We start from the raw sequence: 288,358 nt of genomic DNA on the forward strand, positions 1-288,358 counted from the left end.
CCCAGGTAAAAAATTGTATTAATGTGCATAAAGAAGCCAAGGAAAGATGGAAAAAATCTCCAAAAGGCATCAAATTACAGATTAGACATTCTTATAATATGTCAACAAAAGTTAGATTTTATTTCCGTCATTTACACTTTCAAAATAACAGAAAACAAAAAATGGTGTCTGCAAAAGTTTGGGCACCCTGCAGAATTTATAGCATGCACTGCCCCCTTTGCAAAGCTGAGACCTGCCAGTGTCATGGATTGCTCTCAATCATCATCTGGGAAGACCAGGTGATATCAATCTCAAAGGTTTTAAATGCCCATACTCATCTGACCTTACTCATCTGAACAATCAGCACCATGGGTTCTTCTAAGCAGTTGTCTAGAAATCTGAAACTGAAAATAGTTGAAGCTCACAAAGCTGGAGAAGGCTATAAGAAGATAGCAAAACATTTTCAGATGTCAATATCCTCTGTTCGGAATGTAATTAAGAAATGGCAGTCATCAGGAACAGTGGAAGTTAAAGCAAGATCTGGAAGACCAAGAAAAATATCAGACAAACCAGCTCGCAGGATTGTGAGAAAAACAATTCAAAACCCATGTTTGACTGCACAATCCCTCCAGAAAGATCTGGCAGACACTGGAGTTGTGGTACACTATTCCACTATAAAGAGATACTTGTACAAATATGGTCTTCATGGAAGAGTCATCAGAAGAAAACTTCTTCTACGCAAAAATCAGCATTTGTACTTTGCAAATGAACATATAGACAAGCCTGATGCATTTTGGAAACAAGTTCTGTGGACCGATGAGGTTAAAATTGAACTTTTTGGCCGGAATGAGCAAAGATACGTTTGGAGAAGAAGGGGAACAGAATTTAATGAAAAGAACCTCTGTCCAACTGTTAAGCATGGGGGTGGATCAATCATGCTTGGGGGTTGTATTGCAGCCAGTGGCACAGGTAACATCTCATGAGTAGAAGGAAAAATGGATTCAATAAAATGTCAGCAAATTTTGGATGCTAACTTGATGCCATCTGTGAGAAAGCTGAAGTTAAAGAGAGGATGGCTTCTGCAAATGGATTATGATCCTAAACACACCTCGAAATCCATGGGGGATTACATCAAGAGGCGTAAACTGAAGGTTTTGCCATGGCCTTCACAATCTTCTGACCTCAACATAATTGAAAATCTATGTATAGACCTTAAAAGAGCAGTGCGTGACAGACATACCAAAGATCTCAAAGAACTGGAAGACTTTTGTAAGGAAGAATGGGCAAAGATACCTCAAGCAAGAATTGAAAGACTCTTGGCTGGCTGCAAAAAGCATTTACAAGCTGTGATACTTGCCAAAGGGGGCAGTACAAGATATTAACTCTGCAGGGTGCCCAAACTTTTGCAGACACCATTTTTTTTGTTTTCTGTTATTTTGAAAGTGTAAATAATGGAAATAAAATCTAACTTTTGTTGACATATTATAAGAATGTCTAATCTGTAATTTGATGCCTTTTTGGAGATTTTTCCATCTTTCCTTGGCTTCTTTATCCACATTAATACACATTTTTACCTGGGGTGCCTAAACTTTTGATCCCCGCTGTACCTGCCTACTGTGGGGGATATACCTACTTTTTTTGGGACCTACTAATCTACCCACTTTTACTGTGCTGTACACCAAGGGAGCTATTATTTTAGTTTGGGGACCTATAGATAAGCATATTGTGTAGAGGTGGAGAGGACAGTAGAGGAATACAAAGTGTAAGATGCAGATGCTGAAGAGAAGAATTTTGGTTGAAAGAAGTTATCATGACAGTCTAAGCCAGATGAAGAGGAAAAGGAAAGAGGATGATGCCGATCAGAGAAGATGTTGCAAGTGAGTTACTAGATGTAACCATAATCACTTATGTTGTCTACAGATCCTGTGTTAAGCTGGTACCTCTATATGGGCACTATATAGGGGGACTAGGAATCTGTGTACAGTGGTCTTATTCAGTAACATTATGTGCATAAGTCAGTCACTGTGAGATGTATACCGAGGCGCCGGTATTATTTGGCCCTGGTATTATTTGTATTCTGGTATTATTGGTATTGCTAGTTGGTGTATAGTGTTTTTACTCCATATGGTGGTATTATCCAGTTTTTCTGTAGTGGTTTAATTTGTTTCATGTATATTGGTATAATTGGTCTCATTATACAGATTTGGTCAGTAACAGTATGATGTTAATATGTATGGCGATAACATTCCTCCTTGTATACTGATGATATTATTGGTCTCAGTATACAGAATTTGTCCAGTAACAGTATGATGGTAATATGTATGGTGATAATATTTCCTACTTGTATACTAGTATTATTGGTAAAATTAGTCCACTCAGACCAATGGTCCGGTAGCCTGGCCGGGTAAAGGGCTCACCGTCCGTGTTGATATTGGGGTTCCAGGACACTTGTGCCGGATACCCAGGTAAGCGAGTGCTACTTTCAGCTATATACGCGGCTCGCGTGCATACAGCTGAAAGCTTCCTCTCAGTGTAAGCCAACTCTACAGCTTACACTAAGAGGGGACTCATAACCTCCAGCCCCATGCAGTGCAAGCACTGATGACATCACTCATCAGCGTCTGCACTATGGAGGAAGAAGGACGTGGCCCAGCGGTAATGCAGAGGAGGTCGCTGTGTGGGACAGGTGAGTATATTTTTTGTTCAATCTGGCACAGGGGTGATGGGGAGGCATAGGAGGGGAGGGAAGTCTGCCTACTTACATAATTGGCTACCTAACTATATATCTAGCTGCCTAACTACCTACCTACATAACTTGGTACCAAACTACTTGCATACCTGGCTGCCTAACTACCTGCCTACATACCTAGCTACCTAACTGCCTACCTACATAGCTGGCTGCCTAACTACCTACCTACATTCCTGGCTACCTACCTACATACCTGGCTACCTAAATATCTACCTACATACTTGGCTACCAAGCTACCTACCTGTCCTTTTACTGTGCAGCACATCAAGGAGGGTATTATATCAGTTCAAGACCTATAGATGGGGAGATTGTGCAGAGGAGGGAAGGGCACTGGGAAAAAACGCGGAGTCTAACATGTTTGTCCTGCAGATGTTTAGAGATGAGTTTTGGCTGGAAGAAGTTGACACCGATCAGAAAAGATGTCTTCTGTGAGTCCATAGCTGTAACTGTAATCACTTATATAGTATACAGACCCTGTGTACAGCTGGTATCTACCTCCATATGGTCCTGTATTTAATCACATATATGGTATACAGATCCTGTGTACAGCTCATATATGCCGTCTTATGATCCTGTATATAGTCACTTGTATGGTATACAGTTCCTATTTACAGCTGGTATCTACCTCTATTTGGTCTTGTATATAATCATTTATATGATGTATTATCCTGTGTACAGCTGGTATCTACTTCTATATGTTACTGTATATAATCACTTATGGCATACAGATCCTATATACAGGTAATATCTACTTCTATATGAGTCTGTATATCATCACTAATTTGGTATACAAATCTTGTGTAGTGCTGGTATCTACCGCTATATGGTCCTGTATATAATCACTTATATGGTATACAGATCCCGTGTACAGCTGGTATCTACCACTATATGGGCACTGTGTACAGGAATACTGTTTTGTGTATAACTATTTTATTCAGTACAGTATGGTGGTATTATCCAGTTATTGCTTGGTGGGGTGTGTGTATATATATATATATATATATATATAATATATATATATATATAGTTCCTCCTTGTATACTGGTATTGTTGGTCATGGAAAAAATATCTTACCTACATTAACGTGTTATATATATATATATATATATATTGAGGAGATATTTGTGTGGAAAGGGAGTGGGGCAGAGGTGTGGTCTAGCAGGGCTTGCTTTACTTGGTTAGGGGACCCTGGTTGGTTGGCAAACACTGCTTTTAGGAAATCATGGGGATGGATGTGTACATGCTATAGGCACTTGGGTAGGCAGTTAGTGTGATACATACAGCATACATATGAGATGTCACCTTAAAGGGGTACTCCACTGGAAAAAAAAAATTCTAAATCAACTGGTGCCAGAAAGTTAAACAGATTTGTAAATTACTTCTATTAAAAAAAATCTTAATCCTTCCAGTACTTATCAGCTGTTGTATGCTCCACAGGAAGTTCTTTTCTTTTTGAATTTCCTTTCTGTCTGACCACAGTGCTCTCTGCTGACACCTTTGTCCATTTTAGTAACTGTCCAGAGTAGAAGCAAATCTCCAGAGAAAACCTCTCCGGCTCTGGACAGTTCCCAATATGGACAGAGGTGTCAGCAGAGAGCACAGTGGTCAGACAGAAAGGAAATTCAAAAAGAAAAGAACTTCCTGTGGATCATAACAGCAGCTGCTAAGTACTGGAAGGATTGATTTTTTTAATAGAAGTAATTTACAAATCTGTTTATCTTTCTGGCACCAGTTGATTTAAAAAAAAAAAAATGTTTTCCAGTGGAGTACCCCTTTAAGATCATCCCTTCATGTTGTATCTTCAACTTTCCTAATCTCTCATCATTTCAATGCGACATGAAAAAGCACCATCTTCACCCATGACATAAGTTATGTGGAGGTAAGAAATCTTGGCAAGAATCCCGGCACTTATTATGTAAATTGTATTTTCTGTAAACAAGTGAACGTACGCTGTGTAATTACGGGGAGATAATTACATTTCGTGGATTGCCCTGATTAAGAATTAAAAACATCAGCCCCGTGATTCATTACATTCATAAGGCCCGGACAATCAGTAGAGATTGCCTCTCTAACATTAGCATATTTACTATAAGAGGGGACTGTCTCCTCTAATCAGGAACATCTTAACATCATCCTGATATACAGCTTATAATTAAAGATGCGCCAAACCCATAGTTTATAGAAATGCATGGAAAGGTTTACAACCTCTGAATGTCAAGTTAACTTTTGTTAAATAAGATCTCTGGCAAAAATTAACTTATTCCCTATCCATAGGATAGGGGATAAGCATCTGATAGCGGGGGGGGGGGGGGGGGGGGGGTGTCAAACTGCTGGGACTGGACCTGGCACTGAGTGAGGAGGGCATGCATCAGCTGACATGCGCTCTATTCATTTCTATGGGAGTGTCAAAAAGAACGGAGTACAGCACTCGGGCATTATCGGCACTCCCATAAAAATGAATTAACGAATTGCGCGCTGTCTACCGATAGATGACACGCACTCCTCACTGAGAGAGCCAGGGTCCCGTTCCGGAGATTGCGAGGGATCCCAGTAGTCGGACCCCTAGCAATCAGCTACTTATCAGGAATAAGTTATTTTTTGCCGTAGTTCTCCTTTAAAAGGTCATGTCCACCTTGTGACACCATTTTACAGTTTACAAGCTATATAGTGTGATAGACAGTGACCGGGATAGGGAAAGATCCAAGAAGCACATGTTGGATAGAATAGCCTGGCATTGGCCAAGAAAGTGACAACACCTGTCCTGCAGTGATCTCCCGTTCAGAGTCTGCCTAAATCTTTAACACGTCAGCACCTATCCAGCACGTTTCATCCTGCTTAGTGTATCCCGTTACAGAGGTACTACAAGAGGTAGCATTCAGGAGAAATGCATATTTGTAAGGGCCTGATTGCAAAGTAAGACTAGGTGAGCTACTCCTCTGGACCTGGCCTAGTCAGCAACAGACTTACCTCTGGGGATATCCTTTCTTCAGTGTCACTGATAACCTATGAAAACTTAAGTGGGGGAATGGATCCTTGCACAGTTAACCACGGACCAGCCCCATGAAGTGCCCTGATAACTTGCCCATATAAATAGGATGTAAAGCTAGGCAGAGTTCCAGTCACAGGTTAAAGGAGTAGTCCAGTGGTGAACAACTTATCCCCTATCCTAAGGATAGGGGATAAGTTTGAGATCGCGGGGGGGTCCGACCGCTGGGGCCCCCTGCAATCTCCTGTACGGAGTCCCGACAGCCCGCGGGAAGGGGGCGTGTCGACCTCCGCACGAAGCGGCGGCCGATACGCCCCCTCAATACAACTCTATGGCAGAGCCGAAGCGCTGCCTTCTGCAATCTCCGACTCTGCCATAGAGATGTATTGAGGGGGCGTGTCGGCCGCCGCTTCGTGCGGGGGTCGACACCCGCTATCTGGCCGGAGAGCCTGGCCCCCGTACAGTGAGATCGCAGGGGGCCCCAGCGGTCGGACCACCCGCGATCTCAAACTTATCCCCTATCCTTAGGATAGGGGATACGTTTTTCACCACTGGACTACCCCTTTAAGTCTAAATCTTTCAACTAAGTCTATCCCAAGTGTAGTGAAGAAAAAGTGGGATTACACCAAAAAGGGAACATAAATCACCCAAGCTAGACCTAGCATCTGAGTCTAACACATACAATAAGGGAAAAACATGTCTAACTCTAAGTAGAACTATAAGTCTCAGAACAACCAAATGTTATAACTGCATATTACCTCTGGACTGTGACCAGTGACAGTTTAACTATTGCTCCTGAACTACAAAGTGTATGTCAAGAACTGTATGTTAAATCTGAAGCATTCCAAGGTGTTATTCTTCCTTGTTAAAATTGCATCTAAAGTAAAATTCAAGTTGTTTTCTATAAACCCCTGCTTTAGTGGCGTTATTTTCCAAGGCCTTGTGTACGAAAGACAGCTTATTTGAAGTAGTGGTTTTGTGGGATTCTATATGAAAACACATGGCTGAACAACTCCTGCCATGTAATACTACAACCCTCATCATTCACAATCATCTACATACACAACCCTACTCCTGGGTCACATACTTTGACATCTGTGCAACCTAAACCAATGGGTCATGGAAATCAAGGGAAAATAAACACCGGACCTTTGTTTCCTGGGGGGGCAAAATCGGACACCATAATAGAAGGGTGATTTTATTTGCTATGGGGCTATGTACGCCATTACCTCTGACACTTCTAGTACCTTTTCTCTGCTGGGTCCCCAACAGGGTAAGAATACACAGTGGTCCTACAAATTACAATATTAATTGGTTCCAGGACGACCATTGTACAGCCTGTTCCAAATTATTATGCAAATTCTATTTGTGTCACAAATATTAAATACTAGCTGAGTACCCAGCGTTGCCCGGTTTTTCCTTCCTCATCCTTGTTGGGGAGGAAAATCAACAGAGGAGGAAGCTTTTTACTTCATATCCCATCCCCATATATTGTTGTCATATCCCAACCCCATATCCCGTCCTCCTATCCAGTCCTCCTATCCCGTCCTCCTGTCTCCACCTCCTATCCCGTCCTCCTATCTCCACCTCCTGTCTCCACCTCCTGTCTCCACCTCCTGTCTCCACCTCCTTTCTCCACCTCCTGTCTCCACCTCCTGTCTCCACCTCCTGTCTCCACCTCCTATCCCGTCCTCTTAACCCGTCCTCTTATCTCAACCTCCTATCCTGTCCTCCAATCCCGACCTCCTATCCCGACCTCCTATCCCGACCTCCTATCCCGTCCTCCTGTCCTCCTATCCCGTCCTCCTATCCCCACCTCCTGTCTCCACCTCCTATCCCGTCCTCCTGTCTCCACCTCCTGTCTCCACCTCCTGTCTCCACCTCCTATCCCGTCCTCTTAACCCGTCCTCTTATCTCAACCTCCTATTTTGACCTCCTATCCTGTCCTCCAATCCCGACCTCCTATCCCGTCCTCCTATCCCCCTATTTTGACCTCCTATCCCGACCTCCTATCCCGACCTCCTATCCCGTCCTCCTATCCCGTCCTCCTATCCCCACCTCCTGTCTCCACCTCCTATCCCGTCCTCCTGTCTCCACCTCCTGTCTCCACCTCCTGTCTCCACCTCCTATCCCGTCCTCCTATCCCGTCCTCCTATCTCCACCTCCGTTCTCCTAACTCGACCTCCTAACTCGACCTCCTAACTCGACCTCCTAACTCGACCTCCTAACTCGACCTCCTAACTCGACCGCCTATCCCGACCGCCTATCCCGACCGCCTATCCCGACCGCCTATCCCGACCGCCTATCCCGACCGCCTATCCCGACCTCATATCCCGTCCTATCTCCACCTTCTTTCTCCACCTCCTATCCCGTTCTCGTATCTCGACCTCCTATCCCGACCTCCTATCGTCCTCATATCCCGACCTCCTATCCCGACCTCCTATCCCGACCTCCTATCCCAACCTCCTATCCTGACCCGTAACATGTGCACCAGGTATTGAAATATCTCCAGCCGTACAGAAGTTATGTGAGAACATACATTTCCCATTGATTATCATGGGACTTTAAACAAAAACCCCGACCCTCACAAATGGGGGAGGTTAAGGGTTAAATTAACTATCCTATATTTTAAGTGGACATATAAGTAACATGTGACCAAGTATTATCGAAATATCTCTAGCCGTTTGGCAGTTATGCAGTAACATATATTTCCCATAGAGTTGTATGGGACTTTAAACATAAACCCTGCCCCTGGCAAATGGGGGTGAGTAAGGGTTAAATTACCTATCCTATGTTTGTTGTTGACATATAAGTAACATGTGTGCCAAGTTTCATGTTAATATCTTTAGCCGTTTGGACGTTTTTGTGGAACATACATACATACATATATATATATATATATACATACAAACACACACACACACATTGAGTTTTATATATATAGATTTAGTTTTTCAGTGTAACTCATGGCTGGCATTGTGTCTCAGGGCTCTTTTGACCACCGAAAACAATCTCGGACACCTGTGATAATTAGATTGCCTGGTGAGCCCAATTTAAGGAAAAACTACTGAAGGTGGGTGTTCCACGTTATCAGAGCACCGTTTTCAAGCAATATGGAAAAGAAAATGATCTATCTGCTGCCCAATAGAGGGAAATAGGTCAAATTTGGACGAGGTATGAAAACATTAGATATTTTAGGAAAACTTTAGCGTGATCATCACACTATTAAGAGATTTGTGGCTGATTCAGAGCACAGACGGGTTCGTGCAGATAAAGGCAAATTGAGGAAAATTTCTGCCAGATCCATGCATCGGATCAAGAGAGCAGCTGCTAAAATACCATTACATAGCAACAAACAGATAGTTGAAGCTGCTGGTGCCTCTGGAGTCCCACAGACACAGAGTCTTGCAACCGTGCATAAATCTTCTATTCGGCCACCACTAACCAATGCTTACAAGCAGAAACTGCTGCATTGAGCAGAAAAATACATGAAGACTAATTTTCAAGCAGTCCTGTTCCCTGATGAGTGCCGTGCAACCCTGGATGGTCCAGATGGATGGAGTAGTGGATGGTTGGTGGACGGCCACCCTGTTACAACAAGGCTGCAACGTCAGCAAGACAGTGGTGGAGTCATGTTTTGGGCCAGAATCATGGGAAGAGAGATGGTCGGCCCCGAAGGTGTAAAGATGACCTCTGCAAATTATTTGGAGTTTCTGACTGACCACTTTCTTCTCTGGTACAGAAGGAAGAACTATGCTTTCCGTAATAAAATCCTCTTATAACATGACAATGCACCATCTCATGCTGCAAAGAATACCTCTGCGTCAATGGCTGCTATGGGGTTAAAAGGAGAGAAAGTCATGGTGTGGCCCCCATCCTCCCCTGACCTCAATCCTACTGAGAACCTTTGGTGCATCCTCAAGCAAAAGATCTATGAGAGTGGAAGGTAGTTTACATCCAAACAGCAGCTCTGGGAGGCTATTCTGACATCTTGCAAACAAATTCAAGCAGAAACTGTCCAAAAACTCACAAGTTCAATGGATGCAAGACTTGTGAAGCTGCTATCAAATAAGGGGTCCTATGTTAAAATGTAACGTGACCTGTTAAAATGTTTAAAAAGTTTAAATGTTTTTAAACGTTTGATTGAATTAGCTTGCGATTTCAGTAAATATGTTGCAAACACAACAAATGACAATTTTCAGTTCTTTACAACCTATAAAGTGTTTTGAAACTTACTGTGTGTAATAATTTGGAACAGTACATTGTAAGTTCTTTGTTTAAAAAAATAGTTATCATTAGGAGATTTGTTCAATAAAATTTGAATTGTACTCTTAACAGTCAGCATGATTCTCATGTTCTCAACTATTATTTACATCAATTATTTGGGTAAATGAGAAAAATATCATTTGCATAATAATTTGGAACAGGGTGTATGTTGAGACCATAACTTTTATGGAAAGCTAGTAATTCTAAAGTCTCCAAAATGTAATCCAAAAAATAGGAAAAGGGAGGATTACAGAAAGAGAAGTAGACACAGTCATGGCCGTAAATGTTGGCACCCCTGACATTTTTCAAGTAAATGAAGTATTTCTCACAGAAAAGGATTGCAGTAACATGTTTTGCTAAATACCGTATTTTTCGCCGTATAAGACGCACTTTTTCTTCCCCAAAACTGGGGGGAAAAAGTCGGTGCATCTTATACGGCGAATACACCCCTATCGCATCGTTCCCTGCGGCCATCAACGGCCGGGACCCGCGGCTAATACAGGACATCACCGATCTCGGTGATGCCCTGTATTATCCCTTCAGACGCGGCGATCAAAGCTGACCGCCGCGTCTGAAGGGAAAGTGACACTGACCCGGCTGTTCAGTCGGGCTGTTCGGGACCGCCGCGATTTCACCGCGGCGGTCCCGAACAGCCCGACTGAATAGCCGGGTTAGTGCTTACAGGACATCGGGAGGGACCTTACCTGCCTCCTCGGTGTGTTCTCCGTTCAGGAATCCCCTGTATGGCCGGCGCTCTCCTTCCTCGTCATCACGTCGTCGCGTACGTGCGTCGGCGTGCATAACGATGTGATGATGGTGACGGAGAGCGAGGATACCCGGCCGGCAGCAGAGACGTTCCGGAGCGACGGGGGCACGGCGACAGCGATGGAGCGACATCCAGGGCAGCGGTGACGGGTCCGGAGCGGCGGGGACACGTGAGTATTACCTCCTATGCAGTGGTCTTCAATCTGCGGACCTCCAGATGTTGCAAAACTACAACTCCCAGCATGCCCAGACAGCCAACGGCTGTCCGGGCATGCTGGGAGTTGTAGTTTTGCAACATCTGGAGGTCCGCAGGTTGAAGACCACTATTGGGTTCAAAATCTTAAATTTTTTAGATTTTGCACCTATAAATTGGGTGCGTCTTATACGCCGGTGCGTCCTATAGGGCGAAAAATATGGTACATGTTTATTCCCTTTGTGTGTATTGGAACTAAACCAAAAAAGGGAGGAAAAAAAGCAAATTGGACATAATGTCACACCAATGACTGTAACTAATACCGATGAAGCAAAGTCCTTACATATAAAAGTAAGAAAGATCTGCTGGGAGCTGTAATCACCGTCTGTGTAGAGGACAGGAGCTTCTTCAGGGTCCTGTACAGTTCACACAAGGGGAGATTTATCAAAACCTGTCCGGAGGAAAAGTTGCTGAGTTGCCCGTAGCAACCAATCAGATCACTTCTTTCATTTCTGAGAAGGCCTCTGAAAAATGAAAGAAGCGATCTGATTGATTGCTACGGGCAACTCAGCAACTTTTCCTCTGGATGGCTTTTGATAATTCTCCCCCAGAGAGTCCCAAAAAAAAATAACATGGAGCCGCCCTCACCTGATGTCCAAAGGAGTAGCTAATCCTGGCACAGGTAAAGAGTACAGAACATGTAATACCTCCCTGTACTGTAGGAGGCGCTACCAGACAGGAATTCAGAGCATACACGTTTGGTTTCAAGTTACAATGGTCCAGAAAAATGTATGTTGAAACTATTGTAACCCGGGACCATTGTAAATTGAGGGATCACTGTACACAAAAAAAAACTATTTTTAATACCTCTGTTAAATGAATAACATAAAATAGTAAATAACAGATATATTTTTTATTCCTGTGGCCGTTACTACTCGTGCAATACAATGAACACATTATTTATGGGGATCAATAAATGACGGCATTGCAGAACAATGGCAGAATGGATTTTATGCTGCTTCTTAGTGAATATAGATAAAATGTGAATTTATAATGTACACACAATGGCTGCCTAAGAAACCTACAGCTTATTCTATCCACAGAAGAGTTTATATGGCAATGTTTTATGTATAAATAAAAAAAAAATGTTGGCTCTTATAAATATGGATATGAGAAACATTTCTTGCCACCTGAACATGTCAGCAGGTAAACACAGGTGTTAAGTAAGCTCTTGGCTCTATGGGGCTAGTCATCAGAATTACAGGCGTATCTTATGTATCTCCTTAGTCCTTTCCAGCACTGACATATAAGACTTCTTGTTATTAGGCAAGTGAGGCTCAAGTGCCCAAAGGGCGTTCCCTGGAATTCCAAAAGCCCAGGGAAGTCCAACCCAGGCCCTCTTTATCTAGTGTAATTCAAATGGAGTAGAGTAAAAATTATAAGGATTGGACTTACCTGGGCTCTTGTCGTGCTGGGGGCCGCCCTCTGGGCACTTGAGCTTCATTTTTCTAATACAGAAGGGGCTTAAAGAGTAGCTATCATTAACTAAACTTTCCCTAATCCCCCTCCCCATCTGTCCCTGACACTAACTACATCTATCCCTGTATTCATTTTTATTCAAATCCCCATTAAAATACCTTTTATAATAACATCTTCGGCAGCTCAGAGTTGAAGTGGGCAGGAAGTGGGCATGGCCAGCTGGCGCAACGTCATCTGAAGCCTGGCCGGCCGCCTTCCGGGGGCGAGATGCAGGGGGCGGGGAAATTTAAGTTACAGGCGCAGCGTGTGCACAAGCTCAATGGAGAAGAGTGAGATGCAGGGGGCAGGGATATTTAACCCCTTAAGGACCGGGGTTTTTTCCATTTTTGCATTTTCGTTTTTTGCTCTTTGCCTTTAAAAAATCATAACTCTTTCAATTTTGCACCTAAAAATCCATATGATGGCTTATTTTTTGCGCCACCAATTCTACTTTGTAATGACGTCAGTCATTTTGCCCAAAAATCTACGGTGAAATGGAAAAAAAATCATTGTGCGACAAAATTGAAAAAAAAAACGCAGTTTTGTAACTTTTGGGGGCTTCCGTTTCTACGTAGTACATTTTTCGGTAAAAATGACACCTTATCTTTATTCTGTAGGTCCATACGGTTAAAATGATACCCTACTTATATAGGTTTGATTTTGTCGCACTTCTGGAAAAAATCATAACTACATGCAGGAAAATGAATACGTTTAAAATTGGCATCTTCTGACCCCTATAACTTTTTTATTTTTCCGTGTATGGGGCGGTATGAGGGCTCATTTTTTGTGCCGTGATCTGAAGTTTTTAACGGTACCATTTTTGCATTGATAGGACTTATTGATCGCTTTTTATTCATTTTTAAATGATATAAAAAGTGACCAAAAATGCACTATTTTGGACTTTGGAATTTTTTTGCGCGCACGCCATTGACCGAGCGGGTTAATTAATGATATATTTTTATAATTCGGACATTTCCGCACGCGGTGATACCACATATGTTTATTTTTATTTACACTGTGTTTTTTTTTTTATTGGAAAAGGGGGGTGATTCAAACTTTTAATAGGGGAGGAGTTAAATGATCTTTATTCACTTTTTTTTTCACTTTTTTTTGCAGTGTTATAGGTCCCATAGGGACCTATAACACTGCACACACTGATCATTGTTATCCCATAGGGACCTATAACACTGCACACACTGATCTTCATCATTGATCACTGGTTTCTCATAAGAAACCAGTGATCAACGATTCTGCCGCATGACTGCTCAGGCCTGCATCTCAGGCACTGAGCAGTCATTCGGCGATCGGACAGCGAGAAGGCAGGAAGGGGCCCTCCCGCTGTCCTGTCAGCTGTTCGGGATGCCGCGATTAGCCGCGGCTATCCCGAACAGCCCGACTGAGCTAGCCGGCCACTTTCGCTTTCACTTTTAGCCGCGCGGCTCAGCTCTGAGCGCGCGGCTAAAGGGTTAATAGCGCGCGGCGCCGCGCGCTATTAGAGGCGGGTCCCGGCTTCACTATGACGCTGGGCCCGCCGCGATATGACGCGGGGTTACTGTGTAACCCCGCATTATATCAGGAGAGCAGGACCAAGGGCGTACCTGTACGCCCTTGGTCCTTAAGAGGTTAAATAACATGCGCCGCACGAGCACTGTGCTCGCTCTCTTCCTGTTTCATATACAGGCAGAGAGCAAGCTGAGGACGAGCATTTTGGACCACGCTGCCCGGCCAGCAGTGGTCCAAACGTGCTCAACGTGAGGGGGGGGGGGGGGGGGGGGTAATGATTCCTGGACCACATAGGGTGACACCTAGTGGCCAGGTTTTCAAAAGCAAGATAAAAGATAAACGGTGAAAACAAGTTTTTTTTTTTTATTAACATATATTACAAAGATATTTATTTAGGCATAAACTATTTAATTAAAAAAATTAATTTTAATGAGAGTACCCATTTGAAGAGTAGCTCCCACCATCGTTTTTTTTTTTTTCTGTCCCTGCCTATTGTCCATCTATCCCTAACCCCCTCTTTGCCTTTACATTTTTTGTGTGCCTGGTAGTGTGCTCACTACCAGGCAGACTTCCCCAGCAGGCACAATGTCACTGATGCCTGCTGGGGCCGACACTTCCGCCCTTAGTTCACCTATACAGGGTGCCTCCAGCTGTTTCACCACTACAACTCCCAGCTTGCCCTGACATCTATTGGCTGTCAAGGCATGCTGGGAGTTGTAGTGGAGAAATAACTGGAGGCACCCTGTGGAGAAAACAGTATGTGTGTTACGGCTGCCGCACATCCCGCTCTCCCGAACCCCGCCATGCCCCCCCCCCCCCCCCCCCCGCCGCTATCCCCCCCCCCCCCCTCAAAAAAAAAAAAAGACTAAAGTGCAGGGTTTTCACTCACTTTGGGAGCCGGGGGCAGCGTGCGATCCCAGGGAGCCTGCGCGCATCCTCATAGTTCAGAGCGCTCGCTCCCGCCTGTCTGATTGACAGACAGGGAGCAAGCGCACCCTGACTGAATTCAGACCGATGCCCGGCCGCGATCGGTCCGAATTCATCTGTGACTTCTCAACAGGCTGCAGCTGGCCACTAGGAGGGAGACCTCTAGTGGCCGGATTTCAAAATTCTTAAACTAAACTATTTAAATGACAAAAGTATATTAGAAATATGTTGTAGTACATCAGTACTACAACATATAAAAAAAAAAAAAAAGTTCATGACAGTGCCCATTTAAAGCTTTGCCCTGGAAAGGGCAATGAAGGTATAGATAAAAAAATATAGATAAATAAAAGATTTTACAACATACCGAATCCTCTCTCTTTTTCAGTATTTTTTAACAGGTGCTGGATTTTTGGCATTCTTTCATGGTAACAACTTGTAAAAATACAACAAAAACAATGACCAAAAATCATGTGCGAAAGATCCTGTTTGAGTTGAAAGGTTGTATTTTTTGTTATGTGGAATAACATTTTTCACTTGATCTAATGCACCTACCTTTTGGATGCTGTTACAAAAGACTTTATTATTTTATTTGCATGTGTTACAGGATGATTGAAAGACATTGAGGCATGAGAGAGCCCACACAAAGGTATAGGAGGCCCCAGTCATTGCCATGTTCTGGGACATTCCTGGTTGATACCGGGTTAGGCTTAAAGGGGTACTCCGCCCCTACACATCTTATCCCCTATCCAAAGGATAGGGGATAAGATGTCTGATCACGGGGTCCCGCCGCTGGGGATGCCTGCGATCTCTGCTGCAGCACCCCAGACATCTGGTGCACGGAGCAAACTTCTCTCCGTGCTGGAGGACTGGCCACAGCCACGCCCCCTCAATGCAAGTCTATGGGAGAGGGCGTAACAACCGTCACACCACCTCACATAGACTTGCATTGAAGGGGCGTGGCCATGATGTCACGAGCCTCAGGCGCTGCATCCAATGCTCTAAACAAATGCCTGGTGCAGCAGGGAGATCGCGGGGGCCTATTCCCCACACTTTTGCCTAACAGTAATGCTGCTCTATTGAGAAGATGAGTTGCCACCTAGATACAAGAGGCAGAACCAACCAGGGCTGAGACCTCCCTGTCCACAGGCTCCACAGTAGTTCTACCTCTATGTATTCGCTTTGACAGTATTTTTCAGAAGCACAGAGAATATTTTTCTCCATACTCTGCAGTGATGAAGCTTTCAGAACCTTTCAATACCGAAAAACCTCAAATCTTTCCTCAACTTGCTGTGTTATTGTATCAGCGCAGCCAATGCAGCTATGTTCTTCAATGTCAGCTATTTCACCAAGCCGCTAACATTAATCATGTAGTTGACTCAGAGGTTAAGGATTCCCTCTGCAAAACAATGACACTGAGATTTATTCTCAGCCAATCTTAAGATTACTTTATCTAAAATGTGCGCAGTACATGGCACATGGACCCGTGAGGGCTTTATTGATACATATCCTAACCGCAATAGTGAGACCTCTCAGGAGTAAGTAGTTCTCATCTTATGTATATACATACATGATCTCCACTAAGCTGAGACTTATGGAACCAATAAGGTTAACCTAAAAACGATAGGAAATATTCTACAGAGACTAAATATGACCTTTTATTGCAGAGTTCTTATTAAAGAGGCTGTCTCGTAAAGACTTCTGGGTAAAGAACTCAACACTTGTGGCTAGAAGAAGAAGTGTTGAATCTGAACGACTCTGATCAGAGAAGACGTCACGCCCCCTGTGGTCACTGGGTGTAACTGTACACTAAGCACTGTCGGCAGATCCAGTGTAGAACAGATTAGGATGTACTTTGAAAGTTGTAACGTGTTATCCTGGTTCGGGGCCCACAGATGTGTTTGGCCCCTCCTGTGCTGAGAGCAGTCTCTGCTGTGTAGATATATTGAAATGTTGTGTCCTTGCATCAGTTATCATTTATCAAAAGTGTCTTAGAGAAAAAGAATATTTGTTACCCACAAAAGGGCACAATAATTTCCTATGGGAACTTTTAGTATTTTAAGGGATAAAGTTGTCTCCATTAGATACATATTGCCCAGCTCAGGTCAGATCAGATTTTTTTGTTGAGTATATTTTTTTCATGATCATTACTGCAGGCTTAGCACTTGTATATAGCACTGGATAATGTGGTGAACTTCAAACTTATGCTGTCAAAGGTCCTTACTGTTATTTTCAATATTCCATTAAATATCAGTAGTCTCAAACTGTGGCCCTCCAAATGTTGCAAAACTTCAACTCCCAGCATGCTCAGACAGCCAACGGCTGTCCGGGCATGCTGGGAGTTGAAGTTTTTCAGCATCTGAAGGGCCACGGTTTGAGACTACTGCATTACATTGTAAGTGGTTTGGGGGTTTTCAGTCTTTTATCGCTGTTCGCTTAAAGGAAATATCCAGACAAAAGTGTTAAAAAAAAAAACACACCTTAAATAAGTTTATATATATATATATATATATATATATATATATATATATATATATATGTAGTATACAAAAAAAGAGGATTGCAGCAGCACACATTGGTCAAAAAATTGAGGCTCTTAGCGCACTTTTTGATCAAAACGTGTCCCCCATCCACCACAGGGAGGTGGCCTCATTTAGGACGGGACCCTAGCACGAATTCTGAGCCGAACGCTCAACTATCCACTCACCTCTGCTGAGCATATAGCCTCTGACTGGGTGACATGCTGGATCCATTTAAAACTCCACCTGTGAAAACAGGAGAGGGGTGCACAGTGTGCTGCTGCAATCCTCTTTTTTTGTACACTCTGTATCTGCCATGGCAGTGTGCACCCGTGTATTAGGCTGTTGTGCTGGCTATCTTTCTTTTTTCTTGTATGTACAATTCAGGGGGAAATGGCACCCTCTTTAGCTGTGCACCCCTCCCCCGTTTTCACAGGTGGAGTTTTAAATGGATCCAGCATGTCACCCAGTCAGAGGCTATATGCCCAGCAGAGGTGAGTGGATAATTGAGCGTTAGGCTCAGAATTTGTGCTAGGGTCCCATCCTAAATGAGGCCACCTCCCCCTGGTGGATGGGGGACACGTTTTGATCAAAAAGTGCGCTAAGAGCCTCAATTTTTTGACCAATGTGTGCTGCTGCAATCCTCTTCTTTTTTTTTGTATACTCTGTATCTGCCATGGCAGTGTGCACCCGTGTATTAGGCTGTTGTGCTGGCTATGTTTCTTTTTTCTTGTGTGTGTGTGTGTGTGTGTGTGTGTGTATGTATGTATATATATATATATATATATATGTATACATACATATACACACAAGAAATGCGGAGACAGCATATATGTATATGCTCACCATGCCTCCACTAGGCATCCCAGCTGATTTGTTTCAAAAGCAGACCCCCCATATCAACCATAAGCAGACCCCCCATATCAACCGTAAACAAAAAAACTACACACACTGGGCTTGTTTTCTGTGTGAACTGCAGGGAGGGTTGTGTGTTGCCCTCCAGGCAATCAGGGACACTCAAACACATTAACACTGAAGCTGTCAGCTCTCTGAGCTGAGAAGAAGGGAGTGTGAAGTGTCATCTGCGGTAGAGGCTAGTCATTAGTGTGATAAGATCTTCTGTACTTCCTGCCTTGAGAGAAACGGTATATGCTCAGCAAAGATTATACTTCACATTGCAAAGTTATATAACTTCATCATGTGCAGCTATATAAAGGTAATTTCATCTGGCTGGAATTCTCCTTTAAATACTTTCATTTAGTTTATAGACCAGAAAGATCAGAATGAATAAAGCTAGGGGCCTATTCACACATGGCAGGGTGGTTGGAGAAATTTATCTGTATATCTGAATGAAGTTGTATCTGCAACATATACACTGATTTCTGCTAGCTCCATTTAGTTCGATGGGGATGGTAGAAGTACGAGAAATGTGAAACAAATCTGCTGTCAAATAACAATTATATACACAAGTAGTTAAATAAATATGTCTGACTAACAAAAAACTGTAACATTTAAATGGGCATTGTCATTTTTCAACAAATTCCCTCTATTTCACAGCCTAACATATTTGCAAATCACTTCATTTACCAAAAATAACTAAAAAAAATCTACTTCCTGTCTACTTCCTTTTGTTAGGAGAATTCCATCTCTAGTAGCAGAGAAACCAGGATGGGACACAGGAAGTGTGGGCCTTAGACAGTCTAAACTCTTTCCTGTGGCGAACATTGTCTGCAGGCAACCTGAGCCTACCGTTGTAATGGATCTATACGGGTATACTTATATATACCTAAAATGCCCATTTGCAATGGGGACTCCATTGCTCACCCCTCCCCATCTGCTCTCTCCCATCTCGCCCCCACCATCGAACAGAGGAAGTTGCTGGCCAAGAAGACTTGAAGCCCTGAAGTTTAACAAAGAACAATGCCCATCCCCCATTCTACTCTCTGCTATTTACTCACCCCCTCCTGGAAGAAGGCTTCAGGAAAAGTATACATTATATGATATGCCAGGACATCCCCCTAGTGAGGGTGGGAACTTATGCTAAGTACAGAGGTTATAAAACCAAGTGAACAGGCTAATAAAAGGCAGAAGCATTTGAAACCGACATGGCTCTGTTTGATTTACTTTGGTATACTTCGGTATATAAATTCTGTTTACGGATTTGGCCGGGAGTAAGATAGTTACAAGAGCACTGATGTAATATATATCACCGGCATCATCCAGAGGGTCCACACTGTGCATGAAAGGCTCCCCTCTAATCTAATAAAACAAATTTCAGGCAATGGTCTCCTGTGAAAATGCAAGTTGTGCTACTACACTGCTCAAAAAATAAAGGGAATAAAGTGGTCCCTCAACATAAGATGGTAATTCGTTCCAAACGACCCATCGTTTGTCGAATCCATCGTTTGTTGAGGGATTTGTGCAATGTAAAGTATAGGAAGTTATACTCAGCTGTCCCCGCCGCTCCGGACCGCGTCCTCCCCGCTCCCGATGCTTTCCCAGGGGCTCCCGATGCTGTCCCGCTGCTCCGGTGTCTTCTTTGGGATCCTCCGGCTTCTTCCGCATCTTCCCCAGGGTCCGGCGTGCGTAGCGACGTAATAACGACGCCGGAAAGCGAGGCCCAGAGGAGGAGATGCAAAAGACGCCGGAGGATCCTGAAGTGAACCCGGAGCAGCGGGGATAGGTAAGTGAACCTGTCCGGGATGCTTATACTGCTATCCGACAGCAGCTTAAGCATTTTGCGCTGTCAGATAGCAGTTAATGCAATGACCCCGACATATAAAAGCATCGTATGTCGATGCTGACATCGACATGCGGTGGCCTCTGAGAGGCCATCGTATGTCGATTTGATCATATGTCGGGGCCATCGCATGTCGGGGGGTTACTGTATTAAGATAACACATCCTAGATCTGAATGAATTAACTAATCGTAAGAAATACTTTCGTCTTAACCTTGGAGGTCCTTGCCTTAAGCTTGCGGCCTAAGTCCCTGAAATAATTTTTAAAGGGGTTGTGCGCTGCCCTGACTTTTGTAGCTCCACTCACAGCGTCCGGAAGTTCATTACTCCGAAAGCTGTGTGCGGGCTTCAGTGTTCGCGGCCGCCGGTCGTGACGTCACGCCCGGCCCCTAGCGACGTCTTGCCCGCCCCCTCAATGAAAGTCTATGGGAAGGGAGCGTGACCGGTGTCACGCCCCCTTCCCACAGACTTTGGTAGAGGGGGCGGGCGTGACGTCACGCCCGGCGGCCGCGAACACGGAAGCCCGCTCACAGCGTTCGGAGTAATGAACTGCCGGACGCTGTGAGCGGAGCTACGAAAATTAGGGCAGCGCACAACCCCTTTAAGGACACTCCACCTGACTCTTACGTTGTCATTGGTGCCAATATGTACCATGACTGCTGGGTCCTCTCCAGCCCCACCCAGCAACCTGTCAACCCAATCCGCGATGTGCCGAACTCGAGCGCCAGGAAGACAACACACTGTTCGGCGATCCTGGTCTTTGTGACAGATCGCCCTGTCTGTCTGCCATTCTCCATCATTAACAGGTTATGGCTTAGACCAGGGTTGCTAAATATCTTGCAATGCTCTCTCCATTGTTTTTTTTTATCTTCTATTGTTATTTTTCCTTTCAGCTCAAATAGCATTTTGCAGCCACTAAACATTAATAACGCCCCCACATACATCTATAGTACTGTATGCTAATCAATCCTAAATACAGTGGCAGCCTGTGCAGTCTGAGCATTCATTTTTCCTTAGTGTTTTGTATGAACAGTCTCCCATTCTATCCAATCAAGCATGTCAGAGAGGATGACTGGGTTTTCTCCTGTGATTGGCCAGAGAAGTATGGTAAAGTTGTAAGTACTGCTAGCAAAGAGCCAAACTCTGAAACAAAAAGGATGGGAAATAGCAATAGGAATCAATAACAGCAGTAAGAGCCCCAAAATCACCTTGTCCCCACTTTGAGCTAATGTAACAAAATCATGCAGCTTTTTAAAATTCTTTTGAAAGTAAAGGTATGCTATTAAATTGGAAAATCTTTTTGTTTTTCTGTGATATACTTGTGTGAATATACTCTATTGGAGAGTGGCTGGAACTGCATTGCAATAACGCAGTTCTTGGTAGATAACTCTTGGGCTAAATACCAGTTCGGCCAACAATTATCATGCCAGTATATGCTTGCTCATGCGCAAGCATACACAGGCGTCATAATTGTTGGCCGAACTGGTATTTTGCCCAAGAGTAGTTTAAGCTGCAAGGGGCTTATCTTTCAGAGAACAATTGGATTAGGCAATTGAAATCCACCATATCTGCCCCTTGTCTATACTGTGAGTGCAGAGCTAGAAGGCCGCCATACACATTCATTGATAGCCTAGTCCCACTGAAAACAAGTTTAGCCGCCATCTATGTGAAGTGTATGGCCAGCAGTAGAATTGCTAATAGACCTATTAAACATAAACAAATAAAACATAACTATCACCAGTAAGCAATGGGGAAGCCTCAGAGAATGATATCTTAAAGGGGTTCTCCACCATAAGGTGATTTTAATACGTACCTGGCAGACAGTAATGGACATACTTAGGAAGGATCTGTGCTTATCTTGGGACTAAATGGCTATGTTGTGAGATTACCATAACACTGTGGCTAGCTGTTTATGAACTGGTATTTCCTGTTTGACTTTTCTTTTTTTTTTTTTTTTTACTATAAATCCCAAAATTCTCATTTTCCTCCCTCCCACACATCACCCATTGAAACATAAATGAGCTACATCCATTCAAAAGACCTGTGGTTTTCAATCAGGGTGCCTACAGCTGTTGTATTAGTTGCAGATTGATCTCTCCCGCCAAGCGATTGCTCCACCCATTGAAGCAGACTTGGGTTGCTGTCATCAGCTGGCTAGTGATATCAGGTCTCGGCCGCATTGCAACCTGGGAAAAATCTGAGACAACAGTCATTTTTTATGCTGTAAAAAACAAATAATGGATTTTTAATTATTATTATTATTTAGTTTTTCTCTAATTGGGTGCCCACCGATGACTTTTAATTATTAACCGTCTTTAAATGGTTATCGCACTGACGTGCTTTGCCTACTTCAACACGCATATTTTGTTGAACAGCTCTACTTACATCTTATTGTACAAGACACTGCCTGTCACCCATGATTTGCTCTTTTGTATATAATGTTGGTTTAGTCTTCTGTTTCCTTTAATTAGTCTGACTCTTCCTACCCTGTGTGTCAGACGCGAGTTCAGTACATCTTATCCTTGCACTGCCATCCTATGGACGTTAGATCTACACCGTAAAAGTGAAGAACTTTCTACTTTGATCTGTAGGCATTCTTTTGCCGAGTTCTCTGTCTCCCTACAATGGGATTTTGTATTTCTGGGAGCTTGATGTGTACGCTCCTGATGTTCACATTGTATAGATGTATGTTTTTTTTTCTTGTTTATAAAAAAAACAATAAAACATTTAAATAAAAAAATATATAAAAATCATAGGGTTAAAATCACAGAAGAATTGTGAGAAAACCGTCACACACAGGTACAGACACTATATTATGAACTACACTAACTTTACAGCCCCTGTAGCATAGTCAAATATAAAAAATTCCTGGAATACCCCTTTAAGATTTGCAAGTCAGTGTCTTACAGGTGGAAAGTAATTTAGAATGGAACTATTTTACACAAAGACTGTTTTACTAATTAAATATAACGTGAAGATTATTAGTTTACTGGACTCTCCAGGGCTCTGCAAAACATGGCCCCGTTTCCTCTATTGCCGGGCAGATTTTGACAATTTAACACATTTTAGAGAGCGTAGCAAGCTTTGAAACCAGGACAAGCCCCAATCTACACTTATTTTTACACATTATGGTTTAAGAAAGTTGTGGCATCCATCTGTCTAATGTATCAATCTATCATTACTTATCATGCACTGATCCTGAGCTCTGAGCTTCATTGACTGGAGCTTGCCATGGGAAAATGTCATCACTTTCATGCTGTCCGAACCCCTAGTCATCATGGGACCGCCCTGATGAGTGATTACAAGGCAAGTCCACAAAAACTTCTAACCAGCAAGAAATGTTATAAGATTTCAGGACTGAAACCAGGAGAATTGTTAACGCAGGTTTGGGTTATACTATAAATTATAACCCAGGATTGGTACAAGATAAATAGTGCAATGCCAGAACTTCCAATGAATATTCATAATGTGCAATCGTAATTATAAAACTAGATGAAACCCTGGGGAGGGGGTGTTAATAACTTTCTCATAGTGTAGAATATATTATATCATTCTAAAAGCTTATAAGTTACCTCACACACATTGAAATCTATGGGGCCCTACTGTGACTGTGAAAGAAAAAACGATGTTCCTAATATCAGATAACATCCAACTATTTATACCGTACGGCGGCACATAAATGGCCAATGGCTTTTTGTATGTCACACAGCACTGACTCCATGAAGGCCCAGAGCCAAAAAAAAATACGAAAACCGCCCTGGGATGTCAGATAGGGTTAAAACTATTGGAGAGGAGGGAACCTTAAATGGGCACTCACATTAAAAAGAATTTTTGCTATTGCACTCCTAATGGTAAATAAAAAAATATTTCTAATGTACTCTGTTTAAAAAAAATTAAGTTTTATTTGTGTTTAAAAAAGCTCCCACTAGGTGTCTCCCTACTTGCCCAGAGCACATTTCCCCCATCTCTTGCACAGACTTTGGACTCCTGCTGGTCTGGCAGAAGTCCAAAATCAGGAAATGCTGAGGGGGGGGGGGGGGGGGGAAGCGTTAGCCAATCATAGCTCATCTCACACTGAACTGCTCTGGGCTGTGTGTAGCAGAGTGAGGGAGGAAGTTCTCCCCTGTAAGGCTTAAGATGATGTCACACCTGCTGGGTAACGCCCCTTCCCAGTTTGTGATTCAGAGACTGAGCAGAAAATACAGAGCAATATAAAGGTGGAAAACTAAAAGAGAATAAAAATAAAGGCAGGGGGTGGTTTACCATGATGGGGGCAGGGAACTAGGAGAATTATAAAATGTATCAAGATCATGAGAGGTACTCTGTAAAGCAAAGTTTTAAGAAGCCCTGTCTCTCTGTAATCCCTCACAGTCTCTAGTCTATATACAGCAGACTATGTAGTATATATGATTGTGCCCCTGTACTATACTGTCCTGTACCATCACATTGGACTCTAAAAGCATGATCTCCAGTTTATTCAGCCATAATATAAGATATACCAAGATAACAATAACATAATAGCTTTTTACAAAAAGTAATAATAATAATAATAATATATATATATATATATATATATATATATATATATATATATATATACTACTATAATTCTATTTTTCCTCTGCAAATCGTTGATTATTCACAATATTGGACCTATAGATTGACTTAAGTACAGACCTAAGGATAAACCAATGGCTGGGTCTATGGATTAAAGGGGTATTCCAGGCCAAAACTTTATTTTATATATCAACTGGCTCCGGAAAGTTAAACAGATTTGTAAATGATTTTGATTAAAAAATCTTAATCCTTGCAATAGTTATTAGCTTCTGAAGTTCAGTTGTTGTTTTCTGTCAAACTGCTCTCTGATGACTCATGTCCCGGGAGCTGTGCAGTTCCTATGGGGATATTCTCCCATCATGCACAGCTCCCGGGACGTGACATCATCATTGAGCAGTTAGACAGAAAACTTCAGAAGCTAATAACTAGTGGAAGGATTAAGATTTTTTAATAGAAGTAATTTACAAATCTGTTTAACTTTCCGGAGCCAGTTTATATATAAAAAAAAAGTTTTTGCCTGGAATACCCCTTTAACATAAGGATGCACTGTTAGATTTACACCCATAGATAGACATATGGATAGATATTTTTTCTACAAAGCACAAGGGGTTTTCACACAAAGTGAAAAGATGGCTGCCGGTCCATCTCCATCCTGTTTGGAACTGGTGACTGTGGAGGTTATGTAAGCAGCGTAGCTCTCAGTAATAGGAGTTATGCATATTGTGCAGCACCACCAATTTGCTTGTTTTTAGTGCCCCGCCATCCCTGCTGGCCATACACAGGCTGAAAATGACCAGACAACAACCTTTTCTCTTTAGGGGAAACTCCTTTAAAGGGGTTCTCCGCTGCCCTGCCTTTTGGAGCTCCGCTCGCAGTGTCCGGAAGTTTATTACTCCGAACGCTGTGTGCGGGCTTCCGTGTTCAAGGCCGCCCCCTCGTGACTTCACGCCCGCTCCCTCGTGACGTCACGCCCGCCCTCTCAATGAAAGTCTATGGTAAGGGGGCGGAGCTCTGGAAGGCAGAGCAGCGGAGAACCCCTTTGAGGCTAAGTTACCACTTGTTTTTTTTCTGGCAAACTGCCACTGCAGTTTTTGAGCCAAAGTGAGAAGTGGATCCATGAGGGAGGAGAAGTGTAAGTCCTTCCTTTATATGTCCTATTCATTTTGAATACATTTCTGGCTTTGGCTCAAAAACTGCAGTGGCAGATATCCAAAAACTGCCGGAAAAAAAACAAGTGGAAACTTAGCCTAACAAGAAATAAGAAAATCAAAAAGGACAGGAGACATGCCGTATTTATCGGGGTATACCACGCACTGGCCTATAACACGCACCCTCATTTTTCCAAGAATATTTGGGTAAAAAATTTTTTTTTACCCAAATAACCTAAGTAAAATGAGGGTGCATGTGTGAGCATGTGTATACTCTGATAGACTGTTTCTGACCCCGCAGAAGCCCGGCTTTTGCGGTCTGAGAGACCGCTGTCGCTGCCCGCTTCTTTCCCCCTGTCTTTCCTGGGGTCTAGAGTCCTGCTCCCGCCGCTTCTCTCCCCCTGGCTATCCAGAGACCGCCGCTGCCGCCGCTGCCCCATTACCTCCCCTATCCCCGGTTTTACTCGTCATTGCGCAGCGCATAGCAACTACGCAGGAAACCGCCGGAGACCGAAGCAGCGCGGACCCCAGGAACAGGTAATTAGAAAACCGGGGATGGGGGAGGCAATGGGGCAGCGGCGCCGGCAGTCTCTGGACCCCAGGATAGGCAGGGGCAGAGAATCGGGCAGCGCTGGCAGTCTCTGGACCTGCAAAAGCCGGTGCAGTTCATTGATTTAAAGTGCCCGCTTTAAATCATTGAACTGCAGCAGCTTATCGGCGTATAACACGCAGATAGACTTTAGGCTAAAAATTATAGCCTAAAATTTTTTTATACGCCGATAAATACGGAAGTTTGTGCATTTCATTTATAATTGTAGAAAACAGAGAATGTAAAATATCATTAGAATCATTGTTAAAACCTGAAGATAAGTACAGATTACCGTGTTTTTCGCCGTATAAGACGCACTTTTTCTTCCCCAAAACTGGGGGGAAAAAGTCGGTGCATCTTATACGGCGAATACACCCCTATTGCGGCGGTCCCTGCGGCCATCAACGGCCGGGACCCGCGGCTAATACAGGACATCACCGATCGCGGTGATGCCCTGTATTAACCCTTCAGACGCGGCGATCAAAGCTGATGAAAGTGACACTGACCCGGCTGTTCAGTCGGGCTGTTCGGGACCGCCGCGATTTCACCGCGGTGGTCCCGAACAGCCCGACTGAATAGACGGGTTAGTGCTTACAGGACACCGGGAGGGACCTTACCTGCCTCCTCGGTGTCTTCTCCGTTCAGGGATCCCCTGTATGGCCGGCGCTCTCCTTCCTCTTCATCACGTCGTTGCGTACATGCGTCGGCGTGCGTAACTACGTGATGGCGGCGACGGAGAGCAAGGATACCTGGCTGGCAGCAGAGATGTTCCGGAGCGACGGGGACACGGCGACAGCGATGGAGCGACATCCAGGGCAGCGGTGACGGGTCCGGAGCGGCGGGGACACGTGAGTATTACCTCCTATGCAGTGGTCTTCAATCTGCGGACCTCCAGATATTGCAAAACTACAACTCCCCTAGTTTCGGGCAAATCTTGGGCTCAGAAGTTGCCAGGAATTCTAAATGCACACTTAAAGTGTACCTTCAGGTTTATCTTAAACATAAACCTCTACGAAGTCTGCTATTTTGCTGTGACTTTTTTTTTTTTTTAAATCAACTGGTGCCAAAAAGTTAAACAAATTTGTAAATTACTTCTATTTAAAAATCCTTATCCTTCCAGTACTTATCAGCTGCTGTATACTACACAGGAAGTTATTTTCTTTTTGAATTTCTTTTCTGTCTGGCCACAGTGCTTTCTGCTGACACCTCTGTCCATTTCAGGAACTGTCCAGAGTAGGAGAAAATCCACATAGCAAACCTATGCTGCTCTGGACAGTTCCTGGCACAGACAGAGGTGTCAGCAGAGAGCACTGTGGTCAGACAGAAAAAAAAAATCAAAAAGAAAAGCACTTCCTGTGGAGCATACAGCGGCAGATAAGTACTGGAAGGATTAATATTTTAAAATAGAAGTAATTTCCAAATCTGTTTAACTTTCTGGCTCCAGTTGATTAGAATTATTTTTTTTTTCCCCACCGGGGTATCCCTTTAACAAGTGTGGTCAAATGTGTTGAGTTTTCTTCTTTGGACAACGTTTTTTCTTACAAGGATTCCCTTCTCCAACAATAACCCGATAACTGCTTGTCAAAATTCAACCGATCACTGCTTGTTGATCACTGAAATCATGGTCAAACCCGATTTCAGACCCGAACAAAAATCGTGTGAAATCGGATGCGGATCAAATCGGATGTGTGTAATGGATCCAATTTTTTTAATGGAAGTCAATGGATCCGACTTTATATACGATTTCATACGATTTTAAGCTATAAAATCGCGTCTGCAGCTGCTCCACGTCCAAATCAATGTAACAAAAGAATAAGACCTCCAACGTGTCGACGGGATTCAAAGCGCAGGACACACAAGTAAAAGGATCTGAGGTTTATTCACCCATGATGCAACGCGTTTCACAGATAGACTGCTTCATCAGGCATTCCATGCCTGATGAAGCAGTCTATCTGTAAAACGCGTTGCATCATGGGTGAATAAACCTCAGATCCTTTTACTTGTGTGTCCTGCGCTTTGAATCCCGCCGACACGTTGGAGGTCCTATTCTTTTGTTACATCCTATCTTATGGACTCTCCCTACATTGTGCAGCTATACTGGCACTGCCTGCGCTCTCAGCGAGGTCTGTTATATTCTGAATAAAGCGCAAGATGACAGAGAGAGCAGAAATTCTGCATTACTAAATAAGACAGAGGTACAAGTTCCATCCCAGGGCACTGAACGAGGCCAATGGTTGCCAGTGTTTATGATACTGAGGAAGAAGAACCCAAGCTCTTATACACTGTATTCTTAATTTACAAATATCTTATTACAATCAAATAGTAATACAACATAGGGGGACATGTATCATCTACAGCATTTTGGTGCCGATTTACAGTTAGTTGAATTTACTAAGAAGTGTTCTACTATAAGTAAATCCAGTGGCTCTGTGGCTGCTGTTGTACCTGTCACACAAATATCTGTGGTGGCCCAGTAGGGGAGGTGTTACCCTGTACCCTGGCTGCCCAGTCCGCCAGCTTCCCTTCAGTGTCCCCTGAGCCCTTTGTACTTGTGTCCTCCTTTATATATATGTTTTGCTATGTATTATAATATATAATGTGTTGTTGTTTTAAGAAATGTACCATGTGATTGTTACCCAGGAGGTACCAGTGACCAGGTGATCCCAGGGGTGACCTATGGGCTCCCTGCTAGTCTCCCCCATATAAGCCCTGGGTGGAGCTAGCTCGCTCTCTTGTTACTGAGGTCCAGTGCAGTCACGTTGAGGCTAGGTGTGTGTGTCCAGAGTCATTGGAGGCCTCAAGTCAAGTCTGCAGCCACAGTCAATTGCAAGTAAGCTACAGTCATAGCTTTGTCAGTTGTCAATCAAGTCAGTCCCCGTCAGCAACTGTCAAGTCAGCGTAGCCTGCATTAACCCCTTAAGGACCGGAGGTTTTTCCGTTTTTGCATTTTCGTTTTTTGCTCCTTGCCTTTAAAAAATTCATAACTCTTTCAAATTTACACCTAAAAATCCATATGATGGCTTATTTTTTGCGCCACCAATTCTACTTTGTAATGACGTCAGTCATTTTGCCCAAAAATCTATGGTGAAGCGGGAAAAAAAATCATTGTGCGACAAAATTGAAAAAAAACCGCTGTTTTGTAACTTTTGGAGGCTTCCGTTTCTACGTAGTACATTTTTCGGTAAAAATGACACCTGATATGTATTCTGTAGGTCCATACGATTAAAATGATACCCTACTTATATAGGTTTGATTTTGTCGGACTTCTGGAAAAAATCATAACTACATGCAGGAAAATTAATACGTTTAAAATCTTCTGACCCCTATAACTTTTTTCTTTTTCCGTGTATGGGGCGGTATGAGGGCTCATTTTTTGCGCCGTGATCTGAAGTTTTTAACGGTACCATTTTTGCATTGATAGGACTTATTGATCATATTTTGGACTTTGGAATTTTTTTGCGCGCACGCCATTGACTGAGCGGTTTAATTAATGATATATTTTTATAATTCGGACATTTCCGCACGCGGTGATACCACATATGTTTATTTTTATTTTTATTTACACTGTGTTTTTTTTTTATTGGAAAAGGGGGGTGATTCAAACTTTTAATAGGGGAGGAGTTAAATGATCTTTATTCACTTTTTTTTTCCACTTTTTTTTTGCAGTGTTATAGGTCCCATAGGGACCTATAACACTGCACACGCTGATCTTCTATGTTGATCACTGGTTTCTCATAAGAAACCAGTGATCAACGATTCTGCCGGATGACTGCTCATGCCTGGATCTCAGGCACTGAGCAGTCATTCGGCGATCGGACAGCGAGGAGGCAGGTAGGGGCCCTCCCGCTGTCCTGTCAGCTGTTCGGGATGCCGCGATTAGCCGCGGCTATCCCGAACAGCCCGACTGAGCTAGCCGGGAACTTTCACTTTCACTTTTAGCCGCGCGGCTCAGCTTTGAGCGCGCGGCTAAAGGGTTAATATCGCGCGGCGCCGCGATCGGCGCTGCGCGCTATTAGAGGCGGGTCCCGGCTTCACTATGACGCCGGGCCCGCCATGATATCACGCGGGGTTACTGTGTAACCCCGCGTTATATCGGAAGAGCAGGACCAAGGACGTACCGGTACGTCCTTGGTCCTTAAGGGGTTAAATTGTCCAGTCCTACTGCAAGTCCCAGCAAGCCCTTAAGGTCTCTGAGTCACTGGTCACCTTAGAGGGTCCTGGCTGAACTGTATAGACTGTTCCATCTGTCTCACAGTAAAGCTACCATTGTCCGTAACTTGGCGTCGGAGTCATTAATGCCCCCTGTGCCTAACCCAGGATCTAGCGGTATACCTTCGGGTGGTATTGAGGATAAACCACGCCCTGGCGTCATAAATACAAGGGATTAATTCCATCTGCCCCTAGGGTAACAACATCTGCCCTCATCACAGCCCATTACCACATAACCACCACCTATTGAAGGGGTGTATATTTCTGCAACTTTACATGTCACAGCTTGGCCCTAAAGTAACATGTGAGGAGGGCACACCCCCAGCACACCTTCCCCATGTGAGGCTGAGCCCTCTTCCAGCCCACACTATGCGAGACAGAGCACTCTTCCAGCCTCCACTATGTGAGACAGAGCACTCTTCCAGCCCCCACTATGCGAGACAGAGCACTCTTCCAGCCTCCACTATGTGAGACAGAGTACTCTTTCAGCCCCCACTGTGCGAGACAGAGCACTCTTCCAGCCTCCACTATGCGAGACAGAGCACTCTTCCAGCCTCCACTATGTGAGACAGAGCACTCTTCCAGCCTCCTTCGTACCTCCATTGCAGGGGCGGCGTTATTCCTCTAAAGTTGTATGTTTTTGCTCAGAAATGGCGTTATTTTAGCAAACTACGCCATTTCCTCCTCCCTCAGTCTGTTTTCATTATCTGCCTGCAGGTTGGAGACTGCTTGCTTAGGATACAACAATCCCCAACCTATGACTCCCCGGCTCTTGAAAAACTACAACCCCCAGAATGTCCTCACTGTTAGGGCATGCTGGGAGTTGTAGTTATGCTGATGTTAGGGGAGATGCGGGCGGAGGAAGGTGTGAGCCGGGCGGTGGAAGATTTCAGGAGCCGGACTCCTCTCACCTCCGCTCACATCTATGGCCATACACTACATTATTTCGGCGACCGAGGGGCTGGGGGCTTATTCTCATCTTACCTGCCTCCTATCCTGTGCGGCCGGTGGGGGAGAGTGGGATTTTATGAAGGGAGGGGGTTGGTCTCATACAGCCTTGTCCATGAGTCATCTCTATGCTGCAGACAAATGTTGCTGGGGGGCTCGTTGGTGTCCCACTAGGTATGGGGAGCCCTAGTGGTTGGATTTTAAGGGGCCATTTTCATTATTAAATATTAAAAAGAATTTTAATGAAGCATATTACAAAAAGTCTTACATTTTAATCATTAAAAAGATATCAAAATATTTTGATCTGACAGTGCCCGTTTAAGTATGTTTTACTGCATGAAGATTAAAGGGGTATTCTGGCCACAGGCAAATAAGAGTTATATAAGTTAACCTATATACTTCCTTTTCTGAAAGGAAATGCTTTTACTGATTAATTAAAGCTCCCTCTCCCCCCAAATGAAAGTTCCGCAATGCAACACTATGAACTCCCTCTTCTGATCGCGCCCTCTCCTGCCTGAGACGAGAGCTTCATGTACATAGTCAGGCGCTCGTCTTACAGTACTTGCTGCATTCAAGTTCCCCCTATAGATCGATGTCACTGCGCTTATTGTATTCCATTGGCATGGACACCAATCTGGGGGCAGGCTTGTCTGCAGACCACAATGAGCAGGGATGAACCAAACTCATATGTGACCCATGAGTCCTGGCTAGTGGATTTCCACCCAATGTAGCCCAATTAATACCAATTACGTTAAAGGGTACTCCAGTGGAAAACAACATGTTTTCAAATCAACTGGTGCCAGAAAGTTTATTTAAAAAAAAAAAAAAAAAACTTAATCCTTCCAGTACTTATCAGCTGCTGTATGCTCCAGAGGAAGTTGTGTTGATCTTTCCAGTCTGACCACAGTGCTCTCTGCTGACTCCATGGCAGGAACTGTGCGGAGCAGGAGAGGTTTGCCATGAGGACAGTTCCTGACATGGACAGAGGTGTCAGCAGAGAGCACTATGGTCAGACTGGAAAGAATTACACAGCTTCCTCTGGAGCGGCTGATAAGTACTGGAAGGATTGAGATTTTTATATAGAAGTTATTTCCAAATCTGTATAACTTTCTGGCACCAGTTGATTTGAAAAACATTTTCGCCACTGGAGTACCCCTTTAAGAAACATCTGATCCCATCCAAAACCACGACGTTACCTATTTCCAGCCCCAATAAGAACAGACGACATGTTTTCCAATAAATGGTTTATTTATGCAATTTGTCAATTGACTTCAAAAGAAAAGACCAAGGCAGCTTGCAGCTTGAAACTGTACAGTTTTTTTTTATATATTGTTCTGTTCATCACCAGCCACAAGTGTACATTTTATTAGAAGATACATTGTTCATATTGTATTCAGTTCTCAGAGAGGCTCACAGTATTTAGTTTACTGAATTCTTAGGGTACAATCCCACGTTGCATGTGGATGAAACCCCACCCAGAAGGGCATGGTTTCTTCTGCATGTGCACAGGAACTATACCCTAAAACGGTGTCTCCCAACCAGCTTGCCTCCAGCTGTTGCAAACCTACAACTCACAGCATGCCCGGACAGCCGTGGCTGTCCGGGCATGCTGGGAGTTGTAGTTTTGCAACAGCTGGAGGCACACTGGTTAGGAACCACTGCCCAAAAGTTATGCTACTTTGTATTTCAACTGCACTGAAAAGTCACAGGAGGTTCCGAGCTTTATCTAAAGAAAGCATAAAAACTAAATAAATGAAAAATTCCTTAATTCATTCAAGTCTCTAAGATATCAGTTCCTTACGAGTGATGAAGGACACTGCTGTCTGCATGCAAAGGCCGAAACCCTGTAGGTACCTAGTCCTGCCTTCAGCTGTATCCAGTCAAGGCAACGCTCTGTGAGCTAAACACATCTATAGAAGCTGTACACAGCACTCAGGTCAGACTGTTTAGCTCGTAGAGCATTGTCCAGACTGGACAGCACAGCATGGCATGTACCTCTCAGCTGATAGCAGGACTAACCATGTAGAGGGCTTCTAGACTCTCAATGTGAACAAGAGTGTTCTACCTCACTGACAGCAAACTAGTATCTAAAAATGACATGGAGCTGAAACAAAGTATACCGGAAAACTGGATATTTTTTTTATTTACATAGTGATTAAAGGGGTTTTCTGGTGAAAGAAACATATTTATATAATGTTATTAGCCATACTGCACAGATCTCTCCATATAAGCTGTGCTGTCTCCCTTGTAACTGTGATATCACCTCACATGCTGTGAATGCAGAACTCCTGTCTTTGCTCCGCCCTCCACCCCTGTCTGTTTGGGATGAAACCAGTGATGTTAAGGGAGCTTATATTACTGCTTTTTCGATTTATAATTTAGATAAGGCAGCAGTGAGCTTGTTCTGATAGAAACCTACTGTGACTGGGAAAGGCTTGCTGCTGCTTTATCTAATGAGTGATAAATCTAATGAGCAGTTTTTATATATTGTTCTGTTCATCACCAGCCACAAGTGTACATTTTATTAGAAGATACATTGTTAATATTGTATTCAGTTCTCAAAGAGGCTCACAGCATTTAGCTCCCATTTAGCTCCCTACTTTACATCACTGGTCTCATACTGAACAAACTGGAGAGGAGGGTGAAGCAGGGACAGAAGCTCTGCATTCAGATATAGTGATGGAACATCACAGCTACAAGCCAGACAGCTCAGCTTATATGGAAGGTCTTTGCACTATGGATAATAACATTGTATAATAAGTTGCTTTATTATACTTTTTGACACCAGACACAGATTGTTTCTTTGGTTGGACAACCCCTTTTAGCTTAATTAGCATAAGAGCAAAATAAACTTTAAAATTGTTATTGTTTTACCTTGTTATTTCCATGCGGACACTTATGGCATATCCACACGGTATGTCACATATGTCTGATAGATGCTCATGGTGCTACACTGTTTATGTAACTGCCATTAACCTCTATGAGAGTTACATAAACTGCATTTAATATGCACATTGTCCTTGTTTTCGAAATCCTATGGCTGAAGCAAGCAGGTGTTAAAAAGCTGGGGGCCCCCAATCTAGAAATAATAGGACCTGCATCTATCAGACTTTATATCCCATGGGTATCCAATAAATGTCCCATTACATGGAAATGCAATTCCCTGTATTAAAAAAGTGAATATGCAAAATGTATACACATTTTTAGATTCCACATTTTGTGCTGATCTTATTTCTTATTATTAAAAGAGGGAGCTCCTATTTTAGACTCAGAACACAAAATAAAACAAAATAGGATATAATTCTGCCTCCAGCACCACTAGAGGGATCTTAGGAACTTCCTGCAGGTTGCTGCTTTCATTGTTTATAAGTATACTTATATGCTCCCTCTAGTGGCGGCAGACAGAATTCTATTTTTTAAAGGGTTACTCCGGTGGAGAACATTTTTTTTTAAATCAACTGGTGCCAGAAAGTTAAACAGATAGCAGATTACTTTTATTTAAAAAAATCTTAATCCTTCCAGTACTTATCAGCTGCTGTATACTACAGAGGACGTTTTTACTTTTCTGTCTGACCATAGTGCTCTCTGCTGACACCTCTGTCCATGTCAGGAACTGTCCAGAGCAGGAGAAAATCCCCATAGCAAAACTATCCTGCTCTGGACAGTTCCTGACATGGACAGAGGTGTCAGCAGAGAGCACTGTGGTCAGAAAGAAAATAAATTCCAAAAGAAATGAACTTCCTGTGGCGCATACAGCAACTGATAAGTACTGGAAGGATTCCGATTTTTAAATAGAAGTAATTTCTGGAGCCAGTTGATTGAAAAAATATATATATCTATTTTCCACCAGAGTACCCCTTTAAACGTGCAACTAAAAAGAGAGTTTTTATCTTTGTTTCAGAACAAAAAAAAAAAAAAAAGCAGACCTATGGAGATACATTTGACAGCATTTGAAGAGAAATTTGACAGCACAGAATCCTGGACCTATTAACATAATAAATGATTAATAATATGATAATTGAATGGTGGACACTTTATTGTATATACTGTATCAGTGCCATAGTGATGTGCCTCTTAGGCTGCATTCACATCTCGTCTTTGCAATACAGTTCCCGTATACAGTTTCAGTGAAAAAAAAACGTATGGAGCCGTATTGCAAACCGTATGCCAAATGTAGCTTCCGGTTGTGTACGTTTTGCATCATTTACGGTTTAATCCGTTTTTTTCCTGTACTCAAAACCGTAGTCTAATATGGTTTTATGTCCAGGTGAAAAACCGTATACAACCCGTATACGTTTTTTTTAAAATGGTGATCAATGGGAACCGTACAGAACCGTATGCGCGTACGGTTCCATCCGGTTTGCACAATACAGTTTTGCAGTTTGCACATGCGCAGTACACGCAGAAAGTTCTTCCCACAAATAGAACAAAACTAACTTTATTTAATTAAGGACAAGCATAAAACCGTAACCGTACATGGTTGTACATGGTTCAGTCCGGTTTTGAGACATACGTTTTTTTTTTTTTTTAAACCTGATACGGGAACCGTATTGGAAAAACAAGATGTGAATGCAGCCTCAGGTAGGTTGTTGCTTTATTGCAGTGTTTCCCAACCAGTGAGCCTCCAGCTGTTGCAAAACTACAACTCCCAGCATGCCCGGACAGCCTTCGGCTGTCCGGGCATGCTGGGGGTTGTAGTTTGGCAACAGCTGGAGGCACACTGGTTGGGAAACACTACCCTCTTGACTCAAAGTACTGAACTTCTAGAAATGATATATATTTGTTCTATCTCCAGATGCCCTAATGTCTTGAAATGGGGTTTTTCAGGATTAGAAAAAAACAGATGATTTCTTCAAAAAAAAAAAAAAAAAACTGCACCACACTAGTAACCAGGTTGTGTGTGGTATTGCAGCTCCATTCAATTAAAGTGAATGGGGCCAAGTTGTAATATCACGCACAACCTGAGGGCAGGTGTGGTGCTGTTTATTTTAATGAAATTCTCTTCCTGAACAACCCCTTTTAAGAAAACCCCATCAGATTGGTTAGAGGACTATACACCAAAACCATACAAGAAAACAAAGATCTACCGTTACATACATTCATGTGCCTAGATCATGCGCTACTTAGGGACCCTGCCATAAAAATTGTGCGTCACCTCCTCAGTTTAGCTTTTCAATCATTTGTGCGGCAGCTTTCCTGAGGCCTCTGAAGGGCAGGGCTTGCTGGGATGTGTAGTTCCATGGGAGTGAGAGACAGCTATGGGTTGCTTTGTTTTTTTTTTTCTCTGTTTAGGCTACGTTCACACTACGAAATCTGGACACTGCCAACCTCAATCGTCACTAGGACTGCGTAGACATGTGGGGGAGATTTATCAAAACCCGTCCAGAGGAAAAGCTGCCCAGTTGCCCATAGCAACCAATCAGATCGCTTCTTTCATTTTTCAGAGGCCTTATTAAAAATGAAAGAAGTGATCTGATTGGTTGCTATGGGCAACTGGGCAGCTTTTCCTCTGGACAGGTTTTGATAAATCTCCACCACGTTGCCCATAGCAACCAATCAGATGGTTTCTTTCATTTTTCAAAGGCCTTGTTAAAAATGAAAGAAGCGATCTGATTGGTTGCTATGGGCAACTCAGCAACTTTTCCTCCGGACAGGTTTTGATAAATCCCCCCCCCCCGTGTTGTCAACATTGACAGCAATGCAATCTCAATTCTTTTGGCGGGTCCAGAATTTCTGCAGTGGAATTCCGCAGTGTGAACGGTGCAGCAGAATCCCATTGGAAACAATGGGAGACTGCTGCACCAGAATTTCTGAACAAATTCTGCCTCTGTAGTGTGAACGTACCCTAAGGCCATGTTCACACAACTGAAATTTGTAAGTGGGATCCGGAGGAAAAAAATCCACTTGAAAACATGTTGTGAGGCCGGAATCAGAATTTCCACACCAGAAACATCTGGTGTGGAAATTCTGATTCCGGCCTCATAACAGGTCATTTATTTTTTTTTTTTTCGGAAATGCATTTCCATATATGGAGATGGTGCATTTCAGAGTGACACTAGCGCCGGAATGTTCCGGGCGGAGATTCTGCCAAACTCCTGCCATGTGAACATAGCCTTACAGGAATTTCTGGGGCGCTCTGCATATGAATAATAGAAGAAACCCCCTATTCAGTACATAGCCCCCCCCACTAGTTCTCTTCACATACATTCTGTCTCTTACAAAGACATTCTTATGTTTCTCCCCTGTAGTTACAAAAACTGTACATTACAAACAGTATAGAAACAAATTAAAAAGGAAAACAAATAAAAAGAATAATTTGCAGCACATTCTGGCTAATTCTCTATACGCAGTTAGATTTACAGATATAAAAGAAGTTGGACGTTAGAGCCTATTTCTCCTAGTGCCGGTGGGACACGGTTATAGCTGAAGACAGGTTACTAGTTTTCATCGGCACAAAGGACTAGAGCCAGCTCCGTTCTGTACAGCTTCCCTCCGTCTGATAAGGCCATGATGCTTTTCTTGTAGGTTGAAATGCTGTTAATGTCTAGTTCCTATTTAAAGAAGAGATAATACCTTGTAATCCAATTTGGAAAGTCAGGTGACCCCCCCCCCCCCCTCTCATTTAGACAGCGATGAATGTAAAAGATTCATAAAATCTCACTTGGCACTTTATACTACTGATTTGCTTTTATAGTTCTTGTTACATCAGCCCCAATTGCTGGACTTGAATCTTTACGACTTTATGGCTCAAGAATCGCAGTTCTTCTCTTTATCCGTCTTTATGAATTAACCAGATTTTTTAAATCTAATTTAAAACCAAATTATCCCTTCCAAAAATAAAAGCCGGAGCTTTACCTTTTTATCCTTCTCGCAGAGATCTTTCAGTAAGGCATCCAATTCATTTTCATCTATATAGCCACTGCCATCCTGAATGATAAATGGATAGACGTCAGGAGAGAGACACGCTTAATGTGCTCGGCCGCCGCCTTACGGAATTGACTTCATGCAAATGAGACGAGGAATCATTTCTTACTGACTTTTTTTTCTAATGAATTTTAAAGTTTCATTGTTTTATGTAGTCTGCGACCATCAGTGAGTTGTAACTAGCACGAGGCAACAATAGAAACAAGGAAACAATGGTGACTATAACAATACATTTAGGCTATTAAACAGGTTATCCAGGAATAGAAAAACTGTGCTAATTTCTTTCAAAAACTGCTCCCCGTCTGTCTCCAGGTTGAGTGTCGTTCTGCAGCTCAGTTCCATTGAAATGAATGGAGAGAAGTTGTTATACCACATCCAACCTGAGGACAGATTTGGAGCTGTTTTTGAAAGAAATTAGCTCAGTTTTTCTATTCCTGGATAACCCTTTAAATAGGCACTGTTGTTTCAGCAACTTTTTTACTAAATCAATAGTACTGCATCGTGCACACAGCGGAATACATTACAAAGTTTCTCATATTTATTTGTTTTATTTAGGAAAAGTTTGTTAAAACTGTTATTTAAATAAACTTTTCCTAAGTCAATAGTACAAGTGAATATGAGAAACTTTGTAACGTATGTTATCAAAGAAAAATGTCCCATTCTCCTCTTATCAGTCTCCTTTCCTACCCCAACTCCATTCACTTCGAAAAACTTCTCAAATCTGTGCTAAGGGGCCAGATGAACTGAAGGATCACTGAAGGATCAAGTTGCATGCTGTCCATAGAAGCCTATGGATAGGGGAGGAGGATAGAAGAAGTTGAATGGAGAGTGGCTAGAAAAAAGCAGAACCAGGTGGAGAGACTACAGACAAACTACAGTTATGTTCTGGAACAAGTCTGAGGTGTGGGAATACTTCTAAGGCCATGTTCACATGAAGGAATTTCCGAGCAGAATCTGGTAGAAAAACTCCACTCAGAAATGTTATTGCAGCAGAGTCCCATTGCCTTTAATGGGATCCTGCTGCACCGCGAACATGGTGAAATTTCTGCGTCAGAAACATCTGCACGTCATGTCAATTATTTTGGGGGAATCCTCTCGGAAATGGATTTCCGTCTATGTAGACTTTGCATTTTGGATGTTGTCAAAGCGATGGCATGTTGTGAAGGAGCTTGCTATTTGCAGAATATCCGCCCGTGTTTTCTGGGTGGACATTCCGTAAGTATTCCGCCAAGTGAACATAGATCCAAATAGGTGATAGAGTTATAAACCTTGTAGACATCTAAAATGGCTAGAGATTAGTGTAGCCAGTGTTGCTTGCTTGGGGCTGCTGAAGGTAGTCAGAAAGCTCCCATTGACTTTAAAGGGGTACTTCAGTGGAAAACAATAAAAAAAAAATAAAAAAATCAACAGGTGCCACAAAGTTAAACAGATTTGCAAATAACTTCTATTTAAAAGTCTCAATCCTTCCAGTACTTATCAGCTGCTGTATACTGCAAAGAAAGTACTTTCCTTTTTTAATTTATTTTCTGTCTGACCACAGTGCTCTCTGCTGACACCCCTGTCCATGTCAGGAACTGTCCAGAGCAGGAGAGGTTTGCTATGGGGATTTGCTCCTGCTCTGGACAGTCCCTGACATGGACAGAGGTGTCAGCAGAGAGCACTGTGGTCAGACAGAAAATAAATTCAAGAAGAAAAAAACTTCCTGTGGCGCATACAGCAGCTGATAAGTACTGGAAGGATTGGGATTTTTTTTATAGAAGTAATTTACAAATCTGTTTAACTTTCTAGAGCCAGTTGATTTAAAATAAATAGTTTTCCATGGAAGTACCCCTTTAATGGGAACTGCGTACACAGCCTAGCACCCCATATATTTTCGTAAGCTTTTCAGACTATAAATTCATGCCCTTCTGTCGCTAAATCTATACGCTTTGTGGATACCCAGTGATTCATATGGGAATGAAGCCTTCCAAGATTTCTGTTGTAGTATTGTGTTGAACTGGTTTCATGAGAAATTGGAATCCTTAAAGGGGTTATCCAGGAAAAAATTATTTTTTTTTATATATGAACTGGCTCCAGAAAGGTAAACAGATTTGTAAATTACTTCTATTAAAAAATCTTAATCCTTTCAGTACTTATGAGCTGCTGAAGTTAAGTTGTTCTTTTCTGTCTAAGTGCTCTCTGATGACACGTGTCTCGTGAACCGCCCAGTTTAGAAGCAAATCCCCATATCAAACCTCTTCTACTCTGTGCAGTTCCCGAGACAAGCAGAGATATAAGCAGAGAGCACTGTTGCCAGACAGAAAACAACAACTCAACTTCAGCAGCTGATAATTATTGAAAGGATTAAGATTTTTTAATTGAAGTAATTTACAAATCTGTTTAACTTTCTAGAGCCAGTTGATATATATAAAAAAAAAGTTTTTTCCTGGAATACCCCTTTAACTAAACTAAAGGTAAGGGTGGACGCAACTATACACGGTGTGATAATACAGCATTTATAGAAATCTATGTGGCCAAATTGTATCTTCTTCTCCTCTATTAGATGATATCATATGGTTAAGACCAGTGATCTCTAAACCATGTACCTTCAGCTGTTTCAAAACTACAACTTCCAGCATGCCCAGACAGCCAACGGCTGTCCGGGCATGCTGGGAATTGTAGTTTTGCAACAGCTGGAGGTCCACAGTTTGGAGACCACTAATTTAATCAATAAGAATATCTCACAATGTCCTTAATATAGTCAGCCTGGTGCATTAGAAATAAGTAATTTTCGGTAACTTAGGCCCATAATGTGAATATCAAAGAAAAGATTTATTTTGAAAAATCAGAAACTTACCTTGTCATATAATTCAAAGGCTTTGTTAAATTCTTTGCCACACATCTTAACACCCTATAAGATAATAATAATTAATAATAATAATAATAATAATAATATTCTAATATAAATACGTATATATAGTTAACAGCCACAACACCAAGTACAAACTTTAAAAAGAGAGATACCAGCTCCAGTTTTAATTCATTTGGATAGAACTGACAGTGCTGGGGTAACTTGGTCAGGGTAATTGAGTTGGGGCCCAATATACTAGGGAGGCCCTACTGTCTATTGAGCTCTCTATATTTCTTTTATCCTGCTGAGGCTCTGATAGGCCGAGAGTTATGTGGTTGGGATTTCATGAAGGTCCATCTACTCCCAAGGGATTCTAAAGGGCAGTGCTGAGAAAACGTCTGATACTAGTCAGATGCCATGAGAGTCATTGTGACCAGCATGGTGGCACAGAAGTCTGGCACTAGAAGGAGACATTTATGGTAGGCATCTGGGGCACAAGGAAATCTCAGTGGCTTTTTTTTCAAGACAGTAGGGGCTAAAAAAAAAGGGCCTAAAAAATCTTCTCAATATGTTTCTTAGTGAGGAAAGAGGTTTTGTATCTTGGAGGGGTCCCCAACCTGGACCTGGCACAGTAGCCCCCCCCCCCCTGCACCTTTTTACCCTGGAGCTCTCTCTCTCCTCTCTATCTTTTCTCTCTTCCCTATCTTCCCTCTCTCCCTCTCTTCCTCTCTTTCTTCCTCTCTCTTCCTCTCTCTCTCCCTCTCTTCCTCTCTTTCTTCCTCTCTCTTCCTCTCTCCCTCTCTTCCTCTCTCTCTCTTCCTCTCTCTCTCTTCCTCTCTCTCTCTTCCGCTCTTCCTCTCTCTCTTCCTCTCTCTCTCTTCCTCTATCTCTCTTCCGCTCTTCCTCTCTCTCTTCCTTTCTCTCTCTCTTCCACTCTTCCTCTCTCTCTTCCTCTCTCTCTCTCTTCCGCTCTTCCTCTCTCTCTTCCTCTCTCTCTCTTCCTCTCTCTCTTCCTCTCTCTCTTCCTCTCTCTCTCTCTTCCTCTCTCTCTCTCTCTCTCTCACTTCCTCTCTCCCTCTCTTCCCCTCTCCCTCTCTCTTCCTCTCTCTCTTTTCCTCTCTCTCTTCCTCTCTCTCTTCCTCTCTCTCTCTCTCTTCCTCTCTCTCTCTCTCTTCCTCTCTCTCTCTTCCTCTCTTCCTCTCTCACTTCCTCTCTCTCTTCCTCTCTTCCTCTCTCACTTCCTCTCTTCCACTCTCTCTCTTCCTCTCTCTCTCTTCCTCTCTCTCTTCCTCTCTCTCTCTCTCTTCCTCTCTCTCTCTTCCTCTCTCTCTCTCTTCCTATCTTCCGCTCTCTCTTCCTCTCTCTCTTCCTCTCTTCCTCTCTCTCTTCCTCTCTCTCACTTCCTCTCTTCCACTCTCTCTCTTCCTCTCTCTCTCTTCCTCTCTCTCTTCCTCTCTCTCTCTCTCTTCCTCTCTCTCTCTTCCTCTCTCTCTCTCTTCCTATCTTCCGCTCTCTCTTCCTCTCTCTCTTCCTCTCTTCCTCTCTCTCTTCCTCTCTCTCTCTTCCTCTCTTCCTCTCTCTCTTCCTCTCTCTCTCTCTTCCTCTCTCTCTCTTCCTCTCTCTCTCTCTTCCTATCTTCCGCTCTCTCTTCCTCTCTCTCTTCCTCTCTCTCTCTTCCTCTCTCTCTCTTCCTCTCTCTCTCTTCCTCTCTCGCTCTTCCTCTCTCTCTCTCTTCCTCTCTCGCTCTTCCTCTATCTCTCTCTTCCCCTCTCTCTTCCTCTCTCTCTCTTCCTCTCTCTCTCTCTCTCTTCCTCTCTTCCCCTCTCTCTTCCTCTCTCACTTCCTCTCTTCCTCTCTCTTCTCTCTCTTTTTTGAGAATGTAAAGGAATTTAACTCATACCTGAAATTTTAGAAGAAAGTTTTCTTGGACTGGCAGCAATCTTAGGAGAGAACAAAAAAATAAGGTTGTAATATAAAACACTAAAGCAATGCATGGGCTGATACAGAACCTTTATAAACAACAAATACAAAAAAGAAAGAAAACCATCTCTCACCATCTTCCTGGTATACAGCTACATGAATGATCAGAAGCAATGACCTGAGGCAAATGTGTACACTGGCAACATGTAGTTCAGCATCCAGGTAAAATCATCTTCTTTAAAGGGGTACTCCACTGGAAAACATTTTCTTTTAAATCAACTGGTGCCAGAAAGTTAAACAGAAAGTTACTTTTATAAAACAAATCCCAATCCTTCCAGTAGTTATCAGTGGATGTATACTACAAAGGAAGTTCTTTTCTTTTTGAATTTCCTTTCTGTCTGAGCACAGTGCTCTCTGCTGACACCTCTGTCCATATCAGTAACTGTCCAGAGCAGGAGAAGTTTGCTATGGGGATTTTCTCCTGCTCTGGACAGTTCCTAAAATGGACAGAGGTGTCAGCAGAGAGCACTGTGGTCAGACAGAAAGGATATTCAAAAAGAAAAGAACTTTCTCTGTAGTATACATCAGCTGAAAAGTACTGGAAGGATTGGGATTTTTTTTATAGAAGTCATTTACAAATCTGTTTAACTTTCTGGCACCAGTTAATAAAAAAATAAAAAATTATTTTCCAGTGGATTATACCCCTTTAAGAGCAAACTTGAAAAATTGTTCACACTACATGTACAACAGTGCGACAGGCCTAATGCATTTCGGTCCAAAGACCTTAATCATAGACTCATTTTAAGGGTATATGATTAAGGTCTGTGAACCGAAACATGCCAGGCCTGTCACACTGTTTTATATGTCGTGTGAACAATGTTTTCAAGCTTGCTATTAAAGAAGATAGTTTTACCTGGATACTGTCCGCTGAACTCCGTGTTGCCATTAACATAAAAACGTCAAGTTTTATATATACTGATAGAATTGGGTAGAGGAGACTCCATTTTTGTGTTCAAAGACTCCATTTTGTATGAAGACTTGATTATTCTCGGTCTAAGTGACTGCATTCTATCTTTCTTGTTTTTTTCTACATAACAAACTTTAAACTTTTGAACTAAGAGACGATGGGTACCTTATCTTCAAGAATGCAGACACTTATCTTTTTTTCTACCCCAGATGCGTCCTTGAAACAATGGTTCATTATATTTGAGCTTAAGCAATGTATATTTTGTATTTAACTTTCTTCTTACTATGTGAAAGATTTATGGTTTTCCTGTGTTTGTACAATGTAAAGCTTACTGAGCACGCCTTATTGAAAATGGGCTATATAAGAAAATACACTGCAAGAGGGCAGGCCAGTTCTGCCTTCAGCTTACAGAGACAACACTTGTGTTTGTGTCGTGATTTTGAATGGCAGGTAGTGTTGGAAGGAACGTTGGGTGACTGCAGCCCCATACAGGCTTTCCACACACAAATTGGGCATCCGCTGACAGAAGACGTCTCGGCTTTTGGGGTCGAACTTAACATATACGTTCTTGAAAAAAAATATCTGAAGATTGGGAAAGCAATAGCGAAACGTTGGGTTTGGCATGTGGCTAAGTTTGCTATCCCCCCCACTAGTGTTTATGTGTACCGTACACTGTTGCTATATGTTTTTACTATTCCTGATAGCATTCACCTTGGGTGATTTATTATTGTATTTGATGTTATGGGTGTTACTAGATGACACAAGTAGGGATCATAATTGGATTTCCTGTATTTATATAGAATGTTATTTCTTAGCCACTGCCTCTAGTTCTTGTTCACCCGGACATTTCCTTTGCATTTATGTATCTATTTTAATTGCTTTTATGATGTTATGTTGATTCTGTAATTTTTTGTACCAATAAAATATTCTTGACCTACAAACACTTGTGTTTTTCTGCCAATTCCGGGGAAAATAAGTAAAACTGCCTTCAAGAAGAATCTGGTGCAACTTGGATCAACAAGCTGGCAGAGAAGACAAGCCCCACATTTTCAGTGCACCTTGCTTGATAAGGAGGTGTGGCTTATCAGAAAGTGGGTGTGGCTTTAAAGGAAGTAATGTGACTTAAATGCGCCAGAAATGCAACAAAAACATGGTGTAAACTTAGACTAAAGAGTCTAAAAATGTGCAAGGTTTTCATACAGCCCTATAAATCTGGTGCATTCTTAGACTGTCTAGTCTAAGTTTACACTGTCTAAGATTTTTATTTATCTGCCCCATTGTGTTATGTCTATTGCAGTGAATCAATGGTGATTTATGAATCCACCATGTGTCATGCCCCACCCCTGAGGTCCTGAATTAGGCAACACACAAACACACAACGTTCCTCTGACTATTATGATATAATGTTTCATGAAGAACAAAATAAAGCAAAATAATTAATAAATAAGTAATATAAGTATAAAAAAACATGCATCCAGTATCCGCTCTGCACTGTTACTAATGGATCAAATCGCTTATAACTGGAACAATTCCGGCAATAACAGTATATTAGGGAGTTGCTCATAATGTTCTTCCCTAATGTAATATTTCTAGTGGTTCATATCTAGACTCCATAAGCTCTGTTGTACTGTAAGTGCTGTAACTTCTTTTCTTCTATGGAAAATAGAAATTACAGCTCTATGGAACAGTATATGACAATAATAAATGTATTATTCCATCAATTAGGCCTAAAAATGTAATAAGAGCCATTAAAGTGCATCTCCATCCAAGTAAGCTGATGAATGTTCCTCTGTGCTCCACAGCTGCTCTCCCTACTGTAACAGAGATGAAAACATGTAGATGTTATGAGGCTTCTGGTCACCCGGTCACCCACCTGCCGACACAGCCCCCTCCTCTGTAATTGTAATAGGAATTCTCTTGACATCGGGAAAAACATAGAAACATAGAATGTGTTGGCAGATAAGAGCCATTTGACCCATCTAGTCTTCCTAATATTCTGGATACTTATGAATAGTCCTTGTCCCTACCTTACATGAAGGATAGTCTTCTACCTATTTATATCTTATATGAAGGATAGCCTAATGTCTATTTCTATCTTATATGAAGGATAGACTTATGCCTATCCCTATCTTATATGAAGGATAGCCTTATGCCTATCCCTATCTTATATGAAGGATAGCCTTATACCTATCCCTATCTTATATGAAGGCTAGCCTTATACCTATCTCTATCTTATATGAAGGATAGCCTTATACCTATCTCTATCTTATATGAAGGATAGCCTTATACCTATCCCTATCTTATATGAATGATGGCCTTATACCTATCTCTATCTTATATGAAGGATATCCTTATACCTATCTCTATCTTATATGAAGGATAGCCTTATACCTATCCCTATCTTATATGAAGGATAGCCTTATGCCTATCTCTATCTTATATGAATGATGGCCTTATACCTATCTCTATCTTATATGAAGGATATCCTTATACCTATCTCTATCTTATATGAAGGATATCCTTATACCTATTTCTATCTATATATATATAAAACTCAATGTGTGTATGTATGTATGTATGTATGTATGTGTGTATGTTTCAGCATCACGTCCAAACGGCTAAAGATATTAACATGAAACTTGGACACATGTTACTTATATGTCAACAACAAACATAGGATAGGTGATTTAACCCTTACTCACCTCCATTTGCCAGGGGCAGGGTTTATGTTTAAAGTCCCATACAAGTCAATGGAAATATATGTTACTGCATAACTTCCAAAAGGCTGGAGATATTTCCATAATACTTGGTCACATGTTACTTATATGTCCACTTAAAATGTAGGACAGTTAATTTAACCCTTAACTATCCCCATTTGTGAGGGTCAGGGTTTTTGTTTAAAGTCCCATGCAAATCAATGGGAAATATATGTTCCCACATAACTTCCGTACCGCTGGAGATATTTCAATACCTGGTACACATATTACAGGTCGGGATAGGAGGTCGAGATATGAGGACGGGATAGGAGGTCGGGATAGGAGGACGGGATAGGAGGTCGGGATAGGAGGTCGGGATAGGAGGTCGAGATAGGAGAAAGGGATATGAGGAAGGGATAGGAGGTTCGAGATAGGAGGACGAGATAGGAGGACAGGATAAGAGGTTGGGATAGGAGGTCGAGATAGGAGCTCAGGATAGGAGGACGAGATAGGAGGACAGGATAAGAGGTTGGGATAGGAGGTTGAGATAGGAGTTTAGGATAGGAGGTCGAGATAGGAGGACAGGATAGGAGGTCAAAATAGGAGGTCGGGATAGGAGGTCGGGATAAGAGCTCAGGATAGGAGGTTGAGATAGGAGGTCGGGATAGGAGATCAGGATAGGAGGTCAAAATAGGAGGACAGGATAGGAGGTCGGGATTGGAGGTCGAGATACGAGGTCGAGATAAGAGGATGGGATATGAGGACAGGATAGGAGGATGGGCTAGGAGGACGGGATAGGAGGTCGGGATAGGAGGACGGGATAGGAGGATGGGACAGGAGGACGGGATAGGAGGACGGGATAGGAGGACGGGATAGGAGGTCGGGATAGGAGGACGGGATAGGAGGATGGGATAGGAGGACGGGATAGGAGGTCGGGATAGGAGGTCGGGATAGGAGGATAGGATAGGAGGAAGGGATAGGAGGTCGGGATAGGAGGACGGGATAGGAGGTCGGGATTGGAGGTCGGGATAGGAGGTCGGGATAGGAGGACGAGATAGGAGGACGAGATAGGAGGACGAGATACGAGGACGGGATAAGAGGTCAGGATAGGAGGTCAGGATAGGAGGTCGAGATAGGAGAACAGGATAGGAAGACAGGATAGGAGGTCAAAATAGGAGGTCGGGATAGGAGGTCGAGATAAAAGGTTGGGATAGGAGCTCAGGATAGGAGGTCGGGATAGGAGATCAGGATAGGAGGTCAAAATAGGAGGACGGGATAGGAGGTCGGGATTGGAGGTCGAGATAAGAGGATGGGATATGAGGACAGGATAGGAGGTCGAGATAGGAGGACGGGATAGGAGGTTGGGATAGGAGGTCTGGATAGGAGGTCGGTATATAGGGTTGGGATATGACAACAATATATGAGGACTGGATATGAAGTCAAAAGCTTCCTCTGTTGATTCCCCTCCACAACAAGGATTAGGAAGGAAAAACCGGACAACACCGGGTACTCAGCTAGTATTATATGAAGGATAGCCTTATACTTATCTCTATCTTATATGAAGGATAGCCTTATACCTATCCCTATCTTATATGAAGGATAGCTTTATACCTATCTCTATCTTATATGAAGGATAGCCTTATACCTATTTCTATATTATATGAAGGATAGCCTTATGCCTATCTCTATCTTATATGAAGGATAGCCTTATGCCTATCTCTATCTTATATGAAGGATAGCCTTATACCTATTTCTATATTATATGAAGGATAGCCTAATGTATATCTCTGTCTTATATGAAGGATAGCCTTATGCCTATTTCTATATTATATGAAGGATAGCCTTATACCTATCTCTATCTAATATGAAGATGGAGATGCACTTTGCAGTACTTAGCAGATGCATTAGTTAGTGCACTTAACCATTCGTGCTCCACATAATAAATGTTGCACGGCAACTGGAACCACACACTTGTGCAGCAGGTTTCTCATTGCACAAAAATCTGTGCTAAGGATGAATTTTTCCCTATGCCCTTCAATGGGCTTACTGTATATCCAGAGGCTCCATGTATATGCTGTATATCCAGAAAATTTAAGTGTGGACATTCCTCTGACAGCGGAGTGCAGGCAGAACATGCTGGCACTAGGACAGCTCGGAAATGCCGAGCTCATAGACAGCAATGCATTTCCGTGCAGAGTCCACAGAAAGAATAGACATGTCTATACTTTCTGCAGACGCCAGAATTTGAATTTCTGTGCCAGATGGAAACAGTGCAGCAGAATCCCATTGAAATCAATGGGACTCTGCTGCTGAGGAATCTTTGTGCGGAATTCCATCTTGTGAACATAACCTTAGGGTAATTACTGCATATGGCAGAGACACGTTGTGGGCTTGAAAGCTATTAATGGGGTACTCCACCCCTAGACATCTTATCCCCTATCCAGCGGTGGGACCCCTGCGTTCTTGGCTGCAGCACCCCAGACATCCAGTGCACGGAGCAAACTTTGTTCCGTACCGGGTGACTGGCGATGCAGGGTGGAGGCTTGTGATGTCCTGTTCACGCCCTGATTGTGACGTCCCCTCCCATAGGCTTGCATTGAGGGGGCGCGCCCGTGAAGTCACAAGCCTCCGGCGCTGAACCCATCAAACGCCGGGTGCAGCACGGGGATCATGGGGGTCCCCAGCCACCCCATGATGATCAGACATGTTATCTCTTATCCTTTGGCATAAATCTGTAGGTGCCTCAAGCAGTACAATCTGACAATGTGGCCCCTGGGACAGAGGAAATGAGAACCCCTAAATGATAATTTTAGACATTTCGAGGAGAAAAAATAGAGGGACAGCACCATATACATCTATAAGAAGAGATGCGATTTATTATTTATGGGGAATACAGGTATTTATTAAAACAGACAATCAGGGGAGTGGACCTGTCCTCTGTATAGGCCAAGATGTGGTATTTTCCCCTGTTACATCTCTCCAGATGAGATGTGTATGAATTGTAGTTACTGCACCAGGTTTCCTTTAAAGAATTTGAAAACATGGCTGGGGATTATATGCCAAAGCCAGAATCTCTGCAAGAAGGAAGAGTTACCTATTTTACCCTTCGTGGAGTAAATTTGATTCTGGCTTGGCATTTGAAAGGAAAGTTGCCTCCAGGGGGCGCCACTATATTTACATCATCTTGTCCTTATAGCCTCAGTGGTCCGGACAAATCATATGTGTCTGTATATTCGACTCTCAGACTTGTACATCATTGGTAAATTAGTTTGTGGATTATAACATGAAATGTTTGCTCCTGTTAATAGGTTTAGTTTACGCTTCAATGTAAGCTGCTCATTCAGTGCAACAGGGAAAAACATTATAAATTGAAGTTTATGACAGAATGCCTAAGAAGAAATGCTGGTTTTGTTAAAGTGTACCTGTGGTCAAGAAAAACTTTTTATATTATGTAGATAATAGGTGATCCCTCAACATACGATGGTAATTCGTTCCAAATGAATCATTGTTTGTTGAAACCATCGTATGTTGAGGCATCTGTGCAATGTTAAATATAGGAAGGTATGCTCACCTGTCCCCGCCGCTCTGGACCGTCACCGATGCCCTGGATTTCGCCGTCCATCACTGCCACCGTGTCCCCGGGGTGTCCCCGCCGCTCCAGACCGTCTCTGCTGCCTGGGATTGTCGCTCTTCATCGCCCTCATCACGTCGCTATGCACGCCGCTCCTATTGGATGAAGGGACGGCGTGCGCAGCGACGCGATGACGACGATGGAGAGCGACGGCGATTGAGGGGATCCCAAAGAGGACGGTCCAGAGCGCCGGGGACATGTAAGTGATCGTCACCAGACCACATGCGGCACCTTAAACAGCTATCTGGTGGCAGCTGAAGCAGTCTGCGCTGTCGGATAGCCGTTTATGCGATGGCCCCGACATACAAAAGCATCGTATGTTGATGCTACCTTCAACATGCGATGGCCTCTGAAAGGCCATCGTATGTTGAAATTATCGTATGTCGGGGCCATCGTAGGTCGGGGGGGGGGGGGGGGGGGGGCACTGTATATCTGTAATATACATAGGTTAAAAGTTGTGTATATTTTTGGGTGAAAAATGCTGTCCTTGCAGCTATTGCCTGTGTGTCTCTATGATGAGTCCAAAAACAGGAAGTGATGGCGGGACAAGCAGGGATATGTGCAGACTCCTGGCTTTTCAATCATCCTGATGTATAAGCCTGTTATAGAGCCTCAGTGCACACTGTCCTGCTTTTTCTTAGTGCACAGATCCCTGCTTGTCCTGAGTGCACAGATCCCTGCTTGTCCACCCTCACTTCCTGTATTTGGACTCATCATACAGAGACACAGGCAATAGCTGTAGGGACAAAAACATACAAATTATTTAACCAATGTACATTACAAATATACATATAATGGTATTATCTACATCATATAAAAAGTTTTTGTTGATGACAGTTACACTTTAATAATATTGGACATGTAATCGCAAAATAAGCCTCAGATTTTTAGATCATAACCTCAGCTAATGTGCAGTTCTTAGCGGAGCTTTACCCTGCGGCCAGTTCTTAACCCCCTTACTATAACCTGTCACCCAAAGGGCCACCGAAATTTGTTATGTCATCTGTGTTGTCTGTTACTGACCACAAGTCTGTAATGTCTGTAGGTATTCACAATGTATCCTGCTTATTCTATAAATGTTGATATTTAGGAAATATTTCTATCTCTTACTTGCAGGCATAGGCCTCGTTCACATTCGCATTTAGGTGGTTCATCAGGTTTTCTGGTATTTTTTGATGGCATTAAATAGCACAGTCTGCAGCACTATTCTAACCACACAAAAGCAGATAGGGTCCACTTTCTGTTATCTGAGACCTATTTATATAAACACACTGTATCGTCTGCTGATATCGATGGCACAGGAGGCAACATTGTTGCACTTCAAGGTAGGTTTGTTGCAGAAAGGTAGGTTTGTTGCAGAAAGGTAGGTTTGTTGCAGAAAGGTAGGTTTGTTGCTGGTGCTGTCTTCTGAGTGGGGGTAGAGAACTGGGATCCTGTGGACCCGATAAAATACTTGTGGGTGTGGGCAGTATTTAGACTGTTGCGAGTGAGAGCTGGCAGTCATCCAATATACTGCAGGCCCAACTAATGAAAAAACGACAGCTCGTACTTGGGGTCCAGCCGACCAATTAGTCTTTCCCAAAACAACAATCCACACTTATAAAAGGGGGGGGGGGGGGGGGGGGGAGTGTCTTAAAACATACCTTTTATTTAAATTATTAAAAAGCTAACCACTTCAAAATGTGAACACAATCACCAATAAATAGTTTGCCAGCCACCGCTGGTCTTACCGGAAATTATAATTATAATTGCTGATATGATCTTATATTAGAATTAACACAAAACAGATTTTCAGCCCCGACGCTTTTCTACCACCGTTCATGGCGTCCTCAGGGGGATATTTGGTTGTAACCACATTAGGTCACGATAAACTATCAGTAATACTGTTTTAGTAATAGCATTTAGGTCACAATAAACGACCAGCCATACTGTTTCATTATGAGTAGCAATAGGTATACAGATGGGATATTTCTTATATATTGTTTTTATTCCCCAAACAGTTCATATACCACATATCAGACACCGATTGATACAATGTAAAAAAAAAGTGCCTCAGAATGGGCCTTTCCTGAAATACAAGAAGAGGAAAAACATCCCCATTCAGAGGGTTCCATATATATATATATATATATATATATATATATATATATTTATATAAATATGGTAGACCATGAGGGACAATATGACATTAGGGCCCCACTAATCCCACACCCTCCTGCAAACCGCCTGCAGTATCTTAAAGGGGTATTCTGGTGGAAAACAGTTCTTTTCAAATCAACTGGTGCTAGAAAGTTATACAGATTTGTAAATTATTTCTCTTTTCAGTCTGACCACAGTGCTCTTTACTGTCACCTCTGTCCATGTCAGGAACTGTCCGGAGTAGGAGCAAGTACCTATAGTAAACCTCTCCTGCTCTGGACACTTCCTGACATGGATAAAGGTGGCAGCAGAGAGCACTGTGGTCAGACTGAAAAAAACGTTACAACTTCCTCTGTAGTATACAGCAGCTGATAAGCACTGGAAGGATTAAGATTTTTTAATAGAAGTCATTTACAAATCTGTTCAACTTTCTAGCAACAGTTGGTTTAAAAACATTTTCCCCCCATCGTAGTACCCCTTTAAGTCCTGGTGGCCTTCCCTTCTGTGGACTCAGAAGTGACCCCTGTGTGCAGCAGCAGCCTGGGCTACAGTGGTGCTCCCTCCCAGTGGTCTGGCGGATGACAGAGCGCTGGAAAGAACTGATGATCACGACTGGACACACAGGTTACGGGAATGAACAGTAAGGCTAGGTTCACACTACGGAACCTGTGAATAATGCTGGCAATGGGATCCTGCTGCAGAGTGCACAACACAGTGAAATTCTGACGCCAAAAGAAAGATCTTGCCCTTTTTTTCGGCAGAATCTGCATGGTCCGTGCGTCTACTGATTCAGGCCACACTCCTGAGGTGTATTGATCCGGGCAGAAATTCCATAGTGTGAAACTAGCCTAGTAGTCAGAAATTCAGCAGAAGCAGAACTAAATGGGGTATTAAACTAAAAAAAACGTTGTTTTTTTAAAGAATATATATATATATATATATATATATATATATATATATATATATCTCAACTGGTTCTAGAAAGTTAAACAGATTTGTAAATTACTCTTATAAAAAAGAATTTCCAATAATTATCAGCTGCTGAAGTTGAGTTGTTGCTTCTGTCTGGCAACAGTGCTCTGCTGCTGCCATCTCTGCTTGTCTCGGGAACTGCACAGAGTAGAAAAGGTTTGCTATGGGGATTTGCTTCTACTCTGGACAGTTCCCGAGACAGGTGTCATCAGAGAGCACTTAGACAGAAAAGAACAACTCAACTTCAGCAGCTCATAAGTACTGAAAGGATTAAGATTTTTTTAATAGAAGTAATTTACAAATCTGTTTAACTTTCTGGAGCCAGTTGAGATATATATATATATATATATATATATATATGTATATAGTTATTTTTCCTGGATAACCCCTTTAAGAAAACTGTTCCAAGCAAGGGTCTAGTTGAGGGAAGTGTTTCCCAACCAGGGCGCCTCCAGCTGTTGCAAAACTACAACTCCCAGCATGCCCGGACAGCCTTTGGCTGTCCGGGCATACTGGGAGTTGTAGTTTTGCAACAGCTGGAGGCACCCTGCTTTATTCATTGCATGCATTGTAAGCTAACATGTTGCATGCTGCACATTTCATCCTCTACCATCCAGTAATGTAAGGACAGTGATATATATGTAAGCTTACCTCGCCATCTCTGTGAGCCCCAGCTTCCCGTCATTGTTTGAATCAAACATTCTAAGCTGCACATAAAAAAGAAAAAAAAACTCGAATGAATCATTTTGTTTTAAAGCAGATGACCGATAATATTAACAATTTCTGAATTCAAAAAGTTAAAGACATTGAATCGGTCCAATAATATTTAGGAAAACCAAACCATAATACATATACAGAATACATATCATAGGCTGCAATCTTATTGATATCAGCTAAACCAAATGTGTTACACATTAATATGTGGAATTAGTATATGTTCCCATGTACTATATATGCTGCAGATTTTCTGCTGGTAATACAGTTATAAAATATGTAGCATATATATTACATGAGAATGCACTTTTATTTTCAAATCCAAATTCTCATTAAAATCTGCATGCAAAACATGCACAATACGTTGTTTATTATGGCGTTTTTGCTCCCGTAGACGTCTATAAGAGAAAAAAAAACAACAAGATTTTGTTATAAAAAACGCCATAGTCTTAAAGGGGTACTCCGATGGAAAACAATATTATTATTCTTTAAATCAACTGGTGCCAGAAAGTTATACAGATTGGTAAATAACTTCTATTAAAAAATCTTAATCCTTCCAGTACTTATCAGCTGCTGTATGTTCCAGAGGAAGTTGTATAGTTATTTTCTGTCTGACCACAGTGCTCTCTGCTGCCATCTCTGTCCGTTTCAGGAACTGTCCAGAGCAAAAGAGGTTTTCTATGGGGATTTGCTCCTAATCTGGACAGTTCCTGACACGGACAGAGATGGCAGCAGAGAGCACTGTGGTCAGAATGGAAAGAACTACACAACTTCCTCTGGAGCATACAGCAGCTGATAAGTACTGGAATGGTTAAAATTTTTTTTATAGAAGTAATTAACAAATCTGTTTCAGATTTAGCAAAACTGCCACTAAGCCCAAAACTGCAGAAAAACACCAAAGATGTGTAAAAAAAAAAAAAAATAATTATAAAAAAAAAAAAGTGAAGTAGGTTTGACGTTTCATTAAAAAACCCTATTGACTTTTAGCTAACAACTGGCGGTTTGTATGCATTTTTTGGGGCATTTTTGCTAACAAACCTTATAGAGCCCTATTTGCCTTAGTTGCCCTGTCCCTTATAATAATTGCTGTACTTTCCGGATTCTGTCACTCCAGGTAATGGATCTATGACTCTGCTTATCATTAGCTGATTTTATTTACACCAGGGCCAGCCAAATAACACTTCCTAAGTGGCCTATACAGGGATGCCACTGCCAGCATATGTATATTGTACAGTGCCATACAATATCTGCTACCACTATACAGTGCTGAAATAATGTCAGCGCACGCTAAACAGATAACAGTTCCATGAATAATCTAAAATCGGGGCCATACAATTAAAGGGGTATTCCAGGAAATAACTTTTTTTTTTATATATATATATATCAACTGGCTCCAGAAAGTTAAACAGATTTGTAAATTACTTCTATTAAAAAATCTTAATCCTTCCAATAATTATAAGCTACTGAAGTTGAGTTGTTCCTTTCTGTCTGGCAACAGTGCTCTTTGCTGACATCTCTGCTTGTCTCGGGAACTGCACAGAGTAGAAGAGGTTTGCTATGGGGATTTGCTTCTACTTCGGACAGTTTCCGAGACACGTGTCATCAGAGAGCACTTAGACAGAAAAGAACAACTCAACTTCAACAGCTCATAAGTACTGAACAGATTAAGATTCTGTTTAACTTTCTGGAGGCAGTTGATATATATATATATATATATATATATATATATATATATATATATATATATGTTTTTTTTCCTGGATAACCCCTTTAATATTACATTTCTATATTCATTGGTGTTTTCACTAACTTTCAAAAAATAGTGCAAGTGAATATAACCAACTTAGTGATGTATCTTATCAGAGAAAAATGTTCCTTTCTGCATGTATCAAGCTACTTCCCCCCTCCCCCAAACAAAAAAAAACAACAACTTATCATTCAAATTCTGCCTAAGGAATCTGACTCCCTGAGCAATCAGGTTACATGCTGTCCATAAAAGTATATAGAGGGGAGTGGGGAAGAGGGGGAGTGACTGGAAAAGGCCAGCTACAGGCAGAGACACTGCAAAGAGACTACAGAAGTTTATAGTATTAGACCTCACCCCAGGGCTGGATTAAAGGGGTACTCCACCCACAGACATCTTATTCCCTATCCATAGGATAGGGGATAAGATATCTGATCACGGGAGTCTTGCCGCTGGGACCCCCCGCAATCTCCGTGCAGCACACAGCATTCTAAACAATATGTTTAGAACGCTGGGTTTGGGGACCTGAGACGTGACGCCATGCCTCCTCATGACGTGATGACACACCCTCTCCATTTATGTCTATGGGAGGGGGCTTGACAGCCGTCTTGTCCCCCATAGACATGAATAGAGGGGGCTTGGTGTCACATCACGTCTCTGGCCGCAGGAACCCAAGGTTCTAAACTTTTCTAAACTAAGGTTTTTACCTTTTTTAGAATGCCGAGTGCTGCATTGAGATCCCAGCGATTGAACCCTCACAATCAGACTTCTTATCCCCTATCCTTTGAATAGGGGATAAGATGTCTGTGGGCAAAGTACCCCTTTAACAGCCTAGACTGCTTAGCACTGCTCTATAATGTCCTCCATGCTGCTGCTGCTGCTTTGAGGGTGTACTATAGAGATATAAGGGAGCAAGATCCCCTCCTCTCTGTATGTGCTGTGTATGTGAAACATCATAGAGTCTATCCTCCTTCCACTCTCCCATGGACAATTGAATGTTAGAGATAAAGCCATTAGAGATGAAAACTGGTGACAAATGCCATATACAGGTTATATGATGGCCAGAAATAGTGCTGCACACACAAGGCAGCTTATCCTAAAATGTCACCTAAAATGACAGGTACACTTTAACAATTCTGGTGGACTTAAGGTATCTCCATATCAGCTGCCGCATAGACTGTACACCATTAGGACTGGCAAAGATTGTGGAAAATATCTCTTCATTGTAGAAAGGAAACTTCCAGAAGAAGAACAAAGTCGTAATATTCTGCTGAACGTGTTCTCTGTATGTTCCTCCTGTTAATATTCTCTGACACCTGAGCACATTCAGCTCATCATCAGATCACCATTTCAATGTGAATAGAGGCATTGTGGAGAAGGCGACGCTGCGCTTGGCTAGATTCCCGACAAGCGTTGTATTTGAAGACCGTCGCTTTTGAACGCACATCACTTGCCACCAGAGGGGATGAACCACTTCTGAATGGTAGTTAAAATAAAAACTTCATAATATCAATAAATGAAAGAGACGGGAGCCACCTCGCAGAACAGCCCCATTGTGTTCTGCAGCCACAGGCTGCTCATGTTTATGCAAGGAGCCCGTCTGGCTGCTAAGTAGCTGATAAAGCGTCTTATTATTACAACAGCTGGAGAGGGATTGGGGGGGGTCGCACAGGAGGATGATGGTCTTACCGCACCAGACTCAACACCTTTGTATTGGAATTGGATTTCCCTTCACATGTAAATAAGTCAGAACATTGCAAATGAAATCTATTGCAATAAGAAAGTATCAAGAGTCTAGGCTTCCTACAGATCCGAAAAGAGAATGGTTCTACCATGTAAATGGCTTCTGTACTGGATGCACACAGGCCAATTCTGGGGTGAACCTCTCTCCATGCACGTTTCAGAGTAGAATATTTAAAGGGGTATTCCAGGCCAAAACTTTTTATATATATCAACTGGCTCTGGAAAGTTAAACAGATTTGTAAATTACTTCTATTAAAAAATCTTAATCCTTCCAATAGTTATTAGCTTCTGAAGTTGAGTTGCTGTTTTCTGTCTAACTGCTTTCTGATGACTCACGTCCCGGGAGCTGTCCAGCTCCTATGGGGATATTCTCCCATCATGCACAGCTCCCGGGACAGAAAACTTCAGAAGCTAATAACTGTTACGCCGAGTGCTTCGGGTCCCCGCTCCTCCCCGGAGCGCTCACAGCGTTCTCCTGTTCGCAGCGCCCCGGTCAGACCTGCGTGATGCGCATCCCGACCCGCTTACCAGACTCGTTCCCCGTCTGTGCTGTCCCGGCGCGCGCGGCCCCGCTCCCTAGGGCGCGCGCGCGCCGGGTCTTTGCGATTTAAAGGGCCGATGCGCCACTAATTGGCGCATGGGTTTTAATTAGTACCTTCACCTGTGCACTTCCCTATTAATACCTCACTTCCCCTGCACTTCCTTGCCGGATCTTGTTGCCATTGTGCCAGTGAAAGCGTTTCCTTGTGTGTTCCTAGCCTGTGTTCCAGACCTCCTGCCGTTGCCCCTGACTACGATCCTTGCTGCCTGCCCTGACCTTCTGCTACGTCCGACCTTGCTCTTGTCTACTCCCTTGTACCGCGCTTATCTCAGCAGTCAGAGAGGTTGAGACGTTGACGGTGGATACGACCTGGTTGCTACCGCCGCTGCAAGACCATCCCGCTTTGCGGCAGGCTCTGGTGAAAACCAGTAGCAACTTAGAACCGGTCCACCGACACGGTCCATGCCAATCCTCTCTGGCACAGAGGATCCACCTCCAGCCTGTCGAATCGTGACAATAACTATTGGAAGGAATAAGATTTTTAAATAGAAGTAATTTACAAATCTGTTTAACTTTCCGGAGACAGTTGATATATAAAAAAAAGTTTTTGCCTGGAATACCCCTTTAAGCTTACATAAGAGGACATCTCTCCCTCTACACCTAATAACAACGTAGCTAATGGCACAATCATAATCTATAAGGGATGTTAGGATTTAGCCTGGTATAATATATCAGAATGATAAAGGTGAACAGGTGAAATGAATGTGTCAGCTTGAATTTTTTATTCTATTATACTGTGTGTGTCCAGCATCTGCTCCATCATATCATTTACATGTGCACTGTCGTTTACACACATTTTTAATGTACATATTTTTGGGTAAGAAAAATGCTCCCTGCAGCTATTGTTCATGTGTCTGTGCAGAGACAAAATACAGGAAGTGTGGGCAGAACATGTAGGACTCTGTGCAGGCTCCTGGCTTGTCAATCATCCTGCTGTGTAAGCCGGGGTGTATCACAGAGCCTCAGTGCACAGAGCCCTGCTTGTCCTCAGTGTACAGAGCCCTGCTTGTCCTCAGTGTACAGATCCCTGCTTGTCCTCAGTGTACAGATCCCTGCTTGTCCTCAGTGTACAGATCCCTGCTTGTCCTCAGTGTACAGAGCCCTGCTTGTCCTCAGTGTACAGATCCCTGCTTGTCCTCAGTGTACAGATCCCTGCTTGTCCTCAGTGTACAGATCCCTGCTTGTCCTCAGTGTACAGAGCCCTGCTTGTCCTCAGTGTACAGAGCCCTGCTTGTCCTCAGTGTACAGAGCCCTGCTTGTCCTCAGTGTACAGATCCCTGCTTGTCCTCAGTGTACAGAGCCCTGCTTGTCCTCAGGGTACAGAGCCCTGCTTGTCCTCAGTGTACAGAGCCCTGCTTGTTCTCAGTGTACAGAGCCCTGCTTGTCCTCAGTGTACAGAGCCCTGCTTGTCCTCAGTGTACAGAGCCATGCTTGTCCTCAGTGTACAGATCCCTGCTTGTCCTCAGTGTACAGAGCCCTGCTTGTCCTCAGGGTACAGAGCCCTGCTTGTCCTCAGTGTACAGAGCCCTGCTTGTCCTCAGGGTACAGAGCTCTGCTTGTCCTCAGGGTACAGAGCCCTGCTTGTCCTCAGTGTACAGAGCCCTGCTTGTCCTCAGTGTACAGAGCCTTGCTTGTCCTTAGTGTACAGAGCCCTGCTTGTCCTCAGTGTACAGAGCCCTGCTTGTCCTCAGTGTACAGAGCCTTGCTTGTCCTCAGTGTACAGAGCCCTGCTTGTCCTCAGTGTACAGAGCCCTGCTTGTCCTCAGTGTATAGAGCCCTGCTTGTTCTCACTACACAGAGTCTTAAAGAGGTACTCCGCCCCTAGACATCTTATCCCCTATCCAAAGGATAGGGGATAAGATGTCAGTTCGCCGGGGTCCCGCTGCTGGGGACCCCGGGGATCGCCACGGCGGCACCCCGCTATCATTACTGCGCAGAGCGAGATCGCTCTGCACGTAATGACGGGCAATATAGGGGCCGGAGCATCGTTACGTCACGGCTCCGCCCCTCGTGATGTCACGGCCCACCCCCGTCAATACAAGTCTATGCCATAGACTTGCATTAAGGGGACGGGCCGTGATGTCATGAGGGGCGGAGCCATGACGTCACACTGCTCCGGCCCCTGTATCGCCCGTCATTACGCACAGAGCGAACTCGCTCTGTGCAGTAATGATGGCGGGGTACCGCAGTGGCGATGCCCGGGGTTCCCAGCAGCAGGACCCTGGCAATCTGACATCTTCTTACCTATCCTTTGGATAGGGGATAAGATGCCAGGGGCGGAGTACCCCTTTAAAGGGTAACTCTCATTAAAACTAATTTTTGCTATTGCCTTATGGTAAATAAAAAATATTTCTAATATACTTTGTTAAAAAAAATTAAGTTTTCTATGTTTTATTTGTGCTGAAAAAAGCTCAATAGCACATTTTCCCCCATCTCATACACCGAAGCCCAAACACAGGAAGTGCAGTCTGGAGTGCTGAGGGGTGTGTGTCCAGCCTCATCCAATCATAGCTCCTCTCACACTTAACTGCCATATACTGTTGGTTGGACACACCCCCTCAGCACTCCAGGCTGCACTTCCTGTGTTTGGGCTGTGGTCCAAGTCTGTGTATGAGATGGGGGAAAATGTGCTCTTGAGCTTTTTAAAGCAAAAATAAAACATAGAAAACTGAATTAAAAAAAAAAAGTATATTAGAAATATTTTTTATTTACCATAAGGAGTGTAATAGCAAGAATGTGTTTTAATGAGAGTCACCATTTAAGGTAGGGTCACACATCCTGTATTTTGTTGTGTATTTTCGAAAGCTGATCTTGCTTCCTATTGACTTCAATGGGTAGGAAAATACACAGCAGGAAATATGCAGCAAAATACGGCAGGTATGACCCTATCCTTACATAGATTTGTTTCTGAGACTGTCCGACTCCCAATCATCTTATTGGAGATTGCAAAAATCTATGTCCTTGCCAGAAAAACTAACCTATCTAGGTGTAAGGAACACATTTTTAGTTGCATAAGTTTCTACAACAAATCTACTGCACATATACCTTTAGGGTATGTTCACATACATTTTTTGTGGAATATCACCCAATATGCTGAAATAAGTGACATGTCTGAGATGCCGGACATCAGTGAACCCCACTGAATGGGAACAGTACACTGTGTGAACATGCCCTTAGTTGGATTATGTAACAGAGACAAATGTGTCAAGTGCAGAAGCTGAGTTTGTTATTTCATAAAAAATCACAATGTTTTATTATTGGATTTGCATTGGGGAAAATGGTGCACCCAACAACACTATATTATATGATACTTTATGCTCTGCTACATCTATATTTAGCTGTAGACAAATGCATATTGCACAAAACCTAGTGACCTATATACAGTCAGATTTACTTACTATTTACTCCAACACAATTGGAATAATGAAGAATAAATGTCACTGTTTATGTCCCTATATTTTATGGCGGATCTGTTCTGCATCTGGTGTGTAGTGTGAAGATAGCGCAGAGGGCCGGAAACAATCACAAGGACTTGGGAATCCTCTCAATTACACGATAATGGAGTAAAAAGCAGCCGGCGCTTTCGACAATGCCCCTGGGAAATGTATAAAGTGATGGCCTCGATTAGCCTGATTTTTTTCTTGTTATATACTGTACATAGGGGACTTGTAGTATAAATCAGCTTATGTTTAGCTTTTAGTCATTATTAGCCTTAAACCTCATGTCCCATTATTCCTGCCGTGCGATTGTTTAAGTGCCCCAATAATTTTTAATATGCTCCTGGTGTATGGATGAACCCAGGAATCAATAATACAAGGGATGTGTGTAGCCTTGTGATGGCAAATAATAGACTGCAGTGTGGTCCTGATTTGGGCGGTGGCTGGCCCAGTGGACCAAAAAGTACTGGTGGGTGGCACTAGCATCAGGGGGTCAGGTAGGTTAGTGTAGTCAGCAGCACAAGAGAATTAGGGCTTATTCCGAACCCCAGACTGTAAAAATAAACATGTTTTTGCTGACAGAAATAGATTTCCGAGTGGTCCTACTGCTGGCTTGTTTTGCCAGCAGCCGCTTAAGGGTGCTTTCACACTCCAGAATCTCTGCTCGCTGAATTCCGCCTGGCAGCCGCCGCCAGTGTTGTTTCGGCGCTAGGGCCGCAGGGCACTGAGCCGTCACCATTGATGGCTATGCAGTGCTTGCGGAATCCGCGTAAAGAATGAACATGTTCTTTCTTTGCGCGGGACAATTTCAGCGGTGGAATTGTCCGCCGCGAAAATTCCGCAGTGTGAACGGGTCTCACGGAGACCCAATCACACTAATGTTAAGTTCACACCGCGGAATTCTGCTCGCAGAGTTCTGCTCGTGTAATTCCGCGGGAATTCTGTAGTGTGAGCGCACCCTTAGGCGGAATCTCCGCCAGGAATATCTCTGGTGGACATTCTGTAGTGTGAAGAAGCCCTTAAAACAGTAACCAGGAATGAGGCAGAGATGCAGTCCAATACAGGCAGATGGTTGAGGCAGGTGACACATGTTCGGGTCAGCAATTAGGGATGGCAATAGGAGAATCAGTATGGTACAGAATAGGTCAGGCAGAAGTGGAAACCAGGAAACGGGCAAGGTCCAGAACACACAGAATAGCAGGAACAGGACATTACAACATTGCTAAGATCATAAAGAAGCTACATGCAAAGGCACATGATTATGGGTGAACCCTTCTTGTATAGAAGATGGGAAAAAACCTGGAACAGCACACGCTGGCCCTTTTAATAGTTTCAAAGGTACATGGCTGCCCCTATAGGCCATGGCAGGAAGTGCAGGAGCATGGCATTGGATGCTGAGGTCACAGTGGCCACCGAAGCAGGATAGAAGGCGGTGCTGGGAAGATTACAGGAGTGGTAAGCAGAGCGACACAGGTAGGAGGCGCCTGCTGCTGTTGTAACATGTGTACTTTGAATTATTTGGAGACTTCAAGAATTAAAAGTGGCATTTTGACTTGGATTTGGATACCAACTTGTTATATTAGTTGTGCCGAGTTATTTACATTGTTCTTGTTTGATTGTTCGTTTGTTTGATTTTTTTTTTTGTGCAAAAACTTTGTGCAAAAACTAAAAGTTTGTAAATTTTGCAGATAAATCTAATTTGACCCTGGGGTTTAATAGTTTCAATTGCTTTTTAGTAAAACATGAACCTTTCTAATATACAGTAAATCATAAAAAAATATCCTTTTTATAGAAATCATGGCTAATAAAAAAGGGGTCCCCATACCTTCCAAAACATAATTCTGTCTGGCTGCAGCATTGTTACGCCGAGCGCTCCGGGTCCCCGCTCCTCCCCGGAGCGCTCGCTACACTCTCGCTACTGCAGCGCTCCGGTCAGATCCACTGACCCGGTGCGCTGCGATACCGCCTCCAGCCGGGATGCGATTCGCGATGCGGGTGGCGCCCGCTCGCGATGCGCACCCCGGCTCCCGTACCTGACTCGCTCTCCGTCGGTCCTGTCCCGGCGCGCGCGGCCCCGCTCCCTAGGGCGCGCGCGCGCCGGGTCTCTGCGATTTAAAGGGCCACTGCGCCGCTGATTGGCGCAAGTGGTTCTAATTAGTGTGTTCACCTGTGCACTCCCTATGTATACCTCACTTCCCCTGCACTCCCTCGCCGGATCTTGTTGCCATTGTGCCAGTGAAAGCGTTTCCTTGTGTGTTCCTAGCCTGTGTTCCAGACCTCCTGCCGTTGCCCCTGACTACGATCCTTGCTGCCTGCCCCGACCTTCTGCTACGTCCGACCTTGCTTCTGTCTACTCCCTTGTACCGCGCCTATCTTCAGCAGTCAGAGAGGTTGAGCCGTTGCTAGTGGATACGACCTGGTCACTACCGCCGCAGCAAGACCATCCCGCTTTGCGGCGGGCTCTGGTGAAAACCAGTAGTGACTTAGAACCGGTCCACTAGCACGGTCCACGCCAATCCCTCTCTGGCACAGAGGATCCACCTCCTGCCAGCCGGCATCGTGACAGTAGATCCGGCCATGGATCCCGCTGAAGTCCCTCTGCCAGTTGTCGCCGACCTCACCACGGTGGTCGCCCAGCAGTCACAACAGATAGCGCAACAAGGCCACCAGCTGTCTCAACTGACCGTGATGCTACAGCAGCTACTACCACAGCTTCAGCAATCATCTCCTCCGCCAGCTCCTGCACCTCCTCCGCAGCGAGTGGCCGCTTCAGGCCTACGACTATCCTTGCCGGATAAATTTGATGGGGACTCTAAATTTTGCCGTGGCTTTCTTTCTCAATGTTCCCTGCACTTGGAGATGATGTCGGACCAGTTTCCTACTGAAAGGTCTAAGGTGGCTTTCGTAGTCAGCCTTCTGTCTGGAAAAGCTCTGTCATGGGCCACACCGCTCTGGGACCGCAATGACCCCGTCACTGCCTCTGTACACTCCTTCTTCTCGGAAATTCGAAGTGTCTTTGAGGAACCTGCCCGAGCCTCTTCTGCTGAGACTGCCCTGTTGAACCTGGTCCAGGGTAATTCTTCCGTTGGCGAGTACGCCGTACAATTCCGTACTCTTGCTTCTGAACTATCCTGGAATAATGAGGCCCTCTGCGCGACCTTTAAAAAAGGCCTATCCAGCAACATTAAAGATGTTCTGGCCGCACGAGAAATTCCTGCTAACCTACATGAACTCATTCTTCTAGCCACTCGCATTGACATGCGTTTTTCCGAAAGGCGTCAGGAGCTCCGCCAGGATATGGACTTTGTTCGCACGAGGCGTTTTTTCTCCCCGGCTCCTCTCTCCTCTGGTCCCCTGCAATCCGTTCCTGTGCCTCCCGCCGTGGAGGCTATGCAGGTCGACCGGTCTCGCCTGACACCTCAAGAGAGGACACGACGCCGCATGGAGAATCTCTGCCTGTACTGTGCCGGTACCGAACACTTCCTGAAGGATTGTCCTATCCGTCCTCCCCGCCTGGAAAGACGTACGCTGACTCCGCACAAGGGTGAGACAGTCCTTGATGTCAACTCTGCTTCTCCACGTCTTACTATGCCTGTGCGGATATCTGCCTCTACCTTCTCCTTCTCTACTATGGCCTTCTTGGATTCCGGATCTGCAGGAAATTTTATTTTGGCCTCTCTCATCAACAGGTTCAACATCCCGGTGACCAGTCTCGCCAGACCCCTCTACATCAATTGTGTTAACAATGAAAGATTGGACTGTACCATACGTTTCCGCACGGAGCCCCTCCTAATGTGCATCGGACCTCATCACGAGAAAATTGAGTTTTTGGTCCTCCCCAATTGCACTTCCGAAATTCTCCTCGGACTACCCTGGCTTCAACACCATTCCCCAACCCTGGATTGGTCCACTGGGGAGATCAAGAGTTGGGGTTCCTCTTGTTTCAAGGACTGCCTTAAACCGGTTCCCAGTTCTCCTTGCCGTGACCCTGTGGTTCCCCCTGTAACCGGTCTCCCTAAGGCCTATATGGACTTTGCGGATGTTTTTTGCAAAAAACAAGCTGAGACTCTACCTCCTCACAGGCCTTATGACTGTCCTATTGACCTCCTCCCGGGCACTACTCCACCCTGGGGCAGAATTTATCCTCTCTCTGCCCCAGAGACTCTTGCTATGTCTGAGTACATCCAGGAAAATTTAAAAAAGGGCTTTATCCGCAAATCCTCCTCTCCTGCCGGAGCCGGATTTTTCTTTGTGTCCAAAAAAGATGGCTCCCTACGTCCTTGCATTGACTACCGCGGTCTTAATAAAATCACGGTAAAGAACCGCTACCCCCTACCTCTCATCTCTGAACTCTTTGATCGCCTCCAAGGTGCCCACATCTTTACCAAACTGGACTTAAGAGGTGCTTATAATCTCATCCGCATCAGAGAGGGGGATGAATGGAAAACGGCATTTAACACTAGAGATGGACACTTTGAGTATCTGGTCATGCCCTTTGGCCTGTGCAACGCCCCTGCCGTCTTCCAAGACTTTGTTAATGAAATTTTTCGTGATCTCTTATATTCCTGTGTTGTTGTGTATCTGGACGATATCCTGATTTTTTCTGCCAACCTAGAAGAACACCGCCAGCATGTCCGCATGGTTCTTCAGAGACTTCGTGACAATCAACTTTATGCCAAAATTGAGAAATGTCTGTTTGAATGTCAATCTCTTCCTTTCCTAGGATACTTGGTCTCTGGCCAGGGACTACAAATGGATCCAGACAAACTCTCTGCCGTCTTAGATTGGCCACGCCCCTCCGGACTCCGTGCTATCCAACGTTTTTTGGGGTTCGCCAATTATTACAGACAATTTATTCCACATTTTTCTACCATTGTGGCTCCTATCGTGGCTTTAACCAAAAAGAATGCCAATCCTAAGTCATGGCCTCCTCAAGCGGAAGACGCCTTTAAACAGCTCAAGTCTGCCTTTTCTTCGGCTCCCGTGCTCTCCAGACCTGACCCATTTAAACCCTTCCTATTGGAGGTTGATGCCTCCTCAGTAGGAGCTGGAGCGGTCCTTCTACAAAAAAATTCTTCCGGGCATGCTGTTACTTGTGTTTTTTTTTCTAGGACCTTCTCTCCGGCGGAGAGGAACTACTCCATCGGGGATCGAGAGCTACTAGCCATTAAATTAGCACTTGAGGAATGGAGGCATCTGCTGGAGGGATCAAGATTTCCAGTTATTATTTACACCGATCACAAGAACCTCTCCTATCTCCAGTCTGCCCAACGGCTGAATCCTCGCCAGGCCAGGTGGTCTCTGTTCTTTGCCCGATTTAATTTTGAAATTCACTTTCGGCCTGCCGATAAGAACATTAGGGCCGATGCTCTCTCTCGTTCCTCGGATGCCTCGGAAGTAGAGCTCTCTCCGCAACACATCATTCCTCCTGACTGCCTGATCTCCACTTCTCCAGCCTCCATCAGGCAAACTCCTCCAGGGAAGACCTTCGTCTCTCCACGCCAACGCCTCGGAATCCTCAAATGGGGTCACTCCTCCCATCTCGCAGGTCATGCGGGCATCAAGAAATCCGTGCAACTCATCTCTCGTTTCTATTGGTGGCCGACTCTGGAGACGGATGTTGTGGATTTTGTGCGAGCCTGCACTGTCTGTGCCCGGGATAAGACTCCTCGCCAGAAGCCCGCTGGTCTTCTTCATCCTCTGCCTGTCCCCGAACAGCCTTGGTCTCTGATTGGTATGGACTTTATTACAGACTTACCCCCATCCCGTGGCAACACTGTTGTTTGGGTGGTCGTTGATCGATTCTCCAAGATGGCACATTTCATCCCTCTTCCTGGTCTCCCTTCAGCGCCTCAGTTGGCAAAACAATTTTTTGTACACATTTTTCGTCTTCACGGGTTGCCCACGCAGATCGTCTCGAACAGAGGCGTCCAATTCGTGTCAAAATTCTGGAGGGCTCTCTGTAAACAACTCAAGATTAAATTAAACTTTTCTTCTGCCTATCATCCTCAATCCAATGGGCAAGTAGAAAGAATTAACCAGGTCCTGGGTGATTATTTACGGCATTTTGTTTCCTCCCGCCAGGATGACTGGGCAGATCTTCTACCATGGGCCGAATTCTCGTATAACTTCAGAGTCTCTGAATCTTCCTCCAAATCCCCATTTTTCGTGGTGTACGGCCGTCACCCTCTTCCCCCCCTCCCTACTCCCTTGCCCTCTGGTTTGCCCGCTGTGGATGAAATATCTCGTGATCTTTCCACCATATGGAAAGAGACCCAAAATTCTCTCTTACAGGCTTCATCACGCATGAAGAAGTTTGCTGATAAGAAAAGAAGAGCTCCCCCCATTTTTTCTCCTGGAGACAAGGTATGGCTCTCCGCTAAATATGTCCGCTTCCGTGTCCCTAGCTACAAATTGGGACCACGCTATCTTGGTCCTTTCAAAATTTTGTGCCAGATTAATCCTGTCTCTTACAAACTTCTTCTTCCTCCTTCTCTTCGTATTCCTAATGCCTTTCACGTTTCTCTTCTTAAACCACTCATCATCAACCGTTTCTCTCCCAAACTTGTTTCTCCCACTCCTGTTTCCGGCTCCTCGGACATCTTCTCCGTAAAGGAGATACTGGCCTCCAAGAAGGTCAGAGGGAAAACTTTTTTTTTGGTCGATTGGGAGGGTTGTGGTCCTGAAGAGAGATCCTGGGAACCTGAGGACAATATCCTAGACAAAAGTCTGCTCCTCAGGTTCTCAGGCTCTAAGAAGAGGGGGAGACCCAAGGGGGGGGGTACTGTTACGCTGAGCGCTCCGGGTCCCCGCTCCTCCCCGGAGCGCTCGCTACACTCTCGCTACTGCAGCGCTCCGGTCAGATCCACTGACCCGGTGCGCTGCGATACCGCCTCCAGCCGGGATGCGATTCGCGATGCGGGTGGCGCCCGCTCGCGATGCGCACCCCGGCTCCCGTACCTGACTCGCTCTCCGTCGGTCCTGTCCCGGCGCGCGCGGCCCCGCTCCCTAGGGCGCGCGCGCGCCGGGTCTCTGCGATTTAAAGGGCCACTGCGCCGCTGATTGGCGCAAGTGGTTCTAATTAGTGTGTTCACCTGTGCACTCCCTATGTATACCTCACTTCCCCTGCACTCCCTCGCCGGATCTTGTTGCCATTGTGCCAGTGAAAGCGTTTCCTTGTGTGTTCCTAGCCTGTGTTCCAGACCTCCTGCCGTTGCCCCTGACTACGATCCTTGCTGCCTGCCCCGACCTTCTGCTACGTCCGACCTTGCTTCTGTCTACTCCCTTGTACCGCGCCTATCTTCAGCAGTCAGAGAGGTTGAGCCATTGCTAGTGGATACGACCTGGTCACTACCGCCGCAGCAAGACCATCCCGCTTTGCGGCGGGCTCTGGTGAAAACCAGTAGTGACTTAGAACCGGTCCACTAGCACGGTCCACGCCAATCCCTCTCTGGCACAGAGGATCCACCTCCTGCCAGCCGGCATCGTGACAAGCATCATCTTTGTCCTGGCTAAAGTCCAGGAAGTGAGGTCGGGGCTAGCACTCTTTTGTGCTCACTCCTGTCCTATCAGACTGCAGTATGAAAACAGAGAGGAGGGGGTTACAGAGCAGCCTGCAGTAATTGGATGAAGAGACCCAACACAGCACAGCAGACTTAGGGAGGAAGTGAATGCATGGTGACTGAGGGCGGGTTCAGAGCTTGCCTTGGACACACCCCTTCCTGAGCAGTGGATATCAGAATGAGTGAGCATTAGAACAGAGGGATTTGTGAGCCAAATACAGAAGCTCGACACATAAAAAAGACATGTAGATAATCTGCATGACCTACTGAGTAAATATAGAAGCAATATTTTTTTCAGTAATATGACAGGTACGCTTTAATCAAAAAAAGGGGCTGCCTAGGTCTTTCTACAGTCTTTCTACAAACTACCAGTTGATCTCAAAGGGCACATATTACTGTTTTATTTGTCTTGGGGGGGGGGGGGGGCGGGGTTACCCTTTGAACACTTAGAGGAGTTATCCAGGAAAAAAATAAAATATATATATATATATATATATATATATATATCAACTGGCTCCAGAAAGTTAAACAGATTTGTAAATGACTTCTATTAAAGAATATTAATCCTTTTAGTATTTATGAGCTGCTGAAGTTGAGTTGTTCTTTTCTGTGCTCTTTGATGACACCTGATGTCTCGGGAACTGTCCAGAGTAGAAGCAAATCCCTATAGCAAACTACTTCTACTCTGAACAGTTCTCGAGACAAGCAGAGATGTCAGCAGAGAGCACTGTTGCCAGACAGAAAAGAACAACTCAACTTCAGCAGCTGATAATTTTTGGAAGGATTAAGATTTTTTCTTATAGAAGTAATTTACAAATCTGTTTAACTTTCTGGAGCCAGTTGAGTTTCTTTGGCTGATTACTTGGGGTCCTAGCAGCTAAAAACACTGTTTTATTTTGAGGGGATGTGTTTCACAAACGTGGACGTGCAAAAGTAGATCTCATCTGACCTCGGGTTTGCAGCAAGATTGTTTCTAATACACCAGTGTTTCGTGACCAGTGTGCCTCCAGCTGTTGCAAAACTACAATTCCCTGCATGCTCGGACAGCCTTTGACTGTCCGGGCATGCTGGGAGTTGTAGTTTTGCAACAGCTGGAGGTACCCTGGTTGGGAAACACTGTTCTACACATTCCATTTACCGTTACCTAAAACTATTAAATGCTTTTAATATTTTCCGTATGGATCTGTTTGTATAGCAAATAACAGAAAAACGGATAAACGCCAATCACATAAATTGCTGGATCATTGACTGTATGGGCCAGATATTTCATTTATGTCATGTACTGTATATCAGATCAGGTAAGACAGATCACCAGGGTATGAAATTCTTTTATGGCAGATTTGTTTTCCAATCCATAAAGCAGTACAGCCAGACACAGAGGATATCTGCATATCTAGATGCTGCCAAGTCCTCACTGATCAAATTCCTGTATGACCTTGCAAGTGACCAAGCTTTGCCCTGTGGCAGAGAAGACAGGGCGAGTGTACTCTTCTGCATTACTGACTCTAAAATCTGCAATGAATGAAGTAACGTAAGGGGGTAAAATAGTAGTTATCAGAGTAATGCATATACTACAGTACAGACTCCAACTCTTGCTCCTGTCTTTAGAACATTTACCTTTTTTTTTTTTTAAGTCTTGCAGATGGGGGGGACACTTCAGGAACCACTTGACAACCAGATTTAACACGTGTGCCATGCAGGGCGCATGTCTCAGGCTTCCTTGTCGCAGAGCAGACAAGATGTTCTTCCCGTTGTCGGTCACCATTGTTCCCATTTCCAGTTTTCGTGGAGTTAGCCATGATTCGATTTCTTGATGTGTGACTCTGTTCGCCAAGGCATGTGAAGAACAGCGTGACACCGCCGTGCCTTGCACACATGGTATGCTGGAGGGCCACTGAGACTTGTCCGTGCAGTGGAGACTGGGGACACAGTGGAGGATGAAGAGCGGAGTCACACACTGTATTGTCCCTGACCGTAGTTATAGCTTCAGACGTCAGCGCTGCCGTGCACTTTGGTACACACTGACAGGCTCAAGAACTGGCCCACCTTCTGTTCCAAAAAATTATTTAGGGCTGGTACTGCCTTCTTCGCAAAGAAATGACGGCTTGGGACTCTCCACCTCAGTTTGGAACAAGCCATCAGTTCTCTGAAAGGTGCAGAGTCCACCACTTGAAAAGGGACAGGAGCACTTGGACAGGAGCACATTCAGCTTCTGCGCCGTTGGATGAGTGGGTACATACAGTTGTCTCTTGGACATGGCTTCGCCAATGGATTGCTGGTGGAATGACTGACTTGAAGTAGGAGGAGCAGGAGCATCTGAAGCGACAGAAGATGCATATGACACACAGCTCCCTACGGCTGAAGTGGTGGAGCTTTGGCTGGCTGAAAGAGGAAGCGGTGTGCCACTGGGTGATGCAGCAGGCTGGACCACCACATTGGAGCCACGGTTCTCCCAGGCCGCTTTATGGTGACGCTGCATATGTTGACGCAGGGCCGTGGTGCCAACATTGGGACCCTGGCCACGCTTCACCTTCTGCCGAGACATCTTGCATGTGGCCAGGTTAATGCTTGATGAAAACCTGCCACACCGCCGAGTAGCTGATTTTCCCACCAACAGTCTGCACTAATTGACTGCTACTGCCGCCGTCTCCAGGAACTCCTAATCCACTACCTCCTGGGAAGGTAGGCTGCCGTGAAGCAGGTGGTCTCCCCTGTGCTACCACCTTGCTGGCTCAGCTGCTGCCTCACGGGCTACCTGCAACCCTCTTCTCCTGATGATGATGAAGCCCCTTCTGCACCCGGCTCCCAAGTGTGATCAGCTTCATCATAGAAACATAGAATGTGTTGGCAGATAAGAACCATTTGGCCCATCTAGTCTGCCCAATAATCTGAATACTATGAATAGTCCCTGTCCCTATCTTATATGAAGGATAGCCTTATGCATGTTTAAACTCCTTCACTGTATTTGCAGCGACCACTTCTGCAGGAAGGCTATTCCATGCATCCACTACTCTCTCAGTAAAGTAATACTTTCTGATATTACTTTTAAACCTTTGCCCCTCTAATTTAAAACTATGTCCTCTTTTGGTAGTTTTTCTTGTTTTAAATATGCTCTCCTCCTTTACCGTGTTGATTCCCTTTATGTATTTAAAAGTCTCTATCATATCCCCTCTGTCTCTTCTTTCTTCCAAGCTATACATGCTGTTACGCCTAGCGCTCCGGGTCCCCGCTCCTCCCCGGAGCGCTCACGGCGTCTTTCTCCCTGCAGCGCCCCGGTCAGTCCCGCTGACCGGGAGCGCTGCACTGTCTTGGCCGTTGGGGATGCGATTCGCACAGCGGGACGCGCCCGCTCGCAAATCGCATCCCAGGTCACTTACCCGTCCCGGTCCCCTGCTGTCATGTGCTGGCGCGCGCGGCTCCGCTCTCTAGGGCGCGCGCGCGCCAGCTCTCTGAGACTTAAAGGGCCAGTGCACCAATGATTGGTGCCTGGCCCAATTAGTCTAATTGGCTTCCACCTGCTCCCTGCCTTTATCTGACCTCCTCCCATGCACTCCCTTGCCGGATCTTGTTGCCTTGTGCCAGTGAAAGCGTTTAGTGTGTCCAAAGCCTGTGTACCTGAACTTCTGCTACCCATCCTGACTACGAACCTTGCCGCCTGCCCCCGACCTTCTGCTACGTCTGACCTTGCCTCTGCCTAGTCCTTCTGTCCCACGCCTTCTCAGCAGTCAGCGAGGTAGAGCCGTTGCTAGTGGATACGACCTGGTTGCTACTGCCGCAGCAAGACCATCCCGCTTTGCGGCGGGCTCTGGTGAATACCAGTAGCCTCTTAGAACCGGTCCACTAGCACGGTCCACGCCAATCCCTCGCTGACACAGAGGATCCACTACCTGGAAGCCGAATCGTGACAGTAGATCCGGCCATGGATCCCGCTGAGGTGCCGCTGCCAAGTCTCGCTGATCTTCCCACGGTGGTCGCTCAGCAATCGCAGCAGATTGCCCAACAAGGACAGCAGCTGTCGCAGTTGACCGCCATGTTACAGCAACTTCTGCCTCTGCTACAGCAGCAACCATCTCCTCCGCCAGCTCCTGCACCTCCTCCGCAGCGAGTGGCCGCTCCTAACCTCCGCTTGTCCCTGCCGGACAAATTTGATGGGGACTCTAAACTCTGCCGTGGATTTTTGTCTCAGTGTTCCCTGCATATGGAGATGTTGTCGGACTTGTTTCCTTCAGAACGGTCTAAGGTGGCGTTCGTAGTAAGCCTTCTTTCAGGAAAGGCCTTGTCTTGGGCCACACCGCTCTGGGACCGCAATGATCCTGCCACAGCCACAGTCCAGGCCTTCTTCGCTGAACTCCGGAGTGTCTTCGAGGAGCCAGCCCGAGCTTCTTCTGCCGAGACTGCCCTGTTGAACCTGGTCCAGGGTAATTCTTCCGTTGGCGAGTACGCCATACAATTCCGTACTTTTGCTTCTGAACTATCCTGGAATAATGAGGCTCTCTGCGCGACCTTTAAAAAAGGCCTATCCAGTCGCATCAAGGATGTGCTGGCCGCACGAGAGATTCCTGCCAACCTCCAGGAACTCATCCATTTGGCTACCCGCATTGACATGCGTTTTTCTGAACGACACCAAGAGCTCCGCCAGGAAAAAGACTTAGATCTCTGGGCACCTCTCCCACAGCATCCTTTGCAGTCTTCGCCTGGGCCTCCCGCCGAGGAGGCCATGCAAGTGGATCGGTCTCGCCTGACCCAGGAAGAGAGGAATCGCCGTAGAGAAGAAAATCTCTGTCTGTACTGTGCCAGTACTGAACATTTCTTGGTGGATTGCCCTATCCGTCCTCCACGCCTGGGAAACGCACGCACGCACCCAGCTCACGTGGGTGTTGCATCTTTTGGTTCTAAGTCTTCTTCTCCACGTCTCACGGTGCCCGTGCGGATTTCTCCTACAGCCAACTCCTCCCTCTCAGCCGTGGCCTGCTTGGACTCTGGTGCCTCCGGGAATTTTATGTTGGAGTCCTTTGTTAATAAATTCAGCATCCCGGTGACCCGTCTCGTCAAACCGCTCTACATTTCCGCGGTCAACGGAGCCAGATTGGACTGCACCGTGCGTTACCGCACAGAACCCCTCCTGATGTCTATCGGACCCCACCACGAAAGGATTGAGTTCTTCATTCTACCCAACTGTACCTCTGAGGTCCTCCTCGGTCTGCCTTGGCTCCGGCTTCATTCCCCCACCATTGATTGGACCACCAGGGAGATCAGGAACTGGGACTCTGCCTGCCACAGGAAGTGCCTCTCCCCCCCTCCCAGTCCCGTCAGGCAAGCCTCTGTGCCTCCCCATGGCCCCCGTCCTGGTGTCACACTGCCCCGTGCCAGGCCTCGCCCTCTGCCCTCCCTCCCCATTCCCACTCCTGCTGTACTGCCTGCCGTTGAGGAAACCCTCCATTCTTTCCCGGTGTCCTCATCCCAGGGGAGGCAGTTACCGGACAAAGAGAAGGGGAGACCTAAGGGGGGGGTACTGTTACGCCTAGCGCTCCGGGTCCCCGCTCCTCCCCGGAGCGCTCATGGCGTCTTTCTCCCTGCAGCGCCCCGGTCAGTCCCGCTGACCGGGAGCGCTGCACTGTCTTGGCCGTTGGGGATGCGATTCGCACAGCGGGACGCGCCCGCTCGCGAATCGCATCCCAGGTCACTTACCCGTCCCGGTCCCCTGCTGTCATGTGCTGGCGCGCGCGGCTCCGCTCTCTAGGGCGCGCGCGCGCCAGCTCTCTGAGACTTAAAGGGCCAGTGCACCAATGATTGGTGCCTGGCCCAATTAGTCTAATTGGCTTCCACCTGCTCCCTGCCTTTATCTGACCTCCTCCCATGCACTCCCTTGCCGGATCTTGTTGCCTTGTGCCAGTGAAAGCGTTTAGTGTGTCCAAAGCCTGTGTACCTGAACTTCTGCTACCCATCCTGACTACGAACCTTGCCGCCTGCCCCCGACCTTCTGCTACGTCTGACCTTGCCTCTGCCTAGTCCTTCTGTCCCACGCCTTCTCAGCAGTCAGCGAGGTAGAGCCGTTGCTAGTGGATACGACCTGGTTGCTACTGCCGCAGCAAGACCATCCCGCTTTGCGGCGGGCTCTGGTGAATACCAGTAGCCTCTTAGAACCGGTCCACTAGCACGGTCCACGCCAATCCCTCGCTGACACAGAGGATCCACTACCTGGAAGCCGAATCGTGACACATGCTAAGGTCCTTTAAACTTTCCTGGTAAGTTTTATCCTGCAATCCATGTACTAGTTTAGTATCTTCTCTGAACTCTCTCTAGAGTATCTATATCCTTCTGGAGATACGGCCTCCAGTATACGGCACAATACTCCAAGTGAGGTCTCACCAGTGTTCTGTACAGCGGCATGAGCACTTCTCTCTTTCTACTGCTTATACCTCTCCCTATACATCCAAGAATTCTGCTAGCGTTTCCTGCTGCTCTATTACATTGCCTTCCTACCTTTAAGTCTTCTGAAATAATTACTCCTAAATCCCTCTCCTCAGATACTGAGGTCAGGACTGTGTCAAATAATCTATATTCTGTCCGAGGGTTTTTACGCCCCAGGTGCATTATCTTGCACTTATCCACATTAAATTTCAGTTGCCAGAGTTCTGACCATTCTTCTAGTTTGCCTAAATCCTTTTCCATTTGGTGTATCCCTCCAGGAACATCAACCCTGTTACATATCTTTGTGTCATCAGCAAAAAGACACGCCTTACCATCGAGATCTTCTGTAATATCACTAATGAAGATATTAAACAATATTGGTCCCAGTACAGATCCTTGAGGTCCCCTTTGGTGAAAAGACCTTGCTCTGAATATTCTCCATTGACTACAACCCTCTGTCTGTCACTCAGCCACTGCCTAATCCACTGAACTATATTGGAGTCCAAGCTCAATGACTGTAGTTTATTGATAAGTCTTCTTTGTGGGACAGTGTCAAAAGCCTTACTAAAATCTAGATATGCATCATCGAGTTATGTTTGCATGTCACTGATGTCCTCCTCAGGTTCCTCAACAGTGTCTGCTTCAGGAGCCTGAACACTGGCAACACCACCTCCCACGCCACTCTCCTCATCACTACTTGCCTGTCTAGCGGAGGATGTGGCGGATGTCTCCTCTATTTCTTGGCTGGGTAGTAACTTCTGACTGTCCTCTAGTAGATCGTCCTCACTAAATAGTGGAGCTGAACCCACAGCATAAGATACGTCTGTGGCGGAGGGAACAGCATAGGACAGAGGCAATGGGAGGACAGGGACTGCTTCCGGGCCATGCCAACTGAGGGTTGTGACTGAGGAACCCACTGACTGTTGACTGGGGGTGTTAGATGTCACTTGTGATGAAGTGGATGACCGTGTTAACCTATCGATGACGGCAGATGGGTTGCTGGTCGAGACACGACTGCTATCTAATACCGGGAGCTCAGGCCCCTCACTGTGACTCCTGCTGCCACTCGCCCATAGTCTGCTGGGACCTCTGCCTGAAGTATTTAGGCCTCTGACACTTCTCTGCCTGACATACTTAGTGCATATATGAGGGGAGTACAATACGCTCCACTACGCTTAAAACAGTATTTGTCTACAAAACCAACAGGTGTGTACTATTGGATGGCCTTTCACAGTATCTAGGCCCTTGAGGCTTTAACAGGAACAAAATGGTACACCACCTAGATGTACGCACAGGTTACACTTAATAGAGGACAATATGCTTTTAGTGCTCTGCTCTCCCAAACTGGCTGGCTACTATTAGCTTTTCAGTTGTTGTACACACCAGTGCTGCAGCACACAGACGCTGTGTACTACACCCAAAATTGTACTTTCTCTCTCAATCTCACTCCCTTCATATCAGTGTTTCTATGCTGGATTTGGGCTTGAGGTGAATCGCTGCTGTAAAAAAGCTTTTCTGTGCAACACACATTGCTCTCTATCCCTCTCTCTCTCTGCAATAGAACGCTGATGTGACTGGGAGGTGAATCACTGCTGTAAAAATGCTTTCCTGTGCAACACACACTGCTGTCTATCCCTCTCTCTCTCTCTCTCTGCAATAAAAGGCTGAAGTGACTGGCTGCAAGATACTGCCGATTATATAGGGCTGTGACATCACAGGGGTGACTGGCTGCTGATAGGCTGCATGCTGCATGTAATTCAGGGTCATCCCGCCGACCCTTCTTCCCGCCTTCCCAGGATTCCTTGCCCCATGTCCTCACATGTGGATTGGCCATTTTAGATGCCCTGGAGCCTGGACCACACTAAATGGAGTTTAATGAAGTAATTTGCATGATCGAAACGCAGCGATATTCACGTTCATTGCTAATCAAATTTTTCCTGAAATTCGTAACGAATTTGGATTCCTCATATTCGATTTGCTCATCCCTAAACTCAATAACTGAAAAATGACAGCTGAAAAAACAATGTGTGAACATAGCCTTAAAGGTCCGATTTACTAAGGCTGGGTTCACACTACGTTTTCTCCCATACGGGAGCGCATACGGCAGGGGGGAGCTAAAACCTCGCGTTCCCGTATGCCTTCGTATGCGCTCCCGTGTGTCATTCATTTCAATGAGCCGGCCGGAGTGAAACGTTCGGTCCGGTCGGCTCATTTTTGCGCCGTATGCGCTTTCCCCCCGGACCTAAAACTGTGGTCAACCACGGTTTGAGGTCCGGTCGTAAAAGCGCATACGGCGCAAAAATGAGCCGACCGGACCGAACGTTTCACTCCGGCCGGCTCATTGAAATGAATGATACACGGGAGCGCATACGAAGGCATACGGGAACGCGAGGTTTTAGCTCCCCCCTGCCGTATGCGCTCCCGTATGGGAGAAAACGTAGTGTGAACCCACCCTAAGTCAGTCCTTGTCATAAGAACCTTTGTGAGGCTATGTTCCCACACAGTATTTGAACCTATCTTTGTTGTCTAATAAATAAAACAACATGCGTATTAGCAGCTGTTTTTCTGTTAAGTTGAAGTCAATAACTGGGAAATCACGGACATTTTTTGTTACAGAAGATGAGGGGGGGGGGGGAGGGGGGAGAAAACTAAGTGTGAACATAGCCTAAAAACAACTTAAAAACGCTAGTCATCTAGAATTGATAAATCCTATAGGGTAATTATATTTGGAACAATTTCCTAATGTTGCACCCATGCCTAAAATGCACCTGACTGCACCCAAAGAGGTTTACATGAGACCCCAATCATTTGCCAGCCCCATTCTCACTAGCTCTCTGCTATTACTGTACATACTAATGGCTTAAAGGTGTACTCTGGTGGAAAATTTTATTTTTATTTTTTTAAATGAACTGGTGCCAGAAAGTTAAACAGATTTGTAAATTACTTCTATTAGAAAATCTCAATCCTTCCAGTACTTATTGTAACATCTCTGCTCCAGCCAGACACGCTGGCCGTGAGCACTCTTTTGTCATGTCCCCGCTGCCAGCAGGGCTGGCATTCGCATCGTGGGACACGCACGCATGCGAATCCCAGCCCGTCACTCACCTCCCTGGTCTTCCTGTTCTCGCACCACCATCAGGAGTGCCCCCGCCTCCTAGGGTGCGCACACCGTTGCTCTTACATTTAAAGGGCCAGTCCTCATTTAGTTAAGTTTCTACACCAGCACCCTGTCTTTAAGTATCAGTTCCTCTCATTGTTCCCGGACAGATCTTTGTTGCCTTTGTGCCCTAGAGAAAGCATACTGTATTCCTGTGTTCCTGATAGCTGTGTACCTGATCCTCGTTCTGTTACCTGACCCTGTACCTGTGCCGCCTGCCCTGACCTATTGCTACCTTGACCACGTCTTGCCAGTTTCCTTTTGTGCCACGCCACATCCCAGCAACCTGTGTGGGCGAGTCGTGCCAGGGGTAGTGACCTGGGTGCCGCCTGCCGCAGCAAGACCATCCCACTTTGCGGCGGGCTCTGGTGAAAACCTTAGACTCCACTCCCTGGCACGGCTCACGTCATCATCCACACAGGCCCAGAAGATCCACCCCCTGCCGTGACCCTTACACTTATTAGCAGCTGTATATTACAGAGGAAATTCTTTTCTTTTTGAATTTCCTTCCTGTCTGACCACAGTGTTCTCTGCTGACACCTCTGTCCGTGTCAGGAACTGTCCAGAGCAGCATGGGTATGCTATGGGGATTTTCTCCTGCTCTGGACAGTTCCTGACATGGACAAAGGTGTCAGCAGAGAGCACTGTGGACAGACAGAAAAGAAATCCAAAAAGAAAAGAACTTCCTCTGTAGTATGCAGCAACTAATAAGTACTGAAGGGATAAAAAATTTTTTAGAGAAGTAATTTACAAATCTGTTTAACTTTCTGGAGCCAGTTGACTTAAGAAGACCTAAAAAATTTTTTTTCCATCGGAGTACCCCTTTAAGACTGCATTTTTTCCCCCTTGCAACAGTACAGGGTAGGGTTAGGTTTTTCTACTATTTATACTATTTATATATGACATGGTCTTTTTTACTTGTAAAAAATATATTTGTAAAAGTAAAATAAAAAACAGAAACAAAAAAAAAAAAAAAAACTGTATGTTGCAGCTAAAGTGATGTTAACAAGATACGAAACGTTAGCTTCCTGAGCGTAAAACAGATAAATGTGCAATATCTCACCATAGTCTGTGTATACTCCTCCAGCTTTGATTCTTCATAAGGTTTGTTTGCCTTCTTTAACAAGTCTTTAAGAAAATTCTGTCAGGAAAGAAAACAAGAGGTCAAGATGCATTTTTTGTGAAGGAGAAGAACATACACCACCGATCAATTCCCCACAGGTGAATAAGGTGACATTTTGCATTGGAGTCCGGCCAGCACGAAAGCACAAGAAATATTACAATATTTTGTCGAGAGCCCCCGCTGGTCAAAGAAGCTTTCTGCGCTTTATGTTTGAATTATCGTATCAGACTCATTATGTTATACATGAATATCCAGCCCCACAAATTCAGCACAAGATATATGAGACCTGCTGGAAAAATCTGCATATGATAAGAGACAATTTACCTACAAGGAGTGAATGCAAATAATATAATTTATTCGTGTAGTATATCAAAAGTGATCGCAGCTTTTTTTTTTTTTTCGTTTCTGCAGTTGCGCTAACTTTTTCAGGATGTTGCAAGTCATTAAAGGGGAACTCCAACACTTAAAGGGGTACTCTTTTTTTTTTTAATCAACTGGTGCCAGAACGTTAAAAATATTTGTAAATTACTTCTATTTAAACATCTTTACCCTTCCAGTATTTATCAACTGTTTTATGCTCTACAGGAAGTTCTTTTCTTTTTGAATTTCTTTTCTGTCTGACCACAGTGCTCTCTGCTGACACCTCTGTCCATTTTAGGAACTGTCCAGAGCAGGAGCAAATCCCCATAGCAAACATATCTTGCTCTTGACAGTTACTGAGACAGACAGTGGTGTCAGTAGAGAGCACTGCGGTCAGACAGAAAATACATTTAAAAAGAAAAGAACTTTCTGTGGATCATACAGCAGCTGATAAGTACTGGAAGGATTAAGATGTTTAAATAGAAGCAATTTACAAATCTGTTTAACCTTCTGACATCAGTTGATTAAAAAATATATATATATAGTTTTTCACCGGTAGTACCTTTTTAAATACAGGATAGGGGATAAGTGCCTAATAACAGGAGGTCCGATCACTGCATGAAGTGTTGGGTCGGCACGCGCTTGGGGATCTTCAGTGCTCCCATAGACAGTACATAGAGCGCATACCGTCTATCACTCCATACAGCAGGGAAAGCCAGGGCCCCATTCTGGAGATCATGGATGATCCCAGCGGTCCAAACCCCCTATATGCCCCCCCCCCCCCGGTCACCCCTGGCCCCATCCCAAACAGCACCAACTTGTATGTCCCATCCCCATATTATATATTTACCTTCAGTTCCTCTGTTTCTATATAGCCACTGTGATCAGTGTCATACCTCCGCCATGTCTGGAAGAATAAATAAGTTCATAGGAAATTAATTCTATGACTATATAGTGCTTTACAATAGTAATATAAACAACAATAATAATAACAACAATTTTCATCTGTATTATAGATTTGCTTGTCACATGTGTAATAGGTAAAAATTCAATAGTATTGTTCAACTAAAACCTAAAGGCTGTCCACTAAAGCAGCGTTTTCCAATAGTAGTATCACCTGCACCTTTTTTTTATAAGTTCTAGCTCCTCCTTAACAGCCCTGCCGGATCTTTGTTTGCCCTGCGCCTTAGAGAAAGCACTTCTAGTTATTTCTTGCCGTGTACCAGACCTCTGTATTCCGTGCCAGAAAGTTAAACAGATTTGTAAATTACTTCTATTAACATTTTTTAAACCTTCCAGTACTTATCTGTTTTCTACTACAGAGGGAGATAAGTTGTTATTTTCAATTTGACCACAGTGCTCTCTGCTGACACTTCTGTCCATGTCAGGAACTGTCCAGAGCAGGAGAGGTTTGCTATGAGGATTTGCTCCTGCTCTGGACAGTTCCTGACATGGACAGAGGTGTCAGCAGAGAGCACTGTGGTCAGACAGAAAATAAATTCCAAAAGAAAAGAACTTCCTGTGGAGCATACAGCAGCTGATAAATACTGGAAGGATTAACATTTTTGAATAAAAGTAATTTACAAATCTGTCTAACTTTCTGGCATCAGTTGATTAAAAAAAATAATTGTTTTCCAGCGGAGTACCCCTTTAAAAAAAAAAAAAATCTTTCATATGACTGTTGTAATAAGATTCCACTTACAGAAAAACCTTGGGTAATGTAGTAAATGAGACAGAGAACATAAATTTATGGATATAGCCTGGATGTGACCTGTCTCAAGAGGCTTCTGACACATTTTTTATTTAAGAATTTAAATCCACATGCTCTATTGAACCGAATAACTTTGGGTAATGATACAGCCCTGACATGTTCTATAGCCTTTAATAGACAAGATATTACGAAAAGCACTTGGGATGTATAGTGAGCAACACAGTCTGAGGGGTGGATGTCTGGAAATAAGTAGCTGTACAGATGGTCTGCTTTTAATATAAAGTTATTTCAAGCACTGATATAAAAACCCCAAGTTTAGTTCTTTCTTCTTGAACAGATAGTAACGTCAAGTTAGTATAGCTGACTACATAAAGAACATATAACACACGTTTTCTCAGTAATGTTCATTATCTAATTATCCCTCTATGAATAATATCTCCTCCTTCTGCCCCAGGCTGTACAGTAAAGCTGACAGGTGAGCTACAGAAAACAAGATTCATCAGTCATTGTGACTGCTTTAGTGGCAAGTGTGTAAACTGATATATGTTGTTATGTGGTTAGTTACAAAAATTTATTAAAAATAAAAATAAAAAAAAGATTTAAAGCAACACTGTCAGCCTGTTATAGTGTGGGTGAACAGGATTCAGACGATGGGTCACTAACCAAAATCTGTTCTGTAGGACTGGAGATATGTCCCCTATAAGATACTCTTCTCTATTCCCTGAATCGTGTACAGGAGGCGGGGCCCCGCTGGCTCAATTTACATATACATGTTCTGTGTCTCCATGTCCTACTGATTCCCATTGCTGGTCACGTGAGCGCTCTGCTTTTTGCATAGAGAGCATTCGCTGACTGAGCACTTATGTGACCAGCAACGGGAGTCACTAGGACATGGAGACACAGAAAATGCATATGTAAATCGAGGCGGCAGGGCCCCGCCTCCTATATGTGATTTAGGGAATAAAGAAGAGGATCTTATAGGGGACATATCTCCGGACCTACAGTACGGATTTTGGTTAGTGACCCATCGTCTGATTCCTGTTTACCAACACTATAACCTGGTGTATTGGGTTCAGTGTGGGTGAACAGGCTGACAGTTTTCCTTTAACATAAAAAACATATGTTGATAATATAAACGTATGTAAAATGTTCTAATGTAAAAGAAAAACAAAAAACATTGTACTAACAGATCACTTAAGGAAGGAATAAAGGCCGGATATATTGGTCTCATTTATAAAAAATAAATACTAAAATTGATATCTAACAGAAAAAGTTACTTTGTTTCTCATAGCAACCACAGTACAGCTTTAAAGGGGTTATCCAGGAATAAAAAAAACAGAACTATTTTCTTTCAAAAACAGCACCCTGTCTGTCTCCAGTTTGGATGTGGTATTACAACTTGACTCCATTCCCTTCAATGGAACAGAGCTGCAGAACCACACCCAACCTGGAGACAGACAGGGTGCGGTTTTTGAAAGAAATTATCTCTTATTTCTTATTTCTGGATAACCCCTTTAATTTTTCCTAACAAGGTCATAAACTGAGCTTTGGTTGTTATGGACACAAATACCAATTTCTTTGTTATGAAAAGATCAAAGTTTTCAACAAAAAAAAATTAATAAGTAATATTTAAAGTAATTTTTCAAAATATATTAATATTTAGTTGAATATCACCAAGAGAGGAAAACAAAAAACATTACGTTGATATAGGTAACCATCACTCATTGCTATATTAAAGACTGGACCCCATGCACCCCATAAGGATTGACAGAAGCTTATTTCCGTCTCCCCATTAATTTAAACAGGCATGTTAGGGTGCGGTCTGAGCATGTGCGTTTTTAAGGAGGAGTTGCAAGAGATAGTTATGGTAGTCTGACTGACTCTTCTAATATGTACAGCCAGCTGAGGTATCACCTTTCTTAGAATATTTAGCTGTTTCATTTTCTATTAACCCCTTAAAAACAGAGCCCATATTATTTCTGCTTTTTTTCCCTCTAAACATCATAACTTTTTGCGCGTGATCTGTAGTTTTTTTATACCACTTTTGCGTATACAGTATGTGACTATTTCATTGCATTTTGTTATTTTTCTTTAGAATTTATTTAATTTTTTTATTTAATTTTTTTATATTTACGATGTTCACTGTACGGGATCATTTACATTATATTTTATTAGTTCGGACATTTACACACGCGGCGATACCAAATATGCTTATTAATCATTTTTATGCTTTTGGGGGTAAAATGGGAAAAAATTATGATTTACACTTTTTCACATTTTTTAACTTTTTTTTTTTTTTTTTTACACTTTTTATGTCCCCATAGGGCATACCACTGATTAGTATTATTGTCAATCTTCTTCTCTGGTCTGCTCGATGTCAGATCAGAAAAGAAGACCCCAGGATGATGGCCGGAGCAGGTAAGAGGACCTCAAGCTGCCATCTTGGATGATCAGATCCCCGCAGCAGTGCCGCATGCGATACAATCATCCATTCAAAGTGACATATGGCTGCAGATGCCGTGACACAACATCTGAGGTGTTAATGGCAGACATAAGCGCAATTGCTGATGTCCACCATTGCCGGCGGGTCCCTGGCTGATGATAGCAGCTGAGACCTGCCGTAAATATGTGGTAGAGGGTGGGATGCAGGGCAGATGGAATTACCCTAGGGGCAGATGGCATTAGTTCCTGATGCCAGGGCGTGGTTTATCCTCAATACCACCTGAAGGTATTCCGCTGGATCCTGAGCTAGGCAGGGGCGTAATAATGACTCTGACGCCAAGTTACGGAACAACGGTAGCTTTACTGAGTTAGACAGGTGGAATAGTCTATACAGCTTAGCCAGGCCCCGGAGGTGACTGGGACAATTTTGATGCAGGCCATGCTGACTTTGACTGACTTGACTGAGACTGACTATACCCCATTTGTAGCTTTCCAGGCTCTGACTGGGACCTGGGGGAAGGGAACTTGTAAACTTGTGGCTGGATTGTTGACTTGAGGCCTTCTCTGGACTCCAGACACACTCTTAGGACTTGACTGCACTGGACCTCAGCAAAGACTTAGACTGGAACTCAAGAGAGCAAACTAGCTCCTCCCAGGGCTTATATGGGGGAGACTAGGAGGGGTCCCAAAGGTCACCTTTAGGTCACATGGTCACTGATACCTCACTGGGTTACAATCACATGACACTGGTTAATCACATTTCAACTATTCTTAACGCTATAAGACATTTTAGGCATAATACATTAGATAACATACATATAAATTAATACACAATGGAACAGATGCAGGGGAGGGGGGCAGGGGACACTGTAGGGAGGCTGCCTAACGGGGCAGCAAGGGTACAGGGGTGCAAGTCCTGTACTGGGCCACCACAAATGTATATCCTGGTGCACTAAGTCGCAGTGGATCAGGACGTACATTTAGGTTAAAGGGGTATTCCAGGAATTTTTTTTATCTGACTATGCTATAGGGGCTGTAAAGTTATTGTAGTTCTTAATATAGTGTCTGTACCTGTGTGTGATGGTTTTCTCACAATTCTTCTGTGATTTTCACCCCAATATTTATTTTTAACAGCATACAAAATGACTGTTGTCTCAGATTTTTCCCAGGTTGCAATGCAGTCGAGACCTGACTCACTAGTCAGCTGATGACAGGGAGCCTTTCTGCTTCAATGGGTGGAGGTATCTCTTGGTGGGAGAGACATCAATATGCAACTAATGCAACAGCTGTAGGCACCCTGATTAAAATCCACAGGTCTTTTGAATGGATGCAGCTCATTTATGTTTCAATGGGTGGGGTGGCTGATGTGTGGGAGGGACGAAATTGAATTATGGGATTTTTAGGCAAAGAAGAGAACTCAAACAGGAAATACCAGTTCACAAAAAGATAGCCACTGTTACGCCGAGCGCTCCGGGTCCCCGCTCCTCCCCGGAGCGCTCGCAACATCCTCGCAATCGCAGCGCCCCGGTCAGACCTGCTGACCGGGTGCGCTGCGATACCTCTCCCAGCCGGGATGCGATTCGCGATGCGGGTGGCGCCCGCTCGCGATGCGCACCCCGGCTCCCGTACCTGACTCGCTCTCCGTCGGTCCTGTCCCGGCGCGCGCGGCCCCGCTCCTTAGGGCGCGCGCGCGCCGGGTCTCTACGATTTAAAGGGCCACTGCGCCGCTGATTGGCGCAGTTGGCTTAATTAGTTCATTCACCTGTGCACTTCCCTATTTAACCTCACTTCCCCTTCCCTTCCTTGCCGGATCTTGTTGCCATCGTGCCAGTGAAAGCGTTTCCCAGTGTGTTCCTAGCCTGTGTTCCAGACCTCCTGCCGTTGCCCCTGACTACGATCCTTGCTGCCTGCCCCGACCTTCTGCTACGTCCGACCTTGCTCTTGTCTACTCCCATGTACCGCGCCTATCTTCAGCAGTCAGAGAGGTTGAGCCGTTGCTAGTGGATACGACCTGGTTACTACCGCCGCAGCAAGACCATCCCGCTTTGCGGCGGGCTCTGATGAACACCAGTAGTAACTTAGAACCGGTCCACTAGCACGGTCCACGCCAATCCCTCTCTGGCACAGAGGATCCACCTCCTGCCAGCCGGCATCGTGACAGTAGATCCGGCCATGGATCCCGCTGAAGTTCCTTTGCCAGTTGTCGCCGACCTCACCACGGTGGTCGCCCAGCAGTCACAACAGATAGCGCAACAAGGCCATCAGCTGTCTCAACTGACCGTGATGCTACAGCAGCTACTACCACAGCTTCAGCAATCATTTCCTCCGCCAGCTCCTGCACCTCCTCCGCAGCGAGTGGCCGCTTCCAGCCTACGACTATCCTTGCCGGATAAATTTGATGGGGACTCTAAGTTTTGCCGTGGCTTTCTTTCACAATGTTCCCTGCACTTGGAGATGATGTCGGACCAGTTTCCTACTGAAAGGTCTAAGGTGGCTTTCGTAGTCAGCCTTCTGTCTGGAAAAGCTCTGTCATGGGCCACACCGCTCTGGGACCGCAATGACCCCGTCACTGCCTCTGTACACTCCTTCTTCTCGGAAATTCGAAGTGTCTTTGAGGAACCTGCCCGAGCCTCTTCTGCTGAGACTGCCCTGCTGAACCTGGTCCAGGGTAATTCTTCCGTTGGCGAGTACGCCATACAATTCCGTACTCTTGCTTCCGAATTATCCTGGAATAATGAGGCCCTCTGCGCGACCTTTAAAAAAGGCCTATCCAGCAACATTAAAGATGTTCTGGCCGCACGAGAAATTCCTGCTAACCTGCATGAACTCATTCATCTAGCCACTCGCATTGACATGCGTTTTTCCGAAAGGCGTCAGGAGCTCCGCCAGGATATGGACTTTGTTCGCACGAGGCGTTTTTTCTCCCCGGCTCCTCTCTCCTCTGGTCCTCTGCAATCCGTTCCTGTGCCTCCCGCCGTGGAGGCTATGCAAGTTGACCGGTCTCGCTTGACACCAAAAGAGAGGACACGACGCCGCATGGAGAATCTTTGCCTGTACTGTGCCGGTACCGAACACTTCCTGAAGGATTGTCCTATCCGTCCTCCCCGCCTGGAAAGACGTACGCTGACTCCGCACGAAGGTGAGACAGTTCTTGATGTCAACTCTGCTTCTCCACGCCTTACTGTGCCTGTGCGGATATCTGCCTCTACCTTCTCCTTCTCCACTAAGGCCTTCTTGGATTCCGGATCTGCAGGAAACTTTATTTTGGCCTCTCTCATCAACAGGTTCAACATCCCAGTGACCAGTCTCGCCAGACCCCTCTACATCAATTGCGTTAACAATGAAAGATTGGACTGTGCCGTGCGTTACCGCACGGAACCCCTCCTAATGTGCATCGGACCTCATCACGAAAAAATTGAGTTTTTGGTCCTCTCCAATTGCACTTCCGAAATTCTCCTTGGACTACCATGGCTTCAACGCCATTCCCCAACCCTTGATTGGTCCACAGGAGAGATCAAGAGCTGGGGTACCTCTTGTTTCAAAGACTGCCTTAAACCGGTTCCCAGTACTCCCTGCCGTGACCCTGTGGTTCCCCCTGTAACCGGTCTCCCTAAGGTCTATATGGACTATGCTGACGTATTTTGCAAAAAACAAGCTGAGACTTTACCTCCTCACAGGCCTTATGACTGTCCTATTGACCTCCTCCCGGGCACTACTCCACCCCGGGGCAGAATTTATCCTCTGTCCGCCCCAGAGACTCTTGCTATGTCTGAATACATCCAGGACAATTTAAAAAAGGGGTTTATCCGCAAATCCTCCTCTCCTGCCGGAGCTGGATTTTTCTTTGTGTCCAAGAAAGATGGCTCCCTACGTCCTTGCATTGACTACCGCGGACTTTATTACTGACCTACCCCCATCCCGTGGCAACACTGTTGTTTGGGTGGTCGTTGATCGATTTTCCAAGATGGCACATTTTATTCCTCTTCCTGGTCTTCCTTCAGCGCCTCAGTTGGCAAAACAATTTTATGTACACATTTTTCGTCTTCACGGTTTGCCCACGCAGATTGTCTCGGATAGAGGTGTCCAATTCGTGTCAAAATTCTGGAGGGCTCTCTGTAAACAACTCAAGATTAAATTAAACTTCTCTTCTGCTTATCATCCTCAATCCAATGGGCAAGTAGAAAGAATTAACCAGGTCCTGGGTGACTATTTACGGCATTTTGTTTCCTCCCGCCAGGATGACTGGGCAGATCTTCTACCTTGGGCCGAATTCTCGTACAACTTTAGAGTCTCTGAATCTTCTGCTAAATCCCCATTTTTCGTGGTGTACGTCCGTCACCCTCTTCCCCCCCTCCCTATTCCCTTGTCCTCTGGTTTGCCCGCTGTAGATGAAGTGACTCGTGATCTTTCCACCATATGGAAAGAGACCCAAAATTCTCTTTTACAGGCTTCATCTCGCATGAAAAAGTTTGCCGATAAGAAAAGAAGAGCTCCCCCCATCTTTGCTCCCGGAGACAAGGTATGGCTCTCCGCTAAATATGTCCGCTTTCGTGTCCCCAGTTACAAACTGGGACCACGCTATCTTGGTCCTTTCAAAGTCTTGTGCCAGATTAATCCTGTCTCTTACAAACTCCTTCTTCCTCCTTCTCTTCGTATTCCCAATGCCTTCCATGTCTCTCTCCTTAAACCACTCATCATCAACCGTTTCTCTCCCAAACTTGTTTCTCCCACTCCTGTTTCCGGTTCCTCTGACATCTTCTCCGTAAAGGAGATACTGGCCTCCAAGACGGTCAGAGGAAAAAAATTTTTTTTGGTAGATTGGGAGGGCTGTGGTCCTGAAGAAAGATCCTGGGAACCTGAGGACAACATCCTAGACAAAAGTCTGGTCCTCAGGTTCTCAGGCTCCAAGAAGAGGGGGAGACCCAAGGGGGGGGGTACTGTTACGCCGAGCGCTCCGGGTCCCCGCTCCTCCCCGGAGCGCTCGCAACATCCTCGCAATCGCAGCGCCCCGGTCAGACCTGCTGACCGGGTGCGCTGCGATACCTCTCCCAGCCGGGATGCGATTCGCGATGCGGGTGGCGCCCGCTCGCGATGCGCACCCCGGCTCCCGTACCTGACTCGCTCTTCGTCGGTCCTGTCCCGGCGCGCGCGGCCCCGCTCCTTAGGGCGCGCGCGCGCCGGGTCTCTACGATTTAAAGGGCCACTGCGCCGCTGATTGGCGCAGTTGGCTTAATTAGTTCATTCACCTGTGCACTTCCCTATTTAACCTCACTTCCCCTTCCCTTCCTTGCCGGATCTTGTTGCCATCGTGCCAGAGAAAGCGTTTCCCAGTGTGTTCCTAGCCTGTGTTCCAGACCTCCTGCCGTTGCCCCTGACTACGATCCTTGCTGCCTGCCCCGACCTTCTGCTACGTCCGACCTTGCTCTTGTCTACTCCCTTGTACCGCGCCTATCTTCAGCAGTCAGAGAGGTTGAGCCGTTGCTAGTGGATACGACCTGGTTACTACCGCCGCAGCAAGACCATCCCGCTTTGCGGCGGGCTCTGGTGAACACCAGTAGTAACTTAGAACCGGTCCACTAGCACGGTCCACGCCAATCCCTCTCTGGCACAGAGGATCCACCTCCTGCCATCGTGACAGCCACAGTGTTATGGTAATCTCACAACATAGCCATTTAGCCCCAAGACGAGCGCAGATCCTTCCTAAGCATGTCCATTACTGTCTGCCAGGTACATACTAAAATCACCTTATGGTGGATAACCCCTTTAATGGGTTAATACAGTTGTATTAGTAGCCTGAATAATGGAAAGAAACTGCATGTAGATGTTCGAGACAAGGAAGCAGGAGAACCCAGTAGTTGTGGTTATAAAACTCCAAACTTTATTCCAAATGCTTTAAAATGACATATTGCAGGATAACTGGAAAAACTGATAAGTTTCTGGCACCTAGGCAGCCTTAGTCATGACTGAAGCTATGTTCACACAGTTGAATTTCTGAAAGGAACTCCTCAAGGGACTGCAATAAATTGGGAGTCCAATCAATTTCAATGGGATTCTTCTGCACTGTGCACACGGCACAATTTCCCGATTCAGGTGTCTGCAAAAACATTGAACCTGTTGAATGTTTCTGTGGATTCAGTGTGAAAATGCATTTCTGTCTAAGGAGACGGAATTTCCATGTGGTCCTAGTGCCTCCCGCATCAAGTAAATGTGCAAAATGTCTCCCCATATTTTTGGAGGACATTACGCACATTTTTGGCCATGTGAACTAGGGGTGCCTAGGAAGCAGAAATGCATAATTTTTGCCAACTACTCTGCGATATGTAATTTTTAAGGCTTTGTAATAAAGTTTAAAGTTTTATAACAGCACCTGCTATATTCCCCTGCTTCCTTGTCTAAAGAGTGTGATTGTGTCTTGGAGACACGGAATCCGTGCAGAAGCGGTGATAACATCACCAAAAGAGGGGAGCTGGATAACACGCTTTCTACCTAAATGTTAAATCTATAGATATAGCTCCCACCAAATTGAGAGCAGCAGCACAACACTATGGTACCTGATGGTACATCGGCCCTCACACACGCCTAGTGTGATGTAAAAAATGTGAGCAGCAATGCATACAGTACAGTGCGCATCACCGTTTACCCACTACATTCACTGGAGCATCCAGTCCAGCAAATTAGTATGGTGTCCTGGAGGTAAGAAGTGATGCTGTATGCAGAGCCATTAACTCACTATATTCACTGGAAAAGGTGCTCTGCACCCAACCCTATGGATGTGCACTGCAGCCTAGCACAAACAGTAGCACACGGCCAACCATGTTGGTGGCATCTCCATCTGCCATGACAGAGAAGATGAAGTATAGAGAATTGTACAAGAATATACAGATATGAGTTCCTTACATACACAGATCAGTATAACTCTAGAATTCACTTTAAATGTATGTAAGAGGTTGAAGCATGGTCATTCTGTGTACAAAGACTAAAAAAGAGATAGCCACTTTTCATTACTATACCCTTTACTGTGTATCTTAAAAGTCATTAAAAAAATGAAATTCTTTTTTTAACAGAAACCTTTGTGAAGTGACTACAATACCTGTTCATAGCTAACGGTGTTAAAAAAAGAACATTTCTGCAGGTGGTTGAAGAGGCAGCATTTAAAAGAAGATTTCTTGGAAGAAATGTTAAGACTTAGCTATAACACTGTAACAAGGATTGTGTGGAGGTTTATATGGGGATATTACATAATGTACATAAAGGTAATGCCCAGTTGTCAATTCATGCATATCTTTTTAGGAGAAATGGCTCAAAATAAAGAAAAGATGCTCAAGAACAGTTTTTACATACACAGTGCCTTGCATAACTACTCTCCCCCTTGGACTTTTGTCATGGTATCACCATATATTCATATTTATCACTTTGCAATTTTATATAATGGACAAACACAAAATTGTCTATAATTTGCAAGTGGGGGGAATATTACATGGATTTCAAAATTATTTACAAATAAAAACAATATGTTGCGTGAATATGTATTCACCTCCTTAATGGTTAAAATCTGCAGTGGATCTGGTTTGTGTGATGGTGTGACCAATTTTGTTCAAGTCACATTTGCGGATCACATAGTTAGTACATAGGATCCACAATTTAATCTTATTACAAATAAACCTGTACTTTGAAGGCCTCAGAGTTTGTTAAAGAGTATTATTGAACAAACAGTGGCATGAAGACTAAGGAGCTCACCAAGTAGGTTAGGGATGAAGTTGTGGAGAAGAAAAAAAGCAGGGCTAGGTTATAAAAAAAAATCCCAAGCTTTGGGCATGATACAGAGTTCTGTAAAATCCATCATCAGAAAATGGAAAGAAAAAGGCACAACCACAAACATACCAAGACAAGGATGTCTACCCAAACTGACAAGCAGAGCAAGGAGAAAAATAATCAAAGAAGCAACCAAGAGGCCCATGGTAACTCTACAGGAGCTGAAAAAGATCAACAGTGGGAGACTCTGGCATTTACTGAAGAGTGGCAAGTAGTGAGCCTTATTGAAAGTGAGCCACAAGAAATCCTGTCTGGAGTTTGCCACAAGCCATGTGGGAAACACAGCAACTATGTGGAAGAAGGTTCTCTGCCCAGATGAGATCAAAATGGTATGTGCAGTGGAAACTCAACACTACCCATCACCTTGAGCACACCAACCCCACAGTGAAACATGGTGGTGGTAGCATCATGCTGTGAGGATGCTTCTTTTTAGCAGGTTCAAGGAAACTGGTCATAATTGATGGAAATATGGATGAAGCCAAATACTGGGCAATCATTGAAAAAAATCTGATACAGTCTGCTAAAAAAAAACTTGGGACTGTAAGGGCGTTTCATCTTTCAGCAGGACAATGACCCTAAACATACAGCCAAAGCTACAATGGAATGGTTTAGACCAAAGCATCTGTGGCCAACCGGAAAAATTAAGATATTGGGCCTCATTTACTAAGAGTTTCGGGTTTTTACTAGTGGGAAAAGTTGTTTCAGACTTGCAGGATTCCTTTCTATTTACTATCGGGAAAAGTCGGGAACATTTTCTGACCAGCTTTTTCTAGGTCGATATTTCCAGCCATTTACCCACAGGATTTTCTGTGAATTCAATAGTAAATTGGTCGGGTTGTGAAACCACATCCCTTTTCAGGCTGACCACGCCCCCTTTGTGAGAGACCACACCCCTTCGGCTTTTCACAGTATAATGTCGGGTTTGTTGGATTTTACAGGCATGCACTGTCGCAAACTGGCGCAGACATGTCTCAGACACTCTGCACCAAAATAACCAGACAAAAACCGGTCAGTTTCAGCTTAGTAAATGAGGCCCATTATTGTCATTAAATAGCTTAGAGTGTCCTGATCACACACCTTTTTACAGTTTCTTGATATGCCTATTAATTTCCAAGACATGAGGGTTTATAATTTGACAATTTAGGGAATCAGTCAGATGGGCGTGGACTTAATAATAGGAGTGAATATCAGGTGACATGTATGTCGAATACACACCCCCTTACTGTATAACCCCACCCATCACCTGATAGCTTTTCACGAGACTTCTCCTTTAAAATTAAGTTCACGCCCATCTGACTAATTCCCTGAATTGTCAGACAAATTATAGAATCTCAGGAATGGAAGGGTGTATCAAGGAACTGTAAAAAGTTGAGTGATCAGGGCACTCTAAGATATTTAATGATAATGCAAATGTATTTTTTTGGGGTTGGCCACAGGTCCTCTTTCAGGGTACGTTCACACGCGCGGATTTTCGCAGCGTATTTAGCTGCGGATCCACTGGTGAAGGCCCCACTCTATGCTGGCTTTACATGTGCCTGCTAGTAGCGGCAATACGCCGCTACCAGCAGACACAGTGCAGCGATGTACGTGGCGTAATCGCACATCACGGTCACTCTCCCCCTGCTCTGAGCTAGGCAGAGAGCTCCAGCGATGTGCGAGTATGCTGCGACTCGCACATCGCAGTGTGTCTGCTGGTAGCGGCGTATTGCCGCTACCAGCAGACACATGTTAAGCCAGCATAGAGCGGGGCCTTCACCAGCGGATTTGCAGTGTAAAATACACTGTAAATCTGCACATGTGAATGTACCCTAATGTCCTAAAATGGTTCAATCAAAGCCCAGACCTGAATCCAATTGAGAATCTATTGCAAGGAAATGTCTGTCCACATTAACTTCAATGAGTAGAAAATTAGCTGCAGAAAATGTGTAGCAAAAATATGCAGCATATTCGCTACGTGTTGACTGTGGGGGGTGGGGTGAATTCTTATGCATCGAACACACGTCAACTTTTACGTTCACATTTTTGTTTGTTTCACAATAAAATATATCAATGTGTCAATGTGCTATGCATGTTAAGTTAATGAAATAGTAAAGTATATTTAAGTCTATTTAAATTTCAGTTTGTAAACGTAGCAAAAGGGGATAGGTGCATGCTGTTTGACTTTGCATATGGCATACAATTTCATTCAGTGTTTTTCATGGTTTAGTTTTGATTTTTATTTACATACTGTCTGTATTGTTCTATTATGTCCAGGTTTGCATTATACTTTTTTTCTGACATATGTATGTTTGTATTTTTTCTTTGCATTTACCATGAAGTGCCATTGTATAGTGCACTATCCATTTATGTGCCAGGTTCTCTTACTATTTTTTAAGTTTGGACACCTCTGCTATATACTGGCACTGGATATATATTTAGTAGCATTGAGTTAGATTTCAAAGCATCTTATATGTTATATTGTCAGAGAATCTGACACCCTGTTCACCCGCTTTAAACCCAATATACTGGGTTATGGTGAACAGCTTTACAAAGAAGAGTCACTTACTTAAATCCGTTCAATATATGCCAAGTTCTGGCAATCTTCAGCAGCATTTTGCTCCAGTGAGCAATTGAGGCAGGGAGCCGGCTCACCCAGCTCCCCTGCCTCTTCCATATTCTCCATCTACCCCGTCCCCCTTCATTATTATGCTAATGAAGGCTGTGGGTGAGCGCACAGAGAGCGAGGTGCTCACCTGTGGCCTTCATTAGCACATTAATGACGGGGGCAGACAGAGAATATGGAGGAAGCAGGGGAGCTGGGTGAGCCGACTCCCTACCTTCATTGCACGCTGGAGCAAAATGCAACAGGAAAAGTACAGTGCCAGAACTCTCCATATGCTGAACGGATTTAAGTAAGTGACCCCTCTTTGTAAAGCTGTACACCCGCACTATGACCCAGTATATTGGGTTTAAGGCGGGTCAACAGGGTATCTCTTTAAAGATAAACATTGGGGTCAGATTTTTGAGTGGGTATCTAATTTATGAGAGGACCATTCCAATATATGAAATGCGAACATGTAGGTATAATAACATTAATAAAAGGCAGCATATTCCTTTAATTACTTGTAGACGGCATGCTTTATCAAGGTCTATACCAACATTTTTCAAACAACGTGTCTCAAGCTGTTGCCAAACTACAACTCCCAGCATGCCCGGACAGCCTTTGGCTGTCCGGCCATGCTGGGAGTTGTAGTTTGGCAACAGCTGAAGGTGCGCTATTTGGAAAACGCTGCTCTACATGTTATCTTTAACTACATCAGTTCACAGTTACCTGCATGAACTCCTCGCTCGACTTCAGCTGCTGCCTGAAGAACAACAAGAAATTCTCCTCGGTCGGCAAGATCTGGGCGAGCTGTAAAAAGAGGGGAAATAATGGAAATGAGATGCATTTATTACCAGAGAGCTATCACTCTGCAGTTATACATTGTACAAGATATTTCCAGCAAGCAGAGAGCTGGGCGAGGGAGCTTAAATCTTCTGTGCTATGGATGAATGTGTCGTCGCAGTCACTGCCGCTATTATTAACCCTAGAAGCTCAAAACGAGAAAACGCAGAATGCATCATAATAGTGCATAATGCTTGTAAAAGGGGAAAACTGGCCTTTCTACTAAGCCTAAACTGATGTTCAGAGACCTCATACTGGGTACTAGACTCTGTTAACATATATATTAGTTTTATTTTTCATTTGATTTCCATATTTTTTTTTTTATGGTAAAATAATATAGCATACTGTGCAATTCAATCTACAAGAAATGTATGTTGCATGAATTATAATCGATGGGGAAAGGGGAGTAATAATGTATTATAACGATAGATCATAACGAATCTTGATAAAATGGAAGTCATAACACCTGTGTGAACAGGGCTTTAAAGGGGTACTCTGGTGGAAAAAATATATTTTTAATCTTAAGCCTTCCAGGACTTATCAGCTGCTGTATGCTCAGGAGGAAGTTGTGTAGTTCTTTCCAGTCTGACCTCAGTGCTCTCTGCTGACACCTCTATCGTGTCTGGAACTGTCCAGAGGAGGAGAAGTTTGCTATAGGAATTTACTCCTGCTCTGGACAGTTCCTGAAATGGACAGAGGTGGCAGCAGAGAGCATTGTGGTCAGACTTGAAAGGACTACACAACTTCCCGTGAAGCATACAGCAGCAAATATGTACTGGAAAGAGTAAGATTTTGAATTAATTTACAAATCTTTATAACTTTCTGGCACCAGTTGATTTGAAAACATTTGTTTTCCACCAGAGTGCCCCTTCAATAGGCTGTAGACCCCAGGGGCAGATTCATTTAAATATGTTGATTTTTTTTTTGTTGTGTTATATATCAACCACAAATGTAGACTGAAGAATTATATTTATCTAAAGAAAACATTATTAAAATCCTCCAAAGAGGCACAGAACCCCAGTCAGGCTCCGGTGGCAGGATATCTATGTACATTTTTGCAGCTTCTTCGTAGCCGGAGACTACTGTAAACAGGATACAGATTTGGCAGAAGTCCCATATCCTTGCATGGACTTCCACCAATTCTGTATCTGGATAGCTGTAGTCTCCGGCTACAAAGGCACCACAAAATTTTAACAGAAATTCTGCCACCGGAGCATGACTGGAGTTACGCTTTAACTTTTACATTATATTGCATTATTGCATATCAATATGGTTAGAAGCGGTAAAGGTTGTACCAACTGCAGAAATGTAATATTGCACAGTATATATAGTAGTATGAAAGGCAGACCTCAAATATAGTACCACAACTGGTAGAGCTAGGTGGAAAAGTTGATGTATTGACAGGTCAATGTACTTTGGAGTTGCAATCATAAAGGGTCATTCCCAACATCAATAGTTCTTCCCCATTAGCACGATAAGTAAGTAGTGGGGTTTGATTAGTGGGGGTCATTCTCTATGGGACTGCTGAACATTGCTGAGCACTCAATAGTCTACCTAACAGAGTATGCAAATTCTAGAGAAAAAGACTGCACTCACCATAGGCAACAGAGCTTTATTGCAGCATACCAGGTAACTAACACAGGTGGATGGAGGGAGGCGGGGGACGTGCACCAGGACAGACTGTTTCACGCTTGAAGAAGAGCCGCTTCCTGGTGCACGTCCCCTGCCTCTCTCCATCCACCTGTGTTTGCTATCTGGTATGCTGCAATAAAGCTCCATTGCCTATGGTGAGTGCAATCTTTTTCTCTTGAATTTGCATACTTCGTTCTATATATCGAATTTGCCCCTCCTATCATTGGCACTTTTACGGGGTTACACATGTACTCCACCGAAGCTTCCTACCACTGACACCGTTACCTTATTCCTACTAGTGCCGGGACAATCTATATTCTGCTGAATATTGTCTACCTAACAGAACAATGTTCAAAAGCCCCATTGCTTTATTCATTTAATCTGTTTTTGGGATTGGTGGAAGTCCTAGCACTCAGACCCCACTGATCAGCTAGTTATCTTTTATCCTATGGATAGGGTGTAACTTTTGATGCTGGGAATACTCCTTTAAGTTGGTTGTCCCTAGACAACCACCCTTGTCTATATGAACTATTAGAGCATATAGATCTTGCTGAGAAGGTCTCTTACTTAGGACCCCCTTCTATAATTAGCCAGACCAGAGAGTTCTGGGGACCCAACCCATCAAAGCAACACATGTGGTCAAACATTCAGTGTAATGCTACATTTAATGCTTATATTTGTATGACAACGCTGTGGCCATCCACATTGGCTTTTAATAGCCCCAAGAAAGCTGTGGAACATGCACTTGGCAAGTGTTGTGGTTTAGCAGCTATAGAGAGTTTGCAGGATTTCAGCACGGTGGCTCAATGGTCTGCACAGTTACCTTGCAGTACTGGGGTTCCTGGGTTGCCTAAGTACCTAAGGGGAAAATGATTGATTTGAATGATGACACCTCTGTGGAATATGTCAGGGCTATATACATAAAGGAATTATTATTCTTACTACTCCCTAAGTCTGTGCTATTTGGAGTGGTATTCAACCATAACCCCAGTATAAGTCTTTAGAAATCAAAATTTTCAAGGCACCAAAAATTTTTCACTTAAGCAGTTATGTCCTTTTATGACTGCATCTCTCTCCCCTTTCACAAGCAATCCCTCATTTCTTAATAAAGAGCTGAAGACTTTTCACAAAAATAAGTTCTATTCTTCCTTCTCCTACTCAGGTATAGGTCACAATTTAGTCAAGAGTCATTGGGAGGCTTCATAAACAATTGGATGAAATCCTCCAGGTAAATGAAAACTCATATCCTTTTTCTTTCTCGTGACAAAGTAAATATTTGTCCCTGCCTGGTAATAGTTTACCCTTGACTTCTCTACAAGTAGAAACATTATTATTCGGTCAAAGAAAGATCAACAGCCTTGACATAGGAAACCTTAAAGGGATACTCCACTGCTCAGCGTTTGGAACAAACTGTTCCGAATGCTGGAGCCGGTGTCGGGAGCTCGTGATGTCATGGCCCTGCCCCCTCATGATGTCATGTCCCGCCCCCTCAATGCAAATCTATGGGAGGGGGCGTGACAGCTGTCACGCCTCCTTCCATAGACTTGCATTGAGGGGGTGGGGCGATGACGTCACGAGCTCCCGGCGCCGGCTCCAGTGTTCAGAACAGTTTGTTTCAAAACGCTAAGCAGCGGATTACCCCATTAAATGGTACCTGTCATTAGTAATAATTATTATGTTATAGATTAGCCTATTTGAATTACCTTTCTAATATATTTTTTTATAAAATTTTGTATCTTTATGTGTATCTTTATAATTAAATTAACCCCTAAAAGTTGGGCCACCGGGGTTCTCCTTCAGGACCTCGGCTCAGCACAGTGAATAAAGGGTACAGAAAAATTCGGAGAGCTAAGGGGTGTGTGTGCGGTCTCAGGCCTCATGAAGGTCGCCCCTTCCCAGCCTGTGGAGCTCACTGAGACTGAACAGAAAACACAGAACAATATCAATGTAGAAAACTAAAAAATAATAAAAAAATAAAGGCAGGCGTGGTTTATCATGATGGGGCGAGTAAACTGGGAGGATTAGAAAATTTATCAAGCTCATGACAGGTACTTTTTCATATGATTTAAGAAAATCTGGGACCACAGAACACTGTAAGCTTTTCCTGCACTGGCAGACCAGCCTCACTAGTGTTACGCCGAGCGCTCCGGGTCCCCACTCCTCCCCGGAGCGCTCGCTTCACTCTCGCTACCGCAGCACTCCGGGCAGCTCCACTGACCCGGTGCGCTGCGATACCGTCTCCAGCCGGGATGCGATTCGCGTTGCGGGTGGCGCCCGCTCGCGATGCGCATCCCGGCTCCCGTACCTGACTCGCTCTCCGTCTGTCCTGTCCCGGCGCGCGCGGCCCCGCTCCCTAGGGCGCGCGCGCGCCGGGTCTCTGCGATTTAAAGGGCCACTGCGCCGCTGATTGGCGCAGTGGTTCCAATTAGTGTGTTCACCTGTGCACTCCCTATTTATACCTCACTTCCCCTTCACTCCCTCGCCGGATCTTGTTGCCATTGTGCCAGTGAAAGCGTTTCCTTGTGTGTTCCTAGCCTGTGTTCCAGACCTCCTGCCGTTGCCCCTGACTACGATCCTTGCTGCCTGCCCCGACCTTCTGCTACGTCCGACCTTGCTTCTGTCTACTCCCTTGTACCGCGCCTATCTTCAGCAGCCAGAGAGGTTGAGCCGTTGCTAGTGGATACGACCTGGTCACTACCGCCGCAGCAAGACCATCCCGCTTTGCGGCGGGCTCTGGTGAAAACCAGTAGTGACTTAGAACCGGTCCACTAGCACGGTCCACGCCAATCCCTCTCTGGCACAGAGGATCCACCTCCTGCCAGCCGGCATCGTGACAGTAGATCCGGCCATGGATCCCGCTGAAGTTCCTCTGCCAGTTGTCGCCGACCTCACCACGGTGGTCGCCCAGCAGTCACAACAGATAGCGCAACAAGGCCACCAGCTGTCTCAACTGACCGTGATGCTACAGCAGCTACTACCACAGCTTCAGCAATCATCTCCTCCGCCAGCTCCTGCACCTCCTCCGCAGCGAGTGGCCGCTTCAGGCCTACGACTATCCTTGCCGGATAAATTTGATGGGGACTCTAAATTTTGCCGTGGCTTCCTTTCTCAATGTTCCCTGCACTTGGAGATGATGTCGGACCAGTTTCCCATTGAAAGGTCTAAGGTGGCTTTCGTAGTCAGCCTTCTGTCTGGAAAAGCTCTGTCATGGGCTACACCGCTCTGGGACCGCAATGACCCCGTCACTGCCTCTGTACACTCCTTCTTCTCGGAAATTCGAAGTGTCTTTGAGGAACCTGCCCGAGCCTCTTCTGCTGAGACTGCCCTGTTGAACCTGGTCCAGGGTAATTCTTCCGTTGGCGAGTACGCCGTACAATTCCGTACTCTTGCTTCAGAACTATCCTGGAATAATGAGGCCCTCTGCGCGACCTTTAAAAAAGGCCTATCCAGCAACATTAAAGATGTTCTGGCCGCACAAGAAATCCCTGCTAACCTACATGAACTCATTCATCTAGCCACTCACATTGACATGCGTTTTTCCGAAAGGCGTCAGGAGCTCCGCCAGGATATGGACTTTGTTCGCACGAGGCGTTTTTTCTCCCCGGCTCCTCTCTCCTCTGGTCCCCTGCAATCCGTTCCTGTGCCTCCCGCCGTGGAGGCTATGCAGGTTGACCGGTCTCGCCTGACACCTCAAGAGAGGACACGACGCCGCATGGAGAATCTCTGCCTGTACTGTGCCGGTACCGAACACTTCCTGAAGGATTGTCCTATCCGTCCTCCCCGCCTGGAAAGACGTACGCTGACCCCGCACAAGGGTGAGACAGCCCTTGATGTCAACTCTGCTTCTCCACGTCTTACTGTGCCTGTGCGGGTATCCGCCTCTACCTTCTCCTTCTCTACTATGGCCTTCTTGGATTCCGGATCTGCAGGAAATTTTATTTTGGCCTCTCTCACCAACAGGTTCAACATCCCGCTGACCAGTCTCGCCAGACCTCTCTACATCAATTGTGTTAACAATGAAAGATTGGACTGTACCATACGTTTCCGCACGGAGCCCCTCCTAATGTGCATCGGATCTCACCATGAAAAAATTGAGTTTTTGGTCCTCCCCAATTGCACTTCCGAAATTCTCCTTGGACTACCCTGGCTTCAACACCACTCCCCTACCCTGGATTGGTCCACTGGGGAGATCAAGAGTTGGGGTCCCTCTTGTTCCAAGGACTGTCTTAAACCGGTTCCCAGTACTCCCTGCCGTGACCCTGTGGTGCCTCCTGTAACCGGTCTCCCTAAGGCCTATATGGACTTTGCGGATGTTTTTTGCAAAAAACAAGCTGAGACTTTACCTCCTCACAGGCCTTATGACTGTCCCATTGACCTCCTCCCGGGTACTACTCCACCCCGGGGCAGAATTTATCCTCTCTCTGTCCCAGAGACTCTTGCTATGTCTGAGTATATCCAGGAAAATTTAAAGAAGGGCTTTATCCGCAAATCTTCCTCTCCTGCCGGAGCCGGATTTTTCTTTGTGTCCAAAAAAGATGGCTCTCTACGTCCTTGCATTGACTACCGCGGTCTTAATAAAATCACTGTAAAAAACCGCTACCCCCTACCTCTCATCTCTGAACTCTTTGATCGCCTCCAAGGTGCCCACATCTTTACCAAACTGGACTTAAGAGGTGCCTATAATCTCATTCGCATCAGAGAGGGGGATGAATGGAAAACGGCATTTAACACCAGAGATGGACACTTTGAGTATCTGGTCATGCCCTTTGGCCTGTGCAACGCCCCTGCCGTCTTCCAAGACTTTGTTAATGAAATTTTTCGTGATCTCTTATATTCCTGTGTTGTTGTTTATCTGGACGATATCCTGATTTTTTCTGCCAACCTAGAAGAACACCGCCAGCATGTCCGCATGGTTCTTCAGAGACTTCGTGACAATCAACTGTATGCCAAAATGGAGAAATGTCTGTTTGAATGTCAATCTCTTCCTTTCCTAGGATACTTGGTCTCTGGCCAGGGACTACAAATGGATCCAGACAAACTCTCTGCCGTCTTAGATTGGCCACGCCCCTCCGGACTTCGTGCTATCCAACGTTTTTTGGGGTTCGCCAATTATTACAGACAATTCATTCCACATTTTTCCACCATTGTGGCTCCTATCGTGGCTTTAACCAAAAAGAATGCCAATCCTAAGTCATGGCCTCCTCAAGCGGAAGACGCCTTTAAACAGCTCAAGTCTGCCTTTTCTTCGGCTCCCGTGCTCTCCAGACCTGACCCATCTAAACCCTTCCTATTGGAGGTTGATGCCTCCTCTGTAGGAGCTGGAGCGGTCCTTCTACAGAAAAATTCTTCCGGGCATGCTGTTACTTGTGGTTTTTTTTCTAGGACCTTCTCTCCAGCTGAGAGGAACTACTCCATCGGGGACCGAGAGCTTCTAGCCATTAAATTAGCACTTGAGGAATGGAGGCATCTGTTGGAGGGATCAAGATTTCCAGTTATTATTTACACCGATCACAAGAACCTCTCCTATCTCCAGTCTGCCCAACGGCTGAATCCTCGCCAGGCCAGGTGGTCTCTGTTCTTTGCCCGATTTAATTTTGAAATTCACTTTCGGCCTGCCGATAAGAACATTAGGGCCGATGCTCTCTCTCGTTCCTCGGATGCCTCGGAAGTAGAGCTCTCTCCGCAACACATCATCCCCCCTGACTGCCTGATCTCCACTTCTCCAGCCTCCATCAGGCAAACTCCTCCAGGGAAGACCTTCGTTTCTCCACGCCAACGCCTCGGAATCCTCAAATGGGGTCACTCCTCCCATCTCGCAGGTCATGCGGGTATCAAGAAATCCGTGCAACTCATCTCTCGTTTCTATTGGTGGCCGACTCTGGAGACGGATGTTGTGGATTTTGTACGAGCCTGCACTGTTTGTGCCCGGGATAAGACTCCTCGCCAGAAGCCCGCTGGTCTTCTTCATCCTCTGCCTGTCCCCGAACAGCCTTGGTCTCTGATTGGTATGGACTTTATTACGGACTTACCCCCATCCCGTGGCAACACTGTTGTTTGGGTGGTCGTTGATCGATTCTCCAAGATGGCACATTTCATCCCTCTTCCTGGTCTTCCTTCAGCGCCTCAGTTGGCAAAACAATTTTTTGTACACATTTTTCGTCTTCACGGGTTGCCCACGCAGATCGTCTCGGATAGAGGCGTCCAATTCGTGTCAAAATTCTGGAGGGCTCTCTGTAAACAACTCAAGATTAAATTAAACTTTTCCTCTGCATATCATCCTCAATCCAATGGGCAAGTAGAAAGAATTAACCAGGTCCTGGGTGATTATTTACGCCATTTTGTTTCCTCCCGCCAGGATGACTGGGCAGATCTTCTACCATGGGCCGAATTTTCGTATAACTTCAGAATCTCTGAATCCTCCTCCAAATCCCCATTTTTTGTGGTGTACGGCCGTCACCCTCTTCCCCCCCTCCCTACTCCCTTGCCTTCTGGTTTGCCCGCTGTGGATGAAATATCTCGTGATCTTTCCACCATATGGAAAGAGACCCAAAATTCTCTTTTACAGGCCTCATCACGCATGAAGAAGTTTGCTGATAGAAAAAGAAGAGCTCCCCCCATTTTTTCTCCTGGAGACAAGGTATGGCTCTCCGCTAAATATGTCCGCTTCCGTGTCCCTAGCTACAAATTGGGACCACGCTATCTTGGTCCTTTCAAAATCTTGTGCCAGATTAATCCTGTCTCTTACAAACTTCTTCTTCCTCCTTCTCTTCGAATTCCTAATGCCTTTCACGTTTCTCTTCTTAAACCACTTATCATCAACCGTTTCTCTCCTAAGTTTGTTTCTCCCACTCCTGTTTCCGGCTCCTCGGACATCTTCTCCGTTAAAGAAATACTGGCCTCCAAGAAGGTCAGAGGGAAAACCTTTTTCCTGGTCGATTGGGAGGGTTGTGGTCCTGAAGAGAGATCCTGGGAACCTGAGGACAATATCCTAGACAAAAGTCTGCTCCTCAGGTTCTCAGGCTCTAAGAAGAGGGGGAGACCCAAGGGGGGGGGTACTGTTACGCCGAGCGCTCCGGGTCCCCGCTCCTCCCCGGAGCGCTCGCTTCACTCTCGCTACCGCAGCGCTCCGGGCAGCTCCACTGACCCGGTGCGCTGCGATACCGTCTCCAGCCGGGATGCGATTCGCGTTGCGGGTGGCGCCCGCTCGCGATGCGCACCCCGGCTCCCGTACCTGACTCGCTCTCCGTCTGTCCTGTCCCGGCGCGCGCGGCCCCGCTCCCTAGGGCGCGCGCGCGCCGGGTCTCTGCGATTTAAAGGGCCACTGCGCCGCTGATTGGCGCAGTGGTTCCAATTAGTGTGTTCACCTGTGCACTCCCTATTTATACCTCACTTCCCCTTCACTCCCTCGCCGGATCTTGTTGCCATTGTGCCAGTGAAAGCGTTTCCTTGTGTGTTCCTAGCCTGTGTTCCAGACCTCCTGCCGTTGCCCCTGACTACGATCCTTGCTGCCTGCCCCGACCTTCTGCTACGTCCGACCTTGCTTCTGTCTACTCCCTTGTACCGCGCCTATCTTCAGCAGCCAGAGAGGTTGAGCCGTTGCTAGTGGATACGACCTGGTCACTACCGCCGCAGCAAGACCATCCCGCTTTGCGGCGGGCTCTGGTGAAAACCAGTAGTGACTTTGAACCGGTCCACTAGCACGGTCCACGCCAATCCCTCTCTGGCACAGAGGATCCACCTCCTGCCAGCCGGCATCGTGACAACTAGTCAATTAACCTAAATTATGTTACCATTGGCCAGCCATCCTTATATCTCAACCAAATGTATCACAACAACCAGCAAACCCCTAAACCCCTTCTTAAAGGAGATATATCATGCCCAAACACTTATCATTTTTAGATTATGAAGCGGCAGGAGCAGAGGCTATGGTAAACCTCTCCTGCTCTGGACAGTTTCTGACATGGACAGAGGTGTCAGCAGAGAGCACTGTGGTCAGACTGGAAAGAACTACACAACTTCTTCTTGAGCATACAGCAGCTGATAAGTGCTGGAAGGATTAAGATATTTAAATATAAGTAATTTACAAAACTGTAGAACTTTCTGGCAACAGTTGATTTGATTTTTTTTCTTTTGAAGTACCCCTTTAAAGGCACCCATACCATATGTCATGATGTTTGAGATGAGAATATTTCTTTAAGTGACCAAATCACTGAGGAGTCTACCTATTCATTTACAAGGAATTAAAGACAACACCAAAACACGATGTCCTAAACTACAGTTGCAAGAAAAAGTATGTGAACCCTTTGGAATTACATGGATTTCTGCACAAATTCGTCATAAAATGTGATCTGATCTTCATCTAAGTCACAACAATAAACAATCACAGTCTGCATAAACTAATCGGAGGCTGAGATCGCGCTGTTGCAGATAGGTTTAAGGATACTGGTAGATGTCTTAAATTCTTTTATTCTATTCACACAACGCGTTTCTGGATATTAATAATCCTTTCTTCAGGCGTGAAGAAAGGATTATTAATATCCAGAAACGCGTTGTGCGAATAGAATAAAAGAATTTAAGACATCTACCAGTATCCTTAAACCTATCTGCAACAGCACGATCTCAGCCTACGATTTTCTCCTCCTTCACTGTCTCTTACACGCCGGTGGATCCAGCGTGGGAAGCTGCAGCAGTTGCTATACCAAGCCTACATCAGCGTTGTGCCTGGAATATGCACAACCCCACCAGGTGAGTGCGTTCCTCACTCACCCACATAATCCGACCTGGCCTGGAAGATCGCACACAGAAGCGATCTGTTGTCTTTTGTCTTATAGTGCATAAACTAATAACACACAAAGAATTAAATCTTACCATGTTTTTATTGAACACACCAAGTAAACATTCACAGTGTAGGTGGAAAAAGTATGTGAGCCCTTGGATTTAATAACTCATTGAACCTTCTTTGGCAGCAATAACTTCAACCAAATGTTTCCTGTAGTGGCAGATCAGACGTGCACAACGGTCAGGAGTAATTTTTGACCATTCCTCTTTACAGAACAGTTTATGTCTGGTGTGAATCACTTTCTTGAGGTCATGCTACAGCATCTCAATCGGGTTGAGGTCAGGACTCTGACTGGGCCAATCCAGAAGGCATATTTTCTTCTGTTTAAGCCATTCTGTTGTTGATTTACCTCTATGCTTTGGGTCCTTGTCCTGTTGCAACACCCATCTTCTGTTGAGCTTCAGCTGGTGGACAGATGGCCTTAAGTTCTCCTGCAAAATGTCTTGATAAACTTGGGAATTCATTTTTCTTTTGATGATAGCAATCCGTCCAGGCCCTGACGCAGCAAAGCAGCCCCAAACCATGATGCCCCCACCACCATACTTCAGAGTTGGGATGAGGTATTGATCTTGGTGTGCTGTGTCTCTTTTTCACATAGTGTCGTGTGTTTCTTCCAAACAACTCAATTTTGGTTTCATCTGTCCACATATTTTGCCAGTACTGCTGTGGAACATCCAGGTGCTATTGTGCACACTGTAAACATGCAGCAATGTTTTTTTTTTTTGGACAGCAGTGTCTTCCTCTTTTGTATCCTCCTATGAAATCCATTCTTTTTTAGTGTCTTACGTATTGTAGATTCGCTAACAGTGATGTTATCATATGCCAGAGACTTTTGTAAGTCTTTAGCAGACACTCTAGGATTCTTCTTCACCTTGAGCAGTCTGCGCTGTGCTCTTGTGGTCATCTTTACAGGACAGCCACTCCTAGGGAGAGTAGCAACAGTGCTGAACTTTCTTCATTTATAGACAATTTGTCTTGCCATGGACTGATGAAAAGCAAGGCTTTTGGAGATACTTTTACGACCCTTTCCAGCTTTATGCAAGTCAACAATTCTCGTATTCTCGTAGGTCTTCTGAGAGCTCTTTTGTGCGAGGAATCATTCACATCAGGCAATGCTTCTTGTGAAAAGCAAACCCAGAACTGGTGGGTGTTTTTTATAGGGCAGGGCAGCTGTAACCAACACCTCCAATCTCATCTCATTGATTGGATATGATTGATATGTAATTAGTCTAGGGGTTCACATACTTTTTCGACCTGCACTGTGAATGTTTACATGGTGTGTTCAATAAAAACATGGTAAGATTGAATTATTTGTGTGTTTTTAGTTTAAGCAGACTGTGAATGTCTATTGTTTTGACGTAGATGAAGATAAGATCACATTTTATGACCAATTTGTGCAGAAATCCATATAATTCCAAAGGGTTCACATACTTTTTCTTGCAACTGTATAAACAGATATTTGGCTTTTGGCTTTGAGTTAAAGGGCCCTTTCCCGTAAAATAAGACCATAATAATGCTCAGTCCTTGAGTTTTATACATATACAAAGTTATTAACAATTCTTTTCAGCTACTTTATTTCTATATTTCAGTGGAAAAAATTAGTGACAACTAAAATAGATGTCCCTGAAGGTTCCACGGGGGTTGTCTCTAAGCTTTCACAGTGATTGCATCACTATTCAAACCAGTGATACAGGCCCGCCCCTGCGGTATTGTCAACATAGCCGTACTGGTGATTGTTACACGGACTTTACTGAAGAGATTGAAGCAAATTTTATAGACAAAGACAAATCAAGGACAAGTGGTCACCAGGGCAAATGCACTGAATCAGTGTTTCCCAACCAGTGTGCCTCCAGCTGTTGTTAAACTACAACTCCCAGCATGCCCGGACAGTTTTGCAACAACTGATACACTGGTTGGGAGACACTGCTATAAACAATGGGGATCTGCTTTGTCACATGAGTGAAAAATATTGCCCTTGTGAACCAGTGCATGATACTCTATGGGACTTATAAAGAAAATTACAACATATGGTTTGTGCAATAAAAAGAAACATTACTACGTGAATGTATAAAGGCTCAGGGATGATGCCATCAATGAGAGTGAAATGACATCTGTTCTCCTCAGCAATTGGAAGATTTCTACCTCTACCTTTGAAAGGCTGTAAAATACGAAAAGCCATCCACAGTTCACATTACCCTGAATGAATGTAAATGACTGATATACAAACATCTGGGAAGCCTTTTTTGCTCTACGGTTATGCTTTATACTGCTCAAGATCCTCAAATAAAACATAAACTGCATGCAAGTCTCTAAACATCTGAGCACCACTATTAACATTGCTGCTTAAAGTGTGCCTGTCATTTGCAAAAACGTTTTATATAATGTAGAAAATACCATTATATGTATATTTGAAAAATACATCGGTTAAATTTTGTTTATATTTTTGTGCCTGCAGCTATTTCCTGTGTGTCTTTGTGCAGAAACAAAATACAGAAAGTGTGCGTGGGACAAGCAGGGCTCTGTACACTGAGGACAAGCAGGGCTCTGTACACTGAGGACAAGCAGGGCTCTGTACACTGAGGACAAGCAGGGCTCTGTACACTGAGGACAAGCAGGGCTCTGTACACTGAGGACCAGCAGGGCTTGAGGACAAGCAGGGCTCTGTACACTGAGGACAAGCAGGGCTCTGTACACTGAGGACAAGCAAGGCTCTGTACACTGAGGACCAGCAGGGCTCGAGGGCAAGCAGGGCTCTATACACTGAGGACAAGCAGGGCTCTGTACACTGAGGACAAGCAGGGCTCTGTACACTGAGGACCAGCAGGGCTCGAGGACAAGCAGGGCTGTCTACACTGAGGACAAGCAGGGCTTTGTGCACTGAGGACAAGCAGGGCTCTGTATACTGAGGACAAACAGTGCTCTAGGCAATGAGGACAAGCAGAAACAAAATACAGAAAGTGTGGGCTGGACAAGCAGGGCTCTGTACACTGAGGACAAGCAGGACTCTATACACTGAGGACAAGCAGGGCTCTGTGCACTGAGGACAAGCAGGGCTCTGTACACTGAGGACAAGCAGGACTCTGTACACTGAGGACAAGCAGGGCTCTGTACACTGAGGACAAGCAGGGCTCTGTACACTGAGGACAAGCAGGGCTCTGTACACTGAGGACAAGCAGGGCTCTGTACTCTGAGGACAAGCAGGGCTCTGTACACTGAGGACAAGCAGGGCTTTGTAAACCGAGGACAAGCAGGGCTCTGTATACTGAGGACCAGCTGGGCTCTGTATACTGAGGACAAGCAGGGCTCTGTATACTGAGGACAAGCAGGGCTCTGTACACTGAGGACAAGCAGGGCTCTGTACACTGAGGAGAAGCAGGCTCTGTACACTGAGGACAAGCAGGGCCCTTACACTGAGGACAAGCAGGACTCTGTACACTGAGAACAAGCAGGACTCTGTGCATTGAGGACAAGCAGGACTCTGTACACTGAGGACAAGCAGGACTCTGTACACTGAGGACAAGCAGGGCTCTGTGCACTGAGGCTTTGTGACATGCCCCTGGCTCACACAGCAGACGAATTGACAAGCCAGGAGCCTGTACAGAGCCCTGCTTGTCCCGCCCTCACTTCCTGTATTTTGTCTCCACACAGAGACACACAGACAAAAGCTGCAAGGACAACATTTTCCACCCAAAAAATACACATTTTTTTAACCAATGTATATTACAAATATATAATCGTATTATCTACATTATATAAAAAGTTTTTGCAAATGACAGGTACCACTTTAACCCCTTAAGGACATGTGCCGTAAATGTATGGCGCTGCATAGCGCGACTTTGCGCACAGCTACGCAGCGGATGTGATGTAAGTGCAGGACCTGCGCTCGCTTCATTCATGGCGGGTCCCGCTGGCTGTCAGCAGCCTTGGACCCGCCGGTAATTGCGGGCATCAGTGATCACACTGATGTCTGTGACTAACCCCTCAGATGCCGTGATCAATACTGATCACAGCATCTGCAGCATTGCAAATCCCCCCTTTTTCCCATATTAATACAAAAAAGTGTGAAAAAACGATAAATAATAAACATGTTTGGTATCGTCACATGCGTAAATGTCCGAACTATAAAAATATAGTGTTAATGATCCCCTGCGGCAAACAGCCTAAACGTTAAAAAAAAACAAATAAACTTCCAAAATTTCAGCTTTTTTGTCACATCAAACAGCAAAAAATGTAATGAAAAGCAATCAAAAAGTCAGAAACATGCAAGCGTGGTACTAAAACAAACTACAGATCATGGCGCAAAAATGAGCCCTCACACATCCCTGAATATGGAAAAATAGGAAAGTTAGAGGTGGTCAAAATAGGGCAATTTTAAACGTACTGATTTTGTAAAAAAAAGTTTAAGATTTTTTTTAAGTAGTACAATAATAGAAATGTATGTAACCATGGGTATTTTTTTGTGTAAATTATGATTTTCGTTTACATTTCCTTACACAAAAACATTTTTTTTGGGGTTTACAATACATTTTAGGGTAAAATGAGTGATGTCATTACAAAGTACAACTGGTCATGCAAAAAACAAGCGTCTGGGAATAAAAATATAAAAGAGTTATTGATTTTAGAAGGTGAGGAGGGAAAAACGAAAACCCAAAAATAAAATTGGCTGTGTCCTTAAGGTCGAAATGGGCTGTGTCCTTAATGGGTTAAGGTACGACTGAGAGGTTATGACTATTTATGCCGACTCTCAAAGCTTCTTATTGTCAGCAGAGACTGTTCAGTAGAATATCAGGCACTGGAATAGAAGTAAAGTGGGACCTCTGTTGCCAGAGAAGACCATGTGTCCATAAGTTTAGGAATGCTGGGACCAACAACAGTCAGAATATTTTTAGGTTGCTCCTAGGGTTCTATCCTTGCAGGTTCCCCTTTGGAAATGGGCATTGCCTGGCTGGCCACCCCAAGAGTCCAAATCTACCTCCCTACCATGATTGATAGGAAGGCTTCAGGTTCCTTCCAAAGGCTGTCCGGGCATGCTGGGAGTTATAGTTTTGCAACAGCTGGATTCACACTGTTTGGAAAACACTGCCCTAACATATGGCACAATAAATCCTACAAGGAAATCCCTAGGATTTCATCATCATCAGGTCCTGGCCGAATGACACTACAATGACACTGCAGCTTTGCAAATAGTAAATTTGAATGAAATACTACAAGGGTGAAGGAAGACAATCCAGTGGGTCAAAGCTCATTTCCAAAAGATTTGTATAAACTGAATGAACGTATGAAATTTGCATGCCTGTCTGGAAGAAAAACAACAAAAAAACCTGTCGTAGGGTTACGTTGTGTAAAGCTAGATAACAAAGGACAGCAAAACACTAGCATATCTGGGAACTGCATTCCAACACCCATGTCTTCCTGCAGTAGTGCTTAGTATAGTACAGTTCTGGCTTAATGGGGGACCCCACTGGCCAGCGTTCGGAACTAAATGTTCTGAACACTGTTTTCGCGCCCTTCTTAACATCGCCACCATGCCCCCATGCCCACTCAATGCAAGTCTATGGGAGGGGGCGTGACAGCCGTCACGCCCCTTCCAATAGACTTGCATTGAGGGGACAAGGTCGTAATGTTGCGAAGGGAGTGGCCGACTCCCACTGCGCAAAAACAGTGTTCGGAACATTTAGTTCCGAACGCTGGCAAGTAGAGTACCCCATTAACATGCTTGATGGGGCTGAACGCAAGTGGGCTGCACAGGGCCCTGGCCTAATAACAGAGAGAACATCTTGTCCAACATCAGTGCCTACCCTTACAGGTTCTTTTTTTTTTTTTTGCCTGAATGAGAAGAAATTATTATAGATACACTTGAAAAACAGTGGTGGAGTCTGTTAAAGCCACAAAAGGGGATCCAACTCCATATCAATGGCCATGGTTTTCAGATGGAATGTCCATGCTTATACAGTGGTCCCTTAAGTTACAATATTAATTTGTTCCAGGATGACCATTGTTTGTTTAGGGACCATTGTATGTTGAGACCATAACTCTATTGAAACCTAGTAATTGGTTCTGAAGCCCCAAAATGTCATCCAAAAAAAGGAAAAAGTAGATAACTAAAACAGATAAAGCAAGTCCTTACATATAAATGTAAGAAAGATCTGCTGGGAACTGTAAATCACTGTCTATGTACACGCAATGTCCTAAAAAAGTAAAATGGAGCCGTCCTTATCCTCACCTGGTGTCCAAAGGAGCAGCTAACCCTGGCACAGGTAAAGAGTAGTACAGATCATGTAATACCTCCATGTACTGTAGGGAGGCGCTACCAGACACCAGTCAGTGCATGCACTTCAGTAATACAGGAGTTTTACCAGTGAATGCCCATTCTGATTGTTCGGTTCTTCCAGACATTGAAACGTTTCACAGATCTGGACTGTCTGTAGCATTGTATGTTGTATATGGTTTCAAGTTACTTGCAATGGTCCAGAAAAGATTATTCTATGTTGAAAATATTGTAACCTGAGGCCATTGTAAGTTGAGTGACCAGTGTATAGATGTGAGGAACAGATGTCAGCATATTTTTGTCCTACGGTGTGGAGTACAAGGTAAAAGCAATGGAGAAAGAGATAATATTGGATGAAATAGAAGCAAGATGTTAACATGTTCCTCATTGACTACAGAGATATCACACGTGATACGGTCAGGATATTGGGTATACAGCACCTGCCCTATCTTATTCTTATAAGGCACCATACAGATTAACAATACACGGGCATGAATGGATGAGTTCGGAGGGTGGACAACACTATATACTGTTCAATCATAATACTGTCTACATTATAGAGGATACAGCAAGAGAGAAACATGAGGAATGAAAGATGAGCGGGGAGCAAACCATGCATACATTCACACCATGTCTTTCTTGCCGTGGCATGTATATGTCCGTAATCTGTCAAAAAGATGGCAACATATATATGCAGGGACAGGCATGGGCCCCATTGACACAGTCAGTTAGTGACTACATTTGGGTCATTTTCCAAGCATATAGATGTTTGTACTTGGACTCAAAAGCATGGCCTGCTGTACTTTGAGTCTAAGTTCCAACACTTTTACATTCGGGAAAAGACCAGAATATAGTCAAGCAGACTATGGTTAAAGGGGTAGTCTGCCCCTAGACATCTTATCCCCTATCGAAAGGATAGGGGATAAGATGTCAGATCGCGGGGGTCCCGCCGCTGGGGACCCCCGGGATCTCGGTTGCAGCACCCACCTCTCATCCTAATGCCTCATGACCACGGTTACGGGAGTTTGTGACGTCACACCCCGCCCCCTCAATGCAAGTCTATGGGAGGGGGCGTGACGGCTGTCACGCCCCCTCCCATAGACTAGCATTGAGGGGCGGAGCGTGACGTCACATGGGGGCGGAGTCGTGACGTCACGATCTCACGTCACCGTGGTCGGGAGCCCAAGCCTCCAGCGTTTCCAGAAGCCGCAACAGGTGGGTGCTGCAGCCGAGATCCCGGGGGTCCCCAGCGGCGGGACCCCTGCGATCTGACATCTTATCCCCTATCCTTTGGATAGGGGATAAGATGTCTAGGGGCAGAGTACCCCTTTAAGCCATTTAAGTCAGTGAGCCCTGTTTCAGTCCATGCTCGTATACATTGTTATCCCATTTTGACAGACTGCCGAAATATTAATACCACACAAGGCACAATTGGGGTGTTAACTAAACGTACAGCTGTAAAGATGCAACTTAAAGTTCCTTATGAGAAAAGGATACAGAATAGTAAGTTTTACAATAAAAGGGGTTTACTAATCTTGAAGCATGGTGACATATCGCTAGGATATATAATCATTTCATGATCGCTCGGAGTATGAACTCTTGCATCCCCATCCAATGTAAGAGCGATAGGGTAGATGCATCTCTGGTGTAGAGCTATGTCTACTGCTGAATGTGTCCATGCTTATCATGTATACGGGCTCTACCCCGCTGATGGCCTGTGCAGGGATCTGATGTATGTGCAGAGATAAACTCAGAAGGACACGTAGCTCTACACCAGGGTTGGGATTTGTGTTATTTTTAACAGTAGGAATAACACAGTCTGTCATAGTATTACTGCCATAAAAAATACCATAACTAGAAAAAATCCCTAAAACTTAACGTTTAATCCTAAAATATCTAAAGGCCCACAGGGTGAAATTGAGAAAAAGGAAAAACGCATGTGAAACTATAGACTGATGTAGCATAAATATACTCAAAAATAGGAGACAGAGAGGTCAGTGTAATACAGATACCTAAACTCGCTTAAAGGGGTACTCTTGTGAGAAACAAATGTTTTTAAATCAACTGGTACCAGAAAGTTATACAGATTTGTAAATTGCTTTTATTTAAAAATCTTAATTCTTCCAATACTTATCAGCTGCTGTATGCTCCACAGGAAGTTGTGTTGTTTTTTCCAGTCTGACCACAGTGCTCTCTGCTGACACCTCTGTCCGTGTCAGGAACTGTCCAGAGCAGGAGCAAATCCCCATAGCACATGTCTCCTACTCTGGACAGTTCCTGACAGAGACAGAAGTGGCAGCAGAGAGCACTGTGGTCAGACTAGAAAGAACTACACTACTTTCTCTGTAGTATACAGCAGCTGATAAGTACAGGAAAGATAAAGATTTTTTAAATAGAAGTAATTTACAATTGTGTTTAACTTTCTGGCACCAGTTGATTTGGAATAATTTGTTTTCTACTGGAGTACCCCTTTAAGCCTCAAATCATGTCTTCATTACATCTAGTTCTAGATGGGTGCCTCCATAAATATAAACCAATGACTATTGGATCCTATCACATCCAACTTGTTACTTTTGAGGAAAAGAACAGCAATTGAAACGTGTCATTAAGGATAATAAATGCTGAGATGTTGGAAATAGTAGCATAAGCAATCCAAGTACAACAGATACATTGGGGTTTCATCAGACAACAAGTAGCATCTCCAATGCTGATAAACAATCTGTAAGAGTCTAATATGCGGTGGCCCAGTAAGGGAGGTGTTACCCTGTGCTCCTGCTGTCCTGTCAGGCAGCCTCCTTCAGTGTCCCCAAGGCCCCTGCACTTATTTCCCCATTGTAAATATGTTTTACCATGTAAAGTGTTATAAAATGTAATGTTGCTTTAAGCGTTATACCATGTGATATATCATGTGATTGTTACCAAGGAGGTACCAGTGACCAGGTGATCCCAAGAGTGACCTATGGGCTCCCTGCTAGTCTCCCCCATATAAGCCCTGGGTGGAGCTTCTCTCTCTTTGTGCTCTGCTCTTCTGCTAAGCTGAGGTCCAGTGCAGTCGCCTAGTGTGTGTGTCCAGAGTGTTGGAGGCCTCAAAGCCCAGTCCTCCAGCCACCATCAAGTCAAGTAAGATAAAGTCACAACTCTATGAGTCAAGTCAAGTCAGTCCCTGTCATCTGTCAAGTCAGCGGGGTCTGCATTCAATTGTCCAGTCCTACTACAAGTCCCAGCAAGCCCTTAAGGTCTCTGCGTCACTGATCACCTCCTTGGGCCCTGGCCGAACTGTATAGACTTTACCATCTGTCTACCCTCAGTAAAGCTGCCGTTGTTCGTAACTTGGGGTCGGAGTCTTTATTGCCCCTGTGCCCAGCCCAGGATCCAGCGGTATACCTTCAGGTGGTTATAGGATAAACCAAGCCCTGAAATCACGAATACAAGGGGTTAATACCATCTACCCCTAGGGTAACATCATCTGCCCTGCACCACACACCCTGCCACCTAAAATACTTTCCAAGATAATCAAGGAATGGTCCAATACTATGATAAAGTGAAAAAATACAAAATTCCTGAATGAATGGCCGGGGGGATCCTATAAGGTAGTCTAGAAGTTTAGTGAACAGTAGACCTCACTCTGTTCCCATACGTAATGTATGAAGTGAGGAGCTCAATTATTCTCACAGCAGGCCATTCGTTGTTGGTTAGCCATTCTGGGGCCTAGGTATTTATCTGCCCAAGCTACCAGTCAGCCCCAGACCCTTTGCTGCACCTCCTGTCGCCCTCCCTCCTGTTATACCTCCCGTCACTGCTGTCACCCCCCCACCCATCCTTCTGCACCTGCTGTCAACCTCCCAACCTACAGGAGAAGTAGTCATCAGGAGCGAGGGAGACATTCAGGTAGTGGCCAGAGGAGAGCACCCTGCACTGCCACCACCAACCAGGTTGGTGCTAAGGGCACTGACATATATGGGAGGGGGACTGTGCACCTAGCCCCTGCCCTGCAGCCTGCTCCTGCCCAGGTGGTGCACATAATAACTCTGCTGCCACCTGCAGTGCTGCCAGTCAGGCCCCTTGCTACACCTCCTGTCACCTCCCATCTGTTGCACCTTTTGTCACCCTCCCTCCTGTTGCACCTCATGTCACTGTTGTTATCCTCCCTTCTTCTGTACCTCCTGTCACGCTTCTTCCGAATCCTCGCTATCTACAATAATGGGTCCATTTGAGACAACAGCACATAAGCTTTTATCTAGAACATAAGAAATCATCCATTTCTGCTTGACCGATTTCAGCCAAATTTTTATAGGATTGTGTATCCACCCCTAATATGCTTTTATGTTAAATTAGAGACAGATCTATCAAGGTGTTTTTATGTTATTACATAACATACACAGAGTAAATCCATCTAAGCTGAATAGTTGACTTGGTCAATAAAGAGCAAACTCCTCCAGGAGATACAAAGTAGGGATACTGTATATACAGTACATAGGGGATCTACAGATGTCAGCCGCGATGTCCACATATAGCGAGGCAGGAGCCTGTCAGCCTGCTGTCACATACTAGAAATAACACAAAGACCCAGAAGAAAACTAGTACACTGATGTCTGTGGAGTCCATCAGGACTTGGAATTTGTTTAAAATCAGACCAGACACAGCTGCCATATTAGAAGCCATGTGACTAGTGTGAACACAGTCCAATTCAAGAGACTGTAACTTTTTTAAAGGGGTACTCTGGCCCTAGACATCTTATCCCCTATCCAAAGGATAGGGGATAAGTTGTCTGATTGCAGGGGTCCTGCTACTGGGGACCCCCACTATCTCGGCTGCGGCACCCCAGACATCCAGTGCACGGAGCGAACTTCACTCCGTGCCGGTATGACTGGCGATGCGGGGCGGAGGCTCTTGACATCACGGCAGCGCCCACTTGTGACGTCACGGATATGCCCCCTCAATGCAAGTCTATGGAAGGGGGGCGTGACGGATGTCACGCCTCCTCCCATTGACTTGCATTGAGGGGGCCTGGCCATGATGTTATGAGCGGACGCGGCCGTGACGTCACGAGCCTCCGGCACGGCACCCGATGCTCTAAACGAATGCTGAGTGCAGCAGGGAGATCGCGGGCATCCCCATAGGTGGGACCCCCACGATCAGACATCTTATCCCCTATCCTTTGGATAGGGGATAAGATGTCTAGGGGCAAAGTACCTCTTTAAGGTAGTGGCAAATATTGATACAAATAATGCAAATAAAATGAATGACGCTTGTCCATAATAATCAGATATGAAGACAACCCTTGATTGCTCACAGCACCGTCACTGCTATTTCAACCATGATTAAGAACTAGATTAGCTCCAAAATGCGTCTGTTCTCTCCCGCCATGCTGTCATTCAACAGTAACCCCCATACACTTATGGGCTCTCTCTCTTTGGATTTCAAGATGTCATGAATAAAGTAAGTAGAATTCTATCTTCCGGTGAGTTCCGGCCTCCATTTGCTGTAACTGCTATTGCTTTGCATGACTACACTTTTTATAATTGTCCTCAATGTACTAATTTCACCTTTGTGTAATGCATTTGCAGAAAGAACATCATGAAAATGAGTTTTGGGGAGGATCGCAATCTCTACATCCAACTAGTGTCAGGAGCATTTGCATTTTTGTATTTATCTGTGAATATAGCTTCTAGTTTATTGACATAAAGCAATTTGCATGTTAAGCTCGGCAGTCTCTCCTCGGCTGAAGATGTGTGGGGGTCTTACACAGCAGCTTAATTATTTCTTCTCCTAACTGGTATAGGAGCTAATAAAAGTCAGAATCACCTCTTATACTCCGGGGTGAATGGCATATTTATTGACCTCATTTCATGATACTGTACTTTTGTTGTCCCTAGCTATTAGTCATTAATGGCCATATCTGTGCTCGTCTAATGGAAGGTTAGATTCCTCCTGCCTTGGAGTAGAACACAAATCACCCGGGGCTATTTCCAGGGTCCTTACAAGTCGCTTTCCCTGCACAATGAGATTTTTTTTTTTTGACTCCCACAGCTAATGAATGAAAGATTTTAATGAGGAAGCAACAGGTTGATATATGGCCTAATATACATTTAGCCTTCCAACCATGAATCTGATATGACTGTTAAATAAACAACGTTAAAGATAGTACTTTTATGGCAAAAAATTGCATGAATATGTAGCGTCCACTGTAACTGTATAGTTTAAGATAGCTGCATGGAAAGTGTGCCGGAGAAAGGTGCCGAAAATAGGACACAGGAATATATAGAGAAGAATAATTATATTAAGCTTCTAGGGGAAGAAAGGCTGACATCTAATGGAACCACAGGACATATGGAAGGGAAACCTATCAAGACTGGTTAGAAGATGTTTCCTATCTGTCGGACACTGATGCCGAGTAGTAGACCCTAGGCGGTTGGTCGCTACAATGGCTGACATCTTAACCTCTTAAGGACGTAGGGCATACTTGTACGTCCTACGCCCGGTCCCGGTGTTTAAAACGGGGTCACACCGTGATCCCACATCACACCAGGTCGGTCTCGGCTGCTATTCATAGCCGGGGCCCTGGGCTAACAGAGCGCGGCATCGATCTTTGTGCCGCATGCTATTAACCCTTCAGAGGCGGCGATCAAAGTTGACCGCCGAGTCTGAAAGTGAAAGTAAACTCTTCCCGGCAGCTCAGTCGGGCTGATCGGGACATCGCGATAAAATCGCGATGTCCCGATCAGCTAGGACGCAAGTGGAGGTCCCCTTACCTGTCTCCGCGGTTTCCGGTCGGGGTTTGATTGCTCCAATCCCAAGCTACAGGCTTGAGCAATCGAGCCCCTATCTCGCTGATCCATGCAAAGCTATGGCTTTGCAGGGATCAGCATAGGAGATCAGTGTGTGCAGTGCTATAGCCCCCTATGGCAGCTATAGCACTGCAAAAAAAAAGTGAAAAAAAAAGTTAACAAAGGTCATTTAACCCCTTCCCTAATAAAAGTTTGAATCACAATCGTAAGACCTACAGAATAATGATAAGGTGTTATTTTTACCGAAAAATGCACTGCGTAGAAACGGAAGCCCCCAAAAGTTACAAAATTTAATTTTATATTCAATTTTGTCGCACAATGAATTTTTTTTCCCGTTTCTCCATGGATTTTTGGGCAAAATTACTAATGTCACTGCAAAGTAGAATTGGTGGCGCAAAAAATAAGCCATAATATGGAATTTTATGTGCAAAATTGAAAGCGTTGAAAATGCAAAAACGGAAAAACCCTGCGTCCTTTAGGGGTTAAAGGGGATAAAGCAACCACTATAAGGCAAGCAAGCAAGATGAAAGTATTGTTTATTGTGTTTTCTTATTGTTATTCTTAAAAAAATTTTTTTTTTTTGAAACAAAGTCTTGTAATAGTACAAGCGAATGCAAGAAACATTGCAATGTATCTTATCAATGAAAAATGTCTCTTTCTCCCCTTTTCAAGCTTCTTCAAGCCGGGTTAGTGCTTACAGGACACCGGGAGGGACCTTACCTGCCTCCTCGGTGTCTTCTCCGTTCAGGGATCCCCTGTATGGCCGGCGCTCTCCTTCCTCGTTATCACGTTGTCGCGTACGTGCGTCGGCGTGCGTAACGACGTGATGACGGCGACGGAGAGCGAGGATACCCGGCCGGCAGCAGAGACGTTTTAGAGCGACGGGGAAACGGCGACAGCGATGGAGCGACATCCAGGGCAGCGGTGACAGGTCCAGAGCGGCGGGGACACGTGAGTATTACTTCCTATGCAGTGGTCTTCAATCTGCGGACCTCCAGATGTTGCAAAACTACAACTCCCAGCATGTCCGGACAGCCGTTGGCTGTCCGGGCATGCTGGGAGTTGTAGTTTTGCAACATCTGGAGGTCCGCAGATTGAAGACCACTATTGGGTTCAAAATCTTTATTTTTTTAGATTTTGCACAAATAAATTGGGTGCGTCCTATAGGACGAAAAATACGGTACACAGCAAAAAGAATATTTCAGTGGGCTTTGTATAATAAAATGAATGATATACAGCACATGGAGCATTCTCGTGACCCATATGTAATAAACACAGAATTGAAGTGACCTATATACAATCCAGAGGCTTCTAATGTAATGGTAGACAGATAATAGTGCCATTTACTGAACTCTTAACTTCCCTCAGGATATTTTAAAGGGTTAAGGCAGAAATGACTCCAGAGGGTGAAACATTAGCCATTCTAGCTTTAGGTTCCTAGCCCACATTTGACCCTTATACATTCATTGAGTATAGTCATTTCCAGCCTCACATTTTTATACAGAACTACATTTTTGCAATTGTTAAACAAAAAAAAGTATTGTAGTTTTTAAATAAAAATATACCTTAACCAAAAAAATATTTTACAAGATAGGTATTTTTCACCATAGCAATGAGATATAGAAGAAGCATTGGTGGGGGTCCTTTGATCCCAGATTGGGGAAGTTCATTTGAGGGGAGTCCAAATTGTAGATAACACCAATAATAGCTTATTGGGGGGGGGGGGGGGGGGAGAAGCTCCTTCACCCTCCGTTGAGCCAGCAGTGGACATGGCCACACAGGTTCAGGAAAGGTAAGCACTAAAGCAGTGGTCTCCAACCTGCGGAGCTACAGATGTTGCAAAACTACAACTCCCAGCATGCCCGGACAGCCAACGGCTGTCCGGGCATGCTGGGAATTGTAGTTTTGCAACATCTGGAGGTCCGCAGGTTGAAGACCACTGCACTAAAGTAACCAAAAAATTAAAAAAACTACCCAAGTTGAAAATAAAATCCATTTCACATAGCATCCACCAATCAGATTCAAACTTTTTAAAATAAAAGATGGAACCTGATTGGTTGCAATGGATAGCTAAGCCACTGTTACTTTATACAAAGTTTGATCACTTTATGACTTAGGGTAGGGTCAAACATAGCGTATATGCAGCGTATTTAAAGGGGTACTCTTACTTCTATGAAAAAAAAAAATCTTAATCCTTCCAGTATTTATTAGCTGCTGAATGCTACAGAGGAAATTATTTTCTTTTTGGAACACAGAGCTCTCTGCTGACATCATGAGCACAGTGCTCTCTGCTGACATCTCTGTCCATTTTAGGAATTGTCCAGAGCAGCATATGTTTTCTATGGGGATTTTCTCCTACTCTGGACAGTTCTTAAAATGGACAGAGATGTCAGCAGAGAGCGCTGTGGTAATGATGTCAGCAGAGAGCTCTGAGCTCCAAAAAGAAAATAATTTCTTCTGTAGTATTCAGCAGCTAATAAATACTGGAAGGATTAAGATTTTTTTTATACAAGTAATTTACAAATCTGTTTAACTTTCTGGCACCAGTTGATTTAAAAAAAATATATAAAGGTTTTCCACCGGAGTAAAAATTTAACGCTGTGAAAAATCCACCAGACAGTGGGAAATACGCCACATTTTGTTTTGACCATATACCCAGACACACAGGGCTTTCCAGCCGCAGCCCAGTATGTGCAGCATGGTTTGGAGGCGGGCCAGCGAGTGACAATTACGTCTGTGTGCCTCCAAACTTTACTACACGCAGAGCTGCGGAGGGGAAGCCCTGTGTGGCTGGTTAAAGCAAAATTTGCAGCTTTTTGCAGCATGAAATAAGTTGTGTATACACTATGTGTGAACCTACCCTAAATTAACATTTTTAAGACACATTTTTTTGTGCCAGGAACTGCTGCCTATTTTTTAATGATCACTTATTTCTTAATGGTGAATAGAAACTAGAGTTCAAAGAGTTCTAAAAAAAGCACTTCAAATTTTGTAACATATCTTATCACGGGAAAAAAAAGCTTACTTTTACTTTTATCAGGCTCTTTTCTAGCTCTACCCCCCCCCCCCTACATCCTAAACTCATCATTCACTTTGAAACAACTCAAGTCTGTTTTAAAACGGATCAACTCACCGAAGTATCAGGTTACAGCTGCTCATAGATGTCTAGTAAAAGGAAAGGAAAGGTGGAGTGACTGGGGGATACAGAAGCAGACAAAGACAGTCTGACTGCAGGAGTTGTAGTAAGTATGATATTTTACCCAAGTGCTGTCACAGCTTAGACTGTTTAGTACTGCTCTATAATGTCCTGCACGCTGCTGCTTCTTAGGGTGTGTATAGATACATAGCGGATCAGTAAGCCCTGGACAGAAAAGAATTGCATGAGAGGGGCGCATGACAAGGGGTGTTTGAGCAGCATGAAGGGGTTATTAGGAGGGGGGTTATCCCTAGGTGAATGAGGAGTGGGGGGAGGAGCAGTTAAGAGGTTAAAAAGCTGGGGCAGGAAGGGGAGGGGACAGTCTGCAGGATGGAACCACAGGTGAATGTTCCCACCTGCCTGCCCTGTAGCTTTGTTTTAGTTGTCATGGCAGAGGGAGTAGGGGGAAGGCTTGGAGGCACATTTGGAGACTTATGCTGGACGCAATGGTTGGTTGGCTGGTGATTACCATGCGGGCATGGGGCCCCAAGGAGGGGTAGGGACTCCGAAAATGGTACCCCGGTGTCCGGTGACCTACGGCCAGGGGTAAAGTAGGAGGCCCCTTTCAGGTGGATTGAGGATGGGGTGAGTGTGCGAGGTGCCTCCAGGTTTTTCCCCTAGTTCTGGTTTCAGGATAGATTATCCGTTATGTTATGTATGATGTTCATACGGTTATTTATTGTTAAAACTTGTTAATGTTTATGGTCTGCTGTGGCCATTTTTACACCAACAATGTTTCAGAGTTTTATTGGGAGAGGAAGGGAAAAAGGGGTGGTGTAAGGTCTGCTCAGCAGCAACTAGACGATCATGTGTGTGTGTGTGCGGGGTATGGGAGACATCATAGCAGCTCAACTACACCCACTATCTCAAGGACAATTGAAGAGTACCTGTCACCAAACTAATCTTTTAATATATTTCTCCTTATGTAATTATAAGACACTTTGCTATTTACTTGCTGATAAAATTCTAAACCTTTATATGTTTTTAATGTGATTGAAAAAACAGCCACTAGGTGGCTCTGTTCTGTTCCCTGCGCAAGTCAAACAGTAAGTTTGGTCTCCTCCTGTGTGGGGCACAGTGAGGCACAGCTCTCGCAGGCTTCAGTGATCTTGCGCCTGCTGGAGAACACCCATTTTCTTCTGCCAGGATCTCACATAATGTAAGCAAGGGGAAAGGTATGATACACAGCTTGTTACAGCTCGGAAAAAAAAATCAGGGCAGGACAGGTGTTAGGAGAAGTTAGGGAATATAATCTGAGTTAGTTTAGAAAAAATGTTTTGATGACAGGTACTCTTTGCAGGCTTTACCTATAATGCTTAGAGCATAAATATGATGAAAATGCCATATACAAGTTATGCAATCACAAGAATTGTGTAAAAGTGCTATGTTCACTGATAACAGCTTATCCAGAAAAGCTCCTTTCACTTTTTATTTTACTTTTCTCTTTCCAGGTGGGGGGTTAAAGGGGTACTCCGGTGAAAACCTTTTTACTTTTAAATCAACTGGTGGCAGAAAGGTAAACATATTTGTAAATTACTTCTATTAAAAAATCTTAATCCTTCCTGTACTTATTAGCTGCTGAATACTACATAGGAAATTCTTTTCTTTTTGGAATGCTCTCTGATGACATCACAAGCACAGTTCTCTCTGCTGACGTTATTATAATAACGCTTTATTTATTGTTGTCCTTAGTGGGATTTGAACCCAAATCCCCAGCACTGTAAGGCAGCAGTGCTAACCACTGAGCCACCATGCTGCCCTTAGCATACATCTGCTATACATGGTTGCTAAAATGGACAGAGATGTCAGCAGGGAGCACTGTGCTCGTGATGTCATCAGTGTTCCAAAAAGAAAGGAATTTCCTCTGTAGCATTCAGCAGCTAATAAGTACTGGATTTTTTTTAATAGAAGTAATTTACAAATATGTTTAACTTTCTGCCACCAGTTGATTTAAAAGAAAAAATATTTTCACCGGGGTACCCCTTTAATGAAGAACCAGGGGCAATTTCAAATGGCCTCAAATGGAAAGTGGGAGAGGGCAAACCTTGTTAAAATCAGTTTCCTACTGTTTGTTATATCACTGGGCTAATTCATATTATGGCTCACAATTACTAGTGGACAGGATTTATGTGTTTTTTTTCACGTAACTTTGGCGCAATACTTTGGCGCAGTGTCTTTTTGTGCTAAAATTTGGCGCATCTTCTCCACTGTCATTTTTACAACTTTCTCTAAATCCCACGGTCCTGTGTGTGATTTTAACTTTAGTCAGTAATTCATCATTTGCGCCAATCGATCTTTGGCACAATTTTGCGCCTTTAGGGTTTTTTTTGGGGCGCCAAGAAATTTTGCACATGAAAAACACACTTAGCAATGTCAGAAAATGTAAAGGCGTCAAAATACATTAAAACATTTGTTTGTGAAAGCAGCGACGCCTCCAGGGCTGCTCAATACTATCCTGCGACATAGTTGTCTGTGAGGGACCTTCACCCTCCGTTGAGCCAGCATTGGACATGGCCACACAGGTTCAGGAAAGGTAAGCACTAAAGCAGTGGTCTTCAACCTGCGGACCTCCAGATGTTGCAAAACTACAATTCCCAGCATGCCCGGACAGCCAACGGCTGTCCGCGCATGCTGGGAATTGTAGTTTTGCAACATCTGGAGGTCTGCAGGTTGAAGACCATTGCACTAAAGTAACCAAAAAAAAAAAAAAAACTACCCAAGTTGAAAATAAAATCCATTTCACATGGGGGCTATAAACCCCACAAAAGAAAATAACTCATGTCGCTTGCTGATATACTGCAGGAGGGACTCCGAAATGGCTGCTCTACAGGGTAAAATACGCGTCCTCTGTGGGGGTAAGTTCTGTGTAAAAGGCGCTGGGAACAGCTGATTTCAACATTTGAGCCAAAATTACTAACAACTTGCACCAAATGATAAATTTGGTTCATGTCCACGAAAACCAAAGTGAAAAAAAAAGGGTAAAAAGAAACTTTCAACGGGCAAAATTTATAAATACTCCCCATGGGGTCTATATCCTGTTCTTGCACAGGCACTTTGTTGTGTCCATCCAAGGCACTACCTTCCAAGATAAAATACACCCCAAATCTCCACCTCCTCTAAATTTTAAGGCATCGGCCCTTTTCCATTCTACCACAGTCCTTCTACCTTCTTCTTGCTTGAAGGATAGTGGAAGATCAGCACACAACAGAAAATTTAGCACACAATACGAGAATTTTAGGGAGATTTATTATCAGAGAACTAAATCCTAATTCTTAAAGGGGTATTCCAGGATTTGTTTTATTTGACTATGCTACAGGGGCTGTAAAGTTAGTGTAGTTTATAATAAAGTGTCTGTACCTGTGTTTGATGGCTGGTCTCGCAATTCTTATGGGATCTTTGCCCTGATGCTCATTTTTAGCAGCATACCAAATGAATGTTGTCTCAGCTTTTCCCAGGTTGCAGTGCAACCCAAGATATTACATCACTAGTTTGGTGTTGAAAGGGAGCCTGTTCTTGCTTCAATGGGTGGAGCAACCGCTGGGTGGGAGGGAGATCATTCTCCACAGCGATGCAGAGAACTGTAGTTTGCAGCACAGCACAACATGGAAAAAGGCTCACTAGGTGGGGTGGGGAGGCCGATGTGTGGAAGTGAGAAAAGTGACCTCACACTTACAAATAAGGGATCCTGGGACTTGCAGTTGGAGGGAGGGAACTCCAAAAGGAAATAGCCATTTCACAAAAAAAGTAGCAACGTTATGGTGGACTCACAACATAGTCATTTAGCCCCAAGACAAGCACAGATCCTTCCTAAGCATGTCCATTACCGGCTGACAAGTAAGTACAAAAGTCACTTTATGGTCGATAACCTCTTTAAAGATTAAGTGCAATATTTGCAAATTAACTCCTTAAGGACACAGGGTGTACCTGTACGTCCTGCCGCCGCTCACGCAAAATAACGCGGGGTCACGGGGTGGTCCTAGAGGCTAATGGTAGCCTGCTTATAGCGGACGTCACTGATCGTGTGCTTTTAACCCTTTAGAGGCATCGATCAAAGTTGATTGCCGAGTCTACAGTAAAAAAAAAAAACATTCCCGCCTGCTCAGTCGGGCTGATCGGGACCACCGCGGGGAAACAGCGGTGTCCAGATCAGCTAGGGCGCACCAAGAGGGTCCCTTACCTGCCTCTGGCACGTCCGATCGGCGATTGATTGCTCCAAGCCTGAGATCCAGGCTTGAGCAATCGACCGCCGATAACACTAATCAATTCAATGCTATGGCATAGCATTGATCAGTGCTGGCAATCAATGTACTGCATGTTATAGCCTATAACATTGCAAAAAAAAAAAAAGAGTTCATAAATGTGATTTAAAGGGGTGCTCCCCTGGAATTATTATTTTTTAATCAACAGATACCAGAAAGTTAAACCGATTTGTAAAATCTTCTATTAAAAAAACTTAACCCTTCCAGTACTTATCAGCTGTTGTATGTTCCAGAGGAAGTTCTTTTCTTTTTGAATTTCCTTTCTGTCTGAACACAGTGCTCACTGCCGACACCTCTTTCCATTTTAGGAACGGTCCAGAGTACAAAAAATCCCCACAGAAAACCTCTTCTGCTCTGGACAGTTCCTAAAATGGACAGAGGTGTCAGCAGAGAGAACGTGGGTCAGACAGAAAGGAAATTCAAAATGAAAAGAACTTCCTCTGGAGCTGATCAGTACATGAAGGATTAATATTTTTTAATAGAAGTCATTTACAAATCTGTTTAACTTTGTCACCAGTTGATTTGAAAAAATGTGTTTTCCAGGAGAGTACGCCTTTAACCTCTTCCCTAAAAAAAAGTTTGAATCACCCCCCTTTTACCATAAAAAAACAAGAAAAAACATGTAAATAAAAATAAATATAAACATATGTGGTATCGCCGCTTGCGTAAATGTCTGGACTATAAAAATATATCGTTAATTAAACCACACGGTCAATGGTGTACATTTAGAAAAGAAAAATTTTAAGCGTATTAATTTTCGTGCATATAGTTATGATTTTTTCCAGAAGTACGACAAAATCAAACCTATATAAGTAGGGTATCATTTTAATTGAAGGGACCTACAGAATAAAGAGAAGGTGTCATTTTTACCAAAAAATGTACTGTGTAGAAACGGAAGCCCCCAAAATGGCATTACAAAAGGGCATTTTTTCTTCAATTTTGTCACACAATGATTTTTTTTTGTTTCGCCATAGATTTTTGGGTAAAATGACTGATGTCATTACAAAGTAGAATTGGTGGCGCAAAAATAAGCTCTCATATGGATTTTTAGGTGGAAAATTGAAAGGGTTCTGATTTTTAAAAGGTGAGGAAAAAACGAAAATGCATAAACTGGAAAAACGTCCTTAAGGGGTTAACTAATAACATTGCCTGAATTACTCCCAGTATTAGATTATGATGAGTTTACAATAAAGTGTTTTTAACCCACCAGGGTGCCTCCACCTGTTGCAAATGCTGTCTGGGCATGCTGGGAGTTGTAGTTTTGCAACAGCTGGAAGCACACTGGTTGGGAAACACTGATATCCTTTAACAGTCCGAAAAATCCTCACAGTCCAGAGGAAGCTAAGGATGATTTCTAATGGAAGGCCTAGAGGCTGCTTCCCAAAAAGCTTATTCCAGACTACATAATCTAAGTCTTCGAAAATTCATTCAATTTAAAGCTTCAATAACTAAGGTCTGGGGGGTAAAAGTGGAATTCTGCCTACACTTAACCATTCACCACTTGGTCCTTTAATCTTTTTAATTTGTCAGCACTGAGTCTATGCAGAGAGCATGTCTTATACCTTCCAGGCATGGCCTATTATTCTGACCTTTAACAAATCATTTCTAGCACACTGGCTCCATGGCCTTTTATGTCTGAAGAACACATAGTGGGAGATTTATCAAAACCTGTGCAGAGGAAGAGTGGTGCAGTTGCCCATAGCAACCAATCAGATTGCATCTTTCATTTTCCACAGGCCTCTTTAGAGGCCTGTGGAAAATGAAAGAAGCAATCTGATTGGTTGCTATGGGCAACTGCACCACTCTTCCTCTGCACAGGTTTTGATAAATCACCCCCATAGACCCCATCCTGATAAAATGTAGGAAACACAAGAGAAAAAAAAAAGAAGGAGCTGTGCCAACGCTTTTGATGTTGATTTCTAAAAGTTTGTTGCCATTTAAAGGGGTACTCTGGTGGAAAACATTTTTTTTCTTTTTTAACCCCTTAAGGACTCAGGGTTTTTCCGTTTTTGCACTTTAGTTTTTTCCTCCTTACCCTTTAAAAATCATAACCCTTTCAATTTTCCCCATAAAAATCCATATTATGGCTTATTTTTTGCGTCACCAATTCTACTTTCCAGTGACATCAGTCATTTTACCCAAAAATTTACGGCGAAACGGGAAAAAAAATCATTGTGCAACAAAATCGAAGAAAAAACGCCATTTTGTAACTTTTGGGGGCTTCCGTTTCTACGCAGTGCCTATTTCGGTAAAAATGACACCTTATCATTTTTCTGTAGGTCCATACGGTTAAAATGATACCCTACTTATATAGGTTGGATTTTGCCGTACTTCTGGAAAAAATCATAACTACATGCAGGAAAATGTATACGTTTAAAAATGTCATCTTCTGACCCCTATAACTTTTTTATTTTTCCACGTACGGGGCAGTATGAGGGCTCATTTGAGGGCCGTGATATGACGTTTTTAACGGTACAATTTTTGTTTGGATCGGAAGTTTTTGATCACTTTTTATTCATTTTTAATGGTATAAAAAGTGATCAAAATACGCTTTTTTGGACTTTTGAATTTTTTTGCGCGTACGCCATTGACCGTGCTGTTTAATTAATGATATCTTTTTATAGTTCGGACATTTACACACGCGGCGATACCCCATATGTTTATTTTTTATTTTATTTACACTGTTATATTTTTTTTTATGGGAATAGGGGGGTGATTCAAACTTTTATTAGGGAAGGGGTTAAATGACCTTTATTAACACTTTTTTTTTAAACTTTTTTTTTTGCAGTGTTATAGGTCCCATAGGGACCTATAACACTGCACACACTGATCTATGCTGATCACTGGCGTGTATTAACACGCCTGTGATCAGTGTTATTGGCGCTTTACTGCTCCTGCCTGGATCTCAAGCACGGAGCAGTCATTCGTCGATCGGACACAGAGGAGGCAGGTAAGGGCCCTCCCGGTGTCCTGTAAGCTTTTCTGGATGCCGCGATTTCACCGCGGCGGTCCCGAACAGCCCGACTGACTAGCTGGGATACTTTCACTTTCGCTTTAGCCGCGATCGGCGATGTGTGGTATTAGCCGCGGGTCCCGGCCGTTGATGAGCGCCGGGACCGACGCGATGTGATGCAGGATCGCAGCGCGACCCCGCTTCATATCGCGGGAGCCGGCGCAGGACGTAAATATACGTCCTGCGTCGTTAAAGGGGTACTCTGGTGGAAAACTTTTTTTTTTCTTTTTTTAAATCAACTGGTGCCAGAATGTTAAACAGATTTGTAAATTACTTCTATTTAAAAATACAGCTGCTGTATACTACAGAGGAAGTTCTTTTCTGTTAGAATTTTTTTGTCTGACCACAGTGCTCTCTGCTGACACTCTTTTTATTAGAAAAATACAAAACTTATCAAATACAAAACACAAAGCAAGCTTAACCAGCTATAACATAAATAAGAAATACTCTAGAACCAAAAACAAAACCTCAAACAAAACCCTGCCTAACCGGCCAGCCCAGCTTTACTAAGATACTAAAATACTAAGATATTAAAATATGCCCAAAATATCTAAATCAAACACTCACACGCTTACCGAAAATGAACATAAGAAAAATAAATAAATAAATAAAATAGCACAACTTGGCTTGTCAAAATATAAACATAAAAGTTATCATTACCCGACTATAACTCAAAACCATCCATACTTGGGAACACGCAACAAGAAAACTAAACAGAAACCTCAAAAAAAAAAAAAAAAAAAAAAAAAAAATTATGTTTTTTTACTTTTTTTTTTTTTATATATTTTTTTTTACTTATTTTTTTACATTATTTATATTTTTTTAAATCTTTTTATATATATATATATATATATATATATATATATATATACACACACATACACATATATATATATATATACACACATATATATATATATATATATATATACACACACACACATATTTTTTTTATAAACAAAAAAAACCCAAAAAAAACAAAAATAGCAATAATAATAAGAATAATAATAATCAAAATAATCATATCACACATACATTCACTTACAAAATGTCCAAATTAACTGGATCCTCTATCCGGGACTAATGAAAATACCAAAGAAAACATAAAACAGACCAAATAACTGAAATAAACAAAATAAATCACATATCAACACAACAACTGGTCCGGCTACCATAACGCTATAACATGAAACAATATGAAACAATATAGGTTTAACAATATAGATATAACACAATATACGTACAAAATTACTAAATATACTATATAAATAAAATATAATATAAACAAAATATATGCACTACAGAAAACACCTACAAGATCAATAGAAAACCCTAGGAAAAACCCTACACTAAAACTGTACCCTCACCCATACCACCCCTCCTGTACATGGGTCAGAGTCCATACCGTTCTTACAGTTCACAAAGTCCAGTCCTTAACTGACCCATGTCAGGTCCCCCAAAGATGAACACCACCACCCACAAGCACACCCTCCCCACCTAGCACTCCTCCCAACCAACTTATACACAAACTTATACACACTGAACCACAAACCACTTTAGGCCCAAGTTTGGTCGCCTGTAAGCCCTTCATACCATATCAGCTTAAAAACAAAACAAAAAGCTAGCGTGCACATGCATCAGCCCACCACCAGGGAGAAGGATGGCAGACTTGATACATTCAAAATAATTTTACACTCTTTCCCTAACTCCCCCTACAATTCTCCCTAATCCTATCCCTCCATTCAAACTAACCCTGTTCTCATCCTATCTCTATCCCTATAACACTGTCCCTAACCAAAATAAAGGTACTCTACCTAAAAGGTCTAGTACCTAGGGCACATCAAAAGAAAACCCTCTCCATAGGAGAGAAGCCCTACTGGTACCAAGACTGCCATACTCCAAAGACCTGATCTTCCCGAGGTCACCAGTGATGTTCCTACAGACCTCCACCTCGGAGAGGATTTTCTGTTGGGTCGACACTAAACACCGTGCATTCCACGTGTAGTACCTAACCACTAAACTAACTAAGAATAAAGTGCCCCGATCTCGGCCACCCAGGTTCCTGAATGCCCCATAAGCCCACTCCTGATAGGTAAGGCCGGCAAGTTGACTCCAGCCGATGGAAGCGCCCACCCTGTTGTAAACCCCTATATTAAAGGGACAATGAAGCAGGAAATGGTCCATGCTTTCCAGCGTGTCCCCGCACTCTTCTCGGGGACATCCCCGGTCATCAGAGTTCCTACACTTCAAATTGTCCCTCACATATAGCTTCCCCTGAAAGCAGCGCCAGGCCAAGTCCCAAAACTTCTGGGGGATCCTTTTCATGTTTAAAAGGTACAACCCCACCCTCAGATCCCGACCTGGGCAGTCCCTGAGCGCCAGAGGCTTCTGGAAGTGGGTCAACAGAACCCGTTTGTCAAGGAACTGCCTTGACTGGGTCCTGATCTCCCACACTCCCAGACCCCACCGACGTATCACCTTCAGAGTCGGGGTAGCGTAAGCCGGAAGATGCCCATGGGGCGTACGGAGGTCCTTCACTTGCCCTCCTGTCTCCCATTCCTGGAAGAAAGGCCGAAACCATTCCCTGCAGGAGAGTACCCACGGAGAAGCCCTCTCTGACCAGAGGTTTGAGATGTTAGCTTTCAAGAAGGTGTTGGTTAAGAACACCACAGGGTTTACCATAGATAAACCCCCTAGTCTCCTCGTGCGGTACGTAACCTCCCTCTTGACTAGGTTCATCCTGTTTCCCCATAACAGTTGGAAAAACAGGCTGTAGATCCTAGTGTGGTAAGCCTCTGGCAAGATACATACACTGCCCAGATAGATAAACAAGGGGAGCAGGTACGATTTGGTCAGGTGTACCCTTTCCCTGAGGGTCATAGACCAACTCTTCCATTGGTCCACCTTCTGAGCGGCATCCTGGAGCTTACCATCCCAGTTTTTGGTGGGATAATCATCCTTGCCGAATATGATGCCCAAAACTTTTGCTGACTCTTGGGGCCCTGGAAGGGTGTCCGGGAGATCAAACGTGGGATCTCCCCCTCCCAGCCAGAGACTCTCACACTTATCCCGGTTGATCTTAGACCCGGATGCCTCCGAGTAGCGGTCCACTTCCGACATCACCACATCGACCTCCTCTCGCGAGGACACGAAAATGGTGACATCGTCAGCGTACGCCACCACTCTCTGGGCGACATCCAGCTCCGCCAGACTCATCCCGACTCCCGCCAACGGCCCACAATCTACCCTCCGGACGAAGGGATCGATTGCGAACACGTATAACAGCGGGCTCAAAGGACAACCCTGACGGACTCCGGACCCCACCTCAAAAGAGCGGCCAGACCAACCGTTCACCAGTGGGAAACTCTCTGCCCCTGCATACAAGATCTTAAGCCAATTAACAAAAGGACTCGGTAAGCCATATCTCAGGAGGACGGACCAGAGGTACTCGTGGTTCACCCGATCAAACGCTTTGGCCTGATCCAGGGACAGCAAGTACCCCTTCCAGAAACCCGCACTACTCCGCTCCACTGCCTCCCTGACACTAAGGACCGCACTTAAGGTGCTTCGGCCTGGAACAGAGCAGTGCTGGGCCCGCGAAAGGAGCCGGGGTGCAAACTTCACCAGCCGATTAAACAGTATCTTAGCCAGAAGCTTCCTGTCCGTATTGAGAAGAGCTATGGGCCTCCAATTCTCAATACGGCTGGGATCTTTACCCTTTGACAAAAGAATCAGGGCTGACCTCCTCAATGACTTCGGCAGAGTGCCCGAGGAGAGACACTCATTGAATACCTCAGTCAAGAGGGGAGCTAAAGACTCCTTAAAGGTCCTGTACCACTCGGATGTTAAGCCATCCGGACCTGGTGACTTCTTAGGGGCAAGCCCCTCGATCGCCAGTCTCACTTCCTCTTCCCTGATTTCTTCTGCCAAAACATCAAGAGAGGGGTCTACCCCTGGCTCAGGAATGGTTTCAGTCAGGAAAACCGACATCTTGTCTCGATCTAGATCCTTCCTCCCCAAGAGGTGCGAGTAGAAGGATCTGACGACCTCCAAGATCCCTGATCTGGACCGATTCAGAGATCCTGTACTATCAATCAGTCCTGAAATGACTTTACTACTCACTGACATCTTACAGTTTCTGTAAGGGTCGGGCGAGCGGTACCTCCCGTAATCCCTCTCAAAAACCAAAGATGCGTGCCTATCATACTGACACCCCATCAGCAAGGATTTCACTCTGGAGATATCCTCTCGGCTACCTCCAGTCGAGACGAGAAGCTCGAGTTTCCTCCTCAGTCCCTGATACAGGCGATACCTGTTCAGGGACCTGAGGCTCGAGAGCTGGTGGAAGAACCCCGCAACCCGCTTCTTGAATATCTCCCACCACTCTGACTTACTACTACATAGGCCCAGTAAAGGTACCTGACTCTGAAGAAAATCCTCAAAGGACTGTCTTACCTCCACTTCCTCCAGGAGGGACGAATTCAGCTTCCAGTAACCTTTACCCATCCGGGGGGTCTCTGAAACATTCAGGGAAAACAAAATCATACAGTGATCGGAGAACTCCACCTCAACCACGGACACTGCGGAAGAGACGGCTTCCTCCTTTAAATAAAACCTATCTATTCTAGACCTGCGACTACCTTGATGATAGGTGAAACCCGCGTGGCCCGAGGGGTTCCGGATGTGGGCATCCTCTAGGCGAGCTTCTCTAGCTATGCTAATCAGTGCCACACTATCACAAGTCAGCGGACCATTGGAGCCTCTCCTATCTTGGGACCTCGTGACATTATTGAAGTCCCCTCCAAAGATCACCTGCCGACTCGTAAAAAGAAAGGGCTTAATCCTCATAAAGAGATCTTTACGGCCCCGCTTAGTTTGCGGGGCATAGATGTTAATGAGCCGGAGCTCCTGCCCCTTCATGAGGACATCTAGGATCAGGCACCTCCCCATTTCTAATTCAATAACCCGTCGGCATTCAACAGGAGCGGTAAAAAGGACCGCCACCCCACTATACGGCTCAGCCGCAAGAGACCAGTGGGAGGGACCGCGCCTCCACTCTCTCCTGGCTTTTACCAGGGAGGCTAGATCTGACAACCTGGTCTCCTGTAAAAAGAAAATGTCGGCTTCAACGCGGCCGAGAAAATCAAAGGCTGCAAATCTAGCCGTATCAGATTTTATGCTGGCACAATTAATAGATGCCAGCGTCAATGGGGTGAGTGCCGCCATACAGGGTGATTGAGTTAGACGGCCTTCTATCCCTTACACCTTCTTCCTCTCCTTTCCCCCACCCCCATCTGAGTCAGAGGAAGACCCCTTACCCCTTTTAAGGCTGTGGGATAAATCCATCCCAGGATCTTTACCTTTGGAATCCAGAGTTGCCTTTCCCCTTGAGGAACCCACCTCAGGGGTGGAAGGCTCGGCGCCCCCTTGAGGCTGCACCACTTCCCGCCCCTCTTCCTCCCCCTCAAGAGGAGGAGGCGAGATAGTATCCCCGAGGGCCTCATACCGATTCGAGAGGACGATCAGAGGGTCGGAGACTGGGATGTTTCTTTTCAGGTCTGGGGCTGTAACAGAAGAGAGGAACAGAACCTCCTTACTTTTTCCCCTTTTCCTCCTCCTCTTCTTTTTACGGTCACCATTTAGTTTCTGCCCTCCCTCCTCCTCCTCATCCACTGTTTCGTATTGGGAAGAACTGGAGGAGAGGGCAATCTCACCCTCCTCTCTGCGAATTCTCCCGACCTCCTCATCCAACTCAGTCTCACCCAAAACCTCAGATTGCTGACCAACTGAGCCCGTGCCTGGAGAGGGACCCAGAGCTACCCCTGGCACCTGGGAAATCTCCTGGACCCTCTCCAACCTGCGCTTCTCCTCTCGCCTCAGCTTAGAGGGGGTCTTGTGCTTCTCCCTCACTGGTTTTGGTGCCCCTTCTCCATGGCTGGTCCCCTCCCCCACTGAGGCAACCGACAGGCTCTCCCCAGCAGGAGTGGTCGCAGCATAGGAAAAGGAGCGCGGACACCGGCTGAAAGGGTGACCTAAGTCACCACACAAGTTACACCTAATCTGCCCACAGGTGGCTGCCAGGTGACCCACCCCACAGCAGAGGGCGCATATCTGCTGAGTGCAGTTTGCACTAAAATGGTTGGGGTCACCACACCTGTGACACAGCTTCGGCTGCCCTTGGTAGAAGACCTGAATCCTGTCGCGTCCAAGGAAGGTGGCCGAAGGGATGTGTGACTGTGTTCCCTGAACGCCTGAGACGGACGGAAAACGTCCAGGCCCCAGACCAGATCCCGTGTTCATCAAAATTCTTTCGGGGGACGTCCGTCACCTCCCCGTACCTGCCCAGCCAGGTCATGATATCGTAGCATGAAAGTGACTCATTACGGGTTAATACGGTCACCTTCTTCAGCATGCTTTGGCGGGATACCGCTTTTACAGCAAAATCACGCCATCCGGGCTCGTTCTTCATCAGCTCATAATTAGACCAGAAAAGATCAAGTCCCTCTGGCCTAACAAAGCTGACGTCAAACTCGGAGGAGCCGAAGGGGTGAATCAGGGCAAAGATGTCCCTAGCCCTGAAACCCATCTGGAGCAGAAGCTCCACCACCTTGCCCCTTTGTGGGCACGCATCATTGCCAGTCCACACCAAACGGGCCACATTCCTGCGGCCAGCCTCCTGCCCGGGTGTATGGAGGGACCATACGATCTCCCCATCTTTTTCTCGGAACGCTCCAAGACCATGTCTCTCCACCCAAAAAGACAGGTCCACCTCCTTTCCCTCTACCTGGAGCGTCCTCTCTCCTCTCCTAAGCGCCTCCAGGAGGCGCCGCTGCAAGTGACCATTTCCAGATTCCAAAGGTAAAGAACTCCCTGAACCTCCCAAACCCCCAGCCGCCACACTTGCATAACTCCTGGCGACTGGGGGGGCAGCCGGACCAGACCCCGTCACACCAGAGCCACCAGCACTTACACCACAATCATTCCTCCCATCCATGACACTCCTCCTATTCATACCACTACCATTCCTCTCATCCACAGCACTACCACTCCTCCCATCTGCACCACTACCACTCCTCCCATTCACACCACTACTCCTCTCATCCACAGTACTTCCACTCCTCCCATTCACACCACTACCACTCCTCCCATTCACACCACTATTCCTCTCATCCAGAGAACTTCCACTCCTCCCATTCACAGCACTACCACTCCTCCCATTCACACCACTACTCCTCTCATCCACAGCACTTCCACTCCTCCCATTCACAGCACTACCACTCCTCTCATCCACACCACTACTCCTCTCATCCACAGAACTTCCACTCCTCCCATTCACAGTACTACCACTCCTCTCATCCACACAGGTATTACTAAACCCTTTCAGTGCAGTAACTTTTTCACTCTTACTTTTGGCTGAGCTGGCCGGGATAGACTGTAATGTTGCTGGTGCCGATGTCACTAACTCTGCCTCTGGCATCACATCTCTGCCGCTGATGTCACTAGTTCCATCTCCTGACGTCACTTCCATGAGCAGGGCCGCCCCTCCTCCACCATGTGACGTGTAGGAAATCCCCTCCCTCACAGGGGAAGTTTCCATTATGTCAGCACTTGCACTGAACGACCGCATGGACTGTCCAGCTGATGCCCGGACACTCCCCCCCCCTCACAGGGGAGTTCCCTGCAGCACCAGCAATGCCCAGGGGACCGCCCCCCACTTCAAGCCTGTCCTGCCCTTCCCTACCGACAGGACAGGAGGGCTTCTCAGCATCTCCCTCCGCCATCTTGGATTTCACACTGTACCCCCCGTGCTGGCCCCGCTCCACCTCAGAAGTGGGGTCTTGCAGAGTGGGGGGCCCAGCAGCCTGTACCGACTTCTCAGCCGGCCCAGACTGCTGGAAAGGACTAAATACAAAACGGGTGACTTCTCCCACTTTCCTCTTCTTTTTGCTCCTCTGCCCTTTCTTCTTCCCTCCTTCAGGGCCCAGATCATCACCAAAAGAAAAGTTCTGGAAATGAGTGGGGGATTCCTGCAGGATGATGGCCCGGAGCACCCCGCCATCACTGTCCTCCTCGCTCTCATCAGCAGATGACACAGGTAAGGCCACCATTTGAGCAGCAGCAAGGTGGTCTTCACTGAGGGGGGGGGCTAGGGGTGACACAGACAGCAGGGGCCCCACCATCCAGCACCACACTCTCCACCCTCCCCTCAGCCTCTCCGACAATCTCTGACTGTTCCACCTCCTCCTCCTCCTCACCGCCACTACTCTCCCCATCATCCACCACCTCCTTACCTGGGGATTTCATGGCGGTGAATCTGTCCTTGTTTAGCAATTTTTCACGGAAAAGTCCACTGCCTTCCAAAAGGACCTTTCTCCTTTCTTCCAACGCCTTAATCTCTGTTTTCCGGGCTTGTATTCTCACCCTCAGCTCGGGTCGTTTTTTCTTGGGACCCCTGTCAGCCAGGTTTTGGGCCAGGCGCAAATCCTCCCTGGCTGCCTTTAGTTCTTTCCCACAGCGGTCGTACTCTGTAAACCGAGCCGTCATCCTGGAGCAATATATTTCCGCGGACTCTTTCGGGTCTCGGTTGCCCCACATCTCAACATTCTGCAGGCTTTTCTTGGCCTTCCTGCCACTAGTGGCCTTTCCACTACTCGCCGTTGCCTGGGGAGCAGGGACCACATTACTGCGGTCCCTGCTAGATTTTCTCACACAGGCCGGAAGACTGGCTGTAGTTGGCTTCTCTCCACCCCCCGCCAGCCTGGAACGGGAAGTGGAGCCCCGAGATTCCCGGGGCTCCATGCAGGGAGGCTCTCCCCAGGAGTCTGCCACCCTCCTGGGAAAAGCTGTTAGAACACCTGCCTCTGTAGTCTGCTTGGAAGTCCTGGAGAGCTCAAACAGGGACACACCCGCACGCTTCTCACACTGAACTGGTGTGTTTCACAGGAAGTGCTCTCTGCTGACACCTCTGTCCATGTCAGGAACTGTCCAGAGCAGGAGAGGTTTGCTATGGGGATTTGTTCCTGCTCTGGACTGTTCCACCAGCCGGTGATACGCTGAGCGTCACGTGACTCTTTGGCTTACAGGAAGCGGAAGAAGTCGGGGACTGGAAAACGGGACATCGATATCAGCACAACAGAGGAACGTAGGAAGGTGAGTTAAAGTTTGTTTTGTTTCTCTTGGCAGAACGGGCACAGAGGCTTTAAAAAAAAAAATTGCACCGGAGTACTTTTTTTAACTATCATATATTTTTAGTTGACATATAAGTATCACGTGAACCTAGTTTGATCAAAATTTCTCCATGTCTCCAGCCGTTTGGAAGTGATGTTGAAACAGACTCACACCAATCAGATCGCTTCTTTCATTTTTCAGAGGCCTTTTCAAAACTCAAAGAAGCGATCTGATTGGTTGCTATGGGCAACTCAGCCACTTTTCCTCTGGACAGGTTTTGATAAATTCCCCCCATTGAGATTATTGCTGCTTCATAGGCACACACACGGCAGCTTAATGTGGTGTACCGGTACCGCATGGTATACCGTGCCTAAAGGTGGTCCCCAAAGCCAGAGTTACTTTGTTCCAGTAGCATCTTCCTAGTGGGATAGCCCCTAGTCACCTCTTCCTTCTTCAATTTTGTGATGTTTACATGTATATGTAATAATATATTTAATCTTGTATATAGTGTCGCAGGACCTTAGGTCATGTGATTAGTCTTAGTTCTATTAGAGTATGTTGAAGGACCTTCCTAGGTCACGTGTGTGGTCACATGTCTAGACCATAATTCCTTGTAAAGTGAATGACAGATGGTATGGACCAATGAGCTCAAGGCCAGCCCCTGCCCATATAAGGGAGCTGTCAGCCAATCCTCGCTCTCTTGCTCCTGAGCTGCAAAGCAAGCAGCGTTATCTCTTGGGTTCCGGACTAGCAGAGAGAAAAGATCCGTGCAACTTACAAAGACAAGACTAGGCCGAAGCCTGATAATACTAAACCGTGAGTTATAATACAACTCCCCGCTAAAGTCTGTGTGACTGCTGGACCTAAACTCAATCCCTTAAATCCAGCGGAACAGCGCATATAAATCTCCTGAGTTTAAAACTCACAAGGTCCCAACCAACTGTCAGGATCCTCATAGACTCTGATTGTACAAAGACTGTTCCTGTTTGATGTTGCATAAAACCTGCAGTAAAAGTTCCGACAGTTTTCTGAAAACCCTCCGGTTGTGGACAATCATTTATTTTGACTATGACTAAGCGCGAAAGCGTGAAAAGATTTCATGTATGTAGCTGTCTTCATTGAATAAAGAAACCCGTTTTTATCCACATCCTGGTGCTGGACAATAATTTCGCTTTGTCTGCTACTTGAAACCGGAGACGGGACTGGTGGATCCGCGCACAGAAGGTGTGTGATTCCTGGGTGAGCGGTCAATGCTTTCTCCTCTCAATCATTTATTATACCTCCCTATCGCTCTTGGGACGGGTGGCGATAGGACAAGCATATACAGAGGAGCCCTCACCCTGGCGTCACGAGTGATAAGGATTAAACAAGCACCCTTTAGTTACCGCACAGCTACACCCCATATACCCTACACCCCCACAAGCATTATCCTGAAAAGTCACCTGAAATGACAGTGACGCTTTAAAGCAGAAATGTGCTCTGTGACTACAACTTAGCTCAGTGTTTCCCAACCAGGGTGCCTCCAGCTGTTGCAAAACTACAACTCTCAGCATGCTGGGGGTTGTAGTTTTGCAACAGCTGGAGGCACCCTGGTTGGGAAACACAGACTTAGCCACATAATATATAGGGATTCAGACGTAGTCTGAGATATGCCTCCTGCTTTACCATTGGTCCAGGCTGAATTTCTACCTTCTCTGATTGGCTGCTGTAAATAAACACAAGTCTATTACAGGCTCACCAGGATGTCAGTGCAGGGAAAGCTGGGTGGCATAACAGCAATGGCAGAATGATTATGAGCTTCAGATGACAAATCGACCAGTGAGGAGAAGAAGATCACCAGGATACTGAAAAAAATGTTGCCTTCATACGAGGAAACCTGGAAAGGTGCAGCAGTAATGATCTTTTCCCCTAACTGCAGGATAGGGCATAAGTGTCTGATCGCGGGGGCTCTGACCGCTGGGACCCCCGTGATCTCCTTCTCGGTCCCGGCTCTCCTCTGTTAGAGCATGTTTCCTACCCAGCACGTCAGCTGGTCAAAACATGCCCCTCCATTCATTTCCTCTTTGGATAGGGGGTACATTTATATGCATTATACTTCTCCTTTAAAGGGGTACTCCACTGGAAAACATCTTATTTTAAATCAACTGGTGCCAGAAAGTTAAACGGATTTGTAAATTCTATTTAAAAACATTAATACTTCCAGGACTAATCAGCTGCTATATGGTCCACAGGAAGTTCTTTTCTTTTTGAATTTTGTTTCTGTCTGACCAAAGTGCTCTCTGCTGACACCTCTGTCCATTTTAGAAACTGTCCAGAGCAGGAGAGGTTTGCTATGGGGATTTGCTCCTCCTCTGGACAATTCCTAAAATGGACAGAGGTGTCAGCAGAGAGCACTGTGGTCAGACAGAAAGGAAATTCAAAAAGAAAAGAACTTCCTGTGGACCATATAGCAGCTAATAAATACTGGAAGGATTAAAGGGGTACTCCAGTGAAAAACTTTTTTTTTTTTTTTTTAAATCAACTGGTGCCAGAAAGTTAAACAGATTTGTAAATCACTTCTATTAAAAAATCTTAATTCTTCCTGTACTTATTAGCTGCTGAATACTACAGTGGAAATTATTTTCCGTTTGAAACACAGAGCTGTCTGCTGACATCATGAGCACAGTGCTCTCTGCTGACATCTCTGTCCATTTTAGGAACTCTCCGGAGTAGGAGAAAATCCCCATAGCAAACTAGCAAACATATGCTGTTCTGGACAGTTCCTAAAATGGACAGAGATGTCAGCAGAGAGCACTGTGCTCATGATGTCAGCAGACAGCTCTGTGTTTCAAAAAGAAAAGAATTTCCGCTGTAGTATTCAGCAGCTAATAAATACTGGAAGGATTAAGATTTTTAAAGAGAAGTAATTTACAAATCTGTTTAACTTCCTGGCACCAGTTGATTTTAAAAAATAAAAATTTAAAATGTTTTCCAGTGGAGTACCCCTTTAAAATTCGACTTGAGATTTAAGTTTTGGGGATTGAGAGTGCATCGGAGCTCAATAAAAGAGCTTTATGTAGACGTTTTATCTCCAGAGCTATTTATAAGGCAGTCGATCTTTGTTTTACAAAAGTGGACAAAAAAAGACATCATATTTCAGGCAAGCAATATGGTGACCTTGTAGAAATGTAGTAAGTGTGCGGAGCAGTCTAGAAAGAACATAAAAAGAGAGAGAGTAACCTAACAAAACTTTATGTCAACAATTACTAATATACTTGCTGTACCCGGAACAACCTATAAAATAAGGAGTGTCTATTACCTGTATAATGTTCTCTATGGGGGGGGGGGGGGGGGGGGGGGGATTTATTAAAACCTGTGCAGAGGAAAATTTGTCTAGCTGCCCATGATAACCAATCAGATCGCTTCTTTCCTTTTTCACAGGCCTTCTTAAAAATGAAAGAAGTGATCTGATTGGTTGCTATGGGCAACTGGGCAACTTTTCCTTTGCACAGGTTTTGATAAATCTCCCCCTGTCTTTAGTCAATTCATTTTAAATTCAGACAATACATTTATTCCGCACTGGGGGCATACACAGGATTTTCTTAACCCCTTAAGGACCCAGCCATTTTACACCTTAGGACCAGGCCATTTTTTGAACATCTGACCACTGTCACTTTAAACATTAATAACTCTGGAATGCTTTTAGTTATCATTCTGATTCCGAGATTGTTTTTTCATGACATATTCTACTTTAACATAGTGGTAAAATTTTGTGGTATCTTGCATCCTTTCTTGGTGAATAATCCCAAAATTTGATGAAAAATTTGAAAATTTAGCATTTTTCTAACTTTGAAGCTCTCTGTTTGTAAGGAAAATGGATATTCCAAATATTTATTTTATTTTATTCACATATACAATATGTCTACTTTATGTTTGCATCATAAAATTGACAAGTTTTCTACTTTTGGAAGACACCAGAGGGCTTCAAAGTTCAGCAGCAATTTTCCAATTTTTCACAAAATTTTCAAACTCACTATTTTCCAGGAACCAGTTCAGGTTTGAAGTGGATTTGAAGGGTCTTGAAGCGAAGGAGCGACAAGGGGATTTTGGAGAGTACGTTTTTCAGAAATGGTTTTTGGGGGGCATGTTGCATTTAGGAAGCCCCTATGGTGCTAGAACAGCAAAAAAAAAACACATGGCATACCATTTTGGAAACTAGACCCCTTGAGGAACGTAACAAGGAATAAAGTGAGCCTTAATACCCCACAGGTGTTTCACGACTTTTGCTTATGTAAAAAAAAAAAATTTCACTAAAATGTGTGTTTCCCCCCCAAATTTCACATATTTGCAAGGGTTAATAGCAGAAAATACCCCCCAAAATTTGTAACCCCATCTTTTCTGAGTATGGAGGTACCCCATAAGTTGACCTGAAGTGCACTACGGGCGAACTACAATGCTCAGAAGAGAAGGAGTCATATTTGGCTTTTTGAGAGCAAATTTTGCCCGTGGGGCATGCCGCATTTAGGAAGCCCCTATGGTGCCAGGACAGCAAAATAACCCCCACATGGCATACCATTTTGGAAACTAGACCCCTTGAGGAACGTAACAAGGGGTACAGTGAGCATTTACCCCCACTGGTGTCTGTCAGATCTTTGGAACAGTGGGCTGTACAAAATTTTTTATTTGCACAGCCCACTGTTCCAAAGATCTGTCAGACACCAGTGGGGTGTAAATTCTCACTGCAACCCTCATTACATTCCGTGAGGGGTGTAGTTTCCAAAATGGGGTCACATGTGTTTTTTTTTTGCGTTTGTCAAAACCGCTGTAACAATCAGCCACCCCTGTGCAAATCACCTCAAATGTACATGGTGCACTCTCCCTTCTGGGCCTTGTTGTGCGCCCCCAGAGCACTTTACGCCCACATATGGGGTATCTCCGTAGTCGGGAGAAACTGCAATACCAATTTTGGGGGGCTTTTTTCCCCTTTACCTCTTGTCAAAATGAAAAGTATAGGGCAACACCAGCATGTTAGTGTAAAATTTTTTTTTTTTTTTACACTAACATGCTGGTGTAGACCCCAACTTCCCCTTTTCATAAGGGGTGAAAGGAGAAAAAGCCCCCCAAAATTTGTTAGGCAATTTCTCCCGAGTACGGCGATATCCCATATGTGAACCTAAACTGTTGCCTTGAAATACGACAGGGCTCCAAAGTGAGAGCGCCATGCGCATTTGAAGCCTGAATTCGGGATTTGCATAGGGGTGGACATAGGGGTATTCTACGCCAGCGATTCCCAAACAGGGTGCCTCCAGCTGTTGCAAAACTCCCAGCATGCTTGGACAGTCAACGGCTGTCCGGCAATACTGGGAGTTGTTGTTTTGCAACAGCTGAAGGCTCCATTTTGGAAACAGTGGCGTACCAGACGTTTTTCATTTTTATTGGGGAGGGGAGGGGGGCTGTGTAGGGGTATGTGTATATGTAGTGTTTTTTACTTATTTTATTTTGTGTTAGTGTAGTGCAGTGTAGTGTTTTTAGGGTACAGTCACACGGGCGGGGGATTACAGCGAGTTTCCCGCTGCGAGTTTGAGCTGGCGCGCAAAATTTGCTGCTTCGCAAACTTGCAGCCTGATACTCACTGTAAGCCCCTGCCCATGTGAATGTACCCTGTACATTCACAGGGGGGGGGGGGGGGGGACCTCCAGCTGTTGCAAAACTACAACTCCCAGCATGCACGGTCTATCAGTGCATGCTGATAGTTATAGTTTTGCAACAGCTGGAGGCACACGGGTTGGGAAACACTGAGTTAGGAAACAGACAATGTTTCCCAACCAGTGTGCCTCCAGTTGTTGCAAAACCACAACTCCCAGCATGCCCAGGCAGCCGAAGGGCATATTGGGAGTAGTGGTTACGCAACAGCTGGAGGAGAACAGTTTGGGGACCACTGTGTAGTGGTGTCCAAGCTGTAGCCCTGCAGATGTTGCAAAACTACAACTCCCAGTATGCCAAAACTGTCCAGGCATGCTGGGAGTTGTAGTTCTGCAACATCTGAAGGGCCAGATGTTACAGAACTACAACTCCCAGCATGGCTGGACAGTAAGGGCATGCTGAGGATGTGTAGTTTTGCAACATCTGGAAGGGCACAGTGGTCTCCAGTGTCTGGGCATGCTGGGAGTTGTAGTTTACAGGGTCCCATTACAGCAATGCATGACGCTTTACGGCGACGTGCATTGCTGTAAAGGGCCCGACCGCGGCTGAAGATCTACTCACCTGTCGCCGCCGCCGCCATCTTCATCGCCGGGATCCGGATCTTCAGGGACGAGGTAAGTACCGGGGCCGGTCCCCAGCACTAACCCGTCCCCCGCCGCGTCCTCCGGTCTTCCTCCCGTCCTCTCTGGACATCCAGGGGCCGGGCAGGGCAGGAGGAAGTAACCGCCCCCCCCCCCCCCTGCGATTGGTCGGTTAACTAACCGACGGATCGCAGGGTATAGGAGGAGGTGGCAGGCTTGCCACCTCGCTCCTATACTTCAGCATGGTCGTGGCTGTCTGTGACAGCCGGGATCATGCAAAATTACCAGGTGGTCGGGTCCCAGAGACACGATCAGCCCGGTATCGCCGCAGATCGGCGTTTGCCTCGGCGTTTGCCCTGGATGCCTGCTGAAGCATTTCAGCAGGCATCCGCTTCCGAGCTCTGCCCGGGGCGCCGGCTAGTACGTCCTGGTTCCTTAAAGCCCAGGGTGCCAGGACGTTCTAGTAAGTCCTGGGTCCTTAAGAGGTTAAAGGGGTACTCCGGTGGAAAATGTATATATATTTTTTTAAATCAACTGGTACAAGTAAGTTAAACAGATTTGTAAATGACTTCAATTTAAAAATCTTAATTCTTCCAGTACTCATCAGCTGCTGTATACTACAGAGAAAGTTCTTTTTATTTTTTTATTTTTTGTCTGTCCACAGTGCTCTCTGCTGACACCTCTGTCCATGTCAGGAACTGTCCAAAGCAGGAACAAATCCCCATAGCAAACTTATCCTGCTCTGGACAGTTCCTGACATAGACAGAGGTGTCAGCAGAGAGCACTGTGGACAGACAAAAAAGAAATTCAAAAAGAAAATAACTTTTTCTGTAGTATACAGTAACTGATAAGTACTGGAAGGATTAAGATTTTTAAATAGAAGTAATTTACAAATCTGTTTAACTTTCTGGCACCAGCAGATTTAAAGGGGTATATTCCAGGAAAAAAATAAAAATAAAAAATAAAATATGTATATATATATATATATATATATATATATATATATATATATAATCAACTGGATCCAGAAAGTTAAACAGATTTGTAAATTACTTCTATTAAAAAATCTTAGTCCTTTCAATAATTATCAGCTGCTGAAGTTGAGTTGTTGTTTTCTGTCTGGCAACAGTGCTCTCTGCTGACATCTCTGCTTGTCTCGGGAACTGCACAGAGTAGAAGAGGTTTGCTATGGGGATTTGCTTCTAAACTGGGCGGTTCCCAAGACACGTGTCATCAGAGAGCACTTAGACAGAAAAGAACAACTCAACTTCATCAGCTCATAAGTACTAAAAGGATTAAGATTTTTTTAATAGAAGTAAATTACAAATCTGTTTAACTTTCTGGAGCCAGTTGATGTATAAAAAAAAGTTTTTTCCTGGATAACCCCTGTGTCCACCAGTGCACACTACAGCGCCCCTATTCTAATGGCTCCTGTTACAGTAGGATGAGCAGATGATGGGGCTACTGGTTGAGGGTGGGGAAGGGTTCTTTGTCTCCTTTTTCTTTACTGGCAGTCTGTACTGTACTGTGCCTCACCCTCCTGCACCCTGGCAGCTAGGAAGCTTTGTTTCTCGGTGTCCAGAGTTCTTGACAGGGTCTGTTGCTGACGCTGCATATAGCAGTGGTCTTCAACCTGCGGTCCTCCAGATGTTGCAAAACTACAACTTCCAGCATACTGAGAGTTGTAGTTTTGCAACATCTGGAGGTCCGCAGGTTGAAGACCACTGCAATATAGTGACCCACCAGCCCTTTACAACAAGTGGGGCACAATATAACAAGTCAACAATATATTTACCGTATTTTTCGCCGTATAAAACGCACTTTTTCTTCCCCAAAACTGGGGGGGAAAAGTCGGTGTGTCTTATACGGCGAATACACCCCTATCGCGGCGGTCCCTGCGGCCATCAACGGCCGGGACCCGCGGCTAATACAGAACATCACCGATCGCGGTGATGCCCTGTATTAACCCTTCAGACGCGGCGATCAAAGCTGACCGCCGCATCTGAAGGGAAAGGGACACTAACCCAGCTGTTCAGTCGGGCTGTTCGGGACCGCCGCGATTTCACCGTGGCGGTCCCGAACAGCCCGACTGAATAGCCGGGTTAGTGCTTACAGGACACCGGGAGGGACCTTACCTGCCTCCTCGGTGTCTTCTCCGTTCAGGGATCCCCTGTATGGCCGGCACTCCCCTTCCTCGTCATCACGTCGTCGCGTACGTGCGTCGGCGTGCGTAACGACGTGATGGCGGCGACGGAGAGCGAGGATACCCGGCCGGCAGCAGAGACGGTCCAGAGCGACGGCGACAGCAATGGAGCGACATTCAGGGCAGCGGTGACGGGTCCGGAGCAGCGGGGACATGTGAGTATTACCTCCTATGCAGTGGTCTTCAATCTGCGGACCTCCAGATGTTGCAAAACTACAACTCCCAGCATGTCCAGACAGCCAACGGCTGTCCGAGCATGCTGGGAGTTGTAGTTTTGCAACATCTGGAGGTCCGCAGGTTGAAGACCACTATTGGGTTCAAAATCTTTATTTTTTTAGATTTTGCACCTATAAATTGGGTGCGTCTTATACGCCGGTGCGTCCTATAGGACGAAAAATACGGTAAATGGTAACACATTTAATGTTATGTAAGGGAGGAAAATACGAGGGTTACCCCACTTACACCGTAACCATCCCTACAGATTAGAGATGAGCGAACTTACAGTAAATTCGATTCGTCACAAACTTCTCGGCTCGGCAGTTGATGACTTTTCCTGCATAAATTAGTTCAGCTTTCCGGTGCTCCGGTGGGCTGGAATTGGTGGATACAGTCCTAGGAGACTCTTTCCTAGGAATGTATCCACCTTTTCCAGCCCACCGGAGCACCGGAAAGCTGAACTAATTTATGCAGGATAAGTCATCAACTGCCGAGCCGAGAAGTTTGTGACGAATCGAATTTACTGTAAATTCGCTCATCTTTAGTGTCAACCATTACTCCCCAAAAACTTATAGGAGAAAAGATTTGTGTTTTAATCTGGTCAGGGAGGGGGAAAAAAACGAAAAAAGAACCATCTCTCACCTTCCTTGTTCCAGCGTATAACAGAGCTCCGTTCCCCGCTGTCTGGCCCAGAAGCGCCGGACAGAAGGGAACAGTGCTGGAACAAGGAAGGTAAGAGATGGTTCTTTTTTTTTTTACTCGCCCCCTTCTTAAACCTTTTCTCCTGACAACCCCTTTAAAGTGCCCCACAAACACGTGAGTAGACCTGATGACTTGAAAACTAGCTGGATCCTGCTGCAATCCTCAACACCGAAACTGCAAAAGTCGTGAAAATATGGAAATCACAGGATCCATAGACATGTTACCCATGCGACTGTTAAAGGGGTACTCCAATGTTTTCACGCTGCAGGGGTCAGTCACGCCCCTCATGACATCACGACCACACCCCTTTAATGCAAGTCTATGGGAGGGGGCGAGAGCACTGTTGTCAGAAAGAAAAGAACAACTCAACTTCAGCAGCTGATAAGTACTGGAAGGATTAAGATTTTTTTTAATAGAAGTAATTTACAAATCTGTCTAACTTTCTGGAGCCAGTTGATATATAAAAAAAATGTTTTTCCTGGAATATCCCTTTTAATAACCTCATTGATCGCATGCCAATTCCACAACTTTTCCTTCATGGTGTTGCAATTTCAGTGTTGAGGAGTGTATACAGTATATGTTCTTCTTAAAGGGGTTATCCAGGAAAAAAAAATATTTTTTATATATTAACTGGCTCCAGAAAGTTAGTAAATTAAGTTTGTAAATTACTTCTATTAAAAAATCGTAATCCTTTCAATAATTATCAGCTGCTGAAGTTGAGTTGTTGCTTCTGTCTGGCTTCTGTGCTCTCTGCTGACATCTCTGCTTGTCTCGGGAACGGCACAGAGTAGAAGAGGTTTGCTATGGGGATTTGCTTCTAAACTGGGCGGTTCCCGAGACACGTGTCATCAGAGAGCACTTAGACAGAAAAGAGCAACTCAACTTCAGCAGCTCATAAGTACTGAAAGGATTAAGATTTTTTAATAGAAGTAATTTACAAATCTGTTTAACTTTCTGGAGCCAGTTGATATATAAAAAAAAGTTTGTTCCTGGATAACCCCTTTAAACGTAATAAAACATTCAGCAGACACATATTCATGTAGTGTATCTGTCAGATCTATTGTAGTATATGAAATCTTCCAGTGCTATTTGTTTATGTAACATTTGCTATTTAACAGGTCTGTCAGAGTGTAATGCATCTTCCTTAGAGCAAGGTTCATAGACAATGTGTAGGACATAACATAGTCTGCTGAGGCACCATCACGCTCCCCGCAGCAGTCCAATTACTGGATCCTCAGCGACAATCAATAATAAAGTGTGCTTCTTAACATGATTAATTGGCGATAAGTCTGCACAATAAAACGCTGCAAAGATCAAACTAATGCATAAATACCGTATTTTTCGCCATATAAGACGCTCCGGCATATAAGACGCACCCAATTTTAAAGAAGGAAAATCTAGAAAAAAAAGATTCTGAACCAAATACAATGTAAAGTATAGGACAGTGATCTTCAACCTGCGGACCTCCAGATGTTGCAAAACTACAACTCCCAGCATGCCCGGACAGCCAACGGCTGTCCGGGCATGCCAGGAGTTGTAGTTTTGCAACATCTGGAGGTCCGCAGGTTGAAGACCACTGGTATAGGAGGTTATACTCACCTGTCCCCGCCACTCCGGACCCGTCACCGCTCGTCGCCGCTGTCCTGGATGTCGCCCTCCATCGCTGTCGCTGCGTCCCCGGGGTGTCCCCGTCGCTCCGGAACGTCTCTACTGCCCGGTATCCTCGCTCTCCGTCGCCGCCATCACGTCGTTATGCACGCCGCTCCTATTGGATGACGGGACGGCGTGCGCGATGTGATGACGACGAAGGAGAGCGTCGGCCATGCAGGGGATCCCGGCACGGAGCAGTCATTGGCCGATCGGACACCGAGGAGGCAGGTAAGGGCCCTCCCGGTGTCCTGTAAGCTGTTTGGGATGCCGCGATTTCACCGCAGCGGTCCCGAACAGCCCGACTGAGCAGCCGGGTTAGTGTCACTTTCGCTTCAGATGCAGAGGTCAACTTTGATGGCCGCGTCTGAAGGGTTAATACAGGGCATCACCGCGATCGGTGATGTCCTGTATTAGCCGTGGGTCCCGGCCGTTGGTGGGCGCAGGGACCGCCGCGATAGGACAGGGTTTTAATGTGTATTTGCGTGTATTTGTGTATTTATACGGCAAAAAATGCGGTATATGAGTAGACATTGTAGTATTATATAATGCGCTTTTTATTATAAAAAGTTATAGAACAAAAACAGCTATTGGCCTTGAGGGCCAAGAAATCCCCCTGGTTAAAACTAAGCTTTAAATTCATCCTAGGTACAATACTAAGTGTAAGTGTCACGATGCCGGCTGGCAGGTAGTGGATCCTCTGTGCCAGAGAGGGATTGGCGTGGACCGTGCTAGTGGACCGGTTCTAAGCCACTACTGGTTTTCACCAGAGCCCGCCGCAAAGCGGGATGGTCTTGCTGCGGCGGTAGTGACCAGGTCGTATCCACTAGCAACGGCTCACCTCTCTGGCTGCTGAAGATAGGCGCGGTACAAGGGAGTAGGCAAAAGCAAGGTCGGACGTAGCAGAAGGTCGGGGCAGGCAGCAAGGATCGTAGTCAGGGGCAACGGCAGAAGGTCTGGAAACACAGGCAAGGAACACACAAGGAACGCTTTCACTGGCACTAAGGCAACAAGATCCGGCAAGGGAGTGCAGGGGAAGTGAGGTGATATAGGGAAGTGCACAGGTGAACACACTAATTGGAACCACTGCGCCAATCAGCGGCGCAGTGGCCCTTTAAATCGCAGAGACCCGGCGCGCGCGCGCCCTAGGGAGCGGGGCCGCGCGCGCCGGGACAGAACAGACGGAGAGCGAGTCAGGTAGGGGAGCCGGGGTGCGCATCGCGAGCGGGCGCTACCCGCATCGCGAATCGCATCCCGGCTGGCAGCGGAATCGCAGCGCCCCGGGTCAGAGGACGTGACCGGAGCGCTGCCGCGGGGAGAGTGAAGCGAGCGCTCCGGGGAGGAGCGGGGACCCGGAGCGCTCGGCGTAACAGTACCCCCCCCCTTGGGTCTCCCCCTCTTCTTAGAGCCTGAGAACCTGAGGAGCAGACTTTTGTCTAGGATGTTGTCCTCAGGTTCCCAGGATCTCTCTTCAGGACCACAACCCTCCCAGTCCACTAAAAAAAAATTTTTCCCTCTGACCTTTTTGGCAGCTAAAATTTCTTTGACCGAGAAGATGTCCGAGGAGCCGGAAACAGGAGTGGGAGGAACAGATTTGGGAGAAAAACGGTTGAGGATGAGTGGTTTGAGAAGAGAGACGTGAAAGGCATTAGGGATACGAAGAGAGGGAGGAAGAAGAAGTTTATAAGAGACAGGATTAATTTGACACAAAATTTTGAAAGGACCAAGATAGCGTGGTCCCAACTTGTAGCTAGGGACACGGAAGCGGACATATTTAGCGGAGAGCCATACCTTGTCTCCAGGGGAAAAAACGGGGGGAGCTCTTCTTTTCTTATCCGCGAACTTCTTCATGCGTGATGAAGCCTGTAAGAGAGAATTTTGGGTCTCTCTCCATATGATGGAAAGGTCACGAGAAATTTCATCCACAGCGGGCAGACCAGAGGGCAAGGGAGTAGGGAGGGGGGGGAAGAGGGTGACGGCCGTACACCACGAAAAATGGGGATTTGGAGGAAGACTCAGAGACCCTGAAGTTATACGAGAATTCGGCCCATGGGAGGAGATCTGCCCAGTCATCCTGGCGGGAGGAAACAAAATGTCGCAAATAATCACCCAAGATCTGGTTAATCCTTTTTACTTGTCCATTGGACTGGGGATGATATGCAGAAGAAAAATTTAATTTAATCTTGAGTTGTTTACAGAGAGCCCTCCAGAATTTAGACACGAATTGGACGCCTCTATCCGAGACAATCTGCGTAGGCAACCCGTGAAGACGAAAAATGTGTACAAAAAATTGTTTAGCCAACTGAGGCGCAGAAGGAAGACCAGGAAGAGGGATGAAATGTGCCATTTTGGAGAATCGATCAACGACCACCCAAATAACAGTGTTGCCACGGGAAGGGGGTAAATCAGTAATAAAATCCATACCAATCAGCGACCAAGGCTGTTCGGGGACAGGCAGAGGATGAAGAAAACCAGCGGGCTTCTGGCGAGGAGTCTTATCCCGGGCACAGATAGTGCAGGCTCGCACAAAGTCCACAACATCCGTCTCCAGAGTCGGCCACCAATAGAAGCGGGAGATGAGTTGCACAGATTTCTTGATACCCGCATGACCTGCGAGATGGGAGGAGTGACCCCATTTGAGGATTCCGAGGCGTTGGCGAGGAGAAACAAAGGTCTTTCCTGGAGGAGTCTGCCTGATGGAGGCAGGAGAAGTGGAGATCAGGCAGTCAGGTGGAATGATGTGTTGCGGAGAGAGTTCAACTTCTGAGGCATCCGAGGAACGAGAGAGAGCATCGGCCCTAATGTTCTTATCGGCAGGACGAAAGTGAATCTCAAAATTAAATCGGGCAAAGAACAGAGACCACCGGGCCTGGCGAGGATTCAGCCGTTGGGCAGACTGGAGGTAGGAGAGGTTCTTGTGGTCGGTGTAGATAATAACAGGAGAACTTGATCCCTCCAGCAGATGCCTCCATTCCTCAAGTGCTAATTTAATGGCTAGAAGCTCTCGATCCCCGATGGAGTAGTTCCTCTCCGCTGGAGAGAAGGTCCTAGAGAAAAAACCACAAGTGACAGCATGCCCGGAAGAATTTTTTTGTAGAAGAACAGCTCCAGCTCCCACTGAGGAGGCATCAACCTCCAATAGGAAGGGTTTGGAAGGGTCAGGTCTAGAGAGGACGGGAGCCGAAGAAAAGGCAGACTTGAGTCGTTTAAAGGCGTCTTCTGCTTGAGGAGGCCAGGACTTGGGATCAGCATTTTTTTTGGTTAAAGCCACGATAGGAGCCACAATGGTAGAAAAATGTGGAATAAATTGCCTGTAATAATTGGCGAACCCCAAAAAGCGTTGGATAGCACGGAGTCCGGAGGGGCGTGGCCAATCTAAGACGGCAGAGAGTTTGTCTGGATCCATCTGTAGTCCCTGGCCAGAGACCAAATATCCTAGAAAAGGAAGAGATTGGCATTCAAACAGACATTTCTCAATTTTGGCATAGAGTTGGTTGTCACGAAGTCTCTGAAGAACCATACGGACATGCTGGCGGTGTTCTTCTAGATTGGCAGAAAAAATTAGGATATCGTCCAGATATACAACAACACAGGAGTATAACAGATCACGAAAAATTTCATTGACAAAGTCTTGGAAGACGGCAGGGGCGTTGCACAGTCCAAAGGGCATGACCAGATACTCAAAGTGTCCATCTCTGGTGTTAAATGCCGTTTTCCACTCGTCCCCCTCTCTGATGCGGATGAGGTTATAGGCGCCTCTTAAGTCCAATTTAGTGAAGATGTGGGCACCTTGGAGGCGATCAAAGAGTTCAGAGATGAGGGGTATGGGGTAGCGGTTCTTAACCGTGATTTTATTAAGACCGCGGTAGTCAATGCAAGGACGTAGGGAGCCATCTTTTTTGGACACAAAGAAAAATCCGGCTCCGGCAGGAGAGGAGGATTTACGGATAAAGCCCTTTTTTAGATTCTCCTGGACGTATTCGGACATGGCAAGAGTCTCTGGGGCAGAGAGAGGATAAATTCTGCCCCGGGGTGGAGTAGTGCCCGGGAGGAGGTCGATAGGGCAATCATAAGGCCTGTGAGGAGGTAGAGTCTCAGCTTGTTTTTTGCAGAAAACATCCGCGAAGTCCATATAGGCCTTAGGGAGACCGGTTACTGGAGGAACCACAGAGTTACGGCAAGGGTTACTGGGAACCGGTTTTAGACAGTTCTTGGAACAAGAGGACCCCCAACTCTTGATCTCCCCAGTGGACCAATCCAGGGTAGGGGAATGAAGTTGAAGCCAGGGAAGTCCAAGGAGAATTTCCGAGGTGCAATTGGGGAGGACCAAAAGTTCAATCCTCTCATGATGAGATCCGATGCTCATAAGAAGGGGCTCCGTGCGGAAACGTATGGTACAGTCCAATCTTTCATTATTTACACAATTGATGTAGAGGGGTCTGGCGAGACTGGTCACCGGGATGTTGAACCTTTTGACGAGAGAGGCCAAAATAAAATTTCCTGCAGATCCAGAGTCCAAGAAGGCCACTGTAGAGAAGGAGAAGGCAGAGGCAGACATCCGCACAGGCACAGTAAGACGTGGAGAAGCAGAGTAGACATCAAGGACTGTCTCACCTTTGTGCGGAGTCAGCGTACGTCTTTCCAGGCGGGGAGGACGGATAGGACAATCTCTCAGGAAGTGTTCGGTACTAGCGCAGTACAGGCAGAGGTTCTCCATACGGCGTCGTGTCCTCTCTTGAGGTGTCAGGCGAGACCGGTCGACCTGCATAGCCTCCACGGCGGGAGGCACAGGAACAGATTGCAGGGGACCAGAGGAGAGAGGAGCCGAGGAGAAGAAACGCCTCGTGCGAACAGAGTCCATATCTTGGCGGAGTTCCTGACGCCTTTCGGAAAAACGCATGTCAATGCGAGTGGCTAGGTGAATAAGTTCATGTAGATTAGCAGGAATTTCTCGTGCGGCCAGAACATCTTTAATGTTGCTGGATAGGCCTTTTTTGAAGGTCGCGCAGAGGGCCTCATTATTCCAGGACAATTCTGAAGCAAGAGTACGGAATTGTACGGCATACTCGCCAACGGAAGAATTACCCTGGACCAGGTTCAACAGGGCAGTCTCAGCAGAAGAGGCTCGGGCAGGTTCCTCAAAGACACTTCAGATTTCCGAGAAGAAGGAGTGTACAGAGGCAGTGACGGGGTCATTGCGGTCCCAGAGCGGTGTGGCCCATGACAGGGCTTTTCCGGACAGAAGGCTGACTACGAAAGCCACCTTAGACCTTTCAGTGGGAAACAGGTCCGACATTATCTCCAGATGCAGGGAACATTGGGAAAGAAAGCCACGGCAAAACTTAGAGTCCCCATCAAATTTATCCGGCAAGGATAAGCGTATCCCAGGAGCGGCCACTCGCTGCGGAAGAGGTGCAGGAGCTGGCGGAGGAGATGACTGCTGAAGCTGTGGTAGTAACTGTTGTAGCATAACGGTCAGTTGAGACAGCTGTTGGCCTTGTTGCGCTATCTGTTGTGACTGCTGGGCGACCACCGTGGTGAGGTCAGCGACAACTGGCAGAGGAACTTCAGCGGGATCCATGGCCGGATCTACTGTCACGATGCCGGCTGGCAGGTAGTGGATCCTCTGTGCCAGAGAGGGATTGGCGTGGACCGTGCTAGTGGACCGGTTCTAAGCCACTACTGGTTTTCACCAGAGCCCGCCGCAAAGCGGGATGGTCTTGCTGCGGCGGTAGTGACCAGGTCGTATCCACTAGCAACGGCTCACCTCTCTGGCTGCTGAAGATAGGCGCGGTACAAGGGAGTAGGCAAAAGCAAGGTCGGACGTAGCAGAAGGTCGGGGCAGGCAGCAAGGATCGTAGTCAGGGGCAACGGCAGAAGGTCTGGAAACACAGGCAAGGAACACACAAGGAACGCTTTCACTGGCACTAAGGCAACAAGATCCGGCAAGGGAGTGCAGGGGAAGTGAGGTGATATAGGGAAGTGCACAGGTGAACACACTAATTGGAACCACTGCGCCAATCAGCGGCGCAGTGGCCCTTTAAATCGCAGAGACCCGGCGCGCGCGCGCCCTAGGGAGCGGGGCCGCGCGCGCCGGGACAGAACAGACGGAGAGCGAGTCAGGTAGGGGAGCCGGGGTGCGCATCGCGAGCGGGCGCTACCCGCATCGCGAATCGCATCCCGGCTGGCAGCGGAATCGCAGCGCCCCGGGTCAGAGGACGTGACCGGAGCGCTGCCGCGGGGAGAGTGAAGCGAGCGCTCCGGGGAGGAGCGGGGACCCGGAGCGCTCGGCGTAACAGTAAGTATGCTAATTCTATGTTAAAAACACTTCAACAGTATCTATATTAGTAGGAAAAGTGCTAACATGTGGAATATATAGATATGATTATACACTACTATATCACTATATATATATATATATATATATATATATATATATATATATATATAGTAATGGTTGAAAATATTGGAACCCCTGAAATTTTTCTAGAAAATGAAGTATTTCTCACAGAAAAGGATTGCAGTAACGCATGTATTGGAACTAAGCAAAAAAAAAGGGAGGGAAAAAAAGCAAATTGTACATAATGTCACACCAAACTCCAAAAATGGGCTGAACAAAATTATTGCCACCCTTTCAAAATTGTGGAAAATAAGATTGTTTCAAGCATATGATGCTCCTTTAAACTCACCTGGGACAAGTAACGGGTGTGAGCAATATAAAAATCACACCTGAAAGCAGATAAAAAGGAGAGAAATCTTTGCATTGTCTGTCTGTTTGTGCCACACTAAGCATGGGCAACAGAAAGAGGAGAAGAGGACTTGGGAACCAAAATTGTGGGAAAATATCAACAATCTCTAGGTTACAAGTCCATCTCCAGAGATCTAGATTTGCCTTTGTCCACAGAGCGCAACATTATCAAGAAGTTTGCAACCCATGGCACTGTAGCTAATCTCCCTGGTCTTGGACGGAAGAGAAAAATTGATGAAAGTTGTCAACGCAGGATAGTCCAGATGGTGGATAAGCAGCCCCAAACAAGTTCCAAAGATATTCAAGCTGTCCTGCAGGCTCAGGGGGCATCAGTGTCAGCGCGAACGATCCGTCCACATTTAAATGAAATGAAACACTATGGCAGGAGACCCAGGAGGACCCCACTGCTGACACAGAGACATAAAAAGGCAAGACTACATTTTGCCAAAATGAACTTCCTTCTGGGAAAACATCTTGTGGACAGAGGAGACCAAGATAGCTCTTTTTGGTAAAGCACATCATTCTACTGTTTACCGAAAACGGAATGAAGCCTGTAAAGAAAAGAATACAGTACCTACAGTGAAATATGGTGGAGGTTCAATGATGTTTTGGGGTTGTTTTGCTGCCTCTGGCACTGGGTGCCTTGAATGTGTGCAAGGCATCATGAAATCTGAGGATTACCAATGGTTTTTGGGTCACACTGTACAGCCCAGTGTCAGAAAGCTGGGTTTGTGTCCGAGATCTTGGGTCTTCCAGCAGGACAATGGCCCAAAACATACATCAAAAAAGCACCTAGAAAGGATGGCAACAAAGAGCTGGAGAGTTCTGAAGTGGCAGCAATGAGTCCAGATCTAAATCCCATTGAACATCTGGGGAGAGATCTTAGAATTGCTGTTGGGAAAAGGAGCATGGTGTATAAGAGCATTTTTAAAAACCAACAGACATGTCCCCCCCCCCCCCCCTCAGGAGGAATATGTCTTGGAGTGTACACATGTGCGTACTTTTGCGTGAGACGATCTGGAGAATAGTTATAATGACATGTGCAATGACATTCTATTCTTAGGGTTAAGTTGGCACACATGCGCCGATGTTTGTGTATGAGCAAGCTATGAGCAATCACATGGTCAGCATGGGTGTGTTGTTATTGCCTTATGCGTATTTAGATGGATATGTTAACATGACACAAATGGCTTTTATTGGCTGTGTGAGTGTAGCAATGATAGCAGGGCAATATTCTTGTATGATGTGGTCTACTTAATTTTGTTCTTTTGAATGGGTTTGTAATGATGTCATCACCATAGGCCACATAAGTTGTAGCTACCATTTTCTGTTATAATTTGCTCCTAAGCCCTGATGACACTCCTGATGAAGTGAAACATGTTGGAGGGGCACATGTCTATTGATTTTTAAACAAACCCTAATACACCAGTTTGTAGTTAGATAGTCCACAGCTACCAATAGCTATCAGCTAGTAAGAGCAGTCAGTGTAAACCTGATGTATTATAATCTATACTCAACATCATTCTGCCCTTCATATATATACATATGTTACACTTGTACCTTTCTGTTTCTAAGCAGTGTTTGAGGCCCTTGGGAATAATTGGTGTTTTCGACAGATGATTTTGACAGATGAGGCGTAACACAAATATTGCACTTACACTAATATAATCTGAGAGATCTGAAGGCCTCACACAAATGATGGTATCAGCCAGGATCAGTAATAATGGTGACCACCCAAATCTCTGGGCCTCACCAAGCATGACATTTTGGGTTCTTGTCACAAGTAAAAGCTTAAAATGATCAAATCTGAAAAAGTGATATATCTGTCAAGATGACAAAACTGTTCAACACTGTAAAGTGATTGCCAAAAGGTTAGGCTAAGGTCATGATCAAGGACTAAGGTCATGATCAAGGTCATGATCACTCCCATCGTTATAAAAAAAGCGATCAAATATTTAATACCATATTTTTGGACTATAGAATGCACTTTTACAGGTTCCTGTGTCTTTAAGGCTGGCGTTTAGAAGGTCAAGCTGCATCTGACTTCCCCTGCAGAACAGCCGATCATGGGGGTATCAGGTGTTGGCACATCACCAACCAGCTATTTATGACCTGTCCTGAGCATGGATCAATTGTTTTTACCCCCCAAAAAACTTTAATGATTGGGCAGAACACTCATAAAGCACAGTTCCTCATCCCTCTACTATACGATCAGTGCAGGGCAGCAGAAGATGATGTGCATATTGCGTTCAGCTTCCTGTCAAGTAGAAAACTATTAAATATGTCATTGCTGTGCAGTTCTCTCTAATGCCCAGACAGGAAGTAAAGACTATGGGGGACATTTATAATTGCTGTCTTTGGTAAGCGAGTTCTGAAGGCATTTTTATTTATTTTTTTGCTTTAGTTTTGCTTATGTGCTACATATTTATCATACTATCACAGGGGGTTTGATAAATTTGGAGCACATAAGCAAAACACAAAAGTCTCAGTTGAAAAGTGCTTATCACAGGAAGTTTTGTAAGCCAGGGCACACCTGGAGTTGACTTGAGACTTTCCCCCTATGTGTGCACATCACATTCAAATTCCAGACCAGACATATTGCAGAAGCCTTAAAGGGGTACTCCGGGGAACTAAAACCATAGCCCATCCTTTCCCTCTCACCAACCTATTTATTTGTCTAAATCATTCATTCATTAGCTTTATAGAGCAGTTTCCCCCTTTCAGCTGTCACTTATATTCAGGGAGTGAGAGAAAGACATCATTGTCAGATCCACCTTGTCTTTCTTCTAGCCCCCACCCTCCTGGAAAACAAACACCATATGATTTCTGTCTGGCTTCACGGCTACACCTCCCCTCTCCCTCCCTTCTCTGTCAGTGTCTCCTGCAAAGATTCTCAGCCACAACTCAGCACATAACGCTGCTCTTTGCCTGCTGTAGATCTAACTGACTGCTGCCATTCAGAGAATATCATGATTTATTGCTGGGAGGAAGGATAGTTAAAAAAAAAAAGACTTGTAAAGTGTGTGCTGCTGACTATGTTTACAACAAAACAGCATGCACACAGATAGTAAAAGCAATTTGCTGGCAGCCATTACACAGAGCTGTGCTGACTCCTGGGAGTTGTAGTCTGGGCTGCAAGCAACAAAAAGCAACAAATTCAGGAGACAACAGGGGCCACAGGACCTGGCAAAACCACATGGATAACTACAGGGGATTTGGTGGCTTTGGGGCATTTTCATTTTTCTAGACTTCCCCAGAGCACCTCTTTAAACCAGCAGCTATAGGATGCAGCCCTTGGCAATCACATGACTGGGGTTTAGGGAGAATGGTGTTGGAAGACAAGTAGGAACAGGCTCCTCCATCATATACCCCGATAGCAGTGACCTACGCAGAATTAGATTGTGGCGCTGATGTATCATCACTGACAATGGGATGTCACTCCCAAATATACTCGGGTCATGTATTTCACATTTCTTGTCCAATGCTTGTCATTGTTTGTCATTTCTCATGCAAACCTTGCTCACTGCTATAAATCTCGCTTATCTTTCCTTAGAATCTGTCAACCATGCAAAAAGTCTTCATCAGCGCCTGCTGCCAAACTATGATAACCCCTCTGTCAGAACCATAAATCATAGACGACTGGGTTGTTTCCTGTCAGTGAATAAAAAATGTCCAATGAAACTTTGCAGTTGGGTGACAAAAAAAGTTTTAACCTCTGTCTAATCCAGTGACGCATATTGGACGCTTTATATTCCTCTATATAGTTTTAGTAAATTAAAGACAAAGGATCACAGTATAATTCACTGTAATCTGCTCATTATTACTATATTAAAGGGGATCCAAAAGAAAGGGGATAAGATGTTTAATCACTGGGTCCCGTCGTTGGGGACCCACACGATCTCGATGCTGCACCCGTTTAGAGCGTCGGGTTCAGCGCCGGAGGCTCGTAATGTCATGACCATGCCCCGCTCGTGACATCATGACCACGCCCCCTCAATGCAATTGTATGGGAGGGGGCGTGATGGCCATTATAGACTTGGTGTGACCGTGACTTCACGAACCTCTACCCTGCATCACCATTCATCCGGCTCGGAGCGAATTTCCATTCGTGCACTGGATATCTGGGGTGTTGCCGCCGAGATCGTGGGGGTCCCCAGCGGCAGACCCCCGTGATCAGACACCTTATCCCCTATCCTTTGGATAGGGGATAAGATGTCTAGGGGCGGAGTACCCCTTTAAACCCCTCTTCTACACTAGATCACCTAGAAAGTAGGTACTACAATTTTTTTTTAGTGGTGGCTGGTGGAACAGCTAAACCACTAAAACCACTAATCCACAACCTGTCATTACAGTGTAATATTTTAGATACTGTCCCTGCTGAACACTGATGTAATATACAGTGACCCCTCGACCTACGATGGCCCCGACATACGATAATTTCAACATGCGATGGCCTCTCAGAGGTCATCGCATGTTGAAGGCAGCATCAACATAAAATGCTTTTTAATGTCGGGGCCATCGCATAAACGGCTATCCGGCAGCGCTTACTGCTTCAGCTGCCGCCGGATAGCCGTTTAAGGTGCCCCGTGAGCTCCGGTGATGGTCACTCACCTGTCCTCGGGGCTCCGGCTTCGGGATCCTCTGCATCGTCCGCGATCTCTATCGACGTCATCACGTCGCTGCGCACGCCGTCCCGTCATCCAATAGGAGCGGCGCGCTTAGCGACGTGATGGCGGCGACTGAGAGCGCGGTTGCCGGGGAAGCAGAGGCCTTGCCGGAGCGTCGGGGACAACTCGGGGACGCGGCCACAGCGATGGACGGCGACATCCAGGGCAGCGGTGACGGTCCGGAGCGTCGGGGACAGGTGAGTAAAACTTTCTCTAACAGTGGTCTACAACCGGCGGACCTCCAGATGTTGCAAAACTACAACACCCAGCATGCCCGGACAGCCAACGGCTGTCCGGGCATGCTGGGTGTTGTAGTTTTGCAACATCTGGAGGCCCGTAGGTTGTAGACCACTGTCCTATACTTTACATTGCACAGATCCCTCAACATACGATGGTTTCAACAAACGATGGTCTGTTTGGAACGGATTACCATTGTATGTTGAGGTACCACTTATATGTTTGAGATACGCTAGTCACTCGCATTAATATATTGTACAATATAGGAGCATTTGCCTCTATATGTCCCTGTTTGATTTGCCCTGAACTTCACGTTACACCTCTAGTCCCGGTAAAGACATTGCCTACACCCAACAGCTGGCAATGGTCCTCATAATCTAAAAGAAAACACTGTAATATTTTACTTTTTCTATACATTTGGGTCAAATGTGAGTTTTCCAAAGCAAACCCGATAACATGAAATAGCTTAAAGACATCTGCAGCATTACAAACACTTATCCCCTATCCTCAAGATAGGGGATAAGTGTTTGATCGCGGGGGGTCCGAACGCTGGGACCCCCTGTGATCTCCTGTATGGGGCCGCGGCTCTCCCGTGCAGGGGGCGTGCCAGCCGCAGCATGACGTTGCAGCCGGCACGCCTCCTCCATACATCTCTATGGGAGAGGCGGGGAGGCAGCATTCGTGCCTCCCCGCATCCCCCATAGAACTGTATGGGGACGGGGAGGAGACGGGGCATCACCGTCGACCTCTAGGTCGACACTACGCGCCTTAGCGCTCACCATGAGCGCTAATGGCGGCGCCCCGTTAGGGAGATCGGGGGGGGGTCCCAGCGGTCGGACCCCCGCGATCAAACACTTATCCCCTATCCTGTGGATAGGGGATAAGTGTAATGCCGCTGCAGTTGTCCTTTAAAGACATGGGATGTTATATATTAAAATAATGATATCGCATAGTGTTCATTAGAAGAGATGGATGTCATATAAATATAGAGACATTCCTATAATATAAGCTTATACATTATACATGAAACCAGGAATGTACTTATACATATGTAAGCGATATGAAATATTTATGCCCCTTGTCAATGAGGCTGTAGTTACAGTGCGAGTTATCATAGAGTGTATAGGATTTCACATTATACTTTCAGGTATGATGTTCGCTGTTTGATTAAAGAATATATCTGGGTAGAGAACACATTGAGCACCTCAGAGCTCAGCTGTATTTTCCTATATTACTCAGAGACAGACGGGTTTTGTATACATCAGAATTAATGGGGATTATGACATCCACCATTAACCCCTCATTGCTGGGAGTCATTTGGTGCTGTGCTCAGCCTCAGACCCAGTTCATTTACAACATATTGATGTGTATTAAGTAAGATTTGTGCTGAGGCGTCACACACACATATTATCGGGAAAGTCTTAATTGGGCATGGGAGAAGTTTTCATTATTTAAAGGGGTACTCCGGTGCTTACACATCTTTTCCCCTATCCAAAGGATAGGGGATAAGATGCCTGATTGCGGGAGTCCTGCCGCTGGGGACCCCCGGGATCTTGCACGCGGCACCCCGTCTGTAATCAGTCCCCGGAGCGTGTTCACTCCGGGTCTGATTACCGGCAACCACACGGCCGGCGGCGTGTGACGTCACGCCTCCGCCCCCGTGTGATGTCACGCTCCGCCCCTCAATGCAAGCCTACGGGAGGGGGCGTGACAGCTATCACGCCCCCTCCCGTAGGCTCGAAATGAGGGGCGGAGCGTGACGTCACACGGGGGCGGAGGCGTGACGTCACACGCCGCCAGCCCGGTGGTCGCCTGTAATCAGTCCCGGAGCGAACACGCTCCGGGGACTGATTACAAACGGGTTGTCGCGTGCATGATCCCGGGGGTCCCCAGCGGCAGGACTCCCGCAATCAGGCATCTTATCCCCTATCCTTTGGATAGGGGATAAGATGTCTAAGCACTGTTGAACCCCTTTAAAGCAGATCCCCAACACAAAAAATTGTATCATATGTAAAAAGAAGGATTCCGCCACAACACAAATACTCTTTAGCTACTCTATGGACGCCTACTTTGTTTCTTCTCATCATACATTCTTAATTCTTAAAGGGGTACTCCGGTGGAAAACGTTTTTTTTTTTTTTTTTTTAATCAACTGGTGCCAGACAGATTTGTAAATTATGTATAGAAAAATATTGCCCGGACCTTCCAAGGTAGTGTGATTTGATTGAATAGACAATAGATAACTGGGTCGTACTCCAATAATAATTCAATGGTTATTTATTTAAAATGTATAGTGCATTACTCCTCACAGGGCCCTTGTGAGAAAAAACACATATAATAGATGTACAAAATTAGATGTACAAGATTAAACGATCTTAACATGTAAAAATATTATAAAAATATATCACTGGCATATAAAATAGCTCTATGTAGACGAATTCATATAACGTCTTTAGGGTATTGTGAAGATATAGTATAAATGTCCTTTTGTGTGGCAATTATAAATCAAAGTGGATACTCTGTTACCGGTCCTGGATGATGTGGCTCTGTCAGCTCCCGTGCCCAGATAACAGTCAGCGGTCTTAGATAGTACTGTGGCTTTAACTCTCAAGGTCCAGGTGTTATGCGGTAGTGGTCGTCCCAGGCTGGTGGCACTGGCAGGCGCCGATGGTGAATTCGCCGGGAGGCCGTGCGCTAGCAAGCGCCGATGGAAGATTTGTCAGGAGACCAAGCGCTGGCAGGCGCTGATGGTATCGATCTCCTCACCGCTGGACTTGGAAGCCGGAGACTACACGCTGGGTAGATGGAGCTTGCCTCGTGTAGATGGCGTGTGACGTCAGCTTGAGCCGGAGCTGACCAGGTAAAATCAGGACCGGACACTAGTCTAGATCGACTAATGCGTAGGAGATCCACAATGTGATGAATTTGCTCCGTGAGCTATAGCTTAAGTTCATGAAGAGCATAAATGCCAGTGAGCAAGATTAATGTACAGGACTAGACGCGTTTCAGGGTTCTCAAATACGACCCCTACGACTACTGAGGAAAGGGTCGTATTTGAGAACCCTGAAACGCGTCTAGTCCTGTACATTAATCTTGCTCACTGGCATTTATGCTCTTCATGAACTTAAGCTATAGCTCACGGAGCAAATTCATCACATTGTGGATCTCCTACGCATTAGTCGATCTAGACTAGTGTCCGGTCCTGATTTTACCTGGTCAGCTCCGGCTCAAGCTGACGTCACACGCCATCTACACGAGGCAAGCTCCATCTACCCAGCGTGTAGTCTCCGGCTTCCAAGTCCAGCGGTGAGGAGATCGATACCATCAGCGCCTGCCAGCACTTGGTCTCCTGACAAATCTTCCATCGGCACTTGCTAGCGCACGGCCTCCCGGCGAATTCACCATTGGCGCCTGCCATTGCCAGCAGCCTGGGACGACCACTACCGCATAACACCTGGACCTTGAGAGTCCGGGTCTGATTACCGGCAACCACACGGCCGGCGGCGTGTGACGTCACGCCTCCGCCCCCGTGTGATGTCACGCTCCGCCCCTCAATGCAAGCCTACGGGAGGGGGCGTGACAGCTATCACGCCCCCTCCCGTAGGCTCGAAATGAGGGGCGGAGCGTGACGTCACACGGGGGCGGAGGCGTGACGTCACACGCCGCCAGCCCGGTGGTCGCCTGTAATCAGTCCCGGAGCGAACACGCTCCGGGGACTGATTACAAACGGGTTGTCGCGTGCATGATCCCGGGGGTCCCCAGCGGCAGGACTCCCGCAATCAGGCATCTTATCCCCTATCCTTTGGATAGGGGATAAGATGTCTAAGCACTGTTGAACCCCTTTAAAGCAGATCCCCAACACAAAAAATTGTATCATATGTAAAAAGAAGGATTCCGCCACAACACAAATACTCTTTAGCTACTCTATGGACGCCTACTTTGTTTCTTCTCATCATACATTCTTAATTCTTAAAGGGGTACTCCGGTGGAAAACGTTTTTTTTTTTTTTTTTTTAATCAACTGGTGCCAGACAGATTTGTAAATTATGTATAGAAAAATATTGCCCGGACCTTCCAAGGTAGTGTGATTTGATTGAATAGACAATAGATAACTGGGTCGTACTCCAATAATAATTCAATGGTTATTTATTTAAAATGTATAGTGCATTACTCCTCACAGGGCCCTTGTGAGAAAAAACACATATAATAGATGTACAAAATTAGATGTACAAGATTAAACGATCTTAACATGTAAAAATATTATAAAAATATATCACTGGCATATAAAATAGCTCTATGTAGACGAATTCATATAACGTCTTTAGGGTATTGTGAAGATATAGTATAAATGTCCTTTTGTGTGGCAATTATAAATCAAAGTGGATACTCTGTTACCGGTCCTGGATGATGTGGCTCTGTCAGCTCCCGTGCCCAGATAACAGTCAGCGGTCTTAGATAGTACTGTGGCTTTAACTCTCAAGGTCCAGGTGTTATGCGGTAGTGGTCGTCCCAGGCTGGTGGCACTGGCAGGCGCCGATGGTGAATTCGCCGGGAGGCCGTGCGCTAGCAAGCGCCGATGGAAGATTTGTCAGGAGACCAAGCGCTGGCAGGCGCTGATGGTATCGATCTCCTCACCGCTGGACTTGGAAGCCGGAGACTACACGCTGGGTAGATGGAGCTTGCCTCGTGTAGATGGCGTGTGACGTCAGCTTGAGCCGGAGCTGACCAGGTAAAATCAGGACCGGACACTAGTCTAGATCGACTAATGCGTAGGAGATCCACAATGTGATGAATTTGCTCCGTGAGCTATAGCTTAAGTTCATGAAGAGCATAAATGCCAGTGAGCAAGATTAATGTACAGGACTAGACGCGTTTCAGGGTTCTCAAATACGACCCCTACGACTACTGAGGAAAGGGTCGTATTTGAGAACCCTGAAACGCGTCTAGTCCTGTACATTAATCTTGCTCACTGGCATTTATGCTCTTCATGAACTTAAGCTATAGCTCACGGAGCAAATTCATCACATTGTGGATCTCCTACGCATTAGTCGATCTAGACTAGTGTCCGGTCCTGATTTTACCTGGTCAGCTCCGGCTCAAGCTGACGTCACACGCCATCTACACGAGGCAAGCTCCATCTACCCAGCGTGTAGTCTCCGGCTTCCAAGTCCAGCGGTGAGGAGATCGATACCATCAGCGCCTGCCAGCACTTGGTCTCCTGACAAATCTTCCATCGGCACTTGCTAGCGCACGGCCTCCCGGCGAATTCACCATTGGCGCCTGCCATTGCCAGCAGCCTGGGACGACCACTACCGCATAACACCTGGACCTTGAGAGTCCGGGTCTGATTACCGGCAACCACACGGCCGGCGGCGTGTGACGTCACGCCTCCGCCCCCGTGTGATGTCACGCTCCGCCCCTCAATGCAAGCCTACGGGAGGGGGCGTGACAGCTATCACGCCCCCTCCCGTAGGCTCGAAATGAGGGGCGGAGCGTGACGTCACACGGGGGCGGAGGCGTGACGTCACACGCCGCCAGCCCGGTGGTCGCCTGTAATCAGTCCCGGAGCGAACACGCTCCGGGGACTGATTACAAACGGGTTGTCGCGTGCATGATCCCGGGGGTCCCCAGCGGCAGGACTCCCGCAATCAGGCATCTTATCCCCTATCCTTTGGATAGGGGATAAGATGTCTAAGCACTGTTGAACCCCTTTAAAGCAGATCCCCAACACAAAAAATTGTATCATATGTAAAAAGAAGGATTCCGCCACAACACAAATACTCTTTAGCTACTCTATGGACGCCTACTTTGTTTCTTCTCATCATACATTCTTAATTCTTAAAGGGGTACTCCGGTGGAAAACGTTTTTTTTTTTTTTTTTTAAATCAACTGGTGCCAGACAGATTTGTAAATTATGTATAGAAAAATATTGCCCGGACCTTCCAAGGTAGTGTGATTTGATTGAATAGACAATAGATAACTGGGTCGTACTCCAATAATAATTCAATGGTTATTTATTTAAAATGTATAGTGCATTACTCCTCACAGGGCCCTTGTGAGAAAAAACACATATAATAGATGTACAAAATTAGATGTACAAGATTAAACGATCTTAAAATGTAAAAATATTATAAAAATATATCACTGGCATATAAAATAGCTCTATGTAGACGAATTCATATAACGTCTTTAGGGTATTGTGAAGATATAGTATAAATGTCCTTTTGTGTGGCAATTATAAATCAAAGTGGATACTCTGTTACCGGTCCTGGATGATGTGGCTCTGTCAGCTCCCGTGCCCAGATAACAGTCAGCGGTCTTAGATAGTACTGTGGCTTTAACTCTCAAGGTCCAGGTGTTATGCGGTAGTGGTCGTCCCAGGCTGGTGGCACTGGCAGGCGCCGATGGTGAATTCGCCGGGAGGCCGTGCGCTAGCAAGCGCCGATGGAAGATTTGTCAGGAGACCAAGCGCTGGCAGGCGCTGATGGTATCGATCTCCTCACCGCTGGACTTGGAAGCCGGAGACTACACGATGGGTAGATGGAGCTTGCCTCGTGTAGATGGCGTGTGACGTCAGCTTGAGCCGGAGCTGACCAGGTAAAATCAGGACCGGACACTAGTCTAGATCGACTAATGCGTAGGAGATCCACAATGTGATGAATTTGCTCCGTGAGCTATAGCTTAAGTTCATGAAGAGCATAAATGCCAGTGAGCAAGATTAATGTACAGGACTAGACGCGTTTCAGGGTTCTCAAATACGACCCCTACGACTACTGAGGAAAGGGTCGTATTTGAGAACCCTGAAACGCGTCTAGTCCTGTACATTAATCTTGCTCACTGGCATTTATGCTCTTCATGAACTTAAGCTATAGCTCACGGAGCAAATTCATCACATTGTGGATCTCCTACGCATTAGTCGATCTAGACTAGTGTCCGGTCCTGATTTTACCTGGTCAGCTCCGGCTCAAGCTGACGTCACACGCCATCTACACGAGGCAAGCTCCATCTACCCAGCGTGTAGTCTCCGGCTTCCAAGTCCAGCGGGGAGGAGATCGATACCATCAGCGCCTGCCAGCACTTGGTCTCCTGACAAATCTTCCATCGGCGCTTGCTAGCGCACGGCCTCCCGGCGAATTCACCATCGGCGCCTGCCAGTGCCACCAGCCTGGGACGACCACTACCGCATAACACCTGGACCTTGAGAGTTAAAGCCACAGTACTATCTAAGACCGCTGACTGTCATCTGGGCACAAGAGCTGACAGAGCCACATCATCCAGGACCGGTAACAGAGTATCCACTTTGATTTATAATTGCCACACAAAAGGACATTTATACTATATCTTCACAATACCCTAAAGACGTTATATGAATTCGTCTACATAGAGCTATTTTATATGCCAGTGATATATTTTTATAATATTTTTACATTTTAAGATCGTTTAATCTTGTACATCTAATTTTGTACATCTATTATATGTGTTTTTTCTCACAAGGGCCCTGTGAGGAGTAATGCACTATACATTTTAAATAAATAACCATTGAATTATTATTGGAGTACGACCCAGTTATCTATTGTCTATTCAATCAAATCACACTACCTTGGAAGGTCCGGGCAATATTTTTCTATACATATTTCGTTATTTTTTGCAGCTGTGGTATAGTTGCATGCCCTGTTGACCTCAGGTAGTGTCTACACATCAATTGTGAGCTGCACTTGCACCCTTTTTTTTTCCTTTTCTTCAGATTTGTAAATTACTTCTGTTAAAAAAATCTCAATCCTTCCAGTAACTATTAGCTGCTGAATACTACAGAGGAAATTATTTTCTTTTTGGAACACAGAGCTCTCTGCTGAATCACGAGCACTGTGCTCTCTGCTGACATCTCTGTCCAATTTAAAAACTGTCCAGAGTAGGAGAAAATCCCCATAGCAAACATATGTTGCTCTGGACAGTTCCTAAAATGGACAGAGATGTCAGCAGAGAGCACTGTGCTTGTGATGTCAGCAGAGAGCACTGTGTTCCAAAAAGAAAAGAATTTCCTCTGTAGTATTCAGTAGCAAATAAGTACTGGAACCATTAAGATTTTTTTTTATAGAATTAATTTACAAATCTGTTCAACTTTCTGGCACCAGTTGATTTAAAGAAAAAAGTTTTCCAGCGGAGTACCCCTTTAAAGGGGTATTCCAGGAAAAAACTTTTTTTTATATACCAACTGGCTCCAGAAAGTTAAACAGATTTGTAAATTACTTCTATTAAAAAATCTTAATCCTTTCAGTACTTATGAGCTTCTGAAGTTAAGGCTGTTCTTTTCTGTCTAAAGCCTCTCTGATGACACCTGTCTCGGGAAACGCCCAGTTTAGAAGCAAATCCCCATAGCAAACCTCTTCTAAACTGGGCGTTTCCCGAGACAGGTGTCATCAGAGAGGATTTAGACAGAAAAGAACAACCTTAACTTCAGAAGCTCATAAGTACTGAAAGGATTAAGATTTTTTAATAGAAGTAATTTACAAATCTGTTTAACTTTCTGGAGCCAGTTGATATATAAAAAAAAGTTTGTTCCTGGAATACCCCTTTAAACGTAATAAAACGTTCAGCAGACACAAATTCATGTAGTGTATTAAAAAGTTTTTCCTGGAATACCCCTTTAATGCCTTTCAGAGGGTGTTTTAACATATTTTAAAATGTTTTATTTTTAAAAAAATTACAGTTTGCCCAGCAGCACAAATATAGAACCATTGTCACATGGTTTACAATCAACACAAATAAATTCGTAAAGAATCACATGATTTATTTTTTATGATTTGCTTTGATTGAATTGAGTAAAGAAAAGGTACTCCAGTCAAAGACAGGGGTCCCTGCTCTTATAAGAACTGAGTGGTCAGGTGCACACTTTATATGTGGCCACTCCTCCCCTGTAGCTGTTTAGTGAATATACTGAGGGAGATTAGCTCTGTAGAACCAGTTAAATAGTGACAAAACACCAGTCAGAGTCAGGGAAGCAACGTGTAAACAAGGCTTCTCTTGTTTTTATTTTTCAGTAACAAAACTAATACAGCCTTCACACTCAGACATTGACATAAAATAAAACCTGTTTGTCCAGTGCTTACCATACCGATCTCTTCCCTGTCTATACAGGGGCTTTCTACCAGTCATTCAACAAAGTAGACAACAAATGTGTTGGTTGAAATGCCCCACTACTAACCTGCCTCTTATGCCATAAAAATACAGGCCAGATAACAGGACTTACCAAAGTCTCTAGCAAATAAGTACATGGCTAGATAGGGCTTGTTGTCACAATTCCAGGCATATCTTGTTATGTAGAAGAAGAAAGGTGATCCGGAGTATAGCTAAAACAGCATCTATCCATATGAAGTTTTATCCATATCACCTGTCTTCTAAATATGTTCCAAGAATGTGGATCCATACGAAGGTGCATTGGGAGGTGAGCTGGTCTATTGCTATCTAAGTACCTTTTTTTTATCCCTATAGTCCTTTCCGGTGCCAAAATATAAGCGTTTTTGTTGTTTTGCAAATGAGACTCAAAAGCCTTGTAGACGTTTCCCATCATGGCAAGAGCCCAAGTAGGTCCAGTCCATGTCTTCTTGATCTAGTGGCAGTCAAAGGTGTAGGAAGATGCAAGCGGGCCAGAGGGGGGTAATAAATGGAACATGGGTTGGACTTGGGCTCTTGCTCTGCTGGGGATGACCGTCTAGTCTTATCTGCATCACTGTTTTCCTGCTGACGGGTCCAGTTTTAACAATGAATGTGTCCTAGCCCTGAATTTTCAGGATTTCATGGATTTCTGCAGACACATACCGCACCACTACCATGTGCCGATTCTTCAGGGCTCTACTTGCTCCTAATAGGGACAACCTGATATCTTCTGGACAGGTAAATCTCAGTGACCACAATAATTTATGTTGTTTCCTTTCATGTTATGTTCAAAACAACCAGAGAAACCTAAGACTATTCTTAAATGTATCCAGAGAGCCCTTATTACCAGGTACAATTACAGAGGAGGAAAAAGTCGATCGCCAGGTTCTAGATATAATAACTGCTTGTGGTGGAGACTCGCTGACAATGCATATTTACATCATTTTACATAGTTGTTATACAGCATAATGTCATATAATTTAACTACATCCAGTTATTACGAATCTGTCGCCAGGTACTTTAATGCTTTCTCATTCTATACAGTGTACATCCCCTTTTCATTTCTTCATTATCTTTTTTATCATTGTAAAGACAAGACATATTGACGGGTCTATGTCTAATAGTCCCTAGTGACAAGTAATTCCAAGGTCACCTCAAAATGGGGTTGTCTTCTGGTTAAACCTTTTGTCCTATTGTGCCAGAGCCTCCGCCCACCGGATGGTGGGTCAATATACTATACATCAATTATACATTATATACACAGGAATCAGTGTCTAAAATATCCTGTTGCTACTTGAAAGCTATGGCTAGCCTAACTGTAGTTGACAAATCCTATTATGTTCCTCTATTTAGTGCTTTGAGGTCATGTGAATATCTGTATAGCCTGGCTACCATGCATCACCACTCTTATGTCAATGTAATTTGTCCATATGTCCAATTAAGGAGGATAAGTGACATAAGAAAGTCACAGCGGAGAGACAATGCAAAAGCTGTACCATGGAAAACTTGAAAGCTGAATGTATCCATGATACCATGTCCACCATTTAAAGACACTTTTTTTTTTTTGCAGTGGTATCATATAGAAGCATATAATAAAATTACGTTAAAGGGCTTGTCCAGCAAAAGAAACAACCTGTAAATGGTGTCAAAAAGTATAATAAAGCAACTTACTAATACAATGTTATTAGAATACTGTACAGATCTCTTCATTATCAGCTGGGCTGTTGGGCTTGTAGCTGTAATGTCCTGTCATATTCTCGGGAAGTGGTGTTCTCCATCCCTGCTCCCCCCTCCCCTTCTGTTTGCTGAGGATGAGACCATCGATGTAAAGAGGGGGATCTCATATTACTGCTCATTAGGTTTTAAAGTGTTCCTTTTATTAGCAGAATTTTGGTTTAAAAATGTGAATATTTTTGTCCCTACAGCTATTGCCTGTGTGTCCCTGTGAGGAGACCAAATATAGGAAGTGTGGGTGGACAAGCAGGGCTCTATGCAGTGAGGACAAGCAGGGCTCTGTACACTGAGGACAAGCAGGTCTCTGTAGACTGAGGACAGGCAGGGCTGTGTACACTGAGGACAATCAGGGCTCTGTACACTGGGGAAAAGCAGGGCTCTGTACACTAAGGACAAGCAGGGCTCTGTACACTGAGGACAAGCAGGGCTCTGTACATTGAGGAAAAGCAGGGCTCTGTGCAGTGAGGACAATCAAGGGTCTGTGCAGTAAGGACTAGCAGGAATCTGTACAGTGAGGACAAGCAGGGTACTGTGCACTGAGGACAAGCAGGGTACTGTGCACTGAGGACAAGCAGGGCTCTGTACACTGAGGACAACCCAGGCTCTGTACACTGAGGACAAGCAGGACTCTGTGCACTGAGGACAAGCAGGGCTCTGTACATTGAGGACAAGCAGGGCTCTGTACACTGAGGACAAGCAGGGCTCTGTACACCGAGGACAAGCAGGGCTCTGTGCACTGAGGACAAGCAGGGCTCTGTGCCGTGAGGCTCTATGACATACTCTAGGATTGACAAACTTTTGGCTCACACAGCAGGATGATTGACAAATAATGTTATTATGTACATTATATAAAAAAGTTTTTGCTAACTACAAGTACACTTTAAGGCAGCAGAAAGACTTTCTCAGATAAGACAGTGGTCCTGTTCTGATGGAAGCAACTGTGACTGAGAAAAGCTTTCTGCTGCCTTAAAAAATCTAATGAGCAATAATATGAGCACCCTCTTTTCACATCAATGTTCTTTTCCTCAGCAAACAGTAGGGGAGAGGGAAGGGAGGAGCAGTGACAGGAGCTCTGCTTTCAGAGAGTGTGTTGTGACATCACAGCTTCAAGCCAGACAGCTCAGCTGATATGGAGAGATCTATGGAGTATGGCTAAAACATTATATTAATACGTTTCTTTATGATACTTTTTGACCCCATATACAGGTTGTTTCTTTCAATGGACAACCCCTTTAATTCCACCCTGTGGTGATTTACCAAATAACCTTTTGTCCTTGATTCCAGAACTGGGAGGTATATAGGCATGTGGAAAGCTGCTGCAGCACATCAGAAAATACAGTATGACCATCCATAAGGGCAGAACATGCAACTTCGTAAGGTTTGTGATATGTAAGGTCCTGATTCCTAATATTGTCATAGGAGTCTTTCTGATTCTGCCCCATCTGGAGTGTAAATGGGGGCCTTTTACTTGGCACAGCCTTATTTTAACCAGAAATAGCGGCATTTAAGTAATTTTAAATGCGTGATTTCTTTTCAGGGCATTTCCTGAATGCACAACATCTACATTTCCATTATGGCAGAGCAAATAAGATTAAAGGGGTACTCCACCCATAGACATCTTATCCCCTATCCAAAGGAAGTTTGTGACGTCACGACTCCGCCCCCGTGTGACGTCACGCCCCGTCCCCTCAATGCAAGTCTATGGGAGGGGGCGTGACGGCCGTCACGCCCCATCCCATAGACTTGCATTGAGGGGACGGGGCGTGATGTCACACGGGGGCGGAGTCGTGACGTCACGAACTTCCGTTCCCGTGGTCGGGACCCAGACCCTCCAGCGCTTCCGAACCAGAAACAGGTGGGTGCCGCATGCTATATTGCGGGGGTCCACAGCGGCGGGACCCCCGCAATCAGACATCTTATCCCCTATCCTATGGATAGGGGATAAGAGGTCTAGGGGTGGAGTACCCCTTTAAGCATGAGTTAACATTCTCTCTTCTAAGAAGTGGTGTAAAACATAAGATTGTTTTGACTTGGGACATCCATCCAGTAGTATCACATTACCCTGCTTAAAGTTATTTCTGCCTTCCATAGGGAGAAGCACAAAAGCTATTGCTCCATAAGATGCAAAACCTATGCAGAGGAAAACGTGCCCAGTTGCCCATAGCAACCAATCAGATTGCTTCTTTCATTTTTCACAGGCCTTCATAAAAATGAAAGCAGCAAGCTGATTGGTTGCTATGGGCAACTGGGCAAGTTTTCCTCTGCACAGGTTTTGATAAATCTCCCCCAATGTGTATGCCTCATTTATAATGATCATTGCTTATTTGTTTTGCGCACTGTTAACTTCCTTTATGACTGTATCACAAATGGATGAAAGACCCTAATTCATTCCCTACAATGCTTCCTGCACCTTTTAGAAGTTGCTTAGCCCATTTTAGGTGAACAAACCATACGATGCAGGTCAAAGGTCACAGAACAGGGAACTTACCTCTACTATTCCGATTTTCCCTTCACTGTTGTGCCCATATTCCTCCACAAAAGCTTTCATTTTGTCTGATAATTCCTATAAAATAAGAAATGATTGTGAATTTACTAGAGAATGATGTACATATATTTGGCACTGTATTGTGACTTCTACTAGAGTGTACTACATGTATCATCAAGCCAGTGGTCTCCAAACGGTGGCCTACCAGCTGTTGCAACAGCAAACCAACATTAAAGGGGTACTTCAGTGAAAACATATTTTTTTTAATCAACTGGTGCCAGAACGTTAAACAGATTTGTAAATGACTTCTATTAAAAAAATCTTAATCCTTCCAGTACTTATCAGCTGCTGTATACTACAGAGGAAGCTCTTTTCTTTTTCAATTTCTTTTCTGTTTGACCACAGTGCTCTCTGCTGACACCTCTGTCCATGTCAGGAACTGTCCAGAGTAGTAGCAAATCCCCATAGCAAACCTCTCCTGCTCTTGACAGTTCCTGAGACAGACAGAGGTGGCAGCAAAGAGCACTGTGGTCAGAGTGGAAAGAAGTTTTAAAAGAAAAGAACTTCCACTGTAGTATACAGCAGCTGATAAGTACTGGAAGGATTAAGATTGTTTAATAGAAGTAATTTACAAATCCGTTTAACGTTCTGGTACCGGTTGATTTAAAAAAATATTGTTTTGCTTGCTTTAGGCAAGAATGAGGCCACAATATCCTCTTTATGGTCATGTGACTTGTGTTTTTTTTTTTTTTTTTTAGCTGTATTAAACGGTATCAGAGCTTCTAACAAGTAACCTAACTTAAAGGTGTCCATCTTTGTGATAGACTCCTTTTCATTAGGCTAACCATGTGTCCTTAAAGGGGTACTCCACTGGCCAGCATTCGGAAAGAAATGTTCCAAATGCTGTTTTTGTGCTGCAGTGGTTGGCCACACCCCTCGTGACATCTCAGCCACGCCCCCTCAATACAAGTCTATGGGAGGGAGCGTGACAATCGGGTATTAAATAGTTGTAGGCCCCCTATAATGCCCCCATATATATATAGCTTAGGCCCCTATACTGACCTCATATATAGTTGAAGGCACCAAATATAGTCATAGGCCACCTCTGTGCCAACATAAAGCTGTAGCCCTCCTATAGTAGTAGGTAGATGGCTCCACAGATATACTGCCCCCAGCAGCCCAGTTATTCTGCCCCACTGGGCCTTAGCAGGTCACCTCACTGGGGGAGCATAGGAGCGCTGAAGCTGACACGGGTGGTAGCTTAGTTACCGTCCCTGTGCCTGCTCCAGAGTCCATGCCAGGGTCTAGGCTCGTGCTTTCCTGACATCCCCTGATATCCTCCTGCACTGCTCCTCTGGGCTCAACATCAGGGGCATCACTTGTTACAAGTACTGGCAGTAGGGTTGCTACCTTTCTTGCAAAAGAAAAATACTGGCCATGCTAATTTGCATAATAATATATGCGTGACATCACAGGATACACATATGCAGGAGAAATTTTGTCTATTCTGACCCCTATAACTTTTTTATTTCTCCTTATACGGGGATGTATGAAGCTCACTTTTTGTGCCCCGATCTCTAGTTTTTAACGGCACCATTTTTTTTTTTATGGGAGTTGCAGTTAGTTACTAAGTACAACTCCCAGCATGCCCTGATACAGCCTGTGGCTCAGCAGCCGCCCCAAACTGAAACTACATATAGTAGTATATAGTATAGATCAGTGTTTGCCAACCAGGGGTGCCTCCAGCTGTTGCAAAACTACAACTCCCAGCATGCCCGGACAGCCAACGGCTGTCCGAGCATGCTGGGAGTTGTAGTTTTGCAACAGCTGGAGGCGCTCTTGTTGGGAAACACTGGTATAATATATGGTGCAACATTCCGGGAATTGGAGGATTGGTTGGATAAATACCGGTCATTGCATTGCCAGTATTTTTTATATAAAAATACCAGCAGGTTTGCAAAAAAAATAAAAATACCGGCCATGCTAATCATATATACGTGACATCACAGGATACACATATGCAGGAGAAATTTTTTCTATTCTGACCCCTATAACTTTTTTATTTCTCCTTATACGGGGATGTATGAGGCTCACTTTTTGTGCCCCGATCTCTAGTTTTTAACGGCACCATTTTTGTTTTGATGGGTCTATTTGATCGCTTTAAAAAAAAATAAAAAATTTGGGAGTTGCAGTTAGTTACTAAGTACAACTCCCAGCATGCCCTGATACAGCCTGTGGCTCAGCAGCCGCCCCAAACTAAAACTACATATATTTGTATATAGTATAGGTCAGTGTTTCCCAACCAGGGGTGCCTCCAGCTGTTGCAAAACTACAACTCCCAGCATGCCCGGACAGCCAACGGCTGTCCGGGCATGCTGAGAGTTGTAGTTTTGCAACAGCTGGAGGCGCTCTGGTTGGGAAACACTGGTATAGTATATGGTACAACATTCAGGGAGTTGGACGATTGGTTGGATAAATACCGGTCATTGCATTGCCAGTATTTTTTATATAAAAATACCGGCAGGTTTGCCAAAATACCAGCTGTACCGGTAAAATACCGGCCAGGTGGCAACCCTAGCTGGCAGCCACTGCTCACTGACAGAAAGTGGCCGTCACTTTAAGATCATGCCGCTCGGGCTGTTAAGAACAGTGACCAGCGGCTGCTGCATCACGAAAAACAGATTGAGCTGTTATTGGCCAAACAAGCCAATATTACCATGTGTAATAGGACCGAAGATCAGAAAATGTTTGTCTGTCAAGTAATCGTTTCATTTTCGCCTGCTTAAAAATAGTTGTTTGTTGGTCGCACATCTCCCTATGTAGTATACAGTGCATCGGCCCTAAGGAAAGCTAAACTGAAGGTGTGACTCTCCAACTATGACCTTCCTTTAGTTCTTAGGGCCAAAATTGTAAAGTCTATATCTGATAGGATATATATATATATATATATATATATATATATATTTGTCTTTAGAAATCTCCTGCTTCCCTTTATACAGTTAAAAGATAAAATTCTGAAATCATGTAACACCTACTGGGGGAGTTAAACGGGTACTCCAGTGGAAAACTTTTTTTTTTTTTTTTTTTTTTATCAACTGGTGCCAGAAAGTTAAACAGATTTGTAAATTACTTCAATTAAAAAAAATCTTAATCCTTCCAGTACTTATTAGCTGATGAATACTACAGAGGAAATTATTTTCTTTTTGAAACACAGAGCTCTCTGCTGACATCTCTGTCCATTTTAGGAACTGTCCAGAGCAGGAGAAAATCCCCATAGCAAACATATGCTGCTCTGGACAGTTCCTAAAATGGACAGAGTTGTCAGCAGAGAGCACTGTGGTCATGATGTCAGCAGAGAGCTCTGTGTTAAAAAAGAAAGCCATTTCCTCTGTAGTATTCAGCAGCTAATAAGTACTGGAAGGATTAAGATTTTTTAATAGAAGTAATTTACAAATCTGTTCAACTTTCTGGCACCAGTTGATTTAAAAAAAAAGTTTTCCACTGGAATACCCCTTTAAAGGGGTACTTCCCTGGAAAACATTTTTTGATTTTTAATCAACTGGTGCCAGAAAGTTAAACAGATTTGTAAATTACTTCTATTTACAAATCTTAATCCTTCCAGTACTTATCAGTGTTCTCTACTGACACCTCTGTCCATTTTCAGAACTGTCTGGAGCATGTTAGGTTTGCTATGGGGATTTGCTCCTACTCTGGACAGCTCCTAAAATGGACAGAGGTAATGCATTCTCTGCATTGCTGTCTATTACACCGCGCATTTCAAAACGATCCTAGCGTCCTCAAATGTGCAGAATGCCTGCACATGTTTTCCGTACATACATTCCGCACAAATTATGCTGTGTGAACATGGCCTAAAATGTAGTAGTCTGCAGTTGAAAGCTAAAGTGGTTACAGACCTTACTGAGCTGTGGACTTGTTTAGTTACACAACCTCCAAAAAGAAAGCTGTCAGTTGTAAGAATGGAAAGGGTTGTAAAACTCCTTCAAGATGGAAATCCAACATGGTGTATGGTAAAATATGTTGGTTGGTGGAGGTATGGAGTAAATGGGAAGGTAATAAAATGAAAATATACATGTAGACCAAGAAAGACAGCGTAGTGTAAGAATAGAAACTCCAATCAATATGCCTTAAAAATAAAAAGAAGTGCACAAGAAAACTAATAAAAAATACATTGGGGAAATAGGAGTCAATGTTTGTTACGGAACTGTTAGAAATTAGCTGAATGAGATGGGATTTACAATTATAGAAAAGTTAAATGACAACCAGCACAGGGACCTTAACCCCTTAAGGACCGGAGGTTTTTCCGTTTTTGCATTTTCGTTTTTTGCTCCTTGCCTTTAAAAAATCATAACTCTTTCAAATTTACACCTAAAAATCAATATGATGGCTTATTTTTTGCGCCACCAATTCTACTTTGTAATGACGTCAGTCATTTTGCCCAAAAATCTATGGTGAAGCGGGAAAAAAAATCATTGTGCGACAAAATTTTAAAAAAAACGCTGTTTTGTAACTTTTGGGGGCTTCCGTTTCTACGTAGTACATTTTTCGGTAAAAATGACACCTGATATGTATTCTGTAGGTCCATACGATTAAAATGATACCCTACTTATATAGGTTTGATTTTGTCGGACTTCTGGAAAAAATCATAACTACATGCAGGAAAATTAATACGTTTAAAATTGTCATCTTCTGACCCCTATAACTTTTTTATTTTTCCGTGTATGGGGCGGTATGAGGGCTCATTTTTTGCGCCGTGATCTGAAGTTTTTAACGGTACCATTTTTGCATTGATAGGACTTATTGATCGCTTTTTATTCATTTTTTCATGATATAAAAAGTGACCAAAAATGCACTATTTTGGACTTTGGAATTTTTTTGCGCGCACGCCATTGACCGTGTGGTTTAATTAACGATATATTTTTATAATTCGGACATTTCCGCACGCGGCGATACCATTTATGTTTATTTTTATTTTTATTTACACTGTGTTTTTTCTTTTATGGGAAAAGGGGGGTGATTCAAACTTTTAATAGAGAAGGGGTTAAATGATGTTTATTCACTTTTTTTTTGCACTTTTTTTTTGCAGTGTTATAGGTCCCATAGGGACCTATAACACTGCACACACTGATCTTTTACATTGATCACTGGTTTCTCATAAGAAACCAGTGATCGATGATTCTGCCGCATGACTGCTCATGCCTGGATCTCAGGCACTGAGCAGTCATTCGGCGATCGGACAGCGAGGAGGCAGGTAGGGGCCCTCCCGCTGTCCTGTCAGCTGTTCGGGATGCCGCGATTTCACCGCGGCTATCCCGAACAGCCCACTGAGCTAGCCGGCATGCTTTCGGTTTCACTTTAGACGCGGCGTTCAACTTTGAACGCCGCGTCTAAAGGGTTAATAGCGCGCGGCACAGCGATCAATGCCGCGCGCTATTAGCCACGGGTCCCGGCCGTTGTTAGAGGCCGGGCCCGACCCGCTATGACGCGGGGCCACGCCGTGGCCCCGCGTTATAGATCGGGAGTGGACACATGACGTTCCAGTACGTCATGTGTCCTTAAGGGGTTAAATGGGAACTCTCATTAAAACTAATTTTTGCTATTGCACTCCTTATGGTAAATGAAAAATATTTCTAATATACTTTGTTGAAAAAAATGAAGTTTTCTATGTTTTATTTGTGCGCTTTTCCCCCAACTCATACACAGACTTTGGACCAAAGTCCAAACAACGAAAGTGCAGCCTGGAGTGCTGAGGGGGGGGGGGGTGTCCAGCCAACAGCATATGGCAGTTATGTGTGAGAGGAGCTATGATTGGATGAGGCTGGACACCCCCCCCCCCTCAGCACTCCAGGCTGCACTTCCTGTTTTTGGACTTTGGTCCAAAGTCTGTGCATGAGTTGGGGGAAAATGTGCTCTTGAGCTTTTTTAAGCACAAATAAAACATAGAAAACTTCATTTTTTTTAAACAAAGTATATTAGAAATGTTTTTCATTTACCATAAGGAGTGCAATAGCGAAAATTAGTTTTAATGAGAGTGACCATTTAACAATAAAGTTTCATGGGGCTAAAGAGAAGCGATCATTGATAAAGGGATATTCACCAGTCGTTTACCAGTCTAGATTAACCAAGGACATTATGCTGGATTTCTTTATCTGGCGCTGATCTAATATTAAGATGGTGGCCTGAGGATATTTATGATATGGGGTTTCATGTCAGGTAAAGTACCAGAGAAGATGGCGCGATTACCTCAACAGTCAATGCACCAGTGGACACAGACATTCTGAACATGTTGTTAAAGCTATATAAAAGACATATCAACCTAGTGACATGGACAGCAAACTGTCCGAATCTCAATCTTAAGGTGGAAATTGAAAATATTGGTCTATGACGGGGCTGCATGCCGCAAAGATGATCTGTCAGGAATTTGAAGCAGCTAGATGTAAAATATTGTTTATCACTAGTGAAGTCCATGTTTTAAATAATTCGGGAGTCCTGAGGAGAATTAACTAAGTAATAATTAAATGTTTTTGTTCATGATCCCATAATGTTATCCTTTACTTAATCTGGGGAACACATACCTGTTATTAAAATGACTTTGAGGGATGTTTCAAGAGGTTTTATTAAGCAAACATTAGTATTTGTTATGAAGTTAAACGTAAGTAAACGCCATGGACTGTGTTGTAGATCTCTCGCTATCCATTCATGCCTCAATCTCTTTTTTTACCGTTTAACAGAAATTGTCAGGAAACTTTTAGTGCTGCAAAGTTTTGTTCTACAAGGTCAGGAAATTGTCACAACCAAACCATAAAGATAAAACCACCAATAATTCATGGCTGATACCTCAAGATTCCTTCCTGTAACAGCCAATGTTCTGCAGAAATTGTATGGCAGAAACAATACGATTAGGTCAGTGCTGTGTCAAGTACAGTGGATATCAAGAGGTTTTTTATAGAAAGAAAGGTAAAGCCAAGTGTTTTTTGTAAGATGATTAAAATATGTCACTTTTCTTAAATTCTGCATAATTTGCTTCTTCTCTGAAATTCTGCATACAGTTTACTTAGTTATTCCATAATTAGATTGTTTAAATGTCCAAGACAATGGTTGTAGATAACATTTAGAGATGGTTTATAGCCCTCGTATTGGTCCCTCTCTGAATGTGAAATGACCTTTTGTATTGAATATATGAGGACAGTTTGGTAACATGAGAATTAGTGTGGAGGAAGATTAAGAAAAAAAAGATCAGGAACAAATCAGAGAGGAAAGGCAAACGGGGAAATGACAGGGAAGTAATGAGATGGAAAATTTGGGATGAATGCAGAAAGAGCACTGCAGGAAAGAAGGACAGAAGAAGATAGAAGAGAAGAAAGGAGATGAGGTAAAGGGAGGATAGGAAGGGATAGAATCAGACAGAACAGAGTGGAAAGGGAGAGGGAGAGAAAGTGAAGGATAAAAGAAAGAAAGGAAAGATGGGAAAGTTGAAAAAAGGAAGCAAGGGGAGAAGCTAGGAAGATAAAACAGGGATAGAAAGAATACAGGAATAAATGAAAGAAGGGAGGAAAGGAATGAGAGAAAGGACAGGACCAAGGAAGAGAAGGAACCGAAGATGATAAGGGAAGGGAAACGAGAGGATGGGAAATGATAGATAAGTGATGGGAATGAAAGGAAGAGAGGAAAGGAGAAAGACTATAGATAGTAAAAAGATGAATTGAGAAAGAGGAGTAGATGAAAAAAGGAAGGGAAAAAGAAGGAGGTACAGGAGGAGAGCAGGAAAGGTAGGACAAGATAGAGAAAGAAAAGGGAAGGCCAACGGAATGAATGGGAGGAGAATGAGAGAGGATACAATTAAAAGGAACAAATACTGAGGAAAAACTGTAAAGAGGAGGAGACTAGATGGGAGGAAAAAGGATAGAGGAGAAGAATAGAAAACAGAGGGAGGAAGAGAGATGATAGAGGAGAAGAATAGAAAACAGAGGGAGGAAGAGGATAGAGGAGAAGAATAGAAAACAGAGGGGGGAAGAGAGATGATAGAGGAGGAGAATAGAAAACAGAGGGAGGAAGAGAGATGATAGAGGAGGAGAATAGAAAACAGAGGGAGGAAGAGAGATGATAGAGGAGGAGAATAGAAAACAGAGGGAGGAAGAGGATAGAGGAGAAGAATAGAAAACAGAGGGGGGAAGAGAGATGATAGAGGAGGAGAATAGAAAACAGAGGGAGGAAGAGGATAGAGGAGAAGAATAGAAAACAGAGGGGGGAAGAGAGATGATAGAGGAGGAGAATAGAAAACAGAGGGAGGAAGAGAGATGATAGAGGAGGAGAATAGAAAACAGAGGGGGGAGGGGAGATGATAGAGGAGGAGAATAGAAAACAGAGGGGGGAAGAGAGATGATAGAGGAGAAGAATAGAAAACAGAGGGAGGAAGAGGATAGAGGAGGAGAATAGAAAACAGAGGGGGGAAGAGAGATGATAGAGGAGAAGAATAGAAAACAGGGGGGAGGGGAGATGATAGAGGAGGAGAATAGAAAACAGGGGGGAGGGGAGATGATAGAGGAGGAGAATAGAAAACAGGGGGGAGGGGAGATGATAGAGGAGGAGAATAGAAAACAGAGGGAGGAAGAGGATAGAGGAGAAGAATAGAAAACAGAGGGGGGAGGGAGATGATAGAGGAGGAGAATAGAAAACAGAGGGAGGAAGGGAGATGATAGAGGAGGAGAATAGAAAACCGAGGGGGGAAGGGAGATAATAGAGGAGGAGAATAGAAAACAGAGGGGGGAAGGGAGATGATAGAGGAGGAGAATAGAAAACAGAGGGAGGAAGGGAGATGATAGAGGAGGAGAATAGAAAACAGAGGGGGGAAGGGAGATGATAGAGGAGGAGAATAGAAAACAGAGGTGGGAATGGAGATGATAGAGGAGGAGAATAGAAAACAGGGGGGAGAGGAGATGATAGAGGAGGAGAATAGAAAACAGGGGGAGAGGAGATGATAGAGGAGGAGAATAGAAAACAGAGGGGGGAAGGGAGATGATAGAGGAGGAGAATAGAAAACAGGGGGGAGAGGAGATGATAGAGGAGGAGAATAGAAAACAGGGGGAGAGGAGATGATAGAGGAGGAGAATAGAAAACAGAGGGGGGAGGGGAGATGATAGAGGAGGAGAATAGAAAACAGGGGGGGGAAGGGAGATGATAGAGGAGGAGAATAGAAAACAGGGGGAGGGGTGATGATAGAGGAGGAGAATTGAAAACAGAGGGGGGAAGGGAGACTATAGAGGAAGAGAATAGAAAACAGAGGGGGGAGGGGTGATGATAGAGGAGGAGAATAGAAAACAGATGGGGGAAGGGAGATGATAGAGGAGGAGAATAGAAAACAGAGGGGGAAGGAAGAAGAAAGAGGAGGAGAATTGTAAGCAGATGGGAGAGGAAGAGGATAGAGGAGGAGAATAGAAAACAGAGGGGGAGGGGAGATGATAGAGGAGGAGAATAGAAAACAGAGGGGGGAGGGGAGATGATAGAGAAGGAGAATAGAAAACAGAGGGGGGAGGGGAGATGATAGAGGAGGAGAATAGAAAACAGAGGGGGAAGGAAGAAGAAAGAGGAGGAGAATTGTAAGCAGATGGGAGAGGAAGAGGATAGAGGAGGAGAATAGAAAACAGGGGGAAAGGATAAAGGAGGAGAATAGATAACCGAGAGGAAAGGAAAGGGGACATAAGATTGCATGGAATAGGAAGGAGCTGCAGGGAAGGGAAAGGTACTGTACAAGTAAAATAGAATAGGGCATAAAAATGATATGAGAAAGACTTCTTGAAATAAGATTTTTTAGATCTTATTATGAGAATCAGGATATTAGAAAGGCTGACATAATCTCCAGAAATAGACAGTTGATTTACACTTCTGCTTTTTTCCACTGAATGTTGAATATTTACTTTGATCTACAATAGATCTACTACAGGAGCACAGGACTGGTGCTAAAAAGAGATTCCGGTGAATTAGGGCTGTAAATCCCGAGCAACAAGGTCACCCATCTATATATCTGAGATTTGAATCTATGTCATTTGCATCAGTGAATCACAATTCTAGCGCTTAAATGAACAGTTTATAACCCTCCAGGGTCAATAACCAATTACATATGCTATACAACATGATCCTGTAGGAGCTGTAGGAATGAGCACCAATATTGCTTTGCATTACGAACACTCCCTAGAAAAGGTTATTATGTAAAAAAAAAAAAAAGAAAAAAACTTCATACGATGACGTGTCGGATTTGCCAATAAATGCTTCACAACATGGGTTCTAACTTTCAACTGAAATAATAGAGTTCTAACATATGCTGCAGTTCAATTCCCTTTATCCCAGGTAATAATAATATATATATATATATATATATATATATATATATATATATATATATGTATGTATATATATATATATATATATATATATATATATACACACATATATTTATATATATATTTATATAACTATATATATATATATATATTTATATTTATATATATATATATGTATATATTCATATATATATATAAATTTATATATATATATATATATATATATATATATATATATATATTTAAAATACAGAGTGTTCTCAAAGCAAAGTTATTTATTATTCCGTATGAAGATATGCCAACCTATAGGGAAATGGTTAAGCTAGATATTGCCTTCCCCCAGCCGCAGTGCCCTAGATTAATAGTAGGGGAACCCATATTACATAGTATAAAGTTGCTAGAACTTGATTGAAAATAAATTATATTAAATATTTTTTAAACAGTGTAAACATAACATGTTACTTCTTACGTCATAAACCAGTGTTTCTGAACTAGCATGCCTCCAGCTGTTGCAAAACTACAACTCCCAGCATGCCCGGACAGCCGAAGGCTGTCCGGGCATGCTGGGAGTTGTAGTTTTGCGACAGCTGGAGGTGCTCTGGTTGGGAAACACTGGTATAGTATATGGTATATGCTGCATGCTGGGAGTTGTAGTTATGCAACAGCTGGAGGCACACCAGTTGGAAAATTCACTGTCATAAAAATCAACATTGAATTCAATTAAAATTAAAATAAATTTCAATTAAATTTATTTAACCATCACCAAATGTGCACAAGCCTACAGAAACCCCCATAAAATTACAAGCACAATCCGGCACCACGTGAATAAATCATCTTGCCAATCTTTTCTTGCAATAACCCCTAATTATTTAAACATAACCTAAGTGCAAACATCACATCTAATCCACAGACCTAGGCGACAGGCAGTATACACAGCAGTCCCTGAAAGTCATCATATGCTCTCTGCAGGATTTACAAGGCATCGCAAAAAAAAAAAAAAAAAAGCACAGCTAAAAATACAGTGCTACGGGGGATCAGGCTTCCTGATCCTCTTTATTTATTTTAAACGTCTACAGTAAATAATGAAAAATAAACATTTTAAAATTCTTTTTTTATTTTATTTTTTTTTTCAAATATTGACATGAACTTGGAATCAATTCTTTGATTCCCAGGCTAGAAAGATAAAATAAAAAAAAAAATAAAAAAGTAAATGAATGAATAAATAAATAAATAAATAAATGAATAAATAAATAAATAAATAAATGAATGAATAAATAAATAAATAAATAATAAATAAATCATGATCCTGAGTTTCATGATCCCATAACCCCAGACTCTAGAGGGCGATTAAAGTGACAACTGATACTTTAAGTAGACGATGCAGTTAAACTTAAATCGATTTAGGATTTTGGAGGGTGACAATCGGCATCGATGCATTTGCCGCTTGTGCAGATGCTACATTTAACCTATAGAATTCTTAAAAAAATAAAAATAAGAATAATAATAATATATATATATACATAATCGTAAGGAAAATGTATTGTTGTATAGATAAAGCCACATACCAGTCCTGCTTTCTTCCTGGCTTGCTGGAGCTCCTGAATAAAGTTCTGCAGCTCTTTCCCTTCAATGAACCCATTGCCTGCAAACAGATAGACCAAGACACAATGATATCCACCCCAGTGCACGGGCACTTATAGACATAAATAACTAATATTAAGTCCAGCAATGGGAGCGTTTAACCTTTTCCATGCCAGGGCATTGCAGGTATCTCTCTGGCAGTGAAATGGTTAGGCAGGTAGAGAATTTTTAGAGTTTAAAGAGTGGAAGATATTCACCATCTGTATCATAATGACGCCAGATTTCCAGGAACTGTGTGGCTGAGATTTCCACTCCTTGGAGGTGAGTCTCTGCCATGGTGCAATGTGCTGCTGCTGAGGATGAAGAAGAGGAGGAGGAGGAGGAGGATGCTGCTGTCCTTGGTGCTGAAAGTAGAGTCTGAGTGACTTGAAGTTAGCAGCAGCTCCTAGCAGTGTATATAAGGCTGCAGCCCTCCTACTGCACCGCCCAAGACACTCCTTTTATTCCATTCCCCTATCAGGTTTTTTTTATGCCTGCTTCACCTTGACTCCCTCCGCCTTTTCCGGCTTACCTATGGAGACCCTAAAGGCAAGGGTCACCGAGGAGGAACATTTTATATCTTTATGGAAAATGAGAAATCTAACAGCAGCTTTAGCTGGACATATACAGTGGGATTCTTTATGTCTGACTGCGTTAAATGTACCCACCATGAAGTATTTGGAATTAGATATAAAGTATCTTGTAGATCAAATATATATATATATATATATATATATATATATATATATATATATATAATGTCTATAACATATACAAAATATAATAAATATAATAAAAGACTTAGGTAGCTGAAACCATCAGCAAGAGGATATTGTTTAGAAGGTTTAAAAGAAAGCAATATCAGGAAGTATTACTTTACTGAGAGAGTAGTGGATGCATGGAATAGCCTTCCTGCAGAAGTGGTGAAGAAGTGTGAGCGTGCATAGGATAGACATAAGGCTATCCTTCATATAAGATAGAGATAGGTATAAGGCTATCCTTCATATAAAATAGGGATAGGCATAAGGCTATCCTTCATATAAGATAGAGATAGGCATAAGGCTATCCTTCATATAAGATAGAGATAGGTATAAGGCTATCCTTCATATAAAATAGGGATAGGCATAAGGCTATCCTTCATATAAGATAGAGATAGGCATAAGGCTATCCTTCATATAAGATAGAGATAGGTATAAGGCTATCCTTCATATAAGATAGGGATAGGTATAAGGCTATCCTTCATATAAGATAGGGATAGGTATAATGCTATCCTTCATATAAGATAGAGATAGGCATAAGGCTATCCTTCATATAAGATAGAGATAGGCATAAGGCTATCCTTCATATAAGATAGAGATAGGTATAAGGCTATCCTTCATATAAGATAGAGATAGGTATAAGGCTATCCTTCATATAAGAAAGAAATAGACATAAGGCTATCCTTCATATAAGAAAGAGATAGACATAAGGCTATCCTTCATATAAGATAGAGATAGGTATAAGGCTATCCATCATATAAGATAGAAATAGGTATAAGGCTATCCTTCATATCAGATAGAGATAGGCATAAAGCTATCCTTCATATAAGATAGAGATAGGCATAAGGCTAGCCTTCATATAAGATAGAGATATGTATAAGGCTATCCTTCATATAAGATAGAGATAGGTTTAAGGCTATCCTTCATATAAGCTAGGGATAGGCATAAGGCTATCCTTTATATCAGATAGAGATAGGCATAAAGCTATCCTTCATATTAGATAGAGATAGGCATAAGGCTAGCCTTCATATAAGATAGAGATAGGTATAAGGCTATCCTTCATATATCCTTCATATAAGATAGAGATAGGCATAAGGCTAGCCTTCATATAAGATAGAGATAGGTATAAGGCTATCCTTCATATAATATAGGGATAGGCATAAGGCTATCCTTCATATTAGATAGAGATAGGCATAAGGTTATCCTTCATATAAGATAGGGATAGGCATAAGGTTATCCTTCATATAAGATAGGGCCAGGGACTATTCATAGCATTCAGAATCTTGGGCAGACTAGGTGTGCCAAATTGTTCTTATCTGCCATTACGTTGTTTGCTTTTATGTTCTATAAGCAACTGATACTACTATAAGTAGATGAAATGCTGCTGTGGCGTTCTACTATAAAGCCTAGTAATTTGCCAATAAAGGTAATTTGCCAATTCTCCAGCAGTGATATAGAGCAGTGTTTCCCAACCAGGGTGCCTCCAGCTGTTGCAAAACTACAGATCCCAGCATAGAGGCACAGTGTTTGGGGAACAATGGGATAGGTGATAATTGTATGATTGCAGGGAGTCCAACATCTGGATGCCCCCATGATTTCAAGAAAGGGGTCCCAAGTCTCCCTGCAGAAGTGCTGCCCGGACATGCTGGGAGTTGTAGTTTTGTAACAGCTGGAGGCACACTGGTTGGGTAACACTGCCCTATCCTATGTAGGTAACAGGTTTTAAATTGTAACACAACATCTGTTTTAGGGCTTATTCACACATACAGCATTCTGCACATATTTGATGCACAGGATTTGAAGCTGCAGATTTAATGCTGCCGAGTTCAATGTGAAATAACTAAACACTGCTTCAAATCCTGCAAAGAAAATATGCGCAGGATATTGTGCTTGTAAATGCACCTTTAATACGCATTCTAATTTATGATCTCTGCTCATTTTTCTGCTTCGTTCTTGAAAAAACTATATTGCAGCCTTTCATGAGTACTGGTGGGCAGATTAAATGAATGTAACGTTCAATATTGACATGAAATAAATAAACAGTTGCTTTTGTATTGATAGAGTGATTTAGTCAATATAGGGCTTATTTCATACCTAAATGTAGCCTAATGCTCCCCTATGGGCCAGTCCCCCTGAAGTCAATGGTCATCAAAATCTGCAGCAGAAAATACGCACATGTGAACAGAGCCTCAAACTACAGATGACATACTTTAAGATCTGCGGCCATAAGATGTTACAGTGGTCCCTCAAGTTACAATATTAATTGGTTCCAGAACAACCATTGTATGTTGAAACCATTGTATTTTGAGACCAGAATTCTGTAGAAACCTGGTAATTGGTTCTGAAGCCACCAAAATGTCATCCAAAAATAGGAAAAAGTGAGGATTAAAGAAAAATAAGTAGATAACTAATATAGATAAAGCAAATCCTTATATAGAAAAGTAATAAAGATCTGCTGGGAGCTGTAAATCACTGTCTATGCCAGTGTTTCCCATGCAGGGAGCCTCCAGCTGTTGCAAAACTACAACTCCGGGCATGCCCGGACAGCCAAAGGCTGTCCGGGCATGCTGGGAGTTGTAGTTTTGCAACAGCTGGGGGCACTCTGCTTGGGATACACTGGTCTATGTAGAGGACAGGAGCTTCTTCAGGGTTCTGTACAGTACACACAATGTCCTAAAAAAGTAACATGGAGTCGCCTTCCCCTGGTGTCCAGAGGAGCAGCTAATCCTGGCACAGATAAAGTGTTCAGAACATGTAATACCTCTCTGTACTGTAGGGGGCACTACCAGACATCAGTCAGTGCATGCAATTCAGTAATACAGGTTAAAGGGGTTATCCAGGAAAAAACTTTTTTTTTTAATATATATCAACTGGCTCCAGAAGATTTGTAAATTACTTCTATTAAAAAATCTTAATCCTTTCAGCACTTATGAGCTTCTGAAGTTAAGGTTGTTCTTTTCTGTCTAAGTGCTCTCTGATGACACGTGTCTCAGGAACCGCCCAGTTTATAAGAGGTTTGCTATGGGGATTTGCTTCTAAACTGGGCGGTTCCCGAGACACATGTCATCAGAGAGCACTTAGACAGAAAAGAACAACCTTAACTTCAGAAGCTCATAAGTACTGAAAGGATTAAGATTTTTTAATAAAAGTAATTTACAAATCTGTTTAACTTTCTGGAGCCAGTTGATATATAAAAAAAAGTTTTCCTGGATAACCCCTTTAAGAGTAGTACAGAACATGTAACACCTCCCTGTACTGTAGGAGGGCGCTACCAGACACCAGTCAGTGCATACACTTCAGTAATACAGGGGTTTTACCAGTGACTACCCATTCAGATTGTTCGGTTCTTCCAGCCATTGACATGTTTTGCAGATCTGGACTGTCTGTACATTGTATCTTGAGTCTGGTTTCAACTTACAATGGTCCACAAAAGACCATTGTATGTTGAAACTATTGTATGTTGAGGCCATTGTAAGTTGAGGGATCACTGTATTATCAGAAGCTTTCCACAAATGATTTGAATATGAGATATGTATTTACATAAAACTATGATATTGATTTGCTATTTCTGCATACATGTATTTAGTCCAGTGACATTTATAGCACTTGAAGCTATTCCTTGTAGACATAAAAGTAGTAGAATATTCTGCGCTGGAAAAACCGGTTCTTCAACAAGAACTTGTGAGTGTGGAATTATGAATGAATGATCGGGTATATTGCAGGTTGAGTTGCTCTTATTTTCCTGGATCGCTGACTGTCATGTGAAGGTTGCTGACTGTCTGGAAAAAAGTCATTATACCGCAAACTTTAACCTCTTAGTTTTATTGTTTTTCCAGTGACTTTACATTATTGTCACATTAATCTTTATAACTGCACCCACTAAATCTACTTATTGCTGTTCTATTACCAAACATATTGAAATACATTACAGATCATAAAAGGTGTTTGTTTATAGCTATATGTAATTGAGGGCTCGGAGTATACACTTCTGCCGAGTTTTTCCACTTCCATATGTTGCTGTAGTTCTGACACGTAGCCTGCAGAACCTTCTAGGGTCACAATTCATTGAAGGTCAGGTATCAGTATACCAAGAGTTAAAGGGGTTATCCACCATAAGGTGATTTTAGTACTTACCTGGCAGGCAGTAATGTACATGCTTAGGAAGGATCTGCGCTTGTCTTGGGGCTAAATGGCTATTTCATGAGATTACCATAACACTGTGGCTTGCTTTTTTTGAACTTGTATTTCCTGTTTGACTTATGTTTTTTTGACTACAAATCCCACAATTCCATTTTCCTCCCTCCCACACATCAGCCACCCCACCCATTGAAACAGAAGATTTGTGGTTTTCAATCAGGGTGCCTACAGCTGTTGCATTAGTTGCAGATTGATCTCTCTCCCACCAAGCGATCGCTCCACCCATTGAAGCAGATAGGCTCCCTGTCATCAGCTGACTAGTGAGTCAGGTCTCGGCTGCATTGCAACCTGGGAAAAATCAGAGACAACAGTCATTTTGTATGCTGGTAAAAAAAAAAATTGGAGTGAAAATCACAGCAGAATTATGAGAAAACCGTCACACACAGGTACAGACACTATATTAAGAACTACACTAACTTCACAGCCACAGTAGCATAGTGAAATAAAAAGAAATCCTGGAATACCCCTTTAATGAATTCCTCACATAACCCTAATACATCTGTAATAGAATAACTTTGCATGGCACCAGAACATCAACATGGCTACAGATACATAGGGGGAGATTTATCAAAACCCGTCCAGAGGAAAAGTTGCTGAGTTGCCCATAGCAACCAATCAGATCACTTTCATTTTTTCAGAGGCCTTGTTAAAAATGAAAGAAGCGCTCTGATTGGTTGCTATGGGCAACTCAGCAACTTTTCTCTGGACAGGTTTTGATAAATCTCCCCCTATATAGTTCATAAGGTTAAAAAAAGGACCCCCCCAAGATCTCTGTGTGGCACCCGGTGTTCTAAACAGTATGCTTAGAATTCTGGATTCCTACGGCAGAGGTTGTGACATCACGTCAAGCCCCCTTGTGACGTCACGGCACGCCCCTCCATTTATGCCTATGGTAGGGGGTGTGATGGCGGGAAACCTGCAATCAGACATCTTATCCTATCCTTTGGATAGGGGATAAGATGTCTAGGAGCAGAGTACCCCTTTAACCTATATCACTTCTGTGTTGATCCAGAGGAAGGCAAAGAAAAAAACCCTTATGGATGGCAATTGCCGTATACCAGGGGAAAAATTCCTTTAGAATAAATCCCTGTATCAATATTCTATCCCCATAAATCTATATTGTTTTAATATATATATATATATATATATATATATATCTATATAGTAGTATCACTATGGCACTATCAAGACTAACAATTTTATCTCTGACTAGCCTGAATGAACAGTATGTTGTTAGACACTGACGTCTTGGAACACGTGTGCTTGGTACTGTTATATGGGCATTCTCATGGTTAGAGTTTTAGGGGACTGACCCACAGGGGAGCAGGTGAATCCCCCGATGGATTACTTATATAGAGTGAGAACCCTTTTTGGGCAGACTAGATGGGCCAAATGGTTCTTATGTGCTGACACATTCTATGTTTCTATGTTATCCTCTTGTGTCTGGAAGGCTGCACAAAAGACAACATGTCAAATCATCTTGCCACATGTGTCCTTGGTCAGGGTAGTGGTGCGCCCATCTTTTCTGCCTCTTTCAGAACTCACTTTGATGCCAGACACCCTCTCTTTAAAAGGGAGAAAAGGGAGAGCACTTCTTGGTGTGATAAAAGAGAGATACTCAGTATAAAAATGAAATAAGACAGCAGCTCACCAGATTTGGTTGTGTAACGTCATACACAACAATGGTAAGCGCATTAAGAGGTAGTGTATCCGCAGCCCTCCGGCTAGGCAAGGTATTCAATCGGTCTGGCTTCAAGGAGAACGCCGGCTCCATGTGACGCAGGATACAAAAGGAATGGAGATCAGATAAAATCGAGGTAGTTTATTTCCCAAGTTGCAACGCGTTTCGCTGCGGGAAAGCAGCTTCATCAGACATGATGCTTTTGCAGAAAGAATGAACATAGTGTGAAGGAGCTCACCAGATTTGGTTGTGTAACGTCATACACAACAATGGTAAGCGTTTCGCTGCGGGAAAGCAGCTTCATCAGACATGATGCTTTCCCGTAGCGAAACGCGTTGCATCTTGGGAAATAAACTACTTCGATTTTATCTGATCTCCATTCCTTTTGTATCCTGCGCCACATGGAGCCGGCGTTCTCCTTGAAGTCAGACCGATTGAATACCTTGCCTAGCCAGAGGGCTGCGGATACACTACCTCTTGATGCGCTTACCATTGTTGTGTATGACGTTACACAACCAAATCTGGTGAGCTCCTTCACACTATGTTCATTCTTTCTGCAAAATCTGCTTGAAAATACATTGCGCTAATAGAGACGACGCATGTCCTAGCACTGATTGATTCAGCGATGATTGCTTCATGCCATGACTAAGGGTCAGTAAGATCTAATACGTGTCAGCATTATTGTTCTGTACCCCCATGTGTTTGGAATAAAAACAGAAGCATTGTTTTACCACACACCTCGTTGATGGACAACCTGCTATCCCCAGAATTAATTCCACTGGTGGTCCCTCAGCACCCCAGTGCGACACTGATCGCTGCTTAAGCTACAGTATGTGGCATGACTTGTATGTAACCGTATTATTCAAAAGGCTGAATAGGCTAATGTCTAGGAGCCCCATAGTAATTATACAGTATATTTATTCATTGAATGCCAAATGGGGCTTGAAAGACATGAAATCCTAAGAGGCCTGGCTATGGGTTATTACAACTCTGAAATGCACCTTAATTCTACAGGTTTAGTAAATCTCATAACCTGAGATCCACAAGGCCTTATGTATTGGAACCTATGATTCACAATCATAAGATGTAGAAAAAATTGAGCACTCACCCGGTCTTGGTGTAGAAAACTTCTTTATTGCATCAAAGAAATCTTTGCGTTTTCATGGAGTGCGGTAGAGCGGACGAGAACGGGTAAGAGGGGAAGTGGGATGGGCGACGGTCCGTATCGCGCAATCATTGCTTCGTCAGGCCCTAGAGGGGCGACAGTCCATAGATTGGCGCGGTCCGTATCGCGCAATCAGTGCTTCGTCAGGCCCCAGAGCGGCAACGGTCCTTAGATGGACGCGGTCCATATCACGCAATCAGCTGATTGCGCGATACGGACCGTCACCCATCCCCCTTCCCCACTTCCCTGTTCTTGCCGCTCTCCCGCACTCCATGAAAACGCCAAGATTTCTTTGATGCAATAAAGAAGTTTTCTACAACAAGAACGGGTGAGTGCTCCATTTTTTCTACATCTCTGCATTGGATATAGACTTCACCTTATATGTGAGCACCTGAATGATCATGCAGCTACAGGAGTTAAAGGGGTACTCCCATGGAAAACTCTTTTTTTTTTAATCAACTGGTGCCAGAAAGTTAAACAGATTTTTTAGGGGCTGTATACTAAAGAGAAATCCAAAAAAGAAATGCATTTCCTCTGATGTCATGGCCACAGTGTTCTCTGCTGACCTCTGCTGTCCATTTTAGAAACTGTCCAGAGCAGGAAAAAATCCCCATAGCAAACATATGCTGCTCTTGACAGTTCCTAAAAATGGACAGCAGAGGTCAGCATAGAGCACTGTGGTCATGACATCAGAGGAAATGCATTTCTTTTTTGGATTTCTCTTTAGTATCCAGCCCCTAAAAAGTAGTGGAAGGATTAAGATTTTTTAATAGAAGTGATTTACAAATCTCTTTAACTTTCTGGCACCAGTTGATTTTAAAAAAAGTTTTCCACTGGAGTACCCCTTTAAGTCAATATTCCCATATGTGAAGTAGCAGTGCCGGGTACCTTCTACATTGGACTGATATAATTCACAATCAGTTGTGAGCTTTTCTACTGCTTGTTGAATCGAGTCTATTGGCACAAACTCTGTTAGCCTTGTATGGACAACTTATTACAAGATCCGCAGATCACTTCTAGCTATGGTAAAATAGTAGGCAAGCTATAAAACAGCCCATCGCCCATGTATAACACAGACTATTCCAGATAGGTCGCCACCTTTGTCTTGAAGAAAACTAATTAGTAAAATGCCAGTCGTGACGAATTCCCATGTAGAATGCAAAACTAAGCAGGTCTTTTCTCCGGCTTTTCTAAGTTTAGAACGCTTTGCATTTTTTGCCACATTTACATTGTTGTACATGCTGTGTCTCTAGCATGTTTGATGACCAAAGTGACATTTACCAGGGGTATTAAAGGGATGAGGAATTACAGTAAAAGAATAGTGATATTTGCTACTCAAGCATAAAAAATGCACACTTCCTATTTTCAAGGGATTGTCTACTATAGTAGAGAATTCTTAGTTAAAGAATCAATTAGGACAATCAATTACTAAAGGGGTACTCCAGTGGAAAACAATAATAAAAAAAAATAATCAACTGGTGCCAGAAAGTTAAAAAGACTTGTAAATTACTTCCATATAAAAATCTTAATCCTTCAGCTGCTGTATACTCCAGAGGAAGGTGTGTAGTTATTTTCTGTTTGACCACAGTGCTCTCTGCTGACACCTCTGTCCCCATCAGGAACTGTCCCGAGCAGGAGCAAAACCCCATAGCGAACCTATACTGGTTTGGACAGTTCCTAAGCACTGTGATCAAACAGAAAATAAATTCAAAAAGAAAAGAACTTCTTCTGTAGCATACAGCAACTGATAAGTACTGGAAAGATTAAGAGTTTTATATAGAGGTAATTTACAAATCTGTTTAACTATCTGATACCAGTTGATTTAAAAAAAAAAATTCCACTGGAGTACCCCTTTAACCATCAAAAAGAGTATAATGCTCTATAATGCTCCCCCAGTGGTGGCACTGTAGAGGAATAGACTTGCATTGAGGGGACAGGGCGTGACGTCACACGGGGGGGCGGGGGGTTGAGTAGTGACGTCACGGACTTCTGTTTCCGTGGTCGGAACCCAGACCCTCCAGCGCTTCCGGACAAGAAACAGGTGGGTGTCGCATGCTATATTGCGGGGGTCCCCAGAGGTGGGACCCCCGCAATCAGACATCTTATCCCCTATCCTTTGGATAGGGGATAAGATGTCTAGGGGTAGATTACCCCTTTAAAAAACTGAAAAACCTGGGAGATCCTAGAGGACGATAGCCAGTAGTTCTAAAGAGAGATAACCCCCACTTAATGTAGCTATTCATTGAGAGGTACTGTGTTATTGGGATATTGGCTATGACGCAGTTTGGATTATATTACATGTTGTTAGCAATTCGGAATTTATTCTTAATGCCTATTGATTAAGCACATACTGTACCTAAGCTCTTTTACTAAAGCACTGCAAAAACTTGACCCGTGCAAGGAAAAGTGCAAGTTCAGCAATGACATAGGAAGTGCAGAAGGTAAAGGGTACACACACCTTTCTAGCAAATTTCTCTGATTGCTGTGAATCACAAATAGTCATTAGTGATGAGCGGCAGGGGCCATATTCGAATTCGCAATATTATGTTTGGCAAATTCGCATATTCGCTATGTTTGTTCACTTTTTTTTTCCATGCTAAAATCGTAATGAAATTCGTAAAGTGGAACTAACTAACACTATACCCTACACTAGAACCTATCTGCTAAACTAACCTACCCTCTCTAACACTATCACTTTTTTTTACACAGTACACATCATTGTTGTGATGTGTACTGTGAAGAAAAAAAACAAATATTCGTCATTCCGAATATATAGCGGTATATTCTAAATAGTCGCAAAATCACGAAGTGCTGAAATTCGTGGTAAAAATTTGCATTTCAAATATTTGCGCTCAACACTAATAGTCATGTCCCCTATTCATATGGACCTATATACTTTTAGGCTGGTTTCACACAAATGTAATACAGCAACATATTTGCATCTATTATGGCCACAGTTTAAATCTGATGACCCAAGCTGAGAGCATCACGGATCACTGTGGTCAAGATGGGGTTAGTAGTTGTGTTACACTCATGTGCAACCGGCCATAGGCTGAAAAAGAAGGGAAATATGAAAGGGAGTTACAAATAGCTGCAGGATATGGCTATGTTTACACAAATGAATTTTCCAGTGGAGAAATCCAATTCAATGCCAGCAGAAATTCTGGGCAGACCCACAGATTGCTGCTGTGAATTGGCACACCGGTTATCCCTGCTCCCTACTGGTTATCCCTGTTCCCTACTGGTTATCCCTGTTCCCTACTGGTTATCCCTATTCCCTACCCCCCTTGGGGCTACTTGCTGTGGATTCTGTATCAAGTGACATATTTTTGAACAGTCACTTCTTGAAGATGAGGTATAAAAAACAGGAAAAATGGGCTGTCTATAATAGAAAAGTGTTCAAACACACACGGGATCACAGCTTTCTGCATATTGGGCTGTGTAGCTGCAAACGAGTCAGGATACCCATGCTAACCCCAATCCACCTCTGAACTTGTTAACCGTGGCCATAAACTGGACCTTAGAACTTGATCATAGAGCAATGGAAGTAGGTGGCCTGGTCTGATAAATCACCTTTTCGTCATAATGTATAATGCTGGTTGCATATACATCGCTTATCTAGGGTAAATATGGTAGTGAATTGTACTGTTGTAAGAAGACAAGGTGATGGACACAGTGTGATGCCCTGGGCAAACTTGGGTCCTGGCCTTCATGTGAATGTTACTTTGACATCTAGCTTAACCTTGTTTCAGACCAAATCTTAAAAAAAGCATGTTAGGACTGGAAAACTTATCCTAAGGATAGGGGATGAGTTTCAGATCATGGGTGATCTCCCGTATGGGGTCCCGGCAGTCCACGTCGACCACCACATGAAGCAGCAGCCGACACGCCCCCTCAATGCACCTCCATGGGAGAGCCAGAGCACTGCCTTCGGCAATCTCCGGCTCTGCCATAGCACTGTATTGAGGGGCCGTGTCGGCCGCCACTTCAACGCAGTGGTCGACACACGCTATCTGGCCAGAGAGCCAGATCTGAAACTTATCACCTATCCTTAGGATAGGGGGATACGTTTTTCAATACTGGAGTACTCCTTTAATGGCAGCAGTATTCCCTAATGGCAGTGGCCTCTTCCAGCAGGATAATATGGCCTGCTATACAGCAAAAGTTGTTCAGAAATTGTTTGAGCAACGTGACAAAGATTTTAAAGTTATAAACAGGATAAGAAAAAATTGGAAAGCGCTCACCTTCTCCATGCACGTGCAATCAGTCCTCCTTGACTGTCTCCAGAATAGAAAAAATCCAAATGTAGTCACAGCACCGGTAAAACATCCATTTATTAAAAATCCATAAAAAATCCACGAAATACAAAAAGGTGCAAACCAGCATGAATGAGTTCGAAACCTCTCCCTCTAGAGGGGGAGGTTTCGACCTCATTCATGCTGATTTGCACCTTTTTGTATTTCGTTAATTTTTTATGGATTTCTAATAAATGGATGTTTTACCCGTGCTGTGACTACATTTGGATTTTTTTTTACAGATTTTAAAGTGTTGAATTGGCCTTCAAATTCTCCAGATCTTAGAGTGATTGAGAATCTATGGGATGTCCTGTAAAAACAAGTCCAATCCACCTTACGCTCTACAGCTTTTAAATGATCTGCTGCTAACATCTTGTTGCATGTAACACAGGACACCTTCGAAGATCTTGTAGAGTCCATGCTTCAATAGGTCAAAGCTGTTTTGGTGACACAAAGAGGATCTTTACAATATTAGGCAGCTGGTTTCTACACCCTGTTCCAAATTATTATGCAAATGATATTTTTTTCATTTACCTAAATAATCAATGTAACTAGTCAGCATAATTCTCATGTTATCAACTATTAAGAGTACAATTCAAATTTTATTGAACAACCCTCCTAATGATATTTGTTTTTAAACATAAAAAACTTACAATGTACTGTTCCAAATTATTACACACAGTAAGTTTCAAAACACTTTATAGGTTGTAAAGAACTGAAAATTGTTATCTGTTGTGTTTGCAGCATATTTACTGAAATCAGAAGCTATTTCAATTAAACTTTTTGCAACATTTTAACTTTTTAAACATTTTAACAGATAACGTTACACTTAACATAGGACCCCTTATTTGATAGCAGCTTCACAAGTCTTGCATCCATTGAACATGTAAGTTTTTGGGTAGTTTCTGCTTGCATTTGTTTTCAAAATGTCAGAATAGCCTCCCAGAGCTGCTGTTTGGATGTAAACTCCCTCCCACCCTCATAAATCTTTCGCTGGAGGATGCTCCAAAGGTTCTCAATAGGATTGAGGTCAGGGGAGGAGGAAGGCCACACGATGACTTTCTCTTCTTTTATCCCCATAGCAGCTGTGGTATCCCGGTACAGGACATGGTCCTGTAACCTCCCTAAGTCCCCTCAGAAAGAGTCTCTGCAGTCCATAGGGCTCTCCTGCAGGGTTCACCCCTTTGCTCACCTTCTATTGTCTCATATAAATGCATTGTATATATTGTATATGCATTGTCAATATGTATAAAGTTTGTACAAATGTGTACAGAATTGTTAGTCATGTGAAGCACTGTCATGTGACATAGCCAGAGTTCCTTGGGTACAGGACCCACAGGGTTTGCAACCAATGGGCTTTAGTCCAGCCTCCTTAGTATATAAGGGGCTGTAGTCTCTAAACTAATTATCTTATCTCCTGGATTTCAGCCAAGCACAATACCTGCAAAGCCTAAAGAACATGAAGCCACTTCGAAACATGAGTTATCAAGCTCTATCTACAATTCTAGTGACTACTACTCAACTCAAGAATAATATTAGTAGCACAGTGGCCTGCATAGATATTCTCAATACTGCAAGTCCCAGCAAGCCTGCGAGGTATCCTGTGTCCCGGTTGCCTCTAGAGAAACTGCATAACTGTAAAGACTGTTTCTTAAGAATTACAATTAAAAGTTCCAGTTCTTGCATAATTCCTGCTGTGGACATTCCTTTATTGAAGACCGTTATTGGGTTGGTTGACGGCGGTTACCATACTGGAAGAACCACATCCTGGCGTCTCGAATAATCAGGGGTTAATAGCACCTTACCCCACAGGGTTAATACCACCAGACTCTGCTACATTATAGCAACACCCCAGCTCACCACATAGCCATTGATGCAGAGGTATTCTTTGCAGCATGAGATCATTTTATTGAGAGATGATTTTATTACGGAAAGCATAGTTCTTCCTACTGTACCAGGGAAGAAAGTGGTCAGTCAGAAACTCCACATACTTTGCAGAGGTCATCTTTACACCTTTGGGGACCCTAAAGGGGCCGACCAGCTTTCTTCCCATGATTCCGGCCCAAAACATGACTACACCACCGCCTTGCGGATGTCGCAGCCTTGTTGGGACAGGGTGGCCATCCACCAACCATCCACCACTCCATCCATCTGAACCATCCAGGGTTGCACGGCCACTCATCAGTGAACAGGACTGTTTGAAAATTAGTCTTCATGTATTTTTCTGCCCAATGCAGCCGTTTGCTTGAAAATGGTGCTCTGACAATATGGAACACCCACCTTTAGTAGTTTTTCCTCAAATTGAGCTCACCTGGCAACCTAATTATCACAGGTGTCCGAGATTGTTTTCAGTGATCAAAAGAGCCCTGAGACACAATGCCATCCATGAGTTAAACTGAAAAACTAAATATTTAATCTTTGTGACACTTAAATAGAATTTCCATAATCATTTGGAACAGAGTGTATGTTATTTCTGTTTGGTGTATGCAAAATTGTTTAGATTTATTGTAGATGCGCTGGAGGAGAAAGATCATTGTAAAAGTACACATAGGCCTTAAAGGGGTACTCCGGTGGAAAACCTTTTTTTTTTTTTTTTTTTTAAATCAACTGGTGCCAGAAAGTTAAACAGATTTGTAAATTAGGCATAAAACAAGAGATTGTCCAGCGAAGGAATAGTGCCAATAGAACTCTTCTTTATTATTAAAAGCCAGCAAAGCAGGAACAAACATTTGTTCCTGCTTTGCTGGCTTTAATAATAAAGAAGAGTTCTATTGGCACTATTCCTTCGCTGGACAATCTCTTGTTTTATGCTACATTGCTCAGTGTGCCTGCCACAGCACAGTCCGAGCGAGAAGCGACTACACAGTGAGCTGGACATTTTCTACTATTCCAGATTTGTAAATTACTTCTATTACAAAGTCTTAATCCTTCCAGTACTTATTAGCTGCTGAATACTACAGAGGAAATTATTTTCTTTTTAGAACACAGAGCTCTCTGCTGACATCTCTGTCCATTTTAGGAACTGTCCAGAGCAGCAAATGTTTACTGTGGGGATTTTCTCCTACTCTGGACAGTTCTTAAAATGGACAGAGATGTCAGCAGAGAGCACTGTGCTCGTGATGTCAGCAGAGAACTCTGTGTTTCAAAAAGAAAATAATTTCCTCTGTAGTATTCAGCAGCTAATAATTACTGGAAGGATTAAGATTTTTTAACAGAAGTAATTTACAAATCTGTTTAACTTTCTGGCACCAGTTGATTTAGAAAAAAGGTTTTCCACCGGAGTACCCCTTTAATCCCTTTAGGACACGGGGCGTACAGGTAGGCTGTCGGTGCCTGGTTCTTAACCCGTTAAGGACATGGCCAATTTTATTTTTGCGTTTTCATTTTTTCCTCCTCGCCTTCTAAAATCCAAACTCTTTTATATTTCCATCTTCAGACCCATATAAGGGCTTGTTTTTTTTTTGCGTGACCAATTGTACTTTGTAATGAAACCTCTCATTTTACCATAAAATGTACGTCGAACTCCCAAAAAATATTTTTTTAGGGAGGAAATTTTAATGAAAACAACAATTTTGCACATTTTGGAGGGCTTCGTTTTCACACTGTACAATTCACGCTAAATATGACATGTGTTCTTTATTCTGTGGGTCATTACGATTAACCCAGCCCAAATATACCTTAAGGACCCGGCCATTTTTGAACATCTGACCACTGTCACTTTAAACATTAATAACTCTGGGATGCTTTTACCTTTCATTCTGATTCCGAGATTGTTTTTTCGTGACATATTCTACTTTATGGTAGTGGTAAAATTTTGTCGATACTTGCATCATTTCTTGGTGAAAGATTCCAAAATTTGATGAAAAAATAGAAAATTTTGCATTTTTTTAACTTTGAAGCTCTCTGCTTGTAAGGAAAATGGATATTCCAAATAAATTATACATTGATTCACATATACAATATGTCTACTTTATGTTTGCATCATAAAATTGACGTGTTTTTACTTTTGGAAGACATCAGAGGGCTTCAAAGTTCAGCAGCAATTTTCCAATTTTTCACAAAATTTTCAAAATCGGAATGTTTCAGGGACCAGTTCAGTTTTCAAGTGGATTTGAAGGGCCATCATATTAGAAATACCCCACAAATTACCCCATTATAAAAACTGCACCCCTCAAAGTATTCAAAATGACATTCAGTAAGTGTGTTAACCCTTTAGGTGTTTCACAGGAATAGCAGTAAAGTGAAGGAGAAAATTCAAAATCTTCATTTTTTACATTCGCATGTTCTTGTAGACCCAGTTTTTGAATTTTTACAAGGGGTAATAGATGAAAAATCCCCCCAAAATTTGTAACCCAATTTCTCTCGAGTAAGGAAATACCTCATATGTGTATGTCAAGTGTTCGGCGGGTGCACTAGAGGGCACTAGAAGGGAAGGAGCGACAATAGGATTTTGGAGAGGGAATTTTGCTGAAATGGTTTTTGGGGGGCATGTCACATTTAGGAAGCCCCTATGGTGCCAGAACAGCAGAAACTCCCAACATGGCATACCATTTTGGAAACTAGACCCCTCAAGGCACGTAACAAGGGGTCCAGTGAGCCTTAACACCCCACAGGTGTTTAACGACTTTTCGTTAAAGTCGGATGTGTAAATGAAGAAAAATTTTTTTTCACTAAAGTGCAGTTTTCCCCCCAAATTTACCATTTTTACAAAGGGTAATGGGAGAAAATGCCCCCCCCCAAATTTGTAACCGCATCTCTTCTGAGTATGGAAATACCCCATGTTAGGACGTAAAATGCTTTGCTTGCAAACTACAATGCTCAGAAGAGAAGGAGTCACATTTGGCTTTTTGAAAGCAACTTTTGCTGAAATGGTTTTTTGGGGGCATGTCGCATTTAGGAAGCCCCTGTGGTACCAGAACAGCAAAAAATACCCACATGGCATACTATTTTGGAAACTACACCCCTCAAGGAATGTAACAAGGGGTCTGCTGAGCCTTAACACCCCACAGGTGTTTGACGACTTTTCGTTAAAGTTGGATGTGTAAATGAAAAAAAAATTTTTTTTTTACTAAAATGCAGTTTTCCCCTAAATTTTACATTTTTACAAGGGGTAATAGGAGAAAATGACCCCCAAAATGTGTAACCCCATTTCTTCTGAGTATGGAAATACCCCATGTTAGGACGTAAAATGCTCTGCTGGCGAACTACAATGCTCAGAAGAGGAGGAGCGCCATTGAGCTTTTGGAAAGAGAATTAGTTTGGAATGGTAGTCAGGGGCCACGTGCGTTTACAAAGCCCCCCGTGGTGCCAGAACAGTGGAACCCCCCACATGTGACCCCATTTTGGAAACTACACCCCTCACAGAATTTAATAAGGGGTGCAGTGAGTATTTACACCCCACAGATCTTTGGAACAGTGGGCTGTGCAAATGAAAAATTTTATTTTTCATTTTTACGGACCACTGTTCCAAAAATCTGTCAGACACCTGTGGGGCGTAAATTCTCAATGTACCCCTTATTACATTACGTGAGGGGTGTAGTTTCCAAAATGGGGTCACATGTGTCGGGGGTCCATTGTTCTGGCACTATGGGGGCTTTGTAAACACATGTGGCCTTCAATTCCGGACAAATTTTCTCTACAAAATCCCAATGGCGCTCCTTCTCTTCTGAGCATTGTAGTTCGCCCGCAGAGCACTTTAAATTCACATATGGGGTATGTTCTTACTCAGAAGAGATGGGTTTACAAATTTGGGGGGGCTTTTTTCCTATTTCCCGATGTGAAAATGAAAAATTTAGGGTAACACCCGCATTTTAGTGAAAAAATATTTTTTTTTTCATTTTCCCATCCAACTTTAATGAAAATTCGTCAAACACCTGTGGGGTGTTCAGGCTAACTATACCCCTTGTCACATTCGGTGAAGGGTGTAGTTTCCAAAATGGGGTCACATGTGGGTATTTTTTTTTTTTGCGTTTGTCAGAACCGCTGTAAAATCAGCCACCCCTGTGCAAATCACCAATTTAGGCCTCAAATGTACATGGTGCACTCTCACTCCTGAGCCTTGTTATGCGCCCGCAGAGCATTTTACGCCCACATCTGGGGTATTTCTGTACTCAGGAGAAATTGCGTTACAAATTTTGGGGGTCTTTTTTTCCTTTTACCGCTTGTGGAAATAAAAAGTATGGGGCAACACCAGCATGTTAGTGTAAAAAAATAAAAAATTTTACACTAACAGGCTGGTGTAGCCCCCAACTTTTCCTTTTCACAAGCGGTAAAAGGAAAAAAAGCCCCCCAAAATGTAGTGTAATTTCTCCCGAGTACGGAGATACCCCATATGTGGCCCTAAACTGTTTCCTTGAAATACGACAGGGCTCCGAAGTAAGAGAGCACCATGCGCATTTGAGGACTAAATTAGGGATTGCATAGGGGTGGACATAGGGGTATTCTACGCCAGTGATTCCCAAACAGGGTGCCTCTAGCTGTTGCTAAACTCCCAGCATGCCTGGACAGTCAGTGGCTGTCCAGAAATGTTGGGAGTTGTTTTTTTGCAACAGCTGGAGGCTCCGTTTTGGAAACCCTGGCGTACAAGACGTTTTAAATTGTTTATTGGGGGGAGACAGTGTAAGGGGTGTATATGTAGTGTTTTACCCTTTATTAGGTGTTAGTGTAGTGTAGTGTTTTTAGGGTACATTCACACTGGCGGGTTACGGTGAATTTCCCGCTAGGAGTTTGCACTGCGGCAAAAAATTTGACGCAGCCCAAACTTGAAGCAGGAAATTTACTGCAAACCCGCCTATGTGAATGTACCCTGTACGTTCACATGGGGGTGGGGGTGGGGCAAACCTCCAGATGTTTCAAAACTACAACTCCCAGCATGTACTGACAGACCGTGCATGCTGGGAGTTGTAGTTTTGCAACAGCTGGAGGCACACTGGTTGGAAAACCTTCAGTTAGGTTCTGTTACCTAACTCAATATTTTCCAACCAGTGTGCCTCCAGCTGTTGCAAAACTACAACTCCCAGCATGTACTAATCACCGAAGGGCATGCTGGGAGATGTAGTTATGCAATAGCTGGTGGTACCCAACTACAACTCCCAGCATGCCGAGACAGCTGTTTGCTTTCTGGGCATGCTGGGAATTGCAGTTTTGCAACATCTGGAGAGCTACAGTTTTTAGACCACTGCACAGTGATCTCCAAACTGTGGACCTCCAGATGTTGCAAAACTACAACTCCCAGCATGTCCAGACAACAAACAGCTATGTGGGCATGCTAGGAGTTGTAGTTTTGCAACATCTGGAGGGATATAGTTTAGAGACCACTGTATAGTGGTCTCAAACTGCAGCCCTCCAGCTGTTGCAAAACTACATATTCCAGCATGCCCAAACAGCTGTCTGGGCATGCTGGGAGTTGTAGTTTTGCAACATCTGGAGGGCTACAGTTAGAGACCACGGTCTCAGACTGTAGCCCTCCAGATCTACTTACCGGCTTCCGTAGGATCCCGGCAGCCGTCCTCTTCAGACACACGTGACGCCGCCCGCCGATCAACGTCGCCGCAGCCTCCGGACGGGTAAGTGGACGTCGGCGCCTGGTCCCCTTCGGTTCCCCGTTCTGCCCCGCCTATTGTGGGTGGGCAGGACGGGGAAAACGAAAGTTAACCCTCCCGCCCCCGGTCTGCTATTGGTCGTCGCATCTGACGATCAATAGCAGACCAATAGCAGGGATAGGAGGGGTGACAACCCTGCCACCTCACTCCTATGCCTACCGGGGGATCGTGGGTGTCTTAGACAACCGCGATCCCCCTTCTATTCCGGGTCACAATAGACCCGTATGACCCGGAATCGGCGCAAATCGCAAGTGTGAATTCACTTGCGATTTGCGCCGATCGCCGACGGGGGGGGGGGGGTCTGATGACCCCCCTGGACATTTGCACGGGGTGCCTGCTGATTGATATCAGCAGTCACCCCGGCCCGGTCCCCGCCTGGCGCGCGGCGGGGACCGAAATTCCCACGGGCGTATGGATACGCCCTGGGTCCTTAGGTACCAGGACGTCAAGGCGTATCCATACGCCCTAGGTCCTTAAGTGGTTAAAATAGTACCCATGGCTAGATACTTTTTTTTTTATTCTTAATTTTTTATTTCAAGCACCTTTTACAAACAAAAAGAAAGAATCCAAACATCCACAGGCTAGATACTTTTATATATTTGAACCACTTAAAAAAATCTAAAACTTTTTGTACAAAATCAGTAATCTAAAATCGCCCTATTTTGACCACCTATAACTTTTTCATTTTTCTGTATATAGGGCGGCATGAGTTCGAATTTTTTGCGCCATCATCTGTACTTTTTATCGATACCACGTTTACATATATAAAACTTTTAGATAATTATTTATTCATTTTTTTTTTGAATAAAATGTGACTAAAAAGCAGCATTTTTTATTTTTTTACGTTTACGCCGTTCACCGTATGGGATTATTAACATTATATTTTGATAGTTCGGACATTTACGCATGCGGCGATACCAAATATGTTTATTTAAAAAAATCTATAGCAATCATTTGATTGCTAATACTGTTCAGTGCTATGTTATCAGCGATCTTCTGCTCTGGTCTGCTTGATCTCTGCTGTGATTGGTTGGTCAATTCTGATCAGCAACTCACAGCTTTTCAGGCCAACCGAGTCTCCAGTAACCCGATGGCTTGGAAAAAAATGGGAGTTTTGGTGCTGTCCGAAACAGCACTAATTACCCTGGAGTATAGGAGTGAGGTGACAGTGGTGCCATCTCTCTTATCTTTGCGATTGGTAGGTTAGGACCGACCAACCAATCGCAGATCGGGAGTGGGCAATTTAAAGTTAAGTTCCCCTGCTCTGCCCGCCCATGGTAGTCCAGGCAGAGTGGGCAAACGTGATCAGCAGCGGTGGGTGTGCGGACTACGGAGTGGGCGTCACTGCGGGTAGTCTGGTGGCGGCGATAGTTGGTGAGTGGTGAGGGACAGGTTTGAATCTCCAAACTGTGGACCTCTAGCAGTTGCAAAACTACAACTCCCAACATGCCCAGACAGCCGTTGGCTACACAATATTAGGCAGATGGTTTCATGTTATTTCTGTTTGGTGTATGCAAAGTTGTTTAGATTTATTGTAGATGCACCCGAGGGTTAAAAATCATTGTACACATAGGCTTTAAAAGGTCTAAAGCAACACTACTAGACAGAAATTATGCCAGAAATAGAACTTGCAAGAAATTGAATTTTTAAAAGATTTCAACTACACCCAAGTGAGAACTGAATTTTTATATTTGTAAAGTATTTATTACTAGATAACTAGATTACTAGAAAAGGTCAGTTTTACATGTGCGTAAGAGGCACCTATAATAGCGCTAGTTCAGATATGTGGGATAATACACTTGTGTAAAACTGGGCTAAAAATACATGCATATCAAAGAACAGTTAACTGCATATTTTATTTAACCCCTTAAGGATGCAGGGCATACCCATACGCCCCTGTTCCTGAGTCCTTAAGGACTCAGGGTGTACAGGTACACCCTGCATTTCTCTGGTCCCTGCCACTCGCCGATCATTCAGCAGGCATCTCGGCATATTGCTGAGGGGGTCTTGAGACCCCCATATCGGCGATGGCCGCAGAACGCCGGTCAATTCAGATTGACGGGCGGGGATCGGACCAGGATAACTGCTGAAATCATTCCTGAGACACCCCCATATCGGCGCAGATGCCTGATAAATACAATCCGTCGATCTGCTGCGATTTTGGGTCATTTGGGTCACACGTGACCCGAAGACCCAGAAAAGGAGAGTGACCAGTGGTGTAATATACATGACCAATCATCCTCCATATTGTCCTGGGAGGTGGCAGTGTTGCCACCCCCCAGGACGGCTGTGATTGGGCAGTCATAATGACCGCACCAATCACGGCAGTATGGGGAGGGGGGAGGAGGGTGAAGGAGCATGTTTCTCCATTCTCCCCACCACACTTCTGTGAGCTGGTGAGCAGGACGGAGCCCCGTGCTGCCATCTTCCCCCCTCAGAGAAAAATTTTTTTGCTTTTCAGTGCTAATTCTGGCGCCATCCGGCACTTTTAGCAATTAGGGACAGCTTTAGGTTAGGCAGGGAAAGTTTCTAGGTGGTAAAAAAAAGAAATACATTTTATTTTTTGCGGCGTACCATACTGTAGGTGTCCATGGGTCTGTAGCACCTTTAGCTGCGTGTCCCCGGCCCTACAGGGTCACTGCGGTCTGCCCCGGCTTTTTTTGGGCGCAGACCTTTCTTTTTTTGCTAATTGTGAGACCGCCCTCTTCTGTATAAAAGAGCGGCCCACCACCATTAGCTAAAGCCCACCCACCGCTGATCGTTCCCGTAGTACTTATCACGTTTTTTTTTTTTTTGTGGTGAAAGTATTTTTTCGGGGATTATAAGTGTCTTTTTTATAAATTTTTTTGCACTTATAGGCGGTCTGTGCCACCAGTAGCAGGCCTGTGCTGTGTGGAAGGACCGTATCTGTGTGTGCGGCCTGCCCCACCGCTGTCAGTGATTTACCACTGAGCAGGATTTACCACTGAGCACCGATTAGGTAAACGTTTTTTTTTTTTGCCGCAGGGCTTTTTGTGCTTGAAGTCTTTTTATTTTTTATTTTTTTCAAAAAAGGTTTATTTTTTTAGTTTAGTTTTATTATATATTTTTTCTGTTAGGTGGTGGGTTAGGGAGGGTTAGGGCGGGTGAGGGTAGGGCAGGAAGTAAAAGCAAAAACCACATGCAGCACATACACCAATAAGGTTTTTCCCCCACACATACATACACTTCCTTTAGAGTAGGGAAATGGCGCACAGGGCGTTTTCAGCGGAGGAGGCATATGCCTTACTTGCCTCTGACTCTCAAAGTGCCACAGAGGACGAGGAAGACCCCACCTTCCTTTTTTCCTTGTCCTCCTCATCATCTTCTGCTGACGAGCCACCAAGGCGGCGAAGTCGCCGCCATGTGAGGCCGCAAACCTCCTCTGCTCCTGACCCTGTGCCCCATGCTAGTATGAGGCCCCCTGGCACTCATACTAGTCAAACCCCCCAGCCTCGTTTACTGTTGCACTGTACCGGTGAACTTGTCTGGACTCAGCCAGCGGACCATGAGCCCGTGATTCCTTAGTTTGTTGGTGACTCAGGAATCAAGATTGACATCGTCGGGTTCACTGAAATGGACTATTTTAGGTTTATTTTCAGTGACGACTTTTTCAATCTGATGGTTGACCAGATGAACCTTTACACCAACATTTAGTCGCTGCAAACCCGGGCTCATTATTAGCTAGACCCAATGGATGGTACGCCTTCAATGCAGCTCAAATCAGGACCTTTTGGGGCCTTGTGATAAATATGGGCCGAGTTAAAAAAAACAGTGTCGGGCAGTACTAGAGTGGGGACGTCCTCAACCAGACCCCGCTCTACAGTATGGCAATGACACGTCCCCGGTTTGAGGCCATTCGGAAATGTTTACATTATGCTAATAATGTGGCATGTCCCCCCCCACCCCCGAACCTATCACGCCTATTAGTGCCTGAATAAAATCAGGTCGGTCATCAATCACTGCAGTTTCAAGAGGAAGTTCTGAACGCCCTCATCTTTGGTGACTGCCAAAGAGCGGGTCAGAGCACCTCTGGAACTGTGGGCCCCCGGATCATCCCCGGCCAACACTTTCAGTAAGGTCCCCCACACTGGAGAGAAGTGAGGATCCCAGAAAAAATGCAGAGTGTGTCACAGGAGGGGGATTGGGAAGGACACCACCACTCAGTGTGACACTTGCCATGATCATCTGGGCCTCTGCATTAGAGATTGCTTCAGGGAGTATCACACTTCCATGGAGCACTACATTTTTAATCCTTTTCCCTAATTTTAATTCCCCAGAAATCTACTCCAATGTACCAGTTCAGAGTACATTGTCTTCCAAATTTTAAAACGAACCCCCCCCCCAAAAAAAACTCTTTCCCAATACCCCTGATAATATATCCCCCCCCCCCCCCCAAAAAAAAAAAAAAATGGGTCATGGGACACAGAGTCAACAGCATTCTGGATTTGCAAGTTGCCTCAAATGCGCAGCGCTCTCTCCCCACCTAAGCGGGGTGTGCATTTGAGGTAACAGGTTAGGGCCAGCCACACACATCACATTCCCAGAATGATGATTCAGAGTATAGGGTTTGGGGCGGGAATCATTTTTTACTTTCGGGTATACTCTGGGTCATCATTCTGGGAAAATAATTGGTATATCAGTAGTAAAATTGTAATTTTTATTTTATCCATAGTATACTTCCTCCAATCCTGGAAAATAAATTTAGGGAACACCTGTCTGTTCCAAATCTCCACTTCACCCCTTTACACCTTCCCTAGGGGGTGTACTATTTGTAATAGGCTCACATGTGGGTGTTCCTTTCTTGTATTTTCCTCTGAATGTATTTATCTGTTAGGTCCGTAACAAACATCCGCCTCAAATGCGAAGAGTTCTCGCTGAGCTCTGTCGTATTTCCAGGCGACAATTCGGAGTCACGTGTTAGTTGTTCCCAGAAAGATTAAGCAGAGCTTGGGTTGAAAATTGCAATTTTAAAAAGCTACCCTTCATCCATTCCTGGAAAATAAATTAAGGAATTACCCGTGCATTCAAAATGTCCTCTTTACCCCTATACCTATTCCTCAGGGTGGGTACTTTCTGTAATGGTGTCACATGTGGATATTTCATTTTTGTATTTTCCTCTGAATGTATGTAACCGTCAGCTACTGATATGCCATAGGCCACAAATCCAAACAGACCTCTATGACTTCTGAGCCTTGTTGTGCGCCCGCCCAGCACGTTACCCCACATGTGGATGTATTTCATTAGTCAGATTTGTAACCCAATTTCTACCATTACCCCTTGTGAAAATGTAAAAAGTTGGGGAACCCCAGCATTTTAGTTTAAAAAAATTAAATTTTTCAATTTATGGCCCACTTTTCAAAAAAAACCTGTGAGGTGTTAGTACTTACTGTACCCCTTGTTACCTTCCTTTAGGGGTGTAGTTTCAAAATAGTGGTCACTTGCCCTGTTTTTTTTCTTAGATTTTATGTCAGAACCTCAACCATTGCAGTGCATAGCACCACTTTAGGCCTCAAATCTCATAGGTGCTGTCTCACTCCTTAGCCCTGTTTTGCAACCGCATAGTGCTTTACAGCCATATATGGGGTATATCCTTATTCTGGAGAAATTGGGCTACAAATTTTGTGGAGCTTTTTTTTCTCTTACTACTTATTAAACTAAATAAATTTGAGTTAATACCAGCAATTCAGTGTTAAAAATCAATTCTTTCACTTTTACGGCGCACTGTTAAAAAAAAAATGTGAGGTATGAGAACTCACTATAACCCTTGTTACGTTCCTTGATGGGTGTAGTTTCTAATATGCAATACAGAAATTTAGGTGCACTACTGTGGTAGATGTATACAATGACATTGGCTATCCCTCAACACTGATGTTAAAATTGAGACATTCGCCAGTGTATCCTTATATGAAGGACACACCAGAGCCCGCACACCAATGCCAAGGTTTCTCAAATGGCACGGGACCTAACGCTAACCTATTTGTGCGTAATAAGCAGAAACCAGGGGCCAGTGGGCAATTACAGCAGCATTAGGCCGACATGCAGCCTGCTCCCAGTTCCCTCCAGCGTGACTGAGCACACATACAATGGGAGGAGGGAGAGACAGGCTACAAGCCCCACCCAAGTTGGCTGATATAGGTGCATAGCCTCACAGGTGCAACCTTAATGCTGCCTGGAAAATAGTATTATTCTAATTGTTACACATCCACACTGTTTATCTGGTGTAGGATTCTATTGTGGCACTTTTAGTCTGCTGCAGGCATCCCCCATTGTATGCATTTTTATGCTGGGGATCGCCCCTAGCAATGGACTACAAGGGCAGGATCTGCTCCCCCAGTATAAATGCACAACTGCATTTGGGGTTGAGCACCTCCAGCCATTTGAGACCACGTTTTTTGTTGTAGTTTCTAATATGGTGTCACATGTGTGGGGTTACTGCTGTTCTTGCACAATGGGGGCTTTGTAAATGCACATGGCCCCCCCAATTCCAACAAACTTTTCACTCCAAAAGCCCAATGGCGCTCCTTCTATTCTGAGAATTGCAGTGCGCCCGCAGAACACTTTACATCCACATATGGGGTATTTTCTTTCTCAGGTGAAATTGCACTAGTAATTTTGGGGGCCTTTTCCCCTATTACCCAATGTGAAAATGAAACATTTGGGGTAACATTATCAATATAGTATGAAAAATCCAATTTTTCACTTTTACGGCCCACTGTTCACAAAACCTGTGAGGTGTAAGTACTTACTGTAACCCTTGTTATGTTCCTGGAGGGGTGTAGTTTCCAAAATGGTGTCACATGTGGGGGGTTTCTGCTGTTCTGGCATCATGGGAGGTTTGTAAATGCACATGGCCCCTGACTTCAATTTCAGCAAAATTCTCTCTCCAAAAGTCCAATGGCGCTCCTTCTGTTGTGAGACCTGTAGTGCACCAGCAGAGCACTTAACATACACATATAGGGAATTGTCTTAATCGGTAGAAATTAGGCTTCAACTTTAGGGGTCTATTTTCTCCTAATGCACCATGTGAAAATGAAAAATTTGAAAACGAAAATAATTTTAGTGTTAAAAATCAAATTTTTCATTTTTACGGCCCACTGTTCAAAAAACCTGTGAGGTGTAAGTACTTACTGTAACCCTTGTTACATCCCTGAAGGGGTGAAGTTACCAAATGGTGTCACATGTGGGGTATTTCTGCTGTTCTGATACCATGGGAGGTTTGTAAATGCACATGGCCCCCCAAAATTCTCTCTCCAAAAGTCCAATGGCGCTCCTTCTGTTCTGAGACCTGTAGTGCCCCAGCCGAGCACTTAATGTCCACATATGGGGTGTTTTCTTAATTGGGAGAGATTGGGCTTCAAATCTTGGGGTCCATTTTCTCTTATTACCCCTTGTGATAAAGAAAAATTTGGGGTTGCACCATCATTTTAAAGTTAAAAATCAAATTTTCTATTTTTACGTCCAACTTCAACGCAAAGTCGTCAGACACCTGTGAGGTGTTAATGCTCACTATACCCCTTGTTAAATTCCTTGAGGGGTGTAGTTTCCAAAATAGGATGCCATGTGGGGGTTATTTTGCTGTTCTGGCACCATGGGGGCTTCCTAAATGCAACATGGCCCCCAAAAACCATGACAGCAAAATTCGCTCTCCAAAATCCCACAGTTGCTCTTTCCCTCTTGAGCCATGTTGTGAGCCTGCAGAACACTTCATGTCAATATTTGAGGTGTTTCCATACTCGAGAGAAATTGGGCTATACATTTTGGGGGGGCTTTTTCTCCTTATACTACTTTTAAAAATGAAAAAAAAAATGGGCCTACAAGAACATTTTAGTGTAAAAAATGCAGTAGATTTAGATTTTTCACCTCCACTTTGCTACTATTCTTGTGAAACACCTAAAGGGTTAACATACTTTCTGAATGTCATTTTTAATACTTTGAGGGGTGTAGTTTCTAGAATTGGGCCATTTACGGGGTATTTATTACAGAAAGGCCCATCAAAATCCACTTCAAACTTAACTGATCTCTGAAAAATTCAGATGTATAAATTTTCGTGAAAATTTTGAAAATTGCTACTATACTTTGAAAACCATACAGACAAAGGGAATCCAGCTCTCAGGATGTAGAAGAGGATAAGACGTAGCTTTTAATATCTCATGTTAAAATGATCCAAAATCGATCACAAACCAAAAAAAAAAGGAAGGAAAAAGGTTTGTGATTGATTTTGGCTCATTTTAACATGAGATATTAAAAGCTACGTCTTATCCTCTTCTACATCCTGAGAGCTGGATTCCCTTTGTCTGTATGGTTCTCATTTACGGGGAGCGGCCCGGATTCATCCTTGCTCCAGGTGCTTCTACCCAGCCCAAGTCTGTGCTACATACTACAAGTGGATGGTGAGCGGAGCATTTTTTCCTTTTCTTTGTTGATGTATACTATACTTTGAAGCCCTCTAATGTCCTCAAAAAGTGAAAACATGTCAACTTTATGATGCCAACATAAAGTAGACATATTTTATAAGTGAATCAACATATAATTCATTTGGAATGTCCATTTTCCTTACAAGCAGAGAGCTTCAAAGTTAGAAAAATGCTAAATTTTTAAAAATTTTATGAAATTTTGGGATTTTTCACCAAGAAAGGATGCAAGTAACAACTAAAATGTACCACTATGTTAAAGTGGAATATGTCACGAAAAAGCAAACTCGGAATCAGAATGAAAAGTAAAAGCATCCCAGAGTTATTAATGTTTAAAGTGACAGTGGTCAGATGTGCAAAAAAGGGCTGGGTCCTTAAGGTGAAAATGGGCTGAGTCCTTAAGGGGTTAAAGGAGAACTCCAGCCAAAACTAAGTTATCCCCTATCCACAGGATTTCCGAAACAGAACCTGGCTCTCAGTGAGGAGCGCGTGTTACAGAAGGCAATGTCATTGTTAATTTCTAAGGGAGTGCCGAAGGGACCAGAGTACAGCAATCGGACCCCCGTGATCAGCTACTTATCCCCTATCCTGTGGGGAATAAGTTAGTTTTGGCTATACTTTTTGGCTAATATATACGTTCCAGGTCCACCAGGTTGGTTTATTAAGCAAAAGACGTGCAGAAAAGCATTTCCCTTAATAGTACAAGGCAACTTTTAGCTCTTCAATTGAGTCATTTCTCAAATTCTAGACTGATACAATCTGACTATATCTAACACTCTGAATTTTCTTTTTCAAGGACATAAGTCTTTGAATGGAAACTCAGTCTTCATCATGGAAATACCTGGGCACACTGTTATGGAAGATATAAAGCTGCCTTATCATCAAAGCCTTCTTTACAACAATATGTTAAGACCTCGGTTTGTGAGTTCACATTTTATATGAAGAAAGGAGGCAATAATTATTGTCTGGGAAAGCTTCCATTACAGCCTGTTTATGGAGCGAGTACATTATTTAACAATCAGGACCGCCGGTAACTAACCAGAGATAAAGCAAAGTGAGCTCATTCCCGGTGACTTTATAATACCTGGAGGATATAATGTGTGATTAGTAAGCAACAAAATAACGTAGTCTCCATAAACTAAAAAGAAATGGAAAAAGAGAAATTATACCAAGTAAGGAAGGGTTCACAGATAAAAACATATGCATTACATGAGCTGATTTATATGAGCACCAAAGGGGTCAAAACTTATCACCTACCTAGGGACCACAGGTCTGACTGATGAAACCCCAATTGGGTTTGGGTCACGTATGTACTATGTCTTTTTCATTCAAAGTTTAAATGACTTCTAGAAATAACTGATCACTGTACTTGGCTATCTGCATGCAGGACCACAACTGTGGTGCATGGGACCCCTGTTCTCATAATCTATGGGGTCATTGATGAGACACTTTTCAAGTATCCTGTAGATAGATGATCATTTTCAATAACAGGAAGAACTCCTTTAACTTATAGTAATGCTGTAAATGTCTTATGATACATCATTGACAAAAGAATAAGGTACCCAGATAGAAATGTTGGATTGCTGTAGGAATTGGCATGCCGTTCTCAGGCTGATATGTAACTGTTATATGTGTGGTCTGATTGGACACTGGGTCTGGCCACAATAGGGTGTAGAAGTGCTTTCCTCGCATCCCTATAAAAAGGCTCTTAGAGGCTACTTTTGGGTAGTGTACCTCTTGGTAAGAGATCGCTGACTACTAGACATCTTGACTACACTCAAAGACATTTTGCCAGACTTAAGTTAATAGCCTTTGAGAGGGGACGCATTGTTGGACTGAGAAAAGCAGGATGGTCATTTTGATGATGTAGGCCGTTCTGACCAAGCTGAAATGTTGGAAGCATTGGTTATGTGAGGGCATGCACACGCAGTGAATAGGCTCCCGACAGCCCAGATAGACCACCAGTAGAAAGGATCATTAGATCCCCTAACAAGCACAAGCAGCTCCCACAGTTCCTTGTACACCATCCAGACATAGATGGCACCTTCATTACACACCTCTCTACCCTGGAAATTTCAAGGATCATTGACAGCCACCATTATCTATGGCATAGCATTGATCGGTGTATGCAATCAAAACATTGCATGGTATAGACCCCTGTGGGGGCAAAAAAAAAAAAGTAAAAAGTGTGTGTCTAAAAAAAAAAAAAAAGAGAATACATGTGAATAAGCCCCCTAATAAAAGTTTGAATTCCTATTTTTTAAATAAAATAATGTAATAAAAAAAATCATATGTGGTACCACTGCGTGTGTAAATATCCAAAGTATTAAAATATAAGGTTATCTAAACCGCTTGCTCGAGGGTGTACACGTAAAAAAAATACCAAAGTCCAAAATTTTGCATTTTGGTCACTTCATATACACTAAAAATATTAATAAAAAGCAATCAAAAAGTCCAATCAAAACAAAAATGGTACCGATAAAACTACAGACCACGGGGCAAAAAAATGAGCCCTCATATAGCCCTGTATGCGGAAAAATAAAAAATTTTAAACCTCTACATGTACCAACTAATTTTTGTAGGTGCACAATTGAACGTGTTAAGATTTTTAGAAGGCGAGGAAGAAAAAACTAAAGTGCAAAAAAACAACTTTTATTGAGTCCTTTATCTCTGTCCATTTTAGGAACTGACCAGAGCAGCATATGTCTTCTATGGGGATTTTATCCTACTCTGGACAGTTCTCAAATGGACAGAGGTGTCAGCAGAGAGCACTGTGGTCATGATGTCAGCAGAGAGCTCTGTGTTCCAAAAAGAAAATAATTTCCTCTGTAGTATTCAGCAGCTAATAAGTACTGGAAGGATTAAGATTTTTTAATAGAAGTAATTTACAAATCTGTTTAAATTTTTGGCACCAGTTGATAAAAAAAAAAAAAGTTTTCCACCGGAGTACCCCATTAAGGTAAAAATTGGCTAAATCCTTAAGGGGTTAAAAAATACTGTACCTGGTTTAAAAACAAACAAACACAAAAAATTTAATTAGAAGTTCACATTCCTGCTTCTGATTACATGCCAAGCCAACAGGGACTTCACACTCAACCAGTTACTGCTGATGTGGGTCACTGTTGCGGCAGTGATTGGCTGAGTGAGCATTTCCTTCAAGGTCAACATATCATTAGAAGCAGGAAAAAGTAAAGCGCATCGGGGACTGGGAGCCATCAAAACGGCAGTGATGGGGGATGAGGGCAGGTAAATAGAGTTTATTTTTTTGAAATTTCATCCCCAGTCAACTTCTTTAAAGGGGTACTCCGGCACTTAGACATCTTATCCCCTATCCAAAGGATAGGGGATAAAATGCCTGATCGCGGTGGTCCCGACACTGGGAACCCCCGGGATCTCGGCTGCAGCACCCACCTCAACGGCTTCTGGCAACGCTGGAGGCTTGGGATCCCGACCACGCGAGCGAAAGAGCGTGACGTCACGGCTCCGCCCCGTGTGACGTCACGCCCTGCCCCTCAATGCAAGTCTATGGGAGGGGGCGTGATGGCCATCACGCCCCCTCCCATAGGCTTCCATTGAGGGAACAGAGCGTGACGTCACACAGGGCGGAGCCGTGATGTCACAATGCTCCGGCCCCATGATCGACAGTAATCAGAACCGGAGCGAACATGCTCCGGGGACTGATTTTAACGGGGTGCGGCGTGCAAGATCACGGGGGTCCCCAGCGAAATAATTAAACCATTCTGTAGTATTAAAGGGGTACTCCGGCACTTAGACATCCTATCCCCTTATAAGATGTCTAAGCTCCGGAGTACCCCTTTAATACCACATAATGGTTTAATTATTTCAAGCCTTTATTTAGCAAAGAGCATGAAGGAACTGGCCACCTGGGAATCCAGTACACGTGATGGTTCATGCCCCAAGCAAACACTACAAAGTACCTTCAGCCATGTAATAGATACCTTGCTTACATAGGGGAACATAAGTGGTTTATGTAGGGATCATTATAATTTCTCACCACCATTCCCTGACTCCCCTAATTAGCCCTTTTGATACAACCTAGTTTTGTGCAGAAATAGCAAACTTATCTTTAATATGGGGTTGTTATATCTCAGAGAGATGATCCTATTACATATGTGTTCAAGCTTCCTTCCTATTTCTATTTCCAATCTATGCTTCTTATGAGCAATGAGATTTATTTATGTTACTACATAGTTAAGGTCTTACAGCTATTTATTTTACATGTTTAGTTTCATGTGCCATAAACTATTACTCTAGATTCTTTTTTTTTTACCTTACCAACAGTTCCCATACTGTTTTCCTTTCTATAGTACATATGTGTATACTGGGATATTGGGCATGAGTGCATCATTGTTAACACCTTTTACCTGTTGATAAGTATTAAGTTGGATTGTATTTGGTTATGAAAAAAATATAAAGCTTCAATATGAATTGGATTTAAAAAAAGAACTCGGGCAGAGGTATAACTTGATGTTTTTAGACCTTAACACAAAATTGTCATCTGGGCCACTCAACTTCGGCCTCTTTAGGCTCTACCGCGCCGTGTGCATTCACACCCTTTGCACCACTATAGTTAAAATTCTGTGGGTGTTTGGAAAACTCTGTATTAAATAATACTTCATATTTCTAGTTATAGTTTTTAGATAAATGCATATTGTAGTATATACTTATTATTTTGTATGTGCTGTTGGCATATATATTTGCTATAAGTTTGCATATATTTTCTTATATATATATATATATATCGCATTGTATATCACATAGCATAGCACAAATACTTTTTATACTTCATTATAAAAATAAGGATTGTGCACACTTTGATTAAAAGTGAAAAAAAAATGAGTTGAGAATATGGACTAAAGACTCCTCCCAATGTAAACTTATTTTATGAGATTAAAAACTCTACCAAACATCAACAAAACCAAAAGTCCAAAGTCCTCCACAAATTATGATTGATAGTGTGATGACCTCTCTTGTCTGACCTCTCTAACGACCAGATTAGTTGTTAGTTTAGTCATCCAAGAGATCCCTTTAAGGGGTACTCCACTGCCAGAAAGTTAAACAGATTTGTAAATTACTTCTATTAAAAAATCTTAATCATTTCAATAGTTATTACCAGCTGTATACTACAAAGCATACAGCTGCTAATAAGTACTGGAAGGGTAAATATACAAATCTGTTTAACTTTCTGGCACCAGTTGATTTAAAAAAAAAAATGTTTTCCACCGGAGTACCCATTTAAGATACTCTAAATCGTACCAGTATGTGTGCTGAAACAATTACATAATTTCCTGTACCCCAGAGAGGAGAGATACGTTACAATGAAAGGTTTCCTTTTTTTGAGGAATCGTGTAGTCTGCATGTTTTCTCATCACTCTCCCACTATCCTATCTACAAGAAGATATGTTTTCAGCTGCCCTTTGAGATCTGGCCTAGTGGAGACCGTAGGCTGCAGCCAGGCTTCAAGAAGACAATTATCAGCTGCCAAAAGTACCACCTGAATTATAGCTGGTAAGTAGTGTTGGGCGTGAATATTCGCATTTCAAATTTTTATCGCGAATATTCGCATATTCCTTCTTCTAACTTGTGGGCCAATTAGAATGATGCTCATACACTTGTCAGAGGTTATCAACAACATCCCTAGCAACCAATAGTAAAGTTACCCACCCCCTCACTGTTTTCTTCCTCGAATACGCTAATATGCGAATAAAACGAATACGCAAAATTCACGAATATAGGACAAATATTTGTCTATATATTCGCAAAATATCGCAAATTCGAATATGGCCAATGTTGCTCATCACTACCGGTATACCGTATGCACTTTTTGTTGTGCTGGGTTTTGAGATTTCAGTGAATGGTATATAATATGCATTCATTTACCCCTTAGTGACCAATCTTATTTGGGCCTTAATGACCAAACTGTTTTATTTATTTATTTATTTATTTATTTATTTATTTATTTAAATCATAGTTTGCCAGCCATCATTTTTTTTCACCAGATCAAGAATTGTTTTTTGAGGGGTGAGTTAAACTTTTTATAGGCACCACCTTAGGGTCCATAATGTATTTTTATAACTTTTATTAAATAGATTGTCGGATGGAAGAAACAACTTGTTTATGGTATGAAAGTATAAAAAAGCAACTTACTTATATAATGTTATTAGCCATAGTGCAGAGATCTCTCCATATCAGCTCTACGCTCACGTCACACTCAGTGCCTGCTCCCCCTCGGGAAAAGGGGGAGCTCATATTCTTGCGCCTTAGATTTTAAGAAAGAAGGAAGTGTTTCCCAGTTACAGTAGTTTCCTTTGAAGCTGTCTTATCTGAGAAAGGCATCCTGATGTCCAACCGCCCCCCCCCCCCCCCGATTAGATAGTTATCCTCTGTCCTGTGTGGGATTTGTAAATTGCATACCCCATATATTAATCTAGTGCTTAAAACAAGGTCCATCTAAAAAGAACTAATGTCTGATATGTAAGTATTAGTTTGTTAATGCAAAGTCGAACACTAGAATAATTAAGAGAAAACCTACATTGGGTCCACGTATGCTTGCATCTAGAAGATAAACTTAACAGGGTATTCTGGGGCTATAAAAATGCTGGAATAATGGGAAAAATACTAGACTTACCTGCCCCCAAGCAACTCCTGTTCTTCGGAAAATTTTTTATACGTTTTGGAAACCACCATCAGCTCCAGGAGGGGTACAATTTATTTTTATACAGCTATCCAATGGTATCTGCAGCTCTTAGCAGCAAATACAGCTGACAGGTTCCCTTTAAAGGGGTAGTTCAGTGATTCTTTAAACATTTTTTAATAGTGCCTAGTCTGGGATGGAAATTTTTAAAGGAGCTCCACTTACCAGTTGCATTACCCCACCACTGCTGTTCCAAAGGTGCTCAGTCCTCACTACTTCAAAATCATTGACAAAGGCGGCTCACCACTGTAGGCAACGACTGGCCGAGCAGTCATGGGTCATGACATAAACAGAAAGTAGTGATCCGTGAGGACTGGGCAAGGCTGAAACTTCAGTGGCAGGGGATCGTGACAGGTGAGTACTGCTTTTTTTTTTAAACTTTAGCAGCCTAGCCCTACAGCCTGACTTTAAAACCCTGGACAAGATATGTGGCCTACGTCCATCGAGGGCCATGGAGATATCCCTCCATAGATAGTATTAAAGTGTTGCATTTACAAGAGTAAAAAAGCTCAATTCAATGTTTTTATGATAACAATAAGACAATCTCAGCTCTCCTACATTCTTATAAAAATTGGTAAGATCTTCAAGGAAATATAAAAATATACATTCACATTCTAAAAGGTATGTAGGTAAAAGGCAATGTGGATAATTATGGGATTCTTACTTTTCTCCCAAATCCTCTCTATCAGTAAGAAGATATTTCAAAGGGTTATATAACCTCCATTGGTTCAGATGTTCCTTTGACATGTAATTCAGCCTTCTGAATCAAACACAAATTGGTAGGTATCCTCCACTGCCGATGTAGATGTGTATTATACAGAGGAATTCTATTCCCCAAAGCTCCAGATACTGTTAGAACAGTGAGAGGAGCTTCCAACTAAAGAGAAAATCCTGCTCTGAAGAGTCTTTTAATTAATTCTTATCATAAATACAGAGCGGTTCACCAAGACATCATTATAATTCAATCTGCGTAAAATATACTTTATAATCTGCATAATATTACAAAATACATTGATCCAGTTGGAAATGGATATGTAAAAAAAATCAGCTGCTGTGACTGCTTGAAGAACAAGTGCATTTATCTTATTCATACCTTGTCTGCATCCATTAATATCTTTGTCTTCATCCTTATCTTTTATGGTTACAGAAAGGGTATTGCTTTATAGGCTCATAATGCTCTCACATTATATGAACTGTCAGTGCGGACAGCAGGGAAATTTTACATTTGCCGCTGGATACCTTCAAAGATTAAAGCTGATCTCCAGGGATCCAGCTCCGGGACCTCCTGTGATCAACTAAAAGGGAACCCCTCTTAGCAAAAAGGGATAGTCTGAAGCTAAATAATGATCTTATAACATCATGTCACTGGTAGGTCCAGCATTTTGTTCTGGGATTGTCCCACCAAGCACATGTATCCCTTATCCACAAGAGTTTAGATACCGCCTATGATTTATGTTCAATGCCGTGCAGGCAAATGAATTAGTATAAGAACAATGCGATCCAAATGAATAATATATGGGGGAACATTATGTCCCTGTCCCATCAGTCCGTGCCTCTTTTAATACGAGACAATGTCCTGCTGGCTTTAAAAGTAGCTGATGGACACTGCACGCTGTTCTTTAGTATATGATCTACATATTCATCTACTGTAGATCCTTTTAAGCAAGCGAATTTCCTAGTTATCCAGATGCATAACTTTAAATATATTACTAATCTGGACCTTATGTGCCACGTGTCAAAACCAGTTTGTAACTTACTGTATAAACATCTGCCATAAACTTTAGTATATTACAAAGAATATTACAAATCTTGTGAAGAGAGATAACAAGGGACTCAATACTGAACCTTGGGGTAACCAATTTTAACTGGTAACCATTCATAATGGGAATAATCTATCCCCACTATCTGGAACAGTCTTTACACCAGTTTTCAATTCAGTTACAAACTATACTATGTGAACTACATAGATGAGTGAACCTCCTGAGATTTTGTAAACTGCCATCTACTGAACACCTACTAAACAGTGAGCCAGTGATGATTTATGCATCACTGATTTACTGTTAGTAGATTCACTGGGCAGAGTGTTCAGATGTAAGCTGACAATGCTCTATGCAATCACCGGTTTGCATTGTATCTGGTGTGGCATGGGGTTTCTTGTCCAGGAGCAAAACGCATGCCAGATTGTAGAACACCATCCCTGTGTCATACAAAGATTGTGTGCTACAATCTAGCACACTTTCTGCTTCTGAGTGGGAAATCCCATACCTCACCCGATACAATGTGCATTTTTCTGAAATTAAGAACAAATGGATTTGCTCAACCCTATGTATGTTTAGCTTAAAGGGGTACTCTGCTGCTCAGCTTTTGGAACAAACTGTTCCGAACGCTGGAGCCGGCGCCGGGAACTCGTGATGTCATAGCCCTGCCCCCTCATGACGTCACGCCCTGCCCTCTCAATGCAAGTCTATGGGAGGGGGCGTGACATTTTGCTTTTTCGTTTTTTCCTCCTCGCCTTCTAAAATCCATAACTCTTTTATATTTCCATCTACAGACCCATATAAGGGCTTGTTTTTTGCGTGACCAATTGTAATTTGTAATGAAAACTCTCATTTTACCATAAAATGTACGGTGAATCCCTCCCCAAAAAATTTTTAGGGAGGAAATTTAAATGAAAACCAAAATTTTGCACATTTTGGAGGGTTTTGTTTTCACACTGTACACTTTCCGGTAAAAATTACATGTGTTCTTTATTCTGTGGGTCAATACGATTAAAATGATACCCATGGCTAGATACTTTTATATTTTTGTACCGCTTAAAAAAAATCTAAAATTTTTTTGTACAAAATCAATAATCTAAAATCGCCCTATTTTGACCACCTATAACTTTTTCATTTTTCCGTATATAGGGCGGTATAAGGGCTAATTTTTTGCGCTGTCATCTGTACTTTTTTTAGATACCACATTTGCATATATAAAAATTTTAGATCATTTTTTATTAGTTTTTTTTTAAATAAAATGTGAAAGAAAGCAGCATTTTTGGAATTTTTTCATTTTTTACGTTTACGCCATTCACCGTACGGGATCATTAACATTATATATTGATAGTTTGGACATTTACGCATGCAGCGATACCAAATATGTTTATTTTTTTTTAAATGTTACACTTTTTGGGGGTAAAATGGGAAAAACGGGCAATTTTCATTTTTATTGGGGGAGGGGATTTTTCACTTTTTTTTACTTTTTACTTTTAAATTTTCCAACTTTTTTTTACTTTTTATTTTTACATTTTTCAACTTTTTTTATTTACACTTTTTATGTCCCCCATAGGGGACTATCTATAGCAATCCTTTGATTGCTAATACTGTGCAGTGCTATGCATAGGACACAGCACTGCTCAGTATTATTGGTGATCTTCTGCTCTGGTCTGCTCGATCGCAGACCAGAGCAGAAGACCCCAGGGAGACGGCCGGAGCCAGGTAAGGGGACCTCCGGCTGTCATGCTGGATGACCGGATCGCCGCGGCAGCTCTGCGGGCGATCCGATCATCCAATCAAAGTACCGCAATGCCGCAGATGCCGTGATCTGTATTGATCACGGCACCTGAGGGGTTAATGGCGGACATCTGCGCGATCGCGGATGTCGGCCATTACTGGAGGGTCCCGTGCTGCTAGCAGCCGGAACCTGCTGTGTATGACGCGAGCACCCTTCCAATGCTCACGGTCATACACAGGACGCAAATGTACGTCATGGTGTGGGAAGTCCCGCCAAACCAGGACGTACATTTACGTCCGTGGCCATTAAGGGGTTAATGACGGGGTTGTTAGTTGGTGGACAATGAAAGTGTCATAAGTGCGATACCATAGAGAGCTAGATGTTCACACTATAATGTATAATAACCATGTACCATCTGTCACAGATGGCACACACAATGTTTCAGTCTTCTTGTTAATATCATGTAATTGTCCACATAGATTCCAGCCATGAACCCCTGTGATTTGCAATTTGGTCATTCTATGTACATCACTCAATGCTTTGCAATATTCTACTTTTATACTCTTCCAGCTAATATAATTTAACCCCTTAAGGACTAAGGGTTTTTCAGTTTTTGCACTTTCGTTTTTTCCTCCTTACCTTTTAAAAATCATAACCCTTTCAATTTTCCACCTAAAAATCCATATTATGGCTTATTTTTTGCGTCGCCAATTCTACTTTGCAGTGACATTAGTCATTTTACACAAAAATGCACGGCGAAACAGGAAAAAAATCATTGTGCGACAAAATCGAAGAAAAAACGCCATTTTGTATATTTTGGGGGCTTCCGTTTCTACGCAGTGCATATTTCGGTAAAAATGACACCTTATCTTTATTCTGTAGGTCCATACGGTTAAAATGATACCCTACTTATATAGGTTTGATTTTGTCGCACTTCTGGAAAAAATCATAACTACATGCAGGAAAAGTTATACGTTTAAAAATGTCATCTTCTGACCCCTATAACTTTTTTATTTTTCCACATACAGGGCGGTATGAGAACTCATTTTTTGCGCCGTGATCTGAAGTTTTTATGGGTTTGATTTTTGTTTTGATCGGACTTTTTGATCACTTTTTATTAATTTTTTAATGGTTTAAAAAGTGACCAAAAATGCGCTTTTTTGAACTTTGGAATTTTTTTGCGCGTACGCCATTGACCGTAGTTCGGACATTTATGCACGCGGCGATACCACATATGTTTATTTATTTTTTTACACTTTTATTTTTTTTATGGGAAAAGGGGGGTGATTCAAACTTTTGTTAGGGAAGGGGTTAAATGACCTTTATTAACACTTTTTTTTTTACATTTATTTTGCAGTGTTATAGGTCCCATAGGGACCTATAACACTGCACACACTGATCTTTTACACAGATCACAGGCGTGTATTAACACGCCTGTGATCAGTGTTATCGGCGCTTGACTGCTCCTGCCTGGATCTCAGGCACGGAGCAGTCATTCGCCGAACGGAGGCAGGTAAGGGCCCTCACGGTGTCCTGTAAGCTGTTCGCGGCGGTCCCGAACAGCCCGACTGAGCAGCCGAGTCACTTTCACTTTCACTTTAGAAGCGGCGGTCAGCTTTGACCGCCGATTCTAAAGGGTTAATACCGCACATCGCCGCGATCGGCGATGTGTGGTATTAGCCGCGGGTCCCGGCCGTTGATGAGCGCCAGGACCGACGCTTCATATCGCGGGAGCCGGCGCAGGACGTAAATATACGTCCTGCGTCGTTAAGGGGTTAAGGGAATTATTCTGTAAAAATTTATAAATCTACAGATATTAAGATGAAAAACAGTAAATATCGTTGGGAAGCCTGGAATACCCAATACTGCATTTAAGTTTTTCCTTAAATAATGTACAGAAATAAGAAAAATGTCAAGACATCCCAGCAATTGTCTCTAGATTCAGAGTAACTCTCTCCGCATATTCTGTGTATCTAGTTGGAAGGAAGTGGTGACCCGGTCTGGATTATGACTAAAGATATAATGTAATGAGCGGATTTATAAATTGTATTACTAATACAGTAATGATGTAAAGTCTATTCTTTATTGTCATTACTATGTATGTCCTGTATGCTGAACTCAAAAAACAATCATGAATTATAATCGAATAAATTCAGTCAAAAAGAAAGGCAAAAGTTAGCGAATCCTTTGAAATTACTTGGATTTCTACATTGATTAATAATAAAATGAGGTCTCATTTCTAAGCAACAATTACAGACAAACACAAAGGGAATAAACTAGTAACACACAAACAGTTATATACCAGATATTTTATTAAACAAATGTAGAAACATCCACGGTGCAGGGAGATAAAGTATTTTTTGTCATATAAGACGCTCCGGCATATAAGGCGCACCTAATTTTATAGGATAAAAATCCAGAAAATAAAGATTCTGAACCAAATACAATGTAAAGTATAGGACAGTGATCTTCAACCTGCGGACCATCAGATGTTGCAAAACGTTGGCTGTCTGGGCATGCTGGGAGTTGTAGTTTTGAAACATCTGGAGGTCCGCAGGTTGAAGACCACTGGTATAGGAGGTAATACTCACGTGTCCCCGCTGCTCCGGACCCGACACCGCTTGTCACCGCTGCCCCGGATGTCACCCTCCATCTCTGTCGCCACGTCCTCGAGGTGTCCCCGTCATTCCGGAAAGTCTCTGCTGCCTGGTATCCTGGCTCTCCGTCACCGCCATCACATTGCTACGCACGCAGCTCCTATTGGATGACAGAACGGTGTGCGCGACGACATGATGACGACGAAGGAGAGCGCCGGCCATGCAGGGATCCCGGCACGGAGCAGTCACCGAGGAGGCAGGTAAGGTCCCTCCCGGTGTCCTGTAAGCTGTTCGGGCTGCCGCCATTTCACCGCGGCGGTCCCGAACAGCCCGACTGAACAGCTGGGTTAGTGCTATTTTCACTTCAGACACGGCGGTCAGCTTTGATCGCCGCGTCTGAAGGGTTAATACAGGGCATCACCGCGATCGGTGATGTCCTGTATTAGCCGCGGGTCCCGGCCATTGACGGCCACAGGGAACGCCGCGATAGGACAGGGATTTGCCGTATAAGACGCACCGACTCCCCCCCCCCAGTTTTGAGGAAGAAAAAGTGCGTCTTATACAGCGAAAAATACGGTAAATGAACTACTGAATTTAATAACCTGAAGATCCCCCTTTATCAGAAATCACTATCTCACATTTGCTGTAGCTTCAAATAAGATTTGCACAACATTAAGGATGGGGATTTGAACCATTTGTCTCTCCCAAATGTGCTTCAATTCATCAATATTTTTGTGATACCTTGTGTGCACAGCCTTTTTTAAGGGGAACTACAGTGGAAAAATAAAATTTTCAACTCAACTGGTGCCAGAAAGTTAAAAAGATTTGTATTCTATTTAAAAATCTTATCCCTTCCAGTAGTTCTCAGCTGCTGTATACTACAGACATTTGCGAAGCTCTTTTCTGTCTGACCACAGTGCTCTCTGCTGACACCTTTGTCGGTGTCAGGAACTGTCCAGAGCAGGAGAGGTGTCCTATGGGGATATGATTCTAATCTGGACAGTTCCTGACATGCACAGAGGTGTCAGCAGAGAGCACTGGGGTCTGGCTGGAAAAGAAATTCACAATTCTTTCTGTAGTATACAGCAGCTATTAAGTACTGGAAGGCTTCAGATTTTGAAATAGAAGTCATTTACAAATATGTTTAACTTTCTGGCACCAGTTGATTTGAAAGCTTTCCTCGATTTCCACTTGTTTCCACCGGAGTTCCCCCTTTAAGGTCATTTTGATTTAGAGGGATAGTTAGTACTCCGATATGGTAATGCCTTCTTTAGTGGATTTACTTATTGTCACGATCCCGGCTGGTAGGAGGTGGATTCTCTGTGCCAGAGAGGGATTGGCGAGGACCGTGCTAGTGGACCGGTTCTAAGTCACTACTGGTTTTCACCAGAGCCCGCCGCAAAGCGGGATGGTCTTGCTGCGGCGGTAGTGACCAGGTCGTATCCACTAGCAATGGCTCAACCTCTCTGACTGCTGAAGATAGGCGCGGTACAAGGGAGTAGACAGAAGCAAGGTCGGACGTAGCAGAAGGTCGGGGCAGGCAGCAAGGATCGTAGTCAGGGGCAACGGCAGGAGGTCTTGAACACGGGCTAGGAACAAACAAGGGAACGCTTTCACTAGGCACAAGGGCATCAAGATCCGGCAAGGGAGTGCATGGGAGGAGGTCAGATATAGTCAGGGACCAGGTGGAAGCCAATCAAGGTAATTGGGAAGATTGGACCAGGCACCATCATTGGTGCACTGGCCCTTTAAATCGCAGAGACCCGGCGCGCGCGCGCCCTAGGGAGCGGGGCCGCGCGCGCCGGGACAGGACCGACGGAGAGCGAGTCAGGTACGGGAGCCGGGGTGCGCATCGCGAGCGGGCGCCACCCGCATCGCGAATCGCATCCCGGCTGGAGGCGGTACCGCAGCGCACCCGGTCAGGAGATCTGACCGGGGCGCTGCAGCAACGAGGATGAGGCGAGCGCTCCGGGGAGGAACGGGGACCCGGAGCGCTCGGCGTAACAGTACCCCCCCCCCTTGGGTCTCCCCCTCTTCTTGGGTCCAAAGAACCTGAGGAACAAAAACTCAATTCTTTCGTGATGAGGTCCGATGCACATTAGGAGGGGTTCCGTGCGGTAACGCACGGCACAGTCCAAACTTTCATTGTTAACACAATTGATGTAGAGGGGTCTGGCGAGACTGGTCACAGGGATGTTGAACCTGTTGATAAGAGAGGCCAAAAAAAAATTTCCTGCAGATCCGGAATCCAAGAAGGCCATAGTAGAGAAGGAGAAGGTAGAGGCAGATATCCGCACAGGCACAGTAAGGCGTGGAGAAGCAGAGTTGACATCAAGAACTGTGTCACCTTTGTGCGGAGTCAGCGTACGTCTTTCCAGGCGGGGAGGACGGATAGGACAATCCTTCAGGAAGTGTTCGGTACCGGCATAGTACAGGCAAAGATTCTCCATGCGGTGTCGTGTCCTCTCTTGAGGTGTCAAGCGAGACCGGTCAACTTGCATAGCCTCCACGGCGGGAGGCACAGGAACGGTTTGCAGAGGACCAGAGGAGAGAGGAGCCGGGGAGAAAAAACGCCTCGTGCGAACAAAGTCCATATCCAGGCGGAGCTCCAGACGCCATCCGGAAAAACGCATGTCAATGCGAGTGGCAAGATGAATGAGTTCATGTAGGTTAGCAGGAGTTTCTCGTGCGGCCAGAACATCTTTAATGTTGCTGGATAGGCCTTTTTTAAAGGTCGCGCAGAGAGCCTCACTATTCCAGGACAACTCGGAAGCAAGAGCACGGAACTGAATGGCGTACTCGCCAACGGAAGAAACACCCTGGGCCAGGTTCAGCAGGGCAGTCTCGGCAGAAGAAGCTCGGGCAGGCTCCTCGAAGACACCACGGACCTCAGCGAAGAAGGACTGGACTGTGGCTGTGGCAGGATCATTGCGGTCCCAGAGTGGTGTGGCCCCAGACAAGGCCTTTCCAGAAAGGAGACCACGGCAGAGTCTAGAGTCCTCATCAAATTTGTCCGGCAGGGACAAGCAGGGGTTAGGAGCGGCCGGTTGCTGCGGAGGAGTTGCAGGAGCCGGCGGAGGAGATGGTTGTTGCAGCTGCTGTGTCTGTGACTGAAGTTGCTGTATCTGCGGCAGCAGCTGCTGTATCTGTGACTGAAGTTGCAGTGTCACGGTGGTCAAGTATGCCAGCTGGTGATTTCGTTGGGCAATCTGTCGGGCTTGCTGGGCGACCAGTCGGGCTTGCTGGGCGACCAGTGTGGGGAGGTCGGCGACAACTGGCAGAGGAACTTCAGCGGAATCCATGGCCGGATCTACTGTCACGATCCCGGCTGGTAGGAGGTGGATTCTCTGTGCCAGAGAGGGATTGGCGAGGACCGTGCTAGTGGACCGGTTCTAAGTCACTACTGGTTTTCACCAGAGCCCGCCGCAAAGCGGGATGGTCTTGCTGCGGCGGTAGTGACCAGGTCGTATCCACTAGCAACGGCTCAACCTCTCTGACTGCTGAAGATAGGCGCGGTACAAGGGAGTAGACAGAAGCAAGGTCGGACGTAGCAGAAGGTCGGGGCAGGCAGCAAGGATCGTAGTCAGGGGCAACGGCAGGAGGTCTGGAACACGGGCTAGGAACAAACAAGGGAACGCTTTCACTAGGCACAAGGGCATCAAGATCCGGCAAGGGAGTGCATGGGAGGAGGTCAGATATAGTCAGGGACCAGGTGGAAGCCAATCAAGGTAATTGGGAAGATTGGACCAGGCACCATCATTGGTGCACTGGCCCTTTAAATCGCAGAGACCCGGCGCGCGCGCGCCCTAGGGAGCGGGGCCGCGCGCGCCGGGACAGGACCGACGGAGAGCGAGTCAGGTACGGGAGCCGGGGTGCGCATCGCGAGCGGGCGCCACCCGCATCGCGAATCGCATCCCGGCTGGAGGCGGTACCGCAGCGCACCCGGTCAGGAGATCTGACCGGGGCGCTGCAGCAACGAGGATGAGGCGAGCGCTCCGGGGAGGAACGGGGACCCGGAGCGCTCGGCGTAACACTTATGTTACGCCGAGCGCTCCGGGTCCCCGTTCCTCCCCGGAGCGCTCGCCTCATCCTCGTTGCTGCAGCGCCCCGGTCAGATCCACTGACCGGGTGCGCTGCGGTCCCGCCTCCAGCCGGGATGCGATTCGCGATGCGGGTGGCGCCCGCTCGTGATGCGCACCCCGGTCCCCGTACCTGACTCGCTCTCCGTCGGTCCTGTCCCGGCGCGCGCGGCCCCGCTCCCTAGGGCGCGCGCGCGCCGGGTCTCTGCAATTTAAAGGGCCAGTGCACCAATGTTGGTGCCTGGCCCAATCTTCCCAATTACCAATTAGTGTGATCACCTGTGTACTTCCCTATATTACCTCACTTCCCCTGCACTCCCTGGCCGGATCTTGTTGCCTTAGTGCCTAGTGAAAGCGTTCCCTTGTCTGTTCCTAGCCCGTGTTCCTGACCTCCTGCCGTTGCCCCTGACTACGATCCTTGCTGCCTGCCTCGACCTTCTGCTACGTCCGACCTTGCTTCTGCCTACTCCCTTGTACCTCGCCTATCTTCAGTATCTTCAGCAGTCAGAGAGGTGAGCCGTTGCTAGTGGATACGACCTGGTCACTACCGCCGCAGCAAGACCATCCCGCTTTGCGGCGGGCTCTGGTGAAAACCTGTAGTGGCTTAGAACCGGTCCACTAGCGCGGTCCTCGCCAATCCCTCTCTGGCACAGAGGATCCACCTCCTGCCAGCCGGCATCGTGACAGTAGATCCGGCCATGGATCCCGCTGAAGATCCTACACTGGTCGCCCAGCTAGCCCTAAAGATCGCCCAACGAGATCAACAGCTGGCATACTTGACCTCCGAGGCACTGCGTATTCAGTCACAGATACAGCAGCTGCAGCCGCAGATACAGCAACAGCTACAGCTGCAACTACCATCTCCTCCGCCGGCTCCTGCAACTCCTCCGCAGCAACCGGTCCTTCCTAACCCCTGCTTGTCCCTGCCGGACAAATTTGGCGTAAAGATCGCCCAACGAGATCAACAGCTGGCATACTTGATCTCCGAGACACAGCGTCTTCAGTCACAGTTACAGCAGCTGCTGCCGCAGATACAGCAACTTCAGTCACAGCAGCTGCTGCCGCAGATACTGCAACTTCAGTCACAGCTACAGCTGCAACAACCATCTCCTCCGCCGGCTCCTGCAACTCCTCCGCAGCAACCGGCCGTTCTTAACCCCTGCTTGTCCCTGCCGGACAAGTTTGATGGGGACCGCAATGATTCTGCCACAGCCACAGTCCAGTCCTTCTTCGCTGAGGTCCGTGGTGTCTTCGAGGAGCCTGCCCGAGCTTCTTCTGCCGAGATTGCCCTGCTGAACCTGGAACAGGGTGTTTCTTCCGTTGGCGAGTACGCCATTCAGTTCCGTGCTCTTGCTTACGAGATGTCCTGGAATAGTGAGGTTCTCTGCGCGACCTTTAAAAAAGGCCTATCCAGCAACATTAAAGATGTTCTGGCCGCACGAGAGACTCCTGCTGACCTACATGAACTCATTCATCTTGCCACTCGCATTGACATGCGTTCTTCCGGATGGCGTCTGGAGCTCCGCCTGGATATGGACTTTGTTCGCACGAAGCGTTTTTTCTCCCCGGCTCCTCTCTCCTCTGGTCCTCTGCAATCCGTTCCTGTGCTTCCCGCCACGGAGGCTAGGCAAGTTGACCGGTCTCGCTTGACACCTCAAGAGAGGACACGACGCCGCATGGAGAGTCTTTGCCTGTACTGTGCCGGTACCGAACACTTCCTGAAGGATTGTCCTATCCGTCCTCCCCGCCTGGAAAGACGTACGCTGACTCCGCACAAAGGTGACACAGTTCTTGATGTCAACTCTGCTTCTCCACGCCTTACTGTGCCTGTGCGGATATCTGCCTCTACCTTCTCCTTCTCTACTATGGTCTTCTTGGATTCCGGATCTGCAGGAAAAATTTTTTTGGCCTCTCTCATCAACAGGTTCTACGTCCCCGTGACCAGTCTCGCCAGACCCCTCTACATCTATTGTATTAACAATGAAAGATTGGACTGTCTCATGCGTTTCCGCACAGAACCCCTCCTAATGTGCATCGGACCTCATCACGGAAAAATTGACTTTTTTTTCCTCAGGTTCTTTGGCCCCAAGAAGAGGGGGAGACCCAAGGGGGGGGGTACTGTTACGCCGAGCGCTCCGGGTCCCCGTTCCTCCCCGGAGCGCTCGCCTCATCCTCGTTGCTGCAGCGCCCCGGTCAGATCCACTGACCGGGTGCGCTGCGGTCCCGCCTCCAGCCGGGATGCGATTCGCGATGCGGGTGGCGCCCGCTCGCGATGCGCACCCCGGTCCCCGTACCTGACTCGCTCTCCGTCGGTCCTGTCCCGGCGCGCGCGGCCCCGCTCCCTAGGGCGCGCGCGCGCCGGGTCTCTGCAATTTAAAGGGCCAGTGCACCAATGTTGGTGCCTGGCCCAATCTTCCCAATTACCAATTAGTGTGATCACCTGTGTACTTCCCTATATTACCTCACTTCCCCTGCACTCCCTGGCCGGATCTTGTTGCCTTAGTGCCTAGTGAAAGCGTTCCCTTGTCTGTTCCTAGCCCGTGTTCCTGACCTCCTGCCGTTGCCCCTGACTACGATCCTTGCTGCCTGCCTCGACCTTCTGCTACGTCCGACCTTGCTTCTGCCTACTCCCTTGTACCTCGCCTATCTTCAGTATCTTCAGCAGTCAGAGAGGTGAGCCGTTGCTAGTGGATACGACCTGGTCACTACCGCCGCAGCAAGACCATCCCGCTTTGCGGCGGGCTCTGGTGAAAACCTGTAGTGGCTTAGAACCGGTCCACTAGCGCGGTCCTCGCCAATCCCTCTCTGGCACAGAGGATCCACCTCCTGCCAGCCGGCATCGTGACAACTTATGTGTTTTGGGTCATTGTATTGTTATATCACATGTCTCTTTAGCATTAGTGTTGCTCGCGAATATTCGCAATTCGAATATTATTCGCGAATATCGCATATTCGCGAATTCGCGAATTTCGCGAATATAGCGCTGTATATTCGTAATTACGAATATTCGTTTTTTTTTTTTTTTTTTTCTCCACAGTACACATCACAGTGATCACCCCTCTCTGCTTCCAGCTTGTGTGGTGTAAAGAAGGCTCTAATACTACTGTGTGAGACTGCCGGGCGAAAATTCGCATATGCGAAATTAGCATATGCTAATTTGCGCATATGCGAAAATCCGCATATGTTAATTTTCGTATACGCGTATTTTCGCACACGCGAAAATAAAACGAGAATATAACGAATATGCGAATATTTGCTAATATATGACGAATATTCGTCCATATATTCGCGAATATTCGCGAATTCGAATATGGCCTATGCCGCTCAACACTATTTAGCATTAGGTCATGCAGTGCTGCCCTTACATTCTCTTGTAATCTGTTTGGTTTCACCTTTGAATTCATTGTACCCTTGATGATCACAAGTAGAAGTGATCAAACTTTTAAAGGAAAACTGTCACCAAATCCCCCCGCACTAACCAGAGGTACTGGCTGGTATTGCTGATTAATATGATGTCTACCATGCCCGGACCCGTCCAGCTGTTCGCCTGATATCTTTTTCAAGATATGCATATCATCTTCTAACTGGCATGGGCGGGGTTACTGCCTTCATCTGGCACTGTGACATCACCGCCGCTCGGCCTGCAGCGCCATCCGGCTTTTATCTCCTTGGGGGGGGTTCTTATACATTATACAGCCATCTTTATGATTGTATACAGTGAAGAAAGTGATACTTACCATCTCATTCCTGGTCCGGGGCTATGGAATATCGAGGGGGTCCCAGGAAAATGTGAGACAGGCTACAGTGTGGCTTTGGACAGAAGAAACTTCCTTCATATTGTTCTTCTACAAACCTAATTTTTGTTCTTTTTTTTTAAATTTTTTATATGGACACATAAACAAAGGTCTTTGCAGTTTGATGACTTGTCTGTAGGTCTCCTTCTGTTACCCTTAGTTTCTTACTAATCTCTTTCAGCCTTGCATGTTGTACTATTAGAATATTGTTAATAGGATGCTCATTGCCAGGGACAGCAGGAACAGTCCTTTTCTCCTTTTGTAAACTATTACATGGATATATGTGCACTCCGGAATTTGGCAATGTTTTTGTAACCTTTTCCAGTTTGATGCATTTTCAGAACATATGTCTTCTGAGGTCTTCTCCATGTTTTTTTTTGCACAGAGGCCTTGTTCATACTAACCAACCCTTCTTAAGAGATTTGTCAGTGAGACGACTTTATGTGCTTTTGTTTCATGGACAAAGCACCTGTGAAGCCCATAATTCGTATCTTATGTTCACTGGCCATCTTCTTTGAAAGACCACCTGTTTGAAGGCAATTTTGAGTTTTCAAAATTTGAATTTTCCTACTAGTTGCTACAGTCCATAAGCCAATCCTAGTCATCCTCATCATCAAACTATACAAGAATATATCACATAATGCACACCAATACTGAATTATATTCATTCTATGTGTGATCTTTTTGTTTGCTCACTTGTAGAACAGTCCTTTTAGTTATTCCCTTGTTGGTCATTTCTAGCCATTCACTTTTCTACATATCCTTCACTTGTGTTTCTGAAATAAATATTGAACCATAACACTTCAAGTTATTCTTTTTCCATCTAAGCAAATCTCTGCCTTGATACATTTCTGTTCCCCACCCTCCAAATGTCATTGTGAAGTGACAAGTGGTATTTATGCAGTAAATATAGTGTTCTGAGTTTAGCTTAAAATAAGGATGAAAGCTGGAAACATAACAATGCTGACATTTAAATGAAAAGAGACACACAGTATTGGGTATTTCAGTCAGACCATATACAAAGAGTTGTCAGTCATGATATGGATAAAGTTTACATTTAAGTCACTAATATGTATGCTATAGCCAGAAACATGGACCTCTGCAGGGGACCACAGGCACCGCTCTATATTTATAAACTGCCCTTCTGTGTTGCTGGGCCCCATGATCATCAAATGGTTTATTAATGTCCATTTGCTATAATAAACTGGGACCCACGGCTAATGCGGGACATCACATGTTTTTTCTTCAATTTTGTCGCACAATGATACATTTTTTTGGTTTTGCCATAGAAGTGCAAAAATGGAAAAACGCTCCGTCTTTAAGGGGTTAAAATAATGGAGGAATCCCTTGAATCCATCTGCAGCAGATATTGGGTGTGAAAATGTTTCTTTGTTCCATAGCTTACTTTACAATGTTAAAGTGAACCTATCTCCATCAAAAACGTTTTATATAATGTAGATAATAGCATTATACTGTATGTACATTTGCAATATAAACTGGTTAAAAAATGTGTATATTTTTGTCCCTACAGCTATTGCTTGTGTGTCTCTGTGAGGAGTCAAAATAAAGGAAGCGTGGGTGGACAAACAGGGCTCTGTACACTGAGGACAAGCAGGGCTCTGTGCACTGAGGACAAGCAGGGCTCTGTACACTGAGGACAAGCAGGGTTCTGTACACTGAGGACAAGCAGGGCTCTGTACACTGAGAACAATCAGGGCTCTCTGCACTGGGGACAAGCAGGGCCCTGTGCACTGAGGACAAGCAGGGCTCTGTACATTGAGGACAAGCAGGGATCTGTACACTGAGGACAAGCAGGGTTCTGTACACTGAGGACAAGTAGGGCTCTGTACACTGAGAACAATCAGGGCTCTCTGCACTGGGGACAAGCAGGGCCCTGTGCACTGAGGACAAGCAGGGCTCTGTACACTGAGGACAAGCAGGGATCTGTACACTGAGGACAAGCAGGGCCCTGTGCACTGAGGAAAAGCAGAGCTCTGTATACTGAGGACAGGCAGGGCTCTGTACACTGAGAACAATCAGGGCTCTGTACACTGAGGATAAGCAGGGCTCTATACACTGAGGACAAGCAGGTCTCTGTACACTGTGGACAAGCAGAGCTCTGTTCACTGAGGACAAGAAGGGCTCTGTGCACTGAGGACAAGTAGGGCTCTGTACACTGAGGATAAGCAGAGCTCTGTACACTTAGGACAAGCAGGGCTCTGTACACTGAGGACAAGCAGGGCTCTGTACACTTAGGACAAGCAGGGCTCTGTACACTGAGGACAAGCAGTGCTCTTTGCACTGAGGACAAGCAGGGCTCTGTGCATTGAGGACAAGCAGGGCTCTGTGCAATGAGGACAAGCAGGGTTCTGTACACTGAGGACAAGCAGGGCTCTGTACACTGAGGACAAGCAGGGCTCTGTGCAGTGAAGCTCTATGACACACTCTCAGCCAGGGCTGGACTGGCCTACCTAGATACCAGGAATTTTCCTGGTAGGCTGTCCGCCCTGTGGGACAGCAGGGGCTGGCCCGATGTCTGTACCACCCTCCCACAAGCACACAAGGTCCTGACATTAGTATTAGGACATGGTCCTGTACTACCCTTAGGCCCTGTCAGGTTGAGACACTCAGTAACCTGGGGGCTCCCCTGCAGGGTCTCCCCCTGTTGTTTCCAGAATGTTGTGTATACTGCTTTAATGTATAGACAGGATCCTAATTTATAGATAGAGCAGAGGACCTGTGAGAAGTTGTCTCAAGGACCTGTAAGTCTGTCACATGTTATGCAGTCACATGTTTTGTTGTCACATGTTCTCCCAGAGAGCACCAGCTTAACCTATGACCCGCAGCTTGACCAATGGGCTTTAGTCCAGCACCCCCACTATATAAAGGGGCGGCCATTACAATTTCTCTCAGATTTCATCTGCTACTTAGCACAGTTAACACCAGAGATCTCAATGCTAGTGATCAGCATCTGGAAGACCACAAAGCTACAGTCATTCCAGTAAGTCAAAGTCTATGTCTGCTGTCACTACAAATAGTCAAGTCCTGCATATAGTCAAGCCTCAAGGTAATTGTCTCAAGTCTATTACAAGTATAATTGGTCCCAGCAAGCTGCGAGGTCTTCTGAGTTCCTGACCAACTCTCTTGGAATCTGGCCTAGCTGTGAAGATAATACCATCTGTCTTAAACTCAGTAAAGCCTCCATGAAACCATAACTTGGTTGTGGATTCTCCTTTCACTGCCTAGCCATTGGAATAGCGGAGATCCCGTTCATGTGGTTCCGGTACCCAAAAACCACCCTGGCATCACGAACATTAGGGGTTAACAACACCTAGCCCCTGGGGCTTAATACCATCCTGCCCCATCCACATACACAACTACACCCCATGGTCCCACCATACACTGTGGGTCACCATAGGAAAATTATTTACTTAACCCCTTAATGACATAGGACATAAATGTATGTCCTAGTGCCCTGGTACTTAATGCACCAGGACGTACATTTACATCCTATACATAATGCGAGCACCAGAGTGGTGCTCGCATCATGCACGGCCGATCCCAGCTGCTATCAGCATTTCCAGGACGGCAGCGGTGGCATCCGGAAGACGGAAGCTTGCAGCTTCCTTGTTCGTGAGGTCACACCACGTCTAGACATGAATGGAGGGGGGCATGGCTGCTGTAATCGCCAGTCATCTGGCAAAGTTCACTCCATGCACCAGATGACTGGGGTGCCGCACCTCATCGCGTGGGTCCCAGTGGCGGGACCCCAGTGAGCCAACATCTTATGCTCTATCCTTTGGATAGGGGATAAGATGTTTAACAGAGGAGTACCACTTTAAAGGGGTACTCCGGTGCTTAAACATCTTATCCCCTGTCCAAAGGATAGGGGATAAGATGCCTGATCGCGGGAGTCCCGACGCTGGGGACCCCTGTGATCTTGCACACGGCACCCCGTTTGTAATCAGTCCCCGGAGCGTGTTCGCTCCGGGTCTGATTACCGGCAACCACAGGGCCGGCGGCGTGTGACGTCACGCCTCCTCCCCCGTGTGACCTCATGCTCCGCCCCTCAATGCAAGCCTATGGGAGGGGGCGTCCCAGCAGCTGGACTCCCGCAATAAGGCATCTTATCCCCTATCCTTTGGATAGGGGATAAGATGTTTTAGCACCGGAGTACCCCTTTAAGTGGGCTCGTTGGGTCTATGTTCCAGAACTGCTTTTTCGTCCCAGTCTGGCCCTGCTCTTGGTTCACACAGCAGGATGATTGACAAGCCAGGAGCCTGCACAAAGCACTATAAGACCCGCCCTCACTTCCTGTATTTGGTCTCCTCATAGCGAAACACAGGCAATAGCTGTAGGGACAGCATTTTGTTTACCAATAAATATACCATTTTTTAAATTAATGTATATCACTAATATACATACAGTATAATGGTATTATCTTCATTATATGAAATGTTTTTGTTCACGACAGATACACTTTAATGACAAAATGTTTGTAGCCCTGAAACAGAAATGGTAATAAAAACACAAAGGAATAATGTGGCTTTCCATGTAGCAAATGATGCACAAATATATTGCAATTAAAGGTAATAAATACATTTGAATATTTAAAAAAACTACGATCAAAAAGAAAACAGTAAGAGTTAATTCCCATATATGATCCAGCAAGAGAAACAGATGCCAAAACCGATCCTATTGTTGTTAATGGGATTGTTACTGGCATCTGTTTTTTCAGTTGAATGGGTGGACTGGTCCAGAGGCTGGATAGGGAAATGTGTGATGTAGAATTTTTTTTCCAGCTTGAACTTTTTTTTTTTTAGATTGGTAAAAAAAAAAGCCTGATAACACATGATAAATTTTTTCAGAAGTTTTGGCCTGAGTTCTGGTCAGTTTTAAAATACACTCCATCTATTAAACCACAAAGATCAATACATTTGGATACATTTGTATCTTTCTTCCTTTTTCTAGGAAGTAAGAGAAGAAATTATATAGAGGTGCAAACTCAGGTTTCAAACACTGGTGTGGTGTTATTATTGTTGTTTGAGAGACTGACATGAGGCAGACATGGGGGGGGGGTGTTGTTGATGATGCAGACATGTGGCACAGTAATGTGGGAGTTGGGGTGGGGGGGGGGGGGTGATGAGGCTGAAATGAATCATATCAACCTCACTACATGTCTGCATCATCACCCCCCCCCATTAATGTTCATCATGTCTCCATCACCCCCCCTACCCCCCATTACTGTGCATCATGTGTTCATCACCCCCCAACCCACCCATCACTGTGCATCATCTCTTCATCACCCCAACCCCCATTACTGTGCATCATGTCTTCATCACCCCCAAACCCCCCATTACTGTGCATCATGTCTTTATCACCCCCCAACCCCCCATTACTGTGCATCATGTGTTCATCACCCCCCCATTACTGTGCATCATTTCTTCATCACCCCCCCATTACTGTGCATCATGTCTTCATCACCCCCCCATTACTGTGCATCATTTCTTCATCACCCCCCCATTACTGTGCATCATGTCTTCATCCCCCCCATTACTGCGCATCATGTCTTCATCACCCCCAACCCCCCATTACTGTGCATCATGTCTTCATCACCCCCAACCCCCCCATTACTGTGCATCATGTCTTCATCACCCCCCACCCCCCATTACTGTGCATCATTTCTTCATCACCCCCCATTACTGTGCATCATGTCTTCATCACCCTCCCACCCCCCCATTACTGTGCATCATTTCTTGTGTTCATCACCCCCCCATTACTGTGCATCATTTCTTCATCACCCCCCCCCCCCATTACTGTGCATCATTTCTTCATCACCCCATCCCCATTACTGTGCATCATGTCTTCATCACCCCATCCCCATTACTGTGCATCATTTCTTCATCACCCCCCCCATTACTGTGCATCATGTCTTCATCCCCCCCATTACTGCGCATCATGTCTTCATCACCCCCAACCCCCCATTACTGTGCATCATGTCTTCATCACCCCCAACCCCCCATTACTGTGCATCATGTCTTCATCACCCCAACCCCCCCATTACTGTGCATCATGTCTTCATCAACCCCCACCCCCCATTACTGTGCATCATTTCTTCATCACCCCCCATTACTGTGCATCATGTCTTCATCACCCTCCCACCCCCCATTACTGTGCATCATTTCTTGTGTTCATCACCCCCCCCATTAGTGTGCATCATTTCTTCATCACCCCCCCCATTACTGTGCATCATTTCTTCATCACCCCCCCCCCCATTACTGTGCATCATGTCTTCATCACCCCCCCATTACTGTGCATCATTTCTTCATCACCCCCCCATTACTGTGCATCATGTCTTCATCACCCCCAACCCCCCATTACTGTGCATCATGTCTTCATCACCCCCAACCCCCCCATTACTGTGCATCATGTCTTCATCACCCCCCACCCCCCATTACTGTGCATCATTTCTTCATCACCCCCCATTACTGTGCATCATGTCTTCATCACCCTCCCACCCCCCCATTACTGTGCATCATTTCTTAATCACCCCCCCATTACTGTGCATCACGTCTTCATCACCCCCAACCCCCCCATTACTGTGCATCATGTCTTCATCACACCCCCCATTACTGTCCATCATGTCTTCATCACCCCCCCAACCCCACAATTACTGTGCATCATGTCTTCATCACCCCCAACCCCCCATTACTGTGCACAATGTCTTCATCACCCCCCACCCACCCCCATTACTGTGCATCATGTCTTCATCACCCCCATCATTGTGCCTCATGTCTGCATCAACACCTCCACCTCACCATCCCATTACTGTTCCTTCCTCATGTCTGCATCATCACTGTTTTTATGGGCTACCTGTCCAAACTGTGACCAAACTCCAAATGTTGCAAAACTACAACTCCCAGCATGCCTCCAGCATGCCTAGACAGCCATTTGCTGTCTGGGCAGTATTGGACTTGTAGTTTTGCAACATCTGGAGGTCCACAGTTTGGACATAACTACATATGGGGTAGTATTATATTCATAGGGTACAGTGTGTAGTATTATTATATTCAAAGGGTACAGTGTGTGGTATTATTATATTCATAGTGTACAGTGTGTGGTAGTATTATATACAGAGGGGACAGTGTGTGGTAGTATTATATGCATAGGGTACAGTGTGTAGTAGTATTATATTCATAGGGTACAGTGTGTGGTAGTATTATATTCAGAGGGTACAGTGTGTGGTAGTATTATATTCATAGGGTACAGTGTGTGGAATTATTATATTCATAGGGTACAGTGTGTAGCAGTATTATATTCATAGGATACAGTGTGTAGTAGTATATTCATAGGGTACAGTGTGTGGTAGTATTATATTCAGATGGTACAGTGTGTGGTAGTATTATATTCATAGGGTACAGTGTGTGGTAGTATTATATTCAGATGGTACAGTGTGTAGTAGTATTATATTCATAGGGTACAGTGTGTGGTAGTATTATATCCAGATGGTACAGTGTGTTTTAGTATTATATTCATAGGATACAGTGTGTGGTAGTATTATATTCAGATGGTACAGTGTGTGGTAGTATTATATTCAGAGGGTACAATGTGTGGTATTATTATATTCAGATGGTACAGTGTGTGGTATTATATTCAGAGGGTACAATGTGTGGTATTATTATATTCAGAGGGTACAGTGTGTGGTATTATATTCAGAGAGCACATTGTGTGGCAGTATTTTATTCATAGAGAGCAGTGTCTGGCAGGTTTATAATAATAATTGTTTTCACATAGAGGATCAGAATGAACTGAAGGAGGGGTGTAATAAAGGGGGGGAGGGGTGTAAGTAAGGGGGGGGGGGATGCCAAACAAAGGGTCTGCTCCGGGTGCCAAATGCTCTAGGTACGCCCCTGCTGCACTGTACTAAGTTTGGAGGCTTTGGCCAAAAAGGTCATCTCCAGTCCAAGCTGTGAAGGCAAAGTGCTAAAATGGGTACTTCGGTGGAAATTTTTTTTTTTTTAAATCAACTATAAAAAAATAAAATGTAATAGACTGGTCTTCTGGCAAAAAAAAAAATGTGTGTACATAGATAAAGGTATATTCTTAGACTGAGACAAGGACTACTCGAGCTCTCTTCCCTGAGTTCCTTAGAAGATACTTCAGCAGGACATTTTATTTACTTGTGTTCTCAACCGGAGCTTAACTTATCAGATTGGAAAGTCTGAGCAATGATTATAGGCCATTAACTTCGAAATAGTTATGGTAACAATGTACGTTCGGAAATTACAGGTGTAGTCTGGAAAAAGTCTGAGAATAATGATATAATTTCAGGTCACATAAGTTAACATTATAGTTATCCATCTCCACTGTTCATAACTTACTTATTATTTACACAGTCAGGTGCTTCTGGCATTTGGAAGAGACCGACATATTAGATAAGGCAAGGAATCCTAGGTGCTAGCTATGTCAAATCTGTAGTGTATGGACAGTGATTTAATACAAATAACGGAACATGTGATAATGTTCATATATTTACTTTTTACAATAAATGTATATAAGGCATAATAAAGTGTGTTCATTTAAGATTAAAGGGGTTATCCAGCACTTATCACAGGATAGGAGTTAAGTGTGTGATCGCTGGCGGTCCAACTGCTGGGACCCCCCATGATATACAGAACAGGGTCTGGCAATAGACAGCACATACTCAATGCACTATGGATGGGAGTGCTGGAAACACCCTAGTACAGCGCAGTGCTTCCATAGACAATGCGTGAGGTGGGGAGAGTTGGGCTCACGTTCTGCAGATCTCAGGGGATCCCATTGGTTGGACCACCCACGATCAGACACTTATCATAAATATGCAGAGGAAAAGTTGACCAGTTGCCCATAGCAATCAATCAGATTGCTTCTTTCATTTTTCAGAGGCTTTTTAAAAAAAAGAAAGAAGCAATCTGATTGGTTGCTATAGGCAACTAGTCACCGGTTTTGATAAATCTCCCCCTTTTTCCTGTAGGGATATGTTGTAAAGTCCCGGATAACCCCTTCAAATGACTTTACTGGTCTGTGCACTCTCTAGCTGTTGGAATAGTTCCTTCACAATAAACTGATCACAAAGTTTCCCCCCGCCTGGACCCCCAGTAATCAGCTGTAATCTGTGACGAAATCTGTCAGCAGGTGTTCAGCTTCCTTGCAGCGCCACCACAGGAGATATTAAACATTACATAGTGTTTATTCAAATTCTTGTGTGGTCTATGCAATAAGGGACAGGACATAAGGACTAAATAGTGTATATGAAAATAGCTTTTCTGAAGTGGCTATTGGGATTGAGCCTGTTGGATCTCAATTTGCCCTAAATTTTTCCCCCATTAGGGTATAAACCATTGCCAAACCCTGCTATTCCCTTTGGGTTAAGTACAGTTGTAGAACATATTAACTGGTGCCTGAAGGCTCTACATTATCTTAGCGCAGCAATGCAGACCCCTGTGTACATAAGTGGCAATGTGTACTTTATGCATCACCCCTTACCTTATATATATGCAGGATGAATGTGTGAGCAGCAATGCATACAGTACCCTAAGCATCACTGCTCACATCTGCATCTTGACCAGAAGTAGCTTTATCAGAGCAGCACATAGTACAGTTCATGACATCCCATCCCTAAAACAAGTTGGTTCTGTCTCTCATTAAGCAAATCTTTTGAGCGAGGTACATAGTGTACTGAATATAAAGTGACTAGCAACCCATACTGTACTGTATGCATCCATTTACAGGAGTCTTTGCTTTTGTATGTAAATTCGGGATGCTATACCAATACAAATAAAATTGCCGGCTGTTAGCTAAACAGGCTTTATGTAGACAGCATCTTAGAGCTTCATGCACAATTCAGTATCATGGCTCTTCAACTGCTGAGTTGTATAGAGCTGTATTGTAGCCCATTGGACTTATATGAGACACTACCGAGCCATCCTATGCTTCAGATTTCAAATAGAGGCACCCATAGGTTTTTATATCATATAATGATTGTTCCTAGGAATAATTATGTTTCTAATACCGCACCATAAGAATGAACTATATGAGGGCACGTGTTTTTCATACAGCCCTGTGATGTGCATGTGGCCTTATTATTATTTCCTTTGCTTGATCCTTTCTTTTACATCCTTTGAAATATGCAGCATGTCCTTATTTCTGCCATGATGGAGCTGTGATTTCCTGATAGAGAGACTGGAAAATGGAAAAATACAGTATCTCCAGTAGGGAATATTATTTCTGATTTATTTATTGATTTATTAATGGCATAATAAGAGCTGACAACAACATTAAACTGAAAATAATTTATATAGACAGAACTACAAAGGTATCTATATCTTGTCTATAGTCAATATATATTTAATGCCACCTAATGAGGAATTTGTAGTATAGAATCTTTTATATGTTGTCATGTGGCCTCTATTCTTGCAATGTTAGTCAAGTGATTCCCCCGTGGTGGCTTTTGCAGCAGTTACAAAATTAGTATAGGGAGACAAAAAACACATTGGCCCACATTTATCATTGCAGTGTAAGTGAAGCATTTTTTTTTACACCTTTTTTTTGTGTGCTGAAAATGTGTAGGATCACCAAATTTATTAAATGCTCAAAGAGCATTTGATAAATTTTGTGCAGGTCACATTTTCTGAAATTTCTGTCTTCACATACACCAAAAAGCTACACCATGTCTGGGCTGGTGTAGTTTTAGAGACTTTTCAGTGGCTTTGTGCCTTTTTTGATCCTTTTTACAAAAAAGTGAAATGATAAATCCCTTCCATATCATGTCTATTGCCAAAATCAGTGGATTGCAACTCAAAATCAGCTGAAATGTGTAAACAAAAAGGGGCAAAAAAAGGCGCAAAAAACCCTGCTTGCTCCTTTTTTGCCCCATTTTAAGATACACAAAAAAACTGTCTAAAGACAATGATAAATGTGGGCCATTAGGTGCTAATTCACAAAGTTCCGATCTTCCTTTTTAACCTTTCCTGCTGTCATGTTATGCGCTCTGGCCGCACACGCATGGTCCCATTACCTGCTGCTGTCCGTGGGGCTGGGACTTGCATTGCGAGACGTGCCCGCATGCGAGCCCCTGGCTGTCACTCACCTGGTGCTACTCCTGTCCCAGCCTCTGCCTTTATGCTCCGGTGCGCATTTCCCCGTTCTGTAGGACGTGCGCGGGCAGGAGCTTAGGATTAAAAGGGCAACTGCACTCATTAGTGTAATTCACCTGTGGCTCATTGATAAATTCGTCCACCCTCCTCACTTCCCTGCCGGATCTTTGTTGCCTTGTGACTGAGAGAAAGCATTCTTGAGAGTTGCCTTACCATGTATCCGATCCTTTGCTCTGTGACTTGACCTTGTTCCTCTGCCGCCTGCCTACTGACCTGCTACGTCCTGACTACCCTACTTTGCCGCCTGCCTTGATCTTCTGCTATCCTGACTATGAGCTTCCTAATCCCTCCTGTGCCTCACATTTCCTCGGCCACCTGTGTGGTCGAGCCGTGCCAGGGGTAGCAACCTGGGTGCCGCCTGCTGCAGCAAGTCCATCCCTCTTTGCGGCGGGCTCTGGTGAAAACCAGCGGCACCTTAGACTCCACCCCCTAGTACAGTCCGAGTCATTTGCCACACAGGTCCAGCGGATCCACCGGAGTTCCTGTCTTCTGAAACGTGAGTGTTACACCCACCCTATGATGTATAGTTACACCATGGGGAAATGAGGTAAATTTGAACTAAGCACAGCACAGGAGCTGCACTCGCTTTAGAGACTGTAATAAATGGCTGCTATAAACAACCAGGACACACCTCTAATGCTCTGCAGTGGAAAATGTGCAGATGCCCAGCATTTAGCTTTTAGATCCTAGAATCAATGTTGATGCCACGATCAAAGGGACATAATTCTGATGAAGGGACAAAAAAATGATGGATTTGGGGGCACTGTTCAGGACCAGTGTGAAGTAATTGTGGGGTCCCGATTAGATGGATGATGGCCAGAGGGTCCCTACCTGCCTCTGTGCCAACTGATCTGCATTTCAGGAATACAGACAACCTCCGTTTTTTGTATAAGTAGAGCGGGGATAACTCCGATCAATGTTATGCCTTGGCATAGTGTATGCAATTGTAATATTGCATGTTATAGTCTATTAGTATACAAGATTCCTGGGCTATATACGCAGTGCTAGCATACACATGAAAAAGATAAACTCACTGTTCCAGTGGAGTATAAACGACCAGTCGGTCTTCTTTATTTTTTTTCTTACTTCAATAAAGTGCAGTTTGCAACATTTACATCCATGCGAGGTACACACAGCTCAGAGGCAACAGGATATGATGCAACATTTCGAGGGGCACGCCCCCTTACTCATGCGTACCTGAACCTGTTGTAATACCTCCTTATGTACGTATATGCACACCTATATTCAATTAGTTATGATTCGTTCTATAAATATATTAGTAACATTTTTACAAATACCTTATATTTTATACTTTCTATATATTATAAATATTATAAGAACGGTCTAAAACTACATAATTCATTAAATCCTGAAGGTTGGATAGTTTTAAGTTCTGTTATCCAGAATACTTCCCTACGGAGAAGCTGCTTTTTGTTACTCTCCTTATTCATACCTTGCGTTATTTGTTCTATTACTTGCCATCTTAAGTCACTGGTTCTATGGTTGTTTTCTAAAAAATGTCTGGCTACTGAGGTTTCTCCAAATTTGTTTTCTGTGGGATAGATCTTATTTTCCAGTGTTTTCCTTATAGCATTTTTATGTTCAGCAATATGTATTTTTATCATTCTACTAGTTTGCCCTACATAGCCCATTCCGCACGGGCACTTTAATAAGTATATAACGTTTTCACTAGTGCAGCTGAAATAACCTTTCACCGGAATGCTATGTCCTTTTTTGGGATGATGGATATTCTCCCCTTTAATAATACTACTACATTGCATACACGACAAGCATGCAAATGTACCCTTTTTTGGAGTAGCTAAAAAACTTTTTTACTGCAATGTCACCTCTAATTAAAGTATCCCCTATCAATTTCCCTTTTGTGTGTACAAACATAGGTGGATCCTTAAAAAGGTTCCCATATTTTGGATCAGACTTTAATATTCCCAAATATTTTTGGATAGTTCTTTCTATCATTGGGCTATGTGTATTGTATGTGCCTGTATACATTGTTCGTTCGTTTTTGGTTTTATCTTTATTTTTCTTTATTAATAAATCTTGTCTGTTCATAATACTGACTTCCTTTTCTGCTTCTTTTAAATGTTTTTTGTCATAACCTCTTTCTAAAAATGTATTTTCAATTTTAATTTTACTTTTTTCATATTCTTCCATTGTGCTAGAATTTTTTTTTGCGTGAATTAACTGACTTTTCGGGAGCCCCCGAAATACAGTGGGTGAATGAAAGCTATTTCTGTGTTGCACGAAATACAGTGGGTGAATGAAAGCTATTTCTGTGTTGCATATTATTTTTGTCTGTTTTTTTAGTGTATAATGTTGTTACAAATTTTTCTTCTTTAATCTCTACCTCTACATCCAAAAATTGAATTTTAGTACTGTCATAAGTTAATGTAAATGTTATTGTAGGATGTGCTGTATTAAGTTTTTCTACAAACGACAGTAATTCTGTCTCCTCTCCCTGCCAGAGCATGAACATGTCGTCCACGTACCGAAGCCACATGTGCGACATGTTCATGCCCCGGGGGGAGATGATGACATCCTCCTCAAATGCTGCCATAAAGGCATTAGCTAAACTAGGTGCCACTGGCGACCCCATTGAAGTTCCATCTATCTGAAGATAGAAATCTGTATCAAAACGAAAAAAAAAATTTGTCAAGACATAATCTAATAATGACATCAGAAAGGCTATCATTTCATTTGAAAGCTTTGCATTTTTTGCACAAGGTGTCGTTTACACAATGAATACCCTCAGTCTGAGGGATATTCGTGTATAAACTTTGCACATCTAGTGTGCATAAAAACCGTACATTTTTAGCATTCATTTGTCCTAGTTCACACAAAAACTGACTAGTGTCAGACAGACATCTAGGTAGTTTCTTGATTTCAGGTTGCAAGAAACTATCCACAAGGACCGCGAGTGGTTCCAGCAGGGAGCCCGATCCAGAAACGATCGGGTGCTCCCTGGTGGACAATCGCGGTCCTTGTGGACTTTGGGAAGCAGATGCAAAACAGGTACTCTGGGGAAATCAACCTGTAGACTTTTACACATCCTTTATGAAATAATACCATCATTAACATTTTGAATAAAAAATGAATCAATTTCTTTTTTCAAAACCGTAGTGGGATCGTCAGTAAGACGTTTATACACTTTATCATTTTTTAGTTGGTTATGCGCTTCTTCTAAGTACATGTCTCGATTCATAAGTACTATGGCTCCTCCCTTGTCGGCCTTCTTGACGACAAGGGAGGAGTCATTTTTTAAAGCAACCAGAGCTTTTCTTTCAGCCGCTGTTACATTAGAGAAACTTTTTTTTTTTTATTTCAGTTTTTTTCTATTTCATTTTTTACCATTATTTCAAAGGTTTCCAAGTTACTCGATTGCAACAGTGGTTCAAATTCAGACTTAGATAATTTACGGATGTCAGGGTCCGGACTAGCGGCTGGTGAAGACACTGGAGGTGGATCCTCTGTGCCAGAGATGCGATGACGCGGGCCGTACTGGGGAATCGGTTCTAAGCAGTTTCTGGTGTTCACCAGAGCCCGCCGCAAAGCAGGATGGACTTGCTGCAGCAGTAACTACCAGGTCGTGTTCCCCAGTAGGGACTCGACCTCTCTGGCAGCTGAGACTGGCGCGGTACACAAGGACTAGACAGAGGCGAGGTCAGACGTAGCAGAAGGTCAGGGCAGGCAGCGAGGTTCGTAGTCAGGGGCAACAGCAGAAGGTCTGGGTACACAGGCTTGGGACACACAATAACGCTTTCTCAGGGCACAAGGCAACAAGATCCGGCAAGGAGAGGAAGGGAAGTGGGTTTTTATATGTTAGGGAGTGATTGGAAATGATTGGGCCAGGCACCAATTAGTGGTGCACTGGCCCTTTAAATTTAAGCAAGTCGGCGCGCGCGCGCCCTAGGGAGCGGGGCCGCGTGTGCCGGGAGGAAGCAGACGGAGGCGAGAGGTGAGTGAGATGGTGCGCGATCCGAGGGCGGACACGAGCCGTTCCTCGGATCGCGTCCCCTCCGGGGACCCGGGAGCAGCGCTCGTGGTCAGCAATGCCGACCGGAGCACTGCAGACAGAGGCATGACAATGGAGTTTTTCCGGAACTATCATTAATGGCGATGTACCTCTGGAAGCAAAAGTTTTTTTGTTATCCTGCAGGTTCATTTTCATTTTAATATTCCTAGTGAATTTGTACATATCCACTTTAAAATCAAACATAGTGCTTTCAAATGATGGTACATATCCCAGTCCTTTGTTTAAGACTGATAATTCATCTTTAGTTAGATTGCGTCCCGAAATATTAATCACTAGGTCTTCTTTTAAATCTTGCTTTTTTCTTTTTTGTTCCTATTAGTTCTTGCCCTTTCTCCTCCAAACTCGTTTTGTCTGTAGTATTGTCCATTTTGTTCTTCTGTTCTTTTGTTTTTCCTAAAAAACGTGGCTTCCTTTTGTTATATTTGGTTCCTTGTTTAGATGGTGCGTTATCCGCAGAGTCTGATGCAGATGCAGATGATTTTCTTGTCTGTCTAGCCTGCCTTCACTCTTCTGCCCATGTATACACTTTCAAATTTTAGTTTTTAGTTTCTTAAATTTTTTCAGTTATTTCTTGTATTTCCTTTTTCAAAGGGTCAATAGCCATTTGTAAATGTTGCACTGTTAGAAACATTAGATCTTAAGAGTGTCTGTTATTCATTGCGTACCACTTCTGGTGATAAGCCGCATCATCCGGCAATAATGGAGGGCTCAGTTTACATCTTAAGCCCCGGGGTATCCGTTGGACTTTTAAATATTCTGTCAGTGTGGAAGCATGAAAAGACAGACTAATTTCTTTTCTTGATAAAAACTCTAGTTTTTTCACATAGTCTATCGGGCATTGATCTTTCAGTGTAGCCATAGAAAAACCAGCACTTGTGGCTTGGGCAAGATTACGATCTCTCTCTGTGAATGAAAATACCTCGGCTTTATTTTCCGTCATTTGACTTAAATCTATTAATGACATTTTTGCATTGTTTAAACACCATTTAAGTGGTAACACAAATATCTCGATGAGCCAAGTTCTATGGTGCTGCAATCAATCACCAGGTGCAGAGCTCCACTATTAACAGGTTCAGGTACACATGAGTAAGGGGGCGTGCCCCTCAAAATGTTGCGTCATATCCTGTTGCCTCTGAGCTGTGTATACCTCGCTTTGATGTAAATGTTGCAAACTGCACTTTATTGAAGAAAGAGACAAAATAAAGAAGACCGACTGGTCGTTTATACTCCACTGGAACAGTGAGTTTATCTTTTTCATGTGCATGCTAGCACTGCCTTTGCGTATATAGCCCAGGAATCTTGTATACTGCATGTTTGGGAGCTAAGAGTGGAGCTCCGCACCTGGTGATTGATTGCAGCACCATAGAACTTGGCTCATTGAGATATTTGCATGTTATAGTCTCCTATGGGGACTAAACAAATGATCAGAAAAATTGTAAAAACTAGGTAATACATGTAAATTAGCAAATTAAATCTGAAATCATTTGTCTTTTCCCATTTTTAAAATAAAATTCTGTAAATAAAAATAAGTTCAGAATTGTTGATTTTTGGTCACTTTGTGTACCTGAAAAAATGAAGAAAAAGCGATAAAAAAAAATCCCATAAAAATAGTACCGATAAAAACTACAAATCGTGGTTAAAAAAATGAGCCATCATACATCCCTTTAAACAGAAAAATTAAAGTGGTATAGGGGTCAGAAGAGAACAAGTTTAAGCACATTACTTTTCTATCATTTTAAAAAATCTATGGGGGGATGGGGGGAATTCATCAAGCTGTGCTTACGTACACGATTTACGTACACTGTTTTCCAGGTGTAAGTGTTTCTTATGTGTGACACATTTATCATACTATCACAGGGGGGTTAATAAATTTGGCTTACATAAGCAAAAACACTTTTTTAAGATACATAAGCAAAAACCAAGAAATTACTTCAGAACACCACTTTGTAACACCGCCTCTTCTCCTCTGTGACTTTTCTGCTCTAAAGTCGCATTTGTGACAAAAATGTGCGATATATATGTACCGTATTTATCGGCGTATAAAACGCATTTTTTAGGCAAAATTTTTTAGCCTAAAGTCTATCTGCGTGTTATACGCCGATAAGCCGTTGCAGTTCAATGATTTAAAGCGGGCGCTTTAAATCAATGAACTGCAGCGGCTTTTGCAGGTCCAGAGAGTTGCCGTCGCTGCCCACTTCTCTGCCCCTGCCTATCCTGGGCCGCCACCACTGCCCTATTGCCTCCCCCATCCCCGGTTTTATAATTACCTGTTCTCGGGGTTCGCGATGCTTCTGGCTCCAGCAGTCTCCTGTGTTGTTGCTATGTGCTGCGCAATGACGAGTGATGTCTTCAACGCGATGTCACCGTCAGTGGCCCGGCGCACAGCGACAGCTAAGGACGCCTCCGGAGCCAGAAGCAGCGTGGACCCCGGGAACAGGTAATTATAAAACCGGGGATGGGGGAGGTAATGGGGCAGCGGTGGGCTCTGGATAGCCAGGGGGAGAGAAGCGGCGGCAGCAAGACTCTAGATCACCAGGAAAGGCCGGGGGAGAGAAGTGGGCAGCGACGGCCTCTCTCCCCTGCCTTTCCTGGGGGCTTCTGCGGGGTCAGAAACAGTCTATCAGGGTATACACATGCACACACACGCACCCTCATTTTGCCAAAGATATTTGGGTAAAAAACTTTTTTACCCAAATATCCTTGGAAAAATGAGGTTGCATGTTATAGGCCGGTGCGTGGTATACCACGATAAAGACGGTATTTATTTCAATTTTTTATCACTTTTTTCCCCTAAATGTACTAAGCCATTTTTTTGTATGTTTTTTTTTTTCTCATTTCAGTTCCATGTATTCCATGTTCCAAGGGCTTGTGGGGGAGTTTTCTTGGAATAATTTTTTTAAATGTGTGTTTTTTCTTTTTCCTTAGCCGGATTAGTAGTAAAAGCTGTCTAATAGACAGAATCCATTACTAAGCCGGGCTTAGCGTTAGCCCAAAAAAAAGCTAGTGCTAACCCCCAATTATTGCCCCGGTACCCACTGCCACAGGAGTGCCGGGAAGAGCCGCTACCAACAGGCCCGGAGCGTCAAAAATGGGGCTCCTGGGCCTAGGCGATAACAGGCTGGCGTTATTTAGGCTGGGGAGGGCCAGTAACAATGGTCCTCACCCACCCTGGTAAAGTCAGACTGTTGCTGCTTGGTTGCTAACATGTTGAGAATGAAAATACGGGGAACCACACATATGTTTTGCATGAATAATTAAATAATAATAAAAAATGAATAGGGTTCCCTGTATTTTCTCAGTATTTTCTCAGCACAATACCTGGTAGATAGATGCGGGCAGGATTTTTCGCTACTTTTTCTAAGCCAACTTTTTTTTGGTGTAGATTTGCGACTTTTTAGGCCGTTTGCACCTTTTTTTAAAAAAAAATTTCTTAGTTAGTAATTCCTAAAACAGATATTGTGTAAAACAGCTGGAGTGTAAGAATTTGTGATGGCCAATGTAGTGAAGAAAACGATCCCCTGAAGAGAAATGTGTCCAAGCAGCTGATGAGAAATGCTGAGTCAGCAAAGCCACTGTGATTGGCTAAAAACGCGCACACCTGCCCCATACTATTGGTTGGTGGGGAGGTGTTCTGTCTCACTCTGCTCAGTATTTTGTAGCACGTTCCTGGACACATTTCAGTACACCCCGATCTCCATTCTTTATTAGAGTGAAGAGATTAGGATAGAGATGCGGGGATCCTGAGCCCATTTCTCTACATCTGCTTCTCTTAGCCCCCTCCATTTCTTCCCACTGTGATAGCGGAGAGATTGGGGTAGAAAGGACACCCTGATGCGGGGATCGTGAGTACAGATACAGCTGCTTTCATTACATTCTCTGCTATGGGCACAGGGATCCCAGACGCTGCTTTCATTAGAATCTATGCTCCACATTTCACAGCGATGCTCTGCTGCTAACAGGCTGCTTTCATTTCAATCTTCACTTTGGGCATTTTATTTCCCGCAAAGTAGCAGAGATTTCGGGTGCATTTACCAGCGCTGTCGCTGGGATCTTGGGAACATTTCACAGCACTGCTCTGCTCACATATTTTTACAAACCCTGGTGCTCCTCTGCGATGTCCACAAGAAATGTGCAGCACTGTGAAATGTTCCCCGAGGCAGCTATGTGAAATGTGCCCCAAGATCCCCTGATTCCCCAGTGGTGAAGAAATCTGCCCAGAAAGGAGCCTGTCAGCAGCGGAGCAACGCTGTGAAATGTGGAGCATAATTGTAAGGAAAGCAGCGGGGATCTGTATTCGTGATCCCCGCATCAGGGTGTAGTGAAATGTGTCCTCTCTACCCTGATCTCTCCACTCTCTAAGCATGTAGATAGTTGGTCACATCCTGCTGTGTGAGAGTGTAGACATCGGGGTGTAGAGAAATGTGTCCAAGCTGCTACGAAATACTGAACAGAGCGAGGCTGCACCCCCCCCCCCCCCTGAACAACCAATAGTATTGGGCAGGTGTGCGCGTCTTAGCCAATCACAGTGGCTTTGCTGACTCAGCATTTCTCATCAGCTGCTTGGACACATTTCCCTTCAGGGAATCATTTTCTTCACTACACCAGCATACCACTAAATGTCGCACATGCGACTATTTGTGCCAAATATACACCAAAATCTGGTGTAAATCCCTTGATAAATTCCCCCCATTGAGTTTTATATACATAGGGGGGAATTTGTCAAGGGATTTACACAGGATGTTTGGTATACAAAAGTTGCAAAAAAGTTGCACGTGCGACTTTTAGTAGTACGCCGGCCTGTGCAAATTCTTACAATCCAGCTGTTTTACACCTGATCTGTTTTTTACTTAGCTGTAGACAGGGATTTAGTAACTGCGACTTTTCATAAAAGTCGCAAAAAAGGTCGCAAACAGCCTGGAAAGTCACAAATCTACACAAAAAAAAAGTTGGCTTAGAAAAAAGTAGCGTAAAGTCCCACCCGCATCTAACACCCACTGACCGCCCGCATATATCACCCGCTGTTGTAAGACTACAACTCCCAGCATGCCCTTACAGTGAGGACATGCTGGGAGTTGTAGTCTTGCAGTAGCTAGCTGGCGGGGGTATATGCAGGCCGCGGGTGATATATGGGGGCGGGGGAAACGTGGTGGCATACTGCGGGCGGTGGGTGTATGCAGGGGGGCAGCGGGTGAGAGATGCGTTTGGTGGGGAGCGTAGCCGGCTGGCAGGGAACCTTGAATACAAAACAAAAATAGAGAAAAATAAACACAGCCGCACATCCACCATTTGTATTTTGATCTATTTGCTTCTCAGCATAATTTAAAAAACTAACAGGTTGTTAGTATACATTTTAATCAAAAAGTACAAGCCCACTTGCCACGTCAAGGCACCTATTTAGAGTGGGTCCCTAACCCAACATTGGCGTAGCACCGGGCGGTGGCCACCACCAACACAACACCATTCCCACAGGGGGAGCGATCCAGTGGCCAGGCAGCCCCACCGCTGCCCAACCAAGCCCCTAGCTCCGGGCCACACCACTCCACAAAGCATCACAGAAACAATGACCGCCGCATTGCAACCACACCAATGTGAATACCTACCAAGTGCTCCCTGCCAGAGAGCTGGAAGAATGCTAGGAGGAAACTCTTATGCAGTCTCCTGCTAATTAAAAAGGCTTGGCCCAATTGGTTGAGCAGAGTGCTGGCCATGGAAGAAGGGAGAGACTACAATTGTAAAACAAAAATAGAGAAAAAGAAACACAGCAGCACATCCACAATTTGTATTTTAATCTACTTGCTTCTCAGCATAAATTCAAACACTAACAGGTTGTTAGTATACATTTTGATCAAAAAGTACAAGCCCACTCGCCACATCAAGGCCACCTATTTAGAGTGGGTCCCTAACCCAACATTGGCGTAGCACTGGGCGGCAGCCAACACCAACGCAACACCATGCCCAAAGGGAGAGCGACCCAGTGGCCCGGCAGCCCCACTGCTTCCCGACCAAGCCCCTGGCTCCAAGCCACACCACCCCACAGACAAAGCATCACAGTAACAATGTCGTTACCCCTGTGGGCACTGGTGTTGCGGCAGTGGTGGTCGCCGCCCAGTGCCACGCCATTTTATGCTTGGAACATTAGGGACCCAATACTTACAGGTGGCCGTGACGTGGCTAGTGGGCTTGCACTTCATGATCATAAAGTTCACTAATGACCTGTTTGTTTAATAAATGTTGCTGAGAAGAATTATATCATTGTGCATGTTGTGGATGTGCGACCATATCTGTTTTCTCTATTTGAATTCACATTGTGTTTTCCATCCCCCTCTTTTGTTTTTTCCTTGGTCTGCACTCTTCCCCACCCCCTCAGCCCAGGCATATATAAATTAGCAGGAAGCTGCACAGGGCCCTTTCCTTTCTGGCAGCCTCCCAGTCTCACTGAGAGCACATGGTAAGTGAGCTTTTACACCTTGTTCACACTGGTGTGGTGCTGTGTGGCGTCGATTGCTGCCGTGGCTCGATGTCTATGGGGAGGCGCTGCTCTGGGACTGGTTTGAGTGGCATTGAGGCTGCTCTGCCAGTGGGTCGTTCCCCCTGTGGGTACTGGTGTTGTGGTGGTGGTGGTCGCCGCCCAGTGCCACGCCATTTTATGCTAGGGACATTAGGGGCCCACTCCTTACAGGTGGCCGTGACATGGCTAGTGGGCTTGCACTTCATGATCATAAAGTTCACTAACAACCTGTTAGTTTAATAAATGTTGCTGAGAAGCATTAGATCATTGTGCATGTTGTGGATGTCTGACTATGTCTGTTTTCTCTATTTGAATTCACATAGGGGGACATTTATCAATGTTAACTTATGTATTCCCTTTTTTAGTTATTTATTGCTTACAATTTTTTTTTTTTTTTGCTTTGGTAGTGGCTTTTTCTGCTCCATGTCTGAGTTGGAGTAAATTTAGTAGGTTTTTTCTTGTGAAGCGACTTTTTTGTGACTTTTGCACTTGATAAATCTCTGACCACTGCAAGTCAAAAATCACTTTCAGCTTTGGTAAGCAAGTTACTCTTTTTTTGCTTAGGGCACTGCCCAATCAAAAAGTCGTACAAAAAATAGAGTAGTCGCACATGCGACTTTTTTGCGACGATTTTAAGAAAAAAAAAAAACTACTAAATGCTTTGATAAATGTCCTCCATTGTGTTTTCCATCCCCCTCTCTTTTTTTGTTTTTTTACTTGGACTGCACTCTGCCCCTCCCCCTCAGCCCAGGCAAATATAAATTAGCAGGAAGCTGCACAGGGCACTTTCCTTTTTGGCACCCTCCCAGTGCGGTGTTGAATATTTATGGTAGCTGGCCGGGGAGCGGAGCACTTGTTACCTGCGCCGCACGACTACACATCCCAGCATGCCCTTACAGTAAGGACATGCTGGGAGCTATAATTGTGGGGTATGTGCAGGTGACAAGCTCTCTGCTACCCGGCCGGCTCACAGGAATATAACATTATGGTACTGTAGCTTAATTTTTCCCTCCTGAAGCTGTGATTGGCCGAGGGTGCTCTAGGTGGGGAATATGAAATGACAATGCCGTAGTATTATATTCATGGTTCCTGGCCGGCTCCGCTCCCCACCGCCCGCTCGCCCATATCTATCACCTGCCGCCCTCATGCGGCGCAGGCGGGTGGGAGATGTGCGAGTGGGTGACAAGCTTCTCTGTCACTCGCCTGCACATTTCCCACCAGCCTGTGCCTCACAACTACATCTCCCAGCATGCCATTACAGTGAGGGCATGCTGGGAGCTGTAGTCAGGCGGTCCAGGCGGTGAGAGATAAACGGGCTTCCCTGGCTGTTGCTAAACTACAACTCCCATGACAGGGTGTTTTTTTTTTATATTAATAAAATGGTTAATGTGGGCAAGTGTTTTTTGGAATAACATTTTTTTAAACGTATGTTTTTTTTTCTTTTTTGTTTTTTTTAACAGGATTAGTAGTGGAAGCTGCCTTATAGATGGAATCCATTACTAAGCCGGGGCTTAAAGTTAGCCACAAAAACAGCTAGCGCTAACCTCCTCCTGGGCCAAGGAGGTAACAGGCTGATGTTATTTAGGCTGGGGAGGGCCAGTAACAATGGTCCTCGCCCACCCTGGTAACGTCAGACTATTGCTGCTTGATTGGTATTGAACTGAGAATGAAAATAAGGGGAACCCTATGCATTTTTTTATTATTATTTAATTTTTTATGCAAAAAATGTGTATGGTTTCCTGTATTTCCATTCATTATTTTCATTCTCAGCACAATACCAACCAAGCAGCAACAGCCTGACTACCAGGGTGGGCGAGGACCATTGTTACTGGCCCTTCCCATCCTAAATAATGCCAGCCTGTACACACGGGATATGAGGACGGGATATGAGGTCAATATATGAGTTCGGGATATAAGGATGGAATATGAGGATGGGATGAGGTTGGGATATGAGGTCAGGATATGAGGACTGGATATGAGGAAAGGGATATAAGGTTGGTATATGAGGTCGGGATATGAGGCTGGGATATGAAGACAGGATATGAGGACTGGATATGATGAAAGGGATTTAAGGTTTGTATATGAGGTCAGGATATGAGGATTGGAAATGAAGAGAAGTACTTCCTCCAATGTTGCTTTTTCTCCCCCACAAGTATTAGGTAGGAAGAAACGGGCAACACCGGGTACTCAGCTAGTAGTAAAATAAAACAAAACCTTCATGAATTAAATATAATTTCCATCTCCCCCTCCTTCTGCTGTTCACATCTTCTCTGAAAATCAGCTCAGCTTTGTATTGTGTAACAAAACAAGTATTTAAAGGTGTGTGTGTGTGTGTGTGGGGAGGGGGGTGTAGCTCCACCCCCAGCTCTGGGAGAACTGCAAATTATAGATGAAATCTGTTGCCCAGAAATCTGATGAAAGATACCATGTACAAGTTATATAATGACCAGAAAGTGTGCTGATCCTCATTTACACACATAGGACAGCTTATCCTGAAAAGTCACCTGAAATGACAGGTACACTTTAGACATGTGGGTTGATTCTACCCTCCAGACTGCTTTATCTCCCAGCTAGGATGCTGATCAGACCCCGAATACCAAGTTTGTGACTATCCTAATCCTACAGCTACAAGACAGTTCTTAGAGATGATCAATGTGACCCTCATAAAAGTACATATAGAAAGTGAGTCCCAGTTTACACAGCAGGAGTTGTGGAAAGTGCAACAGGAATGATGTCCTAATCAAAAGTGTATCAGTCCACATGTTTAAAGGGGTATTCTAGTTTAGGGATATAGACCTTCGGGAAAAAAAAGCTGTAGTTAACTTCCCCTGGTCCTCCACTGGTCCTACTGAAGCTCCTGTCCGTCTCTTTCCAATCCAACGATGCCCCTGTCTCTTACACCATTAAACATGTATGTTACCACAGCCTGGTGTGGCTCTTTGAGATTCATGCACCTTAGGATATATTATACTAGTATTGAGCTGCATAGCCCTTCAATGGGCTGCCATTTTGTCAGGAGACTTACGTTCAGATATGTTACTATTATTATTATTTTTATTAGTCATTAAATAGGATTATTGGGGTACGTTCACATCGTGCAAATTTGTTGATAAAATTGTGACTCTGTGACTTAGATAAATGGAGAATTTGTTAACATTTTTGCATCAAACTAGCACTTTGGGTCATATAGTTTGGGATAAAAAAAAAATGTTTTATTTGGCAATAATTTTATCTGTTCTATGTTTTCATTCATATGTTCATTCATTCATTTATGCATTCATTTATTCAACGTATCATGATTATGTTAACCAGCCGATCTATACTCACAGCAGGCACTGAGGTACCATTATTGGAAGTTTTGATGATTTTAAGTACTTCAGTTAAAGAGTACCTGTCACCAAATAAACTGTTCTAAACTAACTCAGGCTATGTTCCCTAACTACTCCTAACACCCCTCCCACCCTAAAAAAATTCAGAGCTTTAACCCCTTCACGACGAGCGACGTACATGTACGGCGCCGCGAAGTGTCACTTGGCGCGCGGCGACGTACATGTACGTCGCGGGGTTCCGGGAGCGCCGCGTCACCGGTAGCGGTGATCGGGCCGGGATGACTGCTGTTATCTAACAGCAGGCATCCCGGCACATCGCCGAGGGGGGTCCTGAGACCCCCCCATGACCGCGATGCGCGCAAATCGCAGGTCAATTCAGACCTGCGATCTGCGCGATTCCGGGTCATACGGGTCACTGGTGACCCGGTGACCAGGAAAATAAGAGGGATCGTAGGTGTCCGAGACACCCTAGATCCCCCTAAAGGGATAGGAGTTTGGTGGCAGGGTTGCCACCCCTCCTATCCCTGCTATTGGTCGGCCGAGCGACCGACCGATAGCAGACCGGGGGAGGGGGGGTTAAAGTTCGGTTCCCCCGCTTTGCCCACCTATCGGTGTCCGGGTAAAACGGGGGAACTGTCCAGGGATGGTCGGCGCCGAAGGTCCCTACCTGGATCCCGGATCGCGATCCTCCATGCGGGGAACCCCCATGTGCGGCGGCGGCGGCGGCTTCCGGGTCCTGCTAGGTGAGTTGTTGCCTAGCAACATCCGGAGGGCCACAGTTTACAGTGGTCTCTAAACCGTGGCCCTCCAGATGTTGCAAAACTACAATTCCCAGCATGCCCAGACAGCTGTTTGCTGTGTGGGCATGCTGGGACTTGTAGTTTTGCAATATTTAGAGGGGTTCAGGTTGTAGATCACTAAGTGGTCTCAAACTGTAGCCCTCCAGATGTTGCAAAACTACAACTCTCAGCATGCCCAGACAGCAGTTTGCTGGCTGGGCATGCTGAGAGTTGTAGTTTTGCAACATCTGGAGGGCCACAGTTTTGAAACCACTGGACAGTGATTTACAACTTGAACCCCTCTAAATCTTGCAAAACTACAACTCCCAGCATTCAGGAACAGCATAAGGCTGTCTTGGCATGCTGGGAGTTGTACTTGCGTGCCTCCAGCCATTGCATAACTACATCTCCCAGCATGCCCTTCCGCAATCAGTACATGCTGGGAGATGCAGTTTTGCAACAGCTGGAGGCACACTGGTTGGAAAATACTGAGTTAGGTCATAGAACCTAACTCAAGGTTTTCCAGCCAGTGTGCCTCCAGCTGTTGCAATACTACAACTCCCAGCATGCATGGTCTGTCAGTGCATGCTGGGAGTTGTAGTTTTGACCCCCCTCCCATGTGAATGTACAGGCTACATTCACACTGGCGGCAGATTACAGCGAGTTCCCCGCTGCAAATTTGAGATGCGGCAAATTTGAGATGCGGCAAATTTTCCGCCGCAGCTCAAACTCCTAGCGGGAGACTCAGTGTAATCTGCCGCCAGTGTGAATGTAACCTAAAAACACTACACCAACATAAAATAAAGAGTAAAACACTACATATACACGCGTACACTGCCCCCCCTACCACCCCCCTCCCCAATAAAAATGAAAAACGTATTGTACGGCAGTGTTTCTAAGATGGAGCCTCCAGCTGTTGCAAAACAAAAACTCCCAGCATTTCTGGACAGCAATTGACTGTCCAAGCATGCTGGGAGTTTAGCAACAGCTGGAGGCACCCTGTTTGGGAATCACTGGCGTAGAATACCCCTATGTCCACCCCTATGCAAGTCCCTAATTCAGGCCTCAAATGCACATGGCGCTCTCACTTTGGAGCCCTGTCGTATTTCAAGGCAACAGAATAGGGTCACATATGGGGTATCGCCGTACTCGGGAGAAATTGCCTAACAAATTTTGGGGGGCTTTTTCTCCTTTTACCCCTTATGAAAAGGAACAGATGGGGTCTACACCAGCATGTTAGTGTAAAAAAATAAAAAAATTTACACTAACATGCTGGTGTTGCCCTATACTTTTCATTTTCACAAGAGGTAAAAGGGAAAAACGCCCCCCAAAATTTGTAACACAATTTATCCCGAGTACGGAGATACCCCATATGTGGGCGCAAAGTGCTCTGGGGGCGCACAACAAGGCCCAGGAGGGAGAGTGTGCCATGTACATTTGAGGTGATTTGCACAGAGGTGGCTGATTGTTACAGCGGTTCTGACAAACGCTAAAAAAAAAAAAAAACATATGACCCCATTTTGAAAACTACACCCCTCACGGAATGTAATAAGAGGTGCAGTGAGAATTTACACCCCACAGGTGTCTGACGGATCTTTGGAACAGTGGTCCGTGAAAATGAAAAATTTAGCACAGCCCACTGTTCCAAAGATCTGTCAGACACCAGTGGGGGGTACATGCTCACTGTACCCCTCATTACATTCTGTGAGGGGTCTAGTTTCCAAAATGGTATGCCATGTGGGGGTTATTTTGCTGTTCTGGCACCATAGGGGCTTCCTAAATGCGACATGCCCCCCGAGCAAAATTTGCTCTCAAAAGCCAAATATAACGCCTTCCCTTCTGAGCATTGTAGTTCGCCCGTAGTGCACTTCAGGTCCACTTATGGGGTACCTCCATACTCAGAAGAGATGGGGTTACAAATTTTGGGGGGTCTTTTCTGCTATTAACCCTTGCAAAAATGTGAAATTTGGGGGGAAACCCACATTTTAGTGACATTTTTTTTTTTTTTTTTTACATATGCAAAAGTCGTGAAACACCTGTGGGGTATTAAGGCTCACTTTATTCCTTTGTTACGTTCCTCAAGGGGTCTAGTTTCCAAAATGGTATGCCATGTGTTTTTTTTTTTGCTGTTCTGGCACCATAGGGGCTTCCTAAAGGTGACATGCCCCCCAAAAACCATTTCAGAAAAACGTACTCTCTAAAATCCCCTTGTCGCTCCTTCGCTTCTGAGCCCTCTACTGCGCTCACTGAACACTTTACATAGACATATGAGGTATGTGCTTACTCGAGAGAAATTGGGCTACAAATATAAGTATACATTTTCTCCTTTTACCCCTTGTAAAAATTCAAAAATTGGGTCTACAAGAACATGCGAGTGTAAAAAATGAAGATTTTGAATTTTCTCCTTCACTTTGCTGCTTTTCCTGTGAAACACCTAAAGGGTTAAAACATTTACTGAATGTAATTTTGAATACTTTGGGGGTGCAGTTTTTATAATGGGGTCATTTATGGGGTATTTCTAATATGAAGACCCTTCAAATCCACTTCAAACCTGAACTGGTCCCTGAAAAATTGCGAGTTTGAAAATTTTGTGAAAAATTGGAAAATTGCTGCTGAACTTTGAAGCCCTCTGGTGTCTTCCAAAAGTAAAAACTCGTCAATTTTATGATGCAAACATAAAGTAGACATATTGTATACGTGAATCCAAAAAAAAATTATTTGGAATATCCATTTTCCTTACAAGCAGAGAGCTTCAAAGTTAGAAAAATGCAAAACTTTAAATTTTTTCATCAAATTTTTGAATTTTTCACCAAGAAAGGATGCAAGTTACCACAAAATTTTACCACTAAGTTAAAGAAGAATATGTCACGAAAAAACAATCTCAGAATCAGATTGATAACTAAAAGCATTCCAGAGTTATTAATGTTTAAAGTGACAGTGGTCAGATTTGCAAAAAAGGGCTTCGTCCTAGAGGTGAAAATGGGCTCCGTCCTTAAGGGGTTAAAAAGCTATTTATCATATCTTTCTTCTTGCTCACAGAGTGCAATCTCCCAGCAGGAGAAAGTAGGCGTTTCGCAGCAGGCATGATATCACTGAAGCCTGCTGGAGGAACACTTCCGCCCTCACATTATTGCAGCACTGTGATGAATAGAAGACCTCAGGCTCTGCGCATGTTTCAGTCTGTGCAGATTTCAGTGAGGCTCTCCTGCAGCTGTCAGTCTGTGTGGCTTTCTGTGAGAATCTTCAGAGCTTTCACTTTCTGTGAAGCTGACAATCAAGCTCAGTGCAGCCAGAAGCACTTCCCGAGTTTGGTCTTCTGTCAGGCCAGGAGGAGACCAAACTGACTGTATTAATTGTGGCAGGGAACAGAACAATGCCACCTAGTGGCCGTTTTTTCTATTACATATTAAACATATTTATGTTGATAATTTTAAAAGAAAGTGAATGGAAAAGTGTCTGCTAATTACACAAGGAACTACATTGACGTGGTCTGAAATGGCAGGAGGTGCTCTACCCCAAGTGCAGTTGTGCACCTATGCTGGGGTGGAGGTCCTGCATTTGTGGACCACAATATAGGTTCACTACTGTGGTAGATGTAAACATTGACATTAGCCAGTAAAATTTAGACATTAGCCAGTATATCTTTATTTGAGGGACATACCTGAGCCCGCACACCAATGCCAAGGTTTCTCAAGTGGTACGGGACCTAACACTAACCTACTTGTGCCGGATAAGCAAAACCAGGAACCAAATTTAAGCAAAGTCCGACTTGTAGACTGCTCCCCGGTTACTTCCAGTGTGACTAAGCACACATACAATGGGAGGGGGGTACTTGTGACCATCTGCAGGCATCCTCCTTTGTATGCATAATATGCTGGGGATCGCCCATAGCAACGGACCACAAGTGCAGGACCTCCACCCCAGCATAGGTGGACAATTGCACTTGGGGTTGAGCACCTCCTGCCATTTCAGACCACGTTAATGTAAGCTGTTTAATTACACAAGTAACACTATATTAAAAGTTTTATTTGGTGACAGGTATTCATCATTATTCTATTTTTGCATTATTTGGCTGGAGTCCACAACACTACAAGAGCCTTGACAAAGCAACATAACATAAAGTTCATGACATTATGTTTATTCAGAGCTTTATGCAGAATGGAAAAATAATATTCAAGCTAAAAAGTCATCAAGTAATATCTTTATAACAGGTGTAAAATGTGACAATTCTATTTGTTTCCAGCAGTAAATGTTAGTTTTACCACATAGGAAAACTGTTATATATTAAATGCAATGGAAAACTGTTTAGTTCAAAGTTTAATTGTATTTTTATTATTTAGAATTTCATAGCACCCTGTAATATGTTTATGTGAGACACTACACATAATACAAGAATGACAGAATGACAATCCAGAATAATCATTTCATGGAAACAGACTGTGGCTCAGTTTATTGCTAAGAACTGACAGAATGTGAAATGCACAAACCTAAGGTAAAATGAAATGGGTTATGAATAGGGATGAGCGAATCGAATCTGACAAATCCGAATTCGTTATGATTAGATCACACAAATCGCTTCATTAAACGGCATTTGGTGCAGTCCAGGCTCCAGCGCACCTAAAATGGTGGATCCACATGTGAGGACATGGGGTAAGGAACTCTGGGAAGGCAGGAAGGTAAGGCGGGAAGGTAAGGCGGGAAGGCGGGTAGGCGGGATGACCCTGAATCACACGCAGCGTGCAGCCTATCAGCAGCCAGCCACCCCTGTGATGTCACAGCCCTATATAATCGACAGCCATCTTGCGGCCAGTCGCATCAGAGAGAGGGACAGAGAGCAGTGTGTTGGGCAGAAAAGCATTTTTACAGCAACAATTCCCCTCAAGCCCAAATCCAGCCTAGAAGCACTGATGGTGAAGGGAGAGAGATTGAGAGAGAAAGTGCAATTGTGGGTGTAGTACACAGCGACTGTGTGCTGCAGCACTGGTGTGTACAACAACTGAAAAGCTAATAGTAGCCAGCTAGTTAGGGTGAGGAGAGCACTAAGAGCGTATTGTCCTCTATTAAGTGTAACCTGCGCGTACATCTAAGGGTTGTACCATTTTGTTCGTTTTAAAGTCTTAAGGGCCTAGATACTGTGAAAGGCCAGCCAAAAGTACACACCTGCTGGTGTTGTAGACAAATACTGTTTTAAGCGTACTTGAGTGCATTGTACTCACCTCATAAGTGCAAAGTGGTGTACCATTTTGTTCCTTTTAAAGTCTTAAGGGCCTAGATACTGTGAAAGGCCAGCCAAAAGTACACACCTACTGGTGTTGTAGACAAATACTGTTTTAACCCCTTAAGGACACATGACGTTCTCATACGTCTCCATTTCCGAGTCCTTAAGGACACATGACGTATGAGAACGTCATGTGTTTTACCGGCCCCCCGCAACCATCTGGAGCGGAGCCGGTCCCCGATGCCTGCTGAAATCGTTCAGCAGGCATCGGGGCATATCGCCCAGGGGGGTCATTATGACCCCCCATGTCGGCGATGGCCGCAGATCGCTGGACAATTCAGTCCAGCGATCTGCGGCGGATTCCGGGTCAATCGGGTCTCCAGTGACCCGGTGACCCGGAATTATTGACTGATCGGGGCCGTCAGAGACGGCCCCGAACAGCCATAGCCAGCAGGGGTGAGGTGGCACTGGTGCCACCTCACGATCGCCCTGATTCGTCGGCCGGATTACCGGCCGACCAATCAGGGCGCCTGCTGCGGGTGTCACTCCCGCAACCCGCTCCGCCCCTCTTCCGGAGGACATGAGCGGGTGCGGGACGTGCACCCCGGGTGCTGGGGACCCCGATCCCCGGCGTCCCTGTTGGGATCGGGGCCCCAGGAGCAGCGGCGGCGGCGGAGACGACGAGGGACTGACCTGGTGCAGCGAGGATCGTTGGAGGTGAGTGACAGCCTCCTGCTGTTGCTTAGCAACAGCTCCCAGCATGCAACAAGGGCATGCTGGGAGCTGTAGTTATGCAACAGCAGGAGGCAGACCACCACAACTCCCAGCATGCCCTTATGGGCATGCTGGGACTTGTAGTTTTGCAACAGCTGGAGGCACATTCTTTCTATGGAAAAGTGTACCTTCAGCTGTTGTGTAACTACAACTCCCAGCTTGCACAATCAGCTAAAGTGCATGCTGGGAGTTGTAGTGGTGCATCTGGTGGTTGCATAACTACAACTCCCAGCATGCCCGTTGGCTGTCGGTGACTGCTGAGAGTTGTAGTTTTGCAACAGCTGAAGGCACACTGAGTTAAGTAGTAAACCAGTGTGTCTCCAGCTGTTGCATAACTACAATCCCCAGCATCCCCAGCCAAAGTAGTATGCCTCCAGCTGTTGCATAACTACAACACCCAGCATGCCCTTCCGCTGTCCGTACATGCTGGGGGTTGTAGCTTTTGCAACAGCTGAAGGCACACTGGTTGCAAAACACTGAGTTTGTTACCAAACTCTGTGTTTCACAACCAGTGTGCCTCCAGCTGTTGCAAAACTACAACTCCCAGCATGCACTGATACATGCTGGGAGTTGTAGTTTTGCAACAGCTGGATGTTCCCCCCCCCCCCCCCTATGTGAACGTACAGGGTACACTCACATGGGCGGAGGATTACGGTTAGTATCCGGCTGCAAGTTTGAGGTGCGGCAAAATTTCTGCAGCAGCTCAAACTGCCAGCGAGAAACTACTGTGAACCCCCCGCCCGTGTGACTGTACCCTAAAAACACTACACTACACTAACACACAATAAAATAAAAAGTAAAAAACACTACATATACACATACCCCTACACAGCCCCCCTCCCCAATAAAAATGAAAATGTCTGGTACGCCACTGTTTCCAAAACGGAGCCTCCAGCGGTTGCAAAACTACAACTCCCAGCATGCACTGATAGACCGTACATGCTGGGAGTTGCAGTTTTGCAACAGCTGGATGTTCCCCCCCCCCCCCCCCCCCAATGTGAACGTACAGGGTACACTCACATGGGCGGAGGATTACAGTAAGTATCCGGCTGCAAGTTTGAGCTGCGTCAAATTTTCTGCCGTAGCTCAAACTGCCAGCGAGAAACTACTGTGAACCCCCGTCCATGCGACTGTACCCTAAAAACACTACACTACACTAACACAAAATAAAATAAAAAGTAAAAAACACTACATATACACATACCCCTACACAGCCCCCCTCCCCAATAAAAATGAAAAACGTCTGGTACGCCACTGTTTCCAAAACGGAGCCTCCAGCTGTTGCAAAACAACTACTCTCAGTATTGCCAGATAGCCGTTGACTGTCCAGGCATGCTGGGAGTTTTACAACAGCTGGAGGCACCCTGTTTGGGAATCACTGGCGTAGAATACCCCTATGTCCACCCCTATGCAAGTCCCTAATTTAGGCCTCAAATGCGCATGGCGCTCTCACTTTGGAGCCCTGTCGTATTTCAAGGCAACAGTTTAGGGCCACATATGGGGTATCGCCGTACTCGGGAGAAATTGGGCTTCAAATTTTGGGGGGTATTTTCTGCTATTACCCTTTTAAAAAATGTAAAATTTTTGGGAAAACAAGCATTTTAGGTAAAAAAAATATATATTTTTTTACATATGCAAAAGTCGTGAAACACCTGTAGGGTATTAAGGTTCAAATTACCCCTTGTTACGTTCCCCAAGGGGTCTAGTTTCCAAAATGGTATGCCATGTGGTTTTTTTTTGCTGTCCTGGCACCATAGGGGGTTCCTAAATGCGGCATGCCCCCAGAGCAAAATTCGCTTTCAAAAAGCCAAATGTGACTCCTTCTCTTCTGAGACCTGTAGTGCGCCAGCAGAGCACTTTTCACACCCATATGGGGTGTTTTCTGAATCGGGAGAAATTGGGCTTCAAATTTTGGGGGGTATTTTCTGCTATTACCCTTTTTAAAATTGTAAAAATTTTGGGAAACCAAGCATTTTAGGTAAAAAAAATATATATTTTTTTACATATGCAAAAGTCGTGAAACACCTGTAGGGTATTAAGGTTCACATTACCCCTTGTTACGTTCCCCGAGGGGTCTAGTTTCCAAAATGGTATGCCATGTGTTTTTTTTTTGCTGTTCTGGCACCATAGGGGCTTCCTAAATGCGGCATGCCCCCAGAGCAAAATTTGCTTTCAAAAAGCCAAATGTGACTCCTTCTCTTCTGAGACCTGTAGTGCACCAGCAGAGCACTTTTCACCCCCATGCGAGGTGTTTTCTGTATCGAGAGAAATTGGGCTTCAAATTTTGGGGGGTATTTTCTGCTATTACCCTTTTTAAAAATGTAAAATTTTTGGGAAACCAAGCATTTTAGGTAAAAAAAATATATATTTTTTTTACATATGCAAAAGTCGTGAATCACCTGTGGGGTATTAAGGTTCACTTTACCCCTTGTTACGTTCCCTGAGGGGTCTAGTTTCCAAAATCGTATGCCATGTGTTTTTTTTTTGCTGTCCTGGCACCATAGGGGCTTCCTAAATGCGGCATGCCCCCCAAAAACCATTTGTCGCTCCTTCCCTTCTGAGCCCTCTACTGCGCCCGCCGAACAATTAACATAGACATATGAGGTATGTGCTTACTCGAGAGAAATTGGGTTTCAAATACAAGTAAAAATTTTCTCCTTTTTATCCCTTGCAAAAATTCAAAAATTGGGTCTACTAGAACATGCGAGTGTAAAAAATGAAGATTTTGAATTTTCTCCTTCACTTTGCTGCTATTCCTGTGAAACACCTAAAGGGTTAATACACTTACTGAATGTTTTTTTGAATACTTTAGGGGGTGTAGTTTTTATAATGGGGTCTTTTATGGGGTATTTCTAATATGAAGACCCTTCAAATCCACTTCAAAACTGAACTGGTCCCTGAAAAATAGTGAGTTTGAAAATTTTGTGAAAAATTTCAAAATTGCTACTGAACTTTGAAGCCCTATGGTGTCTTCCAAAAGTAAAAACTCATAAATTTTATGATGCAAACATAAAGTAGACATATTGTATATGTGAACCCCAAAAAAATATATTTTGAATATCCATTTTCCTTACAAGCAGAGAGCTTCAAAGTTAGAAAAATGCAAAATTTTCATTTTTTTCATCAAATTTTGGGATTTTTCACCAAGAAAGGATGCAAGTTACCATTAAATTTTACCACTAAGTTAAAGTAGAATATGTCACGAAAAAACAATCTCGGAATCAGAATGATAACTAAAAGCATTCCAGAGTTATTAATGTTTAAAGTGACAGTGGTCAGAATTGCAAAAAACGCTCCGGTCCTTAAGGTATAAAATGGCCTGGTCCTTAAGGGGTTAAGCGTACTTGAGTGCATTTTACTCGCCTCATAAGTGCATACCACATACGTACATCTAAGTGGTGTACCACTTTGTTCCTTTTAAAGTCTTAAGGGCCTAGATACTGTGAAAGGCCAGCCAAAAGTACACACCTGCTGGTGTTGTAGACAAATACTGTTTTAAGCATACTTGAGCGCATTGTACTCCCCTCATAAGTGCATACCACATAAGTACATCTGTGTGGTGTACCATTTTGTTCCTGTTAAAATCTTAAGGGCCTAGTTACCCTCTTGCTCCCGCCAACTCCAGGCTGTGTCGTTCTGCCACTACAGTGGTCCCTCAACATATGATATTAATTGGTTCCAGGAGAACCATCATATGTTGAAACCATCATATGTCGAGTACATATGTCTATGTAAAAATGGTAATTGGTTCTGGGGCCACGGAACCATTGTATGTTGAATACATATCTCTATGGGAAACTGCTAATTGGTTCTGGGATGACCACTGTATGTGGAGTGTATGGGGAGTGTTTAACAAACCAGGGTGCCTCCAGCTGTTGCACAACTACAACTCCCAGCTTGTATGTACAGCCATTGACTGTCTGGGCATGCTGGGAGTTATAGTTTTGCAAAAGTTGGAGGCACACTGATAGGGAAACATTGATGTATGGGGTGTATTGTGTGTATATGTATTGTATGTGATGTGTGACATCGCATACAGTACTGTACAGTTCTTTAAATACCCTCAGGGGGGACAGAATGTCCTCCATTACGATCCTGCCGACTACAGCTCTATAGGAAAGGAAGGGGAGGGCAGCCAGCAGTTCATTGTATGCCTGCAGCAAGATGCTGCAGGCTATTGGCTATAGCTGCACTGGGGGGGGGGGGGGGGGGTTACACGGAGCTCACAGTGGAAGCCTGTATGAGTTAGCAGGACAGCATGTGAGTAACAGGAGGCAGAACGGGGCACACGGGGACATTAAACAACTATCTGTCAGTTGCTGAAGTTATCAGCGCTGTCAGATAGCTGTTTGTACGATGGACGCGACACACAGCAGCATCATATGTCTATGCTGCCTTCAACATACGATGGGCTCTGAGAGGCCATCATATGTTGAAATGATCATATGTCGGGGCCATCATAAGTCGGGGGGGTCACTGTATATGATCTCCTCATGCTTCCGCCACCTAAAGGCTGTATCACTGTGGTCTCCTCATGCTGCTGGCACATTAAATAAAACTTTTTAGGTTCATGTATTTGAAATCTTCAATTTAAAATGTTAAAAAATATCTTTAATCTTTTCAATTATGAGGCCCTATGGTCTCGTAAGGCTGTTGCCACCTCCAGGCTGGGTCATTGTGCCACCATATGGTCTCTTCAAGCTGCCGCCACCTCCACGCTGTGTCATTTAGCCACTATATGGTCTCCTCATGCTACCCCCACCTCCAGGCTGTATCACTGTGGTCTCCTTATGCTGCTGGCACATTAAATAAAACTTTTTAGGTTCATGTATTTGAAATATTCAATTTAAATGTAAAAAAAATATCTTTAATCTTTTCAATTATGAGGCCCTATGGTCTCATAAGGCTGTTGCCACCTCCAGGCTGGGTCATTCTGCCACTATATGGTCTCTTCATGCTGCCGCCACCTCCACGCTGTGACATTTAGCCACTATAGGGTCTCCTCATGCTACCGCCACGTCCACGCTGTGTCATTCAGCCACTATATGGTCTCCTCATACTGATGCCACCTCTAGGCTCTGTCATTGTGCCACTCTGCGACAGTGATTCTAATAGCGACGCCTCTAATCTGCATTTCATACTGAATAACAGTATTATTTCACTAACCCAGCACACACCCTATGCGTGTTACAGCAAGGCAAAGTGTTCTACACCCCTACTGTAGGCCAGAAATAGCCGTTTTTAATAGAGATTTGCCGCAAATAGATTCAGACCGAAACCAAATTTTTTTTTTAAAATTCGGCGAATTGGCCAAATTTTCCAAAAATTTGCTCATTTTTAGTTATGGACAATGCTTTAGCAAATCCTTTTTGTCCAAGGGTCATCCACAAAATGAGCTGATCATAGGGCATCCCACTGCTGTTACAGTCAACAAATAATTGAGAGGTGTGGTATAATCAATCAACAAGTGTTTAGTTGAGGATAGATGTATCTATAATTAGATACAAACAAGGTGAAAGCCAGCTCACCCCGCCCCAGACAGTGAGAGCACGGATCCAGGCGCTGGACGGCACCAGCCAATGAGGAAATGAAAGAGATCGGATCCAGCTCAATGCAGGTAAAATCAGGTTTAATCCATAGGACAAGGAAGGAACAAGTTACGCGTTTCAAGCGCTGCAAGCGCTCTTAGTCATACAACAAATGCATGTTACAAGTCGGCTTAAATAGGCAGTGAGGTAATTACAGCCGGTCACAGGTCATGTGACCGGCAGGAATTAACCCCTTACAGGTAGATAGGGGCAGTATAAAGACATAAGAGATATACTTCAAGTATCAAAGAGATGGATAAATACAAATATAATAGTAACTACATAAAAGAATAATGTCTGAAAATAGTAAATGACCAATGTGTAGAGAGATGAGAGAAAAATGAATAGATAAAAGAGCATGAGTTATTGAGTTTCATATTAAGAAGATATATGCCAATCATGCACATAGGCTGTAAAGAAGCCACATATGAGTTGACATCTTGAAAATGTATCACCAGATAGGTCCTATGTAAAAATTCACATAAGTATACGAGTGAATCAGTATATATTAATGGACATCTGGGGAACATGTGAAGATGTCAAGAAATGCATAGGCGATAACATAAATAAAGTTATACTTAATAATGAAGGATGACATCCTGCCGTTTATTCATACCAAGAGGAACTCGTGTTGACAATTTAAGAATCCAAAAGACTTCTCGATTGAGAAGCTTTTGTTTCAAGTCACCTCCTCTCTTGGATGGGTTAACACGTTCGATTGCGGTACATTGTAAAGAGGAAAAACTGCCATGATGTGCTTCAGCACAATGTCTGGACACTGCAGAGGTGTTTCTGGAATTGAAATGGGGGATGTCAGATAAATGTTTTCTCAACCGAACTTTTAGTGGATTTGTACCATCCTTCCTTGTCCTATGGATTAAACCTGATTTTACCTGCATTGAGCTGGATCCGATCTCTCTCTATAATTAGATACGCAACACTAGCGCTGAGGTGTTGAGTGTGACTGTATGCCCGCTGCTGCTGATCCTATAAGTGCGTATCCCTGTATCCCGCACAATTGGATGAAGCTATAGGACATGCTAAAAATGGATAAAAAGAAGAATAAATAAATAGATAAATATACTAATAAATGGTAGAGTTCTACAGTGATATTGTGCACTGTAAACTATTATGTATCGCTACTGTTGAGGTAACGCTGTGTCTGTATGGTCACTGTTGAAGTTGCGGTTCTAGTAATATTTGTGTTATTTAAGTAGTACCTGGTTTATGTAGTTCCTCTGAAGTCCTGTGGAATGAGTCTGGTTTTACTATCAGGATTCACAGGGTGGCGGGAGAGTGCCCCGGTCGGTGGCGTCTCTACCTTTCCGATCCCCAGAAAAAGGTCCACCCGTGTGTTCCTGGAGGTCAAGGGTGACAACACTACAGGTACCTGTGTCGTTCAAAAGTCCTTCCAATGCGTTTCAAAAGCATAAACAGCTTCCTTCTTCTGGAATGGTGAATCTTGGATTCCAGCAACCTTATATGTCCTCCTGTCGGGATTTAAATGGGTGGCGGATCCAGGGGGGGGGGGCAACGGGGCAATTGCCCCCCCCCCCGAGATTGCTGCCCCCCCCCCCGCTCCCTAGCATGGTGGAGCCGAAGCTGTAAGCTCCGGCTCCACCATTCACTAACCTTACACACACGCTGTGCGTACACAGCGTGTGAGCTGCGGGGACGAGATCCACAAAAGGCCGGCGCGATGACGTCACATCATCGCGCCGGCGCCTGGAGGACCCGTCCCCGCGGCCTGCATACTGGAAGTAAAGGTATGCTCAGGGATTAGGGATATGCGCCATTGTTAGGAGGGGGGGTCAGAGAAAAGGGAATATTTCATGAGGGTCTGCAGGGCAAAGCATAGGGGGCATTCTATGTGAAGAGCACATGACAGGGGGGCCCCCTGTCCTGTGCCCTTCACATATAATGTCCACTGTGCTGTGCCCCTCACATAATGCCCCCTGTGCTGTGCCACACATATAAATTATATGTGTGGGGCACACAGCACAGGGGGCATTATATGTGTGGGGCACAGCACAGGGGGGCATTATATGATATATTGCCCCCCTGTGCTGTGCCCCTCACATATAATGCCCCCTGTGCTGTGCCCCTCACATATAATGCCCCCTGTGCTGTGCCACACATATATATTATATGTGTGGGGCACAGCACAGGGAGCATTATATGTGTGGGGCACAGCACAGGGGGCATTATATGTGTGGGGCACAGGACAGGGGGCATTATATCATATAATGCCCCCTGTTCTGTGCCCCACACTTATAATGCCCCCTGTGCTGTGCCCCCTCACATATATTGCCCCCTGTGCTGTTCCCCTCACATATATTGCCCCCTATGCTGTGTCCCACACATATAATGCCCCCTGTGCTGTGCCCCTCACATATAATTCCCCATCATGCGCCCCTCATATATAATGCCCCCATCATGCGCCCCTCACATATAATGCTCCCTGTGCTGTGCCCCTCACATATAATGCCCCCATCATGTGCCCCTCACATATAATGCCCCCATTCTTTGCCCCTCACATATAATGTCCCCATCATGCGCCCCTCATATAGAATGCCCCCTGTGCTGTGCCCTTCACATATAATGCCCCCATCATGCGCCCCTCACATATAATGCCCCCTGTGCTGTGCCCCTCACATATAATGCCCCCATCATGCGCCCCTCACATATAATGCCCCCTGTGCTGTGCCCCTCACATATAATGTTCCTGTCATGTGCTCCAAACATATAATGCCCCCTGTGCTGTGCCCCTCACATATAATGCCCCCTGAGGGGACAGGACATGGGGCTTTATATGTGAAGGGCACAGCACAGGGGGCATTATATGTGAGGGGCGCATGATGGGGGCATTATATGTGAGGGGCACAGCACAGGGGGCATTATATGTGCGGGACGCTTGATGGGGGCATTATATGTGCGGGACGCATGATGGGGGGGTTTATATATGAGGGGCACATGATGGAGGCATAATATGTGAGGGGCAAAGAATGGGGGCATTATATGTGAATGGCACAGGGGGCATTAAATGTGTGGGGCACATGACAGGAGCATTATATGTGAGGGGCACAGCACAGAGGGCATTATTATGTGGGGAGAACAGGACGGGTCATAATTATTATATGTAGGGGTACAAGATGGGGCATTATTACTATATGTGAAGGCACAGAGTGTTTTGCCTTTCAGAAGTATAGTGTATATTATGAGGAATTTCTGGGGTGGTACATTTTTTAGGGGCCACAATACATTACGGTATTTTACTCAGAGGGTGCACTGCACAGAAAGTTATATTCAGAGAGTGCAGTGTGTGGTAGTATTAGATTTAGAGGGCACAGTATGTGTTAGTATTATATTCAGTGGGTACAGTGTGTGATAGTATTATATTTAGAGGGTGCAGTGTGTGATAGTATTATATTTAGAGGGTGCAGTGTGTGATAGTATTATATTTAGAGGGTGCAGTGTGTGATAGTATTATATTTAGAGGGTGCAGTGTGTGATAGTATTATATTTAGAGGGTGCAGTGTGTGATAGTATTATATTTAGAGAGTGCAGTGTGTGATAGTATTATATTCAGAGGGTGCAGTGTTTGGTAGTATTAAATTTAGAGGGCACAGTGTGTGGTAGTAATATATTCAGAGGGTGCAGTGTGTGGTAGTATTATATTCAGAGGGTACAGTGTATGGCGGTATTATATTCAGAGGGTACAGTGTGTTGTATATTCAGGGGGTACAGTGTGTCAGAATTATATTCAGAGGGTGTGTGCCAGTATTATATTCAAAGAATACAGTGTTTGGCAGTATTATAATAATTATTGTTTTCATATAGAGGATCAGAATGTGCTGACATAGTGAGGAGACGTCTGGGCATCAAGTTCTGCAGAGAGAAGATTTAGCTGGAACAAATCCTGGCGGTATGTACCAGCTGAATTAGATAAGGAAAGACTATAGAGAAGACGTCACCTGTAATCACTGATATCATTGTGTATTCTCCTCACTATAGAGAAGACGTCATCTGTAATCACTGATCTCTATAGTGAGGAGAATACACAATTATATCAGTGATTGCAGGTGACGTCTTCTCTATAGTGAGAATACACAATGATATCAGTGACTACAGGTGACGTCTTCTCTATGGTGAGAATACATAATGATATCAGTGATTACAGGTGACGTCTTCTCTATAGTGAGGAGAATACACAATGATAAGACGTCACCTGTAGTCACTGATATCACTGTGTATTCTCCTCACTATAGAGAAGACGTCACCTGTAGTCACTGATATAATTGTGTATTCTCCTCACTATAGAGAAGAGGTCATCTGTAATCACTGATATCATTGTGTATTCTCCTCACTATAGAGAAGACGTCACCTGTAGTCACTGATATCATTGTGTATTCCCCTCACTATAGAGAAGACGTCACCTGTAGTCACTGATATCATTGTGTATTCTCCTCACTATAGAGAAGACGTCACCTGCAGTCACTGATATCATTGTGTATTCTCCTCACTATAGAGAAGACGTCACCTGTAATCACTGATATCACTGTGTATTCTCCTCACTATAGAGAAGACGTCACCTGTAGTCACTGATATCATTGTGTATTCTCCTCACTATAGAGAAGAGGTCATCTGTAATCACTGATATCATTGTGTATTCTCCTCACTATAGAGAAGAGGTCATCTGTAATCACTGATATCATTGTGTATTCTCCTCACTATGTCCCATCAGAGCTGGAGTTACTTGTAAGTTCTGCAGTTATGATGGATGAAACAACAACTCCCAGCATAACCTTACCACTACTTAGGTCATACTGGGAGCTGTAGTTTTAAATGGTAAAAATTTCTTTAGCACTTTCCCATTCTGTGGCAATTGGTATATTTGATTATTATTCTGACATATGGGCATGGCCAAAAAGTCTTAAACAAGGTTAGGACTGTATGATACATTTAATAATATTGTAAGTTCTGTAATCTTTTTTTCTGTCCGCCAACACAAAATACTCTAATAGTGCCCCTCCCGAGGCTCGACTCTGGATCCGCCCCTGCACTGTCATGAAATCTAAAAATTGATATGTTGTAGTACTTAAGTACTACAACATATCTCTAATATACTTTAATTTAAAAAAAAGTGATTTTAAACAAGTTTAAAATCACTTTTAAATTCGGCCACTAGGGCTCGCCCTCCTAGTGGCCGAATGCATTCTGCAGTGACGTCACTACTGGATTTCGACTCATTTCAGCCTGGCAATGAGTCGAAATCCAGTCACTGCGGTCCTCGCTCTCGCCTGTCAATCAAACAGGCGAGAGCGAGCACGCTGATAGCTGGGGCTGCACGCATTGGCCAGCTCCACTGGCCTCGCGCGCGGCCCAGCCCGCCCGCCCCCGTTACCCTGTCCGGAGGCCGTTACCCTGTCCGGAGGCAGCTCATTGATCCTCCGGTAAGTCTTCACCACTGGAGGAATGGGGTGGGGGAAGCAGGGTTCGGGGGAGCGCCGCTGCTCAGCACTAGAGGTATGGGGGTGGGGAGCGGGGTTCGGGGGAGCGCCGCCGCTCAGCACTAGAGGTATGGGGGTGGGGAGCGGGGTTCGGGGGAGTGCCGCCGCTCAGCACTAGAGGTATGGGGGTGGGGAGCGGGGTTCGGGAGAGCGCCGCCGCCGCTGCTGCTTCCAAAGTAGCACTGCTGCGCTGGTTAAACAAAGTTATTGTTTTCACCACAGGGTGCCTCCAGCTGTTTCACTACTACAACTCCCAGAATGCCCTGACAGCCAGTAGATGTCAGGGCAAGCTGGGAGTTGTAGTGGTGAAACAGCTGGAGGCACCCTGTATAGTGAGCTAAGGGCGGAAGTGCCGGCCCCAGCAGGCATCAGTGACGTGGTGCCTGCTGGGGAAGTCTGCCTGGTAGTGAGCACACTACCAGGCAGACAAAAAGGGATTTTAATATAGTAAAAAAAAAATGTAAAGGGAGGGAGGGGGTTAGGGAGAGATGGGCAATAGGCAGGGACAGAAAGAAAAAAAAATGGATGGCGGGAGCTACCCTTTAAGTTGTTAATCCTTGCATCACTGATACTGATTTACTTTGTTTCTCAAAGATGTTGGTTAGTTTTTTTCTTCTTTTTCACATCTATGTTTATTTATTTAAATGAAGGTTTATTTATTTAAATGAGAATTGAGTTTATTTGTTACTTTATAGAAAGCCGAAGACCTCTAATTCTGCATTCAGACCACAGGGAATTAATATGTCCAGATTAAATCCATTCCGCCCTGGATGACTGGGCGACGTAGTCCCCCCCCATCCAATGTGGGACAATTTTTTCGATCCCAAAAAAGTGGATCCTACTGCTGACTTATTGTGTTGGCCTTTAAAATGTAGTGATAGAGGGTTTTGAGGGAATTGGATTTTGAAACTAGACAACTCCTGTAGAGAAGAGTCTTGCTATTTGAATAAGAAAAAGTACATAATGTATGACTACCTCAGCATACCCAGCATAAATAATGCAGATCACACACCTTAAACCTTGCACTCATACTGCACTCAACCAATCACCGGCAACAGTGAAGTCCCGACTTGGCCGGCGATAGGCTGAGCGGCAGTGTGACGTTTTTGGCCATGGCAGCAGGTGTGTTACGCCTAGCGCTCCGGGTCCCCGCTCCTCCCCGGAGCGCTCACGGCGTCTTTCTCCCTGCAGCTCCCCGGTCAGTCCCGCTGACCGGGAGCGCTGCTCTGTCATGGCCGTTGGGGATGCGATTCGCACAGCGGGACGCGCCCGCTCGCGAATCGCATCCCAGGTCACTTACCCGTTCCCGTCCCCTGCTGTCATGTGCTGGCGCGCGCGGCTCCGCTCTCTAGGGCGCGCGCGCGCCAGCTCCCTGAGACTTAAAGGGCCAGTGCACCAATGATTGGTGCCTGGCCCAATTAGCTTAATTGGCTTCCACCTGGTCCCTGACTATATCTATCCTCCTCCCATGCACTTCCTTGCCGGATCTTGTTGCCCTTGTGCCTAGTGAAAGCGTTTTGTGTGTTTAAAGCCTGTGTACCAGAACTTCTGCTATCTCCCCTGACTACGAACCTTGCCGCCTGCCCCCGACCTTCTGCTACGTCCGACCTTGCTTCTGCCTACTCCCTTGTACCTCGCCTATCTTCAGCAGCCAGAGAGGTGAGCCGTTGCTAGTGGATACGACCTGGTCACTACCGCCGCAGCAAGACCATCCCGCTTTGCGGCGGGCTCTGGTGAAAACCAGTAGTGTCTTAGAACCGGTCCACTAGCACGGTCCTCGCTATCCCTCTCTGGCACAGAGGATCCACCTCCTGCCAGCCGGCATCGTGACAGTAGATCCGGCCATGGATCCCGCTGAAGTTCCTCTGCCAGTTGTCGCTGACCTCCCTACGCTGGTCGCCCAGCAAGCTCGTCAGATCGCCCAACAAGATCACCAGCTGTCGTACTTGACCACCATGACACAGCAACTCCAGTCACAACTACAGCAAGTACAGTCACAGCTACAGCAGCAACAACCATCTCCTCCGCCAGCTCCTGCACCCCTTCCGCAGCGAGTGGCCACTCCTAGCCTCCGCCTGTCCTTGCCGGACAAATTTAATGGGGACTCTAAGTTTTGCCGTGGCTTTCTTTCGCAATGTTCCCTGCACATGGAGATGATGTCGGACCAGTTTCCTACTGAAAGGTCTAAGGTGGCTTTCGTAGTCAGCCTTCTGTCTGGAAAAGCTCTGTCATGGGCCACACCGCTCTGGGACCGCAATGACCCCGTCACTGCCTCTGTACACTCCTTCTTCTCGGAAATTCGAAGTGTCTTTGAGGAACCTGCCCGAGCCTCTTCTGCTGAGACTGCCCTGCTGAACCTGGTCCAGGGTAATTCCTCCGTTGGCGAGTACGCCATACAATTCCGTACTCTTGCCTCTGAACTATCCTGGAATAATGAGGCTCTCTGCGCGACCTTTAAAAAAGGCCTATCCAGCAACATTAAAGATGTTCTGGCCGCACGAGAGACTCCTGCTAACCTGCATGAACTCATTCATCTAGCCACTCGCATTGACATGCGTTTTTCTGAGAGGCATCAAGAGCTCCGCCAGGAAAAAGACTTAGATCTCTGGACACCTCTCCCACAGTCTCCACTGCAATCTGCGCCTAGGCCTCCCGCCGAGGAGGCCATGCAAGTGGATCGGTCTCGCCTGACCCTGGAAGAGAGGAATCGCCGTAAGGAAGAGAATCTTTGTCTGTACTGTGCCAGTACTGAACATTTTTTGGTGGATTGCCCAATCCGTCCTCCACGTCTGGGAAACGCACGCTCGCACCCAGCTCTCGTGGGTGTGGCGTCTCTTGATGCTAAGTCGGCTTCTCCACGTCTCACGGTGCCTGTTCGGATTTCTACTTCAGCCAGCTCTTCCCTCTCAGCCGTGGCCTGCCTGGACTCTGGAGCTTCTGGGAATTTTATTCGGGAGTCCTTAGTGAATAAATTCCGCATTCCGGTGACCCGTCTTGTCAAGCCACTCCACGTTTCCGCGGTCAACGGAGCCAAGTTGGATTGCACCGTGCGTTTCCGCACGGAGCCCCTCCTAATGTGCATCGGACCTCATCACGAGGAAATTGTATTTTTGGTCCTTCCTAATTGCACTTCTGAAGTTCTCCTTGGACTACCCTGGCTTCAACACCATTCCCCAACCCTGGATTGGTCCACTGGGGAGATCAAGAGTTGGGGCCCCTCTTGTTCCAAGGACTGCCTTCAACCGGTTCCCAGTACTCCCTGCCGTGACCCTGTGGTTCCTCCTGTATCCGGTCCCCCTAAGGTCATTAAGGACTCTGCCTGCCACAGGAAATGCCTCTCCCCCCCTCCCAGTCCCATCAGGCAAGCCCCTGTGTCCCCGCATGGCCCTCGTCCTGGTGTCACACTGCCCCGTGCCAGGTCTCGCCCTCTGCCCTCTCTCCCCATTCCTACTCCTGCTGTTCTGCCTGCCGTTGAGGAATCCCTCCATCCTTTCCCGGTGTCCTCATCCCAGGGGAGGCAGTTACCGGATAAAGAGAAGGGGAGACCTAAGGGGGGGGGTACTGTTACGCCTAGCGCTCCGGGTCCCCGCTCCTCCCCGGAGCGCTCACGGCGTCTTTCTCCCTGCAGCTCCCCGGTCAGTCCCGCTGACCGGGAGCGCTGCTCTGTCATGGCCGTTGGGGATGCGATTCGCACAGCGGGACGCGCCCGCTCGCGAATCGCATCCCAGGTCACTTACCCGTTCCCGTCCCCTGCTGTCATGTGCTGGCGCGCGCGGCTCCGCTCTCTAGGGCGCGCGCGCGCCAGCTCCCTGAGACTTAAAGGGCCAGTGCACCAATGATTGGTGCCTGGCCCAATTAGCTTAATTGGCTTCCACCTGGTCCCTGACTATATCTATCCTCCTCCCATGCACTTCCTTGCCGGATCTTGTTGCCCTTGTGCCTAGTGAAAGCGTTTTGTGTGTTTAAAGCCTGTGTACCAGAACTTCTGCTATCTCCCCTGACTACGAACCTTGCCGCCTGCCCCCGACCTTCTGCTACGTCCGACCTTGCTTCTGCCTACTCCCTTGTACCTCGCCTATCTTCAGCAGCCAGAGAGGTGAGCCGTTGCTAGTGGATACGACCTGGTCACTACCGCCGCAGCAAGACCATCCCGCTTTGCGGCGGGCTCTGGTGAAAACCAGTAGTGTCTTAGAACCGGTCCACTAGCACGGTCCTCGCTATCCCTCTCTGGCACAGAGGATCCACCTCCTGCCAGCCGGCATCGTGACAAGGTGCCAGTGTAGTGAAGAATTTTGTGTCCTGAAGCGTTCTCACACTGCCGCTCAGCTTATCGCCGGCCAATTCGGGACTTCGCTGCGGCCGGTGATTGGTTGAGTGCAGTATGACTCGCCGACCACCGGCAACCAGGAAGAGGATCACGGCGGAGACCAGAGCCGGTTACCGGAGGCCCCGGGGGAGCAGAGGAAGCTATGTACATCTTTATTTTTTTACTGCCGGCAGTATGGGGGACAATTTTTATATTCCGGAGTTCTCCTTTAAGGTGAGAGGTCCTAATTGGGCCTATCCCTATTTCTACTGGGTGGCCAGAAGCTGTGCAATACTCCCCTCTGCAGAGGAATTGCAAGGGGAAGTACAGTGATCCAAGGGTCATGTAAAGTGAACAACAAATACCATGCTCTTAGGTCTTGAATAGCAAAATCTGGCACCATAATGATACATTTTATGCCTCTATTTGTAAAATGACAATTGAGATCTATTTAGGCCACAATCAAGTGGCCAAACCACTATTTACACTAGTTTTTAAACATAACCCCGATGAATATGAATATTCATTTCACCAGCTGAACATCATTTATAGCTTACTGTTTATTTATGATGCTATCATTTCATCTGCTGTAAGTAATTTGTTTAAAACCATAAACCATGATGAATCAGCTTTGCTCAGCAGGTTTTCACAGTTTGCTAGGATTTCCCAAACATTTCCATGATTTACTGTAATGTACAGACCCAATATTTACCTACAGTAATGAGTTGACAGTTTTAATTGTAAGCATTAGAAATATTCTTAAAATATATTTTAAGAGAACCGCTTTTAATATACAGAAATAACAATGCATTTCTTGGAAAAGGATGCACAAGAGGCATGTTCAGTAGAAAGCAAGAATTTCTAAGTGATTTCCAAGGATTTTGTGTTATTTGCACAGTCCAAAATTATATTGGGCTTTGGGAGCTAGATTGTTTGCACACCACTGGTTGTATAGTTAGGGGCCTTCAAACCATTCATGCAGCCTGTGCAGCTATATAGGGGCCCTGTGGGCCACAGTAATGATTCTCACCAATATCTCATAAAACCTGGTGGACGTTCATACCAGTGAAGAATTTTTGGAAAGGAATGAAGATGTTTATAACTGCACTCCACATTTATCAGATTATTAGTTGGAAACAGACATTTGCACTGTTCTTGCATTGGGACCATCTGGTATCTATGTTTTCCCATTGGCATCTTTTAGGGCTTTAAAGGGGTACTCCGGCGCTAAGACATCTTATCCCCTATCCAAAGGATAGGGGATAAGATGCCTGATCGCGGGGGTCCCGCCACTGGGGACCCCCGTGATCTTGCATGCAGCACCCCAGTAAAATCCAGTGAAATCAGTCCCCGGAGCATGTTCGCTCTGGGTCTGATTACTGTCAATCACGGGGCCGGAGCATTGTTATGTCACGGCTCCACCCCCGTGTGACATCACACTCCGCCCCCTCAATGCAAGCCTATGGGAGGGGGTGTGACAGCTGTCACGCCCCCTCCCACAGGCCTGCATTGAGGGGGCGGAGCCATGACGTCACAATGCTCCGGCCCCGTGATCGACAGCACTCAGACCCGGAGCGAACATGCTGATGGTAACATGCTGATGGTAACGGGGTGCTGCGTACAAGATCATGGGGGTCCCCAGCGGCGGGACCCCCGCGATCAGGCATCTTATCCCCTATCCTTTGGATAGGGGATAAGATGCCTTGGCGCCGGACTACCCCTTTAACATGAAGCACATTAGGGCTCAGAGACTGTTTGACCCATGTCAAAATATTTACGCTGAGGCTTTCTTGTTTTTGTTCATGCCACTGCCCCTAAACCCATTAGTGGTACACTACTCGATTGCACACTATGCTGTTTGACGTGAGCAAGAATGCTGTTGTTGTGTAGTGTGTGTTATTCTATGTACTATGTGTTATTCTCCTGGGCTACATTTTATTCATTGTTTTTCAGCCTGCGCTGTGCCCTAGTATACTTCATGCTCACATCGGCTCCACTCAGATTTTACCGAATACAACACCCCATGTTTATCTCCTGCTACCTCTTAACAGGAGGTCAGAGTTTCCTAACACCATGTTAGGGTGCATTCACACCACGTTTTTGCAATTCGGCTGCACTGCATCCCATTCATTTGAATGAGCTGGACAGACAGATAGTGACTAGTTTAGGCTAATTTTTGAATCGTATTAGTTTTATTGCCAGGCTGAAAACTGTAGCAAACCAAATGAATGGGATGCGGTGGCAACCGGTTTTCATATTCCCCCGCTGGATCCAGGAGACAAATTGCAAAAACGTGGTGTAAATGCACCCTAACCAAACCACACAAAACAGAAGCAACATCACACAACAACAAAAAAAATCTATGTGATATAAATAAAATGCACAGTTAGCACAGAAAATATATACATCTCTTTACTACAAATAAATATTACCAAAGGAAACCATAACATTTGGTTGGGGACAAGGCAGACAGAATAAATAATCTATGGCATGAATCTCTCCACCCATCAAGAAAGAAGGGGAAGGATGACTATTGTCTTTGTTGGGGGCATATTTACAGTAGAGAGGAAGTTGTATAGTTCTTTTGTGTCTGACCACAGTGCTCTGTGCTGACACTCTTTTTTATTATAAAAGTACAAAACTTTACAAAACACAAAACAAGTTCATTTCACTGTAACAAAATTAACAAAACTGAACATAAAAACAAAACTATCCGTCTCAAAATAACAACTTAAACCTTCCTAACCGGCCAGCCCAGATAAACCAAAAATAAATGAATAAATAAATCATTACCTACTATAGTCCAACACACACACACACACACACACACCTAATGAACATAAATAAAGCTTTCTTCGCTGGGATCAAAAACTAAAAATATCCAAACTAGGAAACATAACCACACTGCCCCCCCAATAACAAAACAAAAATATGGCTAGCTGCCGTAACAAAAATAATCCAACTTGGATAACAAAATATATATATATCTTTATACATACATACACATATACATATATATACATATACAGACATACACATACAGGTTTTTTTTTTTTGTTTTTTTTTATATATTTATCCTCCCCCTACACACACACATATACCCACAAACAAAAACTAATCCACACTGGGACACAAACATAAACACAAACATAAATATAGTGATATAGTATAGTAACTCTATACTATAATAATTGAAAACTGGTCCGACTGTCTTTCTCTCAAATTAATTATGACATCATACAAATAATAATAAAAAAAAAATATATATATATATATATAAAAATTATAATAAATAAAATACATTTTATACATAAAACCATACAGAATATACATAACAAACAACTCAATAAGACAGAAAAACAACCTATACTAAACTATCCCATCACCCACCACCCCCTCTGGACATGGGTCAGAGTCCATAGGTCACAGTTTTTATCCACAACTGACCCATACCAGACCCCCAAAATAGTACCCACTGCAACAGTCCATTCCTGGGTACACACCACCACCACCCCCCAAAAAACCCCCACCCAACCTAAAATACACCCCTACCCACCTAATGTAAACAGAACAATATATACAAAACAATATTTACATACTCTACAACAAAGCAATATTAACAGTACAATACACCAAAACCACAAGGCCCAAGTTTGGTTGCCTGCAAGCCCTTTACAATCCATCCATAGAAAACAAAAGAAAAGGCTAAGGTGACATGCATAGCCCCCACCAGGAAGAAGGATGGCAATCCTGATAAAATGAAATTTAAATTCCTCTCCCTATCAACCTCTAACCCTATCACTATCCCTTCATGAAACTGACCCTATACTCACCCTAAGATATATACACTATCCCTGGCCAAAATAAGGTACTTCACCTTAAGGGCCTAGTACCTAGGGCACATCAAAAGAAAAACCTCTCCATAGGACAGAAGCCCTACTGGTACCAAGACTGCCATACTCCAAAGACCTGATCTTCCCGAGGTCACCGGTGATATTCCTACAGACCTCCACCTCGGAGAGGATTTTCTGTTGGGTCGACACTAAACACCGTGCACTCCACGTGTGGAACCTAACCACTAAACTAACTAAGAATAAAGTGCCCCGGTCTCGGCCACCCAGGGACCTGAATGCCCCATAAGCCCACTCTGGATAGGTAAGGCCGGCAAGTTGACTCCAGCCGATGGAAGCGCCCACCCGGTTGTAAACCCCTATATTAAAGGGACAATGAAGCAGGAAGTGGTCCATGCTTTCCAGCGTGTCCCCGCACTCTTCTCGGGGACATCCCCGGTCATCAGAGTTCCTACACTTCAGGTTGTCCCTTACATATAGCTTCCCCTGAAAGCAGCGCCAGGCCAAGTCCCAAAACTTCTGGGGGATCCTTTTCATGTTCAAAAGATACAACCCCACCCTCAGATCCCGACCTGGGCAGTCCCTGAGCGCCAGAGGCTTCTGGAAGTGGGTCAACAGAACCCGTTTGTCAAGGAACTGCCTTGACTGGGTCCTGATCTCCCACACTCCCCGACCCCACCGACGTATCGCCTTCAGAGTCGGGGTAGCGTAAGCCGGAAGATATCCATGGGGCGTACGGAGGTCCTTCACTCACCCTCCTCTCTCCCATTCCTGGAAGAAAGGCCGAAACCATTCCCTGCAGGAGAGTACCCACGGAGAAGCCCTCTCTGACCAGAGGTTTGTGATGTTGGCTTTCAAGAAGGTGTTCGTAAAGAACACCACAGGGTTTACCATAGATAAACCCCCTAGTCTCCTCGTGCGGTACGTAACCTCCCTCTTGACTAGGTTCATCCTGTTCCCCCATAACAGTTGGAAAAACAGGCTGTAGATCCTAGTGTAGTAAGCCTCTGGCAAGATACATACGCTGCCCAGATAGATAAACAAGGGGAGCAGGTACGATTTGATCAGGTGTACCCTTTCCCTGAGGGTCATAGACAAACCCTTCCACTGGTCCACCTTCTGAGCGGCATCCTGGAGCTTACCATCCCAGTTTTTGGTGGGATAATCATCCTGGCCGAATGTGATGCCTAAGACTTTTGCTGATTCTTGGGGCCCTGAGAGGGTGTCCGGGAGATCAAACGTGGGATCCCCCCCTCCCAGCCAGAGACTCTCACACTTATCCCGGTTGATCTTAGACCCGGATGCCTCCGAGTAGCAGTCCACCTCCGACATCACCACATC

The 288,358-nt window shown here is 44.5% G+C and overlaps 1 protein-coding gene and 1 long non-coding RNA gene across 2 annotated transcripts; one reads left to right on the forward strand and one right to left on the reverse strand.

The window, feature by feature from the left end:
- Positions 1-37,110: 37,110 nt before the first annotated feature.
- On the reverse strand, positions 37,111-187,491 carry CALB1 (calbindin 1). Its single transcript, XM_056522313.1, has 11 exons — positions 187,321-187,491; positions 187,048-187,124; positions 175,131-175,205; positions 95,798-95,878; positions 81,373-81,429; positions 80,103-80,180; positions 54,322-54,377; positions 43,246-43,285; positions 41,352-41,405; positions 38,447-38,518; positions 37,111-38,142 (listed from the first exon to the last, which is right to left on the reverse strand). Exons 1-11 carry the CDS (start codon positions 187,397-187,399, stop codon positions 38,029-38,031), a joined length of 783 nt encoding a protein of 260 aa, XP_056378288.1. The 5' UTR covers positions 187,400-187,491; the 3' UTR covers positions 37,111-38,028.
- On the forward strand, positions 173,687-182,107 carry LOC130274237 (uncharacterized). Its single transcript, XR_008844295.1, has 3 exons — positions 173,687-173,788; positions 173,927-174,020; positions 181,877-182,107. It is a non-coding gene; the product is annotated as an uncharacterized LOC130274237 (long non-coding RNA).
- Positions 187,492-288,358: the final 100,867 nt, after the last annotated feature.

The sequence above is a fragment of the Hyla sarda genome, chromosome 5, assembly GCF_029499605.1.
Source record: "Hyla sarda isolate aHylSar1 chromosome 5, aHylSar1.hap1, whole genome shotgun sequence".
NCBI classification, from domain to species: Eukaryota; Metazoa; Chordata; class Amphibia; order Anura; family Hylidae; genus Hyla; species Hyla sarda.

What these genes read in the sequence shown, in the direction of transcription:
- CALB1 (XM_056522313.1), bottom strand. Translation starts at nt 187,399, where the DNA reads ATGGCAGAGACTCACCTCCAAGGAGTGGAAATCTCAGCCACACAGTTC. An exon ending in CCAGGAAGAAAGCAGGACTG is followed by an intron (nt 175,206 to 187,047) that starts GTATGTGGCTTT and finishes CTTATTTTATAG; the next exon opens with GAATTATCAGACAAAATGAA. An exon ending in CCTTTGAATTATATGACAAG is followed by an intron (nt 38,519 to 41,351) that starts GTAAGTTTCTGA and finishes TTTATCATTCAG; the next exon opens with GATGGCAGTGGCTATATAGA.